Source organism: Ochotona princeps, chromosome 3 (genome assembly GCF_030435755.1).
Source record: "Ochotona princeps isolate mOchPri1 chromosome 3, mOchPri1.hap1, whole genome shotgun sequence".
NCBI classification, from domain to species: Eukaryota; Metazoa; Chordata; class Mammalia; order Lagomorpha; family Ochotonidae; genus Ochotona; species Ochotona princeps.
The window spans coordinates 18,424,163-18,712,520 of record NC_080834.1 but is presented as its reverse complement, the minus strand read 5'-3'; the positions used below and the strand labels follow the sequence as shown (position 1 = coordinate 18,712,520).

The window sequence follows — 288,358 nt, the reverse complement described above, 5'->3', positions numbered from 1 at the left end:
CTCCTGTGGCCTCAAGGACCCAGTTACTGAAGCCAGCACCACTGCCTCCCAGGGTCTGCATCAGCAGGAGGATGGAACCAGGAGCCAGAGCAGTATCCAACCCAGGTATGCTGATGCGGGACATTACTGTCTGAACCAAAAGCCAACGCCAGCCCTCAGGAGTTTGTCACACTAATGACTACCGGAACAGAAAAATGCAGGGCTCTTTTTCTTCAGATGACAAGTATAAATACAAGAAAAAAAATAACACAAATATTAAAAATATATAGGGTCACAATTGTGGCACAGCAACTTCAACAGACATTTGGAAAACTGGCATGCTTTACTGGAAAAAAGGTCCAGCCAGAACTCCTCTGCTTCAGATCCAGATTCCTGCTAGTGAGCCCGAGAAGGCAATGTAAGGTGGCCCAAGTGCTTGAGAGCCTGCCACCCTCACGGGAGACCAGGATGAAGTTCCTACCTGCTGGCTTTGGTCTGGCCCAGATCTGGCTATTAACAGCCGTTCGGAGAATGAGCCAATAGATGGAAAAGCTCTCTTGCTTTCTCTCTCTCCTTTCTCCCTGACACTATGTTTTTCTAATACAAACATACTTTAAAAGACTCAAAATATATAATTTCTGTTTAAAGGAATGCCCATTTCTGAAAACTAAATACCTCTTCTAGGTTATTTGGATATTGATATTTTTCTGTTATCCTACGATATTTTTGAGTTAATCAAATCAGTGCTACCAGTCCTTAGTTAACTTGCTCTATCTACAAGTTAACTGTTTCCTCTGAATGTTCTATTTATAAGTAGAACAAAAGCCTAGGAAGTCTAATTTGGGATCAGAATAGTAGCTTATGTTCTGCCATGTAGAACATTAAGGTTTGATTAGCCGATTTTAGGGTGGTAGCCAAAGGGCACGAGTACAAGGCACTCTAATAGCTAATGGGCAGTCAGTAAGATGGTCTACCATTTATCAGGCTCTGATTCCCATTAGTTACACAGGCAGCAACCTTGGACAGGCCCTACGGAGAATGCTGAAATAAGCGAGCTGGTGAAATGACAAGGATCTCCAAGATTTAACAATGAAAAAAAGAGCAAGGAAAACCTGAAAATATTTGTTGTGGTGGATCTTTCTGAAGTTTATGGTACGGCAATCAGTGATTTTCAATGACAAAATTCATACTACACACCTTCGACTCTGTAAGCTTCTGGACAAACACTTGAAACTTTTTAAGAAGTTCTCCAAGAGACTTGGGAGTTTTGTGTAACGCAGGGACAGACTATCAATAGAAATCTAATAGTCTTGCAAGGCATGTATTTCAAGTCTAATATCTATGTCATATAATTGTTCAATCTTGTACTATTTTTAAATTCATTTCAGAACTATACATGTATACATGGTACTATAAGTGACTATAAGATCAAGAGTGCAGAAAAAACTAATAAATACATCAGAGGCCTACTTACATGGGATTATCTGAGGCAGTAATCTGCTTGAGGACATCAGTATATATTCATGTAAGAACTAATGCCATTTGTACTTAAGAATATTTCACTGTCTCATTAGCACTATTATTTTCAAAGTCTGCAATAGAACCTTTACTCTAGGTATAAGACATCACTGAAGGTAGGAGCCCATCAGTTTCACAAATGCCAAAACAAAAACCCTGAACTCTATTTAATGCATTTACTGTTATCTCCCTAGATACATAGCCTGTTTTATCTTAAATTTGTTACAATACGAATTTGTATTAAAATGATTATGTTAAATACACATGTATTTGACAAGAACAAATTTTTAAAAATTATTTTTATTTGAAAGGCAGATTTTATAGAGATACATAAAAAGTCTTCCATCCACTGGTCCAGTCACAAATGGCTACAAGGGTCAGAGCAGAGCTCATCTGAAGCCAGGAACCAGGAACTTCTTCCGGGTCTCCCACGTGGGTATAGGGTCCTGAGGCATTAGGCCATGCTCTGCTACTTTCCCAGGCCACAAGCAGGGAGCTGGAAATGGAGCAGGTATGACACAAACCAGTGTCTGTATGGAATACGAGCACCACAAGGCAGAGGATTAGCTTGCTGTGCCACTGCACCGGCCCCAAGAAATCTCTAATGACAAGCTCTAAAGACTGAATGAGTTATAAAATTGGGAAGCACTGAGTTTGAAAAAAACACTTGCTGAAGATGGTAAAATGAAAAGTCAAACACAAAATGTGGTTGAACTAACAACACTGATGCACTCTTCAACTCTGAGACATCACGAACATGGAATAATTCTTACAGGTTTACAATACGGCAGAAAAGGCAGCACCAGAAATGAACAAAAGGCGAACGTGGGGATCTCTGGCTTCAGCCTGGCTTGACTCTGACTCTGTGCATTTGAGGAGGGAACTGGCAAATGGAAGATCTCTGTCTTTCATATAAACAGGCAAAAACTTTTAAACAATGAAGAACTGGGACAGGCCTGAGCCTTCCCAAGCTAAGGAAGGCAGTGGCACAGTAGGCGTGTCTAAGGTGGAAGCTGAGGCACACAGAACAGACGCCATAGGCTCAAAGAGCTAGTCATTGCCAAGTTCGCCATCAGCTAAACAATATTCGAGAAAACTGAAGAGAAAAATTAGAGACAGGGAGCTACTCACAAAAAAATACTGAATAAATCCTCGTCAAGGAATACAAAACTGACCTGATTGGTCTGTAAAATTCTGTCCTTGAAATACTAATTATTTAGCATGTTTTTTCAAGGAAGACATACATAACCATGATTTTACATATACATTGCTTTGAAATGTGACATGGCATATATCTATTTCTGTGAAGCCTAATTACCCTTATTTTAGCTCTTTAAGGTTGACATCATTTTAGAACGAGCTCTGTTGGGTCACATCCAGTAGCTTTCCCAGTATGTTCTGGAAGTGAACAACAGCAGCATCCTCTGACCTCTTGTGAGGAATCCAGTCCTCAGGGCTATCTCAGCACGCACCAGTTCGAGTTTTAAGCATTCCATGGGATTCTACTGCACTTCGAAGTCTGAGAACCACTGCTGAGGCATCTCAAACTAGACAGTTGTCGAAGTCCAGCTAGGACTTGCACGATGGGCAAGAGCGAAGGAAGAAAGATAAGCAACAAGTTTTACACCCGGACACACCTGCAGTCAAGTTAGGGCCCCGGGATCAATACACTGCATGAGGGCCTAAGGAAGTGACTTAGCACTGCTGAACCTCAAGTTCCTCATACAGAAAGTGGAAGTAAAATCCCTAGCTTGAAATTCAGCGTCACAATCAACACAGAAGCTGATGTACCATCATGTTAATTAAGCTATGTGTTGTCTCAGGCCCAGTTCCAAAGGCAATTCTAGCATTTTCTATGTGATCTTGGGCATTAGGAAACCAGAAATTTAAGGGATAAATATATGCAAATATTTTAGAAGACCACCTGCCACGTGAGAAATCAATAACCATTATGTTTGTCATAGTAAGAGTACAAAAACCCATAATAAACTACCTCATGTAGATACAAACTTAGACCTAAAACACAGTGGGTCCTCAATATTTGACAACTATCACTATCATAGAATATTTTGCTATAGAGTACTGTTTTAAAAGGTTCCAAAACATGTGGGCATCCCCTGACATGTTCACACATAATGTACTATATATACTTACATAAAATGCTACCAACAGGGGAGTCAAGTAAATTGCACATGGAATCTCTTGGTGCACTCTTTGCAATATCTACGTATCTATATTTTTCAAATAATTTTTAAAAGAATAAAGAGTTAACTTGAGGTGAGCAATATTTGGGGGAGTCAGAAGTTGAGCTTACACTTTTATGCTTTTCTCCAATTAAACAGAAAAAAGCTTCAAAACAAAGAAAGCACCAACAAAACCCTAAGCCAGGACCAGCCGTGTGCAGGGGGCTAAGGCAGCTGCAGCGGCAGCACTGCACACAGGGGCTGCACCTCCAAAGCAGCTCCCTGGAAGAGGGCTCAAAGACTCGAGTCCCCGCCACTCAGGTGCGAGTGTCAGAGTGTGCGGATCCTGGCTTCCGTCCAGACACCGCACAGCAGCAGCAGCCTCTGCAGTTACCCAGGGCACGGAGATCTCGTTCATTCTCTTCTCTCCGACTTTTCCTATTACTCTACCTTTCAAATACAACAACCATTTTTTAAAAGTCATCATCTTGGGCCCGGCGGCGTGGCCTAGCGGCTAAAGTCCTCGCCTTGAACGCACCGGGATCCCATATGGGCGCCGGTTCTAATCCCGGCAGCTCCACTTCCCATCCAGCTCCCTGCTTGTGGCCTGGGAGGGCAGTCGGGGACGGCCCAGGGCTTTGGGACCCTGCACCCGCGTGGGAGACCCGGAAGAGGTTCCAGGTTCCCGGCATTGGATCGGTGCGCACCGGCCGTTGCGGCTCACTTGGGGAGTGAAACATTGGACGGAAGATCTTCCTCTCTGTCTCTCCTCCTCTCTGTATATCTGACTTTGTAATAAAATAAATAAATCTTAAAAAAAAAATAAAAAATAAAAGTCATCTATACAGGCATGCTGACAGGATAACTTCCAATTATAGCGTAGCAATTCATCCGCAATTTTGTTTTTCTTGAGGCCTGCAAATGACCACTGTGGTGGAAGAAAACACACACATTGCAGCGTTTATACTAAACTCATTTGCAGCTGCATCTGTGCTCCAGCAGGCAAACACAAGACTACTTCAATTACAACGTATAACGAACCTCACCTTTGCTTTCAGATCTGTATTTCCACAGCCCGGCCTGGCAGGCACTGGTCTGCCCCGGCCATCCCTCCGCCGCCGGCTGACAGGTACAGTGCTAACACGTACAGTGCTCCAGCCCTCATCGCGCCCACTCTCAAAGGGAGACAGGTGGCTTACACTGGTTAAACCCACACATTCAGAGCTCCGCCTCTCCTGCTTTAAAAAAAAACTTCCCTTTTTTGACTTCCGCCAAGTGTTTAAAGAGTATCTGCATTTTAAAGTCTATTGCTGCGCGCTTGTTCTACTAACAACAACAAAAAGCATCAGAAAGGGCCAAACCTCTAACTTCCCAAAGGAGTTTGCAGCAGGGTCTCTTTCCTTATCTCACTCAGCCAACGTCCCTAATCTCGGCTTTCTCTCCGGGTTGTTGACATTTGTCAAATTCCTGCACACCAGAGGTGCTAGCAGCTGGTATTTCCATATATTTAGAAAACAATTTTACTTTTACCGAATTTTTGAATACGTGCTTTGCATTATTTCTGCCTCTTATTTCTTTCTCTGGTAGAGAACGTATCCTGGGAATTTATTCCCCCTAACAGAAAAGTTAGAATACTACATTACGGTGCCGCCGGTCCCGCCCTCCAGAAAGTAACACTTGGCGGCCAAGTGGCTTCAAGGACCCAGGAAGGGGTATGGCCCCCGGGTCGGCTCTTCCCAATCTCCTACCTGCTGCAGCCCCTCAGAGAGGATGAAACACTTTGCACTGACGTGCCCTCTGCCTTCTCTGCCCACCGCCCGTCTCGCCTTGCGCAGAGCCGGAGAACGCCCGGCACCCTCCCTCCAGGCCCTCGGAGAACCGAGCGCAGCGCCGACCCTCCGGGACGGAGCTCTGTTCCTCGCAAAGCGAGCCCAGCGCGCCGAGGACGTCCTGGAGGACCCTGCGCGCGGGACGTGGACAGAACGCCACTTGCCGCCAGACGTCCGGGGCAGCGCTAACAACCGGAGCGAACCAACTCGCTCTCCGGCCCGGGCTCCCCCTCAGCTCTCCGCTTCTAGAACGCTTCCTCCGCCCCCCGCCCTCCGGCGCGCCGGGCCCCTCCCCTCGGAAGGCTCGCAGCCCCCGGCCCGTCCCTCGGCGCGTCGTTCGCGTCCCCCTCGCCGCTCGCTCCATCGGCCCTGCTGATTGGCCGAGCGCGCCGGAGCCCGGCCGGCCAATCGGCGAGGCGGGTCGGCGGCGATGGGCGTGGCCGCGGCGCCGGGCCCTCAGATCGAGGCTGCCTCCCCCTCGCAGCCGGCAGCACATTCCGCCGCCGTTGCCGCCGCCCGGCCCCGCAGTTGTCTTGGCCGGAGCTGCCGCGGCGCCGGGGTTAGGGCAGGGGGCGGGCGGGGAGAGCCGCCGGAGGAGGAGGCGGGTGAGAGGAGGGAGGGAGCTGCGGCCGGGCGGGCAGAGCAGCTCCGGCGGCGGCGGCGGCCCGGTTCCTGGGAGTGTCGGTGCGGCGCGGTGGTTGGGGCGGATCCCGCGGGGCCCGGGCGGGGGAAGGAGTCACCGGCCCGGCCATGGCGGACAACGAGAAACTGGACAACCAGCGGCTCAAGAATTTCAAGAACAAAGGCCGCGACCTGGAGGTAAACTCGGGGACGGGGGCGCCGCGGGCCTCGGGTCGGTCCCCGCCGGGGGAATGGCGCTGGGGGCCGGCCCGGCCGTGACGCTGGTGCGAACGCGCCGGGAAGTTTGTGTGGGGCCTGCTCCGCCTCCGCGGCCTAGGCCTGCCCCGCGGAGCCGGCGCCCGGCGCGGGGGCCAGGGCCGGGGCCAGGCGGCGGGAGCCGGGCGTGCGGGGAGCCGGGGCGCGCGGCCTGTCCCTGCCCGGCCTGCCCTTCCCCGGCGGCGTGCGGGGCGCGCGGCCCGTCCCTCCCCGGCCCCACTGCCCCTCGGGCCCCGGGCGTCCGGCGCCGCCGCCGACTGGGCCCTGGGGCGCGGGTGGCCAGCGTGGAGCGGGCCGAGCGCGGCTCCCAACTTCCTCGGCGAGGCCCAAGGCGGTTCCACTTAAAGGCTTTATTTTATTTTTGAATTTTCTGGTCTTCCCGACTCCCACTTTGCCCCCTCCCTCCCTGCCTCTCCCCGATGTCCAAACTACAGGAGTCAACTTCCCCGTTGACAAAAAATTAAATCGATAAACAGCCAGCCCGGCGCGAGAGGCCATCCTGGCGGACGCTGACAGTGCCTTGCAGCGGGCTGTGTTTTTACTCTGCATATAGCTGTTTCAGTGTGTGGCTCACGAGGTACTGCCCTCTTCCAGGCACAGGATAGCCCGTATTTCAGCTTGTCCACAAATCTCTTTATCCCCTCCTGAGAGGAGAGCACCAGCCGCACTCTTACATAGAAAGTCCACAGGGTTAAACAAAGCTGTCATCCTCTACAGTATCCGTTCCCTCCACCTGCTGGGGGTGGGGGTGGGGGCCGCTGGACGGGCACCAGCACGTCGGGAAGAAGGCTTCACTGTGGTAGATCCACGTCAGGGGTGTGTGTGTGTGTCTGTGTGTGTGTGCACGCGCGCGCACCGTGATTTCTGATACTTCTTAAGGGTTTAGGTAAAAAAATTTTTTTTCTTTTTTGATAAGTTTTGCATCTGAATCAAGAGTTCAGCTTTTAAGGGAAAGTGGTCAAGTATTTTTAAGTCGTCCCTCTGTACATTTCTCTCCCGAGAGCTTCACGTTCCCATGGCCTTTTTCCGAACTGGACCATGTGCTTCAGTATTTGAGGGACTTTCCGCAAAGCTGCTCCCTTCTCCGAGGTAGTTTGTGCTGTTGTAGTGGTTTTCCTCGTTTGAGAAACGCTGTGTTGGGGTTGGGGCAAGTAACTCTGTGATTGCTCTGTGGTGAAGATGCAATATAATTCTTGTGATCCTTTTATCTAATGAAAATTGTAGCATCTGTATTGGGAATATTCAAATGCTGTAAAAATCAACCACCTAGATTTACAATTTTGTTTTCATGAAATTTACCCTGTGCCTGCCAGCAAAGTGAGTTTTTTTTACTAATGTAAATATTTAGAATGAGCAAAATTACAAAATGTAAAAGCTAATGAATACCATGATTAATCAATTCAGAAAAAAATAGATTCTTTTTTCCTCTGTATTCCTGCTTGCATTGAAACATAATTAACACCCTGAATAGTTCATTCATTAAAAGTAGGCTTTGAGCATATTCACATAGTTGTGCAACCATTGCCAGAATCCGTCAATTTTAGAACATTTTTACTATGTCAAAGAGAAACTGGTGCTCATTAGCAGTCATTCTCCATTCCTCATCTAGCCAGGCCCCAGGCAGCCACTTTGTCTCTTAGATGTGATTGTTCTGGGCGGTTCATATAAGTGGAAGTATACAGTGCATGAGCCTTTGTGACTGGCTTCTTTGAGGCAGTGTGCTTTCAGGGCTCCTGTGTGTTGTGACAAGAGTGTATGGGTGTTTCCCTTCTTGGGGCTGAACCATATTCCAGCATATGGGTCACCCCATTTTGTTTATCCATTCATTAGTAGATGGACATTTGTCTTGGTCCCACTCTTCAGCTATATGTGAGTCTAATTCTGTAAACGTTCTCACACGTTAGTGTGGATGTATTTTCATGTCTCTTGGTTATACACTTAGGAGTGAAGTTATAGGTCGTGTGGAAACCTTTAATTCTTGGTGGGATTGCCAGGTTATTTTCTAAAGCTCTCCTCGTTGTCAGGGTTGATATTTCCCCTTCCTGCACGTATCTTTGAACTGTAAGGATATTATGGGGTGTGTGTGTGTGTGTGTGTTTTAAGAATATGTGCGCACTAGGTTTTTTGGGTTTTGGTTTTGAGACACTGAAGGTGCCTCCTTGGTATCCCGTGCTGACTGTGGAAATAGGAATGTTTTTACTTTGCACCTAAGGTAAGAAATATACTATAGTAGTCATACTTTCCCTTCATTAAGACATACTCAAAGTAATTCATACTTGTAATGATAGAAATGCCTTTTATTATCCATAGAGAACATTGATGGGTTATTTTGTATGCTAATTATTATGTTTGTATCTTTCAAAACAGGCCCATTTTCCTCTTCCTCCCAATAGGATCACTACGTTATGCTACATGTGTATGTAGAACACAATATGTTCTAAGAAAATGCGGTTGTTTGGTGTAGGTCTTATGGCGATACCTGCTTCTCTGAAGAGATCTTTAGAAAGAAAAATGGGCCACTGCTGTCCAGTGACTTTTATTTAAACTATTATTTTTCAAAATCAATTGTGTTTTACAATTAAACTACATGTCTCAGAAGTAGCTGTATTTCCACTGCTTAATAGCCGCCTGTGGCTAGTGGCTATTTCATTGTATAGCGTAGAGTGAGAGAGTCATGCCCCCCCTTTTTTTTAAATTTGATATAACAGTTTGGAAATGATGAAAACCGCAAAGTCCTACAGTTCGATTTAACGTGGCCTCTAAATTTCATGTGACCTGGTTCTTCTGTATAGCTGGAAGTCGTTGCCATCCATGAGAGTTGTGAAGATGAAATGGCCTGGCGAGACCTTCAATGCTTCTGTTGGGAGGAGGGATGAGATTCAGTAGGGTTCAGTATAATTCATTCTCACTCCCTTATTTGCAGTTCACTCAGGTGTGTGTGTGTTCTTGTATAACCTAGGTGGTGCTAAATCTTATGTTATATTGCACAATTAGTGGAGTTTGTTTTTTTACTTTTTTAATTTTGTTTGAAAGGGAGAAGTTTTGCAACTACTGGTTAACTCAACAGCTAGGACTGGGCCAGGCAGAAGCCAGGAGCTGGAAACTCCACATGGATCTCCACATGGGTGGCAGAGGCCCAACCTTCTGGGCCATGAACTGCTTGCTCCCCAGCCAGAGGAGCAGCGACTAGAACCAGGCACTCTGTGCAATGCATCCCTTCCAAGCAGCAGCTTCTTGCTGCACTGTATCTGCAGCAGGGCAGCTTGTACATTCAGACATGTAATTGCTCCTTGAAGGCCGGTTTGGGCACAGGAAGTTAGTGACCTTTCTGAGTTGTAATTTCTGAGTGTTAGAGTTGAAACTAATAGCTTTCAAATCGGACACTTGTGCCTGCTTTTCAGTCTAACATTCTGGCTGTGCAAAAATGCACTCATGCTAACTTTCTTGAAAGAAAAGCAGTAAGAAAGGCATATCAAGAAATGTCAGGTAATACCCACCTCAACCTGGCTTTTCCCTGCAGTGTGGTTGTCTGAGAATGGTAACCATAGAGAGCATACACAGTGCAGCACAGGAAATGGTAATCACCAAACTTCAAATAAAAAACTGTCAGGATAAACCCTGACAAGCCTATTTCGTTTATATTTCCAAAATACAGGGAAATTTTCCTATAGATTTTATAATAAACCCACAAAGTTTTTATTAGAAGTTCTGAGAATATTCAGTTTCAGGAAGAATATGAGATACACTGGAAAAGTAACGTAAGAAACAACGTAAGAAAACAACATATCCTTATGTAAAAGAATATTGAGAACCCACATAATTAGAATTACATGGTGATCTATGCAACATAAAGTGTGAACTCAGCTTGAATTAAAAAAAAAACAGTTGTGTGGTCAGCAGGAATTGAACAATTGATGAGCTGTTTTGTTGTTTGGAAATGGCCTTGGTGACTTGTGAAAAGCAGTTAAGCTGTTAAGTCTGGTTAACTTTTAGACACTGACCTCTCTCATCACACATCTTGGAACATCCTTATTGTACTGAAAATAACCACTGTCTAATTTTTCATATAATAGTCCGAGAGTGTGACATTATGAAATACCTGATAGAAATATAGTTAAGTACTAAATGATTTTAATACCTCCGGCCAGCTTTTTTAGTTTACAAGGCAACCAGTTTCAGAATTGCTGCATATCATTGTCTTGGGGATAGCAAGTTGTCTGTCTGTCTTTCTTTCTTTCTTTCTTTTTTTTTAGATTTATTTTTATCAGAAAGTCAGATATACATAGAGGAGCAGAGACAGAGAAGAAGACCTTCCATCTGATGATTCATTCCCCAAGTGGCCACAACAGCCAGAGCTAAGCTGATCCGAAGCCAGGAGCCTCTTCTGGGTCTCCCACTTGGGTGTATGGTCCCAAGGCTTTGGACGATCCTTGACTGCTTTCCCAGGCCACAAGCAGGGAGCTGGATGGGAAGCGAGCCGCTGGGATTAGAACCAGTGCGCTTACGGGAACCTGGCGCATGTAAGGCGAGGATTTATTAGCCACTAGGCTACCACACCAGACCCAGTTGTCGTTGTTTTTGTAGTCACTAGTGTTACCAAATGAACATACAAAATTGGAAGAATTGTAGAAGTGATTTAGACTAAAAAGAATGGAACCAATTTTTCTTTAATGTATAAGTTTTTGAACATTGATTTCCTAATACCTGACAGTAGTTGTGGGTCCTTGAAATGTTTTAAAATATTTTCTAGAAGAAATGAAAAAACATAAAAAAAACAAGAAAAAAAATAATGAAATATTTTATAGAACAGTGTTTATCTACCTGAGGCCAATGAGGATGAAACGAGAACCTGTGATCAAGTTTCATCTCAGTTGCTGATTTTGGAACGCCACGGTATAGATTTGGGACTTTCTCAGCACCTGTGTATGTGCTTTTAATTTATTTCTCTCCAAGTTATAAATAGAAATTATTGAGTTCATTCTAAAGAAAAAAAATGTGTGTGCTTCTAGCTTAATAGCACTATATTCAAGGGAATGAGTGTAATTCGGTATGTTGGAGTCTAATCTATGTTTTTCTACCTCTAACTTCACGCAGCCTTAATCCAGGTCCTAAATTTGATTAGAAGATTTTTTTAACAATATTTATTATTATTACTATTTTATTTTAAAGGCAGATTTACAGAGAGAAGGAGAGATAGAAAGATCTTCCATCTGCTGGTTCACTCCCCAAGTGGCAACATTGACCTGAGCCGAGCCAATCTGATCTGAAGCCAAGAGCCAGGAGCTTACTCTGGGCCTCCCAAGAGGGTGCAGGATCCCAAGGCCTTGGGGCATCTTCTACTGCTTTCCCATGCTGAAGGTAGGGTGCTGGATGGGAAGCGGAGCAGCTAGGACACAAACGAGCATCCTTATGGGATCCTGGGCTTGCAAGAGCAGGATTTAGCTATGAGCCAGGGTGCTAGGCCCTGAGTAGATTTCAGGTGAAAGCTGTTAGCAGAGCCCCTGGGTTACATTGGGTACTCAATAACTGTTTCATTTTCTTCTCCCAGAGAAATCCTTGGATATTGTGTATCATTTGTGGACTTTGGCACCTTAGAACACAATTCATTTTCTGTGCTTTCCATTTAGTTTGGGTAAAGGCTAGAGTTGGGGAAACTCTACAGATACTGTGAGAATATTTATGGTAGCACTTATGAGATACTTGTAGTGACCATAGTTCAGATGTTTTCAAAGGTTTAGGACACAGTACTTATTTACAGTGTTAAAAATTGAGGGCCCTGGAAAAGTTTTGTTTGTGGGTTTTTATTGGTATTTGCCATTAGGACATCTATTTAAACAAGACTTTAATGAAAATCAATTTATTTTCTAAAACCAGAAAGTTTCAGTGTGAATGGCCATGTTCAATTTTTTTTCCAGGTTTTTTAAATGTTTGACTTAACAGAAAACAGCTAACTTCTTTCTGTTTCTGAATACAGTCTTTGTTGATGTGCTGTTTTATTTGAAGTATGTGAAAAACACTCACCTTCACCAGATAAGTAGGGGAGATTTTAATTGCCTTTTTAGGATAAGTGGAGATTATTTGATACTATACAATCATTCCATAGTTTTTTAATGAGATTAGTTGCACTGTAGCCTGTGAAGCCACACTGATGTATTCTTCCCTGGGTGAAAATCCACTGGACTGTCTTATACTTCAGATAATGCTTTTTACCTGTGTTTGATTTTGTAACATCAAGTATTGGGTTCCCTGCAAACATTTGTCACTCTTCTCCGTTCTTTCAGATGCTGAAATATTTTGTTATACAGTGGCAAACAATCCAAAATTATTGTCACCACAGTTGAGAAAAATCTTTACTGTTGAATGTCAAGCTTACAGTGGTGGATACCCGTTTTTGAAAATCCTAATTTACACTTTGAAAGCTCAAATGTTCTCATTAGAAGTGGATAATATAAATTGTTTTTCTTGAGGCTGTGGCTCACTAGGCTCATTTTTGTGAAAACATCTGCCAGACACTGAGTCTGAATAACCATGGTTTGTTTGTTGTTCTTTGATGTAAAAATGTTGTTCCATGAAAAAAGTGGCTACTTTACAACTCAGTTGCACAAGCACTTGACATACATCTTACTGTAGAACTACAATTGATACACTACAAAAGTGTTTTATTTGTAATTCCCAATTTAAAGTTTCATTTATTCATTTGAAGGGCAGAAAGAGTGTGAGTGAGCAAGCAGGCTCCCATATGCTGGTTCACTCGCCACCTGCTCACAACAGTCAGGTCTAGGTCAGACTGAAGCAGAAGGCAGAAATTCCTTCCTGTTCTCATATGTAGTTGGCAGCGCACCAAGCACTTGTGTCCTCTTCCACTGCCTTTCCAGGCACATTAGCAAGAAGCTGGATCAGAAGTGGCAGTCTGACAGGGGATGCTGGTATTGCAAGCAGGAGACCTAACTTGCTGTGCCACAAAACCAGGCCCCCATGGAAGATAGTCCTACGGGAGCTGGGTTTGGTTTTTTCCCTTGTAAATAGCTGAAATACCATGCATACTCTTTGAGCTTGGTGCCTTTGTCTTGATTCTAAAATGCCACCAGTTTTATTACCATTTCATCAGTGCAGTTGTTGATCCATATGCACAAAAATTATTATTGGGAAAGCAGTTTTGATCCAGTAGATTCTTAAAGAGGTCTCGAGACACGCCCCGCCCAGGAGTTAGTGGAGCACACTTTGAGTTCTCTTCTCTTATTGTTACACATGACTATCACTTTCAGTTATTGCAGGTTATTTTTTTTATTTATTTATTATTTTTAATTCATTAATTACATTGTATTATGTAACACAGTTTCATAGGTACTTGGATTCTCCCCACCCCTCCCCAAACCCTCCCACCATGGTGGATTCCTCCACCTTGTTGCATAATCACAGCTCAAGTTCGGTTGAGATTCCCCCATTGCAAGTATATACCAAACATAGAGTCCAGCATCTTATTGTCCAGTCAATTTCAGCGGCTTCTTAGGTATACCCTCTCTGGTCTGAAAACAGAACCAGCAGAGTATCATCCCGATCAATTAAAAGCTCCAACATACCATCAGCAAAAATTTACATCATTATGGAATTAATTGACATAGTAATGAGTAACCAATATGGTAAAAGTAAATGCGAGTTCTTAGGGTTAAACGATGAACTGCAAAATTATTTAGATCTGAGATTTCAGCTGTTCTTGCCTGCTTAAAAGTAGAAGTTGGCATAATCTGTCCAAGCCATTACCATGCTAAATAATGCTTAGCATGTAGTACTTGCAGAATTGAGTGGTGACTCTTACTATTTTTACCAGCTGTCTGAGTGACTCCCTCTGTTGCATGTCACGATAGCATTTGGTTGTGATATTGTCTGTGTCACCATGTACCATAAGCCAAATCATGAGTTGGGTAAGGCTTCCTTTTTTCCTCATTAACCTTCAAACAAACAAAAGCCTACTTTCATACTAGGATTTGCCTGCTAGTTTTTGACTTCCATTTCTCTGATCTTGTGTTATAAATTGGTTAGTAAATATTTTATGTAGATTTTGTAGGTAGGAAATAGTTTTCAGGCCCGGTGCTCTAGACTAGCAGCTAAAGTCCTTGTCTTGCAACCTCCAGGATCCCATATGGGCGCTGGTTCTAATCCTGGCGGCCCCGCTTCCCATCTAGCTCCCTGCCTGTGGCCTGGGAAAGCATTCGAGGATGGTCTAAAGCCTTGGGACCCTGTACCCACTTGGGAGACCCAGAAGAGGCTCTGGGCTCCTGGGTTCAGATTGGCACAGCTCCAGCCATTGCAGCCACTTGGGGAGTGAATCAGCAAACGGAAGATCTTCCGCTCTGTGTCTCTCCTCTTTGTATATCTGCCTTTCCAATAAAAACAAATAAATCTTTAAAAGAAAATAGTTTCTCGTTTCTACTGTTTGGCACCCATAGTGAAAATGAGAAAAGGTCAGAGACATTTACTGGTAATATAAGATAAATTTGATAATTAAAAATGCCAGAACAAAATTGGTCACCTGTCACATTTTCATTGCCGCTAATATAAATTGCATTTTGAAAGTATTTGGGCAAATTAGAAATTGCATTGATTTTATTAGCGGTAGCCAAAGTACTGTGATCATATGGTATTCTTAATTTAGTAATTACATTTTGTAATATGTTAGGAAATAAAAATCATGTTGCGTCTGGTTTAGTGTCCTGTTCTTTAATGAAAACTTAAGTTGCCCAGTATCTACTCTTACTATTTCAGTTTTTGTATTATATCTTTGTGTTTCTTTGAAGTGGGCATTACGTAAGGTATTCAGTAGCTGAATCTTAAATGTCCTACATTGTCCTTTGGATTTGAATTGTATTAAATGGTTGTCCCCCATCATGCCTCTTTTATCCCTCACCCTAATTTTCAGCTGTTACTGACCCAGGAAAACAAGCAAAAATGATAGTCCTAAGAGTTTTCAAGTGAATGTTACATTACTTTTGTTTCTTCAATAAGTAAGTTTTTTTTCTGGCTTTCTTTAGAATAGTAGCTGTAAGGATACTTTCTCATTAATATTGATACTGAAAATGCAGATAGTTATTTTATATGTCATGTGGTTAAGTTTAGGGAACAGAAACCTAGCTCAGATAGTTCAAGTGTATTTGGAGAATCTGGCTACCGTAACTAGGTAAGTCTAGAACACAATGGCCATTAATTGTGTTAGTCTAAAATAGCTTTACTTGACCAACCTTGGCATGTTTTTATACCTGAACTAATCTCTCCAGGTAGGAAACTGGTTCTACAATTGGCCGTCACAAGGTCATGTGTCACATGTCTAATGTTGTGTGTGTTGTGGATGAGGAGGTGTGCTGGCACCTTCCCTTGACCTGCAAGTTTGCCACCAGAGGGAGGGAGCTGTGAGAACACAAAGGGAGGAAAAGCCGTTATAAAGAACCTGTAACAATGCAAGTGTGGGTGGTTGGGTCTTTACTTTCCTTTGACTTTGAATAGGATGTAGAGATATACATTATGTTGCAAGTATATCTAGAATTGGGTTCATGGTTGACAAATTATTTCATCGTACATCGTAATATTCACATCTTTCCTGTTAATGTCTTAAATATTTTGTTTTTTTTTTTTCCAGTTTTATAACAGTAATGCTATGACCTTCCTTTAAGATTTTTGTTAATATTAAGTTTTTGTGCATTCCATAGGTACAATTCCAAGAAAACAACCACAGTTCCCTGCTAATCATAATATTTAACAGGTAAAAAATGAGAAGACCACAGGTCACAAACAAGGGCTAAGAACAGAATGACCATTTCATTCCTATACAGTGTTTATGTTCTGTTTTAGCTGCAGCACATCAGAGAAAACGTTTCTCTCCCCGAGACTGGCTTATTTCATGAAGCATAAAACTTATTTCACTAAGTATTTGTTGCAGAAGACAGAATTTCATTCTTTTGTGCCTGAGTACTATATAGTGTATATGGAACGTGATTACATACCACATTTCTGTATCCAATCATCAGTTGGTCAACAGTGCTATCACTGTTAAATGATAAAAAGGTTAATTAAGACTGATAGATATAAAGCAAATCAACATTATTAGACACTGGGGAAATGCAGTTCAAAACCATGAGATAGCATTCCGTGTGCAGTAGAATGACAGTAACCCAAGAAACAATAAAAACTGTTGGTAAGGATGAACATAACAAATACTTCAGCCACTTGGAAGTGATATTTGGCTGGCTCCTTAAAAAATGAAACAGCTAACATGTGACCCAGGAGTTCCACTCACAGATACCAGTACAGCAGGATTGAAAGCATGTGTATGTACACACACACGTTTACATCAGTAGTAACTATAAAGGTGAAAACAAGTAACTCATATTTGTGAACTGATGAATATGTAAACAAGACATGGTATATCCATCCAGTGAACTATAAAAGAAAACAAAGATTGATCTATTTGAATGATAGCGTGTTAGTAGAATTCTTCCGTCCCCCAGAGGGTTGTGGAACGCCATCCGGATTTCCCATGTTGATAGGAGGGACTTAGGCACTGCAACCACTAGATCTTCTGCCACTTTGCTAAGTGCAGCAGCAGGGAACCAGATCACAACCACTGTGGCCCAGCCTTGTACTGGAGCTGTAATGTGAGCTGCCAGAATATTGAGCAGCAGTCTAACCCTTAGTGCCACAGCACTAGCTCCAGCACAGTACTGCTGACACTGGGCGTGTGGAGTTTTCTCTCCCAAACCGAGCAGTCATCCCTGCAAGGAGACGCCAGCTTAACCCTTTCTTCAGTTGAGTCCTGACATTTTCAGCCTGGAGATTATCGTCAGAAGGCAGGCTGAGCATGCAATTCCAAAAGATGTCCAGTTGCGAAAGCCAGTTTCAAGTGCATGTTTTCTGTGTCTGACTAGAAAGCCTATAAATTATCCCATAGCCTCCTCATTTGCTGCAGCCACTTGCAGAGCTCAAAAAAAGTTTATTTACTTTGAGATTTATTTTACTTGAAAGTCAGAATTACAGAAAGAAAGAGAGATCTTCCGTTTACTGGTTCACTCTTCAAGTGGTCACCATATGCCAGCACTGGACTGATGCAAAGCTGGGAGCCAGGAACTTCTGGGTGTCCCATGTGGGTGCTGGGGCCCGAGGACTGGGGACATCTTCTGTTGGCTTCCCAGGCCATAAGCCAAAAAGTTGGATCAGAAGTGGAGTAGCCAACACAAATGGGTGTCCAGATGCTGGCACCCCATGTGGAGGAATGGCTTGCTATGCCACTATGCTCACCCTCCTTGATCATTTTAAAAAGAGTATTGCGGGACCCAGGTGACCAACCAAACGGAAGAGGACATATGTAAGGCAAGACATGTGACATGGCCATGCCCTTTATACTGCGCCACCTTGTAGGCAGAGTGAAGATAAATATGTATTTCATAATGTCGCAGTATGAAATGTCTGAGATAGTTCCATAACACCACATACATTAGGGGTGAAGTGAAGAAGAAACAGAGTATGATTGCTAAAGCATATGAGGCTGCTCTGTGTGGAGGTGAAGGTCATCTGAAGTAGGACTAGTGAGAAATGCACAACTGATGCGCTGCAAGTTGTATACTTTCATGTGGTACGTGGATTATGCCGAGTTCACCGGAAATGTGTACTGTGGAAAACTGGATTTCAAAAATGTTTTCACTAAATTAAACTTTCAATTCCATTTTCCATAAAATTTTGTGTATCTTAATAAAGTTATTAAAGACAGTGTTAAAGAAAACTTATTTATAGGAACTATGTTGGTGGTGGGACATGATGGTTTCTGCTACCTAAAATCACAGCTGAACTTGAGGCAGCTCCTTTTTGCTGCCCTCAGATGGGTTCATTTGTTCAGCAGATGTTTGTTCCCCATCTGGTTCTGGAGGCTCTGCTGCAGGCCGCGAGGACAGGTCGTGGAAATAACACAAAGTTAGTGTTACGAAGTTGACATTCGCACTTCAAAAGCTGATCTGGCGGGGGTGCCCATCTGCAGGGAACAGAAATCCGTAATGTTTTGTATTTGAGAACTTTCTTGAGATCTGTGGAAAACCTTGATTTTTTTTTTTTTTTTTTAAGAAAGGAAAGACCTAGGATTGCATCTCATTAGCTGTTTGCCACTAGAAAAATTTAATACTTTTTTTCATTCACAATTCCTACTTCTGCAAAATTTAAATCCTATCTTAGTGGGTACTTATTTTTACCTTTACTTTTAAGATAGCAAAGAAGAGACAGGTGGAGTAAGGTAAACTGTTCGGAAAGTCAAGGGATGCATGCTTAAGGTGTGCTTGCCTTGGGGGTTGCAGTTCATGACTCTGCCTTCTTGCTCTGCCAGCCACTGAGTCAGCTACTGAGCTTTACTTTTGCTAGTTACTGAATCAGTAATTCTTTTTTTCTTTCTAAAGGCTTATTTTACTTGAAAATCAAAGTTTGGGGGATGGACAGAGAGAGCTTCCGTTCACTAGATCATTCCCTAGATGACCAGAGTGGCCAGAGCTGGGCTGGTCCAAAGCTTGGAGCCAGGAACTTCTTTCAGGTCTCCCACGTGGATGTGGAGGCCCAAGGACTTGGCCTTTCTTCTGCCTTTTTCCCAGGTCATTAGCAGGGAGCTGGCTTGGAAGTGGAGCAGCTGGGACTGGAACCGTTGCCTATATGGCATGCAGATGCTTCGCCACAATGCCAGTCCTATTAACGTATTTCAGTATTAAATTACTCAGAGTCTTACTGAACTAGCAACCACTTAACCAAATTAAGGGTTTTTTTTTATTTTATTTTGTTTGTTTTTTAGTTTCTGACCTGCTTACAGATTGACTTTCTTGAGTTAGGTTCTGTCCTTGATTTCAGCCTGTCCCTGATGTGGGGAAACAAGAATATCAATGGTAAACACTGTTCTTTGGCTACTTCTTCCAGTGCTCGGGGAACAGGCAGTGGCGTTTAACTAAAAGTATGAATAACGTTGTTTACTTACTATTGTTTGTGTTCTTGGTTTTCAGTGATTTTCTTATAATCTGGGGCAGATGATTATTGCTTTCTTATTTCTGCTACTGCCCCTGTGTCATTCATAAAATAATTGATGTGATTCTTTTAAAAATAAATCTGGGTTGGCTAGGTGTCACAGTGGATTGGACTGCCACCTGCTGTGGCCTCATCTAGTATAGGCAGTTGTTCCAGTATCAGCTGGTCCACTACCAATCCTGCTTCCTGCTAATGTACCTGGGGAAAGCAGTTGGGCTGACCCAAAATTTTGGACTCCTGCTACCCATGTGGGGCCCCCGGAGGAAGCTCCAGACCTAGCTGTTAGGACCATCTGGGAAGTAAACCAGCGAGTAAAAATCAATTTAACTATGACTTGGAAGTAAATAAGTTTTTTTTTAATTGTTTAAACCAAATTGAATCACTTTACTCTTGTTTTAGTGGTTTCCCACTTCCAAACTCCTTAAAAGACCTTTATGACCTTGACAAATATACTTTCACCTTCAATTTGATAGTTTCACTTTCAATTTGATACCTTCTGATTCTTGCTACTCTTACCACATCAGTTACTGTCTTCTTTAGGACCCTTTCACATGCTGTTCGGTTACAGTGACCTCCTCCCCATTCCCTTTGTTTTTACTGCATGTGCTTCTCAGCCTTTGAATCTGAACTTCAGTGTCTTTTTTTTTTTCTTAAGGATTTATTAATTTGAAAGAGGTACAGTGGATTGGTGGGGGAGACATAGGGAGGTCTTTCATCCAGTGGTCACTCCCCCAAATGGCCCCATGGCTGTGGCTTGGTCAGACTAAAATTGGCAGCCACGACTTCTTTTGCATCTGCCACATGAGTATAGGGGCCCAAGCACTTGAAACAAGCTCAGTCACTTTCCCAGGCACACTAGTAGGGAGTGGAGCAATGGTGACTCAACAACACCCATACAAGATACTCGTGCTGTAGGTAGCAATTTAAGATACTACACCACAGCACTGGCCCCCAGTGTCACTTTTTTAACAGAGGCCATTCTTGGAAAACAAGCTAGTAGAAATTAAACCTCCAGTCCCGGCATAATAGCCTACTGGCTAAATCCTCGACTTGCATCCACTGGGATACCATATTGTCTTGGGTTTGTGTCCCAGCTTCTCCACCTCCCAGGGCCAGTGCAGTGGCAGACTAATCCTCTACCCTGTGGGTGTTTCCATCCCCTTTGTGTACCAGTTTGTGTCCTGGCTGCGCCATTTCCCATCCAGCTCCCTGCTTGTGACCTGGGAAAGCAGTAGAGGACAGCCCAAAGCCTGGGGACCCTGCACCCACCTGGGAGTCCCAAAAGAAACTCCTGGCTCCTGCCTTCAGATCAGCTCAGCTCCAATCATTGAGGCTGCTTGGGAAATGAACCAGTAGACAGATCTGTCTCCTTCTCTCTGTATATCTGCCTTTAAAAAACCAAAAACAGGAAACCTCCCTTCTGTTTTCCTTAGAAGCATGGATAATGATTTATGTAAATTATCCAGCGTTCCTTTTCTCCCGACACAGTATACGTTTCCTGAAGATTCTGTACTTGTCTGTTCTGTACATTATTCTTGTTCTCATCACATGGTCTGGCATATAGTTGCTACTGAAATAAATAATTTGAGATAATTTTTCTAAAAAGAGAAAGGGACTGCATTCTGCTCAGAATTAAATCAGGTGAATGTGAGAATTTTTAGGAAACAAATCTACAATCTCACTAGTATATTTGGGATGTTTCCTTTAGTTTGTATACATTTTAATCAAGTGTTCTTGAGCTTAAAATTGATTTGATGGTAGAATGTAGCTGTATTGACACTGTTGATCTTTTGAGCCAGGTAATTTGTTCAGAATAAAGTAGGTGCCCCATACTAGATATCAGTGGCAGATCCCAAACCCCAAGTTATGACAACCAAAACAGTCTCCAAAAGTTGCCAAATGTCTGCTGAGTGGCAGAATAATCATTGATGAGAAACATACATTAGTAAAGTCACCAGAATCCCATAACCATTTTCAGTTTTCAATTTAAAAATACCTGATGCCTTGCTGTTTTCTGTGTAAAAAGCAGCAGAACTTTTTTTTTTTTTAAATTTCATTTTATGACACAGTTTCATAGGCTCTGGGATTTCCCCATCCCCTCCCCAAATCCTCCCCCTATATTGAATTCCTCCATATTGTTACAGTAGTATAGTTCATATCCAGTCATGATTCCTTCACTGCGGGCATGGACCATGTGGAGAGTCCAACATCTTATTGTCCAGATAAATTCAGCAGTTTCATTGGGAGACTGTCTTTGGTCTGTAAGTAGAGCTGGCAGGATATTGCCCCACCAATGAGATAGAGCTTCTTAAATTAGACAGTTGAAGCTCTGTTGTGTATGAAGCTATTTGAGTGTTGCAAGGAATATTTAAACTTGGCCAAATCCTTACCTTATTCCTTAACTTCTAAGTTCATAATTCTCTCCCTATAACTTGATTTCTCTGACTGTAGTTCCACTTCAGGCAGGTGAACTCACCTACATTGGACATTCAGTTCTGCGTTTGTATCTGCTTTTTTGAGTTCCTTCTGGAAATAATTTTCCTTTACTTTATGCCTATTATTTCCATTTCTTATTTATGCCAACTGGTAAAGCCTAAGCCTCCAGGCATCAGTTAAGTTTTGCTAATAAACCAATTCATATGGTTCATTGCTTTGTTGAATTTCTGGAGTAGGTGTTTATATACCTGTATTTTGGTGTTTCCTTATGTAAGATAATGTTCACTTCTCACATATTTTTGCAGAAAGAAATATAATGGGTTGTATACCAGCATATTCAACATACTAGATGAAATGTATGAAGTTTTGAAACATATAAACTAAATTGTCAAGACTGTGTCGTAGAAATAGAAAGTCTGAACACATCTGTAAGTATGAGAATGAACAAGGAAAATCTCCGGACAGATGGCTTTACTGGCAAATTTTGCCAAACATTTGTAGAGACAGGCGTTGCGGCATATGAGGGTCAGCTGCTTCCTGGGCTGTCTGTGTCCCATGTGGGAGCGTCTAGGTCAGGTCCTGCTATGGCCTAGGGGGTCAGATGAAGGCTCCAGCACTTAGGTTCCTGCCACTCAGCTGAGATGGGGCTCTGACTTCAGCCGTTTCCAGTCTTGGCTGTTGTGATATTAGGAAGGGAACCAACAAATGGAATATCTCAATTTCTGACATTTTTCAAATACAAAGAAACATTTAAAAGGACAGTGCTCAGCACAATTGTAGCAGGACAATGTGATCCTAGAAGGTCAGCGAGCGCAGGGTTACAGTTGATTGTGCTGACCTTCTAGGATCACATTGTCCTGCTACAACGGTAGCCTAGTAGCTAAAGTGCTTACCTTGCACATGCCAGGGTCACATATGGGCACCGGTTCTGATCCAGGCAGCCTTGCTTCCCTTCCAGCTCCCTGCTTGTGGTTCTAGATCATTTAATAAGGGAAAATAAAAGCATTGGAACTGTACAATTAGAACTTATAAATTCGTCACAATTTCTACATATTAACTCAGTTTATAACATCGGTCTATTTCTAACACTGATTAGCCACCTGAAAAGGAAATTAACAATCCCATTTACAGTATCATAAAAATATTTAGGAATAAACCAGAGATTACCAACTTCTACACTGAAAACTATAAAGTAGGGACCAGCATCATGGCATAGCTGGTTAGCCTGCCACCTTCAGTGCTAGCATCCCATGCTGGAGTGCTGATTCAAGCCCAGGTTTCCCCACTTTTTTTTTTTTTTTTTTTTAGTTTTAGTTTTTTGAGGGTTTTTATTTTTGAGATTGTTTACGTAGATGATCAGGGTGGGAATGGTCAAGGATCAAAGGATAGTGGATGAGACCACTGTTTATACCCTTTCTTTTTCTTCTTGTGTATGGGGGTGAAGGGAATACAAAAAGAGAAAGCTCGCCCAGCCTCCCAACTGCTGCACTACCTTGGGGTTGGAGAACTGCCACCTGCTGTCATCCCAGGGCTCCCATTGTAATGGAGCATTTTCTGAGGGCCCTGCTTATGTGGTCTCTATAGTCAAGAAGCTCTTTCTTTTTTTTTTTTTAATTTTTGTTTTTGATACAGTTTAATAGGCGCTGGGATTTCCCACCGCCTTCCCCAATCTATTGATTTCCCCTCTAGTTTTACAATGGGTGTCCTTCATGAATAATCAAGTCCATCATGCTGTTCTTGAAGTGTTTCCCGACATTGTAGGCATACACCATGTCTGAGAGTCCAGCGTTCTACTGTCAGGATATCTTCAACTGTTTCATTGGAAGTTTATCTTTGTTCTGTATGTATAGAGTCATACTGTATGTAGTCTGTCTCCACCTCTGAACATAGCAGTCTCCACTATACTTCCATTATGCATCCTGTTAAATACAGATGGCTCCCCCACTTCTGACTCAGCTCCTTTCTAATGCAGCTGAGAAAGCAGTGGAATATAACTTAAGCACTTGAACCCCTTTTCCTCAGATGCAACTTCCAAATGCTAGCTTTGTTCTCATTCAGACCTGGCTGTCCCAGTCTTTTGGAATAAAACCACTGGATGAAGGATCTCAGTCTCTCCCGCTCGCATTTTGTCCGTCACTCTATCTTTCAAATAATAATAAATTCACTCCCCAAATATTAACAGTGGCCAAGGCTGGGCCGTGCCAGAGCCAGGAGCTTTGTCTCTATCTCTCACGTTGGTGCAGGGGCTGAAGCACGTAAACCATCTTCAGCTGTTTTGTCAGGCACATTAATGTGGAACAGCCAGGACTTCAACCCATACTCATATGGGATGCAGGTGGAGGCTTATCTTGCTCAACCGCAATGACTGCCCCAGTACACACACATATATATGTGAAAGCTACAAAACAATATCAAAAGAAATAAGGCAAATGGAAAGATACCCAGAGTTCATGCATAGAAGGATTTAAAGTTGTTACAATTTCCATATTACTCAGAGGGACTTGTAGGTTCAGTACAGTCCCTGTCAGAATCAGTGGCATTTTTTACAGAAATAACAATTCAGAAACTAATACCATAAAGTATTGCAAATAGCCAAAATAGTCTTGAAAAAGAAGAAAAATTGCAGGATTCATACTTTTTGACTGCAAAAAGTAGTGTAAAGTTACTAAGCGAGCAGATTGGTACTGATGTAAAGAGATTGGCATGCAGACCAATGGAATGGAATAGAAAAATCAAACTCCTGCATATAAATGACCTTGACAAAGACTACACATTGGGTAAAGAAAGTTTCTTAGGGCCCTACATGGTAGCCTAGCGCCTTAAGTCCTCACCTTGCACACAGCAGGATCCCATATGGGCGCCGGTTTGTGTCCTGGAGGCCCTGCTTCCCTTCCAGCTCCTTGCTTGTAGCCTGGGAAAGCAGTTGAAGACAGCCCAAAACTTTAGGATCTTGCACCCCCATAGGAGACCCAGAAGAGGCTCCTGACTTCGTATCAGCTCAGCTCCAGCTATTGCAACTAGTTGGGGAGTGAATCGTCTGATGGAAGATCTTCCTCTCTGTCTCTCCTCCTCTATGTATATCTGACTTTCCAATAAAAATAAAAAGTAAATCTTTTTTTTAAAAAAAGTCTCGAAGTGGTTCTGGGAAGGTTTGGTATCCATATACAAAGAATAAAATTGGACCTGATTGTACCCAGAAAATCAGCTCAGAATGGATAAAATACCTCAAATAATACAGCTGGGAAAAGCAAGGAACATTTCATAGTCTTATTCTTAGCAATGAGTTCTTGGATTTGACATCAGAAGCCAAGCTATAAAAAAATGTGAGTGTGGACATACGAAAAATATATTATCCTGTTGGAAGATATCCTTATTAGAGTCCCTGACTTTATTTTTTAAATGTTTTATAAGTATATTAGTAAAAAGCCTCTTTGAAGAGATCAGTTTGCTGCATATACTGGCATGCTCAGGAACTGGGTTTTGGGGGTAGGCCTAGTGGAGGTTCTTGGGGTTGCTCCGACTAGACTACAGATCACACTCAAGTGCGTGAGGGCCAAATATATGGTGGGCAGGGTTGGGATGGACCCCAGCATCCACTGGTTTGCGTATGAGATGGAGCCAGGGACAGAACTGATGAGGCGGCTGCAATCATCTGTGTGTAGGCTGATGTGATGGATGGACCACGCAGGACTCTTCACTGGCTGGCACACACACAAATCGTCTGGGGTCACCCCTGATGAGGTTTATTTGGGGACCCCCAACTGGACCACTAGACTCAGAATTCCAGCCACAGTGAAAATCACAAGATTTGTGCGATGACTGGAGTACATGTTTCAGAACTGAGTCTGTTCTGTTGTTGAAGCTTGTGCAGCAAACAGCAGGCGCAATTGCTCATGAGAGACATGACAGCCAGTTCATTGATGACTGCAAAGGGCGTTGAGTACCATGTCAGAGAATGGAGGGCAGAACAAATTGAACAGCTCTCCCGGCCAAGCTTTGATAGCAAGTATCTGGGTGAATGGAGACTCTAAGGTGGACTGTATCAGCCAGTGGACCTTGGAAGGATTTCCTCAACTTTGGAGCAATAAAATCAGTGTCTTAGACCTATCAAGACCACTGAAATAGTGCCCTTAGATTCTGCTCCACATTCAGGACCTTGAATGACATCAGTTGGCCATCATTCATCCCTGGGTACTGAACAGTTGGGCTGCTGGAAGCAACCTCTTCACACTTTCCCCAGATACAGGAAGGGAAAGAAGACTGGAAACAGTTGTCTCATCCACTTTTCCAAAACCATCCCTCAACCCTCTGCACACTAGTTGGTGGTCCACATTGGCATGCATCCTTCTTAACTATGTAAATATCATCAAAAAGAAAATAAATGTAATCTTTTTTAAAAGTTTCAGGGTTTGTCACAGTAGCCTAGTGGCTAAAGTCCTCATCTTACATCTGCTGAAATCACAAATGGGCGTTAGTTCATGTCCCGGCTGTTCCACTTCCCATCCGGCTCCCTGCTTGTGGCCTGGGGCAGTAGAGAACAGCCCAAGGCCTTGGGACCCTGCACCTGCATGGGAGACCGAGAAAGAGGCTCCAGGCTCCTGGCTTTGGCTCAGCTCTACTCCAGCTGTTGTGGCCACTTGGAGAGTGAACCATAGACAGAAGATCTTTTTGTCTCTTCTCTCTATAAATCTTTCCAATAAAAATAATAAAAATCTTTAAAAAAAAAAAAAAGCTCAGTTTGATTTTCTTACCCTGTACTTCCACTGGAGTTGACTTTTCATTTTTTAATTATATGGTATAATTCTATAGGATCCGGGATCTCCACCTCCTGACTGATTTTCCTCATATTATTACAGTAGTATATGACTGCTTATGGAGTTGACTTTTCTGTCTGTAAAGCTGTCATTATGTCTTCACAAAAATGGGCACATAATATGCATGGTATCTTTTTCATGTCACTTTTACAAATGTCTATTTTAACCTCCATTTTGGATAACCATATTGTATGCTATACTTTAATTTGTATTAAAAAAAAAAACCTTTGTACTGTGGCATAGCAAACTAATCCTCCTCTTGGAGCACTGGCATCCCATGTGGGCACCAGTTCCTATCCTGGCTGCTCCACTTCCCATCAAGCTCCCTGTCTGTGGCCTGGGAAGGCGACAGAGGAAGGCCCAAGTTCTTGTGACCCTGCATCAGCGTGGGAGACCCGGGGTTGACTTTGGTTCCTCAGCTCTGGCTGTTGTAGTCATAAGGGTAGTGAACTAGTGATGAAGGACTTCTGTCTACTTCTGACTAGCTTTCACATTAAAAAAAAAAAAAAACTTCTCAAAAAATATAAGAAAATTGAAAAATGAGTGCTACCTGTTTCTGTTTGAAGAAGAGTGAGGTATCATGAACTACTAAAGTGGTTCAGTCAAGTTTCCTGAATGGGTGGTAATGACCCCACCATCCAAGCCATCAACTGCCTCGGAGAGGAGTCTCCACTTGCAGGAAACTGGAATTAGGAGCCAGAATTGCAGCTCTCACAGAGGTTACTCCAGCATGGAACATGGCATGGGTATTCCTATAAGTGTCTTAACTGCTGACCATACACATGCCCCATTAATAAAGCTGTTCTTGTGGGTGTGTTAGCTCTTATGGTTTAGATTTGCATTTTCATTAATAATTTGAAAGACTGAGCATCTTTTAATTTGCCTGTTACTTTAGAGAAATTTTTTAAACCACTGTTATTTATTGATATGAAAAGTAGAGGGATAGGATCATAGAGATCTTCAATGTGCTTATGCAGTTACCAAATACCACAACAGCTGCTGAGCCAGACCACAGCCAGACTCCAAGAACTCCAGCCAGGTGTCTAATGTAGGTGGTGGGACCTAAAGAACTTGGGATGTTACCTGATACATTCCAAGTTCTTAAGCAGGAAGCTGGCTGGGGATACGGGTTTCCGAAATGGCAGTTTAATCCACTGTGGTGTATTGCCCACCCCTGTCTTTTTTTTTAATAATATATTAAGCTGTACATTCTGACTATGTCTCTTATCAGATAAATGATTTGGAATCGTTCTTCATCCTGCTGGACATTTTTTTTAATTTTCTTGGTGTCTTTGAAGTATAAAAGTTTAATTTGCATATTTTTGTGCCAAACAGAATGATGGGAAAATACACTGTGCGGAAATATTTGCAAATTATACATGTGGTAAGGAATTAATATCAAAAATATTTTTTGAGAGAGCTGCCATCCTTTGATTCAGCGCCCCCACTCCCATTTTCCCCAAAATAACTGCATTGATTGGAATTGACCTGGCCGAATCAGTCGCTGGAACTCAATCCAGGTGCTTCTATCTGTTGGCAAGAATGCAACTGCTTGAGCTGCCACCTAATGGCTTTGCAGGGTCTGCGTTGGTGGTTTGGAATTGCCATCTGAAGCCTGTTGTAGAAATCAAGTTCTCTGGTGTAGGGCACAGCTATCTTAGCTGCTAGTGCAACCACCCACCACCACCACCAAAAATATTTTTTTTTAATTTTTTAATGGATTCTTAGGATATGTCTAAGGATATGTCTGTTAATGAGCTGATGTCCAAAATTTTGTTGTTGTTCTAATCACAAAAGTTAAGCCCAACAGCAGCGAAAAAGCAGCAAATAATCCAGTTATGAAATGGATAAAAGATAAAGTACCTGGAACAGAAACAGAGAAGAAGATCAATAGAACAGGATGGAAACAGAAGAAAGCCCCCCCCCCCACACACACACACACACAGAGAGAGAGAGAGAGAGAGAGAGAGAGAGAGAGCTAATCTTGGATAAGAAAACAGAAAACAACCCAGGGGAAAATGGTTGATCTCTCCAACAGATGTTGTGGGGACAATTGAATAGCTGCTTGCAGAAGTAAGAAACAATCTGCCACCTTTCACCATGCACAAAGATCAAATCTAAATGGATCACGGACCTCTATACCCAGAAACCATCCAGCTGTCAGGAAGACTCCTCAAGATATAAGCATAAGCAAAGATTGCCTAGGGAAGTCTTCAAAAACACAAGGCAGTTAAGGCCAAAATGAATTGGGCTCAGTCATACTAAGAAATTTCTGTACAGTAAAGGAAATGGCCAACAAAGTGAAGAGGCAAGCAACAGAAAGGAAGATCTTTCCACCCTGCACAACAAATAAGGGACTAATATGCAAGATACACGAAGAGCTCCAGAAACACAACATCAGAACAAACCAGTTAAGAAATAGGTGAAGGAAATGAGCCTTTTTCAGAGGAACAAATTCAAATTGCTAACAGACATGAAAAAGTCCTCTAGCGTCCTAGCATTAAGGGAAATACAAACAAAAAATGCATTGAGGTTCCACTTAACCCCAGTGAGAACTGCCTACATACAGAAATACCTGTTGGAGAGGATGTGGGCCATGGGGGAGGTACTCTACTCCACTCCTGCTGGGATTGTGGGCCTGTGTAGCCACTATGTAAGTCAGCATGGAGAGTGCTAAGGCAACTGAAAATATATCGACCATATGTATAATAATATATCTAATATAATCTAATAATATATCTAAAAGAAGTGATACCTACCCTATGAGAAAGCAGCCTGCATTCTTATATTCATCATAGCACAATCCACAACAGGAAATATGTGGACACAACCCAGATACCCATTAAAAGAGGATTAAGTAAAGAAACCAGTACATCTAGTTTATGTAATACTACTTAGCCATTATAAAGAATGAGATTCTACCATTTCCAATAAAGTGGTCCCAACTGGAGAAACCATTATACTGTGTGAAATAAGCGAATTCCAGAAGGACAAATATCATAAATATCATGTGTTCTCTCAGATTGAAGCTAAGCTTCATGCAAAATACAAAAAAAAAAAAAAGTTATGTGGGTAAGCAGGTATCCACTTACAATCTCATAAATGAGCGATGCTATAGAGATGAGTACCAGGACTCAAACAGCTATAATGTGCATCTCCTGAGTAAAAGCAGGCCCCCAATGAAACTGCTAACTGCTTTCACAACAGAATGCTAGACCCACTACCATCGCTTGTACCTGCAATGTCATGGCACACATGTAGAGTACAACACTGAAGTCGGGGTTTCAGCTGCAGGACTGTATTATTGTAAAACACAAAGGACAATGGGGAAGGGAGAAAGGCATTGGAGGTAAAGGGGGGAAGCACTGTACTTACTAAACTGCAAAGCAGAAAATAGGAATGAAGGATTAAAAAAAAAGACTGAGTATATATTCCTCCAAGAAAAATACACAGAGAGCCAACAAACACATGAGAAGATGCTCATCGATAAACATAAGGAAAAGATCCTGAAATGTGCACATGAAAAAATCAAGACATGTAGAGGAATGCCGATTAAACTCACAGGAGACATCTCACAGGAAACTCTATAGGCCAGAAGAGAATAGAGCAACATATCCAGATTCTAAAAGCAAAGAATTGTCGGCCCAGGATAACATATCCAGCAAAGCTTTCCTTTGTCTTTGAAAATGAAATAAAATTCTTCCACAGTAAAGAAAAGTTAAAAGAATATGCCTCTCCCAAACCTGCCCTACACATGATGCTTAAAGATGTTCTCTTGACAGAAGAGGAATAGCACCCACCAATACCAAAGGCAAATGTGAGGAACATCCCAACAGAAGACTAAATCAATGAACAACCAATTGCTAAAATGACAGGTCCAAATTACCACCCATTTATATTAACCCTATATGAAAATGGTTTGAACTCATCAATCAAATGTCATAGATTAGTGGACTGGATTGAAAAACAAAACCCATCTGTTTGTTGCCTACAGCAGATACATCTCACCAACTTAGATCAGTGGAAACTGTATCTCATAGATTTTGATGTTTTTGTTTTTAGTTTCATTTCTTCAAAACATGTTTTTTTCTCATTAAATTCTTTAATGACTCAGATTATACAGTAGCATTTTCTTCAAGAAGGTTCTTTATTTTCTTTTTCATTTCTTCAGTGATACATTAGTCATGCAGTAGCATGTTATTTAACTGTATGGCATTAGAAGTTTCTATTTTTCTTTTCCTGCTAATTTTGTTTGGTGGCTTTCCATTTAAGGGAATGTACAGTAACTGTGTAATGGAGACTATCATATCCAGTGGTATGTTGCTTAACTTCATGGCATTGTAAATTTCTGTTTTTCTTTCTGTTGGTTTTATTTTGTAGCTTTTCACTGGGGATGTATAGTGATTGTGTAGTAGAGACTGACATGTCCAGATGTGTGGATATGGTGCAGTGTGCATCTCTACTTGATTGAGGAAGGACTCCTAGTGAAACTGTTGGATGTGTCTTGACGTTGGGATGCTGTACTCTCTGCCATTGTCCATACCCACAGTGATGAACTTAGGACTGTTTATGAGGAACTATGCTGTTGTAATGATATGGGAGAACTCAGTGGCGGGGTGGGGGAATGGATTAGGGGAAGGAGTAGGGGAAATCCAAGGATCTATGGAATTGTATCATAAAATGATAATACTATGATAAAGAAATTTTTAAAAAGATATTCATCAATAATCGTTAGGGAAATGCAGATTAAAACCATTAGAATAACTACTGTACAAATGGCAAAAGCTGGCCCGGCGCAATAGCGTAGTGGTTAAAGTCCTTGCATTGAACGTACCGGAATCCCAAATGGGCACCGGTTCTAATCCCAGTGGCCCTGCTTCCCATCCAGCTCCCTACTTGTGGCCTAGGAATGCAGTAGAGGACAGCCCAAAGCCTTGGGACTCTGCACCCATGTGGGAGACCCGGAAGAGCTCCTGGTTCCTGGCTTCGGATTGGCTCAGTTCCAGCCATTGCAGTCACTTGGGGAGTGAACGATCGGATGGAAGATCTTCCTCTCTTTCTCTCCTCCTTTCTGTATATCCACCTTTCCAATAAAAATAAATAAATATTTTTAAAAATTAGTATAAGTAAGTGCTGGTGAAGATGTAAAGAAATCGGCACTTTAAGGCACTGATGGGGACGGGTGACAGTGTAAAATGGTGTAGCCACTATGGAAGACAGTGTGGTGAGTCTTCAAAAATATAAAAATAGAATTATGTTCCAGTGAGTCTCTTTAAGGATATATTAAAATAATTGAGAGCAGAAACTTTTCAAGTCATTTGTATACTTCTGATCATAGCATTATTATTAAGAAAGGTGGAAGCATTCTAGGTGTCCTGGCTAGGATGAATGGATAAACAAAATGTGTTATTACACCTACAATGAGGCATTAGTTAAATTTATTTAAGAAAAAAAAATTCTGACCCACCTGGATGAGCCTGAAGCCAAGTGAAGTAAGCAGAATAGAAAATGACAAATGATGTGTGGTTCTACTTGTACAAGCTATCAGTGCATTGGGACAAGAAGGGGGCTGGTGGAAGGAGAAAAGAAGAATGGGCATGGAGTGCCAATTTTACACCGATTGTAAAGATTGGAGGCTAACAATACACATGTTAGTGATGTCACTGACTTTCATATTTAAAAATGGCATAGATGGAAAAGTTTATTAGGTGTTTCTTACTACAGTTTAATATTCTTTAAAATGTTTCATAATGATTTGCTTTATGCTTATTTTGTAATAAAAACGATTCTCAGAGATTGGGAATGTAAATACCAGTGGGGATGTGTAGAGCAACTTACTTCTTGTACAAATGCAAAGTGATATGGCCCTTTGTCTTAATGTTCAAGAATGTACTCGGGCTCAGTACAGTAGCCTAGTGACTGAAGTCCTCGCCTTGGATGAGCCAGGATCCTACGTGGGCACCAGTTTGTATTCTGGCTGCTCCACTTCTCTTCCAGCTCCCCTACTTGTGACCTGCGTGAGCAGTAGAGGATGACCTAAAGCCTTGGGACCTTGCACCCGCGTGGGAGACCCTGAAGAAACCCCTTGCTCCTGGCTTCGGATTGGCTCAGCTCCAGCCATTGCAGTCAGTTTGGGAATGAAGTGGAAGACAGAAGATATTTCTCTCTGTATAAAAATAAATAAAAATCTTAAATATCAGCCTCTGAGTCTCTGAAATTAAGTGTGCAGTCATTAAAAAAAAAAAACTGAGTGTACTCTTACCCTGTGATCCAGCTGTTGCACTCCTCTTGCCAATTACCCAAATGTGCTGAAATATATGTCCACATAGAGCAACTTTATTTGTAATTGTCAACATTTGAAAGTAATCAGTATGTCTTTAGTGTTATCCTTAGTAGGTAAATGCATAATTAAAATGGTATGTCTAGTCAGTGCTAAGAATGCCACTGAACCATGAGAAGACAAGGAGAAAACTTTAAATGCATATTGTTAAATAAAAAATATGTACTATATGATCCCAACAATATGACTTTCCTGAAAAGATATTATGAAGACAGCAGGAAGTTATTGGAGAAAGAGAATGGGAGGGGTTTCTAGTCAGCACAGAGGCTTTGTAGGGCAGTGAAAATCCTCTGATAATGTAATGCTGGACACACTTCGTCCTTTCGTCAAAACCCACAGAATGTGCAACACCAAGAGTGAGTCCTGCTGTGAACTGTGGGCTGTTGGTGATCATGTGGTGTCAAGGTGATTTCACTGATTGTTGCAAGGGTACCACCCTGGTAACAGGATTGGATCATGGAAGAAGCTGTGCCTGTCTGAGAACAGGGAGCAAATGGGCACTGTCTGAATTGTACAGTCAGTTTTCCTTGAACATAAAACTGTTCTGTAAAATAGTCTTTTGATAAATATAGCGTACTGTTCAAAGGAAATGCTAGATGTTTAAAACTGGTCTAACTAATACATAGCACCCCGGTCCCTGCCAAAAGAAAATTGGTAAGCTAATCAAGATCAAGAAAAAAAAATTGCTCCTGGGTAGGAAAAGGAGAAGAGGAGATTTTGTTTTTATGATACTTTAGAAGTTTTATTTCTTTCAGTTCTGTAACTCACCCAGGTGTGACACTAAAGCATGATGAATGTGGAGCTATAGGCCATGAATAGTACTGAAGCGTCTTAAATGTGGAGGGATGACAATACATGATACTCAGGTGAGAATTCATAGTAGATACGGGAGGCAAAATACAACATCTCCATGTTACTGGTAAAATTTTATAAATGCATACGTGCTAATCAGGTGGTTCTCAGTCTTCATCCTATTTCACCTGTCACTAGAATGTGAATAAATTATGCCTCCTTGAATATGTTTCATTTGCTTTCAGGTTCATAAGGTTACTGATCGCCTTGTTTCTGCTGACTGTTCTTGGTTTTTGTCATCTTGTTGCTGAGTCCCTAGGTAGTCTCATTGGGTCACCTTGTGTGAAATTCCACTTCTACAGCTTTCTGAATCACTGTTTTTATTTGATTGAACTTCAGATCCAGTTGACTACCTGACATCTCGTTTTGATGAATTATAAGTTTTTTAAATCTATCATATCCAAAAGTGATAATACCCCCTAAGCATCAGTCATTTGGTCTGTCTGATCTTACTAAATGACAGTTCCATCCTACAGTTGCTTAAGCCAAAAAACTTGAAGTCATGTTGATTTCTCATAATCCTCTCCAGCCTATTTGCAAATTTTGTTAATTCAGGCTTTAGTTGTCTTGTGATTCCCACTGCTCCCACTCTGATCCAAGCTATTGCTTGGCTACATTACTGCAGTTATGATGTATTTTCAAAATAGTATTTGGAATTTTCTTTGTCATAATGTCTCCTTAACTGAAAAGCAATTAATGCTCAGAATGAATGTTGACATTTTAATGAAGGTTGGCCATCTATTTCCTGCTCCTTTTGTATTTGCATTGTCTGGCACCCTGAGTTCCCTACCTTTCTGCTTTTCTTTCACATTCGGGTATGATGGGGACCACCTGCAGCACTGGCATCCCATATGGGTGATTGTTCATGTCCCAGCTATTCTACTTTGGATCCCTACTTTCCCTGCCTATTGCCTGGGAAAGCATTGGAAGATGCCTCAAGTCCTTAGGCCCCTGCGCCTGTGGGAGATGGCTCAGCTGTGGCCATTGTTACCATTTGGGAGGTCATTCCTCCCCTCTGTAAATTTACCTTTCAAATAAAAATAATCTTAAAAGAAAAACTTGCTGTTAGAGGGACTGGCTCTGTGGCATACTGGGTAAAGTGACAGCCTGTGTCCCATATGTCTTGGCTTCACTTCTGATCCACATCCCTCCTGATACACATGGAAAAGCAGCAGAGGCTGGCTGAAGTACTTGGGCCGCTATAAAATTTATTGGAGACCCAACAAGCTCCTGACTTCTGGGTTGCTGCTCTTCGGGGACTGAACCAGCAGATCCAAGATCTCTCAGTCTATCACTAGCTTTTGTAAAATTATTTTAGGAATAGTACCTTCCCTGGCCTTGTTGTTCTCTGAATGCTGATCAGCATCTTATCTTACATGCTATATATTATTTACTTCTGGTGAAGGCAGGGATTTTTGTCATTTTGTTCTCTCATCTCCTTAGCGCTGATTGCAGTTGATGATAAACAGAAAAGAAATGGTTAATAAATTTTAGCTGGATGAATGGCTTTTATAAACATGCTTATTTTATTTATTTGAGCAGTAGAGTTACAGAGAGGTCTTGCATCTACTGAGTTCCTCCCCAAATGGTGTCAGTGGTTGGGACTGGACCATGCTGAAGCCAGGAGCTAGAAGCTTCTGGCTCCCCCACATGGGTACAGGGATCCAAACAGCTGGGCTCTCTTCACTGCCTTCCCAGGCCCATTGTCAAGAAGCTGAAATGAAAGTGAAGCAGCTGGGACTCAAACTGGCTCCAGTATGGAATGCCGGCACTGCAGGAGCTGCCTTACTGGCTGTGTCACAGCATTATCCGCCCCCCCCCCCAAAATAGTTCTTTTTTCTAAAAGTTTTATTTATTTAAAATAGAAAGACAGAGATCAATCTCCCATCCACTGATTCACTCTGCAAATTATCTCAGTGACCACAATGGGCCAGTCAAAATCCAAGAGCCCAGAACTCCATCCCAGTCTCCCACATGGGTGTCAGGGCCCCAAGCACTTGGACCATCTTCCGTTGCTTTTCCAGGTGCTTTAGCAGAGAGCTGGATCAGAAGTAGAGCAGCTGGGACAGACTCTCATGTAGTAAGCCAGCAGTGTATTTGGTGTCTCAACCCACTGCTCTATAGCACTAGCCCCTTAAAGAATGCTTTAGCAACGTAATTCCATGAAGAGATTTTTGTATTGCATAGTCTTTAAACATCATTTCATAAAGCAAATGATTTTATTCTGAAAACAAATACCATAGTAAGTCTACAGTGAAAAAGTTAGGTGGTCTATAGTACAAAGAACTTCAGACTGGGTTCAAGATCTGTGAGCCTTTGATAGTCTTGGAGAAGGTCTTTTTCTAGAAAGTGAAATCGTTTAAATGGTTTCTTTCCAATTGAAAGATCCTGTAGTGCTGTTTAACCTGTTCCATAAGAAAACAATGAATTTCAGTGAAGTTCTAGGTTATAAAATAAATATACCCAAAAAGCAGCTGTTTTATATGTTGATGATAAACCGACAGAGAAATCAAGAAACACACCCCATTCACAATATGCAGTTATTAGGAATAAATTGACTAAAGAAATGAAAGCTCTTTACAATTAAAACTGTCAAAAATTGAAAGAAATCATCAGGGCACACAAAAATGGAAACATGCTCCTTTGAATGTACTACCTAAAGCAATCTACAGATTCAATGTAATCCCTATTAAAATATCAGTGACAGTCTTTGAGAAGTAGGAAAAGCAATCCTAAAATTCATATGAAATCACAAAAGACCCTAATAGCCAAAGCAATTCTAAACAAGAAAAATCAAGCTGCAGACATCAAAATGCCTTACTTTAAAGCGTAATTCTACTAAACTGTAGCAATTAAAATGGCATGATGCTGGCATGAAAATTGGTGTATCAGTGAACAGAATTAGAAAGCACAGAAATTAATCCATACCCATACAGCCAACTGCTGTTTGACAGAAGTTCTCAGAGATCATATACAGTAGGGATGAGGAGCATCTCTTCAAAAGATAATGCTGACATAACTTGAACCAAGATTCATACAGTTCAACATATACAAAGAACAACTCAGGGGCCTGCACAGTGGTGTAGCAGATTTATGCTCCATCTGCAAGTGCTAACATCCCATATGGGTACCAATTCATGTCATGGCTGCTCACTTCTGTTCTAACTGTTTGCTTATGGCCCTAGAAAGCAGCAGGGAAGATGGCCCACATAATTGGGAGACTAACTTCAGAACAGCTTTTCAAATAAAAATAAACCTTCTGAAAAATAAACTCTGTATGGATCAAAGAGCTAGATTTAAGATCTGAGATTATGAAATTGCTGGAAGAAAATAGGAGAAACACCCCAAGAAATTGGTTTAGGGGAGGCCTTTGTGGATTGAGAGACCCCAAAGCACAGGCAACAAAGCTGAACAAATGGGACTGGTCCACTCAGAGCTTTTACATAGCAGATGATATGATCAGTAGAGTTAAGAGACTTCCAAACGAATAGGAAAAAGATTTGCGAAACACCCATTCAACCAAGGGGTGTGTGTGTGTGTGTGTTTGTGTGTGTGTGTATGTGTGTGTATCAACATCTTAACAATAAAACAGCAGTCCATTTGAAAAATGGGCAAAGGACTTCAAATAAAAGTTCACAAAAGAAGAAATACAAATCAGCATCACTAACCATCAGGGAAATGCAAATCAGAAATCCCTAAAATACAGAATACAGAATAATGAATTATGGTAAGGATGTGGAGGAAGGGACACACATAGATGTACATACAAACACACACACAGTGGCTAGGAGTGTACATTAATACAACCACTGTGGAAAACAATTTGGAAATATCTTAAAAATTAGAAATGGGCTTTATTATTAGAAATAGATTCGAAATAATGATTAGAGATCCAACAATCCTCCTATTGGGTATATACCCAAAAGATTTGAACATAATGAATCAAAAAAATACCTGCACAACAGCCAAAAGTTGAATCAACCAAGATTGATTGTCCATCATCAAATGAATGGCTAAAGATGTGATATATGTATACGATGAAATATGAGGTATAATTATGAATGAAATTGATTTGCAGCAATGTGGATGCTGCCTGAAGACATTATGTTGAATGATGTCTTCTGGACCTAGAAAGACTGATTCCACATGTTCTCCCTTTTATGTGGGCACTAAAACTTAACAAAGAAATGTATGTCTGTCTCATTACTGCATATAGAGTTTTTCAAAACTTTGTTTTATACCTTTGTCAAAACAGTGTTTACCAGTGTGAACATTTCAGACTGTGCTGGATGTTGATCTCCACCTGTGGCACCAGCAGCCCGCGTGGACTCCAGTCTTGTCCCACAGCAGCAATTGATTCCTTTCCAGCTCCCTGCTGCGGCCTGGGAAAGCAGCACAGGATGACCCAGTCCTTGGGCCCTTGCAGCCACGTGGGGCACTTGGAAAAAGTGCCTGGCTCCTGGCTTCAGACTGGCTCAGCTCTTGCTGTTGTGGCCATTTGGGGAGTGAATCAACACATGGAAGATTTTTCTCTCTGTCCTTCTCTATGTAGATCTGACTTTCTTAAAAGAAGAAGAAGAATATTAACACCATAATTTTAATGATCTGTTATCTTAAAATTTACTGTATATGGATAATTTCCCACTCAATTATTTATACCTTGTATTCCCACTTAAACCAGGGTCTTTTGCCTTTTACTTGTTAAATTTCTTATTGGGTGAAATATTAAGCCTTATTAACACAAATATAAAATATGTTTTCAAAAGCTAAAAGGGAGAATGAAAAATGATGGAAAGGGTATCGTTCTATTCTTAGACTTATATGTACAAATTACATGGATTTGTTAAGCTATTTAAAAATGAAAATAATGAAATAAAACTTAAGTGCCATTGGTGTGATGTGAGTTTCGCCACTGCCATCCATGCCGGCATCACATTTTGGTGCTAGTTCATGTTCTAGCTTGCTCTACTTCCAGTTCCTTCCTGCTGGTGCACCTGGGAAAGCATCAGGGGATGGTGTAAGTCCTCGGGCCCTGCATCCATATGGGAGACCCGGAAGAAGCTGCTGGCTTCAACCAGGCCCAGTCCCAGCCATCATAGCCATTGAAAAGTGAACCAAGTATGGAACACTCCTCCCACATTCCCTGCCATCCTTCCTTTCTGTCTCTCTTTCATTGTCTCTTCTCCCTCCCTATCCCTCTCTCTCACTCTTTTGAATAAGTTAAATCTTTAGAAAATTTTTTTTAAATTGTTAAATAAATGAGCTTGAATTTACTATATTGTTAAAGAGTAGAAGGAATGCATTTATTAAATCTCTTCATATTTCATTTTTGCTAGTTTATAAATGGTAAACATAGTTGTTTTTCTCTTAGAATGAAAGACATCATTAATCAGATTCCTTCAGCAGAGGGCTTGGATTCTTTTGGCTGGCTTAGAATTGATTATTTGTCATTCCATCTCGTTTTTCCTCAGTAGTTCTTGTGTTACAAATTTTTTAAGCCATTCAAATAGTTACTTTTTCTGTTAAGTTCTCACAGAGTTTGAAAAGAAATTACTTTTTTTTGCTAGCATTGGATCAGTGTTTCTATAACCTATTTAGAGTACCTTCCTTGTAGTCAGACAAAATTTAAATATAGTTGTTTTGTGTGATACATACCTTTACATACAGTTACCCTTAGTCACTTCCTACGAATAATTTTTTCTGTAAAGACTTATTATATTTCTATTGGAAAGGCAGATTTAGAGAAAGAAGGAGAGACAAAGAAGAAAGATTTTCCATTACTATTTCACTCCCCAAATGGTCACAATGGCCAGTGCTGAGCTGTTCTGAAGCCAGGAGCCAGGAGCTTCTTGCAGGTCTCCCCTGTATATACACTCGCATGTGTATGTAGGGTCTCAAAGCTTTGGACCATCCACTGCTTTCCCAGGCCTCAAGCACAGAGCAGGGTGGAAAGTGGAGTAGCTAGGAGATGAATTGGCACCCACATGGGATGCTGGTGCTTGCAGGCCAAAGATTAGTCAATTGAGCCATCACAGTCCCCTCATACAAGCAATTTTAGAAGTTTATTTTACAGGGTTTCTCAGTCTAGATGGAGATTTATGTATCTCACGAAACTTAACCATTATTTTAACTCTTTCTTCTTTCCTTACTAGATACCATATTTTCAACTTGTTGAAAAAACTCCAACCTTATTCTCAAACTCCTCTTTACTTGTACTTAATCTCCATTAATCTTTTCACTTGTCAAACTTGATAAAGACTTACTCATCATTCATAGAACTAATAGACTTTTTCTCTAAGTGTTATACTGTTAGTACTATCTCTTAGAAGAAAATCTGCATCTTAGAAATTAGAAATTAATTCTTTTTTAAAAATGTTATTTTCATTGGAAAGGCAGATTAACAAAGAGGAGGGACATAAAGATCCTCCTTCCATCAGCTCATTCCCCAAATGGCTGCAATGGTCAGCTGATCTGAGGTCAGGAACCAGGATCTTTTTTTCAGGTCTCCCATGCAGGTACAGGGTCCCAAGAAAGATCTTGGGATATCCTCTACTGCTATCCCAGGTCATAAGCAGGGAGTGGAAGTGGAAGAAACCACGGTTATACAAACCAGCACTTATATGGGATCCTGACACTTGAGTCAAGAAGATTAGCCAATTAAGCCGTCATGCTGTGTCCAAATTGTTTTTTTAAGATTTATTTTACTTGTTAATGTCCCTTTTATCACTGTTACTGCTACTGTCCATGGGTAACTATGATGTAGTCCTAATTGTACTGTCATTAATGCCACACTGAGCACACACACGGCATTTATTGCTACGGAGAGTTACTGAACACTCTTCATCACCCTAGTGTCACATTGATATTTTTGTTACATGTTCATTAACTTCATGTGGATGAAGTTTCACTATTTTTTCTCCCTGTGGTGAACTGTATTTAAGGAGATGCATAATGGAACAGTAGCGAAAATTACTATGTTCGTAAGTGGAAACAGAGAGAAGTACGTCTCCCTGCATTCAGTACAAGGATGGACTCAAGCAAAATGGCTGATAATGTCCTACTTGTTTTACTTGTAATTGTAGAGAGACACCTCAGTGGCAACATGATGGACTTGTGAAAATTCACGAAAGACACCAATTGTAAGACTGAAGCGGAGATCATTGGGGAGGGGAGAACCCAGTGCCTGTTAAACTGTATCATTAAAAAAATTTAAAAAAAAAAATTTTTAAGATGTATTTTTATTGGAAAGTCAGATACAGAGAGCAGGAAAGAGAGATCTTCCATCCAATGATTCAGTCCCTAAGTTGCTGCAACAGCCAGTGCTGCGCCGATCCAAAGCCAGGATCCCAGAGTTTCTTCTGGGTCTCCCACATGGGTGCAGGGTCCCAAAGCTTTGGACCATCCTCCACTGCTTTCCCAGGCCACAAGCAGAGAGCTGGATGGGAAGCGGGGCTACTGAGATTAGAACTGATGTTCATATGGGATCCTGGCTCATGCAAGGTGAAGACTTTAGCCGCTAAGCTATCATGCTGGGCCCCCAAATTATTTCTTATATACACATTTCTAAATGAAGCGTTTAAGTAGGCATTTTTAATATTAGTAATTACTAATTGTTGATTCACCTGAGCATTTAACACTACTTACTAGGCATTATTAATTCCACAATTGTTTCTGTAAATGTATGCAGCGTGCCAGCATATATGTTCATTTTGGCAAGGGTATGACTAAGTACCATGCTGCTTACTGTGAAGAGATTAAACGAAGGATATGAAAGAAAAAAAACACACAGGAAAGAAGTAGAAAAATAGATATTACTAGTTTGCTATTTTTAGGTTTTCATTTATCTATTAATTTGAATAAATAGCTGTTATCCCTATAAAATATTTTTATACTGCAGTAATAATCTTTGGGTTGAAAACAGCACTGACTCCTTTTCTCCAAAACATACAGCGTAGCAGCTCATGGCGATTCAGTTTCTTGTCTACTTTTCCATTCCTGCCTTCTGATGTTCTTTTTTTTTTAGTTGATTATTATTGGAAAGTCAGATTTACAGAAAGAACGAGAGACAGAAGGATCTTGAATTCACTGGTTCACTCACCAAATGGCTGAGGTGGCTAGAGCTGAGCCGTTATGAAGCCAGGATCCAGGAGCTTCCTTGTTGTCTCCCAAGTGAGTGCAGGACCCCAAGGCTTTGGGCCATCCTCTACTGCTTTCCCAGGCCACAAGCAGGAAGCTGGAAGGGAAGTGGAGCAGCCAGGACACGAACAGGCACCCACATTGTGTACCAGTGCCCACATGGGATACTGGTGCATGCAAGGCAAAGACTTTAACCCCTAGGCGACCACACAGGGTGCCCTTCTAATGTTCTTAAAAAGATTCTACACATAGCATCTTTTTTTTTTTTAAAGATTCACTTTATTTTTATTACAAAGTCAGATACACTGAGAGGAGGAGAGACAGAGAGGAAGTGGAGCTGCCGGGATTAGAACCAGCGGCCATATGGGATCAAGGTGAGGACCTTAGCCACTAGGCCACGCCGCTGAGCCCTACACATAGCATCTTTAAAGTCCTATATTTTTGCACATGTTGTTTTCTACTCTCAATGCCTTTTTGTAGTTTGATTTGGTCTAGAAGATTTTATTTAACAAGGTGTTCTTTTTTTGTGGCTAAAGGGAGTTGCTGTGTGATCCATGTTTGTATTTCTAGTGTTGAATAAACAGATGATTAATAAATGAATTAAGGCTTACCAGTAGTCTGTAAATAATAAGAATTTAATCAGTGCTGTGCATGATTAAAGTAATCATAACCATTGTTAGAGGGGGAAAGCCTATGTGTATGTATTTGTAGATAGTTTTTTTTAAAACCACATTATTGAGAGAATCAAAATGGTGGAATAGGGTTAAGGACACATTTAAATAGAGAATCATTAGCAAGGGTGAAGCAAAGAGGGAACATTCTAGGGAATAGGAGAGGGCAGACCAAAGGCAGAGGGGCTCCTGGAGACTGATGGACACAGGAAAGCAGTGGAGATAACAGTGTGGTGCTGCAGTGACCAGATACCCCAGCAGCAGTCAGAGCTGCACATGTGGCTGGAGTTCCACGGCAGCCAGTGGAAAGGGAAGTTCACCAGGGGCTCAGAAGGTGAACCCAGACAAAGGACTGTCGGTCCTGCTGATTCATTTGATTTGACCAGAAGCAGAGACAAAGCAGCAGATCGGGAACAGGGTGGACCTTACAGCCCAGAACCCCACCAGAGCTGCATCAGGCACCATTTTATGTAGGGAGGCAACGGCTATGGGGCAGGACTGTGCATGCACTAAGTTGGATCAGTATTCAACTGGCATTCAAACTACAGGTTCCACCCAAAATATGTCCAGAGAGCCCGCAGACCTAATGGCCAGCAGATCCAAAACTCCACCAGTGGTACGTCAGATGCTATTTTGTACAGTGTGGCAGAGGCTATGAGACTGGAGGGACAAAAATTGACTTCCAGCTCAGTGCATTGCACTGGGCCCACTGGGAAAAGTATTGAGTTAGCATCCTGTAGGTCAAAATAGGTCTGGGTGGTCCTCAGACCTAACAGCAAGCAGGTTCCGGCAAGGTCAGCACCACCGAAGGACACCTGGTATCTCCCTAATCCTGGGAATTGCTCCAGCCGGAAAGGGAGAAAGGTTGTACAGACAACGGTGCAGCCTCAGCACGGGATCACAGGAGGTGGAGAGTGGTGAGCCATGAGCTGGGCCTTCAGAGACCATGGTGGAAGCCTAAAACAAGATGTGAAACTCACTAGAGGGAGTAGCACAAGTGACTGAAAACAAAGAGCCATCTACCAACTGCAATAAGTAAAATCGAACTGTAGAGCCGTGGGTGCACACCCCTCCTAAAACTGTTCTGCACCTCAGTTGTTGTCATATGCCTTGTTAGAGTTATAACCCAGTTTAGACTATCCTAAAATCTGCCAAGTTCAGCAAAATTATGCTCCAACACTGTAAATTGCTAAATACTAAAATGAAAATAGACATGAGACAGCTGAATAGTACCCTATAGCCATTTTAAGGTGTATAGCAGCCAGTTCTGTGTATAAACTAAAATTGAAATGTAAATGAAGTAGTCACAGGATGTGGTGAAGAACTTGCATTTTTTAACGTATTGGTTACTCAATACCATGTAAATTAATTCCATAATATTGTTAATTGTCGTTGATGTTATATTGTGGCTTTAAATTGATCGGGATGATATTCTGCCAGCTCTGCCTTCAGACCAGATGGTCTCCCCAAGAAACTGTTGAATTTACCTGGACAAGAAGATGCTGGACTTTATGCTTGATATACTCTTGCAATGAAAGAATCTTGACTGAATTTGAACTGTAATACTGCAACAAGGTGGAGGCATCCACCATGGGGGGAGGGTACGAGAAGGGGTTGGGGGATTCCCAGAGCCTATGAAACTATGTCACATAATGCAATGTAATTAATAATATATATAATATATATATATTAAAAAAAAGAATGCTTTATCCACTGTACCACTTAAAGAAAAAAAAAAGAAAGAAACCTGCCCTAAGGAGAATAATCTGCCATAAAAAGAAGACTCTGCTAACCAGAAGTACAATGACCAAGAGCAAAAAAAGAGACAGAGGCATGATGAATATTACTGAAGACTCCCCTACAAAACAGCAAAACCCTTTGCCAACCTCAGAATTACCTGAGGAATACATCAAGGAAATGGAGGATACAGAATTCAGAAAACTAATTATAAAGCTTCTTATCAACAATGAGAAGCATATACGGGAGTTCAAGGAATTTAAGGCATGTTTCACTCAGTAAGTAGCAACACTGAAACAAAATCAAGCTGAATTATTGAAAATGAATGATGCAATAGAGCAAATTGAAAATGTAGTTTTACGTCTCCATAATACAGTGAAAGAGGAGGAAGAAAGAATCTCAGAACTGGAAGATATTTCTTGTCACAATGGGGAAATAATCAAAAAGCTGGAAATTGATCTAATCAAGCTAAAAATGTATTCAAGAATTGAGAGAGACTATTACAAGGCCCAATGTAAGAGTCTAGAAGGTGCAGAAAAAGAAGCTGGGTTTAAAATTTTATTCAGTGGGGCCTGGCATAGTAGCTAGTGGCTAAAGTCCTCACCTTGCACACCCCGGAATCCCATATGGGCGCCAGTTCTAATCCTGGCAGCCCTGCCTCCCATCCGACGCCCTGCTTGTGGCCTGGGAAAACAGTAGAGGACTGTCCAAAACCTTGGGACCCTACACCTGTGTAGGAGAGCTGGAAGAGACTCTAGGCTCCTGACTTTGGATTGGGTCAGCTCCAGCTGTTGCAGCCACTTGTGTAGTGACTGTTTGGATGGAAGATCTTCTCTGTCTCTCCTCCCCTCTGTATGTCTGACTTTCTAATTAAAAAATAAATCTTTTTTTAAAAAAAAAATGTATTCAATGAAATAAGAAAGGAAAACTTCCGTAATCTGGAGAAAGAATTTGGAAATAGAATACAGGAGGGGTACAGACCTCCAAGCAGGGTTGACCAAAACAATCTTCACCCTGACCCATGATAACCAAGCTCTCTTCAATCAAACATAAGGAAAAGATTCTTAAATGTGCACATGAAATAAATAATTGACCTGTAGAGAAATGGCAGTCAGATTCACAGCTGACCTCTCATAGGAAACTCTATAGGCCAGAAGAGAATAGAGCAACATATCCAGATTCTAAAAGCAAAGAATTGTCGGCCCAGGATAACATATCCAGCAAAGCTTTCCTTTATCTTTGAAGATGAAATAAAATTCTTCCACAGTAAAGAAAAGTTAAAAGAATTTGCCTCTTCCAAACCTGCCCTACAAATGATACTCAAAGATGTTCTCTTGACAGAAGAGGAATAGCACCCACCAATACCAAAGGCAAATGTGAGGAACATCCCAGTAAAATAACAGAAGACTAAATCAATGAACAACTCATTGCTAAAATGACAGGACCAAATTTCCACCTATTTATATTAACCCTATATGTGAATGGATTAAACTCATCAATCAAATGTAATAGATTAGTAGACTGGTTTGAAAAGCAAAACCCATGTATGGGCCCGGCGGCGTGGCCTAGTGGCTAAAGTCCTCACCTTGAACACCCCAGGATCCCATGTGGGTGCCGGTTCTAATCCCGGCAGCTCCACTTCCCATCCAGCTCCCTGCTTGTGGCCTGGGAAAGCAGTCGAGGACGGCCCAATGCATTGGGACCCTGCACCCGCGTGGGAGACCCGGAAGAGGTTCCTGGTTCCCGGCATTGGATCAGCACAGCGCACCGGCCCGTTGCGGCTCACTTGGGGAGTGAATCATCGGATGGAAGATCTTCCTCACTGTCTCCTCCTCTTCTCTGTATATCTGACTTTGTAATAAAATAAATAAATCTTTAAAAAAAAAAACATCTATTTGTTGCCTACAGGAGATGCATCTCACCAACAAAGATTAGTGGAAACTGTATCATGGGTTTTTATGTTTTGATTTTCATCAAAACTTTCATATTCTTCACTGATTCAGATCATACTGTAGCATTTTCTTTGAGAAGGTTCTGTATTTTCTTTTTCATTTCTTCAGTGACACATTAGTCATTCAGTAGCATGTTATTTAACTTCATGGTGTTATAAATTTCTGTTTTGCTTCCTTTTAATTTTGTTTTGTGGCTTTTCATTTAAGTGGTTGTATAGTAACATTAATGAAGTCTGTCAAATCCAGATGTGAGGATGCATCTCTACTTCCAGATCAAAGATGGACTCCCAATGACAATAGGATGCTGACTCTGTGTTGTCCATGCCTGCAGTGATGGACTTGTGACTGTTTATGAAGAACTATGCTGAAGTAATAATATAGGGGAGAGCATGGGGGTGGGGAGAAGGGATTTGGGAGGAAATCCCATTGCCTAAGGAACTGTATCATGAAATAGAATGGAAAAAATATAAACTACCTTATTGAGTTGTAGCTTAACTATGATAAAATTTACAATCTTTAAATGTTTTAGTCCATGAACTTTAGAAGTTTTTGTAACCATTAGCGCAGTCCATTTTTGGATATATTTTATTACAACGCAAAAAATTTCTCATGTCTGTTTAATTTAAAATTCATTTGTAATGCTATTGCATAAGTATTAATTTTCCTGAAGTATAAGTGACAGGTAGGCTGTTCATTTATTATGAACTTAGTGAAAAATTTTCACTAAATCATAAAGTTTTAGTGAGATTGAATTCTTATGTAAAAATTCTAAGTTTTTAATGAAGAAAAATCAAGATATTCCAAAAAAATTTTAAGATTTATTTTTATTTGAAAGGCAGACTTACTGAAAGAAGGAGAGACACAGGATCCTTTACCCACTTGTTCACCTCCAATATAACCGCAGCAGCTGGAGCTCAACCAATCAGGAGCAAGGAGCCTCCTCCAGCTACTTAGTGCAAGGTCCCAAGGACTGGCCATCATCCTCTGCTGCCTTTCTAGGCTGCAAACAGCTGGTTAAGAAGTGGAGTGGCTGGGATAGGATGCATCACCCAATGGAATGCCTACTGGGCTTGCAGAAGAAGCGTTAGCCCATCAACCCACAGCACTAGCCCCCAGATACTCACATTTTATGCAGTATATTATATGATCATGAAGTAGTCATTTTTAGAGTTTTAGAGAAAAGTTAGGCATTGACCAAACTAACTTGAGGATTAGCAAAAATTGAGTAGCTTCTAGTTTGGAAATTCAGTGGCTGTTACACGGGAAGAAGGACCCAAACTGACATGTCACTAGAGTGTGGGAAGTGTGGACCTTGTATTGCACAGCACGTTTATGGACATATCCCAAATATTTGTTAAACAAACTCCAATGTAGCGCTTTGCCTTCTGAAATATTAACTTCTTTGACAGATTTTGGTGGTAGTTAACCCTTTTGCCTGAATTTGTCATTTTACGGTCTTTGGACTAACCAACAAAGATATACAAATGCCTTAACTCAGATCCTCTTCCACTGCCTGTATTTATAGGCTTTGTCCTTTACAAGACACTTTGACCTACAAATAATCCTTTAGCTACTACTTGGCAGCTTTTTGGAATTCTAATAGATGGTTAAGATCATGAGAATTCACAACTGTATTATTTGCATGTAGTGTGCAAATCCTGCTAAGTGCACTTACAAAAGGAAGCCTTCTCAAATACCTTTTCACAGGACTTCTTGATTTGTGATTGTATTGTGGCCTGAAAACATCTAAATTTCTACTACAACTTTTAAGGCATCTGTTGCAGTAAACAACATGAATGAATGCTACCAAGTGGAGTTGCATATGGTATCTTCATTAATTCCTTTGCAGTCTTATAAAGTCTGTCTCTCCTCCTGGGAGAGAGAAGAAAATTCTTTCTTAACCTGTAAGAGAAATCTTATTTCTATGCGTAGTAATAGCTATATTACTACAGGATTAAACTGGTTTGATAAATCTTTTATAGGTAATTATGCTGTCAAAAATTCAGAATCTAATAAGAGATGCTTTGTGGGAGAAAATTTGGGTATGATCAAAACATGTATGTGAACATGCAGCTGCTTGGGATTCATTTAATAGTCATTGAGAAGTAAAAGCCTGTTATACTTTGATCCTGGTACACCGGAAACATCTGCATATTTCAGGAGACCATTTAACTTGTTGTGCTACCTTTTTAAGTAGTAATACATTTTAGATACTGTTTTCAGCGAGCAGCATAAGGCATTTTTTATTGTTTATGTGTTGTTATGCTGCGCAGCATCCATTGTCAGTAATAGTGCTTTAGTGTGAACCATGGGCTTTCAGATTGGTTTGAACTTTGACTTTAAGACTTGGAAAATAATACAGCTTAGTAATAGAGTTTAGGAAACTTCTCTAGGTTCTTATTTTTAATTTTTATTTATTTTCATTTTTATTTGAAAGGCAGAGAGCTAGAGATCTTCATTTCATAGTTTATTCCTCAAAATGCCCATTTTCAGCTGGGACTGGACCAAGCAAAACCAGAGCCTGGAATTCAGGCCCAGTGTCCCATGTGGATGGCAGCAACTGAAGTACTTGACACACCTGTTGCCTCCCATGGTGGCCCAGAATTAGCCTAGACTGAAGTTGGACGCGTAGGAGATGCGTGTGTCCCAAGTTTTGACTACTGCACCAAATGTCTGTGGTTCTCAGGGTTCTAATCCTGACTTGATGCTGGCATCACTTGATGTTGACATTACTTGATGTTGGCAAGTCATGAACTTCTCTAAGACTCCATTCCTTCTTTTTTTTTTTTTTTTTGTAGAAATTTATAGCTTGTTAAGACTAATGATTAAATCAGATAATGGATCTTAACATTCTTGAGGCAGCAGGTGTTGTGCAGCCGATTAAACCACTGCCTGCAATGTCCATGTCCCATATTAGTGTAGTGGTTCAAATTCCAGGTGCCCTGCTTTTGATCAGCTTCATGCTGGTTTGCCTGTGGAGCCTACAGCTGATAGTGCAAGTCCTTGGGTCCCTGCCTGCATGTGGGAGACTTGGGTGAAGTTTTGGGCTCTTGCCTTTGGCTATTCCAAGCCATTGGGGTGTGTGTGAGTGGAGGGAGAGAGAGTAACCAGAGAGTTGGTCAGAAGGGGAAGATCTCTCCATAGACTTGAGTGGCTGAGCCTTGAAGATGAGGAAAATGCATTCTAGCTTAAGAAAATAGCAGTGGCAATAACAAGAAACTAACACGTATCTGCTGTGTGATAGCAAATATTAGAGTATTTTATATATTATAGCTTATTTAATCCTTGAAGTGGCTAATAATTGAAACCTGTTTGGCACTGTGATGCATCTTCTTAGGAGTTGCTATGTAATGTATTAATTAATATGTTAAAGCAAGCAGATTTAGAATTACTAGACTATGTTAGAGGAATAGCTAGGCTGGGGTGGGTAGAGCAAAATAAAATAGTAGGAGCAGGGTTAGGCCAGGCTGAAGCCAGGTGCGTCTTCAAGGTCTTCCATATGGGCATGAGGGCCCCAAACATTTTGACCTTCTTCCACTGCTGTAAGCAGACTGTGAAGGAAGCTGGCTTGAAAGTAGAGCACCTGGAATGTGAACCAACACCCATATCTGATGCTGCTGGAACCTCAGGTGGTGGCTTAACCTGATACACCATGATGACATCTCCCCGAGTCAATCAGATTTAATTGAGGGGTCCAATGATAGGTATCAACAATTTCTACAGGAGACACTCAGGTACTCTTGAATACATAGTATGTTTCAATAAGTTTGATTGGATTTTGAAAGGAAATATAATTAAGAATTAATAGAATCATGAAATTGTTGTCACTAATTTGTTGTGTGTCAGTGGATAAATCATTGATAAGAACTCTATTATATGACTTTTAACTTTAAATTTTTTTTAAGATTTCTTTTTATTTTTGTTGCAAAGTCATATATACTGAGCGAAGGGGAGAGAGAGAGAGAGAGAGAGAGGAAGATCGTCCGTCCAATGATTCACTTCCCAGGTGACCACAAAAGGCTGGAGCTGCACTGATCTGAAGCAAGGATCCAGGAACTTCTTTTTTTTTTTTTTCCAGATTTATTTATTTTTATTGGGAATGCAGACCCAATTCCCTATGTATGGCCGGGGAAAGCAGCAGAGGGTGGCCCAAAACTTTGGGATGCTCCTGGCTCCTCCTGTTGTTTTTTTTTTTTAAGCTTTATTTATTTTTAAATTTTATATCATTTTATGACAGTTTCATAGGCTCTGGGATTGCCCCAGCCCCTCCCCAAGCCCTGCCCCCATATTGAATTCCTCCATATTGTTACAGTAGTACAGATCATATCCAGTCATGAGTCCTTCATTGTGGGTATGGACCATGAGGAGAGTCCAGCATCTTATTGTCCAGATAAATTCAGCAGTTTCATTGGGAGACCATCCTTGGTCTGAAAGTAGAGATGGCGGAATACCATCCCGTCCAATGAAAAAGCCACTATACAACTTCAACAACAATTTACATCATGAAGTTAATTGGCATGGTATTGAGTGACCAACATGTTAGAAAATTCAAGTACTTGACTACATCCTGTGACTCCTTCATTGACATCTCGGTTTTAGTATGTACACAACTAGCTGCTATAAACCTTTTTTTTCTCCTCCCAACTCTGCATTATATGACTTCTAATTGTTTTACTACATGAACATTCTAGGTGTCCATATTGATGAACCTGCAATAACCAAATTCTCATATCTTGATTTTGATTTTGATTTTAACCACACTTTAAACATTTCCCTGTCAGAACCAAGTCTAACCTTGACCTTAGGTTCTGGTGCCCAGCTAGAATTAATAAATGTCAATTGGTGAGTGGAAAAAAAAATAAAATAGTAGGAGCTAAGGTCTTAAGTGGTAGCAAATGGGGAGGTGAATTGATACGAACTTAAGCCATTGTAGAGAGTTTTGGGGTCTTCTCTACTGAATTTTTGGGCTTTCCCTCTCACAGTCTATTAAAACTCAAGAGATTACTGGGAAGTTGATAAGTTGTATCTTTATTTGTACTTTTTAAAAGAGAATTGGTTGCTTGACAGTCACATAGAGATGGCGCGGGAAGGAGAGAGTGAGTCCATCTTCCTTCTGCTGGTTCACTCTCAGATGGCTGCCATAGCTAGAATCCTCCTCTGTCTCCCATTTGGGTGACAGGGTCATCTTTTGCCAATTCTCCCAGGCTACCAGTGGGGATCTGGACAAGTGGGGGCAGCTGGAACACAAGTCATCACCCTACATGGAATGCCTGAGCTCAAGCTGTGGCTTAACCTACCACACCAGTGATGGACCCTGTTTAAACTTCTACCTGAAAAAGGATTTCCTTCATAATAATTACAGTTCTAAAAATGAATGTAAGGTTTATTAAAAGCTAGAGGTACCAAAAAAAAATAATCTCACCCCCACATGAACTAATGATTTTTTAAACAACTTACACACAAAATCAGTAAATTCAGTTGCTTACAAAAAAATTCAGGAGAGCCTTCCATTATATAGTGCATTACTCTAAAAGTAAAGTATGCTAAGTTTACTGATCCTGACACACTCATATATTTGACAGAATGCTAATAGTGATTTGCTCTGGGTGGCAGCATTTGGGGTGACTTGAAAATATTTCTCTTTAATGTTTTTGCAGACTATGAGAAGACAACGAAATGAAGTTGTGGTTGAATTAAGAAAGGTAAGCCAAATCATACTTCCAGGCATAATTTTAGCTGCCATGTACATAAATTAAATTTTTAATGTAGAGTATGGAACGTAGTGTATAACTACATTTTATTCGCTGAGTATGTTAAGGCTTTTCTGAATCTCAAGTGCTTACCATTTCTTTTTCTTTTGAAATAAAATATTTTGACTAAATTTGATAAGTTATTGAAGATAGGACAGAATTTGTCTACTCTCCAGAAATAGCTATGAACAGCCAACTTGACACATGTTTTTCTTTTATCATTTGTAGTAGTTCACAGAAAATGTAAGTCACCTAGTTCTGTTCCTCATAGATAGTAGATATGTCCTGAAAAGTTGTTTCTTATATACTTCAGCAATTTTTAATAATTAAAGCAGGTCATATTTACATGCATTTGTAAATTTGTCCAGACATTTTAAGTGAAGTTCAAAGGATCCTTGATTTTCATAAGGCATTGTTGGTTTTTGCTTAATTTTGAACTGCCTGATTTTTGCATGTACTTTTAAGTGATAAAGAGAATTTCAGGTGACATGAAAATTAGTTTAATACTTCTTAAACATATTTGTTCTGTCTCTACATTATCTCTTTTAGTCATACATTTTTTTAGTTTGGTTTTTTTGTAATTCATGGTTCATTATAAATGTAGTATTTGGTGGTTGGAACTCATTGTTGCTGAAATGTTGGTTTAATATTCTGCATATGAATTTTATGCTTACAAGGCACCTCATATTTCAGTTTAAGCACAGGTTTGTTTGATTTTTGTATGAATAAGCTTTTTTGTTTGGCTGAAGTTCTTTACTTTTTCTGTTTTTTAAGAATAAAAGAGATGAACATCTCTTAAAAAGAAGGAATGTACCACATGAAGATATCTGTGAAGATTCTGACATAGATGGTGATTATAGAGTCGTAAGTTATTACTCTTTAAAACTATTGAAAGATTTTACATGAGTACTGGGATTTTAAGGTGGCTTCTTAATTGTTTTTTCTTTTTCATTTTTTTTTCCCAGCAAAATACCTCTCTAGAAGCTATTGTTCAAGTAAGTTGGGATTCAGTTTCCCTGTTTGTATTTGTTAGCGTTAATAACTAATTATTGTTTTTCTGCATCATAAATTATTATTATTATTTTTAGAATGCTTCAAGTGATAACCAAGGAATTCAGCTAAGCGCAGTTCAGGCTGCTAGGTAAGTTAAATTTTGAGGGCATGTTTCAGTTCTGTTTTGGGTTATTACTGATTATCTTTGATGACTGACACAGTAGAGCTTAGATGGACATAGACCATTTAAAAAATACTTGTATAATTCAGAATATTAAAATGATGGCAGTGAACATACTTTTCTGAACTGAAAGCATGTACTTCAAATGCACTAAAGTTTCGCTTAGATGATACGTAGATACTACGATAGGGGAAAAAGTTCATTTGACAGATCTGTGCCACAGAATAGTAGAAAAAGATCCTTCACAGAGCTTCTTACTGATTAATAGTAAATGAAGTAGCAGTTCTCATAATGCTCTTTAAACAACACATCACAAATTGTAGACTTACTGTAAGGCAAGTAGATTTAACATATACTCCCACTGTCTTATCAGACAGCAAATATCAAATTATCTTGTACATATCTGAAATAAAAGTCATATTTTAGTGTTTTAGGGCAAGAGCCAGGAAAATTACTACTGAAATCCTTATATTAACAAATACGTTGGGAAAGATATTGTACCATAATACAATATAGTGTTTGCTTTGTATATTTATGAATATAAGAATACTTTATATTGTGGTCATCAGTGGAAAAGAGAGACTTCACAAGAAATTGGCCCTAGTTGTAGAATTTCTTTTTTTTTTTTTAAGATTTATTTATTTTTTATTATAAAGTCAGATACACAGAGAGGAGGAGAGAAACAGAAGAAGATCTTCCGTCCAATGATTCACTCCCCAAGTGAGCACAACGGCCAGTGCTGTGCCGATCCGGAGCCAGGAGCCAGGAACATCCTCCAGGTCTCCCACACGGGTGCAGGATCCCAAAGCATTGATCTGTCCTTGATTGCTTTCCCAGGCCACAAGCAGGGAGCTGGATCGGAAGTGGAGCCGCCAGTCTTAGGACCAGCACCCATATGGGATCCCGGGGCATTCAAGGCGAGGACCCCAGCCACCAGGCCACGCCACTAAGCCCAGTTGTAGAATTTCAGTGAGGGGGCTGGTATGGCACAGCCAGTGAAGCCATCATTTGAAAGGCAGACATTGCTTTATTTGAGTGCTGCACGAGTCTCAGCTTTTCTGCTTCTGATTGAGTTCTCTGCTGATATGCCTGGGAGCTGGTGGGTGTCACCCACATATCTGGGGCCCTGCTACCTGTGTGGGAGACATGGATGGAGTTCCCGGCTGCTGGGTTCAACCCTTCCCAAGCACAACCATTGTGGTAATTATGGAGTGAACCAGCAGATGGAAGATCATTATCTTTCTTTCCTTAGTTCCCTCCCGCTTTGCCTCTCTCTCTCTCTCTCTCTCTCTCTCTCTCTCTCTCTCTCTGCCCCCATCTCTGCTCCCCCCCATTACCACTCCCCTACTCTGTCATTCTGCCTTCAAATAAATACTTTTTCAATTTTAACATAGAGAAATTACATAGACTTATTTAATATTTTAGCCAGTACATGAATTCTTTTTCAACTGAGTTGGATTTTCCCACTTTGTGTATTTTTCTTAACCTAGAACATATTAGGAAATCATAGAATTGCAGTGTTAAGTATACTACAGATTAAAATGCAGAAAGAATATCATAGAGCTATTTTCGTCTCAAAATAATATTTATAAGAAGAGTGATTAAGAAATGGTTATGCTTATACTCACAGTTGTCTGAGTTGGTGTACAGTTCAGTGTAAGTTCTGCGAGAAAATTAAAACCCCTGCCCCTCACACAGAGATTCTCAGATGATAATCAGTGAAACATTGGGAAATTGTGAGACAGTTTCAAAATCCTGAGACTGCTTGCCTTTTTGCATTGTATCAAGCTTTGTATTGATGTTACAGAAGCACTTGTGGATTTAAAAATGCTGGCATGTGAACACAGATGAAGGCAGTGGTACCAAACTGATTTTATATTTTATAAATGATATTTAGCTAATGATCACGGTCTCAAAGAATAAAAGCCATTTCCTGAAAATGTCCTCAATGAAGCCATTAAAAAATCATTAAATCTTGATCCTTCATCTCATTGAACCTCAGTTGAAAAAGATTTTTATAAGCACCCATTATAGAAAACACTGTGAAAGTAGCATGTGATATAATTCATTCTCTCTAGGTAAGTCCATTTGCCTTGATAAAATAAAAACCAGTGGCTATGACTTACAGGGAGATGATCTGATTCAAGTTTCTAAAACATTGCCTTTCTGTAGTAGTGCAGACGATTCTAATGGGTACAGGTTGTGCTGGACCACACTGACCAGCTAAATCTGTGACCTGCCACTTGGGAAAACAGGCACTGGCACTGGATGGCTTGTTTTGTTTTGTTTGTTCTTTACCATGGAACAGGGATATAACTATCTCGTTTACCTTAGTATATCCAGCATCTTTTAAGGTATTTCCCTTTATGGTATTGTACTTAATCCCGTTTTCCCCTAGTTGCTGAAGTGAGATTATTACCGAGCTTTTATACCCTTTAATTGCAGGTGTCGAGTAAGATGTAGGCCTGGGCAGTAGTATCATCTATGAACACATACCAGCAGCCTGTCTCTTTGGCTTTCGACTGTTGTAACCTAGTGTGAATATTTTTCTATCTCTTAATTCCTTTCTTAGTAAGATAGATGCTATATAAAACCTGCCTAGTTTCTTCTCTGAGCTCAAATTTAAGTCCAAAACTAACGTGTTTTGGGTGGGCATTTGGCATGAGACATTAGTACTTTCGAGTTTCATGGGGTTCAAGTCACATCTCCTTCCAATTCCAGCTTTTTTTTTTTTTAGAGTTATTTAATTGTTTTTAGTGGAAAAGAAGATATACAGACAGAAGGAGAAACGGAAAGATCTTCCATCCGTTGATTCACTTGCCAAGCAGCCCCAATGGCCAGGGCTGAGCCGATCCCAAGCAGGAGCTTCTCCTGCTTCTCCCATGTGGGTGCAGGGTCTCAAGGCTTTGGGCCGTCCTCGACTGCTTTCCCAGGCCACAAGCAGGGGGCTGGATGGGAAGCGGGGCTTCCGGGATTAGAACCAGCGCCCATATGGGATCCCAGTGCGTGCAAGGCGAGGACTTTAGCTACAGCGCCAGGCCCTAAACTTAGTCTTTTTATAAAAATTAGGGGAAAAGTTACATTAAAAAAAAACTAAAAATTTTCAGAGTAATTTATCAGATATTCAGATTTATGACAGTATTTATGTAAGATATGTGTTTGAATCAGCTTAATGTTATGAGCTAATATATATATAAATATACGTGCATGTCTTTTACAGGAAACTTTTGTCCAGTGATCGAAATCCACCAATTGATGACTTAATAAAATCAGGAATTTTGCCTATTTTAGTCCATTGTCTTGAAAGAGATGACAAGTAAGTGCAGTTTTTCTGTTTTAACTTAATGCATGTTCTTTGGAGAAGGCAAGATTTTCTGGAAGTTAGTTTCACCTTTTATGAAAGAGAACGTCTATGGGATGGAATTGAAAAGTCAGAGAAATGGGAAAAGCAATGCAAGTTATATTCATGCCAGCGAATAGAGGGAAAAGCCAAAGAGGAACTTGAAAACAATATAATTTAACTTTGAAGTTGTAAAAGCAACAAGAACTGGGTTGGACATGCGAATACTTGAGAAAACATGCATTTGAACATTTTGGAAATGCTGAATGAATAGAAATAAAATGCTTAATATTTTGAAAATACTTGTTGAGAGGAATTGTTGATTAAATTTGTACCAGTGTGAAAACAGCCGCTGTTTAAAGTTGTTTCTGTTTTTACAGTCCTTCTTTACAGTTTGAAGCTGCGTGGGCTTTGACAAATATTGCATCTGGAACCTCTGAGCAAACTCAAGCAGTAGTTCAATCCAGTAAGTTGCTTGTTAACAAACAAAATTCTATGTTTTCTTTTAATTCAGCAAAAACTTGAATTCCCCTAAAAGAAAAGCTATGTATGCTGTGAAGCAGTGGCTACACAGTGATAAGTACAGCTGTTAAAAATAAACCAGCTTAATAACCTTGTTCTGTTGACCAACATTTTCTATTTCTGAACATTTGATTCTTTTCTAAATCTGGGTATTTTCCTAATTCTAGTAGCAGATTATACTATTGTAATTACAATATCAGACAAATTAAATCTTTTTCCCATGTTGCCATACTGTGGCTCAGCCTCTCCAAATAGGTATGTTTTAAAGAGATACTCTAGTATAGCCATTGTGGTGTAGCAACCTAAGCGACCACCTGCAACACAAGAATCCCATAGAGGCGCTGGTTCAAAACCCAGCTGCTCCTCTTCTGATCCAGCCCCTTGGTTACAGCCTGGGAAAGTAACGGGATAGCTCGAGACCTTGGTAGCCCTGCATGCATACGGGAGACCGAGAGGAGGCTCTGGGGTCTTGGCTTGTGCCTGGGATAGCCCTTGCCTTTTGTGGCCATTGGGGGAGTAAATCAGTGAATCAAAGATCTCTCATTTTCTCTCCCTCTCTCTTTATAACTGCCTTTCAAGTAAATAAAAATGTGGTTTTTAAAAAATTTCTATAAAGTAGGCCTATTAAAAGAATGGCTTGACAATTTTTTCATTGTTACTTTAATAGGATTGTATTTCTCCTATGTGTCAAGTGATATAATTGGAAAAACGTTATTGAAAATAACAGGTGTATTTATATGAATGCTACACTTAGTGTACTTGTCTAAGCTTGTAGAATTATAAGTGCTAATATCTTTTTTGTATACAACATTTCTTTTTTTTTTCTTTTTTTTTTTTTTTAATAAACTTACTTTGTTGATTAGGGTACAAAGGGTCAAGGGCTACAGGGTGAAAGTGGCTAATACCATTGTTTCCACACTAATATTATCATTTTTCCCTGTATCTGGGGTCAGGAGAGAAACAAAGGGAAAAGTGCTAATGTCTTAATGATTTTGAAAGGGAACAAAAATGTTATCCAACTAACTGCCCTATTGTGTAGACAGTAATGCGTAAGTGTTACTTAAAAAAACAATTACCATAAATTATTTTAAAATAGTTTGGTTTCATATGTTTTTGTTCTATTGTGATTTGGGGGACTTTGGTTTATGTTGTTGACTTAGGTAAATTTTATTTTTTTCAAGGTTCTTTATTTCCTCATTTTCCTTTCAATTTTGTATGGTCTTTAAAGATCAGTAAAAGTTTAGAATTTGTTTTCTAGGTAATCATGGTTGATCTGCAAATGTGAATTTGAATGGGTTTTGTAAATTTTTTAAGCAAAAGTTAGCATTTAGTCTGTTTTTCACAAATTTTTGAGGTACCTCATATTTAAATAGCAGTTTTCAAAGTAGTATGGGAAAGAAAGAAAGTCTTACTTCTCAGTGCAGTACCATTCTGTTCGGACTGACGGGTCTTGTGCCGGCCGTCCTTGCCGAGCAAGAGTCCCTTTCTGATTCAGAAGGTCTCCTGTGTTCAGGGGACCTTGGCCTGTCTGTTCTCCCACATATTTTCATTTAGATTTCTGTTGTAGCTCCTTTCTCAGATTTGATGAATACTTAAAATGTGAGGAATACTGAAGTCCACATTTGATTGTAAATGAAATTTTATAAGCTTTGATACTGTGTATTATAACTCTTTGATGCTAATAAAGTGATTTCCTGGTCAAAATTCTCCCAAAAGTGCTGTTTCTTATAAAATATTCAATGAAGATATATCTTTGATAGATGTCTTTTGATCTTGGGGTGTCTTGATGGGGCCAGCATTGTGCAGTTAAGCCTCCTGCATCAGAGTTGTGGTTCAAGTTCTGGCTGCTTTCAGCTAATGCTCCTGGCATGCAGTGATTGATGGCCCAGGCATCTAGCCTCTGGCCACCAGACGGGGGAGACAGAGCTCTCCTGGCTCCTCACTTCAGCCTGGCCAAGCCCTTGCTTTTCAAGCCATTTGGGGAAGTGAACCAGCAGATGAGAAGGAACCTCTGTCCATGTTACTGAATCTACTTTTCAAATAGTAACTGCAGCGTTATTTTCCTCTTTCAGATGCTGTGCCACTTTTCCTGAGGCTTCTCCATTCACCCCATCAGAATGTCTGTGAGCAAGCAGTGTGGGCGTTAGGGAATATCATAGGTTTGTATGAAATTCAGAGTAACATTCCAAGAGTTATGATTAGGTAATAAAAACAGCTACTAGTTGTGAAAAAGGAAATACAGCTTGCTGTTAACACTTAAGCTAGCTGAGGGGATGGATTGACCTGGTCTGTCTTCCGTCTTTTCTTGGTTAGGGTTCTGAGTCCGCCATTTCCGTTGGGGAGATCCCCAAAAGAAACTTTGAGGTGTTCCCAGACCAGATTCTTGTATGTACTAGCAAGTATAGGGCCCACCATAGTCCATTGCCCCGATCAGCTGGTGGTTGCAATTGCTGGGTTGCAATTGCCGGCTTCCACTGGAACCAGTGGGTGTTGCAATCCAGCCTGGTTCTGCCCAGCACACACTCGGCCCTCACATAAACCAGTGGGAGCTCATGGCAGGATTTTTCTATAGACAGTTCTTACAGAATGTAGGAATATTATTGTTTGTATGTGTAGAATCTGTTTCTTTATTTTTATATCAAGTTTTAGATTTAGAGTTATTAAAGCCATATCTTGATCTTTAAATATTGACACTAGTGATTTTGTGTACATAATTAGCATATGTGAATGCACGGGGAGCAGGTGTTTCATCTCCATGTATTTTACTGCAGAGAAAAGTGTTTTTACTTAGCATGAAAATTTCAGCATGACTTAATATTATGACACTATACATACAACAGTTCCATTTGACTGTTCTCTCTGTTAGTTCTTAAACTTCAGCATACTGTCAAAATCATAAGAAAAGTTTATTAAAACATGCACCCCCAGTTTTTGCTCTGAGCTCAAGCCCAGATACCTCATTGGAGATCACTTGTTACTGTACTGTTTGTTCTCCTTTTCTGTTCTTGAAATAATTTATCATTCATATTCTGATTCTCTGGTAATGAATTATAAATAGAAATTCAACAAACTTTCTTTATAGCATTTCTATGGTTTTAATTACATGACATTCTTAAACTGAGAATAACATTGAAAGACAAAAGCAGCAGTTACATTCCCACAAAATATTTTTTAAACCTTTTCAGAGTTTAAATGGTGTGATAGCATAAAATGAGCAGCTTATAAAATCACACATCTTATTTTTCTAAAAAATTAAAATATGGGAAACTACATATTGGACCCAGTGCTCTATGTTTTGTGAATATTTTATTGAATTTATAAATAATTCTTCCCACAGGTGATGGGCCCCAGTGTAGAGATTATGTCATAAGCCTTGGAGTTGTGAAACCTTTACTTTCATTCATAAGTCCATCTATTCCTATAACATTCTTAAGAAATGTTACATGGGTTATGGTCAACTTATGTCGTCACAAAGACCCACCACCGCCAATGGAAACCATTCAAGAGGTAAAACCTTTTTTACATCAATGGGGTGGGTGCTTGGCATAGTAGCTGAGACACTGCCTGAGACACCTGCATCTTACTGCCTGCTCCTGTGCACCCTGGGGGTAGCAGGTCAGGGCTCAACTCTGGGTCTCTGCCATGCTTCAAAGAGATCCAGGTTCTGTTAACAGTTTCCTGGAGTAGTCCTGGCACAGTCACAGCTGTTGCAATCGTTTAGAGAGGAACCCAATAGTTGGATGATCGCTGTCAGTGTCTCTTTGTACCTTTCAAATAAAAGTGAAAATGAACAAGTACTTTCTTTATAAGAACATAGTAGATACCATTATTATGATTTCTCTCCTTAGATTCTTCCAGCCCTTTGTGTTTTAATCCATCACACCGACGTAAATGTGAGTAAATGCTGTCTATCCTGTTATGTGTGTTTATGTTAAGGCTGCACACAGGGAGAAAGAAGGTTATGAAGACATGTGCTATCAGATTTTTCTATTACGAGCTTTGAATTACAAATTTGATATTTTTGTATTAATGTTTACTTGTATTAAAATGAGATTTTATGAGCATATATAGGTTTATAAAACTTTCAAGAAAAAATATGCTTTAGGAAGAAATTGAATGGATTTAAGTACTTTTTCACTAAAATAGTCTGTTAGATTGATTTCTCTTTAAATTTTCTTGAAGTACTAACGTGCATATTAGTGTTACAAAAGCACGTGGAGACAGTTTTTAAGTTTCCCATTAGTGACGTATTGAGATTCTGACTTTGTTCCTAAGTGTTAAATGGAAGCTTATTGTGATAACCTGGCCAGTTACATCTCTCATTTCCTAACAGAGTTAGTAGGAATTAATCAGAAAATTGCCCTGACTGCTTATAAAAGATGCACTGGTCTTTGATTTGTTAGATCAATTTTGGAATACAAAGGCTATGGAATAGAATCAGACTATCAGATAGCAACTATCAGACATTGTTTAAAAACAGTTTGCTATAGTGAACAGTGTTTGATGAGCTACTTTATTTTTTTTTACAGTTTCAAGATTATACCTTTTTGCCAGAACCCCTTTAAAGCATATAGAACAAACTAAATTTAGAATTTTACTATGCCAAGCAGTGATATAATGTACAAAATTTATTAGATAAACATGATCACTGCTCTGAAGATTTTTTCAAGCTGCAGATAGTCTGATTGAATCAGATCTTAGAATAAATGCAGTTTTGGGTTTTGGTTCCCAATAGCCGAATTCTTTGACTAAATTATAAATTTCAGTATTTTTCTTTTACAAGATTTACAAGAAAGATTAATTTCAAGGTAATACTGTTAATGGAAACCCAGACTTCATTGATTCAGAGATGTTTACTCCAATCTAGATGCAATTGTGATTTACATTTACGTTATTTTGAAGTACTTTGAATTTTTCATGCCAGGCTACATTGTCATTCTTAATTACATTTAATTAATAACATTAGCTAGATAATAATGTTTATTAAATAACGTCTCCTTGAATAAACATTTAGCAGCATGGTCTTAACTTGGGCCATCACAAAAGTAAGAATAACATGAGTTAACTGCTTCTACAAGCCATTAGTAAAACACATTACATTATACTTGTTATTAGTAAGCTTATGATAGAATGCAAACTTTGCCACAAATGAATCTATGAGATTTAGTTTGATTTTGATTGATTTTGATTAGGGTACATGACTGATGTACCTAACTTTGATCTCTTGAAAATATACATGGGAACTGGCATGGACACAGTGGTTAGACACTCCTTGGGGTGCCTTCACTTCGTATTCCAGTCTTCTGCTCAGGCAGAACCGGGAAGGCAGCAGGCAGAGGCTCACACAGAAGAACGCTGTGGGAGGGCTGGACTGAGTTCCAGTTCCTGCTCTGGGCCTGGTCAGCCCAGTCCTGAGTGAACGGCAGTGGATCGGAGAACTCACTCTCACTGCCTTGCAAGTGGAATTTTTGCAGAAGAAGCTAATGATTCTTTAAAAGTTCTTAAGTATGTGTGGTCTTTTTGTGCTTAAAACTTTGCCCCTGTCAGCTTATTTTAACAGAAAAACATTAATTTGAAATTAAGTTGCTTCATATATGTAGTTACCACATTACTTTTTTGTAATTTCTTCTTTCTTTAATATCTTTTTTTAATATTTATTTTTTATTTTTATTGGAAAGTCAGATACACAGAAACAAGGAGAGACAGAAAGGAAGATCTTCTTTCCCCTGACTCACTCCCCAAGTGGCCGCAACAGCCACAGCTGTGCCAATCCGAAGCCAGGAACCCAGAGCCTCTTCCAGGTCTCCCACACAAGTGCAGGGTCCCAAGGCCTTGGACCATTCTCGACTGCTTTCCCAGGTCACAAACAGAGAGCTGGATGGGAAGAGGGGCATCCCAGATTAGATCCTGGTGTGCACAAGGCGAGGACCCCAGCTGCTAGGCTATTGTACCAGGCCCATTTAATCTTTTTAAAATTAAGAATATCTTTAGAGCCCACTTGAGTTTCTGAAGATTCAGTCACATTTAAGTTTTAACCATAAGATTAGTTTATGGTTTGAAATTTCTCTGGCTTATCTTCAGAGTCAGTATTACAGACTTTCAAAGTCAAGTTTCAGGTACAATTATTTCTTTGTCTTTGTTGGTATTGTTAAAATGCAGTTTTAAGAATAAACTATGCTGGGGCCTGGCGACGTGGCCTAACGGCTAAAGTCCTTGCCTTGAGCGCACTGGGATCCCATATGGGCGCCGGTTCTTGTCCCAGAAGCTCCACTTCCCATCCAGCTCCCTGCTTGTGGCCTGGGAAAGCAGTTGAGGACGGCCCAATGCATTGGGACCCTGCACCCGCGTGGGAGACCCGGAAGAGGTTCCTGGTTCCCGGCATTGGATCGGCGTGCACCGGCCCGTTGTGGCTCACTTTGGGAGTGAAACATCGGATGGAAGATCTTCCTCTCTGTCTCTCCTCCTGTCTGTATATCCGCCTTTCCAATAATAATAAATCCTTAAAAATAAATAAATAAATAAAATAAACTATGCTGGGTCCCAGCGCCGTGGCCTAGTGGCTAAAGTCCTTGGCTTGAATGCGCCGGGATCCCAAATGGGCGCTGGTTCTAATCCCGGCAGCTCCACTTCCCATCCAGCTCCCTGCTTATGGCCTGGGAAAGCAGCTGAGGACGGCCCAAAGCCCTGGGACCCTGCACCAGCTTGGGAGACCTGGAGAAAGCTCCTGGCTTTGGATTGGCTCAGATTCGGCAAGTGTGGTCATTTGGGGAGTGAATCATTGCACGGAAGATCTTCCTCTCTGTCTCTCCTCTCTGTATATCTGACTTTCCAATATACATAAATAAATAAATCTTAAAAAAAGAAGTGGACTATGCTACCTTTTGTCTGTAACTCTTAATTGAGACTTAAAATAGAAAGATCAAACACATGGCCTGTTGTACTTCACAATAAAATCATTAAGTTATAGGCTATTTTTTAATATAAGTTAGAGGTGATTATGTTTGTTTTTTTAATAAATAGTTACTGGGAGAAAGTATGAGATCTTGTTGGTTTTACTAGACCGTCTTTATTTTATATGAACTTAGAAGTAAGCCTCTTGGCTTTATAGTGGCTTACTCTGTGACTGCGAGGAGCTCACGTTGTTTTTTAAGGCAAAACAAACAGGTGGAAAAGAATCTACTGTTGTCTAACACTGGAGCCTTTGCCTGTGGCATCCCTACACGGGTTGATGATGCTGGTGCACCCTGAATATCCCCACCTGTCCCTGATGTCTCAAGCTACTGTTGCCTGTTGAATGTCCAATGTTTCCAGCAGCCTGCTGCCTAAGCCTTGAGGAAGCACAAATGCCTGTCACCATTTCATATGGTGTGTCTGTGGATTAAGATTGAGTACTAGTCTGATGTTTAGAATATAATTATCTTTAATATCCTGACTGGCTAATTTAAGACAGACGTCAAAGGAGGTAATTTTGAATACAGTACGGTACAGTTCAAGGTTTCAGTGAGTTGAAGTGAGAGAAAAAAGGAAGAAACAGTCTTAGATTAGATTGTATGGTAAAGAGTTACTAAAGTGAGAAAGCACTCCAATGCTGTTTGGATTTCATTTCACTCATCAGATATTGGTAGACACAGTGTGGGCCCTCTCCTACCTGACGGATGCTGGCAATGAGCAGATACAGATGGTGATCGACTCCGGGATAGTTCCTCACTTGGTTCCTCTGCTCAGCCATCAGGAAGTTAAAGTTCAGGTAAGTTTGTTGTTGGCAAAATGATGAACTTTTCTAATAATAATTACTGAAAATGTGGCATTCTGACCTGAATAATTTCAATAGCTTCAAATGTGATTCTAGCACAGCATGTCTGGTAGGAATGAATTATTTTAGCCCCATTTTATTTTAAGGTGGAGAAATTGACGTTAGAACCTACCTTTCTGCAGTCTCTGGTGGTGTGTGTGTATGTGTAGTGAGACTGCTGCGTAGATTACACAGGAATAATGCGGACAGTTCAGTGTAGCAGCTCAGGCAGCATCTGAAAGAGGTGTTGACAGTATTCCTGCTGGTGTGATTTTTATTCCTCTTCGGCATTCCTACTCCCTTGTCCCCTTTCTCACATTCCTTTTTACTGTTTTGGCAAACTTTAGGAAGTCGCTTCAGTTGACAAGCATGTGCTCCTTAGGACTTTCCTAAATATCTCTTTTCACCTTCCTAAAATTTAAAATATTTTACATTTAATTCTTTAATTGTTTAAATTCCCTACATAATATTCACCTGAAAGAACCTAAGTCTATGAAGTCAAAAGAGGACAGGAATTTCGCGGAGTGACTGTGGTGAGGGGTATGCAGTATGTTCTCCCCAACTCTGAGATGAAGAATATGTTTTAATGTGGCAGCAGCTTAGATTTTATAAAATATGCAAGAGTGTAAGTAAAACTGTTAGCCTAAGCAACTGTAAAAGTGAAAAAATAAAACTTATTGTTCAACCCCTTTTGCCCCATGAATTGAAAAAGGAATAAAAGAACTCGCATCTGTTGCTTTACTCCCAACATGTTCCTTCCAGAGCCAGGGACTCAGACTGGGTCTCCCACATGAGCAGCAGGGACTTCACCGGTTGGAGTTACCTGTCACCTCCCTCTTACCTGTCACCTCCCGCGTCTGCACCAGCAGGAAGCTCAAGGGCCAGAGCCAGTATTAAACCAGCTACTTTGTTTAGCTACAATCTTAACTTAAATCTAAGATTTAATTTCAGTAAAAGTCAGATTTTTTTAGTAGCCTGAGTGGTCTTTAAAGAGCTCCTTAGCTGATAAATATAAGTAAAATAGAAATGAAAGCACTTTTTAAAAAGGGGTCGGAGAGCTGAATTCCAAATTGATGAGGTAGTTTGTGATTTAGGACTGTTTGTGATTTGCTGTGTGTCTAAGTTTGCATTTACTAAATGTGATACTTACATCTTGGTTTAGGTTTCTGGTTTGTACTTAGTTTTTGTTTTTTCAGAATGCACCTTCAGTTTTAAAACTGGACTTCATTGGGCTCGGCAGCGTGGCCTAGTGGCTAAGGTCCTCGCCTTGATCCCATATGGCTGCTGGTTCTAATCCCGGCAGCTCCACTTCCTCTCTATCTCTCCTCCTCTCAGTATATCTGACTTTGTAGTAAAAATAAAATAAATCTTTTAAAAAAAAAAAAAAACTGGACTTCATTGAGAATATAGGGCTTGGACTTTTCCTTTAGCCAGCGCTCAAGGAAAGTTCATGTTCTCTATCTTCCTTTATAACTAATAGAGTTTTCCTTAAACTTTTCAAGTTCCATAGCATAATTTAGCAAAGTAATATGATGAACTCCCATATTAATTTCCTCTCTATTGCAGCTTGCTTGTTCAAAATTCTTTTGATGTAGATATAAGATATAATATTATTTCATACAGCAGATATCTCTGTAATTAAGCCTTTTTTTAATGTAACCAAAATACTTTCATTATACTGAAAAATGTTAAATATCCAGTCAGAACCCAAATTTTAGTGACTGTTTCCTTATTATTTTAACTATTTGATAAAAATCAATATCTAAAGTCCACATGTTGCATCTGATTGCCATGTCTTAAGTTTCTTGTATTCAGCAACTTTCCTTTGCTTTATTCCTCTTTTTTTTTTTTAAAAGATTTTATTATTATTGGAAAGGCGGATATACAGACAGGAGGAGAGACAGAGAGGAAGATCTTCCATCCGATGTTTCACTCCCAAAGTGAGCCACAACGGGCCGGTGCACGCCGATCCAGTGCCGGGAACCAGGAACCTCTTCCGGGTCTCCCACGCGGGTGCAGGGTCCCAATGCATTGGGCCGTCCTCAACTGCTTTCCCAGGCCACAAGCAGGGAGCTGGATGGGAAGTGGAGCTTCTGGGACAAGAACCGGCGCCCATATGGGATCCCGGGGCACTCAAGGCAAGGGCTTTAGCCGCTAGGCCACGCCACTGGGCCCTGCTTTATTCCTCTTTAATGTATTAATTAAAGAGGCTGAGTCATTGCAAAACATTGTTGGAAGACATTTTAAAACACCTACACAAATTTAAAGACGTCCCCATGTTCATGGATTAGAAGACAATATTGTTAGGACGGCATTGCTGCCCAAGTTTATCTGCAGATTAAATGCATGTTAAGTTTTAAAAATCTCAGGTTTGCTTTTTACAAAATTTCCAAGCTGCACTTCAATCCGTATGTGCATGCACGGGACCAGAAAGAACCAAAGCAAACTTGAAAAAGCAGAGAAGTTTGAAGATTTCTAACCTTCAAAACTTACCACATAACTGTTGTAAGACAACTGATACTAGCATGGCAATAGACATACAGATCGATGAAGTAGAATGAAAAATTCTTGAATAAACCCATTCATTTGTGGTCACTTTAATTGCAACTATGGTGCCACCCTAGTTAATTGGGAGATAGGGTAGTTTTGGTTTTCTTTGAGAAATGTGCCAGGACTGCTGGGTATCCACATGTAAAATAATGAAGTTGAAATCTTACTCAACCTCTTTTTAAATGGATTAAGAGCTAAATTGTAAATTTCTTAGGAGAAGAAATAAACATAAATCTTTGTGAAAGATTAAGCAGTTTTTGAGAGGACACCATAAGCACAAGTAACTGAAAAAAAAATCATAAAATGGACTCTTACCAAACTTAGGAACTGTGCTTCAAAGGGCACTATCAAGAAAGTGAAATGAGGGGTGGGCATGGCACAACAGGTTAAGCCACCACTTGGGGCTTCTGCATCCCGTATTGGAGTGCCTAGGTCCCAGTCCCACTTTATTCCCATGCAAATATTTGACTCCTGGAGATGCATGGGGCAGAGGATAGCTCAAGTCCATGGGAGACTCGGACAGAGTTAATGCCAGTCCCAGCATTGACTAGTACAGCCATCTGGGGAGCAGACTGGTACATTGAAGATGTTTTTGTGTGTTTCTCCTCCCTGTCCCTCTTACCCCTTGTTACTAAAGATCTAGTCTGGAGAGAATTTGTAAATCATACACCTGAAAAGGAACTGACATCCAGAATAAAGAACTCCCACAACTCAACACTGAAGAGGCAGTCAGATTCAAAATTCAGCAAAAGCCTTTGTTTTCCATAGAAATATATATGTAAGTGATCAATAAGCCCATCAATAGATGCTTAATTAGTCGTTAAGGAAAAAGAAAGCGAAGCTGTGGTATAATACTGCTTACTACAATATAAGATAATAAGAGAACGAGCGAGGGATTGAAGAGATTGAAATCCTCATGTACAACTATTGAAAATGCAAGGCAAGTGGCCAGTGCCATGGCGTAGTGTGCTAGTCCAACATGGGTTGGATAGACTCAGCTCTGCAGTTGTGGCCACTTGGGGAGTGAACCAGCAAATGAAAGGCCTCTGTTCTCTGTCTAATAGGATCATTTAAAAAAGAAAATGATGCAGCTGCTTTGGATACTGTACCTAAAAAGTTAATTACAGAGTTACAGTAGAAGTCATCATTTCTTCTTCTCAGTATAGTTCTAAGAATATTATTCTAAAGATAATAAAAGAATATTACTCTAAAAATAATTCTAAAATATTTTTTAAATAATTAAAAAACGTTATGTCCACACTGAAACTTACAAATTTTCATAGAAATGACCCTTCTGACTTACCATACTTGTACGCCTCATAGGAGCTGAGACTTCAGTCTTTTCTCTCCTCTGTTGCTAGGTGAGTGCATGACACAGAGTACTCTGAAAGGATTGGTTAGCTAGAATGAAACAGCGGGAGAATGCATTTGTCTTGTGTAAGCTGTAAGGAATACAAGAGCATGATCTTGTTCATCTTTTCTGTGTTTCAGACTGCTGCACTTAGAGCTGTGGGCAACATTGTTACTGGAACTGATGAACAGACACAGGTGGTCTTGAACTGCGATGCTCTGTCACACTTCCCAGCACTCCTAACACATCCCAAAGAGAAAATTAATAAAGTAAGTTGTTTTATATGCTTTCTAGTAGATGATACATAAAAATACTAAGTTCATTTGTAAAATTTGGATTAAACTGTCATTTAGACGCTGAGAGGAAAGGAAATAAAATAGCATGTTGTTTATAAAATGGATTAGTGTATCACTTTTTTCTATATATAAAATAAACCAGCTGTTAAAATGCTCTTTGGCTCTCTTGGAAATGATGAAATAGAGGTAACAGGGTGTTGAGTGTATGTATCGTGAATGTATGAGTGGAACTTGTTAGTATTAATGTTAAGTAATTCTTCTAAGTTTAGAGTTTTATAGATACTTCCTAGAGAGTGTGTGTGCCTGTGTGTGTGCTCATGGCGGCTAGGGCAAAGGGGGCGCTGAGTGTGGTGGTGCTGATATTGGAGTGCATCTGAGGCTGTTGTAGAAATCACAGGGGTTATTGATTACAACATTGCCAATGATTATGACCCCAAAACAGCTCACCTAACTAGCCTTACACCCTAAAGTCTCTAACAGGTTCATCAGACATGAACCTGTAATCTGATCCAAAAGAGCCTACAGTACACCAGCTGATACTGCTTTTTGGAGTAATACTTTATAATTTGTTTTAAAAAATAGAGGAAATGCTTCCCTATAGTAAACTGGTAAGTTTAATAAGCTTACTAGTGCTAGGTTGGTAAATTACAGTGTAATCCTACATTGAGTATTAGATATTTTGTCTTATTTCATGCTGTCACTTCAGTATGGGTTTATGTGTGAAACTGGGAACATGCCTAGGATCATCGTTATCTTTGCCAAGGTAGCACCATCATGATATAAAGGCTGATGATAAAACGGTCACTAAGGTGAGCAATGAAGCAGTCAAGCATCTAAGTTCCTCTTAAGCATTTCAGAGAAATAGTGCAGGAAATGACTATTATGAACAGGTATGTTTAAAAAAACAGTATTTCATTTTTCATATATGCATTTTTAGAAATTGAGATTATGCACTTTGGCTAAGGTTCTTAATCAGAATAGAAAATGAAGTACATTCTGTACAGGAAAGGCACTGAGTCTCACGTCAGCAGTTTCAGGATTTGTGCTTGTATTACAGTTCATCAATTCTGCAGTGATTGTTCAGCCTAGACTCTGTCGAATCACACTGTTTGTGAGTGGTGCTTTCAACAGTTCTCTACAAGGGTTCATTGTAATCAGCTTAGGACCATTAACAGTTGGTCCAAACAAAACACAAGGAAAAGGAACATAAAAGGAAGTGAGATTCCTTAGAGAATTCGTTGCATGATAAAATAATTTTGACAGTGTTGTAAACGCCTTTTTCTTCAGCTGCAGTTTTTATTTTTTAATGAGAAATACTGAAAGATTCTTGTTTTGTAGGAGGCAGTGTGGTTCCTCTCTAACATCACTGCAGGAAATCAGCAACAGGTTCAGGCAGTAATTGATGCCAATCTTGTACCAATGATAATACACCTTTTGGATAAGGTAAGAGCATCATTTTGTATGTGTCTGTGTAAAAGGAACAGGGCTTAAACCTGACAAACTATGTGCATATTGTAGTGTCTGTTTATTTGATTAGAACCTATTTAGTGGAATGAATACTACAGTAATGTATGTTAACACTGAGCTCAGCTTTGATTAGAACCTATTTATGGAATGGGTACTACAGTAACTCAGTAACACTCTGAGCTTATCGGTTTTTATGTACAAGCAACATTTCTTTTTAGAGATTCCTGGCCCTTCTCGAGTAGCATTTTTGACCATAATTGCTATTGTTCTTGGACTTACTAAAATCCATACTGTTACTGTTGAACATAAATACATACATATTATTTTAAGTGCTTAACATATTCAGATTGGTCATCACTATAAACTAGAAATCCAAAGTGCTTCAGAATCTGGATCTTTTTGAGCACCAGTATATTATAATAAGCGGAAAAGTCTTATTCTTAGCCTCACATAATAGAGCTCAGTCAAAATACACACACACACTAAAACAGCATTTTAGCACAGTGGAGCAAGCTGCTGCCTGCAATGCCAACATCCCAGATGAGCCCTGGCTCCAGTCCCAACTAGCTCCACTTTGGACCCCATTCCTCCTGGGAATCAGTGATGGAGGTCCCAGCCCCCAAGCCAGCTGTCATGTGGCCATTTGGGGAGGGAACTAGCAGATGGAAGATCTCTCTCTCTCCGTAACTCTGCCTTTCAGATTAATTTAAAAAAAAAAAACACTTTATAAATAAATTTTGAAATAATGTATGAAATTACCTCTGGGCTGTGTTAAGGTCATATAAAATATAATGAAATTTTTTGCTTAGACCTGTGTCCTATTCCCCAATATATTGCATTCTGTATGGGGACAGCCTTTCATTACTGCAGCATTAGCTGGGACAATTTACCAATAGCAAAGCTTTTTTCTAGTGGACAGTTTTAGCAGTTCCTAATCCAAAACTGGACACACCCCATTATTTTGGCATCTGGTGATGCCGATGATGCAGAGCAGCACACAGCAAGACAAAGAGTTGATGTGCATGTGTTCAGCATCTGATCACAAGGGCTTCGCTCTTGACAGCCCGAGGCGCCGCCTCAGTTTCCAAAACTCCCTTCAAAACCCATAGCTGATTGTTTCCATCCTCTCCATACATCTAGCATGAGACTTTGAGGTCTAAGCCTTTAAGCATGTGCCTGGGCCTTGGTGGGACATTTAACATCAAATTAATGTCCAGACGTTAGCAGTACTTCAGAAAGTTTATGAAAAATAAAATACAGAGTTATTTGGGTACAGGAAACATTGAAGTTCATATAAAGCTTTTTTTTTAAGATTTATTTATTTTTATTGGAAAGTCAGATATACAGAGAGGAGGAGAGACAGAGAGGAAGATCTTCCGTCCAATGATTCACTCCCCAAGTGAGCACAATGGTCGGTGCTGTGCTGATCCGAAGCCAGGAGCCAGGAGCTCTTTCAGTTCTCCCACATGGGTGCAGGGTCCCAAGGCTTTGGGCCATCCTCAACTGCTTTCCCAGGCCACAAACGGAGCTGGATGGGAAGTGGAGCTGCTGGGATCAGAACCGGCGCCCATATGGGATCCCAGTGCGTTCAACGCGAGGACCTTAGCCGCTAGGCCACACCACCAGGCTCCATATAAAGCTTTTTTGCAGTCTACATTTTTGGTGAAATTTTTTAAATGCAGTTATTCCAAAATTCAAACAAATCCAAAATGTGAAATGCTTTTATTCCTAAACATTTCAGATAAAGGATACTTAAATTTAAAATACATTTAAAATGCACTCATAAGGATAAGGAATTTTTCTCAGTTTATTAGTGAAGAAACTATGACATAGGAAAATCAGTTGTCCCAAATCAAGTAGCAAGTGAGTGTGGTGTTAATTGTATACCATGTCATCTCTTGTGCTCATGAGAACATTTGGGAGTGCAAGTGTTACAGCACAGGGCTTGGTGTTGCTTGTGATGTAGAATGTTTGGTTGAGTCCTAGTTGTGTGGTGTTACTCATCTAGCTTCCTGCTGCCACACATCCTGAGGGCAGACGGTGATGGCTCAGGTGCATGAGTCCTTGGACCCAGTTGAGAATCCTGGATGCAGGTCTGTGCTCCTGGCCAAGGCTAGATGTTGTAGCCTTTTGGGACGTGAACCAGTGGATGGAAGATTTTTTTCTCCTCCCTATTTGTTGCTTTACCTATCAAATAAATAGAAAAGTGTTAAAAAAAAAAAAAATGTTGATCTATGATCAAGGAAAAGGTAGCCTTACATATCTTTTGTTCTCCCATTTTTCCTAGGAAATTTATAGGTAAAATTGAATGTTTTTTTTTTAAGGCAATAATGGATTACTCTGTTGTTCCTAATCAGCCACGAAACACTGTTGTTTGTCATACCTCTGGTGATCTCAGGATTGATGAGCTCAAGTGTTGCCTCCCTACAGTAGCTGATGAGTATAAAGTTATCCATCTTTCATCTGCTCCTCTGATAGCTGTGTAGGTAGCCCTTAATGTAAGCTCGAGATTGTGAAATGGTCATGTACATATTGTCCATGATTGTCCCCCCCACCCCCACCTCTCTCTACACACACACAGAGTTTACACAGAGTGGGTTGGGGGAGAATATCCCCCCAGCAGTATCCAGGGCTGGACCAGGAGCCTGGAAATGCACTCACACCTCCTTGTGTAGGCGGGAGGAGCTGTCTTCTTTTTCCGGGCTCCTGTAGGACGCTGGCCTGGAAGGCAGAAAATGACCTCTCTACACTACAAAGCCAGCCCTGGGACTCTGAACTGTAACCCCTGCAGAAAAGGCAAAGTGCTTAACTTCTCATTTTATTCATTCAGCCGTTCATTTTAGAATGAGACATTTACCTAACAACCTGGAAAGGGAGTGAGTTTTACAGTATCATTATGAAATTGGGAATTTTCTCTTTTTTTTTGGCAAGATTTAGCCCATTAATGATTTTGACATTTAAGTGGTCCCTGATCATCAGGAGCCCTGTTCTAGGTTGGTACTTGTGTGCTTGACATCACCCAGTCATTTTTGAAATTTATCTTATGTATTTTCTGACCTAGAAGGGGGATTAATCTTTTCTCCTTAGATTTATTTTTTTGGCGGGTAGGAGATGATATATAAGGCTCATAGTTCAGATATAAGAGTGATCATTACTGATGATCGCTTAAAATAAGTCATATATATTTTTGAAGTTTTTTTATTTATTTGAAGGTCAAAGTTAGAAAGAAAGAGGTCTTCGATGTACGGTGCCCTCCCCAGAGGGCCATAGTGGCCAGGCCAGAGCAGGACCTTCATGGGAGTCTCTCAAGGTTTTGGCATGAGTCCAAACATGTGGTCCGTCTTTCTGCTGACTTTCTAGAACTCTTAGCAAGGGACTGGATTTAGCTGCTTTTGTGGAAAATAGGAAGTTAATAAGTTCCCAAACTTGACAGTCTATGAGAAATGAATCATGAATGAAATAAAGCTATCAGATATCCTGAATATTTAAAATAATAGTTATTTCTTATATTTGCATCTTTTTATACTGAAAATCTCTAAAAATATGAACATAATATGCTTTTACATATATAAAATACATTATTTTTAAGTGTATCATTGATATACCCTAGACAAAAATCCTGAGTTTCAGAAGAGAAGTAATGTGATTGTAAATATATTTTATACAAATGTTTATGTAGATTGTGTATACATATAGCCTATATTAAAATAAGACCACATTGCTGCTATTTTGTGTTTTTTTTAAATGTATTTATTATTTGAGGAAGAAAAGTAGAAATGGAGAAAGAGAGGTCTTCCATCTACCTATTAACTTCCCTAGCCATAGTTGTCAGGGCTGAGCCAGGCTGGAACCAGGAGCCAGGAGCTTCTTCCAGATCTCCCACATAGGTGCATTGGGCTGTCCACTGCTTTCCCAGGCCCATTATCGGAGTTGGGTCGGAAGTAGGATCAGCAGCACTCCAAACCAAGGCCCATGGTTGTTGCTGGTTGCTGCGTGCAGCAGCTCAGTTTGCTAAGCTACAACCCTGGTCCATGCTTAGAATTTTTTGCATATGGGTTTTTGTTTGAAAGAGAGTCAGATCATCTTTCGCCATTGATTCTCACTCCCCATGTGTTTGCAACAGCCTGAGTTGGGCAAGGCTAAAACCAGGAACCCAGCACTCCATCTGGGTGTAGCAGAGACTCAGGCCCTTAGCCTGTCACCTGCTGCCTTCTTAAATGCACAGTAGCAGGAAGGAAGCTGTACTAGAAGTGCCGCAGAGACTCTGGTAGGAGTTACAGGCTTCCAAAGCAGGGTCTCAGCTGCTACAACCCAACAGCCTCTCCCAAGTGTACTTTCAAGGTTAAAGTATTTGGCTTTGCCTTTTGTGGGTTTATTTATTTTTTTTTAAGATTTATTTATTTTTATTACAAAGTCACATATATAGAAAGGAGGAGAGACAGAGAGGAAGATCTTCCATCCGATGATTCACTCCCCAAGTGAGCACAACGACCGGTGCTGTGCCGCTCCGAAGCCAGGAGCCAGGAGCTCTTTCAGGTCTCCCACGTGGGTGCAGGGTCCCAAGGCTTTGGACCGTCCTCGACTGCTTTCCCAGGCTACAAGCAGGGAGCTGGATGGGAAGCAGGGCTGTCGGGATTAGAACCAGCACCTGTATGGGATTCTGGCTCATGCAAGGCAAGGACTTTAGCCATGAGGCTACTGCACTGGGCCCGGAATGAATATATTTTAAAAATAAACCCACATGGTCTGGCGGCGTGGCCTAGTGTCTAAAGTCCTCACCTTGAATGCGCCAGGATCTCATTTGGCGCCGGTTCTAATCCTGGCTGCTCCACTTCCCATCCAGCTCCCTGTTTGTGGCCTGGGAAAGCAGTCAAGGACGGCCCAAAGCCTTGGGACCCTGCACCCGCGTGGGAGACCTGGAGGAGGCTCCGGACTCCTAGCTTCAGATTGGTTCAGCTCCAGCTGCTGCGGCAACTTGGGGAGTGAACCATGGTGTGGAAGATCTTCCTCTGTCTCCTCCCCTCTGTATATCTGACTTTCCAATAAAAATAAGTAAGTTTTTTAAAATGATAAATAAATACTTAAAAATAAATATATGTGTTCACCCCACTGATGATGTAACACCTGAAATCCAGCTTAATACACAGGTTATTTGCTTTCATTGCTTATTTTTTGAGATTTTTTTTTTAGATATCTGGAGGTTTTTTTACTGTTTTGTGGGATTTTTTTTAAGATTTATTGATATGTTTGAAAGGCAGAGTGACAGAGCGTAAGACAGAGCGTTCTGTCTGCTGATTCATCCCCGAATACAGCTGAAGCCAGGAACCTGGAACTACCCTGGCATCCCATGTGGGTAGCAGTGACCCACATGGTTGGGCCATCATTTGCTGCCTTCCCAGGTGCAGTAACAGGAAGCTGGGTCAGAAGCAGAAAACTTATGTCTGAAACTGACCCTCCCGTGTGGAATGTCGGTGGCCAGTGGCCAGTTCATTCACTGTACCCTCCCGTGTGGGATGTCGGTGTCCACAGTGGCCAGTTCATGCCCTGTGCCCTCCCGTGTGGGATGTCGGTGTCCACAGTGGCCAGTTCATGCCCTGTGCCCTCCCGTGTGGAATGTCGGTGGCCAGTGGCCAGTCATGCACTGTACCCTCCCGTGTGGAATGTCGGTGGCCAGTGGCCAGTTCATGCCCTGTGCCCTCCCGTGTGGAATGTCGGTGGCCAGTGGCCAGTCATGCACTGTACCCTCCCGTGTGGAATGTCGGTGGCCAGTGGCCAGTCATGCACTGTACCCTCCCGTGTGGGATGTCGGTGGCCAGTGGCCAGTTCATTCACTGTACCCTCCCGTGTGGGATGTCGGTGCCCACAGTGGCCGGTCATGCACTGTACCCTCCCGTGTGGGATGTCGGTGGCCAGTGGCCAGTTCATTCACTGTACCCTCCCGTGTGGGATGTCGGTGCCCACAGTGGCCGGTCATGCACTGTACCCTCCCGTGTGGGATGTCGGTGGCCAGTGGCCAGTCATGCACTGTACCCTCCCGTGTGGGATGTTGGTGGCCAGTGGCCGGTCATGCCCTGTACCCTCCCGTGTGGAATGTCGGTGGCCAGTGGCCGGTCATGCACTGTACCCTCCCGTGTGGGATGTCGGTGTCCACAGTGGCCAGTTCATGCACTGTACCCTCCCGTGTGGAATGTCGGTGTCCACAGTGGCCAGTCATGCACTGTACCCTCCCGTGTGGAATGTCGGTGGCCAGTGGCCGGTCATGCACTGTGCCCTCCCGTGTGGAATGTCGGTGGCCAGTGGCCAGTTCATGCACTGTACCCTCCCGTGTGGGATGTCGGTGGCCAGTGGCCGGTCATGCCCTGTGCTTTATTTTCAAGTGTTTGAATGTCACTCTGACCCTTCCATTTCTGCCCATTGCTCCCCATTCCCTCTTCCCTCACAAGCAAGAATTTTGTATTGGATTTTGGTTTGTTCTTCCAGTATATCATTTTAAATTCTAAGAAAGTACTTGTGTAAGTGCTTATTTCTCCCCTTTCTTAACACAGATTATAACATACTGTACTTAATCTCACATTACTATTTTAATAGCTCCTAGGGGTCACGGGGTCACTCCTGTGACACTGCACAGACAGCTTCCTGTTCCTCGATTGTTTCCTTATTTTATTACCACATGGTTTTCAGTATTTTGCTCTTAAATAAGGGTATTTTAAGGAATAGCTTGTTCTCCCATTAACTCTGCCAGATAACATTTAGGATTACTACATCTCTAGGGAAACACACATACATTTTGCCACATAATGCCAATCTAAAGGAGCTAGTATTATTATTATTTTGTATTATTACCATTTTGCTATTCTTATCAGTTTTATTAACAGATATTTGCATTTTCTATTTTATAAATATGAAAAGATATCTCACTGCTGTTTCGGTTTGCATTTCATTTTTTGCTTTATTTCAAATTGCTAGCCTTAATGTCTAATAACTGCTGCTTATTCAGTAGACTTACTGTTATTAGCCAGGTATGCTCCTGCGAATAATTTTAGCTGCTTTTAATTTGGAGAAATTACAGTGCCATGATCATGTATAGAAAAATGCATATTGCTTTATTTTAAAATTTTTTTGAAATGTTAAGTGTTTGAAAATCGGAGCTAGAGGAAGGGGGCGGGTGAGAGAGAGGAGATCTTTATTGATTCATCTCCAGGTGGCAGCAACTGCCAAGGCAGGGCCAGGCCAGAGTCACTTGGGCCATCCTCTGCTTTTTGCCCCAGGCTGTCAGCAGGGAGCTGGATGCCAAGCAGACTAGCTGGGACGCGAGCTGGTCGGTCGCCTGTGCGAGGTGCCAGTGTCATGGGCGCCGACTCCACCTCTGTGCCACAGCTCCGACACCTGGTTTGATTTGTTTTGTTGTAAACTGTCAAAAATGAGATTACTAAATTATATATGGGTATAATATATACTATATTAAATCATATGTATGACTTTTAGTGATTTTTTTAAAAATATTTTTATTTTGTATTTGAAAAATAGTCTAAAATTTGATCATTCCATTAGTCATTTAGTTTTCTTGTTTTAAATTAATATATTTTTAACTTTTTGTAGGGAAGTTGTAAACTTCTGTAGACTTCCGACTTTTTTTTTACTTTGATTTTACCATTGATTTTATTCTTAACTTATAGTGTCAAGTCCATTTGATTCACAAAAGACTTTCCAACATGGGTCTAGAGTATAGTAGAGAAAACTCAGAAGTTTATTTCTAAGAAAAAAAAAATGTATATATGCAGAGTCTAAGAAGAAAACTGGGAAAATAAATAGTTATAAAATCATTTTAGGGCCTGACAGGATCACTCTATTGGCTAATCCTCCCCTTGCAGTGCCAGAATCCATAGGAGCACCAGTTTGTGTCCTGGCTGCTCCACTGCGCATCCAGCTCCTTGCTTGTGGCCTAGAAAAGCAACAGAAGGTGGCCTTGGGACCCTACACCAATGGAGGAGAGCCAGGGGCTCCTGGCTCCTGGCTTTGGATCGCCTCAGCTTCTGCCATTGCAGCATTTGGGGAGTGAACCAGTAGACAGAAGATCTTTCTCTCTGTCTCATCTTCTCTCTATAGATCTGCCTTTGTGATAAAAGTAAATAAATGTTTTAAAATAATCATTTCAGAAAGGAATTTTCCAGATAATTCTATATTGCAATTTGTAGCCTTTAACTTTGCTTTTTTTACAGGGGGATTTTGGCACTCAGAAAGAAGCTGCTTGGGCCATAAGTAACTTAACAATTAGTGGAAGAAAAGATCAAGTAAGTTAAACTTTTCTCTGTTTCTCAAAACTAGTAAAATAACAGTCCAAAATTCATTCAAATAAAAAAAAACAGTAAAATAGATATCATAATTTAAAATAATACTAAGAAAACACGTGTTCTGCAGGTTTGTTTTTCTTCCTGTTTAAAAAATATCAGTTTGACTCCCCTTAGGAATATTCCCTGGAAGAGAAATGTTTTTCCAGTCATTAACCTATAATAATTTTGCTAACTAATGATAAGATAGAGGCTGCACGCACATACGTGTGTGTTCACAGTATTAAGAAAGAATGGAATTTTTAAGGTAATGTGGCAGGAAGAAACTGCCTTATAAATTCTCCTAACAAATGAATGACGGCACAGAAACAAGACAAAATGAAAACAGCAACAGATTCACCGGTAGCAAATCAGGCAAGGAGGTAATGTCAGTAGGTGGCTAGGCCTGGTGACCAGGGTGAGGAATGTGAAGTGACTATTAGAGTGTGAAATCTAAGGGCTACTAAAAGTTCTGTTAAATGACAAGGCTTAGTGTTACACCAAACAGCAGAGGAACAATTTGTATTAAAGAGAGTGACAGTGCATTGGGAATAACTCCCAGAAAGCAGTGGCCTGTTGGTGAACTGTGAATGCACTTAAATATGAATGCAAAGAATAGAAACGCAGTGCATGAAAATAATAACATAAGTAACAATATTGAAGTGAGTATGACATATAATGAATGGAATAGTGCATTGTGAGGTGATCAGGCATGTGAGTGCTAATTAGAGCAACACAGCCAGTAGATACAATCATACTGAACCATTGTGATTTTTTAAAATAATAAACTTCTGTTTCATTTTATTTTCTAAATTCAAGTAAAATAAACTTGATATATTAAAAGGAGGTTAATATTTTTATACTCATAATTTTAAAATCAAAGTGATTCCAGTGAGATAATGTAATGAGACAAAATTGGCTATATTTTATTACTTCATGGTGTTTTTATTGATCAGGTGGCCTACCTTATCCAACAAAATGTTATCCCACCTTTTTGCAACTTGCTGACTGTAAAGGATGCACAAGTTGTGCAAGTAGTACTTGATGGACTAAGTAATATATTAAAAATGGCCGAAGACGAGGCAGAAACCATAGCGAATCTTATAGAAGAATGTGGAGGTAAGCTTCCAAATTTTAATGTTCTTTTTAACTGCCTTTATTTTCTAATATACGACTGTTGTGTTTTTCCTGTCTTAATGAACTTAGATAAGGAATTGCTGCCATGGATTGATTAGTCATTGTGCCAAGGTCCGGGAAGGCATAGTCCTTATCCTCAAGGCAAGCGCTTTAGTCTTACAGATAAATGTGAACTCATTCAGTATGCTAATTACCTAAGAGAAGAGATTGTTTACAGGGAGAATTCCCTTTTCCCCTGAAATACTGTGATTGATCTTGATCATTTCCCATAAAGTTAACAGGTATTTGTAACTTCATATTTATTAAATACATTAGTATTTTCTAATTTACTTTTCATATGAGAGAAAATTTCAGGAAAAAGAGAATTAAAAGATAATACATATTTTCTACAGACTTTTGAAGAATCCCTCATTAGGTATTCACTAGGAAAACTTAGAAGATTCTAAAAATTAGAAATATTCTGCCTCTTACGAAATAAGAGCAATCTTACGTGTTGTTGCTTCAATAAATCTTGTTGATACATGATATATTATTGTACTGAATCCCATGTCTTCTTGTCCTGTGTGAAAGATACCGTTAAAGGTTTAACTTGAGCAATAATTATGGTATCTTTCAAGTAAATATTAGCTCATTAAAATTACAGAAATGAAAATTTGGGACTTTTATATACGCTAAATAGGTATTCCATTGCTTACTTGTACATTTACGTGCAATTAAATGATCCTTTTTGTTCCTTTTTATAATGAAATTTGCTGTCTTTATGTATAACCTGTTTTGTACTTAAGATTTACTCTTAGAATACGTTCCCAGAAATCCTAATTCAGAAAATTTGGAGTCTAAAAATTGGATTGTATATTCCGAAGATGGTTAGTTAAAATATTACATTGTTTCATTTTATAAAATTTGTTACAGGACTGGAGAAAATTGAACAACTTCAAAATCATGAAAATGAAGACATCTACAAATTGGCCTATGAGATCATTGATCAGTTCTTCTCTTCAGATGATGTATTTCATAATTTTATAGTTTTTTTTTTTGGTTTATGTAGAAATCTAAATGACATATAAAGATAAGCTAGAGGATATAATATATGTAATTCTTTTTAATGAAATAGGTTAAAATTTCTTAAAGAAACACCTATTTCAATATTTTTTAAGACCCTCTAGGGTATATTAGCTCTAATGACAGAATTTTTTTGACTCTGAATGAGTCTTCCTAGTTTTATCTTCCTGGTTTTCATTGATTATAGCATATATTTATAATTAGATCAGTGATATTTGTGTATCTCCTTTAATAAATCTTATTTTAAAACAGTTAATTCGCTTTTACATAGGTCGTCACTTACTTTTCTTGGGTGACCAAAAGCAAATATGAAGAAGATAGAAAGGGCCCAGTGTAGTAGCCTAATGGCTAAACTCCTTACCTTGCATGAGCCAGGATCCCTATGGGTGCTGTTGATATCCTGGCTGCACCACTTCCCATCCAGCTCCCTGCTTGTGGCCTGGGAAAGCAGTTGAGAATGGCTCTTGTCCTTGGGCCCCTGCACCTATGTGAGAGACCCAGAAGAAGTTCCTGGCACCTGACTTCAAATTGGCTCAGCTCCAGTCCTTGTGGCCACTTGGGAAGTGAACCAGTGGATGGAAGATCTTTCTGTAATTCTGACTTTCCAATAAAAAAATTAAATCTAGAAAATAAAGAAGGGTATAATCATTGAAATTAAAATGTTAAATTAGCTTTATTATTATCCCTTTGGAAAACTAAAGGCAGTTGCCTGTTAGAAAGTTATAATGACTAAATAGAGCAACCAGGGGAATTCTTGAAAAATCTTTCACCTTTTCAAAGAATGAGTCTTACACTACATGTTCTTTATTCCCTGGTATCAAAACAATATAATTGTTTTTGGTCATTATTTCATTAAGCATGAGTGGTTTGTGCATGAACCTAATAAGGATAATATACCACAAAAGAAGCTTACAGAGGCCGGCATTGTGACTAGTAGGTCATGATGCTGCCTGCAGTGCTGACTTCCAGAACGGGTGCTGGTTCATAGAATTGCTGCTACACTTCTGCCGTGTTTCCCTGTTAATGTGTCTGGGAAGCAGTGGAAGGTGACCCAACTGCTTGTATCCCCACAGCCATGTGGGAGAACTGGCTTTGGCCAGGCCCAGCCCCAGCCACTGTGGCTGTTTGGGGAGCAAGCTAGCAGATGGAAGATCTCTTTCCCTGTGTCTCTGCTTATCAAATAATAAATTTATTTTTTTAACCATGATGCAGTTTTGTAGGTAGTAGGGATTCATCCCTCCCTCTCTCCTTCCTCCTTCCTGTTTCCCCTTTCTACCATTTACCGCCGTATTAATACAGCAATATAGTCCCTAAGTAACAGTTACAGGTTTAACTTGATGCTATTTAAATGTATCATGACATTAACCTTAGCAGAATATAATGACAGTTACCAGAAGTAAAATCCAAGAAAACATATTCTTTGGAGTAGTTTATTTTAAATCTTTATTTAATTTTATTTACTTGAAAGGCAGAGCAACAGAGACACAAAGAGATCTTCCTGTGTACTGGTCTACTCCCTAAATATCTGCAGCATCTGGACATGGACAGGCCAAAGCCAAGAACCCGGAAATCTTTCCAGGTTTGCCACATGGATGACAGGGACCCAAATACTTGAGCTATTGTCTCTTGCCTCCCGGTATGCACCTTAGCAGGAGCCTGGGTCAGGAGCAAAGCTAGCACTCTAACCCAGAGAGTTCGATCTGTGACACAGGCCTCCCATGCAGCAGCTTAATCTCTTCTTAATGCCTATCCCTGAGAAAATCACATTTTTTTTTAAGATTTATTTTTTTTATTGGAACGTCAGGTACACAGAGGAGGAGAGACAGAGAGGAAGATCTGTCCATTCATTCATTCACCAAGTGGCTGCAATGGCTGGAGCTGAGCCAATCCAAAAGCAGGAACCCAGAGCCTCTTCTGGGTTTCCCACGTAGGTGCAGGGTCCAAAGACTTTGGGCCATCCTCAACTGCTTTCCCAGGTCACAGGCAGGGAGCTGGATGGGAAATGGGACTACCAAGATTAGAACCAATGCCCGTATGGGTTCCCAGGACGTGCAAGGCAGGCCTTTAGCCCACTAGGCCACTGTGCCAGGCCCAAAATCACATTTCTTAAAGTGGAATTTTTGATAAGGTGTTATGATTTCTTCTGTTGAAAATTTTTTTCTTTATTTGAAAGACATAGAAGGTAGACTTCCATCTGTTGATTGTCTACTTCAGTGTCAGAAATAGCCAGGGCTAGGCCAAGCCAAAACCAGAAGTTCAGGCTTACTATGAATCTCCCACCTACTTGGAATGGCCCTACGTGCACCTGCTGCCTCCCGTGGTGCACATTATTAACAGGGCTGGGTTAGAAACGGAACCAGGACTCAGACCTCACCACTGCAGTATGGGATGGGTGCTGGTCTCTTGGTTGCTGTGCCAAATGCCCACTCAAGGTCATTTGTTTTGTATTTCATTTGAGTCCTAGAGACATCTCCCAGTCTGTTACTACTACATGATCCTTTTGGAAGATAGACATTCTACTTATTGTTTGTTCTCATTGTAGTGTACCTTAAGAAAAAACTCTTTGCCAAGTGTACCAGCTTTCTAAAGAATAGTAGAATATGCTTGGCACTTAACTCTTTGCTTTTTCAGGATAATGAGAGTAATGCTCTGCTGCACTTAGTGTATATGTTACAACTAACGGGAACATTTTCTTTTTCTCCCTAGATTGATGAAGACCCTAGCCTTGTTCCAGAGGCAATCCAAGGTGGAACATTTGGTTTCAATTCATCTGCCAACGTACCAACGGAAGGGTTCCAGTTTTAGAAAGATGTGGTGGAAGTTAGGTACAATGCAGCACTGAGATATATATATATATACATATATATAAAAAGGTTTGATCCATCAAGCTTGGCTCATGGGATCTGCTGCTGCATTAAATCGGGAAAGAAAAATGTGAAGATTTCATTTGGAATCACAGAAAATGCCCAAATGAGGTCTAGATGGCGAGTGGGTGCGAGTGAGAATGAGTGGCAAAATGTAATGAAAACTACATGGATGCTTATCTAGGTTGTTCAGAGTATAAAGGGCTACAGGTCACAGATCTTCAGTGCCTGAGAAAGGAACACTGACTTACTCTCTATCAACTGAGGGAAAAGTGTAGTACTGTCATCTTCAAGCCTTGTAAGCATACGAGAATAGAATGCCCGTATAAGTCAACGGAATATGAGCCCAGGCCTTGCTATGAAGCAGTGTGTGAATGGACAATGTTGAATGAGTGGCTGGCTCGGTGATGGAGAGCCAGGTTCATCTTTCAAATCTAGGGCTCTTCGCTCACGGAGCAGACTCCTAGTGCTGGAGTGACTGTACGAGAGTGTGGTTGTGGTGCTGTATGTGAACGCATGCAAGCTTGATTTGCCTTCAGGGGCTGATAACAAACCTAATAAATCATCAGAGTGAGATCCTAAGTGTACTGTACACTGGACCGGTTGAGCAGCAGACATTGGTTACTCTGCAGCCTGTGTTTTCTAAGCCCCTTTTTCCTTGCCCTATCTCTCTCCCCGCCCCCTTTTTTTTATTTACTTTACCTAATATGGCTATTTTTAGTTGCTTCTCAAGTCAGAAAACTTCAGGAAAGTTTCCCTGTGCATTTGCACCAGATGAATGTTTGATGTTATGAAAAGCTTTCCATATCATCAAAACTAATTTGTGTAGATTTTTGCATGGAAAAAAATCATAAATTTCCCTCAAAATAGACTGTGTTGCAGTACACAAGTTGCCATAATAGTATAAAACAGTAAAACGTGCTTAAAAGGCCATCCTTTTCATTTTCAGAGATAACATTAAAGATCTTTGCATGAGGTTGAATCTACAGCATAGTTCATTTTTAGATTTTATTGAGTCCTGTAAAGAAGAAGAAGAAAACAGTTTCAGTTGTGGTAGAATACCGTGCTGTGTTTAAATGTTACTTGTTTTCAAACTTTGTTTTCTATGAAAATGATATGGAAACTTCTAAAATGGAATTTGGTGCATATGTACTGCTGAATAAAGACCGATGAAGAGGTTTGAGTAGATGTACAAATCAAGTAATGGTTTGACACCTTTAATAATATGCCTAATCTGTTCAATTGTTTTAGAATCTTTTTATCTTAGATGTAGGCAGCCATGAACAATCTATTTTGAGCCACTTTAGAGAGAAAACTTTGTATTTTTAAAACTTGCATAAATGTTATGCAAGTGGTTTTTATAAATTGGAATAATGCCTCAGTTTTGAGGTTATGCACACTAAATTAAATGTGACATAAATTAATTTGTACAAAAAGAACTCTTTATAAGGTGGCTCATTGTAGGAAATCCTGTGCCTTCCCCTTTGAGCACAAGTGTTGCATGAACAACAATTTGCTATAAGAAACATACCAGATTAGCCACCATTAGCATCTATATCTACTTTGTGTTTAAAAATCAACTGGTAATTCTGAAACACTGTAGAATGGATAAAAATTATTTTGTGATCATAACTCTTTGTTGAACTAGAGTATTTTTGCAGCATTCCTTGTCATCAGAAACATGGTTAAAGTTTAAAATTAGAAGCAGCAGAAACTAGCTTGTAGAATTTATCTAAGTAGACTGCAGGCTAGGCTGTCTTGGGGAAATAAACATTAAAACTTAAAGCAATGTTTTACATGGGGTGTGTGTGCGTGGTATGTGGACTTTTTGAATAATAACCTTAAATGAGACCATAACTCAGTGACATTAGCTTCCTTCTTAAGTTTGTTACTTAGGGCCAACATACCAAAAGAAGTTTTATAAATGGACATACTAATATTTTAGCCCATTGAATTTGTTGAGTTGACACAACTTTTCTTCTGCTTTCTCTTTGTTCAGACCAAGATGTTGACCTTCCTTTTCTCTCCCAGCAAGTACTTAGAAAACATGATCTGTGTTTTATCTATTAAACCTAACTTCATGTGTTTCTGTATGATAGACTGTATATATAAAGTATGGTTTTTTAGGAAGCTTTAGTTACTAGAAGATAAATGGGACAATACTTTGCATAAATACTGTTTTTTATTTTAAAAAAAACCTGGTTCAGAGTAATCATTGGATTTTGTGGTAGGACAAGTTATTTTTATAGAATAATTATCCTTTAAGTAAAAAAGGCAATGACTTATATAAGCTTCAGTTCAGGTGCTTACCTGATGGTCTAAATGTATTATTTTTTCTATTTTCTCATGTGAGACAATGATACTAGAATTCTGGGATGGGCTTTTGCATATCTAAAGCTGTTTAAATGCAGTTAGCAGATAGATCACAGAGTTACCTGATTTAAACACATTTTAAAATTCTCTGATTTTTTTCAATTGAAAAAGTGGAAAAAATGAATCTATCTACTAGTCCATTCCCCAAATGGCCTCAGTGGCCGGAGTTGGGCCAGGTTGAAGCCAGGGGTTAATTCAGGTTTCCCACGTGGGTGCAGGAGCAAGGACCTGAGCAGTCCTTTGACACTTTCCCAGGCACGTTAAGCTGTTGCTCTGATGAGGAAAAAAAATGGAATCATAGGCCTGAAAAGCTAAGTGTTCTTGGGTGTTTTGTGTTTGGTTTTGCGTCTTAAATTGACGTGTGAGTACTGAGCCCTTTTCACATGCTTTAAATTATGTATGCCATATTAAAAGTGTGTCACAAGGGTTAGAATCTGAAAGAATTTGGGGCTAATACAGTTTAGGCCTACCTTGGCTGAGGGTTTTTGCTTGTTTCTTAAAGGTACAGCTGCATGATAGAATGCCTTTATTGTCACTTAAGGGGTTCCCTTTTAGACTCTCCATTACCTCGTTACCTCAAGAAAACATAGACATTAAGCCATGTTTGCCCGAGGCCACTGGAAAAAAATCATGAAAATGGAATTATAAATTTATTTTGGAGCAAGAAAATTTTGAAATCTATTCATACAAGGGATCTTTGAATATTGCCAAGAAATTTCATGGATTTCAAAATTTTGGGCCTCAAACTAAATCTTTTAATTCCATTTTTTTCAGAAATCTTTAAATACACTCATGTAACAAATTACCTCAAGCTTTATGACTTAAGATAATATTTTTAAGGTTTATTTTATTTACTTGCAAAAGAGAGGGAAGAGACAGACCTTTTCATCTATCTGGAGCTGGGTCAGGCCGAAGCCAGAAATTTCATGCAGATCTCTAACATGGGTGCAGGGAACCAAGCACGTTAGTAAGGAACTGGATCCGAAGTGGAACAGCAGGAACTCAAACTGACACTTCAGCACAACACTGGGCCCAACGTATATTATTCAATAATAGATGTAGATCAAGAGTCCACTTACAGCCTGGCTGGACCTCTCTTCAGTGTCTCATAGCCCACCGTCGGGGTGGAAGCCAGAGTTACATTCTTAACTGAAACTAAAGGGTTTCTTTATGTCATAGGGCAGATTCCATTTCCTTGGGGACCTGAACTCTTGAAAGGCCTAAGCCGGCTTTTTACAGGGGTCACTTGGTTCCGTAGGCCCCTTCATCCATCCCCATAGCATGTTCCTGTTGGTTACTCCAGACCCAAAGTGATTAGGTACCTTAATTCTCTAAATTCCCTTCTTTTCCCATGTTGTGGTCCATCCACAGACACCTAACTAAAAGAGACTGCAGGGTTTATATGCCAGGGACTATTTAGTTCCACAGGGATGTTACTCTTTAAAATTAGAGGCGAAGAAGTGATCATCTCATATGATGCGAGCTTATTTTTGGGTCAGGGTTTTCTGTGACAACCTTAGGAGAAGAAATGCATGTAATACAGTTTCCATATGCTTTCATAAGGGGATTCATTGGAGTCCCTGGACTAGAGTAGCAGCGATCCATCCTGGCCCTCGCCTTTACATGGTAGAGTTGTGAGTGATTTGCCCAAGGTCACACTGCAAACAGGGGCCAAATAATGCCCAGAATTAAGCTCCATGCTGTGTAATGCTTCTAGTCACTTCTAAAGCTGTTTGAGATTGTGAATCAATGTGAAGGCTGTATCAGCCTTTCCTTCTTATTACATGTACTGAGGAATGGTTAAAATTGTTGTAGGCCCTTGTCTCATAGTTCTGAAATTATTTGACTTGCTTTTTGAGTTTTCAAAACTAAATCTTCCATTATGGTTATTAGGAGGTTGAGCTGTAAACAAACCAGCTTACGTTTAATCAAAAGCAGTTATCAGTTTGTTAACTGAGTTTGGTGAATTATTTGTATTCTTTTCATATGAAATAAGTTCATAACTGACTGTTTTGAAAGCCTGGATGATTTTTTTACTACTTGATTATTCATTCACGTTAGCCAAAATCATTAAATATCAGTTAGTGTATAGCAAGAGAGGAAACCTTCACCCAGTTTTTTTTTTTTTTTTTTTTTTTTTGGTCCAGTATTTCCAAACAGTGGATTTGTGCCAAACAAATTAGTGTTTTGAACTTCTACAGAAAAAACTTTTCACTGATACAGATGCTAAATATAATTTGTAGGATGTGTGTCTCAGTGTGATCAGAAGCACCTGGACAGTGCTGTGACAATTCATTAACTAGCGTATCAGTCATGTACAGGGAAGGTAAAGGTTGTATCTCACCCGTTGCCTAGCAGTTTCATAAATTTTGAATTATCCTTATAAATCCAGGTTCTTTGGGTAGCTTAAGAAGCTTCATTAGGCAGTCGGTTTTATTTATAAAGGGACTTAGCGGTTACTGTTTTATAAGAGGAGCGGAGTCTGCAAAACATTGAGCATCCCTAGACTTTTAGATTTGCCTCCTGTCGTGGGACTGCAGTGCTTCCTTAGTCTTCACCTCAATTTGTCTTCCTTCCACAATATTTGTATGTTTTATAGCTTTAAATATGCTGCCTACTCCAGATTACTTAGATTTTTCTAGACTATCAGCTCTTTATAAATACTTCTGGGCCTGGCATTGTGTTGTAGCAAGATATGCCCACACCAGCAATGCCAACATCTATAAAGGCACCAGTTCAAGTCCTAGCTGCTGCAGTTGGGATCCTGCTCCCTGCTAATGCGCCTGGAAAAGCAGTGGGAGATAGGCCAAATGCTTGGGCCCCTGCACCTGTGTGGGAGGCCCAGAAGATGCCGACGTCCTGGGCCCCTGCATCTGTGTGGGAGGCCCAGAAGATCCCGACGTCCTGGGCCCCTGCACCTGTGTGGGAGGCCCAGAAGATCCCGACGTCCTGGGCCCCTGCATCTGTGTGGGAGGCCCAGAAGATGCCGACGTCCTGGGCCCCTGCATCTGTGTGGGAGGCCCAGAAGATGCCGACGTCCTGGGCCCCTGCATCTGTGTGGGAGGCCCAGAAGATCCTGACGTCCTGGCTTTGCCTCACCCACTCCTGGCTATTGTGAACATTGACAGAGTGAACCAGCACATGGAGAATTCTCTCACTGTCTCTTCTTTCTCTGCAACTCTGATTTTCAAATAAATTTTTAAAAATCTTTCAAAGAATGTTTATACCATTGTCAGCTTGACTGTACTCTTGAAGCGTGAGTCTTACCTCCTCACGTTTTAGCTTCTTAGGTGTATAGTTAACGGATTCCTGGACTATAGTTACTCTTCTCATTTTAACCAAGATTGTAGCCCGTCTCCACTCTGAAATAACTGTTAATGGAAATATCTGGTTGTTTAAATCTACATGCTTGGTGGCACTCTGAATCCAGCCACTTGCATTTCAGGTCCTGTCCATTCCTGTGAGTTTTGAACCCCATGAACCACTCTTGCCGCATCATTAGTATGCAGTTACCTTTTTATGCTTTTTTAGATATATCGATAATATCTAACTCTCAGACTTGAGTAAGTGGGGTATTTCTGTTTAAAGAGAACCTACATATTTTGGCTGTTAGTGGGCTAAGGGGTGGGAATCCAGGTGCCCTTACTGTGTCTGCTCACACAAGTGTAAAACATCTCAGTTGGCCATTACTGGTATTTTCTACCTCCAACTATATTACCCTTTTTACTTACAAACGTATTAACTATAAGCGGGGTGTGCCATGTCAATAATATCCAGTGCATTAATCTTTAACGTATGATAGCTCTCGCTTTACCCTACAAACACACAACCCAATGAGGAATCTTTTTGTTTTTTAACCTTTTCCTTTGAACCAATTCAAGATGGTGTGAGATAGCTGTTAAGTTACCTAAACAAGCCGTTTCAGCATGTCAGCCTGTAATCAGAGGTGCTAACAGTGAGCCCTAAGATTTCCTCACTGTCTCACTCTGCATATGTGCTTCTCGGTTCTCCAGCTGCGGGCTGAGGACGAGGCAGCGAGTAGGAACTGTCTCTCAGATGTCGTCTTTGGGAAGTCAGGAGGACGGCCGGGGCTCTTACCGTCTCTGATTCCCAGTAACCCTCGTTTTGTGGAATGTGATTTACATTGATGGCAGTTTCTCAGTGTTTAGTGGCAGTCACTCATCCAACACATCTGCGTTTCTCCATCTTTCCACTAGATTGTAAGCTCCTTAAAGGGCAAGACCAGCATTTCAGCAAAGCTTTGTAAACATGATGAAGGTGCCATGAGTTCTGTGGGCATTCAATAAATGTTTGATAATGATGCAACTTCTCAGATTAGCTGATTATAGTGGCTACCCCTAAAAGTCTTCCTTTACTTCAGAATTTCTTAATTTACCTTATTGCATATGAAATTTTCTGTAGGAAGAAAAAAAATGCCTTGCCAAATAGTCATTTTCTTTCCTGACTTTACAATTTATTCAGTATCAGATCCGGATGTCTGACAGAATAATGTCTTGGATCCAGGCATATTAATAAAGAACTGGGTCAGGGGACACAGTTTTCCCAGGTGCATTACCAAAGCACTGGATCCAAAGAGGAGCAGCCAGGCTTTGAATTGACACTTAGAATGCCAGCCTCTCACGTGGCGGCTTAACCTCCCCTGCCACAGTGCTGACCCTCTTGGGGCTTCCAGATACCAGTTTTACAAGTAATAGTGTTTCTTAAAATACAGAGGAAGTACTTTTAAGATTTTAAAGATTTATCTTGATGAAAAAATTTAAATCCTTGCAGTTTTTTTCATAACATTTTCATTGATTTTCAGAGGAACCCACTTACCCAAGCAGAGACTCTTGCCCCCACCCCCAAAGCATCCGATACTGTGGACAACTCATTTTTTAGAAAATAATGCCACTGAAATAATTTTCGGTTATAATAGCAGATGGTAATTTCAAAAGAAAAACTTTCCGAATCTTGAAGATTCAGAGACTGCTCACTGCTTCACTTCCCAAATCCCAGAACAGCTGGAACCTGGACCAGGACAAAGCTGGGAGCAGGAAACCTCTAAGGTTGGAGTTGAACCCAGACGCTCATGTGTGATGCAGGCACCCTAACCACTAGGTCAGACACCTGCCTTGGTCTCACCTTTATCAGTAAGGACATGTTACTTGTATAAAACCCAAAAAAATCTGTTTTCCTGAGATCCAGAGAGCACGCCTTCTATGTGCTTCGGTGTCCTGTGGACTGAACAAGAAATTCAATGTAAAGTAATAGAAAGCATACCAAACAGTCTGAAAGTCTTTACCCTTCCCTGCAGTCGTGACCATAGGCTGGTTTCTCATCTATAAAATCTGCAGTTACATTATCTACAGTTACTGACTGGATTTAATTGTTAACATATGTACTTGAAAGTCCAGTGTGTAGAACACCAAAAAAATTAATATCCTCAGTCTTTAAAAAATTACTTAGAAAATAGGGAGTAGTGTAGAAGAAAACAATCTGTCACCAGTCTAGACAAGCCAGGAACAAATCCTCACCTCAACTTTTTTTTTTTAGATTTATTTATTTTTATTGGAAAGTCAGATATACAGAGGGGAGAATCTGTCCTCTGATTCACTGCCCAAGCAGCTGCAACGGCCAGAGCAAGCCAATCCGAAGCCGGGAGATTCTCCCAGGTCTCCCAGGCGGGCACAGGGTCAGCAGGGTTTGAACCATTCTCGACTGCCCTCCCAGGACACAAGCTGGAAGGAAAGCGAGGCCGCCAGACCAGAACCAGCACCCGCATGATCGGTATCCTGGTGCATGCAAGGCGAGGACTTTAGCCACCAGGCTACCACGCTGGGCCCCACCTAAACCCCTGAAATCAAAATACAGAATGCTACAATTGGAAAGGACCTTGGAATTGAGCATACCTGCTCCCACACTGTGCTGCATTCTAAATACCTAACATCTCCCAGCCTTCAGGACAGCAACGATGGTAACAGCAGCTAACAATCACTTAATCACTTATGTGTCAAACACTTGACAAACTTGCATTAATCACATTTATACTTCTTATAGATAAGAAAAACAAAGGTGATTAAGGTAGAATACCAACTGAGACAAGCTGACTGCAGGTTACCTACTGGATAAACTGCCTCCACCTCCCAGTGACAGGTACTCTGAAAGACAGCTAATGCCAACAGTTCTAAATGTGTTGGTTCTGCCACCCAGTTTATTTCTGTGTAGTTTAGTTCCTTCATCTAAAAATGGGAACTGGTAACACCTACCTGTGGGTTATTGTACAGTTGTTCAGGTGACTTCGTGTAGAATAACCTGAAGTAGATAATGGATGCAGCGGCTATGGGAATTTCTTTTAAAGTTTCATTCACGTGTTAGTTTGTCTATGTAACAAATGCTTGTAAGAACCCACGTTGGGTTAAACGTTAAACCATGCAGGGATGCAAAGCCAATTAAAATTGTAACATTTGCTCTATTAGGTGACCTTTCCAAGTTCACTGGTGGGAGGTAGCGAAGAGAACTGATAAGTAGTTTTTTCAGCTGGCTTTCAGCTTAGAAGCCTGTCATTTCCATGCCTTTCTGTCTTGAATCCTGTTTTTGAGGAATCTTGAGCTATGAAGTAGTTATTCCCCTACAATGTCGTCCTACCTGTCCATGTTTAAATTTTCTTACATAAGTTTACTTGCTCCAGTTGCTCAAATCACAAAAACTCAACCTATTCCAATTGACTTTGCCCCCATATCTTCTGGAAGTCTTCATACTGCCTTACAATTTCCACTTGTGTCTCAAAGGCGACCACTGCTCGGCTTGTCCAAGACCCAGAAGAAATTGCTAGCTTCTGGCTTCGGATCAGCGCAGCTCCGGCTATTGCAGCCACTTGGGAGTGAATCAGCGGATGGAAGCTCTTCCTCTGTATATCTGACTTTCCAATAAAAAATAAATAGTTTTAAACATGAATAAATCATTGCCGCAGATATTTGATTAGTAGAGTTATATGGCTTAAGACAGAATCTTAAGTTTAAGACAAAAGCACAAAGGCTTTCCACGGACCTCTGCTGCCTCTAGCCGTTTCCCACAGTGCAGCACTTGTCTGTTTCTGCTACACTGCTTCTTAAAACTCCTCTTTTAATAAAGCTGCTTTGTTGGGCTCAGTGCGGTGGTCTAGCGGCTAAAGCCCTCACCTTGAATGTGCCAGGATCCCATATGAGTGCCGGTTCTAATCCCGGCAGCTCCCTGCTTGTGGCCTGGGAAAGCAGTCGAGGACGGCCCAAAGCTTGGGATCCTACACCTGTGTGGGAAACCTGGAGGAAGTTCCTGGCTCCTGGCTTCAGATTGGTGCAGCATCGGCTGTTGTGCTCACTTGGGGAGTGGATCATCGGACAGATCTTTCTGTCTCTCGTCCTCTCTCTGTTTATCTGACTTTGCAATAAAAATAAATAAATCTTAAAAAAAAAACTTTATTGAAAACTCAATGTCACAGTTATGATTCTCACATTGCTGAATTGTAACAGGAGCTGCTAGATTATAACAGATTATTCAAGAGCCCAATTAAGTAAACTGTTTTTCCTTTCCCTCCTGATGCAGTGTTGCCTTGTGTCAACTGAATAAGGGAGAGAGACCTCAAGCCCTTAAGGCAGAAGCAGTTGGTGCCAGTTGTGCATGTGGGTTTACCGCTGGAGTCCAGTGGCCCCCAGGAGCCAGCGCTTCCTGTGCTGGTCTCCGTGCTCTCCAAATGGCAGCCATTTCAGAGCAGCAACAACCGCCGCTTCCCCAGCTCTGCATGCCCTGTGGAAGATACAAAAGTGCATTTACATAGAAATTTATCCAAGGGATGAAACATAAAATGTGCTACATTAGGAGGAAGAGAGCTTTTAAGTGTTACTACAGGAAATTAAAACATCAATTATGAACCTAAATTAAAATAAGCGAATGTTGGCACAGGCACTTTATGACGGGTAAGAGAATGGTAGATACATTTGAGAAGACAAGCAAAAAACCTACAAAATAAGAACATCTCCTTCAGGATTATTTTTGTTTTTAACAACACTAAGTGCTTGGGGCCAGTGTGGTGGCTCAATTGGCTAATCTTCTGCCTTGCGGTGCCAGAATCCCATATAGGTGCTTGTTCATGTCCTAGCCGCTCAGCTTCATATCCAGCTCTCTGCTTGAGGTCCGGAAAAGCAGTACAGGATGGCCCAAAGCCTTACGACCCTGCACTCATGTGGGATCCCTAGAGGAAACTCCTGGCTCCTGGCTTCAGATTGGCTCAGCTCTGGCCATTGCGGCAACTTGGGCAGTAAGCCAGTGGATGAAAGATCTTTGTCTCTCCTTCCCTCTGTAAGTCTGATCTGTCTGTCTAATATAAATAAGTCTTAAAAGTCTCACAAGTGGAGGACAAATACCCAAGTACTTGAGCAATCATTGGTTGGCTCCAAGAGTGGGCAAGTAGGAAGCAGAAATTCTTGGGGCTGGGATTTGGGATGCAGGCATCTGAAGCAGTCTGACCATTGCACCAAATGTACCACAGTAGTTGATCTTTTTTTTTTTTAATACAAACCAAAATGGGCAAGACTGAATCTGGCCGAAGCCAGGTACCAGGAACTGCATCCAGACCCCTACGTGAGGGGCATGGGTCCAGGGATTTGGTACATATTCTGCTTTTCTCAGGCCATTCGCAGGGAACTGGATCAGAAGTGGAAAATGTGGGACATGAACCAGCACCGGTATGGGATGCCAGCGTCACAGCATAGGGCTCTTAGGTATTCCCTGAGTTTATCTTTGAAGAAAAACATTGAGGCAGGCATTAAGCAAGTATTTGAGAAGCTTGCATGCCCTTTCAGAGTGCCAGCTCAAGTCCCAGATACCCATTTCTAATGTGTCCTGTGAGTGTGAGTCCTTGCCACGCATGTAGGAGATTGGGGTGGTGTCCTTGGCTCTTCGGCCTGTTCCAGTCATGGCTGTGTCTGTCATGGGCATTTGAGGGAGTGAACCAGCAAATGGAAGACAGTATTAATTTTTTCTGCCTACCTCCCTGTCTGTCTGCCTCTCCTGCTCCTCCCTTCCCATCCCACTTTCTGCTTTTCAAGCAGAAGAGAGTAAACATTTAAAAGGACTAGAAATGTCCTATCAGAGTGCTTGAGGCCTGAGTGTGGGTCCCAGTTCCCAACTCCACACCCATGCACACCCTGAGAAGCAACAGGGATGATTTAGTTAGTTGGGTTCCTGCACACCGGGGAAACCTGATGGAGTTCCTAGAGCCCAGTTCCAGGTGCGGTCATTTGGGAGAGTAGGCCAGTGGATAGCTCTCTCTCCTTATGTCTCTATCTTGCCTCTCAAATAAGTGAAAAACATAAATAGGGACATTTGTAAAAGTTCTGAAAGGGAAAATTAGTTCTCACATTTTGTTATTTTAAAGATTTATTTTTTTAAAGATTTATTTATTTTATCATAAAGTCAGATATACAGAGAGGAGGAGAGACAGAGAGGAAGATCTTCCGTCCAATGATTCACTCCCCTAGTGAGCCGCAACGGGCTGGGGCGCGCCGATCCGAAGCCGGGAACCCAGAACCTCTTCCGGGTCTCCCACGCGGGTGCAGGGTCCCAATGCATTGGGCCGTCCTCAACTGCTTTCCCAGGCCACAAGCAGGGAGCTGGATGGGAAGTGGAGCGGCCGGGATTAGAACCGGCACCCATATGGGATCCTGGGGCGTTCAAGGCGAGGACTTTAGCCACTAGGCCACGCCACCGGGCCCAAAGATTTATTTTATTGGAAAGGCAGATTTACAGCGAAAAAATCTTCTATCTGCTGATTTACTCCCAAAATGGCCGCAATGGCTGGAAATGAGCTGATCTGAAGCCAGGAGTCAGGAGCTTCCTCTGGATCTCCCACCGCAGGGTCCCAAGGTCTGGAGCCATCCTCAACTGCTTCCTCAGGTCCTAAGCTGACGGATGGTAAACGGAGTAGTCGGGAGACTAACTGATTCCCACATGGCATCCAGGCGTTTAGAAATGGAGGATTAGCCAATTGAGTCAATCTCCTGGGTGCTAGCTCTCACATATTAAAGTGTTTTTAGCAATTAGAATAGTCTAGAATTTGTTTATTAATAAAATAGTTCATTCATTAGATTCAGGCTTTAAGAAAGCCAAGAATAGGAGCCAGCACTGTGATTTAGTAAGTTAATCTGCCACTTGCAGCACCAGCCTCCCATAGAGGCACTGGTTCAAGTCCTGCTTTCTCCACTTCCGATCTAGCTCCCTACTAATATGCCTGGGAAAGCAGCAGAGGATGGCCCAAGTGTTTGAACCTCCATTGCAACATGGGAGAACTGGATGAAGCTTCTGGCTCCTGGCTTCAGGATGGTCCAACCCTAGCCATTGCAGCCATTTAAGGAGTAAGTCAGGTGAGGAATGACTTTTGGGGGAGTTCCATGGACCAGGTCACTTCAACTGCAGGTAAACAAAGGTGCTGAGACTGGATTGTTTGGAGTGGGGGAAGCCGGAGAACATGTCTGGATCAGACTGGGATGCCCACGCACATGAGAGACCTGGGTTGGGCTAACTGGCATTGATCACAGCCTGATGGTACACACAAAAGCTAGGGCTGGGGGAGAGGGTGGCCCGCCTGGCAGGACTTGGCCTCAGTATCCACCAGTGAGCCTTGGGGCAGGGTATGACACTAACCAGCCCACGAGAGAACTGGGCCTGGGGGTATAGATTCTGTGGAGAAATTATGGGCTCATCCCTAGAGGATTGCAATATCTACTGGTTTGCACAAGAGCTGGGGTTGGTGACGGACCGAGCTAGGCATGACCACAGAGCTCACCAACACTCAAGGGAAGTGAGGTTCTGAGTAGGCCTGGTTGGTCCGGACTGCAGCACCCACAGACACACCCAAAAAATCGAATGTGGGGATGAGCTGGAATGCAGCATCCACCAGCAATCACAACGGCCAAAGAGGGATGGACTATGCTGGGCAGGGCCCTAGCACCTGCTGACGCATGTAGATCTGGGTCTGGGAGTGGGCTTAGTGGGGGAACTTGGGAAATTCTCCTAGTGGACTGTAACTCTTGCTGGTGAGCATGAGAGTCAGGGATGGGTATGGGTCAGGCCAGACAAGACTGCTCCACTTGTTTGCAGGTGTGTGGGATGGTTCAGGGAGCAGAATGGGCAAGGCTGGGTCAAGTCATAGCACTCCATGGTGGGAGTGGGTGGAAGGACTGGGTGTGGGCCTTGCTAGATGAGGCTGCCATGGCTACCTGTTCACATAAGAGCTGGGAATAAGTACAGGCTGGGCAGGGCTAGGTAGCAGCATCCAATGGAAAGAGACAAGACAGAGAGTAGGCCGTGCTAGGTTTAGAGCAACCACCAGCATGGGCAAGATCTGTGGCTGGGAGCAGGCCTGTTAGAGGAGCTAAGGGGTCTCCCCTGCTGGACTGTGGTTCCCACTGGTGAACATAGGAGCGGTAGAGTGGGCTGGACATGACTGCATCGTCCCTTGGCACATGTGTAGGCTGGGTCTGGGGGTGTGCCAGTCTGAGCTAGGCTCCAGAACCCAGCTGGCATACTCAAGAGCCAGAATGAGTGAGACATACTGAGCTAGGTTGCAGCACCTATTTAACCACAGGAGAGCTGGGTCTGGAGATGGGCCAAGCAGGGCTGGGCTTTAGCATCCACCTGTCAGAGCCAGGATGGGTGAGGACCGGTTAGGCAAGGCCGCTGTACCTACCAGTGAATGCCGGGCAGGAGATGGGCCAAGTCAGGCTAGACCACCCACCCACCAGTGTGCAAAAGATCTGCAACTCGGAGGTGACCTGATAGAGGAGTTTGTAGAACTCCTCTGGTAGTGAGCACAGGAACCGAGACTGGAAGCAACCCAAACAGTACCCAGTGGCATAGCTATGAATTAGGTCTGCGGGGAATGCTGTACTGGTTCAATTCATAGCATCCACTGGCAGACGTGGTATCCAGGACAGGGTGCAGGACAGGACAGGTTGGGCCAAAATACCAGCCAGTTCAAATTAGGGCTGGACTGGAAGTTGGGCAGGCTAGAGGCAGGACGGGCTGATGCTGGGTAAGGCAGGCCATGCCAGACATGCCTCAGCACACGCAAGACCCTGGACTGGTGAGCCTGGTGGGTGGCTGTGGAAACTGCCCTGCTAAGCCACTACTCCTGCTTGGTGAGCTTGAGACCTGGACTGGGAGCAGAGCAGGCTGGGCAATACCACCTGGAAAATGCAAGACTCAATGATGGGAGTGGACCTGATAAGGAAACTGGGCACTCCTCTGATAGCAATAGCTCTCACTGTGAGCATGAGAACCAAAACTGGGGGCAGGTATGAAAAATCAAGTGGCAGCACCTGTGAGCAAACATGTGGGCTGGATAACAGGGTCCATCAAATGCTTAGGCTGCAGCACCCATGGGTGTGCACAGGGATGCAGGGCAGGCTGGACCAGTCTGCTGCATGGACCGGTCATGCACAGGAACTGGGGATAGTCGTGGACCAGGTGGGTGTTATTGGGGGTCACTCCAACGAGGCTACGATTCCCGTTAGTGTGCGTGATGGCTAAGTGTATGACGGCAGGGTTACGCTGGGCCACAGAATCCATTGGTTTGCATGTGGGATGGACCTGGGGACAGAACTGAACAGATTGCAACCACCAGTGTGTAAGTAGGCTGATGCAGCTGACAGACTGAGCCAGACTAGCACATAGAGTCAAGTCTGGGGTCATCTCAGGTAAGGTTTCTTGGGGGACCCTCCCAACTGGATCACTGGACTCAAAACTCTGACCACAGGGGAACATCACAGGACTTGTGTCTGACCTTGGAGTACATGTTCGGTTCTGGGCCACCTCAGTTGCTGATGCCTGTGCAGTGAACGGCATGCCCATATACACATGGGAGACGTGATGGCCAGCTCATTGAGGCCTGCAGAGGACGTTGAACACCATGTCAGAGGATGAAGGACAAGACAAAAAAAAGTAGGTAGTTAAGGTTTTTTCTGGTCCCTAATGAAGTTATTTTTTAAATGTAAAATTGTTTAAAATAAAATTGTTATTTTTATGCAAAATGTAATATAAGATTTTCTCCCTCATGTCTTAATTTCCCAAGAGCATGTTTCTCCCAAGGACACCCTCTTGTCTCAAAGGACACAGGGACAGAATTAATAGGAATTCACCATCTCAGATGTGATAAAAGCAAGAAGTGACCTACCTCATCTCATCTCTGGGTCACTGTCAAAGAGATGATCAGCTTATCGTTAGAACGGGAGGAAGTTAGCCAATCCCAACCTTCTGAGGTTTGATTCGCAACCAGATGCCATTGTGGACAATTTTGTGCCTTGAGTAACTCCCCTGAGATGGTGCATGAAAGACACCATCTCCACCCTTAACTGGGGTTTCTCCTTCCTCCTGCCACTATGGGAGGAGCCTCTTTCCCTTTTTTTCTAAATAAACCCTGCCTTGCAAACTGGAGTTTGTCTGCATGAAAATTCTTCTCTCATGTGAGACAAGAAATGAAACTGCTGCCTTGTTTTCATGCCAAACATCCTGCAACATTACAGCAGTCCTGGCAAACTAATGCAGTCCTCAGACATGCAAACAAAGCCACCAGGAGCCCATTTGTGCTCTATCAAATTGTAAAAGAACAAAAGAATCTGGAGATCAAAATGTTTGTCACTGGAATGGGAGCTGTACTTTTGCAGTACAAATTGGCACAAACTCAGTGCAGGTGCATTTGGCAAAAATCTTCCAAAATTAGAAATACATGTGTTCTTCCTGTAATGTTTGAAATGGCACACATAAATATGTTTTTATGTAGCATCATTGAAAGCCTGACTAATCACCAACAGGGGGCTAGGTGAATCAGTCAACCAACACATAGAATATATTAGATTATGTTGCAGGGTGCGAGCGAGATCACGCCAGACATGTCTAAGGTTTATTAAGGAGTCTTTATTAACCAAGCTTGGTGATAACAGGGCCCGCTAGAAATAGCAAATCACAAGTCCATATGGCAATCCAACCAATCGAAACCCCAAGAGGAACAAATGATCATTACCCTCAAGTCCATCTGTTAAGCTGAAGACGTATGTCTCAGCTTCACCAGCAATACAATTATTATAAGACAGCGAATAGCCTGGGCTTTCCCTGGCTTCTCTGCCCACATTCCACTACTGCTAAGCCTCACCTCTCCTGGAATTCTTGAAAGTACACACATTAGAAACACAAAGCATCCTACCATTGCTGTCTTTACTGTCCTGCCCAAGCAGTGGACAGAAGGTGAGAAATACAGACATCCAGGGACCATGCTCAGGGGATACCTGTCCTCAGAGTCTCCGTGGGAAGCCAGAGAACAGGGAGCTACTGGGGAGGCCAAGAGTCAGAGTGCTAGAGCAATGGAAGCGGTGAAAAAAGAGAGCGAGCCCCTCCCTATAAGGGACCTTTAGAGGGGCTTGTGAGGGGAGTGGTTACACAGCAGCGCAGTACCACCCTCTCAGGCGATAGGTGAGCAGCGCAGGTGGCAGGAGGAAACACCTAGGTGGTGGAGGAGTGGCTTCCAAGCTTGTGACCCTGAACTAATGGCCTACCTCACCACACTGCCACCCTCATGGGAGGCCCTGATGAAGCCCAGGGCTCCTAGCTTCTGCCTGGCCCGATCCTGGCTGTTGATGCCATCTGGGGAGTGAACCAGCAAATGAAAGCTCGCTCTCTCTCTCTGTAACTTAGACTTTCAAAATAAGTGAATCTTTTTTGAAACTGAAAAAGAAAATATACAACTGCATGTTATTTTAACATGTATTTTTACATACAGACAGACGTGTGAGTGTGCTTAAAATATCTGTAGAAGAATACAAGAAATTATCGATTTTGGATTATCTATTGAGAGAAAGTTGTTCCTGAAGAACTGTGCTAAAATGAGACTTTTGTCACATGACGCTTAAGAAAATATTTTGAGGGCCCGGCACGGAGGCCTAGCAGCTAAGGTCCTTGCCTTGAACACACCAGGATCCCATATGGGTGCTGGTTCTAATCCCGGCCGCTCCACTTCCCATCCAGCTCCCTGCTTGTGGCCTGGGAAAGCAGTCGAGGACGGCCCAAAGCTTTGGGACCCTGCACCCGCGTGGGAGACCTGGAAGAGGTTCCTGTTTCCCAGCATCGGATCGGCGGGCACCGGCCCGTTGCGGCTCACTTGGGGAGTGAAACATCGGATGGAAGATCTTCCTCTCTGTCTCTCCTCCTCTCTGTATATCCGGCTTTCCAATAACAATAAATCTTTAAAAAAAAAAACGAATATAATAATGTGGGGAGGGTGCAGGGAGGGGTTGGGGGAATCCCAGAGCCTATGAAACTGTGTCACATAATGCAATGTAATTAATAATAATAATTTTAAAAAGAATATATTTTGAACCATGTGAAATACCTGATTCTTACACAAAGTTTTGGTTTTGTTGCCACAAGGTGGCAGTGTTAACAGCTTTATAAAAGAACAGTATTTTGAAATGCATCACATGATATAAATGTTTGTATTTAGCCTGTTAATTTTTTTTTAAATCATATGTAAGGAGTTTACATTTTTTTATTTGAAAGGCTGAATAACAGAAAGAGGGAGCGTCAAAGACAGGAGATCTTTATTTGCTGGATCGCTCCCCACATTAACAGCCAGTCTGCACCAGCCAGGCAGCTGGGAGCCAGAAGCTTCCTCCAGGTCTCGTGTGGGTGCAGGGGCCCAAGGCGTTGAGCCATCCTCTGCTGTCTATCCAGGTGCGTGTCAGGCAGCGGCTCAGATGTAGTGCCACTAGAACATGAACTGGCATTCCCGTTTTGATGCTGGAGACGACCTGTGGTTCCGTAACACCAGCGCCTACTCCCTCCTGCGCACATTTCCCAGCACAGCCGCTTCTTACCTGGTAACTGTTGTCAGCGAGTTAGCATGACGCCTCTTGTGGTCTTAACTCACATTCCTTCATGATTAATGAGGTTGAGAATTCTTTATGTACTTATCGGCTCTTGTGTATACTCTTGAGAAATATATATTCAGATCTTTTACAGCTTTAAAAATACGATTTAGGTTTGTTGTTGAGTTCTTTATGAATGATTGAAGGTAATTCCTTGAGAGAGGAATGGTTTGTAAATATTTCCTCCCATTCTGTAAATTGTCTCTTCACTCTGTTGATTGTGCCCTAATGTTTCTTCAAATAGTTTCACAGTTTCAATCGTCACATCTTCCCTCTCTTTTGAGTTGATTTTGGTGAGCTGTAGGGATTTGGTCTCTTTCTTCCGTATACAGATGTGCAGTTTTCCTATCGCCATTGATTGAAAAGGCTTTCCCTTCTCCAGCATATACACCTGCTGCCTTTATTGAAAATTACACAGGTTTGTTTCCAGGGTTCCTGTTTCTGTGCCTGCACTGTGCTGCGTGGTTATTGCAGCTTTGTAGGACGCTTCGAAGTTAAGCATAGTAATGTCTCCAGCAGCGCCCTTTTTGCTCTGGACTCCTTTAGTTATTCACAGTCCTCTGCGGTTCCAAATGAATTTCATGATTTTTTTCCTAGTTCTATGAAGAAAACATTTTTTTTTAAAGATCGGTTTATTTGTATTGGAAAGGCAGATTTTACAAAGAGAAGAGACAGAGAAAAATATCTTACATCCTCTGGTTCATTCCCCGAGCTACCACAACGGTCAGAGCTGATCTGAGCGGAGGCCGAGGCCAAGAGCCAGGAGCTTCTCCGGAATCTCCCACACGGGTGTAGGGTCCCAAAGCTTTGGGCCGTCCTTGACTGCTTTCCCAGGCCACGAGCAGGGAGCTGGACAGGAGGTGGAGCAGCTGAGACATGAACCAGCACCCGTATGGGATCTCAGCACATGCAAGGTGAGGATTTAGCCACTGAGCCATCATGCCAGGCCCCAAAGAAAGCATTTTGAAAGGAGTTGCACTGAATCTGTATATTACTATGGGGAATAAAGACATTTTAACATTATTCCGTAATTATTAATTATTCTGATCCATGAACATGCAAAGTCTTGATTTTTTCGTATCCATCATTTTTGTCATCAGTATTTTACAATTTTTATTGTGGAAGTCATTCATTTCCCTGATCAAATGTATTCCTGGTCCTTTTTGTCTGCGCTGTTGTGGAGTAGTCTGCTGTCTTGATTTTCTGTGGATTCGGTGTCATTGCACTGAAAAGCTAATGACTTTAGGACATTGGTTTTGTATTTGGAAACTCACAGAGTTTGTGTTGGTTCTAACAGGGTTTTGTTTTGTCTTGTTGTTTTCTTGTACAGTCTTCAGGTTTTTCTTTCAATAAAACCATGTTATCTGCAAGCAGGAATAATTTGGCCTCCTCATTTGCTGTTCGATGCTCTTGAAGCCTTACTTGGCTCACTGCTGTGGCAAGAACTACTAGTACTACGTCTGTTTGTTGAGCAGGGAAGTGCAGGGACAGCGTCTTCTGCGCACTGGTTCACTCACCACACGCCTTTGACAGCCTGTCAGGGCAGCGGGGTCCAAACAGACGGACAAATGATTAAATCATGATAAACGGCAAATGTGAGGAAGAGCCCTGGGAAGCGCTCTGAGGGGCTGGAGTTGAGAAGAAGCTCGAGGAGGATTGGAGTTCTATGACCAAAGACAGAGGTGTGCTCCCCCTGGGGAGGGTGTGGGTGCCAGTGGTGGCGGTGTCCCTGCAGCCCATGTCACAGAGGGCCTTTGCCAAGAGCGAGGCTTCTGTGGTGCCCAGAAATGGACGAAGGGTGGATAAACGGTGGAGGCGCTCCAGCTAAAGAAGCTTCTGGAGGAAGCATGAGACCTAAGAAGAGAATCTGTTTAGGTATCCTGGAGCGTGGGTCGGCCAAGGGGTGCACTCTGAGTGAGCAAAGACCTTGGTGTGAAAATGGAATGCTGCACGTTGCCTGCCTCGGAGTGGCCCGTGTGCAAGGCCACCGCTCGGAAGGTGGGCACGCTGCTCCGTAGTTGGCGACCCACTCCGAGAACCAGCCCTCTCCCAGCCTTGGGTGGTTCCCTTGCTTTGCCTCAGATTCTGCAGCAGGAAGTTGTTGCTGCACCTGGAGAACTACCTCTCCCGTTCAGTGATAGTCCTCTGCCTTGGTGCTTCCAGTTCTTGCTCCATCTGTGGGAAACAGATTTATTTGAAAGCAAACATCTGAGGCATAGCCAATTTGAAACATGATAATCTTATCAAACATCCTGTTGAAATTCTTTCCAAAAAATCATGTAATTTAAATATCAGTGTGAAATCACTTACCCTCCAAAAATTATAGCAATTTTATCTATCTCTGCCTTCGGAAAAGAGAATGGGGAGTGGTGCCCGGGAAAGCCTGAGGGCGCTGATGCACTTGCAGGTCACAGTGCTGCCTGTCTGGTGCAGTGAGCACAGCAGTTCCATCAGGACTGAAAGGAGAGTTCCCCAGAGGAAGGCGGGTACAGGAGAAGTGACCCCAAACCTGAGTTCTGGTGAGTCCAGGATGCCCTCGGAGTCCTTGAGCTTTCCTTCCACAGCCTTTCCTACAGAGAACAGCATCTACCTGTGACAGGTGCAAAGAGCATCATCTCTGATGTGTCCTGCTCCTCCATCCCGACACCACGGTTTGCGGTGCAGTATTTTTAAAATTATATAAATTTTATTTTTGACCATTTTTACTTATTTGATTAGGGTGCAAAGGGTCAAGGGCTAGAAGAAAGTGGGTGAAACCATTGTTTCTGCTTTCTCTTTTTTCCCTTTCTGTATCTGGGGGGGGGGGAGAGACAAGCGAGAAGCCCCCCACCCTCCCTACCACCCCAGGTCCCCTTGGTGGGGCATGCTCCGCGAGCACTGCTCAAGCCATTTTGATAGTTCAGCGGTTCTGTATTGCTGCCGATCGTGCCACTCCAAGCATGATGAAATCTCCAGAATCCACTGGCTGACACAGTCCACCTTAGAGTGTCCGTTTGCCCAAGTATTCACTGCAAACTGTTGGCTGGGGTAATTGATCAACTTGTTCTGTTTTTTAATTTATGTACATATTTCAAAGGCAGAGTTACAGAGAGATAAAGGGATAGACACACACACAGAGGGGGAGAGAGAGTGAGAGAGAAAGAGAGAAAGAGAGTGAAAGTGAGGTCTTCCATCCACTGGTTTATTCCTCAAATGGCCATAATGACCAAAACTGGGCTGGTCGGAAGCCAGGAGCCTGAAGCATCTTCCAGGTATCCCACATGGGTGTAGGAACCCCAACACTTGCCCTTCTTCTGCTACTTTCCTTGGCATATGAGCAGGAAACTGGATTATAAATGGGGCAGCTTGGGGCACGAGGCTATAGCCTAGCAGCTAAAGTCTTCGCCTTACACATGCTAGGATTCTATATGGGCAGCGGTTCTAATCCTGGCATCCCTACTTCCCATCCAGCTCCCTGCCTGTGGCCTGGGAAAGCAGTCGAGGATGGCCCAAAGCCTTGGGACCCTGCACCCGTGTGGGAGACCCAAAAGAGGCTCCTGGGTTTGGATCAACTCAGCTCCGTCTGATGTGGCCACTTGAGGAGTGAATCATGAGATAGAAGATCTTCCTCTCTGTCTCTCCTCCCCTCCATATATCTAACTTTCCAATAAAAATAAATAAATCTTTTAAAAAGAAGGAGAAGAAGTGGGGCAGCCAAGAGTCGAACTCGTGCCCTATAGGATAACAGTGCTCCCAGCAGTGGCTTAGGTTGCTATGCCACTGCACTGGCCCCTATGTTTGGATGCTTTTGATAGGTTGTTTGCTGTGAGACACCAAAAAGTACCCACGACCTTAAAAGAACCCCCTAACTACCTGAGAATGAGCTTTCAAGAAACCAAAATCCCCTTCGATGAGCATCTTCTCTCCAAATTTCCTGAAAACCTCTGGGCCTACACCACTTAAAGGCTCTAGTGAGCCAATCAGCCTCCTCCATCCAGGGAAACGGGCTCCCATCATTGCAGAGCATCACTACTGCTGTTCATGGGCGGTTGTCCAACGGGTGACTGGACTCCACGGACCCAGTGGGGGCACAAGGTGGAGATGATTCTTTGAGGCAGCCTTTGCCCTCCTCTGGTGCTGGCTGCCCTTACCTTGTGGGATTAGGCCCCAGGCTGCCAGCCCAGGGTGCTCCTCCTTGCCAGTCCCCACTGGGAGCAGTGTGTTGCGGCCAGTTGTGGCACTTATCCTAGTGAACCAAACCCACCAACCTTCTCCTTCTTGGGTCTCTTCGTTTTTCTTTTACCAGCCTGAATCCCAGAAGACTGATGAGCCCTCTCCTGGAAAATCGAGCTCTGGGTCCCACTCCTGTGGGCAGGCCCGCTCCCGTGGGCAGTCCCTTCCCGTGGGCAGCCCCCCTCGGGAGGCACAACACAATGAGAGCTCCTGTCAGCTGTCTTCTCTGATGAGCTGCTCCCACTCTCACCTCCTGCTCTGACTCCCTGCGTGTTCCCGAACTTGCAGAACGTTATTGAGTGTATCAGAAGGAAGCACAGGTGAGTGAAGGTGAACTGGGGCAGTATGACCCATACATCTACTGAAGTCGAAGATCTCCTAAAAGAAAATAATCCAGAGCTCAAAGATTCAGATTATATACAAGAAAGGTTGGTTATGCAAGGGGGTCAGTGTGTCCGCATTTGGGACAACGGCTCAGTGACTTGGCATTTGATAGCTAACATTATCATAAGCAGCAGCTATGAGCAAGGCCTTTGAACTACAGCGTTCTGCTGCAGAAACCCTAAGGGGAGCCGCCACTCGCCCTGACGCCTGCTGTCAAGCCACAGTTCAGCACTAGAGTTTCAGCATGAAAGGTGCTAAAGGATGACTTTGTCAGAGTCTGTCCCTGCCAGGATGGACACTTCTCTTTCTTCTTGAGCTGGATCATTTATTGGCATCATTTTCATTTAGAGTCGCAACGCAGTATAAAGTGTAGCATTCACGCAAGCCATATTCCTCGTGATGACTAAAGCTTTGCTTGGTGACTACGGCCTGGGAAGATGCGTGCATCTTGAAAGGACTCTCTGAAGAGCCTGCCTCGGCCCGCGCTTCCTCCCCCGCCTCCATCCCTTGGACCTTGTATCTGTATCTGCTCTGAAACAGGGAGTCTGTTCTTTTCAGGAGTCTAATGAATGGGGCGCGGGAGGGAGCTGCAGGAAGAGGGCAGACGGGGAACCTCCTCTCCTCCTTGGGTGCTATGCTGCCTTCCCCAGATGGAGGCTATTTCATTTGCTTATTTCTGCCCTTGCAGAAATTTGCAGCAATTGTTACAACATGAAATCTTCGGTTATTGACAAAGCTGAAGAATTTTATGAGTTTACAAAGCTTTTGTAAAGCACCATGGATGAGAAAGAGGGGGTATACAGAGAGACTGAGCAGATTAATGGCGGAGTAGTGATCCAAGTGCTTCCTTCCTGAATTAGTGCTCTATCACAAAACCCAACTTATTCATTTGCTTATTCTTCAAGGAAACATTTGGGGGCACAGTGCCATGGTGTGGTAGGCTAAGCCTCCACTTGTGATACCAGCATCCCACATGGGCTTCAGTTCATGACCTGGCTGCTGTACCTCCAATACAGCTTCCTCTTCATGGCCTGAGAAATCTGTGGAGGATGGCTCAGGTCCTTGGATCGCTGAATCCGCATGGGAGACCTGAATGAAGCTTCTGGCCCTTGGCTTCAGGGCTGTGCAGGTCCAGGTCTCGCAGCCATCACCAGCAGATGGAGAACCCCCTCCCTCCTTCTCTCACTCTGTAATTCTTTCAAATAATAGTTAAAAAAAAAAAAAAGCAGTTGGGTTCCCACTCTGTGTCAGCTGCAGTTCTGAGCAGAGCCCCTACCCTCAGGGAATTTACACAGTAGACGCTGATGCTGTGGATGGCCAGGGAGCCTGGAGGCCAGGTCCCAGTAGGTGACAGTGGTGAGTGTTAGAGTGTAGGCAAATGTTAGAATAATAAAATGCTCTGTTAGAATGATAGTGTATTAGAATGCTAGAATGGAATGTTTTTGTGGGCAGTGTGAGATTCCCTTGTGCTGAAATAGCTGCTACTTCACTAGGCCAGGAGGCGCCTGGACTCTGGGAGGATTCCGCTTTAGTGATAAATCTGTTCTTTGCTGCTTTGCAACTTTGTGAACCCAGGTGCAGGAGGACAAGGGTGCAATTCTCCTCCTGTCCCAGGAACAGGAGGAAGATAAGGGTGTGAGAATGGGATGAGCCATAAAGATAATGGGTATGGGAACAGGCTGCCTGCGCCTGAAGGCCATAAAAATGAACATGTCTAAGGTTGTTACTTCTGATGTATTTCCCAGCCCAAAAGGGCCTAGATAATCTTCTGTCTTGGGCTCCTTCGGGTCCAACCGCCCTCCTGGCTTGGCTGGCCTGTGTGCCCCAAGTGCGGTCTGTTTCCAGCATGGTGGCACAATAAACTCTGTTTGCCGTTTGCATTGCCAGCGAGACTCTTTGTCGTTCTCTGGGGGTTGACTAGCTTGCACCCTGATCTTTAGCCGGGACTCTAACATGAGTCATTTTGGTGTGACTCAGCCTGGAGAAGGGCGTGTGTGACGGGAGGAGCAGGCTGGAGAGGGAGGTGAGCATGTACCAGCCAAGGGCAGGCTCCTGCTGGGCCCTGAGCAAGACACCACCTTGGTAAGAGCTGAACTTTGGAAAGACTGAAGAAAGATGGAGAGCTTGTAGAGGCAGGGCCCTTATCGCTGGGGCAGCAGGAAGAATGTGGTGGTGTCTCCCAGCAGCCTCGCATAGCCTGGGCCCTGTCCCCAAGTTGTCATTTCCGGTGTGTTATGATGAGAAATAGAAAGTACTGTCTTGGAGGAGGGCAAAACTATGTGGGCAGACCAGTTGGCTAGGAAATTGAAATAAGAATCACATTAGCTTAGGATTGATAGTGGGTTTATTTTGGTTGAAGGTAGCAGGTGTAAAGTGAGAGAGACTCCTGTTCTTGGCCAGTTAGACGGTGGTGATGCCATTCACTGCAGTGGGCGTGACAACACAGGGAAAAAGGCCTTTTGTGCAGAGAGACTGCAAGTCACAGCATGCCGACGGTAAGGTAGCTGGGAAAGCATCCAAGAAGTGCTGTCCAGAGAGCAGGTATAGCTCCAATACCGGGAGGAAGGTGCAGTGTATCTTGTAACAACCTTTACACACAGGGAGTCAGGCTTTCCAGGGCAAATATCCAAGAGGAAGGGAGGGGCGGTGTCCCGCTGCAGCATTGCCAGCATCCTGAGCAGCGACTACCGTCTCCACTGCTCCGCTTCGGATTCAGCCTCCTGCTGATGCCCCTAGGAGGCTTGGGTGGACTGGCACATCAGTGTGTACAAGGGGTCTTCACAAAGTCCATGGAAAAATGCATATTTATGAAAAACTATGCACATATTTCAACAATTTTTTGCACAAAAATAATTCTCTCCTTTTTTTTTTTTTTAAAGATTTATTTATTTTATTACAAAGTCAGATATACAGAGAGGAAGATCTTCCATCCGATGTTTCACTCCCCAAGTGAGCCGCAATGGGCCGGTGCTGTGCCGATCCGAAGCCGGGAACCAGGAACCTCTTCCAGGTCTCCCGTGCGGGTGCAGGGTCCCAATGCATTGGGCCGCCCTCGACTGCTTTCCCAGGCCACAGGCAGGGAAGTGGAGCGGCCAGGATTAGAACCGGCGGCCATATGGGATCCCGGGGCGTTCAAGGTGAGGACTTTAGCTGCTAGGCCACGCCGCCAGGCCCAATAATTCTCTTTTTTAAACAAAATTTATTTATCTATCTATTTTTAAAGTCAGTTACAGAGTGACGGGGGGGTGGGGACAAAGAGATATTCCATCCAAAGACTCTCTCCCTAGAAGATCACAATGGCCAGGATGATGCCAGACCAAAGTCAGGAGCCAGGAGCTTCATTCTGGCCTCCCAGGTGGCCCTGATTTGTGGACCATCCTCTACTACTCTTCCGAGTTCATTCGCAGAGAGCTGGATCAGAAATGGGGCAGCTGAGACAATGAGCCAGCAGCGTTTGGGATGCCAGTGTTGCAGGTAGCAGGATCAACCTGCTGTGCTACAACACTAGACATCAAGTCATGTTATCTTTTAGTTTCTATTTCTGTAACAGTTTAGGTTCCCCTATGGGTTTGAACATAGGAAAAGAGTTCCAAAAGAGAAGATGTGGCCAGTGTGAGAAGATGAGAAGAGAGGAGAACCTGAAGGCCAAAAGTGAGAGTATTTCTACAGGACAGAGGGGGTTAAGCCTGTGAGATACTGCAGAGGGGTGATCGTGGGATTGTAAACTCTCCCTCGATCCCTGGTGCCCCTGTATTCCTACCACACAAGCATGGAGGTCACTTTTTTCTTTTGAATGAAATGGGAGAAAGACCTTGCTTTGTGAGTTTGTGAGAAGCTGCATAAAGATGAAGGGAATGAAGGTGACGGAAGATTTAGGTAGAAACTACAGGGACCAGATGATGAGGGAGCTTAGCAGACTTTGCAATCTACAGGATACAAGTTAGAGAGCGGGGCCTCAATTCTCTCTCCCCTTACAGAAATCATTAGAGAAAGAGAGACTGAGGGCACGAGCGTGTGAGCTGCTTCTAATTTCTGATTTGATTCTCAAAATGCCACAATGGCCAGGGTTGGAACAGGACAGAGCTGGAACTCCACCTGGGTCTCTCACATGGGTGGCGGGAGCCCAAGGACTTGGACCATCCTCTTCCGTCTTCCCAAACACATTAGCAGGGAGCTGGTTCGGAAGCAGGGTGGCTAGGACTCCAAAAGGGCACTCCTGTGGGGCACCAGCAGCAGAGACAGTGCGAAAACCTGCTGTGCCACAATGCTGGCTGTCAGGGTCTCACCTGGATGCAGTTTCCTGGATACTTATCTGGATGGATTCAGAGAGCAACAGGAAGTGACATCAGACCTGGCCACTAATGGCTGTCAGGGCTAGGAGGGCCCAGTTAGGATTTCAGGGAGAAAACCAGGAATATGTGGGTGTCACTGTGGACACTGGGGTTGCTGCCCCGCCACCAGCAGGCGCCGAGGAGACAGCAGGAAATGTGATCCCCTCCGTGTGTGCTGCTCTGAGGCCCAAGGAGCAGTGTTCTGGGAGAGGGCTGGGAGACAGGACTCCTCAGGGCCAAGCCAGCTTTCTGCAAGCAGAGGGAACTTGGAGCAAAAAGGTGACGCCAGTGAGGAAATTTGCTTTCTTCGAAATGAAAGTTCTGAAAATCACAGGTTGAAAGAAAAGTTTCGAGGGGAAGGAATGGCAGAAAACTGTGCCGGGGAAGGGGAATGCACAGAAATACGGGGCGAGGGTGCGCGAGGAGAGACAGCGAGCATGACAAGGATGACCAAGCCTGCATGGGACCGCCAGAGCTCAGCAAGCGGGACTGGCTGGGGAATCCTGGTCCTGCGAGGAGTTACTCGCACTTCCAGGACCTGCTCAGCCAAGCAGGGCCCCAGGCCTCTTCTCATTCTTGGGAAAGAAGAGCCACTTCTGAGGACTGACATGTTCCCTGTTTCTGAGGAGGTTTTGTGCCGGGCCTTGCCAGTGAGCTTCTTGGGCAGGGTGAAGGTTGATCTTTGGGTTGCTTCCAAGCTTCTTTTCAGTTTCTTCTCTGCTCCTACCAGGTGGCTGGAAACTTTGAAGTTAATATTCTTTGGTGTGGTGGGCCTCTAATCTGTGTGAACCTTTGAGCCTCCCATCTCTGTGTTTGGTGTTGGCTAGTTAACTTCCTGCGTGCCTTATCTTGGCATGCTGTGACAGGTGTAGACCTAACGGTCCTGCAGTAACTTCCCTGCCTATCAGATCCACCCAGTCAGGTTGGCAACTCAGCAGATCAGGCGAGGGATAGTGGATGGTCAGATGCTTAACTCCATCTCTGTGTTCCAGAACAAAGAAGACAAGGAATCTGACCCGGAAGATAGAAAAAGCAAGAACATTCATTTATAAATGCATTCATAAATAGTACATATGTATTTTATTTGTTTTTCTTAACAGCTGGTGTGAAGATTCTTCTGGGATAGGGAGTCTTTGCAAAATTCCTTCAGGAGCAGCTCTGGGGTGAAGCTTAAGGCTTGACATTAGTGAGGAGGACCTTGAACTTCAGTAGATACCAGACTCTGCTGTCCTGCTTCTCCTGGGGTTTCAGATCCAGTGGCGCTGGGGTGGAGCGTCCGCATGTCTGGCACACGGCTGGGGGAGCTGACGTGGAGAAGCGCCGGCCCACAGCAAAGGAGACTCTGCCTGATTAACTGAGGGGAAGGGGGCTGAGGGCGAAGGCTGTGGGGCAGGTGGAATGCTGTGGGGCAGGTGGAATGCTGCGTGCTGGGGGATGTGAGCCTCCAGTCTTCCACAAAGACGTCTCAGCTGCAGTGTTTGGGGGGTGAAGGGATTTCTTGCGGAAATTAAGCGTGGAATTGAGTTTTGTCTTCTGGAATGACATAGGGGTGATCTCCACGGGATCAGGAGACTTGACACTAAACTCATGCATAATTTCAAATTTTTCAGGTTATACTTGAAAATGTCCCCAGGTGGAAAGAATCAGGAGTGTGAGAAGGTGACTTACAGGAGTTGCACTTTAAAATCAAAGGAACAAAAAGGCCAGGTGTGCAGGGGCCTTACCTGCCTCGTCTGAGCTGTGCACTCAGTGCCCTCCGGGAAAAGGTGCTTGCTGGGCGAAAGGGAACGTCACACATTCTACATGACGAGGGTGTGACAAAGCCGGGGTTAGCAATACACGAAAAACCTGCGGGAGAGAGCAGTGCCTCAACTTATACACAGGAAGGGACCCAAAAGGCTCCTGATAAATCCTTATTTTGCTTAAGTCCTTGGTGACAAGACCCTGCAATCATGCATGACTTCACCCCTGGGTGCGTGGCAGGCACAGTGATGTGACTGCGGTGAAACTTTCCCCCATATTCATGAAAGCTCGTACGCATTCCTGCGCATGTCACACTGTTAACAGCAGTTACTTCTAAAGGTGGGATTATTCTATTTCTGTCTTCATTTCTGTACTATTGACTTTTCTTTAAATCAGGGATTTTTTTTGATGCTTTTGTAATCAGGAAACATTTCTAGAAAGCAGGTTTTATTTCATACCCTTTCAACTGTTATATGTACCTACAGACTTCTTTTCACTTGAAAAGAGTAAAGTTGTTTTATGAAAATGAAACAGAAGCAAAATTTAGCTTTTACTGTGTTGATACTCAGCAGAGCTGGTCTGCTCGCCAGTGTGTAGGTGACATGGAACTGAACTAACCTGTCTTGTAATGAGTTTATTTAAACAGGCTACTGACAGGAACGAGGCCGAGCGTGGCCGTGTGGGTGTGCAGGCCGGGCTTCTGGGTGGTGCCTTCACCGGCCGACCCACACAGGACTTCAGCACCTTGGGACGCGCGAGTGCTAACCACGATGGGACATGTGAGTAACATCGAAAACCGTCGCCAAGGTGGAGTTCCAGGCAGCTTCTGACAGCTAGCTTACACAAACCCAGGACAAGCGGGGTCTAACAGTGAAGCCATTTCCAACTCCTTCAAGTCTAAGTTCTCAAACTCGTTTTGTAACTAAGGACATTGGCTTTGCTACTTTGTCTGTATCAGAAGTCCAGATAACCTCTTCTTCCTGGGGTGCGCAGCAATCAGCAATCGTTCAAGAATCCGTGTTCTTCCTGTCACACGTGGGGGAGGCACAGCACTTTTTCTTTTTCCAATAACAGAACATCTATTCTTTTGGGAAATACTAGATAGGACATGTACATTTCAAAAATTCAATATTGTGGCTTACTTTGTATTTCAAGATAGTTTTTTTTTTTTTACATTCTTGACATAATTAGGGTAAAGAGTTTCAAGCACTACAGGAACATGGGCAAAACAATTAGTTCCGTATTGTTTCCTTAATCTATCTGATGTAAAAGGGGATTTTAAGGGAGAAGCCCCACCCAGTCTCCCACCCACCCCAGGTCCCAGATGTGGGTCATGCTCTGAGGGGCTAGCTCAAAAAACCGACTTGGGCCTGGGTGCACTGGCCTAGCAGCTCAAGTCCTTGCAATGCATAGGTCGGAATCCCATGTGGGTGCCGGTTCTCATCCAGCTCCCTGCCTGGGAAAGCAGTCAAGGACGGCCCAAAGCCTTGGGACCCTGCATCCGTGTGGGAGACCTGGAAGAGGCTCCTGGCTCCTGGCTTCAGATAGGCTCAGCTCTGGCCATTGAGGCCGCTTGGGGAGTGAATCATCACACAGAAGATCTTCCTTTCTGTCTCTCCTCCTCTCTGTGTATCTGACTTTCCAAGAAAAATAAAATAAATCTTGAAAAAAAAAATCGACCTTGTCAGGTTATCTGGGCTGCTCCGTCTCCTAGTCACAATTTTTTTGAGAAGACCTGCACAGAAAAATGCTGTAAAGTTCCTGGAAAGGGTTTCTTTTTCCAATTAAAGGCAGAATCCCAGTTGACCCCATCCCTTTTTCCCTTGTGGTTTTCTTTTTTATTATTAGTTATTTGAGTGCAGCAAGAGTGAGAGAGAAAGAGTTTTTTTTCCCATTTGCTTGTATACTCCAAAGCCAGGACCAGGAAGCCCAAGCTAAGCATCCCACTTGGGTGGCAGAGCCTAACACTGCCTCTCAGGGTGCTCTGCATCACCCAGAAGCTGGGGTATGAAGTGCAGCTCCTTATCCAGTTCAGCATGCTAACGCCCCACTGGCTCACCATCCCGGCCCCCCAGCGGTAGAACAGCTGGAGCTGAGCCCATCCGAAGTCGGGAGCCAGGACCTTTTGAGTCTTGCATTGCAGGTGCAGGGCTCCAGGGGCTTGGGTCATTCTCCACTGCTTTCCCAGGCTATACCCAGGGAGCTGGATAAGAAGCAGAGGCAGCTGGGACATGAATTGGCTGTTTACTTTTTCCCAAAGTTTATAACGTACAAAGTTTATAATGTACAGCCATGTTTGGTTGCTGTCAAGTGCCTTGGGGCTACACCCCAGCGTTTCGTGCTTCTCCAATTGCTTTTGGAGAAGAATGGATCATTTGCTGTAAGAAAAGCTTGACTTGGTGCATATGGAAGTCAGATCATAACACAATAAGAAATGCCTAATGCTCCGTAAAAGTGAGTAGAGTTGTTTTGCTACCAAGAGGGCAACTGGAAGAGCGGTCCAGTGAGCTGTGGGATGCAATGGTGGCACGTGGTGACTAGTGGCATCTGATTCAGCCGTCACCAGAGGGGACCGTCTCTGCCAACATTGTGCCACTGAACAAATATCTTTTTGTTTAAGTGTAATCAATCTCCAATTGTTCGCAGGCAGGTGGTTGAGATTGTGGCTTTTGTTTCCAAGACTATGTAACTGGTAATTTGAATGTGAACATATCAACTACACAGCAAGCTGGTTTTTGTTCTTTACTGTCCCTTGAGAATTCACTCTGCAAGCGGTGTGCTTCCCCTCACCCAGGATGGAAGCTTCAGCAGGCCCGAGACTTTTCTAGGTGCTGTTTGGAAACACAGAGTCCTGAGGTCCAAGGCAGTTTGATTCCAGAAGTGAGCCTGCAGTCAAGGCTGGGAGCTTCATCTGAAGCTGCAATTACTCCCACTCGCTCAGACAGAGCCCCCTCCAGGGGTTTCTGACTTCTGGGGAAGGTATGGGGTTGGCTTCTTTTTAAAATGAACTCCTCCCCACCCCGCCCATCACTGTTCTGCTGCTTCTCCTTTCTCCTGTTTGGAGCCTAGGGTGGAGCAGAGGTGAGAGAAGAGAGAGCGAGTGTGCTTACCCTGCTGGCCCTGCGGGAGGCCAGTTCCGCGCTCTGGGCTGCAGGATGGCTGCTTTGTAAGAGGGGATCTTTCTTTGGTGACACTGATGTTCTCACCTGGGTCTTTTGGAGGCTATCCAAAGGGACTTGTTCTCTGCACCTCTCTCGACCTGGTGGGTAGGCTCCAGCAATGCTGTTGTATGAAATCTGCAGTCCCAAGGAGAGCGATGCTACTTTGAGCACATTTCCTCTGAGGCCTATTGGCCTCTCGAGTTGGCTCAATCAATAAGGAGCTTACGGGGCCAGTGCCGTTGTATAACACGCCAAGCTCTTGCCTGCAGAGCTGGCAACATATATGACTGCTTGTTCAAATTCCAGCTGCTCCACTTCCAATCCAGTTCCCTGCGGATGGTCTGGGAAAACAGTGGGGGATGTTGGGCTCCCTGGTTGACATGCTCATGCCTCCTCAGCTGCCACCCGCTCGGGAATACAGCAGAGCGCCCCTCATGTAGGCACTGTGGCCCTCAGGGTAGTCGGAGCTCGCTTCCGAGCTTGCACAAGATGTAGTGAAGCAGTTCCTTCAATGCAGGAGACACAGCGGAGGCCTTTTCCCTCAGTTTGGGGCATGGGACAGGCCCACGGCATGGCACTGAAAGCAGCCTTCCGAGCCTTTCTGAGGCTGTACGGCACAGATGTCATGGCGATGCCATTGCAAGATGGGCAACCTCGCTTCTGCTGAAATCCTTCTAGAACTCCCGGAAGAATGCAGCCCGGCTATGTGCAGTTCCAGCCCCCTGACTGCCCCGTGACCTGCAATCTGAGGAGCTCTGAGGCCCAGGCCTCGGGCTGCCTTTCCCAGAGGTACAATCCCTGAAGACTACCGTTCACCTGTTACGATCATCTCACCACACCATGTCTGCATGTTAACTCACCTGGGTGAGCAACCTGAGTCATAGGACCCATGCCAGTAAGCATTGGTTTGATTAAATGGATTAGAGAGTCAAAGCAAATAAAAATAAAATTTAATGATTTTTGAGAAACATTTTTGCAATTAAAAATGCTTGAATAATTACAATAAAAAGATACGTGATGATTGTACACAGAATTTTCTGACCCACAAAATGGACAATTTAACAAAGCTCATGCCCCCTTCCAAAAAATGGAAAGGAATTAGTGGTATTTGGTAATAATAGATAATATAGTGTCTGTTGCAATAGCTTAATTGGCTAATTCTCCACCTCCAAGTGCTGGCATTCCATATGAACACAGTTTATGTCCCATCTGCTCCACTTCCCATCCAGCTCCCTGCTTGTGGCCTGGGAAAGCAATCAAGGATGGACCAAAGCTTTGGGATCCTGCACCCATATGGGAGACCCAGAAGAAGCTCCTGGCTCCTGGCTTCAGATCAGCTCAGCTCTGGCTGTTGTGGCCACTTGGGGAGTGAATCAACGGATGGAAGATCTTCCTCTCTGTCTCTCCTTCTCTCTATATATCTGACTTTCCTATAAAAATAAATAAATCTCTCTCTCAAAAAAAAAAGAGAGAACAGATGATTTCCGAAGATTAGAAGATTTCTGTGGTTCAATTTTAGGACTTCAAAGACAATGCAAGGAACTAGCACCACAGTAGGGAACCAAGGACTGTGAGTTCGAGAATCTCCCGGACCACTCCTAGCCACACAGCGGCGGGGACAGGCTCAGCGCTGGCTGAAGCAGTGCAGGAACTTGGGCGTGGAAGAGCTCGTGGAGGCCGGAAAACCTCAAACTCCTTTCTTTCCGAGGACAAATTCTTACCATCCTTGTTGATGTTGTTTTACGCCGTGTTTTGAGGTCCGATGTTGCAATATTAATACCTAAAAACATTTGACCTTTGTAATTTTAACCACAAAAACCCAGAGAAAGTATTTTCACAGAGCTCATTTTACTGTATCTGAGTGCAACTGGGAAGACGATAAGGATTTAAAAAAAATATTTTTATTGGAAAGGCAGCTCCTATTTACGGAGTTAAAGAGAGACAGATCTATCCGCTGGTTCACTTCCCAAATGGCCACAGTATTCAGAGCTGAGTTTATTCGAAGTCGTGGGCCAGGAGCTTCTTCCAGGTCTTAACCCAAAGCCGTGGGATCCTGGACACTGTGGCCAGTGTTTATGTAGAATTCCGGTCCCAGGGGGTGGGAGGAAGGCAGTTCCACTGTCATGTGACCTCCTGGACCAGCTGATGCCCACTTGGCATCTGCAAAATGCCCTCTAGAGCTGTACATCGCTGACCAACCAGGAGGTTGGCCGGAAGCTGCACATGCGCCTCTCAGCCCCAGCTTCTATCTCTAACAACCTCCCTCACCTGCCGAGACTCTGGGGAGCCCAGGAGTTAAGGCAATAGTGCTTTCCACCTGCCAAGGTGCCGGGTTCTGTAGCAACACCCAGCAGTGTGGGGTGGTTCCTCAACAGCAGCTGCTCCGTGAAGCCTGCTTCTGCTGTCTATCATACATAACTCTGAGAAGGAAGGGCAGAGAAGCAGGTAAGAAACATTAGAGCTCCAAACAGTACTCACCTCGACTCCAAAGACAGTTACCTTTCTGAATGAATGTTGTTACACTGCATTATTGTGATGAAAGGCTATTCATACATAGACCGAAAGTTGCAAAGCTGTGCATCATGACCCCGGTGTTTAAGAAAAAAAAATGTGTGAAAGTGGAAATTGATACCTGAAAGATTATAAAGTTCATGGAAAGTATTATAATACTATGCATGCTATATACTGCAGCCAAAGTTGTATTTAGTAAAACACTGACTACAACGGCTTTTCGAACATTCAGGAGCGGGGCCAGCCTTGCGGTGTGGTGGGGAAAGTGGCAGAAGATGGCCCAAGTGGGGAAGGCTCTGCCTCCCTTGTGTGTTGTGGGCTGAGGAGTTGATTAGCACTAGTTAAGCTGAGCTCTACAGGAAATGGGCTTGCGGCTAAAAGCACCTGGTCTAATCAGACTCATTGGCATCCTATTGTTCTGTTAAAGGGCTTGGGGGAAACAGTATATAAGGAGTAATAGAGAGAGGCTTGAGAGAGACTTCCAACATGCCTGGTCTCCGTGTTGGTGCTTGATTCCCCAGACTTTCGCAGTGTCCACGTAACCCGTTCAGCTGGCCGCGACACTTGTGGGACCGTGAGGAAACCCAGCTCCAGGCTCGGGATCGTGCCAGCTGGGGGAGTGAACCAACCAACAAAGCCACCTCTCCCTCTAACTGCCTTTCAAATAAACAATTCTTAAGGGGGGGGGTGCAAAAACGCCAGGGAAACTTTAGCAAGAAGCAAGGGTGCCTGAGACACAGCTTAAGATTTTCGACAGAGAAGAACGATGAACTAGAAAATGGCTCCTGGAAAACGTAATTAAAAGTTTATTTTGGTGCAGAACGCTTCCAAATCCACGCATATTTTGTGTCCTGATTGTACGGGGATTCGGACGACGAGGCAGGAACCTGGTGAAGCTCGGGAAAGCGCGGACTGAAGCCAAGAATTCCGCGCTAATTGCCGGCATCGGCAGGCACCCATCTCACAGAGCAAACCAGGAGAGCGGCACGGATCGTCCCCGAGACCTCAGGGGTCCGAGGACTCTCCTGGAAAGAGCTCCAGCGGGCCGAGCCCTTTCGGCTCGACTTCCAGAACGCTCCAGAACGCAGGAAGAGCCGGCGCAGCGGGGTCCGGCCGACAGGGCGCGCGCCTCCGGGGCTGGGGGCGACTCGGGGCCGCGAGCCCGAGGGGTCACCGGGGAGGACGCCGCGCTCCGCAGCGCGCACCCACGTGCCGCGCCAACCGGCTCCGCGCTCGGGCTGCCCGCTCCTCCTCGGCCCGGCCCTTTCCAGGCCCTGGGCGCCGACACGCAAGGAGGGATGTTCCCGCCGAGAGCCGGCGCCTCACGCCCCCGCTTCCGCCTCGCCCGCGCCCACGGCCGTTGACTTTCAAACGGCGGCTGCCCGCGCTCGGCCATTGGCGGACGCCGCGCCGAGGCCGGGGACGCGCCCGCGCCCCGCGCCGCCCACGAGGCCACGCCCAGCGAGCACCTGGGGCTCTGGGCACTCGGCGTCCGCTGCGAGGCGCACGGCTCCGGAGGTCTGCTCGTGGCTGCGGAGTGGCCTGGTCGCGGTGAGTCTGGGGACCCGGCCCTTGGGGGGCGAGCAGGCGGCTCGTGGGGCCCCTTTCCTGTCCAGCGTGTGTGTGGCGGGGGTCGTGCGGGCTGCAGTCCTGCGTTCTTTCCCTCTTGTCCCAGATGGGCAGTCTGGGGGCCGCGTGGCCCTCCCTTCCGCTCGGAGTTGGGTTTTGGTGATCGGTGGAGGGATGCCTTCCACCTAGCCTTCGGGCTCGCGGGGGTCGGGGCGGGCGACGCCGGGGCGCTCCAGGACGGGGCCTGGAGACGCCGGTTCGAGACCTTGCAGGGGGCACAGCACTGCCGTCTTGTGCGAGGTGCGCTGAGGGCTTACTAGGAGTAGATGACATTATGCCTGGCTCTGAGAGGTGTTAGCTGCACCTGGCCCCTGGTCGGCTCTGCGCCGGAGAGATAGGGGCTAGCCGACCCCCCAGTGTGGGGGGCTAGCCTAAATCAGGGGTCCCTCGCTCCTCTCCCCAGGACGCATCTTCCCTTAAGCCGTTTCAAATCACCGCGAAGGTTCGTTCCATCGTCACTGTTGTTGATCAATATTATCGAGAACTCATAAAAACTCTGGTAATAATAGGCCCTTTGTGACAGTCGTGTTTCACCACAAAATCGCAGGGAATTTTCCAGATGCAAGCGAGGGCTGTGCTGCAAGCTCCAACAGGTAGCCGCTGGTCCTTGCTCTTTCTAAAAACACGAGCGTGGGGAAGGCAGGCTCCAGAGACAGAACACCCGTTTCCAGGACCTCCTGCCGTGCTTTTGGGGAAAATAAAATTAAGGAGAGAATTTTAGAATAAGAGAAAAGAAATCTGGAAAAGAATGTAGAGAAGATAAAGTGTATCCAACAATGTCTAAACCAGGATAGCCAGAAAGTATGTGAGCGCCCGGAGATTAACCTGAGTCTGAAAGAAGTCTTCAGTGAAATGCTAACTCTAAGGTGAAATTTTAAAATCCCTTGCAAAAAAGAAGTAGATCGCGCTTAAGATGCCAACGATACTGTGAGAGGAGCGAAAAGTGAAAAGCCTAGCTCTTGTCTGACCTACACATTCAAAATAGTGACTGCTAGCTTCTGTATACTCTTCAGGAAATCTTACAAGGTTCCGGGTATGTCAGCACTCACACACGATTTGCAAATTGCATTGATTTCTGTGCTCATTCAGAAGTTGTGCCCCGACGTGTTGATCGCCATCCTTGGAAGGACAGTACCGTCACTTAGACAAGATGAAGTTTTGGCGTTAGGTGATGTTTTATATTGCCTTTCACAAAAAGGTGGCTGAATATGTTCCATGAGGTGTATTCCTCTTAGAAGGGTAGAAAAGGAAAGGATTGCAAATTTCTTAGGTCAGTTCCTGGTTCAGTTGCATTAATACTCTGTTTTTTTAGTATAGGGAATAAGGTTGATTTCAAAATATTTTTAAGTTCAAATGGGCAGAGTTAAAATCAGATGTGACTCTTAAGATTGTTTTATTTGGAATTGTGACAATGCTTCATTATTTTTGCATACTTGTTTGAGAAAGGTTTTGCAAACATTTTGCTATGTTTGTGGGTGAGTCAGCTGTAATTTATTCAATAAAGATTTGTTTTATGCTTTGAAGGGTAGAGTTAAGAGAGAAGGAAGGACAGACCTGCCTTCACGGGCTGGCCCACTGCTCAGAAAGGCTGACGTCAGGGGCCTAGGTGGGTGTAGGGGCCCCGCCACATGAGCTGGCCTCTGCTGCTTTTCCACACTATCAGCAGGAAGCTGAACTGGAAGTGCAGTGCCGGGACTTGAACCGGTGCCTACGTGGAGTGCTGGTGCTGCAGGCAGGGGCTTAGCTGGCTACACCATGGTGCCAGCCTCGACAGTGGTGTTTCTTAAGGAAGTGTTGGGTATAGGAAATGAACACTTTTCTTATCAGTTGGGCCCACAAAGCTGCACGCAGCATCTGGGAGGCAGCACCACTTGAATTTTCCCAGACTGAACTGCTGACTCATTCAAAGTCCAGGTCAAGTCATCTGCTTCTAATGTGGTAAACAGGATTTCTTTTCCGAGGCTGTAAAATGTATTGAATGTGTTATTATCTACATCTAGAGGTGAAAGACAGTAAAACATTAATAAATGTGAAAATAGTGTACGTAAAAGAAAGTAATATACATTAAAAAATGTCTGAGGGGCGGAGACGGCCACTGCGCGAGGGTTCTGTCCTCAGCTGCCTCCGGGGCCCACCTGGTGCATACTGAAGCCAGGAGCTGGGTGGAAATCCCGAGCTGGACTCGATCCCGGCCCCCACGCGGGTGGCGGGGACCAGGAGCAGCACCTGCTGCTTGTGGGGTGCTGAATCAGGAGCGGAGCAGAGCCCAGTGGGAAGTACTCCCGTATGGGACATGGTGTCTGTAACTGCTGGGCCCAGCGCCCACCCCGGTAACTTGATATGGCTGTTATCTGTTATTGTTATCTCTGTTGTGTAACTAACTCTATAGAAAATTGGCATTCTGTAGAAAAATTTGGAAAATCAGAAAAGTGTTTGCTTAAATACAAGAAATTAGTGAAACAACTTACAAGTAGATAGTTCAGCCTTCGGTTTTTTTCTGGGCAGTTCCCCCTCCCCTTCTTATTTTGTATTTTTTGGTAGCTTTCATGAAGGAAGCAGAAATTGAATTCAGTACCGGTTTTTATTTAGATTTTTAGTATCCATAGGGGAAAATGTTATTTTCCTTTTGGTGGAAGGCTGGGTCCCATGTAAGAAAGACTGTTTTGTTTCTGAGTTTTTTTTTTAAGCTTTATTGAAAAGGTAGATTTACAGAGAGAAGGAGAAAACAGTCTTCCGTTTGCTAGTTTACTCCTCAAGTGGCTGCACCGGTTAAAGCTGGGAACCGTTCCTGGACTCCTACGTGGATGCAGGGGCCCTTCCCCGCAGCCCTTCCCGGTTAGGAAATAGCAGGAGGCTGGATAGGGAGTGGAGCAGCTGGGACTCGAACCTGCGCCCATACGGGAAGCTGCCCCTGCAGGTGACGGCTGAACTCCTGGGCCACAGCACTGGCCCTGGAAAATACATTTTATGTGGATTTTTTTCTTTTTTTTTACTTTTGCTTTTTTTTAAATTATTTATTATTTAACTTCATTAATTACATTGTATTATGTGACACAGTTACATAGATACTTGGGTTCTCCCCCCCCCATACCCTCCCACCATGGTGGATTCCTCCACCTTGTTGCATAACCACAGCTCAAGTTCAGTTGAGATTCCCCCATTGCAAGCGTATACCAAACATAGAGTCCAGCATCTTATTGTCCAGTCAAGTTCAACGGCTTCTTAGGTATACCTTCTCTGGTCTGAAGACAGAGCCAGCAGAGTATCATCCAAGTCAATTGAAAGCTCCAACATACCATCAGCAAAAATTGACATCATTATGGAATTAATTGACATAGTATTGAGTAACCAATATGTTAAAAGTAAATGCGAGTTCCCAGCCACCTTCTGTGACCACCTCATTTATTCATTTTATTACAGCCAGATATACACAGAGGAGGAGAGACAGAGAGGAAGATCTTCCGTCCGATGTTTCACTCCCCAAGTGAGCCGCAACGGGCCGATGCGATGCCAGGAACCAGGAACCTCCTCCAGGTCTCCCACGTGGGTGCAGGGTCCCAATGCATTGGGCCGTCCTCAACTGCTTTCCCAGAACACAAGCAGGGAGCTGGATGGGAAGTGGAGCTTCTGGGATTAGAACCGGCACCCATATGGGATCCCGGGGCTTTCAAGGCGAGGACTTTAGCCGCTAGGCCACGCCGCCAGGCCCTACTTTTGCTTTTTTTAAAAGACAAATGTTTTTAAGTTTCTGTGTTAAAATATAGGAAAGTATATCACGTTTTACTATTTTGATTATGTATTGTTTCGTAGCATTAAATACACTGATATTGTTTTCCAGCACTTACTAGCATTTTTCTTCAGCACTTTTTTCATCTTCTCAAACTGAAACCCCAAACAGTAGCGAACGCTGGGTCCAGCTCTGGGGGCTGTCCTGTTTTCTGTCCCTGTGGACTGCTTATTGATTTTGATATGTGATGTATCTTTCACCCCATTGTGAGTATTATGAGTAAATTACGTGAGGGGAATTTTCTGATATTGAATGAACTTTCTATTTTTGCCAAGCACCTTTGTTTAGTTATAAATAAGATTCAGTATTATTTTATTGTACTGCTGGATTTGTTTTTGATAATATGTGTTCAGGATTTCACTTCAGTGTCCGTTTTTGAAATTATTCTTTAGTCTGTGCTGTCTTGGGGGTGTTAGCATCGTGTCATACTCTGTTAGCATCATGTCATACTGGAATTCTGGAACAGCGGAACAAGAGATTGTTTCTGGATCATTTCTCAGAACTTGTCAGATGCTCCCCTCGCTTTTCAGAGGAGCTTCATCTACTTGACAATTTCTCCATAGTTTGTTTTTATTTGATGAGTTAATTTGTCATTTGAGGGCCCAGTGCCATAGCCTAGAGGCTAAAGTCCTCGCCTTGCATGTGCTGGGATCCCATATGGGCACTGGTTCCTGTCGTTGAGGCCCTACTTCCCATCCAGCTCCCTGCCTGTGGTCTGGAAAAGCAGTCGAGGACGGCCCAAAGCCTTGGGACTGCACCAGTGTGGGAGACCCAGAAGAGGTTCCTGGCTCCTGGCTTCGGATTGGCTCAGCTCCAGTCATTGCAGTCGCTTGGGGAGTGAATCATCGGACAGAAGATCTTCCTCTCTGTCTCTCCTCTCTGTCTCTCCTCCTCTGTGTATCTGAATTTCCAATAAAAATGAAATGACATCTCATAAAAAGTTTAGGTCATCTGAATTAGAAAATCTGTTTCTTACACAATTTCTTTTTTTTTTTTTTAAAGATTTATTTATTTTATTACAAAGTCAGATATACAGAGAGGAGGAGAGACAGGGAGGAAGATCTTCCATCCAATGATTCACTCCCCAAGTGAGCCGCAATGGCTGGTGCTGCGCCGATCCAAAGCCGGGAACCTGGAACCTCTTCCGGGTCTCCCACACGGGTGCAGGGTCCCAAGGCATTGGGCCATCCTCGACTGCTTTCCCAGGCCACAAGCAGGGAGCTGGATGGGAAGTGGAGCTGCTGGGCTTAGAACTGGCGCCCATATGGGATCCCTGGGCGTTCAAGGCAAGGACTTTAGCCACTAGGCTACGCCACCGGGCCCATCTTACACAATTTCAAAAACATCAGCATACAATTGTGCAAGAGATTTTCTAATTCTAGCTTTTTCTGTTTTTTTTTTTTTTTTCTTTGTTCTCTGCCGAGTTTGTACACTTTCTTGCTTTTCCTTTGATTAGGGCAGTGCTTGGATTTCTGCCTAACAGGTTATCTTCGGGTAACCCATTAAAAGCCTAAGTATTGGAATGGACTAGGTATCTTAGCTGGTCGCCTCAGGCCCAGGTCACCTGCGAGTGTGCGGGGCAGTGGCCGAGGGCCTCCCCGAGCCTGGGGCTTGCTCACGTAGGAGTTTTGCAGCCTGGGTTTCTTATGGGGCGTTAGGCTTAACAGCGGGAATGTGGCACTCCACCCAGAAGCCAGGGTATTTAATAACAAAATTGAAAGTGATCCTGTCACTTGTGAATTTTGTGTCGTAGAGGTTGTCACTGGGAGTTAGTTTGGAGACTGCCTGTTACAGAAAACTGATGGTTAGCTTATTTCTGTAAAGAACCAGCTCTTGTGTTTAAATGTTAGTAATTTTATCTTTTTAAGTTAATTCTGCCTGTCCTAGTTTATTTTCTAACTTTTTAAAACTGGAATGCTCCTTCTGTATTCCTTTATTTTGCCTGTGGAAATGCCTGCTGTCAGCTCCATACTGTTAGCTTTCATCAGCCCGGGAGGTTGCCGTGAGAATGTTGGTTGTTTCACAGCGGTAACACCGTAGCTGGGAGCTGGGTGTCCATGTTCCGTCCTTTTCCTGCTAGGCCTTGGGGACATCACTACAATCTTTTCTAGCATTGCGTGTTGCTTTGGAAGTGTTCTGGTTGTCCATTGCTGTGTAACAAGCAAGAGTTGGCTGCCTCCATGGCTTTCCCAAGCACATTAACAGGCCGCTGGTTCAGAAGTGGAGCAGCCAAGACTTAGGAGGGTGTCGGCATCACAGCTTTAACCTGCTGGACCAGAGCAGCCCCATGCTGTTCTGGTGGTTTTTGCATTACTTCAGAGCATCCCACAAAGGTGTAGGCTGTCCCTGACGGGCGTTCCCTGGAATTTGTCATCTTTCTGTTGTTCCCTTGGTCCTTTGATTTTTTTTATGTTTCCACCTCAGTGTCCTGGGACATGTGGACTCATTAGGCACGGGAGTGTGGTCACTCTAAATGGCGTATTTCCTGGTGGACTCTCATGTCACAGCTTTTTCCATGCAAAATAAAGATTTTACTTTTTAAAAATAACAAAAACAAAACTCTAGGCTCTCTATTCACACTGAGCTGCTGGAGAGTTATTCATTCAGCCAATGAACTCGAGTGTGCCGAGTTCTGTGTTTAGGTCCGGGAGTGTAGCTGGTTCAGACGCAGGCCCTGTCCTGGCAGGCTTGTTGCTGTCACTATGCGCTGTGAGCCCGTGCACTGTGCTGAGGACAGAGGGAGAGGCCAGCTCAGGAGACTGAGTGTGGCAGAGACGAGAAGCCGGGTACTGTAACAAAGAGCCTGAAGCGGTTTTGTTTATTAAAAGCATGATGTTAATTTTTGCTGTTGTTTTCATAAACCTGAACATGAAAAGTTATAAAAGAATTTAGTAACAGTTACATTTTACAGGAGTAGCACTCCTGTTTGAGGTATTTTGTTTCGGGTTTAATGGTGGGAATTGATGTCCCAGAGGCAGTCCTTGCTCAGGTATCTGCTTGCCCTGACAGGGCAGATACGCTGCAAACCACGAGGGCTCAGTTAGTGGAAACAGCAAAGCCTGAAAAACAATCCACCACCGTTGCGGTGGCTGGCTCAGCAGTTGAGCGTGCTGCCTGGCGTCTCTGGGTCCCATGGGGAAGGATGGCTGCTGTTTTTGTTTGAGGTGATTTTTATTATAAAAGGCTAAGTTCTTAAATTTATTTAATATGATGTGCTAGAGATTGAATTACTGAGAAAGCTGCATTTTAAAAAATATCTTAGTAAAGGGACTGAACCAAACCACAGCCAGGAGCCAGGAGCTGTTCTCCCAAGGCTTTGGGCCATCCTCTACTGCTTGCCCAGTCCATAGCAGGGAGCTGGATGGGAAGTGGAGCAGCTGGGATACGAACTGGCACCCATATGGGATCCCGGTGCTCCCAGGGGGAGGAGTTAGCCATTGGCCATTGTGCTGGACCGCTTGAGTGGTTTTGATGGTTCTGAGACACTGGTCGCCTTGGTTGCACCAGGGTCTGTTGGCTGTGTGCGTCCACTTTAGTCCATCCGCGGAGCCAGATGCTTGCTGCAGAGCTCGGCCAGAAGACTCGGCCAGCCTGCACTTTGTATCCTCGGGCCAGGCGTGCCATGTCTTCTGGCCTAGGTGAGCTGGCTGTCACCGCCTCTGGGCATCGGTGCATTAACGATGTAAAGGTTGATGCCTAAAGCTTTTACAGTATGTGAAGATGTGTGTGTGCTATGTAGACTGAAGACATATTGTTTTCTCTTCATAGGAAATGCACAATTTTGAGGACGAGTTGACGTGCCCCATCTGTTACAGCATTTTTGAAGATCCTCGGGTACTGCCCTGCTCTCACACGTTCTGCAGGAATTGTCTGGAAAACGTTCTCCAGGCATCTGGTCACTTTTACATATGGAGACCTTTACGCATTCCACTCAAGTGTCCTAACTGCAGAAGCATTATTGAAATTGCTCCTACTGGTATTGAATCTTTACCTGTTAACTTTGCACTAATGGCTATTATTGAAAAGTACCAGCAAGAAGACCATCCAGATATTGCCACCTGCCCTGAACATTATAGGCAACCGCTAAATGTTTATTGTCTGCTAGATAAGAAGTTAGTTTGTGGCCATTGCCTTACCATAGGTCAGCATCATGGTCATCCCATTGATGACCTTCAGAGTGCCTATCTGAAAGAAAAAGACACACCTCAAAAACTCCTCAAACAGTTAACTGACACACACTGGAAAGAAGTTTCTCATGTTATTGAGAAGTTGGAAGAACAAAAATCTCTTTCTGAGAAAATGGTCCAAGGTGATAAGGAAATTGTTCTCCAGTATTTTAATGAACTTAGTAATACAATAGAACAGAAAAAAAACATCTTCCTGACCGCGCTCTGTGATGTTGGCGATCTGATTAGTCAAGAATATTCTCCCCAAATTGAAAGAATGAAAGACCTGAGAGCGCAGCAGCAGGAGCTGGTGGCGCTGGCGTCGTCTCTGCCCGAGGAGCCTCCGCTCTCCTTCCTGGAGAAGGTGGCCGAGGTCCGCCAGCGCGTGCAGGCTCTGCAGCAGAGCGCGCTGCCCGAGGTGCGGCCCCTGGAGATCTGTCCTCGGGTCAGCCACGTGCTGAGCGCAGAGTGGGGCAGAACAGAAATCGGGCAAATCAAGAAAGCTGTGATTCCTAAAATGAAGATTTCTGCAAAAAGAATACCGTGCTCTTGGCCTGAAAAGGATGACAGAGAAGTTGAACTTTTAAAACTTGTAAACGCTGCTATTGTTACGCTAATTGCAGTGATAATGGTGGTGATGCTGTTTTTCAACCAACACATAACGACCTTTTTGAATGAGATCACTTCCGTGTGCTTTTCTGACATTGCGCTGTCAGTTTACCAAGGTTTATCTAAAAATTTTCATGATGTAGAGACCATGCTGTCTCACGGCTTATACTTGTTGAAGGAATTTACCTGGAACTTAGTTTCTCATTGAGTCGCTTGGTTGGGCTTGCTCTGTACAGCAGAGCCTAAGCGTTGATAACTAGAAATGGGTAGAACGAATGGCATACTACACTAGGTGCAGCACATACAAACATACACGTGAAATCCTTTGCATTTGAGTTGAAACGGTGTATCAGTGTTAGAAATGACACAAAACCAGGAATATTCAAGTCAAGTCAAGTCAATGTTAGGAAACTGCGGGAGCGTTGTGGTCATGTGGGTTAAGCCTGCAGCGGCATCCCGCATGGCTGCAGTCTGTGTCCTGGCTGCTCCTTTCAGCCCAGCTCCCTGTCAGTGCCTGTGGCTCCCTGCGGGAGACTGGCCAGCCCAGCCGCCACTGGGGCCATTTGGGAAGTGAACCAGCACGAGGAAGGTCTGGCTCTCCTCCTGTCTGTAACTGCCTGTCACAGAAATAAAAACATTTGAAAACGCATGTGTACTAGTGACTTAATTATAATACCAACACATTTCCACTTTTTTCTGACTTGATAGATTTAAGGCTGTTGTGAGTGAAGCATTTTTATGCCTACACTGTCTCTTGTTACTTAAGTGTAACACAGTGGTTGACTTTGCAGTTCCAACATTTGGATTAAAAGATGGCAACATAGCCGGTGTGTAGGCCTCTGCTGTGATGTGCTGGCAGCTTTTCTCCAGGCAGCAGCAGGTTCCCAGAGCAGGTGAGCTCGGGCGTGATCAGGGCGGGGTAGCTGTAGGTTGAAGTGCTTCCTGTTTTTGATTGGGAGAATAGGATGGTGATTAGGTTTAAACTCAAAGGAACAAAAAGTGGTAAGGGGTTTGTTTAAATCTTTTGGAATCAGAGCTACCTGGGCTCACACTTCAAATGTGTTCAGTAGATTGATGAACCTTACAGTATTTGCTCACATTAATTCCAGATTTATTGCTTTTGAATGATTTGTTAGGGAACAATGATATTCTCTAATGCTTGTAACATTCTTTAGCTTGTATAATTTTTTTGTATTATCAAATACATTCTTTAATTAAAAATCAAAATGTCACATCAGAACATTTGTTTTGGTAGTATGTTCCAAACTGTTGATTTTAATGGCATCATATAAAATATCTGAGAAGTTGTGTTGAATTTGTAATATGCCAGGACATGAATGGCACCCACATAGGATGCAGGTGCTGAAGGTGGAGGGACTAGCCTGTGAAGCCACAGCATTGGCCCCTGTAGTAGTGATCTGTAAAATTACGAGTATGTTTACTATCGACATTTTTGACATTTTGTTATACCAGTTTTTAAGACAAACCTTGTTTTTGATTAATTTTTTTGATTAATTTATTAAGTGCATGAATAGCTAAGGATGTAACTGACTTACGTTTTTATTCTATTTTTACTAGCACGAGTACTCAAGTATGTAACATTTTGATAAATTAATTTGCATTGAGTTGTTTTAATAAGGTACTTAGAATCATGATTTCTAAATATATTTTAAATCATCACTTCAGTACTCTGCTACACTGGTTACTGAAATGTAGTCAAAAGTGCATTACGTTGATATCAATGGCAAAGGACTTAATTATAACCATAGCAATTTATAATTAAAATCTAAACAGGAAAGGAGAAGTCCAGAGAGGGAGAGGTATCTTCCATTCAAATGACTGTCAGTGGGCAGAGCTGGCTCACCTGGACGCCAAGAGCCAGGGTATCCCTTAAGCCCAAGTACTTCCTAGGACATCAGCAGGGAGCCATACAGAAGTGTTGCAGGATACTCAACCCAGCATTCCCAACGCGGTATGCCAGTATGCCAACAGCTTACTCCATTAAGGGCCTGCCACCTTAATGTCTTGATAACAAATCTTGCTGTAAACTTAGGCTAGTGTACATTCCTGTTACAAACACGAACTTCCAATTTGTAAGGCATAGAGAGATAAAGGTCTTGTATCTGCTAGTTTATCCCCCAAGCTAGAAGCTTCATCTAGATCTTCCCAGTAGGTGAAGGGGTCCAAGAACTTGGGCCAGCCTCTGCTGCTTTGCCTTGGCACATTAGCAGGGAGCAGGACCAGAAGAGGAATAGTCAGGACTCAAATCTGTGCTCATACATGTAGCAGGTAGATTGGTCCACTATGCCACTACTGGATTTTTAATACATGAAAAGGTCCAAGTGAAGCTATTCTTTAAAATTCTTTCTGAAAGTGAAGTGGGTGCAACATACTCCCAGTAGGGTAACATGAGGAATGCAATAAACAGCACTTCCATGTATTATTAAGGAAGTACAGTTTTTAGTGAAGCATGAATAGTTATCTTTGTCACTTAGCCTAATCATGTTCAGACACTGTTTAGTAGCTTGCTTAAATGCTAACAGTGCTGAAATTGTGGCATAGCAAGCAAAACCACCATTTGTGTTGCCAGGCATCTTATGTGGCCACCTGTTCACGTCCCAGTGGATGGCCCAGCTTCTCATCCCAAGCACAGATGGTTCAAGTGTTTGGGCCTGGCCACCTGTGTGGAGACCTGGACTGTTCTGGGCTTTGGTCTGACTCCACCATGGCTGCAATGCCCACTTGGGGCAAGAAGCAGTGGATGAAGATCTTGATCTTTTAAAGAAATCTTAAAAAGGCTAAACTTTTAGAACTGTCTAAATTCTTCATAAATTCGGAATGATTGGTTTATTTATATAGCAAGCACCTAAATCGACAATTCAGTGGAATGCTTTAACAATGTGCTCGAGTAGGGAAGCTTCTGCAGGGTTGGACGAAGGTCCACAGGCATGCTGCACCTGATCACACCAACTGCGTGTCTGAAATACATCTCAAACCGAGCCAGCAGGGGCAAGGTAACGCCCCCAGTCGGCCCCACAGCAAACGGCCCCTGCTTTTCAAATGCAGTTTTAAGAAGGTTGAGTTGTTGCTGGAGGTCATGGGAGTTGAGGTTAGCAATGCACACAGGACACCCATACTCAATATCAAGTGCCTGGGTTCAGTGTCTGTTTCTCCCAGTTACAGCTTCCTGCTAAAGACAACACAACACCATGTGGGAACCAGGACTGAGTTCCTGGCTCCTCAAACATTTGGGGAGTAAGGGCTTTGAGTCTTGGAAAAAGCAAAACAACAAAAGCCCTCACAATTATTGAAAAGCTTGTACAAAGAATATTTTATTGGACTTACGACTTAATTTACAGGACAAAATAGAAACAAGATTTATGATCTAGTTTAGGAATATACATACAGCTTGTTACGAATAGAAATTAAGCAATATAATACACGAAACGTACACCCACTGAGTGTGAAGTCTTCACTCTGAACACATTCAGCACAGTCCTTTAGCTGCGATCTCTTTTGGGTTGACAGCTACGCTTTTTGTTATGTTGTACGTCTTGTAAATCCCAATAAGTCTATCTGAAATCTCAAACATGTTGTTACGAAGAGAAATAATTATGAACTGGGCATTTTTGGTTTGTTCCTAAAGAGAAAGAATAAGAACATTAAGTAGTAGCAGGAGGATCAAGCTTTACCTCCCTCAAATATTATTTGGGCAATAAATTCAACATTAATAATTAAAGTGAACAGGAAGGAATGGATAATTAATAAAACTACTTGAGCTTGAGAGGAATTTGCTTATTTTTGGAAGCATGATTGCCTAAAAGCTGCCGAGTGGAAAAAAATTATAGAAAGATCTGGTGTTCTAGATGGGATCTTTTTTGCATAACCAGTTTGTATCTTACATGTCTAAATTAGGAATATTTGGTGTATTTGGGAATATTTTTGTTCCCCATACATACCAGAGGACAAAGAGAATAGGAAAAAGCTCACGTGTAATATTTAAGGGACCACAAATACTGTAGAATGAAACCACCCTATCTGATTACTTACGTATATATAAAATGCAACAATGGACACGTTTTTAAAATCCAGGGCCGCGTCAATCTCATCCATAAAGTACAGGGGAGTGGGTTTGTAGTGGTGGAGAGCAAACACCAAGGCCAAGGAGCTGAGCGTCTTCTCTCCCCCCGAAAGGTTGAAGATCTTCTTCCAGCTCTTCTTAGGCGGCCGGACACTGAAATCATTAAGACAATCTCATTACTGTGCGGCTTAGTGGATTTTTTTCCATAATTAACTTCTACCACCCTCTTCCGTGACAATCTCTAATCTGCTCTTCACAAATAGCCCAAGAGGACAGATAGGCCATCGTATATTGAAATTAAAATGCCACACTGAACCCCATGAACATACACACTGCTACGTGTCAATTAAAAAAGGATATGAAGAAGTTATTGGAAGATAAATTCAAACACCAAAGTTTAAAATTCAAAGAGCAGGCTAAGTACTTCCTGCACTATTTTTTAAACTCAAATCACAGCTGAAATCCATTGTTTACACTTAATAAGCTACCAGCACAAAAACACTGTTATCAGAGCATGTTGGAGATTTAACCTTCAAATTCTACCCCCAGCAGCTTCAAGAATGAGAGTACTTTCTAGTTTGTGGAGAAGTGGAGTAAGTTTATTTGATCAGAAAGAACTGAACTGCTACTATCTAGGGACAGAAGCAGTGGCATTCAAAGCTCCCGACCTGAACATGATGCCTTCCGAGAAAGGATCCAGGCTGTCCACCAGCTCCAGCTCCGCATCGCCGCCCAAGGTCAGCATCTGGTAATTCTCTTTTAATTTATTTGTTATAATGTAAAAACCAGCCATGAATTCATTGAGTCTTTGTTTCCGAAGATCTTCATATGCTTGTCTGAAGTTATCCCTTTCATAAGTAATTTTGTCCAATTCTGCTACCCGTTGCAAATACAATTCTTCCTGTGAATATTATGAGAAAATCAATTCAGATATAAACGTGAGACAGGACCTTACATTATTATGCAAAATTAAAAGCCAGAATTTGGGCTAAGTTCTGTTAGATATAAACAATTTATACCTTCTTCTTATACTCTGCAATGGCACCAAGATTTGGTTTCATTTCGTGACACTGAGCTTCCAAAAGCGCAATCTGATTTGTTATGGAGTCTGGACTTTTGATTGCCTCAAGATCTGCTGGGCTTAAGACGGAAACCTCTTCAACAGGATTATCTTCAATGGGGTGCAGTGATATTTTTGAGATCTAAAAATTCAATTTAGAAAAGTCACTTTGTTATGACAAAATCAATGACCAATCATGACTATAAAGTTATATGTAGCTAATTTTCACAGGATTTCAAGAAAAACAGCTGTAGCATTCCAAATGGTTCATGTAGTCATTTTTTGTTAAATCTTCAGTTAAGTCCTGGTGGGAAAAGGCAGTTGCCTCGTTCTGACCATCAGACTTTCCCATGTATTACTATGTTGCCCATGATTCCCTTCAGATCTGAAAAACGGCAGCACAGGACGAGGACACTACCTCCCCAACCGATTCATTCACAGTTAACAAAATGGCTGAAGAACTCACCTCTTTTTGCCAATACTTTATTTTAGAATTATGTTCAGAAATATGGCCATCTATCTGCTCCAGTTTCAACTTGATGCTGAGTGCATCCTTCTGCAGAGCATGTTCGTTCTCTTGAATCGCTTTCAGCTCCTGAAGCAGATTGCGGTGTTCTTTCTGGATCTCTGGCAAGGACTCCTGAAAAGCAAGAACTCCCCAGATAAAATTGGCCTGACCTCCTAATTTTTGTATTCTAAACTGACAAAACATTTTACTTCATACAAAGTTTCGACAGTTTCCACTGTTTTTAAATGTATCTTGTGCTTACTGTAGCCAAGGCACTGAGTGCACCCGACTCTGCTTGCTCTGGCGTTAACCCCTCCTTTGTCCAGCATAAACCAACGTTACCTCTGCAGCATTGGTGTTTTTGATGACCTCTGTTGCTTTATCCTCAAGACTCTTCAGTTGTGCTGTTAAGTCTTCCACTTCTTTCTCAGTGTCTTTTATTTCCTTCTCTGTTTGAGTGACAGACTCTTGTGCTTTCTTAAGATTTCTAAGTGGCATGAAAAGGAGATGTCACACTACTGCTGAAAACTTAAAACAACTTTTCATGACATTCAGTGTGACATATTTTTCCTATCATGGATTTTAAAATTTGATTTACTGAACCATTTTTTTGTATTAGTTTTATGCCATGCAAACATTCGCAGAATAAGAATTGTATTAAAAACTCAATCTAAATGAAACTTCCAACCTACAGGTTACCATCCAACCTACAGTCCTGACACAAAATTTCTCATCCATTTTTCTCCCCCTTATTAAAGTTCTATTAAAACCAGGGCATCATTAGGGCTGCTAGTGAAATGTTTAGTAAGCGCTAAACTCACACTCAGCCCCTGTTCCAGTGTGCTGGGAAGGCAGGCAGGCAGGCAAAGCAGAACGCATACTCTACCTGTCAGCTGTCTTGATTGCCACTTGGGCTTTTGTAATAGCAGAAGCGCATTCATCTAATTGTTTATTGATTTTATCAAGTTTGTCTTGTTGGGCCTTGAGCTTGTGGTTATTGATTTCTACAATCATATCGTGCAATCGTTTCACCTCAGCTTCCACAGTACCAGCTTTCTGAGCCACATCATCGTATTCTGAAATTTAAAAAATTAAAAAAAAACTTGTTTCTATGCTAATGAGCATTACTTGTTAGTTAAATCTGACATTTGGTAACAGCATCTTCTAAAAGAACACCTTTCTTCAAAGTGAGAAGCACTGTCCTAACAGACACGGTTAATACTCTGGCTCAGCTGCAACACCACTTTTCTCTGGAACCTCACATCTGCAGGGCCCTTTCAATTTACCAGGCTCCTCACACCCAAGGGGGGAACCACGCTGGAGTTCCCCGACTCCACTCCTGGCTTCTCCTTGGGCTCAGCCCAAGGTTTTGTGGGTAGTTGGAATGAGATCCAAATGGATGGTTTCTGTTTTTACCCCTCTGCCACTCTGCCTTTCAAATAAATCAAACCAGGGAAGAAGTTAAAACATTCTGAGACTCCTGTGTAGCTGGCACTTAAGCATAACTTTGATCCATTCAATCACAAGTACTTGCAGAAACTGGAAGGTGCCAGTGCTTAACTGGATAGTTCAAGCACACAGAAAATTGGATTTTATGTGATGCTGTTAAAAATTCTACTGTCAACAGTTTTATAATTATTGATAGGCAGTGGTTTTTAAGCACTGGCCTTCACTTTAGTGGTATGGGTTACAGTGTGTGTAAAGTACTTCTGCTGTTGTGAGATAACTCAAAATTTAAAAGGTACTCTGCTGAACTGGTTTTGCAGAGTAGTTCTGGAAATTATTCTTGAATGTTCAATTTAAAACTCATTAACAAATTTTTTAGATTTTTTTTTTTTATTGGAAAGGCAGATTTACAGAGAGGGGGATAAAGGTCTCCCATCCACTGCTTTACTCCCCAGGTGGCCACAACAGCTGGAGCCAGGAGCCAGGAGCTTCTATCTGAGTGCAACTTGGAAGATAATGATTTAAAAAAAATTATTTTTATTGAAAAAACAGATCATATTTATGGAGAGAAAGAAAAATGGAGAGAAAGGTCATCTTATCTGTTGGTTCATTCCTCAAATGGCCGCAAGAAGCGGATCTGAAGCTGGGAGCCAGGATCATCTTCTGGGTCTCCCATGCGGGTGCAGGGTCCCAGGCTATAGGCCATATCTGCTGCTTGTTCAGGCTGCAAACAGGGAGCTGGTTGGCAAGTGGAGCAGCTGGGACATAAACCAAGCGATCCTGGTGCGTGCAAGGCAAGGATTTAGTCACAGAGCCACTGCACCAGGCCTCCAATTCTGAGATTCTTCAGCATCTCAATGATTCTGTTAATAATTTTTTTTTTACACATCCAGTTTCCTGCTTGCGGCCTGGGAAAGCAGTTGAGGATGGCCCAAAGCCTTGGGACCCTGCACCTGCGTGGGAGACTGGGCAGAAGCTCCTGCTCCTGTTGGCTTCAACTCTGGTTGTTCTGGTCTTCTGCAGAGTGAACCAGTGGATCCAAGAACTTTCCATCTCTCCTCCGTCTGCAAAGTTCTGGTCTTTCAGAGAAAAATAAATCTTTAAAAAGACTGGGTTATAGAATCAGACTATTCCTCTCATGGGCAAATTAGATAATTGCTTCATGCTTTAGTTTCTTTCTATGCCAAAAGAAGCTATGAACAGTAAAAGTCAATAACAACTTACACATAATATTTGTGTTTGTTATAAATTGATATTTTAAACACCGAAAACTTTTAACATTTCTGGTTGAAACAACTGAAATATGTATACACACATACCTCTTTTGAAAGCACTAACATTTTCTTCTAGCAATTTCTGCTTTTTCTTATCAGGGGCCGTAGCAAGTACATTAGCTTCAAGTTCCTTAACTTGGACATTCAAATATTCTTCTTGCTCTGATAAACGCTACAGAAATATGTAAGTATTTATGGTCAGTATCTGTAGTAAGTTATACATATGCATTAAAATTCCAAACTTTGAAAGAAGGTACTAAAAATCTTTAAGAGGCAAACATTAACAGAAAAAGGGTATGAAACATGAAATAATAAAATGAATAGCAACTGACATCAAATAGTGTACAAGCTCAGGTGTTGAAGTTCATGGAATATATGGATTCTGAAAAAACTGCATATGGGCCTGGTGCTGTGGCATAGCGTGTAAGGTTGCAGCTTCTGGTGCCACCATGAGTGCTGGTTGGAGTCCATTTCCTATCCAGCTCCCTGCTAATGAGATGTGGAAGAAAACCTTGGCTTTAGGTTGGTCCAGCTACAGCAGTTGCAGCCATTTGAGTGAAACAGTGATAGAGGATTCTCCCCAGCCGTGTAGCTCTTGCCTTTCAAATAAAGCTTGAAATAATATTGCATAAATTTAGTCTTTTTGGGCACCAAAATAAATTCTTTAAAAGATTTTATTTTTATTGCAAAGTCAGATACAGAGAGGAAGATCTTCCGTCTGATGATTCACTCCCCAAGTGACCACAATGGATGGTGCTCCGCCGATCCGAAGCCAGGAGCCAGGAACTTCCTCGGGTTCTCCCACGAGTGCAGGGTCCCAAGACTTTGGATCATTCTCTACTGCTTTCCCAGGCCACTAGCAGGGAGCTGGATGGGAAGTGGAGCAGCTAGGACACAAACCAGCACCCTTATGGGATCCTGGTGCTTGCAAGGGGAGGATTAAGCTATGGCCAGGGTGCGAGGACACGATTAGATTCACTCCCCATACAGCCACAATGGCTGGAACTGAGCCGATCTGAAGCCGGGAGTCTGGAGCCTCAACTGTGTCTCCCATGCAGGTGTTTAGTCCCAAGGTTTTGGGTTATCCAAAACTGTTTTCCCAGGCCATGAATAGGGCTGGATGGGAAGTGCCGGGCCCGTACCAAAATAAACTTTTAAAGATGATTTACTTATTTTTATTGGAAAGGCAGATTGACAGAGAGGAGAGATGACTTTCCATCTATTGGTTCACTTCCCCAAATGGCCGCAAGGTCTGGAGCTGATCTGACCCCAAGCCAGGAGCTTATTCCGGGTCTCCCACACAGGAACAGGGTCCCAAGGATTTAGGCCTTTGGCTTTTAGCCCTCTGTTGCTTTCCTAGGCCAAAAGCAGGGTGCTGAATGGGAAGTGGGATGGCAGGGACACAAACATGAGCCCCTATGGGATCCTGGCACTTGGAGGTAAAGGATCAGCCAGTTGAGCCATCGCGCTCAACTCCCAAAATAAATTTTTATATAACTACTGTAACAGTAGATACTGTGTGACTTAAATCAGAAATTTATTGTATCCTATTTCTGAGGACATGGGCCCTGAATATGTAAATAGACTTTCTTGCCACTCCATAGCTCCCAGTTAGTTTCCCTGGCTGGCTGTATTATTCCTTGACATGGAAATTTCATTAATTGCAACTTCTTCATCACCACCAAGTGTTTTCCTATTACCTTGCTTTGACACAGTAATCTTATAAGGTCATTCGCCATATTAGATTGCAGGACCATGCCACCTCAATATATTTTCACCTTAGCTAGTTAGGATACCTTCCGGGCTGAAGGTGGCAAGGAGGTGTGGTGCATAATTTAGCCAACATTAGGCATCAAGGAACTCCAGTGGGGGAAAGCAAGTCTTTACAACAAATGATGCTGATACAACTAGTTATCTAGATAGTAAACTCTGACCTGGTGCTTCATACAAAATAGGTGAAATAGTTACAAACGGACCCAAAACTAGAAGAAACCACAGCTACAAATTTGGACTTGGATTAGGCAACAATTTATACATAACATCAGAAGCAAAAGCAACCAAGGTGATAAAATCGGCTTTAATTAACCTGTGTATCAGAGGATTATATGCAACAAAATGAGAAAATATTTACAAACTTGTCTACAGAATATATAAAGAATTATATAAAGAATTCCTAAATATCAACAGCAAAAAAACAACCCAAAATAAAAAGTATGGGAAAATCTACAAATTTCTTCAAGGAAGGTACACAAATGGAAAAGAAGCACCCGAAGATATCCAATATCATAATTAGGGAAATGCAAACACTAGGAAAGCTATGCCAGTTGCCCCAAGTAGGAAAGCTAGCATTCAACAGCCTTAGTGAGAATGTAGACATTCCAGCATCCTCCTGCGCTGCTGTGGAGTGTGCATGGAGAGCAGCCTGGCAGTCCTCAAACACAGCAACCGTGTGACTCGATAATTCTACTCTGAGTATTCAGAAGAATTGTAAACTTGGGTTCATACCAAATTTGCATATGATATTTATGACAACATTTGTAATAGTTAGAAGTAGCTATACATTCATAAAATGATGCAAATGTACAGTGGTGTAAAAGCGAAGTGTTATGTGCAATATGTGAACACCTTGAAAATTCCACGCTGTGGGGCCTGGTGGTGTGGCCTAGCGGCTAAAGTCCTCGCCTTGAAAGCCCCGGGATCCCATATGGGCGCCAGTTCTGATCCCGGCCGCTCCACTTCCCATCCAGCTCCCTGCTTGTGGCCTGGGAAAGCAGTTGAGTACGGCCCAAGGCCTTGGGACCCTGTACCCGCGTGGGAGACCTGGAAGAGGTTCCTGGTTCCCGGCATCGGATCGGCGCGCACCGGCCCGTTGCGGCTCACTTGGGGAGTGAAACATCGGATGGAAGATCTTGTTCTCTGTCTCTCCTCCTCTCTGTATATCTGGCTTTCCAATAATAATAAAATCTTTTAAAAAAAAAAAATTCCACGCTGTGTTCAAGAGGGCCACATGTCGTGCAGCTCCACCTTCATGCAATGTTACAAACAGGGAAACCTTGGCAATCAAACAGAAGAATGGTTTCCGGAGGAATGGGATGTGTGGAAAATGCGGTGTAATTCATTTTTGAATTCCTTATCGGGGTGATTTACATTTTCTGGATGAAATGGAGATGAAGTACCACATTTTTGTAACTCTACTAAAAGCACTACACAAAATACATTTTAAAATATACCATGTGAATTACATTTCAATTTGGGGAAAAGAGTGCACTAAGTGCTTAGAATAAAGGGTATCATCACAGTATTTCTGGCTAACACAATCATTAGTATAATTATCTAGGACTTTAACTCATTTTTCTTGTTTTGTATTTAGTCAGGTAAATTTGTAGATTCAACAAGCACTGACTGAAGCAAATTCTGATTCTAAGTGTGAAGCAATCAGGTAGTATATACACAAATCACATTTTTATAGACAACACTTACCTTTGAATGTAACAAACTACAGATATCTTCCTAACAATGAAAAATGCTTCAACCCATTTGGAATCAATGCAAGCCCCCATTCAAATGCTTAATAGAAAGTTGCCAACTCATTTTGTTTGTCTATACATTTTGACTGAGGGTGTATCGCAGTGTTGAAGGACAGGGATAAAAACAGGCAAAAAAAAATCTCTTCCTACTGAGCTTATTCGGAATCGACTCTGAAGCCACCATCAGAAGAAGCGGATTTAATGGGGGGATGGTCTCCAGAGATACAGAAAAAGGTGAAACATGTTCAAGGCACCAAGAGCCCCCCAGAGAAGCTCATGTGCCTATGCCAGCCAGCATGGCAGAGGGATCCAATGAGTTGGGCTGCGCCGCCCACCAGGAACTGCAGCTTTGGGGACCTGGCAAGAGGCGACCAGGCAGAGCAGACAGGCCTTTCCTGCCACCTCTCATCTCCTGCAGCTTCCTCCATTTGCTCAACTAGAAGCCAGAGAGAAAACCGACGACACAGGCGTCTGCTCTGCAGCACCCAAGAGTGGGATAGGGAAGCTGGACAGGAGGATGCGTGGAGAGGCCAACGGAGGACGACTGGTCCAGAGCCAGAAAGATTATACGCTAAGGAGTACTAGATACATTTCTAATTGTATGTGTAAAAATAAAAACATGTACGTATAATTTATAAAGATAAATGTGACTAAGTTCACAAGGCAGCGAGTTGCATGTGCTGCTAGTAGTGCACGAGCAGCCCAAGTTTGTGGATAATTTGGTTTTATGCAACAAATATGTTAAACGTTGTACACATGTCATTTAATTCTTATAATTTTAGAAAACTACCCTAAGGAAATAGTTGAATGATGGTTTACCTATTGTACGAAGATATTTTCAACACAGCTGCCTTATAGAACAACAGAAAAAAATTACCAAAATTCAATGCAAACCAAATAATCCAAAGCAGCGGAGAACAGATTTATCTCTTACTTGGGAAGAAATGTGCTAACGTCACATGAAAAAGCCACATGCATAAAGAACCTCAAAGCATTAAAATAAAATCAAAACAGATTTTGGGGTAAAATAAACTTAAATCCACTCATAATTCAACGTATGTATTTCCCATTGTCCTTTTGAAAAGCCACACATAATGAGCCAGTGTGCTACAGCTTGTGGAGCCACTGCTGAGCCCTCTGCACCCACACGGACTTGCGGGCTGAGTCCTGGCTCCTGGCTTCAGCTTAGCCTCGCCCCAGCCATTGGGGCCACCCCGGGAATGCGCCTGTGTATGGAAGATCTCTTAATCCCACTCTGCTTTTCAAATAATTAAGTCTTTTTTTTTTTTTTTCCTAAAGATTATTTTTACTGGAAAGGCAGATGTACAGACAGAAGGAGATTTACATAGAGGAAGATCTTCCATCTGCTGGTTCATTCCCAAAGTGGCCGCAATGGCTGGAGTTGAGTCGATCCGAAGCCAGGAGTCACGAGCTTCTTCAAGGTCTCCCACACGGGTGCAGGGTCCCAAGGCTTTGAGCCATCCTTGACTGCTTCCCAGGCCACAAGTAGGGAGCTGGATGGGAAGTGGAGTAGCAGAAACACGAACTGATGCCCATGTAAGATCCCAGTGCGTGCAAGGTGAGGATTTAGCCATTAGGCCACCACCCAAATAATCAAACCTTTTAGAATCAACTGATATTTTCATTCTATTTCCATGCACTTTTAGAAATATACCTTATTTTCCACTCATATACATAAACACATGCGGTTCCCCACAGCCTACTGCTGTCTGGACTCCCCCACAAGCCCTGTAACATGCAAACTAGAAATGTCCATCACAATTGAAGGTGATGATAATCTGGGCATTTTCTGAAACACCTTGAAACAAAAGCAAGAATAACTCCCACACTGTCTACCTCACTAGGTCATATTCACCTGCTTTTCGGAGTCAAGAAAATCTCCCAGTTTGAAAACAAGGTAAAAGGTGATAGCCAATAGGACTGGCTGAGATGCAGCAGAAATATCGCATCGTCAGGAGAACTTAGAAAGAAAAGCCTCAAGATCACTTTCCTCCTCCATTGTGTTTTAACCAGTTCTGTTAAACGGCTGCTCATCATCATAATTTGAGCTAACAGGGACACACACACACAAAGTACCTGGATGCTCGCAGTGAACTTCTCCAGTGTATTCTTCATTTCTCGTTCACTGTGCCGTAACTTAACCACGGCCTCTTCAAGCTGTACTTTCTGTTCTTGGATTTCCACTGCCTTTTTAGAGTCTCTCTGCAACTGTGATTCCATTTTATTTACCTGTTAAGAAAAAAGAAATGCCAGTGAGGCAAGTTTAGCCCAAGTCATTCCAGATGTTCAAGTCAACTTATGCATGAAGAAAACTCAAACGAGAACAAAACTGACCAAGTTAACTACTATCTCTAATTCTATTCCGAGAGAAAGACAACCTATCATTTCAGTGAAGGGACAGCATTTCAACACCTGGGTGACAGCACATAAACTATTTTAAAATATTGGGAAAAAAAATCAAGGCATAGTATTTTTAAGAAAAGTGTTCAGGTTAAGAAAAAAAATTAGAAATTTTGTGGTACAACATGACATTTGCTCAATGACAAACTGAATATACAAGAGTAACAGTCCCCTAAGGTTGTCATGAAGCTGACAAAGCCCTACGGGTTAGTGACTTACACCTGCCCTAATGTCATACAGCTCCATGCAGTCCTCGTGTGTGTGGTGATGCTAGTGTAAGCAAAGCCATGCGACACCAGACATACAAAACTACAGTACACCAAACTAGGAACATTGGTGCAGGTGCTGTGGAACACTAAGCCGCCACATGCCAAAATTCTACAGAGATGCTGGTTCGAATCCCATCTACTCCACTTGCAATCCAGCTCCCTGCTAATGTGCCTAGGAAAGCTGAATGTCCAAGTCTTTGGTTCCCTGCACTCACAGGAGATCTGGATGGAACCCCTGGTTCCAGCCTGGCCCAAGCCTGGCTGTTGTAGCCATCTGGGGAATGAACCACTGGATCTCTCTGTCTCTACCACCACCTCTTAAACATATTTTTAAAAATTGTGCAAAGCACACAGTATACTTTTTTAAATTACTTTTTTAAAAATTACTTTTATTGCTTATGTGGCAGTGTGCTGTGTTATGCAGGAACAGCTTCATACGTCTCCCGCATGAATATGCCACGTGACTAACTTCTACAAGGTGCAGGATGTGTGAACAACACAATCATGCAATGCTGGATCTCAGAATGTGGCCCACTGTTAGGCAACCGTGACTGAATGGTGACCTGAGGGCACTAATGGAACACGTCTAACTACACTCCATCTCAGCCAAAAAGCCACAGAACAGTTTTTCCCGGACAGTCTCAAATAATTTTTGTAGGAATACAAAACAGCAATGAAATCTTTTCAACTGAAATTTTGAAACGTGCAAAAGAACTCTGCTGAAAGAATGACACAGAAACGATGCAAGGCAGCTATTTTGTGAAATAAATGTCAAGCAGTAAGTGGTTAATTATGAAATATCCATGGGATTCAAATTCAGTCAAGTATGCCAAGCCTATACTTTCTGATTAACATTCCATTTGTAGGCTTTCCGAGAACTCAAAGTAGAAGTTACACCATCATTTACATAAAATTTAACAATTTAAACTTTGAGTACAATCTTTTTAAAATGGCAGAACTTGGTAGGCCTAAAACAAACAAAAAAACCACCCAAACTAAATGGACTAGTTTTCTTTGCACCGACCTGTTCCTCAGAGATTTCGACAACAACCGATGAACCCATTCTTCCTTTCATGACTTTGCTTCCGCCACCAGTCATAGTACCTGGAGAGCAGGGGAGAAGTCAGCCTACACGTCTTCCTCAACAGAGTACATCCACTCCGTAGAGAGTAAGGAACAAGACCTGCCCCATTACCTGACTGTTCTATGATCTGTCCCTGTAAAGTCACCACTCTCCACCTTCTGTCTTTCTGGTATGCTACTCTCGTGGCTTGATCCAAGTTGTCAGCTACCAGGGTATCCCGTAAGGCAAAGTAAAAAGCTTGGCGAATTCCCTCATCTTTTACTTTGACCAAATCAAACAGCCGAGGCGTATCTTCAGGAGTTTGGATTCTGTGCATTTTTTTTGCCCATACTGCCATCTAAAAGTAAAAATACATAAAAATATAGTGAAGAACGTATTTCTAAGAATGACTTTTGTATAAAGGAAACTCTAGGAACTCCGAATACAAACAACTGTTAATGAGTTAGTGATGATGGGAATTCTTTAAACAGCGACAGTCATCTCAACACAGCAAGGTTCCTGTCATTTCTTCAGTAGAAGCACTGAAAACTCTTTCTCATGGTAATCTTCAAACCGAAAATCATTCTCAAAACTTATCAGGGGCTCACCGAGTAATGGTGAAAAGCTGAGAATCAAAAGGAGTATGTACTTGGCTTTTAAAATAGAATTACAGGTAGCTTATTAATAAAGACCCACCTTATCTAAGCCTATAAAGGTTGCAACTCCGATGTTGTGTCTTTTTAGGAAGGTCACACATTCCTGGGCTGTATCAATAGAATCAACAACAATGTAGTCTAATGCGTGACAACAGGATGAAATAGCAACATCGTATTTTTCATCAATGGCTCCTAAGTCCCCCTAATAATTAAGATGAGGGAAAAATTAACATATTACTAGAAAGGAAATAGACAAAAAATGTTCAGTTTTAATACTATTCACACAAAATTAGTTACTTTTAGTTTAAAACTTGTAAAGATAGAGCTTGAAAAAAAAAATAACCTGCAGGAGTACATTAAGTTTGCAGAGGTATCATTACAAAGTCTTTAAATCAGTATTTGTAAAAAGTTTAGGGATACAATTTGAATTGTGAATGAGCACAAAATGAAACACATACCATGAAGAGCAAAGCAATCTAGCCAACTGTGCTTTGAGAGCCAGCTCCAGTTCTGTGATTCCTGGTCAAACAATGAATGAATTCTCCACTATCATTTACTGACATAGGAGAAACTGTTGGGGAGCTCTGTGCTTCTCCGTTCTCCATTCCCTTCTTCTGAAAGTTAACTTGGGGACTGCATACACCAGCTGCTTAGACTAATTTTAGCCAATGCCTGATTCCAGTCAAAGTGGAGGCGAGATAACAGGGTTGACAGTACTACAGGCTGAACACCAACCAGAAAAACCCCGAAGGTTTCATATATTGCAGATGTTCAAATGGTCAACTTCATGCAAGCATTTTCACCCCTCCTTCCCAACCCTCCCCCACCAAAAGAACTCTGGAACACTTCTGGTCCCATCCACTCTGTGAGGCTCAGGAGTGACGTCGGCAGCATTGACTAACAAAATTATTCTTTATTGATTTTCCTAAACTATGGCCAAACCTTAAGTTATAATGGCCTAAAATTCTAGCCGAGTGTTAATTTCTAACTGCCTTTCAAGTAAATCAATCTGCAAGCTCCTGGCTCCTGGGCTGCAGATCGCCTCAGCTCTAGCTGGCTATCTGGCAAGCGAAGCAGCTCAGATGGAAGATCTGTCTCTTCTCTGTAAATCTGCCTTTCTAATACACACAATACAAGTTAGAAGAATGTCACTTAAAACAAGGTGGATATGAAGTTACCCCTCAACATGCAGTTCTCATGTCAAGGTAAGAAAATCATTTCTAATGTCTTAAGAAACATTAAAGTCATTCCCATATAAATCTGCTTTACCAGTCGTCCATATATTCCTGGAATCCTGCCAGACTTCTTCTCTTGAATTATCGCATCAAGCACTTTGCCCCTACTTCGATTCATCGCTAATGAACTTTTCGCTTCTTCAACTTTCTGGAAAAGCTCATGAACCACACTTTTGAAGTGTATTTCTTCTTCTGTGAGTTTTTCAAGTTCTTTTTCTTTCTAAAATTAAGAAGGAAAGAAGAAATTCAGAACCATTAGAACTTACATATGCCCAGTCATAGCAGTAACAATTGAACTAGAATCATTGTCCTGTTTTTCTAAAAAAAAAATATTTTTACTGGACATACAGAGAGGAAGATCTCCCGTTCGATGATTCACTCCCCAAGCAGCCACAATACTGGAGCTGATCTGAAGCCAGGAGGCCAGAGCCTCTTCCACGTCTCCCTTGTGGGTGCAGGGTCCCAAAGCGTTGGGCCACCTTCCAATGCTTTCCCAGGCCCCAAGCAGGGAGCTGGATGGAAGTGGGACCGCTGGGTTTAGAACCAGCATGTGCGAGGTGAGGACTTAAGCTGCTAGGCCACTGTGCTGGGCCCAGGCTTGTTTTGGGAAGATGTGGATGAGTCTCTCTTCCAGCAGCCGTCTATGCTGATACATCAAGGAGATCTACAGCTACGGCTCTCCTGATGGCATTCCAGTTATGATGAAATGCTTCCTAATTCTGAAGTTTTGTTCAAGAGATGTGGGACTAAAACATTAGGCAGGGGTGACTTGGCAGGACTATATTTATACTGTACTTTGCTGTCTAATCAAATATGAAACTTGAAAATCAAAGCAAAAAGCATAATTCTAAACTATAAGGGGCAATGGATAATGGAATACTTGTTGCTATCCAAAAATGTAAGGCTGCCAATACAATCACATGCAATTCCAAATTCTTTTTCAATCTTAAACTCAGCATCATTAGCATCTCCTTCAGTGACATTACCCATTATACTAGGATAAATTAAAAGCTACAGCTACAATTTATCCAGAAATAAATTGTAATGAATCCAGAATCATCAGGAAGAGGGAGTCATCTGACATTTGTCATGAATTTTTATCATGATCAAACACCGAGCACTCACTAAAATGGAAGATATTTGTATTTATTTTTAGCATATAGCTTTTCTTCAAACACAATCTTCCATTGCTACCTTGACTGGAAGAGCGAGATTAAATTCTTGAAATTCCTTACTTAGATTTATTCACTCAAAATTGTGGAGGTGCCATTGACAAATAAGGCTTGATTATTTTGCAACACATTGTTGTCTTGGAAGAGAATCAGATTGAATTAAAAAATTGATGAAATCATTCAGTTGTTTACTTATTCATTAAAGCTTATATACACTGCCTACATTTAAGATTTCAAAAAACAACCTTCCTTTTGTTCAAATAAATGTACAATTATGTTCCTACTGCTTTATGTGTTTGGGTAAAAAGCAACAAAAAATGCATAGGGCTCGGCAGTGTGGCCTAGTGGCTAAGGTCCTCGCCTTGATCCCATATGGCCGCTGGTTCTAATCCTGGCAGCTCCACTTCCTCTCTGTCTCTCCTCCTCTCAGTGTATCTGACTTTGTAATAAAAATAAAATAAATCTTAAAAAAAAAAAATGCATAAACTGGGCTGACAGACAGCATTCAGGAGAGAGAGGGAAGGTTTACCTCCTTGAGCTCTCGCGCGGTCTGAGGCAGTTTGGCCTCTATGTCTCTGATTGCGCCTGTCCTCTCTTTGAGGGTCTGCGAAGCCGCAAGCAGAGCCTCCTTGGCCTTGTTCAGCTGAGACACGGCAGTGTGGTGTCCACTGAGATAGATATCCAGTTCTGACTGGGCCACGTCCATCTTCGACCGTGCTTCATTTACTGATTTGCTGAAACCCATAAGTTCTTTCTCCCGGTTCTGCAAAATACAAAGCCATTACATTAGAAATGGATGTATTTTCAGACCTAAATTGAGATGAAAGGCATATGATTTTACATCCCAATAAGAAAGATTCTACTTTCCCAGTATACAGAAATAATTCTTACAGATACGATAGCATAACAGTTTCTGCCTGTCAATACTCACCATATGTACAACCTTTTTCCAATTAATCTCACAGGAACTATTCAGCATAGTTTCCTCTAGTATAATCTACATTGAGGATTTTGATGTTATGCTTAGGAAATGAAGGCATTTAAATTTAAGCCCTGATTTTGTCAACAAAGAGAGCAAGGCACACAGAGATACTCTCGATATATTAGTGAGTAAACATGAAAATCCACTATCAAATACTCCATTATAAAAGCTACTGAAAAATTCACTGTCACTCTATTACACAGGTATCCTAATGTATAGTATATCAAGAGTATGTCTATCACTTTTTATGCAATTAATTCGATAACCAATTTCTGTAACATATTTACAATCTCAGAATTGCCAAACAGGCTGTGGCAAATACACACACGGTCAAGTTCATACAGACCCCTGTGCTGGATACTTCTTTTATCAACAAAGTGCTAAAATGCTGCAACAGGATCCAGCATGATGGCTCAATGGCTAAATCCTCCTCTTCAAAGTGCCAGGGTCACACACGGGTGCTGGTGCAGGTTCTGGCGGCTGCACTTTCCATCCAGCTTCCTGCTTCCAGCCTGGGAAGGCAGCAAAGGACGGCTCAAAGCCTTGGGCCCCTGCACCCAAGTGGGAGACCTGGAAGAAGCTCCTGGCTTGGGATTGGCTGAGCTTCAGCCATTGTGGCCATTTGGGAAATGAATTAGCTGATGAAAGATCTTTCTCTCGCCTTCTCTCTATAAATCTGATCTGCCTCTGCCTTTCCAATAAAAATAAATATTAAAAAAAAAAAAAGATAACCTGGAGACAAACTAACCTGTACAAAGCAGCTTTTAACTAATACACAAGAGCTACAGAAGCAAAAGGGAGCTGATGCTAACCCGGCTGAGCGTGACCAGGTGCTGGGTTAGCAGCATATTACTTACCAAGGAAATAACTGGAGAAAAAAAAAATGATTCAATAGGCTTAAGAGTAGCAGATATACCAAGATATCTGAGGGCCCGGCAGCGTGGCCTAGCGGCTAAAGTCCTTGCCTTGAAAGCCCCGGGATCCCATATGGGTGCCGGTTCTAATCCCAGCAGCTCCACTTCCCATCCAGCTCCCTGCTTGTGGCCTGGGAAAGCAGTCGAGGACGGCCCAAAGCTTTGGGACCCTGCACCCATGTGGGAGACCTGGAGGAGGTTCCTGGTTCCCGGCTTCGGATTGGCGCAGTACCGGCCGTCGTGGCTCACTTGGGGAGTGAATCATTGGCGGAAGATCTTCCTCTCTGTCTCTCCTCCTCTGTGTATATCTGACTTTGTAATAAAAAAATAAATAAATCTTAAGAAAAAAAGATATCTGATCTTACATCACCACTGCCATCACCAATTCCCACTGTGTTAAAATGTGTTTTTTAAAAGTGGAAAGCAGTGCAAAAAGGGGAGATTCTAGGATGACCAATTTTTTTTTTTACCAGTTCATTTTCTGTTAGGTTTGTGAAAGATTTGAAAGGCTAGGCTGGGTGGCGAGTGGCAGCAGTTACATAGAGATCATGCGTTTAACCATAGCAGCCAGGTACATCATCCTGGCCTTTAAGCTGGCTTGAAAGCGGAGCAACAGGACCTGAAGGATGCTTGGATATGGGGTCCCAGTGTCATAGGGGTGGTGTAATGAAAACAAAACCATCAAAATAAACATTAATTGTAAAATCTTACTTCTTTTTCTTTCTGAAGTCCTTGTGTTTCCTGCTTCAGACTGTCCATGACTTCCTTTAGCTTTTCCTCTTCCTTCTCTTTCTCCTTTTCAAGGGCTTTGTTTCTATTTGTGGTTTCAGTTATGATATTCTGACTCTTGGCAGGTATACTTTTAAATTCTTCCACCTAAGATTATAGAAAAAGTTACTGCTACAACCTACACTTCTTAGTCTATCCAACATTATCAGTATTTCCCAGGGTCCTGTAGATCTTCGTTTTATTCATAATTCAAACTAGCTAGCCTGAAGTATCTTCGCAGCCAATCACTCGTTTCCGTTTTCTCTCAGTCTACAAATGTGGTTCACTCCTCCACTGCCACCATGACCAGGAGCTCCCTGTGGGCTTCCCACAGGGCTCAGGGCCAACCTCTGCTGCCTTTACAGGCACATTAGGGAGCTACAGCAGAACCGGGGCTCCAAGCGGAACCCGTGGGGGAGTGGCGCTTCAGGCAGTCACTTTACTTGGGACACCACTGTGCCAGCCCCAGTCCATGCTATTTTGTTTACACTGGATGAGCAGAGGCCAACATTTCCCAAAATCCATGTTTCCCAAACAATGATCAATATACTTGTTAACTGAACAGAAACAATCTTTTGAACAAAAACAAATCTGTTTCCAAAATTTGGAAAATGCCTACATGTTATATGAGGCTATGTAATATACAAAAAACCTTTCTCTAGAGGACAAGGTTTAGGTGTCATTGATGTTAATATTTTGGGAATCAATGAACATGGTTCGAGAGAATTCAAATTAACCAGTGTTCAGTTCCTAGTAAGTTAGCTTTTATCCATATTTTGCCCATTTTTTTTCTTAAGTTTAGGACTGGTAAATTCTTTCCTTCTTCAAGGAGGAATTCCTGTTTTGCTTTTATGGAAATCAAACACTCAAATCTAGTGGTTCCATCACATGATCTTATTTTTTATGGTTTCTGTTATCTGCAGTCAACTGTGGTCCAGAAACCATGAGACAGTTCCAGAAGTTCAAATTCATGTTACAAAATTCACGCAATCCATGGTAACGTGAAGGAACTGCCAGGAAAGCCTATCTCCTCACTGCCCTTCCATGTATGCTCCCACCTGGCAGCCTTCTCAGCTACCAGAACTGCTGGCTTATTTTGTTAGGTCACTGGTGGTATTTAAAAAAACCAGTTACCTCCTAACCAAAAATATCTTCATATATACATCACTAAAATATAACTGCTGATTTGACAATTGTTTTCCCTAACATTTTGTTGTTATAATGTAACAACAAAGCCCAAAATCAATGGATTAAAGTTTCCCCAGTAGAAATCCAGTAACAAATCCAAAAACTCTTGACCACGGTCTTAGGCCTCAGGGCCGAGCCCGTCCACGAGAACAATGAGCTAGATACGTGTTCCCGGCACCCACCTTGTCTTTGTCTTTGTGGAGCTGTTTCTCCAGTTTCTTGGCTTTACTTGTAGCATGTTTTAGTTTTTCCCTAACTTGAACATCTTCCAAATCTAGTTGTGTAAACTTTTCTTTATTTTCTTCAATAAATTTCGTAATTTTATTCAGTTTCCTAGCAAAGCAAACAAATTACTAGTCATTATTTTGAATATTCCATTACATTAAAACCATCTTACTTGTCCTTCCTATGTTCTTTCATCTACTGGGTCACGTCCCAGATGGCCACAAATGACAAAGCTGGGGTGGTCAGAAGGGACCAAGGACTTGGGCCACCTTCCGCTGCTTTTCCACGAGTAGTAGCAGGGAGCTGCATCAGCAATGGAGTAGCCAGGACTCAAACCAGAGCACATGGAACACAAGTGGTGCATGCGGTAGCTTCATCCACTACACAGCAGCACCGGCTCCTGTGCAAGTTCTTGTAAGGTGGCTCCCTATAGAAAGCGGATTTCCCAGGTGATAGCTAGAGGTGTGACATTTTTTGCTGTGGCCAACATCGTGGCACAGTGCGTACAGCCTCGGCCTGCAATGCCAATATCCAAACTGGGTGTGATGGAGTCCGGCCGTTGTACTTCTGATCTAGCTCCTTGCTAATGGCCTGGCAAATGCCAGGGAAGGTGGCCAAACTGTTCGTGCTCTTGCCACCCCTATGTGGGAGATCAGGCTGAAGCTTCTGGCATTAGCCTGGTCAGGCCCTGGCCCTTGAGGTCATCTAGGAAATAAGGCAGCAGATGGAAGATCTCTCCTCCTGCTACTCTTGCAAATAAACAAATCCTTAAACAAAATATTTGGTATGAGAGCCATTTTACATTTTAATCTGATTATTTCATTTCTGGGAGACCATAATGTCTAGGTATGTAAAAATGGTACCATAAAACGGGAAAAAATATTTTGGGAGATAAAGAAGAAATTCACATAAGTCAGAAGTGGCACTGGTGTCACTGAATCCTCGCATAGGGTAGGGTCATGATCAACAAATAGAACAAGCAAATTCTACCTCTAAATCAGCTCTGTGGCTTAAACATTTGTTTTCATCATTTTGTTACTATGTTATGCCACTAGGGGGCAGCATCCCCCAATACTTAAGAGGCATTCAATCTGCAAAGCGGAAAGGTTTTTTTTTGGGGCAAAACAAGACCATTTTATAACGACAAATGACTGTGCTCTCAATATACTGCAGTTAAGTTTACATATATATAGACACACACAATAGAAGTTAACTGAGTCTAAATACTTTCAGTACTTTCCAAAAGATTATTACTTCTCTACATCTTTCACGGCTTTATTCTTAACTTTCATTTCATTTGATAGTACATTGCTTTTCTCATTAATTTCTTTGGTGTCTTCATGAATTTTTTCCCTCTGAGTTTCCATTTCAGCAATTCGTTTCTGCAGATCATAACTAGGAGAAATATAAAAAAAATTAGGGACCCTAAAATGCCACTCCTAAAACTGTATATCCATTATGGTAAAACCAGTTCCTAAAATATTCTTAACTACATCAATTTATAATTTCTTGAGGATTACAGAGAGGGAATTGTAAAGGTAAAATTCTGGAGCCCAACAGGTTCATTTTAAGTTTTAGATCTGGTCTAACAGTTTCCAATGGGAATGTTACACTGTGTAGAAAAAACAAAAACAGACAAACAAAAAAAACCTGAGAAAAAGCACAGTATGTGAAAGCACTTCAAGTTCTCAGAAACTGGAAGCCAAAGGTAAGGAGGTGCAGCTGCTCTGTGGACATCCCACATGGGTATCGCTGTGCCAGCTGTGCCACTTCCAGTTAGTTCTTTGCTAACGTGTCTGGAAGGCTCCACAAGATGGCCCAAGAATGTGGGCCCACACTCAACGTGGGAGACTTGCAAGAAGCTTCTGGTTCTTGGTTTCAGACAAGCTGTTTGGCAAGTAAATCGGTGGCTAGACCCTTCTACTCCGTTTTTTTGAATACATGCGTTTTTAAAAAAAGTTAAGACTGCCTGTAAACCTGTTGGATGTTCCTTCATGTAGTTCAGTATGTACTTTGCAATTTACTCGGGGGGGTCTTGGAATATACATTCCCTTATTCACAGATTCTGCAGTATATGTACAAGTAAATAAACATTTGTGATCCTACTTCCCAACTTAAAAGTGGAATAGCAAAATGCCAAGTTCAATGGTCTAATTATCTGATGATCCTTCACACAGAACAATTTTTCGATTTTTTTTCTAGCATTCAAATTTCCCTAGGAAAAGAGGACTTGGATTAATGATTTAAAAACACAAAATTTGATAAATAAGGTACTTACATGTAATACTGACAAACATGATTCTTTTGCTTAAAAATTTCATTTTCCAATTTAAGAAATTCAATCGCTGTGTTCTTTTCTCCTTCTAAGGCATCCTTTTCCTTTTCCACCATCTTAACTCTGTTCAGCTAAAAAATAAAAATATTTAAAGACTGAACTACACTTCCTACATTCAGAGTGAGTTCAAAAAAAATATTAAGAATATTTATCTTAAATGTTCACAACATAAAGCAGAAATTTCAATTTATCACAATAAACATTTTTGTTTTTATGTTGTAACTCAGTAAAATATTAATCCACAAATAAGATTCTGACGCACAAACGTCTATGGAAGTTACCTTCTCTCCTCTGTGTTCATTAAGGATTTCTACTCTCCGACACAAAACTTTTATAGGTTCATTTAGTCGTCCACAACCAATTATATCTTCTAAATATTCAAGCATACCCTCATCGTGTTCAGTCTGGCCTTTTGGTTTCATCATAGCAATCTGTTCCACTTCACCCTTTAAAAGAAGCCGTAATCCACACTCTTTGTATATGTTCATTTAAAGAAATCTTAAGAGAGAACATGGGACAATGTATATACCAAGTAGCTTCAAGAGATTTAATGAAAACAAATACACACACACACACAGCCTACCTAAAATGTTCTTTGGATATAAAGAAAACTTAACTTTCAGCAAGCAAAATTTAACAAGGTATCTGTATGATTTGCAATCTGATTACGGTGGCAGCATTAGACTTTTTTTTTTTTAAATTTATTCATTTTATTACAGCCAGATATACAGAGAGGAGGAGAGACAGAGAGGAAGATCTTCCGTCTGATGATTCACTCCCCAAGTGAGCCACAACGGGCCGATGCGCGCCGATCCGAAGCCGGGAACCTGGAACCTCTTCCAGGTCTCCCACGCGGGTGCAGGGTCCCAATGCATTGGGCTGTCCTCGACTGCTTTCCCAGGCCACAAGCAGGGAGCTGGATGGGAAGTGGAGCTGCTGGGACTAGAACTGGCGCCCATATGGAATCCCGGGGCTTTCAAGGTGAGGACTTTAACCACTAGGCCATGCTGCCGGGCCCAGGCAGCATTAGACTTCTTACTCTTAAGAGAATTTTCAAAGACCCTTTATCCTCAAACTATACAAGGAACCTTGTCTAGCTTTAGAGTTAACATGCATAAAATGCTAGATACATATGAATAAGCATGGGATTCGAAATTTTTTCACATCAAAACAAACTTCTTTTGTTTATTTAAAGTTCTAATTTCCTAATGAGAGCCCTAAACAGCAAAGGACATATAAAAAGAATACAACAGAACCTTTGTCACCATTAATTTAGCAGCTAAGAATTATAGTACAAAACCTCACTGTTAATTAAGTCCTTAAAAGAAGGGCTGCAGGGGGTGCGTTCTGGTGAGTAGAGCCCACACCCAGCACCGACACCCCAGATCACACGGGTGTTCCCTGCTGACGTGTCAGGGCAAGCAGCAGACGATGGCCTAAATGCACGGGATCCTGCGTTCCCATGGAGATGCCTAAGTTTCTGGCTCCTGGAGATGGACCGGCCCAAGTCTGGGCACTGTGGCCATCTGGGGAGTCAAATAACACAGGGAATAGCCAGTTCTGCCTTTCAAGTAAAGACATTTTAATTCTACTTTGCAGAAGTAAAAAAAAGAAAAAAACATTTGTAACCTATATTACTGTAGAGGGGCAGTCAAGTGGAAAAACAAAAACCTATCATTTTCCATTAAAAACAAAAGGCTGGCTGTAGAATCACGTTATGTCTCAGCAATCCTTACTTCTTAAATGCACACGATCACACCTCAAAGAATTTGGAGTAAATTTAATAACAACGAGCTGTATTTACAAAGCCTCTAATTTTCATAAAGTGCAGGATAAGATAGTCATTTTGCAATCTACTTGGAAGACAGGTCAGCATCGTGGTGAAGTGGGCTAGCTGCTGCCTGTGAGGGCTGCCAGGTGAGGCCCTACTGCTCTGCTCCAGCTGCAGCACTCTGCTAATATGCCTGCGGAAGCGGCAGAGAAGGGCCTAAATCCTTGGGTCCCTGCTTCAGCACCTGCTGTTGCAGCCATCTGGGGAGTTATTGGTGAATGAAGGAGCTGTTTCTGCCTCGGTGGCTCTTTGAAATAGCTAAATCTTAAAACAACAACCACAAAAATATATATACATAAAAATAGTTTATCTATGAATCAAAATAATTCCATCTTAAGGGCTACCTGACATTACTTTGGATTACACCATATTGCATTCTTGTTTTCCAGCTTACTGTTACCAAGTAAGCACTATTTCACCAATGCCTTTAAACCAATCAGGCCTTTACTCCTCTGAATATTCCATGGCTCTCTCTTTTTTTTTACCTGCCTGGTCACTTGGTATCATCGACTTTCCTCCTTCCATGTTCATTTGGTGTTGTACTCTACGCCATCAGTGGGTTGACAGTGGTGCCCAGAAGACTTAGTCTTCTGAAAATGTATCTATTTTACATGAAGTCATAAAATGTAAATTCAGGGCAAATTAACTAACTACGCTAAATTATTAAACTGAAATTAAGCTCACCCTTTCACAACAAGGTATCCAATTACAGAGGTGGAACAGTAACACAGGCATGTTCAAGTCGCTATAACGTTAGTATTTGAACCTGGCAAAGCCTCATTGTCTCCTGTACTGCTCCCTCTATTTTCTGTAGCATAAAAACTTAAAGCACTGCTTTGGGATACTGATATTTCAAATCATGTTTAAACTCTACAAGAAATATTAAACCGTGGAAAATATCAAGAGTGGTTTTTAAGAGTAATGAAACCAGCCAACAAGCTTGTATAGGACACAACACCAATGAATTCAATCTTCATTGAAGGCCATATTGTGATTCATTTCCATCAGTCATAATCTAATTTACAACACAGCTTTAACAGTTAAGAGGAACAGGGAAATATGCCTTTAGCTTTATATTCAAGTATAATTCAAGTATTAGCAAGTGTAAATCACGTAGCTAATACTAACACTTTTGTTTCGAATAATGCCTCAATGATCCTCAGAGAGATGCAAATGTGCTATGGGGCTGTCAATTACTTTGTTGCAAAAAATTACTGGAAAAAGGAAGAACCCAAGGATAGGTAAGAGTGTAAGGCTGAGGTTAATCCAACCTCCAAATTACAAAACAACACAACAACAAAAAATCTCTTGGTGCTTGGTTTAATGGTTAACTTAGGTTTTGTAATAAAAATAAAGAGCACAGTTGCCAAACTTCAGGCTGCGCTAACTGCAGTAGCTTTCCAGTGTATTCAACTGCACTAAAATCAATTTTGGTTACTCATGAAAAGTCATTTTGAGCTAGTAAAACTACTTGCTTGAACTAAGTAACATGGATAAAGGGGAAACTGTGTGCAAATACAAAAAGTAGAGTGATCTATCATATTCCAATGCCTTTGGAAGGCAGGCATAAACGCAAGGACAAGAAACATCTCTATTAACTATGGCATCCCAGCACAGTGCTAGGAACTCCGAACGATCAGCTGACAAAATCTCACATGAATTCAAATTTAAGAAATGTTTACTTGAAAAGACCTATTAAACAAATACCCACATTTTATAAAAATTTCCCCCAATGCATTTCTGAAATTTAGTGTTCTGTACTCTTTCCCAGCCTCCTAAATCAGATAACTTTAAAGATGAATGTTATCCAGCAGAAACGAGGGCAATAAAAACCACACTCTTACTTACCTTCAATGCTTTAAAAATTCTAGTTAAATGTGTAAGATTTTGACAATAAATTACTTAATAAATCCATAGAAACCACTGCCACTTTCCCCAAACTTTTAGTAGGGCAAATTAGTTCTACCTATTCCAATCTGTTTTTTCTTCCTAACAGACGATTTCCTAAAGTTCTCATCTGTAAGAATCAAATTAAATCTGTTAACCTGGAAAGTTATCCTGCAATTACCCAGGAAGAAGTATTTTCAACCATGACAAATGGCTTAAGGATCATTCTCATTTACCCTCAGCAAATTCTTATATTATAGCTTCCTTTATTATAGAAATTACATGAAGTAACAAAGTTAAATGGCTAAAATGTTACCCACTTTTCTACTGACTTTTTGCATAGGTGTAAAACTCCCAAAGTAAACAAAAGCAAATTTCCCACAAAATGGTATCATCAAATAAGTATTACATAGGGACATTAATCTGTTATCCACAATCCACCAAAACAGGTCTAAAAAAAGTCCATAAAATTTAAACTCCATTAAAATAATAAAAAAAACTCAATCTTTAATCCTACATTCATATACAATTTTACTCTAGAACATGAGTCAGTTTTACTTATTAGAAAGTTGGTATTTACTTTTTTAAAAAGCTAATACAATTCTGAGTTCCCCATGTTGCAATTCCTTCCACTGTACATTTTTTTTCATCTACTTAGTTCCTCAACCTTTTGAACAAAACTGATGCTTAATCCACGGCTAATCCTTTGCTGTCTCATCAACTCTTATTTCTGTGTTAATCTTCACTTGATTTATATCTATGTCAAAACACCACTCAGAATCTTAGGTAAACAATTTCAAGTAATTTATTCTCAGGTCTTTAGAGCCCGTGGGTTCCCTGATTCCGAAAGTTCTCACATAATGAATGAGTTATTTCTTCCTAAACCATCACTCAAACACCTTTGGAACATTCCAATACTATATAACATATGATGTACTTTTTAAAACCTTCAACTCCAGAAATGTTCAAGATAAAAGCCTTAAAAAAAAGGAGCCTGCTTGATTTACAGCCTCAAAATGAGGCTTCAATCCCAAAGCCAATCCTAGGGTCACACACACTCAGTACTTTTTAATAGTGCATCCTATTCCTGCTTATCTGTATCAAAACTCGTACTGAACAATGAGCTCTGCCTTTCTCTGTACCTTGTGTCAGTCTCTGTCCATAAATTAAACAAAATACAAAGTTGCATTTCTAAAAAGTAGCAAGTAGAAGGAAATAGGGGCTAACATTTTACAAATGTTACTGGGAACATCAGGTCATTCTAACAAAACTGGTAGGCAATCAAAAGTTTCACATATTTTTCAAATAATAGCATACACACTATATAAAGTAGTAGCAGGAATTTCTGTCACAAAACAGTTCTGGTTTTACTATTATGCCCTTAGTGATACTGGAAAGGACACAGAAGATACCCTCAAACTAAAAGAGGAACTTTAAAATGATAAAATATATTCTGCTTCAAAGACAAGGCACAGGAAAGAAAAAAAGGATTTGATAGGATTCCTATTAAAAACAAAAAAACAAACAACAACAGAATACCAGGCACTTAATTTTACACTTCTTTGAAGACTTAGCCTGCAAGGATTGCCATACTTAAGAATGTAGTATGAAAGTTTCCTTCTGACTGACCATTAGTAGTTCAAGAAACTAGACTACTTGAAAGAAAATGAAAACTAAAGTGAATAAACTTTGAGATAGCCAGTACCCATCTTAGGTGTTAAGAAGAAAACTAACTGGTTGTTATATGCCTGTCACGCTAAAGCAGCACAATAATATTGGTGTTTAATACTTATTTCACTACGCCAATATTTACGTGCTGCTACAGCGGAACAAGTATGCCAGTCCATCAAAAATAAAAACAAATTGGAGTAAATAGTTTTGAATGATTTTCCTTAAATTTCTAGAGCAGCAAATTATGATTCGCATATTGACTATATTATGTAAACCATGATGTGCTGCTACAGTACTTTAAGGCCTCAAAAACCTAAGAGTCATCCAACAGGGAAAACCTTTCTGGTTGGGAGAGGGGTGAGGGAAGGAAGACCTTCAGAAATCCTTCATAAACTTACCTGCAAGATTAAAAACCTATTATGGTCCAAGTCAATTCCATGGCTTCGAAGAAGAATTCCAACATCCTTAAATGTCTTTTTCTTCCCACTGATGTGATACACAGAAGTATTGTCTCTGTAGGCCGTTCTGGATACATAAAAGTTACTGTCAGGAACCACTTCATAATCGTCTCCTTCCTGTTTTAGGAGGAACAAAATCAGGAAACAGTTGTTGGTATTAACTCACAGGCCTGCTTTGAATTTTACTTCATACTGAAACTGATATTGTGGATTAAAAATTTCACTGACCAGGCCTGCAATCTGGCAAGAGTTGTCAGAAAAAACCTTGCTTAGCACAGAACAGATGCTTTTCCAGGTTGCTTGCCCCCTTTCTCAAAGATCACAAAAATCAAAAAGTGAGAGAAACAAATGCCATAAAAACTCCACTCCCAAATAAGCTAAAAATCTTTCTGAAGGGTTGATACAGTTGGACCAGAATCCCATCGAATTCAAAAGTCATTCAAAAGCTGAGAAAGACGACTCAAGGAAAAGGGAGGTAGGTGCTAACAGGGTGCTACGTTTTAGATTTTGAGTGGGTACAGAAATGCATCATTAAAGTTAAGGAGAAATACAAAGAAATAATAACTGCTAGGTTTTAATAAAGATTTAAAAAATAAAAAGCAGTTATGTTTAAATACTAAAATTTCACTTTCCTTGATCATAAAAGCTGCTATACTGAAGATCTAAATGAAAACTAATTAGCAGGCAAAAGAATACCTCATTTATTGACAATCTACTTTCTGATCCAAACTGCACAACTGAACGCATCACTGAAACAGATGCTTCTGTGCAGCCCAAGCCCTCTCACACAGAGACAACAAAAGCCGGAAGCCCAGTCATTGCCCCGTTGCATTAGTTTTTAATTTTGAACTCTATTTAATCACTTATGCTTCACGTGTTTCCTACATTTTTGTTAAACAAAAATGAAAAGAAAGCACCTTCAAAACAATCAAGCAAATAGCTCCCACTAAAGCACTCTCTTAACAGACAAACCCTGAGCCTTATGGCACATCCAGAATGCTGCTTGGAAATAACTCAACAGATCCAATTTCCAAATTGAGCAAATTTACCCTAAACAATTAAAAACATAACTTTACAAATTTAAGCCCAAACTCATAGCACTCTTAAAGAAGGCCCATTTAGCACTCAGGACCCTGAAACTGCTAAAAGCTTTGTTCAAACAGTGCAAAAATCACTTGAAGTTCAAATAACCAAGCAGAAGGCCCTTACCTTATCAATTATCTTTTGAAAATGAACTTCTACAGTACAACTCTGTATATCCTTGTGTTCATCAGAATTATGTATTAGTACTGAGAGCTTTTTAGATCTTATTTTTTGTGCTCGATAACCAAACACAAAAAGCATAGAATCGATAACATTGGATTTGCCACTGCCATTTGGCCCAATAATACAGGAAAAGCGCTGCATAAAAAAAGAAAATAAATTTAAGAGGTCATACTAACAACCACCGACTGAAATCATTTTAGTTTCTATTTGCTGCACAAGTTTTCATTGCTAACATGTTCTCATAAGCGTCAACACCTTAAATAAAATCACATCCTAAATCTTTCACAACACCGACTGCAACAGTTCTCTTCAAGCAAAAAATATTTACTCCACCCAGTGAGGAAAACTTCTAGAGGAATCAAAGATAACCAGATCAAGACAAACTTGCAATCATCGGAGACGTTTGTTAAAATCCTAGGAGACGTAACTGGTGTTTCTACGAGCGAATCGCGAGCCTAAAGTGAAGCATCTGGATAAAGAGGCATTCCCTCCCAGCAGTTCTCTGCAGCGGACGCTACCTTATGGAAAGGTCCCAGGATTTTCTCCCCGGCGTAGGATTTGAAGTTCTGGTTGACGATGTGCGTGATCATGAGCCGCGGCGCGCCGGCCTCACTGGCCATGGCCGGGGGCGGGGGAGGAGGAATGCTGCTCAGAATCTCGGCCAGGGTTCTGCTGTCCACCTCCTCGCCCGGCGCCTCTGCGGGGAGCAGGGGGCACAGGGGAGGGGTGTTAGCTCACTTAGGGCAGGATTACTGCTTGCTGGTCCGTTAACAAAAAGGGAAGGGAAGCAGGACATCGCTTGTGCAAACTACGCAGCATTCCTCCTACAGGGACACAGTGGCATCCTAAAGCACTCTGAGCTTTGTTTTACTGAAAGCAGCACCTGCACCACCGAGTGCCCCGTCTAGCAGGCCAGGAGAGGAGTCGCCCAGCCTTGTGCAAACCCCGCTCCCCACCCTCACGAGCAGCACCTTCGGGGCGCCCGCTCACCACGCGGGGACCTCGACAAGGGTCAGCGATCTGTCACCGGGCACGCCAGGAGCCACAGGCACAGCACCCGGCGAGCGCCTGGGACGGGGCTCACCTGCGTCCGCGGCCGGGCTCTCGGGCTCCGCGTCGCTGCCGTCCAGGGCGGCCGGCCCGTCGTCGCGGCTGCGGGCGGTGGAGGGCTGGGTGCCTCTGCGCGGCATGGTGGCTGCGGCGGGCAGGGCGGGCGGCGCGTCAGGCGGACCGTTCGGGGTCCGGGTGCAGGGCTGCGGGGCCGCCCGCCAGCCGCGCGTCCCGGGCACCGGCTCCGTCCGCCCCGGGCAGGACCGTCCTCGCACCGCGCGGACATCGAGCGGCGCCCGCCCTCCCCGACAGCCCGGGGTCGGCGGCGGGCACCGCGGGTCGGGGGCAGGGGCCGGGGCGGGCACCGCGGGGCCGGGAGGCTGACAGCCGCAGCCCCGGCGCCGCCGCTCCCCTCAGGCGCCCGCGGCCGGACAGGAAGTGCCGGGCTGACAGCCTCGTCGGGAGCAGGACAAGCCCCCCGCCCGAGGGGCGGCCCGCCTCGTCCGGGGCTGCGGACGGCGGACAGGCCTCCCGCCCGTCACCCCGCCGCGCGCACACACATACACACACACACACGCTCCACTCCTACCGCTGCCTCGGCTCCGGGTCCTTCACTCGAAAATGGCGCCTAAAATACAAACTCGAACGGAAATTCGTTACAAACGCGCGCAATGGCTTCTGGGAACCCCCAATTTGAAAAAAAAAAAAAAGTGCGACCGTTCCCCCCCCCCGCCATCTTCGGGTCGCTCACGCGCATGCGTGCACTCCCCACCACGGGCTCGGGTGGGAGGGGACGTCTCTGCTACACGACGAAGAAAAGCGAAGGATTGTTTTCTCTGTGGTCTATGGCAGTGGCAATGTTCTGGAAGATTTTTCAACAGATAGCTTGGGGGAGTTTTGTGAAGCAGGAAGAAGAGACAGGTTACGGTGCCGCCCGCGGTGGGGGCGGGGCCCAGCCCCACAAGTCCCCTGCGGGAGAGGCGGGCTTTGTGGAGCGGGCTTCAAGGCCCACTCGGATGACGCCAAGCGGGGAAGTATCGCGAGAAGAGGGAGGCTCCGTGGCTCTTGGAAGTCGCTATGGTGACGGGGAGGTCGGGAGGCTTCTTGGCAACCGGTCCCAGCTCTGTGAGAGCCATCACCGCCTCTCTTCTGGAGCCTGAGGTAAATCCATTCCGCTCTGGATAGGGTGAGGGACGGCTTTGAAAGCCGTGGCCGTCGCTGGGTGCCGCCTTACTGCCTAGGCGGTGTGCTTTCGGCGCATCAGTTATTTTTTGTCTGCCTGGATTTAGTGGGGTTCTGGGTGCGGCTGTTGGGCGCGAAGGAGGCAGCCCTGATTTTGAAGTGGGTATGGGGACAACGGGGAGAAGATCCGGCTTAGGGGATGCGTGGATAGTCCACCCGTGAATGGCGGAGTCATTATTGTGGAGTTGTTGATGTTAGGTCATAGGTGTTACTATGGAAGGGAAGACTGCCAGTTGTCTCATTCTATCTGTGGAGAACTTATTCATTAGCAGAGATTTCTACATAGCTTCTGTGTGTGTTGTACTGTACAGGGCGTAATCCACAAGTACAATAATCCCCACTCTTGGAATATTTATTTTTAACGGATTTTTAACCTGGATAGATGATTGGGCTGGGTTCCATTTCCAATAACAGATGATTGGGCTTCAGCGTTCATAACGCTTATGAAATTGTGTCTAGAATTTCGTGTGCTTGTGAATTTTTCCGGGGAAGTGGTTTGTCCATAAGCTTGGTCAGATTCTCAGACTTGGTCTTGACCTCCCACAGTATGCAAGAATCCCTGACTGGGTCCAGAACCAGGAAGAATTTCGTTAGGGGAAGAGACTGGCCTGATTGACTCAGTATTAAAATGAAGTTTTATATTTGCAGTTGAAGAAAATAATTGTTTTTGTAAGATCAACTGTAGAAGATCAAGCTCAATGAATTTTGGCTAGTAGGCATATCAAGAAGATAGAATTTCTGGTGCCTTCTGGAATCTTGTGTTTTGAAAGATTGTAAAGCCCTACAAAAGCTGAATTTGAGAGAGATAGCAACTATAAAACAAAGGATAGACCAAATTGAGTGATTAGTTGGGGAACAGAATACAATATAACAGCAAGATGGAACATAAAAGTTAAAATCTCATCTTTTTTCAGTTGGTATATGTTTGACAGTTTGCTCAGTTTTTCAACAGTTTGGAGAACAGGAAATCAACATACAGAATTATTTGTGATTGCTCATCTGGTACATACCCAGTAAGCATTTGATCTTGCTCTATTCATGACATTGACCTCAGTAGGGTATGTGGTAAAGCTGAATAATAGGATGTCAGGTTATAGAAAGGTAGTTGATGAAGGATCTTGAAAACTAAATCAAGGATTTTCCATGAAGGAGACAACCATTTGAAGAATTCTTAGTCAAAGAATGACCTGGAAAGGTAGGATTAATCATTAGAGGCAGTGATGGGTTGAAGGGAAGGGACTGAGAAGAGTCATGGCGTTAGGTTGTGACTGTGCAGTACTCCATGTGGAAGGTGAGCAGGAAGCATGCAGTAGGGCGGAGAAAAGGCATAGTTTGGAACATTGGACTAGCTTTGTATATTTTGATGATTAAGAGTATAAACACTTTGGGGCCTGACGCAGTAGCCTAGTGGCTAAAGTCCTTTCCTTGCAAGCACTAGGATCCCATATGTGTGCCGTTTCGTATCCCAGCTGTTCCACTTCCTTTCCAGCTCCCTGCTTGTGGCCTGCAAAGACGTAGAGGATGGCCCAAAGCCTTGGAACCCTGCACCCATGTGGGAGACCCTGAAGAAGCTCCTGGCTTCAGATCAGCTCAGCTCTGGTTGTTGTGGCCACTTGGGGAGTGAGCCAGCTGATGAAAGTTCTTTCTCTGTTCTTCTCACTATAAATCTGGCTTTCCAATAAAAATAAATAAATCTTTAAAAAAAGATTATAAACATTTCGAAAAGATAGTAGTCTTTGTGAATCCTTGAATTAGTAATGAGGGGTGAGAAGAGCAAGTCATAGATAATTGTGGTTTTACTGCCTTGTCTGATTGTTGTCAATATGCAGGGTCGCAATGACACATGAAAAAGTTATGTAGTTTCAAAAAAAACCAATAAATGGGATTAGTGCCCATAAATTCGTTGGAACCTAACCATACCCCACTAAGAGCAATATTTTCAAAAACAGGCTTAAACCTGGTTCTTTGACGAAGAAAAGGCTTTAATAGCTATAAAGTTGGATATTTATATACACAATGAACTAAAGCACTCAGGAATAGCGAGAAAAAGAGAGCGTGTGCTATCATTTGCTGGTTCTTTCCTGAAAGCTGGCAATGGCCCTTACAGGACTGAAACCTAGGTCAGGGGACTCAGTCCAGGTGAGTGTGTGGCGGGAAATGAACTGTTCCTGTCGAGGTCTGCGTCAGCGGGAAGCTGCTGTGCAGCCAGAGTCAAAGCTGGTGGCCTGGTGCAGGACACAGGTGTTTAATCAGTGTCTTCACTGCTAGGCAAAGCACCTCGGCCTACGTGTGATTTCTGAGATAGACTCTGGTTGATCTTTGCTGATGCTTGGTGTAATTTTTAGAGTTTGAATATAAGGAAAATCTTGTCTACTTGGAAAAGCCTGCATGATGGCCATTTTATAAAATATGACCATCTTATTTCCTGGTAGAACTGCACCCACCAGGGTGCACCTTTGTCCTAGAGGTGAAGATGTGGGTTAAGCTGCCTGCGTTCTTCTTGGAGTGCCTGTGTTTGATACTTAGCTCTGCTCCTGGCTTCAGCTTCCTCTTAGTGCACACCCTGGAAGCAGGACTGATGGCTCAAGTATTTGGGTTCTCAGCACCGTGGTGGGAGACATGGATTGAATTCCTGCTTCTGGCTTTGGCCCAACCCGACTTTTGCCATTACAGGGCTCTGGGGAGTGGGCCAGGGGAACTCTTGCCCTGCCTCTGACTCTCAAGTAAATAATAGAAATGAATCAAGTTGTTTGCTAACAAACCTTGGTGCGGTTTCAGGCAATGTGAGGAGGGAAACTTCACTTTTTTGCCTTGGAAATGTAAAATTTTACCCTACCAGAAGAAATAAGTTCAAAGAGAAAAATTGAGATTAGTTATAATTCTCTTTTGCTATTCTGTAAGTGCTGATTGAGTTTTGAACAATGTTTTTTCTCTCTTCTAATTGAATTTAGAAGTCTGAAATTAATCTTTTGAGTAAATGTTTAAAAGTATTATGATTGTAAATATTTGGATGAATTAGGTATTAATACACAAAAGTAATAAGCATGAATTTATGTAAGATATAAACATTTAGATAATATTTTTCAATGTTAATACACTTGACGTAGACTTAGTACAGATAGAAAAGAATATTCTTCTTGCCAGTACAGGTCCCATAAGGGAAGGCGTGGTGGCAAAAAGGCTTGAGCCATTCTCTGCAATGCCAGTGGCAGTTAGCATCCCAGCTGGTCCACCCAGTCCTCCTTCCTGCAGTGTGCCTGGAACGGGTGCAGAAGATGGCCCAAGAGCTTGGCTCCTGCACCTGCCCCGAGGCCTGGAAGAGGCTCTTGGCCCAGTGCGACGGCTCAGTGCTAAGTCTTGCCTTGCACATACCGGGATTCAGAATGGACATTGGTTCGTGTCCCTGCTGCTTTGCCTCCCATTCAGCTCCCTGCTTGTGGCCTGGGAAAGCAGTCGAAGATGACCCAAAGCCTTGGGACCCTGCATATGTGAGGCCTGGAAGAGACTCCTGGCTCCTGGTTTCAGACAGGCTCAGCTCTGGCCTGAACATCTTTATCTCTTGTTTTCCTTCTCTCTGTAACTCTTTCAGTAAAAATAAATAATTTTTCTAAAAAAAAAATGTTAGTCATTTCTATTTTTTTTTTGCATGGTAACAATTCTCTTTTGTTTTCAAAGATTGATTTATTTTATTGGAAAGGCAGATGTACAGAGTGGAGGAGAGACAGGGAGGAAGATCTTCCGTCCAATGATTCATTCCCCAAGTGACCGCAACGGCCGGTGCTGCACTGATCTGAAGCCAGGAACCAGGAGCTTCTTTCCAGGTCTCCCACATGGGTGCAGGGTCCCAAGGCTTTGGGCCATCCTTGACTGCTTTCCCAGGCCACAAGCAGGGAGCTGGATGGGAAATGGAGCTGCCGGGATTAGAACCAGCACCCCGTATGGGTTCCTGGCACGTTTAAGGCAAGGACTTTAGCCATTATGCTATTGCACCGGGCCCCATGATTGCAATTCTTTAGGCTCAGGATTTCCCCTTCCATCCTCCCAATCCTCTTCTCCTTCCACTGTTTCCCACTATATTGCAACATCAGTGGAGTCCTTCAGCAGGAGTCACAAGTCCATGATTCTACTGTGTAAGTGCATCCTGATATTGTAGGTGTAGACCATGGTGGAAAGCCCAGCATTCTATGGTCAAGATACATTTAACAGTTTCTTTGGGAGTCCATCTTTGATTCAGAAGTAGAGATGCATGCGGTGGTGTGTCTCCACTACGTGGCATACTTGCCTCTGTTGTAGAGTTCCTGTGGATGACTGTATGTATATACATGTTTACCTGTAGGTCTATTGATCTTATATTTTGCATGAAGGTTGCCTTATATCAGAGAGAACATGTAATATTTGTCCTTCCATTATTGGCTTATTTCATTGAGCATAATGGTATCTAGTTGGGACCATTTTGTTGTAAATGGTAGAATTTCATTTTTTCTAATAGCTGAGTAGTATTCCGTGGAGTAGATATACTAGTTTTTTTTTTTTTTTTAAATCAGTTTCTCTTTTGACAGGCATCTGTGTTTTTTCCATGTCTTTGCTAGTGTAGATTCTGTTGCTGTAAATATAGGACTACAGGTCGCTTTCTCATATGCAGATTTTGTTTCCTTTGGATATATTCCCCAAAGTGGGATAGCTGGGTCAAATGGTTGATCAGCTTTCACTTGTCTTAGCACTCTTTATACTGACTTCTATCGTGGTCTTAAACCCAGTTTGTCAATGAATCCTAATGAATCTTCCCTCAAAATATATTCAGAGTCTGTCTGCTTTATCATGTGTTTTATAGCCTGCCTTGTTTTTCTCTTACAAACTACTTTCATCTCTTGTAGGAGGACATTGTGACCCTAGAAGGTCAGTGAGCACAGGATTACAGTTGGTTGGATAATATTTGGAGGAGAATAACCAAATGGCTACCTTTTGTATACCTTATTGGATATCATTTGCATAAGAACAGTTGAGTGGACAGTATGTATATGAGAACACCTGGTGGAATATACAAGACAAAAGAGTTCCAAACAAAAGCATTGATGGTTTTGTTGATGAGCTCAATACTTCCTCCCTTATCCTGTATGGCCCTCAGTGTATAAAGTTTGATGCCACTAATAAACTACGGCTTTGACCATCAGTCAGGGTCTACGTGTGTTATTATCGGCTCCATGCACCAAGTCCATTGCTGTGGGACAGCGACAATCTCTCTTGAGGATTTACTGAAATCCTAGCTTGTTTTTCTGCTTCCATTGTTGCTAACTGAAAGTGTGGGTTTTCGCATGCCACATAGATGTTTATTTCAAAATGTAAGTCAAATGGTATCAGTCTTGCTTATAACCTCTGCACTTGCTGCTGCTGTTGCTTCTCTTAAAGATTTACTTGAAAGACAAAATCAGAGGGACAGAGATCGTCCATGTGCTGATTTACTCCCAGAGGCCAGAGCTTGGTCAGGCTTTGGCTTCCCATGCGCATTAGCAGGGAATTGGAGCAGAAGAGGAGCATCTGGAACCCAGACTGGCATATGTGAGATTCTAGTGTCGTGGGCTGAGACTTGCCTCCTGTGCCACTATGGCAGCCCCCTCCTGTTGACTTGGTTCATTCAGAGGAAAAACTGAAGCTTTTCCTTTGTCTTTGGTCAGATGTCCTTTTCCTGCATGGTCTGTACTCCTCACTCCTTCCCCTGCTCTGTGTTTGTCATTACTTGTTCTGTCTTCGTTGCTCTGGACTTTGTGTGCTGACTTAGTTAAAGCAACCACGGCATTCTGTTTAGAAGCATTTGGAGGGGTAAGTGGAAGAGCAGAAGGTAAATTCCGAGGCTGCCTCTAAAAGAGGAAAGGCTGGTGGTAGTTTTTATTATGATGGAGCTGCAAAAACTGATAACATTTTTTTTCCTCCCAAATCTCATAAATATTTATCTCCACTGGACCAGGAATGGCTTATAAGTGATTTTTAATAGTAAGCGCATACTTATTATCACATGCTTCTTACGTAAAGCTACTAATTATCAGGACCCTGGGAGTTTTCTTTGCGGTGTCTTACTCCTGTTCCTCCTACCAGTTGGCCAGACCCTCAGTGACCAATGCTTTTGAGCAGACTGAAAGTGTCTCAGTGTAGCATTGAAGTAGCTCTAGACTTCTCTGAATCGCCTGTGTTCTAATGCAGCTTGTGCAGCCTTGCCGTATGCAGTCCCACACCAGAAGGCTCATATTGTTTGTTCTCATGAGCTCAGCTAAATGGAATGCTTCTGAGTAAGAGCGCCTCCTCCAGGTTTGGGATGCCTCCTGCTTCTTTCTGTAATTTATTGGTACCATGTTTCTGAGCAGTTGGTAGTCCCTTTCTTATAAAAACCAGGCCATTTTATAATTCTTGATTTTAATAATATTTCCAGCTTCTATCTGCATTTCCTTATCTGTTTTGTTCATTGTCACTTCCAGTAGCAAGAATTTCTCTGCTTTTATTTTATTTAAATCTTTATAAGCGGAGTAAATTTGAGTTATTGTGAAAAGGCAGAAGTACCGATGATGTTATTCTTTTTCTCTTCACTGATTGGAGGAGGCCTGGTGGAAAGGATAAAGGGGTTTTTGAGGAAGTTGACAAATTCCTATGATCAAAAAGTGAACCTGTGAAGTGTGTCTGGGAGAGGCTGTGTTCTAGCTCTGGCAGTGTGATACAGCCTCATACTTTTGAAGTTCAACTGAAATCACGCTGACAACCAGGAGGAAGAAATGAAAAGAATGATTTGAAATGCAGCTGTACCAGTAGTTAGTGCACTATAGAATCCGAAATTCTTCCTGGATTCAGGGTAACAAGAAAGTATCTAAGGGAGGTCTGCAAACATGATCAGCACGTCCTTTGATGTAGTTTGCGGTAACTTTTGATTGGGTAAAGGGATTTTTTCCCCTTTAATTATACTTTCACTGAATTGACTTTTGAGTTTAGGCTCATGGTGTCACTCAGAAGTTTGTAGATGTAAAATGGGGTCAGAGAACTTAGCCTTGACCTGTTTATTTTGATGACTTGGTTATTTGGAAGGTGCTACTCTTTTTTCCGCAAGTTTTTATTTGGTATACTGTGGTTTTTACATGAATTTTATAATCAAAATGGTACCCCTCTTTCTTTTTTAATAATATATTTATTTGCAAGTCAGAATTGCAGAGAGAGAATCTTCCAAGTGCTGGTTCATTCCCCAGCTGGCTACAACAGCCAGGGCTGGGCCACACCGAAGTCAGGAACCGGGAGCTCTGCCTGGGTCCCCACAGGTGACAGGACCCAGGTGTCTTTCGCTGCTTGCCTCAGAGCACTTAGTTGGGGGCTAGATTGAAGTGGAGCAGTCTAACAGCTGTTGGCTTTAACTGAACTGCCACAACACTGAACCTGAAAGTGTTACCTCTTAAAGAATTATGTTTCTCATAGCCACGTGGGAACCAAAGCTGCTGTATTCAGCATTCATTGCTTCCCACTCCCTCGCTCTCACCCCACCCCAAGCCTGCTGAGTAGTACTGCAAGACGTGGTCAATGCCATCTTATTCCCATGGGGGTTCTAGAATTAAAGCGTTTAAAAATGTAGTTCATTCCTTGTTCAGACTTTGGAGGTTTAATTTAGAGCCATTACACAGGGCTAACACTGGTCTTTGATGAGTTCCATTTGGCAGAATCTCTTCGTTTGGCCTCAGGATTGTCTGCGGCATTTTTTTTTTTACCTGATTAGATTTACTTAATGATGTCTTGGACTTGTAGGGCTGTCTCGGCAGCTTGAGGAGTACCCTGGTGCTCTGCCCAAGGCTCTGGTCCCCCTGGGGAACCTTTTCCCCTGTGTCTAGTGCAAGAAAGATGGAAAGGGCTGGAGTACAAAACTGTTTCGTCTGCTTTCTTATGTGTTTACATATGTTTCCTTTTAATCCTGACTTTTTATTTTCTTCTGCTTTTGTTTTTACAGGGAATACAATTAAGTGGCATTTAAATTTTATGGTGAAGGTGGAGACATGAGACTAAAGATATCTCTTCTAAAAGAACCAAAGCATATCCTTTTAAAACTTTGTACTTTATTGTGGTCGTCGTATAGTATTGCTGACACTTTTCATTTATTTTGCAATCTAGTTGGAGAATGGATTCCACCGTGTTAATGGTAATTTAGCTAAATTTTTTTTAAATATTTGAGGTCATGTGTTGCAGGTAACTTTCCAAAGCAAACTATTTGCTCTAAATCTTACTTTCAAATTCATATTGACATTTTTCTGACTCTATTTAAGTATTATACTTAAGTACTTAAAAAGCAGATTTTGTTTAGTCTAGTTGGATCTTAAAAGAGAAGCTTTAAAAAAAATAGTTTCTTTGCAAGTGTGATCTAGAATGTGCTCATTGAGTTCTCTGTTTCTTCGTGTTCGTGATAAAGTAGAGGACAAGCTAGGGAGAGCTGAGCAGTCAGGCTAGTATTTCGCATGAAAACATGGCAATCATTGACATTTTGCTAAATGTATGACCCCATATTTGGTGAGCATGTCCCCAGTTACATGCAAAGACATATGATTGGCCTACTATTATTTAAAGCGGTTGTACTCGAAGTATCATTTGTAGACTTTATTACACATCTGTGAAGGGATAAGCAAAGAAGTCTAAGATAAGAGCTGTGAATTTTCTATAGCAATTTGATTCTGTTACAACACCAAATACAAGATCATTGTTCAGGTAATTTTTATCTTCCAAATGTCAATTTGCACTGAATTTGAAATAAAAATTTGCTAATTCAATAGCACTAAATAATTGTTGAACTTTTTGTATTTGTTTTTTTTACATAATGTTGTCTATTTAAATGTTAAGATGTAAGTCCTTTTATTTCTCTTTAAATGAGTTTATTGGCTTTTGAAATGTGCTCTCAGCGGTTCATGACTTGCAGTTTTATACATTTTGATTGTATCCTCTTTTTACCTTTTCAAACTGAGGAATAATAACAATCATTTTAGACTTTACTGAACTGTTACTTTTCTCATTGCTCTCATGATTTTAACTGCCTTGCTAGTTTGATGTCATGTCACACATGTTTAAAGCATGCTCAGAGTAAGTTATGTAAGGTTAAGTACTTCTGGTGGGGTTTTTTGGGTGGGGGGTTAGGTTGTGTGTGTTTTCTCTTTTCCTAAGCTGCTTTCTTTCTCGGTTTTATCTAACAGTGTTTGGGTGCCCGCAGTTACTATAGACCTTTTTTTCATTAATGGTCTGTTGGTCCTTGTAAATTGTCTTTTGGGTTCTGAGTATCCCAGTGCCACTTTATTATTTATTTAGGTAGCCTCTTAAAATCTTTTTGGATTCTGTTTATGTCTTTTTGGTTTCTACTTAATACACTTTATTTTAAAGTATTAAAAAAGAAACCTAGATTGCCCCAGAATAATTATGACACCTTGTTTCTTTTTGTTTCCTTGGAAAAAGTTTAATTACTCAAATAAGTTGAAGAAAGCATTGGTGAGAAACAAAAAAGGTAAAAGGATTGAATAGTAGCAAAAACAGAAGAAATAGGCTAACCAGGAATGATCCAGCAATAGAGAAATTTTCATGTAAGCAAAGCAAAACATCCTTTGTAAATGATAACTGGAAAATCTTTTCTGGGTCTGCGAAGGTAAGCAGTTGTCCTGATGGGGCGGATGACAGCTACTGTAGCATCTCAGCTTACACAGAAATCCTCGTGACAAATCAGAGATGAAAAAAATAAAGTGAGACATAGGATACGTAGAGATACATTTTTGTTACTGAATTGTTTCCTGACCTTAATGTCAAAAATTTGGTATTGTCAATTAAAAATAAGTGAGTAAATTTTTTACAAAGTTTGGTAAGGTTTTGCTTTTGGCTATGAAACTATGGTGTTTTTGATAAGTTAAATTGATATGTGACATAAATATTTTGGGAAATTTTTATTGTTCAATTCAATTTGCTTTTAACACTTGATTTTTTTTTACTTACAAACATTGTATGCTTATCATCAGAAATTCAATGAGGCAGATATATATAAAGAAATAAAATTTATAGCTCCTTGTTCCCTCCTACCTGTTCTCCAGCATTGTACATAGTTTTTTTTCTTGCCTTATAAACTACCTTATGATCTGTTGGTTTCTTTTGTGGAACTTTGGTTTGGTTATAGAATTTTTGTAACATATTTTAAATTTAATAACTTTTTAAAAAGATTGATAGGCAGAGTGACACACATACACGCAGAGAGGGAGAGAAAGGTTGACAGAGATAGAGGGAGGGAGGGGAGGAAAGGAAGGAGAGACAGATTGAGATGTGTTGGTTCTCTGTCCAAATGGCTGCAGCGGCTGGGGCAGGTCCAGGCCAAAGCCAGGACTCCGAACCACGTCTGGTGGCAGGATGGATGGCGGAGGCCCAAGTGCTTCTTAGTCTGACACTGTCTTCCCATGCACGTGAGCAGCTGTCTTGATTGAAGCAGTCTTTCAGTCTGGGGTGTCAGGGCTGCCTGCAGTGAGATGGGCCGCTGGACCATGGACCACAGTGCTCCACCCTATAACAGATTTTCAATTTCCATGTAATCAGAGCTTTGTCTTTCCCTTTTATATCTGAATTTCTTTCTTTGTGTTCTTATGACTATTTTGATAGATGTTTATTTTCTTAGAATGTAAAAATGTGTAAGTCACATAATGAAAGGTGCATTTAGAAACTTAAAGATGTTTCATGCCATTCTGCTTCCTTTCCATAGTCTGCATCAATGAATCGTTTTGTTTCTTAAAATTTAAGCCTGTTTTGTGTTTTTTGTGCCTCCTTAACGCTGTGATACATCAAGAATTAGTAAGCTGTGTGGGCTGGACGACTGCTGAAGAGTTGTATTCCTGCAGTGATGATCACCAGATAGTGAAGTGGAACCTGTTAACCAGCGAGACAAGCCAGATAGTCAAGCTTCCTGATGACATTCACCCTATCGATCTGCACTGGTTTCCAAAAACTTTTGGTGTAAAGAAACAGACACAGGCAGAAAGCTTTGTCCTTACAAGTTCTGATGGTAAGTTTCAAATGGATCTTACGTGCTCATCTTTGTATTTAAAAGATGTGATATAGTCACCTAACTTAATAACATAACTGCACTAAATATAGTGGCATGCTTTATTGTCTAGTAAATGTTAATTTCCAGTTACAAAGTTAAAGATTTATGAAATTTGTCTGTAGTCTGATTCTCTTTTTCTTTTTTTGTTAAGGTAATGCGTAAATTTTTGTTTCCATGGGAACAGTAGGACTGTTTTTATCTGCACTGCACTCTACCTACATCTCATTTGAGAGTATCCTTGTGCACAAATGGAGTCTTTCGGTTCCCCTCAGTCCCCAGAGGTAGATGTTCAGTCAAGCTGCATCAGGTCCCTGATCTCTTTCACTCACCTACCTTCCCTTCCTTCTTCTTCTCTCCCTCCTGCTATCTCTTTCTTCCAAAAGATGTGTCTATTTATTTGAAAGGCAGAGTTACAGAGAGAGAAAGAGAGGGATCTGCTGTCTGCTGGTTCACTTCCAAATGGCTGCAGAAGCCAAGACTGGGCCGGGCTGAAGGTGGGAGGCATGCCCTCTTCTTCCACTGAATGAAGAAGCCCAAGTCCCTGAGGCAGTTTCAGCTGCTTTCCCAGGAGCATTTGCAGGGATCTGGATTGGAAATGGAACGGCCAACCCAGTCTGCCATTGTGCCGACCCCTCTCCGTTTCTTGAAGGGGCTCTCCTCCCATGGGCCTGCTAGCAGCCCAGGCTCATGAGCCTGGCCGGGAAGTGTCAGCAGAAAGGGTGTCTTCCTCACTGCTGGCTTGGTCATGTGCCCGTTGCTATGTGAGTCACTTTAGTCAGTGGAACACCACATGGAAAGAGCAGAAAGAACAGGCTGTTATCAACAGGATTGACTCGGAATTAATGGCTTGAGTTTAGGTCAGTTCAGATGAGCCGTTATTCAGATTCACTGCTTGAACATTTACCACTCCTTTTCCTTTCTCTCCACACAACATGTGTGTGTGCGCTCTCTGTATCTCTTTGACTGTTTCTCAGTAAGTATTTAAATAAATTATCAAGTTTGAAAGGATGTAGAAGTGTGAGACAGAGAATGGGATGTAGAAATTAAAAAGTGTTCAGAGAAGTTGAGTGTCATGAGGAGATACTGAAGTTTTTGTGTGATCAATAATTTTCTTTCTAGCATTATTTACTATTTTAATAATTAATGGAGCTATATACTACTTTTTAAAGGTTATATGTCTTTAGCAGTTTGTTTAATCTTTCCATTTTTAGCATTACTGAAATGCTTAAAACTTTTCAAAAGAGTTACTATCCAAAGGAATGCTGTAATACAGTCTCTCGGGAAGTCATTCAACATTCCTTGAGTTATAGTTAGTGAAAGTTGATTTTTAAATCTTGTATTAAACATAATGATATAAAAATGATTCCCACATTTGGTTATGTTAGTTAATATGCTCATTTTAAAATACACGTTAATTCTTTTTTTTTTTTTGTATCACAAGCTAGCTGTCACGGCCCCTCCCTTGGCCTGTTGCACGCGTCTCCCGTGGGTCTCCTCCGTTAACCTCTGAGCAGCGCTCGTGTGCCTTTCCTTGCTCACGCCTTCCTGTGTGCTCATGCTCAGTTTTAATTTTTAAAGATGTGCTTTGTAGGTTTTTAACCTGCTTCCTTTGTGTTTTTTTTCTCATTTATAACTTTTTCGTCTTTTTGGGTTAATTTAGACCAAACCAAATTTTTAATTTTACCTTTTATTTATAAGTACAGATTGATATTATTCCTCAGGGTTTAAATATCAACCATTAACCCAAATCAATCATTTTACATTAAGAAGCAAATCAGTTATGGTCCTGGCTGTATTCTCTTCTCATGCCCAACTTCTATCGAGTAATTGGATAAAATTTAATTGGTATATAGTTTTGGACTTTTATTTTCAAAAGGTGATTTTTGAAAAGCTTAGAAACCCGTACAGAAGAACTAAAACAATTAATTGGATTAATTATTGATTTAAAATATTTACTTTATATAATTTTCTATTTGTGCTTTATCCTGGAAGTGCTAGTTGTAACTGATACAAAAGACAAAGGCCCAGGATTGATCTTCAGATCTGTGCTGAGAGATAATTCTGTTTTTCCCAGGTTGTACAGTTTTAGCAGTTGTCAAAAAATCAATATTAGCCATTTTAAGGTAGGGAATGTCAATAGATAAAAATTCAAAAGACTAGAATAGGTTATAAGACAATGTCTGGACATATATTTCTTGCATGAGTTGATATTTGTTTGATTTGGTGATGGAGTCATTCACTCTGGAACATTTGTTTATTATGTGGATATTATGTGCTACATGATAGGCTAACATTTGCTGAAACAGACCTTTACAAATATATAGTGATCACAGGATTATTGTCACACTTACTGTATGTCACTTAAAAATATCCAAAATTTATTTATTTATTTATTTACTTGAGAGGCAGAGTGGTGGAGAGAAAGAGAGAGAGATCTTCCATCATTCCCCAGATCAGTCTCAACAGATGGGTTGAAGCCAGGAACTCCATCCTGGTCTCCCCCGTGGGTGTGAGGAGCCTGAGGACTTGGCCTGTCTTCCCGGGTGTATGAACAGGAAACTGAATTAGAAGGAGAGCTGTGGGGCACTTGAACTGGCATTCTCATTTAGCCAGCACCCTGATGTAGGATGCTGGCTTCACAAGTCGTGGCTTCACGTGCTGTGCCAATACATGTACTTCTTTGTGTCATCTTTATAGTTTCTTCTGTTGAGGTTTTTGTCTTTGATGTTCTCTTTTCTTTGTAAAGAAAAGGTATGTACAGATTTATTCGTTCGTATTTTTATTTAAAGAGGCAGATTTACAGAGAAGGAGAGACAGGGTAGCCTTCCATCTGCTAATTCACTTCCCAAATGGTCAAACGGGTTGAAGCCGAGCTGATCCGGAGCCAGGAGCCTCCTCCGGGTCCCCTCGTGGGTGCAGGAGCCCCAGGAATTGAGCCTTTCTCCATTGCTTCCCCAGCAGTAAGCAGGTAGCTGAATGTGATGTGGCGCCCCAAGGACTTGAATGGGCACCCTTATGGGATGCCAGCAACGCAGATGGAACCTTAACCTTAAATATGCCATGGCACTGGCCGCAACTCATTAGTCTCATAAAGAGAGTAATAGTACAGTTGAACTCAAAGTAATCTTGTTATATTGGAAAAGTACCCTTTAGACAATATAAAATTAAAAGGGAAATGTGGGGAAAAATAGGTGATGCTGGTGAGTGATCAGATGAGAAGTGTAGGTTGCTATTGGAGGCTTAGAAACATGAACGGAGGGGAAGAAAGCCATCAGAATGAATGAACAGAAAGAGAATAAACAGGGCATCACTTGGGTTACTGAGTTGGTTGAATTCAATAAAATGCTATTTGTTGTCAATGGAATCAGCCCATTTAGAAAAAACAAACCAGCTGTCAGTAACAACGACAACAAAATGGCTGCAAAAGAACTGAAAGTGTGCTGTTGGTGGGAATGGTTAGGTGGCACAATTTTTAAAGCTAGGCTTTACATATTGAAAGCCTACCTTAAAGCCTTTGACTTACAGATAAGTTTAATGGATTTTTGATATTAGGAAAGAATCTTGAGACTCTAGGGTAAAAAGTGAATTTAAGCAAAAGTTTGACTCAACATTTTGATTCTGCTGTTAACATTATTCTCACTGCAGAGAAAAAAAATGTTTTGATTTTGGCAAAAGTTTCTAGTTTTGCTGTGCTTTGTTACTAATGCTAGATGTTTAAAAATATTTTCATTGATCGGTTGATTTGAAAGCCGGAGTTACTGAGAGAGATGAAGATCTTCCATCCACTTGGTAACTCCCCCGATGGCACAGCAGCTGGGGTTAACAGTAGCCAGTAGCTTTTGCCAGACCATTGGCAGGGAATTGAATTGGAAGTGGAGCAGCTGGGACTTGAACTGGCATCCATATGATATGCCAAAATACCAGCCCCACTGTTGCCAGACTTAAAAATCACATTGAGCCTTTCTCAGAACTTTCTATATCACTTATTTGTAAAGTTGATTTGTCTCTTTGAAATCTTTATATCATCTGCTTATGTTCTTTAAAGATGTAATTTTTTTTTCTTTTTACTTTCTACATGTACTTGTGGGAACTTTTGAAAATGGCACTAACTGGCCTGTTTTGCCTATCTAATGTCTGTCACAGTGTGAAGTCATGTGAGTCCTTTAAAACCTGGATTATACACTTAACTACTTTGGTTCCTCTCTCCTCCAAACATTTTTAAACTTCTCCTTAGTCTGTTAAAAAATACCAAGATTGCCAAGCTGCCTAAATAAAAAATAAGCTTGATTTTTGTTCTGATGGTCCTTGGCCATATGTTAGAGTTGTATTATCCTTCTGAAAATCATTGTACTAGATTATGTGTCTGATATGCTGGTTGCTTCAAGGTTTTATAACTTTGTTTTTGACCCCGTTTTCCAGTAAATCTGTCTGTTCCTTGAGATAATATTGTTTGTGGGCCAGCAGAGGGTGTGTCAGGTGAAGGTGCTGCCAGCCGTGCCAGCGTCCTGTATGGGAGCTGGCTTGAATGCTGGCTCTTCTACTTCTGATCCAGCGTCCTGCCAGTGAGCCTGGGAAGCAGAGGAGGACAGCCCCCGTGCTGGTGCCCCATGTGGGAGACACGCATGAAGCGCCTGGCTCCTGCTTTTCGCCTGGCACGGCCCTGGCGTTTCAGCAGTCTGAGGAGTGAGGCACTGAGTACAAGATTTGTTTTCCTCTCTCTCTTCCTGTAATTTTGACTTTCAAATAAGGGAATGAAGTAGAAAAAGAATATTATTGGCTCACACCTCAGTGCCCAGTACTCGGCTCAATAGCATAGTTTAGGTACTCAACAGATATTTGTTAATTGAATAAATTAATATAATGGAAGTTTTTCAAATGTATCTTTTTTATAGGTAAATTCCATCTGATTTCAAAGTTAGGAAGAGTGGAAAAAAGTGTAGAAGCTCACTGTGGAGCAGTACTTGCAGGAAGATGGAATTACGAAGGAACAGCATTAGTTACAGGTAAGATGTCCATGAAAATAACATTTTAAATACATTTTTGAAAAAAAAAAAGCAGAATATTTTTATCTAACATTGGTGTTTTTTACTAACAGCAGATAATTGCCAGAATATGCTCTAGGCTGCTACCCCAGTGTTATAATGCAGACTGTCACAGTGTTCATTTTCCCACGTGGCTTCTGGAGACTTCTTTCATCTGCTGAGAGTTAACTATGCTGTAATTCTTTAAAATTAAAAATGTTTTTGTATAACTGACCTTTATCTCTCTTCTGTTCTACTCCAAGAATCGGTAACTGCTTTTTCCTCCGTTGGAAAGGCGGATTTACAGAGAGAAGGAGACAGAGAGAAAGATCTTCCATCTACTGGTTCACTTCCAAAATGGCGTTTATGGCTGAAGCTGAACTGATTCGGAGCCAGGAGCTTCTTCAGGCTTCCTATGCAGGTGCAGGGTCCCAAGGCTTTGGACCATCATGTTGCCTTCCTGGGCCATAAGCAGGAAGCTGGATGGTATGTGGAATAGCCGGAGTATGAACCGCCATCCACATGGGATGCCTGCACTTGAATGTGAAGGATTAACAAATTGAGCCATTGAGCTGGGCCCATCAATAACTGTTTTATTATCTATCACTTACTACAAAGCAACATATCCTGAAATATGTTGTCTAACACAAGCAACTCTTTTTTAGCTATAACTTCTCTCTTTCCCCCTTTTTCAAGTATGATATTTAAACAGTAATCTCTTTCTTCATTAGTTTCCCAACTCACTGGAATTTGGCTTTGTTTAGGACAGGTAAAAATTTAGTTGGGTAGTTCTTTTGGTTCGGTGTCTTGTGAGTCTTTAGTTGTTGGATGGGACATCAGTCATATGAAAGCTTGACTGGGCTTCTAAGTTCTACTTTTACATGCCTTACTCAACACAATTGTTGGAAAGAGTCCTTTGTTCCTTTTTGTCATTAACAGAAGTCTGTCACTGCCACCTGGGAATCTTCACAGGGCTGCTTGAATGCTTTTACAACATAGGAAATTCTCCCAATGATTAAAAAGAAAACCCAGATTTTCTAAACAAATCCTCAGAAATCATGCTTCATCATTTCCGTCACTTTGTGTACATGGAAAGCATGCTGCTAAGTGCAGCCCACACTTAAGGAGAGGGAATTAAACAAACCTCTTGAACAGAGAACTAACAAAGAATGTGTGCATATGTTTTGAAATTACCACACCTATGTTGGTCATACTGTTGGCCTTTTCTCACTGAATTGTCTTGTCTCTTATCTGTGTCTTCAAGAACTATTTTTCCAGTTTTTTTTTTCCAGCATAAAAATATGTTCAAATGTAACTTGTCTTAAAAATCAAGAAAAAAAAAAAAAAACGGAGCCCAATGCAGTAGCCCAATGGTTAAAGTCCTTGCCTTGTATGTGCTGGAATGCCAGATGGGTGCTTGTTCATGTCCTGGCAGCCTGGCTTCCATCCAGCTCCCTGCTTGCGGCCTTGAACGGCAGTCGAGGATGGCCCAAAGCCTTGGGACCCTGCACCTGCATGGGAGACTCGGAAGAAGTCCCTGCCTCCTGGCTTCGGATCAGCGCAGCTCCAGCCGTTGCAGATGATTGGGGAGTGAATCATTGGATGGAAGATCTTCTTTCTCTCTTCTCCTCTCTATGTATATGGCTTCCTAATTAAAAAAAAAAAAAAAAAATCTTTAAAAAAGATTTAGAAAAAAGCAAGTGAAAAATCTCTCCATTAATCAAATCTAAGTACAACTTCCTCTTTTTTTTTCCCCTTTTCAGTAACTTGTTGAAATTTGGTGTCAGAAGATATTTTTTATAGAATTCTAACATGGAGAGTTCAGTGACAATGGAAGTATTATTTAAATATTATCCTCGTAAATCTTTTAAGATTGAAAGAAAATAAAATTTTAATATGGAAGTTAGGGCAGTTTGATAAAACTGTTTCAGTCATTTTTACTAACAGTTTTGAAGTACTGTTAGAGTAAATTGTGTTTAAGTAAGTGTTAATGTAGTTATTTTTGGTTTGTATGCAAACTTAATTTTGTTTCCTTTAGAAAAACTTAAGTTTTTTTCTGTGTACAGTTGGAGAAGATGGACAAATAAAAATCTGGTCAAAGACTGGGATGCTTAGATCAACACTAGCTCAACAAGGTATGTTTTTTAAATGATAGTTTTATATTTCAAAATTATAAAATTACAAAAACACCTTACCATTTTCTTTCTGAACCAATTTTGTATCAATTGAGGCTGATCAAGTTCAAAACCTTTTGTCCCACATTTCAATTCATGTTTTTTTTCCTTTTTCCTTTCCATGATACATGATACCTGATGAACACCAGCAACACTATTTTTATTTCTATTTTTAAAATTTTTTTGTTTCTGATGATGTTTATAGTTTACCAGGGTGGAAAGTGTTGAGGACTAGGGGAGTGTCAGTGAGTACGTTGTTTCCAAATCTTCCCCTTCTTCCTTCTGCATAAAAGGGAAGAGGGGGAAAACAGGGGAGAAGCTCACCCAGCCGCACTGCCCCAGTACCGGGGATGGGGAACGGCCTTCTGATGCCGTCCCAGGGTCCTAGAGTCGCCGATATGGAGCCTGCTCTGAGGGATCTGCTGAGTGGTTTTGGGAGTTCTGAAATGCTGTCCATCTTGCCAATCCAAGGATGAGAAAATCCTCCCAAGGTCCATCTGCTGACAGTCCACCCCAGAGTCTCCATTCACCCTGTATTTGCTGTCTTTGCTTGGCCGGGGCAGTTCAATAATTTGTTCTGCTCTGCTTCCTCTGCTATGGTACCAGGTGTCCTCTGCAGGCTCCAGTGGACTGCCAGATCCTCCAGAATGTCAGTCCAGTTATCTTACTGTCTTATTATTCTTATTGGAACTCACAGTTCATGGAAATAGTTACAGGTGAATTTTAATCAAAAGAAAAAGTCATTTTGTGATTATCATAGAACAAAATACATCTTAAGAAAATCTCTAAACTTTTGGAGGTCTTGGGTATTTACTTTTGGCTTTATGGATTTTTCTGCTAAAGCTAATTCACTTTGTGACTAATGACTTGAGAGCAGTTGACAGAATTGTTCCAGAGGCTCAGTCCCCTGGTAGGACTGTAGGAAATTCCAGAAGTGGTTATAGTTCCTTTTAGGTGTTGCTGCTGCTGAGGCATCCTTTTTCTTGTAGTGATTTTATTGACTACAGGTGACCCAGATCTTCTGACAAATTCTCAAAACTTATCCCTCTATCTAAGAGTTTAATTCTTTCCCAAGGTCTTTCGCAAGAACCCTCTTGAATGTTCCTTCCTTTTCCTTAAGATCTTCCCATTGTTGATTCCTATTTGCTACCTTTGTATCCACCATTTTAGACTTACCCAAGTCTAAAGTACAAACTTGAATCAAGTTGGTGGATATAGATATAAGTAGTCATAGAAATTAGGCAATAATAGTGCGATTAGTTCAATACAATGGTTTAACTGTATGAGTATGCTGTACTTCTGTAAGAATCTCCTCTCCTGGGTGTGAAACCCAAACCACTACTTACTTTACTTTTATAGTGGAAGTACCCTTAGAGTTCCGACAGTTGGAAAGGCGGGTTGAAAACACCTAATAATCAACTCAGAATTGTCCATGATATTGAAGATCATAGATAATGGGCTGAGTCTGGCCCACTGGTGTGGTTCAGTTCCAACATTAAAAATCAGGACATATTAAAGCGGGCATTGGTCCTAGTGGTTAAGATGCTGGGTAAGATGTGTGCACCCAAAGCTGGAATGCCTGGGTTCAATTCCATTTCTGGTTCCTGATTCCAGGTCCTGTCATTTTGAGTCTTGTGAAGACACCAAGTGATGTCTTAAGTCCTTGGGTCTCTGCTACCCATGTGTGAGACCTGAGTTGAATTCCTAGTGCATTCTGATATTTGATATCAGTGTCTTAGCTAGTTCTGAAAGAATGCCTACCTCTGTTTTTCAGCAGATAGTGCTCCCACATGCCTCAAAGCATAAAAGGTATAAACTTATTTCATATCCTATGTTAGTATAAACTAGCACTGCATCTCATATTCTGTTTTACAGCTCACAAACTCGGTGGCAACTGATATTTTTACTTTCTTATGTAGCAAATATATTAAGTATATTTTTTCTTTTGTAAATAAGTAGTAGTATAATCCTGCACATGTTATGTTCCTTTTTTAAAAAATTTATTTATCTTTGTTAGAATGGCAGATATACAGAGAGGAGGAGAGACAGAGAGGAAGATCTTCCATCCGATGGTTCACTCCCCAAGTGACCACAAAGGCTGGTGCAGAGCTGATCTGAAGCCAGGAGCTAAGAGCTTCTTCTGGGTCTCCCATGCAAGTGCAGAGTCCCAAAGCTTTGGGCCATCCTCTGTTGCTTTCCCAGGCCACAAGCAGGGAGCTGGATGGGAAGTAGGGTTGCCGGGATTAGAACCATCCCATATGGGATCCTGGTACATTCTAGGTGAGGACTTTAGCCATTCTGCTATCTTACCGCCCTTCCCCACCCCCCCTTTTTTTTTTTTTACTGTAGCTTGAATCATGTGCTATCTTAGAGATAGTTCCTTATCAGTATATAGAAATCATCATCAAATGGTTCTCTAAATGAACATACCAATTTATATACCATAAGCAATGTATAAAGCTTCTAGCTGCTGCATATCCTAGTCTGTGCTTGTCATTGTATTTTTGTTTTTTAGAATCTTCTTGATGGGTGTGATGTACTGTATTAAGATGGTTTTGATTTGCACTTCCCTGATAGCTAATGATGTCAAACTGCTTTTCACTTGCTATTGGCCATTTGTTTGATCTCCTAGAGAGAAATATCTATTCAAACGCGTTGCTTATTTTATTTTATTTATGTTTTTTCAGTTTTAATATATTTTTATTTTGAATTTTGAATTGTGTGGTACAATTTTGTATAGGCTGGGATCCCCCCCAAACTCACACCCCCATCAGATTATTCCCATTTTGTTACAATAGTGTAGTCCTTCATAAGGAATCATAATTCTGTCAGTCTCTTATTTAAGTGTACCCCAACATTGTTGGTACAGACAATGTCAGACAGTCCAGCATCTCATTGTCTACACATGTCCAACAATTTCATTGGGATCCATCTTTTGTCTGGAAGCAGGGGTGCATGTTCCAGTTTACCTCCATATCTGTATTTGATAGACCCCAGTACTCCATCACTATACATTTCCATAAGTGGGAAGCCATGAAGCAAGGTCAACAACTGGTATGAGTTAGAATAGCCACAACAACAGCAATAACAATATCAACAACAAATTACAGCACCATGAAAAAACGCGCCACTGAGTAACCATCACATGGGTGACAAAAAGAAAACACAAAAGTATCTTGGGAAAAATGACGCCAGCGTGTAATGCATGAGTCCGTGATGAATTTGACAAGAGAAAAGAAATTATTTGGAATAAACCAAACCGAAATAAAAAAAAATCAAAACACATGGGATACAGCCAAAAAAGCAAACAAACAAACAAAAAACAGTATGGATTGGATTATTGAAGTTACACTTTCCATGTTGATTTCCTTATATAAGAGAGAACATATGGTATATACTCAATAGAAGTGAAATCTGCATATGAGAAGGGGATCTGCGATCCTATATTTGCATCAGCACAATCCACAGTAGCAAAGACATGGAAACAATCCAGATGTGCGTCCAAAGAAGAGTGGTTAAAGAAACTGTGGTACATCTACTCCATGGAATATTATTCAGCTATTAAGAAGAATGAAATTATACTGTTTACAACCAGGTGGTCCCAACTAGAGACCATTATGCTCAGTGAAATGAGTCAATCACAAAAGAACAAATACCATATGCCAATTTTAAAAGTTGATACTCCTTTTTATTGTTGAGTTATAAGAGTTTTTAACATATTCTGTACACAAGACACTTATCAGAAAAATAGTTTCTCCCATTCTGTGGGTTGTACTTTCGCTTTCTTGATGGTATCTTTTGAAGCACAGAAGCTTTGAAAAGTCAATTTTTATTTTTTTGCTTTGATTTTAGTGGTATCATATCTGGGAAACCATTTCCTAATTCAAGATCAGGAGGATTCTGTGTTGTCGACTTATGCTCTTCCCCTCTTCCTCTTCCACCTCTTATTTGAAAGGCACCGTGACAATCTGTGAGAAAGAGAGGAAGAGAGAGAAGCAGACAAATAAAGATCACCATCCACTAGTTCACTCCCCAAAATGCTTGTGGTAATCACAGCCAGGCCAGGCCAAAGCCAGGAGTTGGGAATTAATCCAGATCTCCAGCATGGTGACTGGGACCCAGAGACTTGAGTCATTATCTACTACACCACCCGTGTGTCTTAGCAGGAAGCTGGAGTGGGAGCTGAGCTCTGACCTCAAGCCCTTCAGTATGAGATGGTGTGTAAGCCACTGTGCCAAGCCCCCCTGCTCCCATATTTTCTTAAAAGAATCAAAAAAATTTTTTTTTAACTTACATAATTTAAAAGCCATCCATTCACTGGTTCACTCGTCAAATGCCTGAAATAGGGCTGGCCAGCCTGAAGCCAGGAATCCAGAATTCAGTACAAGTCTCCTCCATGGGTGGGTGGCAAGGGCTCAGGTGTTAGAGCCCTCATCTTCTGCCTCCCAGGGGCAGAGGCCTGGGTCAGCAGCAGAGGAGTCAGGACTCAAGGCAGGCACTTGTCATGGGCCTCAGGCCTCCTCATCAGAGACTTAGGCTACTGCTTCAAGTGCCTGTTTCCCCTTCTCATAATGTTAGTGCCTGTTTGGACTTCTGATTCATTTTGAGTTAGTGTTCACTTACAGTGTTTACTTTGGAATGGGACAGTGGAATTCATTTCTCCCTTCAAATAGATCCATGGGTAATATTAAGAGCTAAAGTAGATTATGCCATATAACAGGAAATGTTATTTTGGATTCATCGTGCTAGGCAGTGATATAATCTTTTTTTTTTTAAGATTTATTTATTTTTATTACAAAGTCAGATATACAGAGAGGAGGAGAGATACAGAGGAAGACCTTTTGTCTGATAATTCACTCCCCAAGTGGCCGCAACAGCTGGTGCTGTGCTGATCTGGAGCCAGGAGCTTCCTCCAGGTCTCCCACACGGGTGCAGGATCCCAAAGCATTGGCCGTCCTCCACTGCCATCCCAGGCCACAAGCAGGGAGCTGGATGGAAAGTGGAGGAGCCAGGATTAGAACCAGCACCCATATGGGATCCCGGCGCCTTCAAGGTGAGGACCTTACCTGTTAGGCCACGCCGCCGGGCCCTAATAATAATAAATCTTAAAAAAAAAAAAAAGGCTTTGGAAGTCCTAATCATTCTCCTGTTTTAATCTTACTACTCTCTAGGTTTTTGTTAATTATGAGGCTTATAAGGCAAATTAAATTAGGTGTATTTTCCTATTTTGGCTAACGCATTGGTCTTTCAACCCAATAATCTGATTTCTTTTTCTGCATCAAGAATTGCAGACTTCTTACAGAACTACACATTAATTTTTCAGTTTGTAATAATTTGTATCACTTGTTCTGTCATAATGCATCATGGAATTTTTCCTATTTAATCTCTGAAAAAAATTATTAGAGAAAGTTTGTTCTTATGGTGACACTAATCCAGAAGGACAAGACTCTGCTCTTTATAGCATTTCTTTAAGATACTAAAGACTGCAAATTTTGTGGGTGATTGTAAACTTGAGCAATGGAAAGCTGGATGCTGAAGGCACCATGAGAAGGCCAAGGGCAGGCTGAGTGTTTGATGCAGCCAGTAAGACATCATTGTGGCCCCTTGGTCCTGCATCAGAGTGCCTGGTTCAAACCCTGGCTCTGCTGGGACCCAGCGTCCTACCCCCTGCACTGGAAGGCAGCAGAGTGGGTCCCTGGCACCCTGTGGCATCAGAGTACCTGGTTCAAACCCTGGCTCTGCTGGGACCCGGCGTCCTGCCCCTGCACTGGAAGGCAGCAGAGTGGGTCCCTGGCACCCTGTGGCATCAGAGTGCCTGGTTCAAACCCTGGCTCTGCTGGGACCCGGCGTCCTGCCCCCTGCACTGGAAGGCAGCAGAGTGGGTCCCTGGCACCCTGTGGCATAAGAGTGCCTGGTTCAAACCCTGGCTCTGCTGGGACCCAGCGTCCTGCCCCCTGCACTGGAAGGCAGCAGAGTGGGTCCCTGGCACCCTGTGGCATTAGGGGAATGAAGAGGATCTCTCCCACTCTTTGTTTTCTCACTGACTTTCAGATAAAAGGAAAATAAATAAATTAAAATATAAGCAAAAAGCCAAGACAGATGGGGTGGGGAAATCTGACCTCCTCCGAAGAGGAAAACTAAATTTTTTGACCCAAAAACAAGTAGTATAAACTTCAATTGCTGTAAAATTCAGAAGTCTGCTAAGCTTATATTCCTGTGTTAATTATACTTAGCTTCTGATGAATAGAAATGTTCTGATTTCCCAGTTCATTTTTAGCTATTGGAGTCAGCTGCTTATGCAGCAAAAGACTAACAAATAACCTTCTCTCCTAAATCAGAAGAGACATTAATCTCAACATTTTTGGAGAAAATTTGACTTGCTTTAAAAATTGTACATGCTAGGGGCCCGGCGGCGTGGCCTAGCGGCTAAAGTCCTCGCCTTGAAAGCCCCGGGATCCCATATGGGCGCCGGTTCTAATCCCGGCAGCTCCACTTCCCATCCAGCTCCCTTCTTGTGGCCTGGGAAAGCAGTTGAGGAGGGCCCAGAGCATTTTGACCCTACACCCACAGAGGAGACCCGGAGAGAAGTTCCTGGCTTTGGATTGGGTCAGCTCCAGCCGTTGTGGCCATTTGGGGAGTGAATCATTTGGCGGAAGATCTTCCTCTGTGTCTCTCCTGCTCTGTATATCTGCCTTTCCAATAAAAATAAATAAATCTTTAAAAAAATTGTACATGCTGGAACCAGTTAATAGTTCCTTATTACAGAAACATGTTGTGTGAGAGTATAGTAATTATCACTATATTGTACAGTTGATTATAGATAAAAAATTGGAATGAAGGAATACTGCAAACCTTTAGGAACATTTCACTTATACCATGTTTGAATGAAAAAATGGTATAACAAAAAGTGGAATTTTTAAATAATGAATTTAGTAAAGGAGATAAACTGGAAATACAAATAACTGATTTGCTGCAGGTGGTACCCATTGTTGTCAGGTGCTGTGGGAACATGGAAAGGCACAGATAAATACTTTGGATGAAGTGAAAGTATTGGAAAGGCTTGCTTACAAGTATTTTATCATGTTGTGACTGAGTTTTCAAGGATGAAGAAATTAAAAAATGAAATGGGCTTGGTGGCATCAAATTGGAACTGTGGAGGCAGTTGGCTTGAGCAGGGCACAGGCTGAGGAGCAGGAGACGGACGGGAGGCCTCTGGGCCACGAGCAGGCTGTGTGAAGGACGGTATTGCCAAAGGGACTGATGTACAGACTTCATGCTGCATGCCAAATGAAGGGGTTTAAAGCTTATGCTTTAAACATTTAGAACACTAAATAGAAATTATCTAATGGACATCTTTTAGGGAGATCACCTTAGAGGAGACAGAAATGAATTCATTATGGGTAGTAATGAGGTTACTGTCAGATTGCACACTGCTGCTGATTAAGCTGCGGTTGAAAACAATGGATAATAGTTCTAGACTGAGAAGGGTGGGCAGATACCCAGTAACGGGCTAAAGAACTCGGAGAGAGGAATAAAGTAGAATATGAGTGGAGTGATCGTAGCTCTGAAGAGGGGGAGTTTGAAGTTCTGTGTGAAGGTGCTCAGACACACATGGCGTGTACAGGAGCCTGGGGCAAAGGCCAGCACACTAGCTGGGAGTCAGTCCCCTTGGCAGGGATAAAGTGAAACTGCAAGGGATGCTGAGATCCCAAGGAGGGCTGGTGGAGGAGAGAAGCTAGACATCCCTTTACTGAAACTTTTTCTTACACCAATCAAGTGATACACAAAATGGAAAAGTTGCTTATGTGGCCTAAGTTCCTCTTAATTGTTTTTGGGACATGTCTCCTATAAATGTAAAGAAAATGAAGTAATTGTTGGCTTTTTGATTTGGACAAAAAAGTGGGGGAAAAACCCCAGTGCCTACTGCCTTGAACAACACAAGCAAATTGTTGGTTATTGCATTAGAAAGTTGTTTTTAATCATAGTAGCTAACGAGCAGTGCTTCTATGAAGCCAAGCTCCATTGTGAGTATTTTACTTTATTCGCTCAGTATATACCTATATTGCATTCCAAGAAAGGATAACAGATGCTTTATCGTTTGTTTCAAAAGCATTCTTAAAAACATACAAAAACAGTATTTTTAGGGAATGCTTTTATAGTATGAATGTGAAAAACATAGTATATTTGACCATGTACTTCCTTAAAACAACTGAAATACCATTTTTATCTCCTTTTCTGTGGTTTGAAATGCCTTCAACAGGTTGAAAGAATTTAGATAATTTGTTTTACAGAGAGATAAGGGTCTGACATTTAACACAACCCCAGGTGCATGTGGTTTCTTAAAAATGTCAAAAAGGTCACATGGTTTTAGTGTACAAAGTTAGAAAAACAAGATCTTTTTGAATGTCTTAACAGAAATAGAGCATAAATAATATTCTCAATAGTAAAATCAAGAAATTATTTAATTAGTATAAAATGAGTTTAATGTTTGTTCATTTTTGTTAATGTTGAAATGAATATCTTGTTACATAATTTGCTAAACTCTTTGTTTTAAATTAATTCAGTGTTAAGGTTGCATTTTTTATTTCCAGAACTGACTTTTATTAGAAATAATCTGTGCTTTACAAGTTAGTTTTTAAAAACATAAGTATTACGGATTTGTTTCAAATATTAATAGGACTATTTCATACCATGTGTTAGAACAAGGGAATTACTTAACTTTTCTTCAATAAGCTTGAAGAAATGATTATTTTTTTGGAAAAGCTAGCATCTCTACTCTCCATAAGGGAGAGTGCCCAAATTGGAAGTTGTATAGCTGTGTAGTTTACCTCCTTTGGAAAAGAAACCACTCACATCTATACTAGTTTTACACTTAATATGTTTTTAAATTTAAGTGATAGTGAAAACTTGTCTTAATTCTTGATGTCATATCCTCTTTTAACTTTTATTGCTTGTAAGTGTCGAACTAATAAGACTTAGCTGTTCATTTTATTTAGGGTTGTTTTTAATTTGCCATATAAAACCTCATATTTGTTTACATTGCTTACATTTTGATTGATGAAATATAATTAAAACTACATGTTTTCACAGAAGAATTATTTGACTTTTTCTGTATAAGCTTTAATTTTAGTTTGTACTATGTTACACATTTTTTTTAATGTTAGTATTGTTGCCTAAAAATTGCTTTATAAGCAGGAAATGAGTTGTCTCCTTGTCCCAGTAGGGAGTAAGTATTTTGAAGAAAAGTTTATAAACAAGGAAATGGTGACACAGCTGACTTATTAGAGCCACAGATTAAATGTTGGAGGACAGAAGAGCCCCTAGCTTTCATTTCTATACCTCAGCCGTGCCTTTTACCACATGTGAAGGCCTAGAGTTACATCCTGCATAACTGAGAGTTGTATTTACTGAATTGATGTTTGTCTTAGTTTAATATATACTCGAGGAAAGAGTGCTTTCCTAAGTATTTAGGCCTGAACCAGACCAAATCCGGGAACGTGGAACTCCACCCAGAGCTCCCGCATGGGTCCAAGCACTTACACCATCTTCCACTGCCAAGCTGGATTGAAAAGTGGGGCAGCCAGGACTGCAAACCAGTGCTCCTATGGGAGTGTGGGCAGCAGCTCAACCGAATGGGCTGTGATGCTGGTTCCTGTTAAGCTATAAGTTGAATATCATTTTTTTCTGCATAAAAATTAGAACTAATAGTGAAAATTAAGAAAACACCTGTAATACTGATAAAATTTTCCTTGCACTGTGGTCCTCACCATGAGTCACATTTGAAATATCTGCACTTTGCTTTCATTTTCTGGGGAGTTTATTAAAATTGAACTCTGATTATTGAGATATTTGACTTTTGAATTTTGGGTCAGTTCTTTATTTCTCCCAGAAAATACTTTCAGAGAACAGAGTAGCTATCAAGCGCAGAAGTGTTTTCTGAGGTAGTTCATCTCATTGGGTAGAATTTCTGTGGGTTGTTTTTATGCAAAGCCAATCTTAGATGTCATTGACTGAACAAGTCATTTGGATTCTTGAGAATATCTAAACTAGAAGACATACTTCAGGGATTCTTTAGACTGGGTCTGTGCTAAACTTTCTGAGTTCTGTAAGCCACTCTGCTTGTTCAACAACTGAATTATGTTCTGATTAGGGAGAAATTGATACAAAAGTAGTCATGGACTGCTTGAACAAAAGCATTTATCTTTAAATTTACTCCCTGCTGGTTACAGCAACATTTTGGCTTTTCATTTAAGTCAAGAATTGAGCCTTAGCTGACTGGGGCAGCACTGGTTGGTTGTGGGTTAAATGATTGGGTTTCTTGCATACCAACAGCTGAGTCCCTGGTTCCAGGCCCAGCTACTGGGAGCTTTCTGATCCACCTTCCTCCTGAAGCTCTGGGGAGGCAGCAGGACTGGCTTGGGATCCTTGGAATTCCTGGCCCCTGGCTTTATCTTGGCCCTAGCCCTGGATGTTTTGAACATTTGGGAAGTGAACCAATTGCTGCAAAATAACTTTCTTTATGTCATTATTTAAATAATTATAGAATATTAATTTCCTATGAATCCTCAAATTCAGGTATCATTTTACTAACTATAAATTGTTGAAATATTGCTTGCTTTTGTAATTGTGTGTTTATATTTCATAGCTTAATGAATAAATAGTGCCTGGGACAAGCAAGTTTAATATAGATGATAACCAAAGCTCTCAATACATATTATTCATTTTTTAAAAACTAGTCTCACTATAATTTTGCAGGAGATACTGGGTAATCTAGAAAGTAATAAAAGTAAGAAATACTATCTTTAAATGTAATATAACTAGACAAAAAGAGAGAAAACCTCCTCTAAATACCTATCAGAAATTGAAAACAGTAAAAATTTCCATGTGGTTAGAGAAGAGATAGGTAAATCATAGTTATACTTTTCCCCAGGAAGTAGAGCCATCTGTATCCTTAAAGGATGCAGCAAAAAAAAATTCTACAATAGAAAATTTCCTCAACCTGATATTTATCTTGCTAAATATAAATTCATAGTTAGGAGGAATGTACCATTTTGGAGTAATTTCTCACCATTAACAGGTGAGACAATGTGATTCGTGCGTATCAGAAATGGGAATTACTTTATGAGGCTATTTGTGCATTTTAAGAAGTTAGTTGAAGGGGCAGCAGGACAGAGCTTTCACGTCCCAGGTTACTTCTCAGATGCCCATAGTTTTGAGGGGAGCTGCTGGGACTGGGTCAGGCGGAAGCCAAGAGCTGAGGATGCAGTCCGGTCTCCGTGTGCATGGCTAGGATCCCAGTGCTTGAGGCATCACTTGCTGTCTCCTGGGGTTTACACTGGAAGAAAGTTGGGATTGGGAACCTGAGCCAAGAATTGAATCCAGGGCCCGGCATGATAGCATAGTGGCTAAAGTCCTCACCTTGAATGCACCGGGATCTCAAATGGGCGCCGGTTCTAATACTGGCAGCCCCGCTTCCTATCCAGCTCCCTGCTTGTGGCCTGGGATGTCAGTCGAGGACGGTCCAAATCCTTGGGACCGTGTACCCGCTTGGGAGGCTCGGAAGAGCTCCTGGCTCCTGGCTTCAGATTGGCTCAGCTCCAGCCATTGCGCTCACTTGGGGAATGAACCATCGGATGGAAGATCTTCCCTCTGTCTCCTCCTCTCTGTATATCTGGCTTTGTAATAAAAATAAATAAATCATTTTTTTAAAAAAGAATTGAATCTATGTACTTAGAAATATCGAAAGCTGTGCCAAGTACCCACCCTTCATGTATTGTTTTAAAATATTTCTTTTTTTTTTTTTTTTAAAATATTCATTTATTCATTAATTACATTGCATTACATGACACAATTTCATAGGTACTGGGATTCCCCCCCCTTCACCCCAAACCCTTCCCCCATCATGAATTCCTTCACCTTGATGCATAACCACAGCTCAAGTTCCGTTGAGATTCCCTAATTAAAAGTTTACACCATACAGAGTCCAGCATCCCACTTGTCCAGTTCAAGTTCAACCGCCTCTTAGGGAGGCCCTCTCAGGTTTGTAGGCAGAGCCAGCAGAGCGTCACCTCGATCAATTAGAAGCACCAACATATCATCAGCAACAGTCCAGGTATGATGAGGCTGGTGCAGAGTCCACTGATTGACATAGTCCGTCTTAGGGTTTCCCCTTGTCCAGTTTTCCGCTGCAAGCATAAAGCTGAGGTGGTTGATTCATCTACTCCATTTTCCATCTTTTTTTGATTAATGCTTTGATTCCTCCATTTTGTTCAGGGGAATCCCCCTAAAAAAAACTTTGAGGCATTCCCAGTCCAGGCTCCTACATGTACTACTAGTAAGCACAGTGCCCGCCACCGTCCATCACTCCGATCAGCTGATGGTTTTAACCCCTGGGTTGGTTCTCTTCTGAGCCCCGACCTCTATTGGAACCAATGAGTATCGCATCTCTCCCCGGCTCTGCCCATCACACTCTTGTCCCTCACCTAAACCAGTGTTTTTTTTTTTTTTAAAGATTTTATTATTATTGGAAAGCCGGATATATAGAGAGGAGGAGAGACAGACAGGAAGATCTTCCATCCGATGTTTCACTCCCCAAGTGAGCCGCAACTGGCCGGTACGCGCCGATCCGAAGCCGGGAACCAGGAACCTCTTCCGGGTCTCCCACGCGGGTGCAGGGTCCCAAAGCTTTGGGCCGTCCTCGACTGCTTTCCCAGGCCACAAGCAGGGAGCTGGGTGGGAAGTGGAGCTGCCGGGATCAGAACCGGCGCCCATATGGGATCCCGGGGCTTTCAAGGCGAGGACTTTAGCCGCTAGGCCATGCCGCCGGGCCCAAAATATTTCTTTTTTTTAAGAGTTTTTTTTATTGATTACATTGCATTATGTGACACAGTTTTATAGGCACTGGGATTCCCCCCACCCCTCCCCACCCTCCCATGGTGGATTCCTCCACCTTGTTGCATTACCACAGTTCAAATTCAGTTGAGATTCTCTCATTGCAAGCATATACCATGCACAGAGTCCAGCATCTTATTGTCCAGATAAGTTGAACGGTTTCTTGATGAGACCATCTCTGGTCTGAAGGTAGAGCTGGCAGAGTATCATCCCTATCAATTAAAAGCTCTGACATTACATCAGTAATAATTTATAACGTTATGGAATTAGTTGGCATGGTATTGAGTAACCAGTATGTTAAAAAAGAAAAAAAAAAGAATGCAAGTTCTGAACCACATGCTGTGACTTCTACATTGACATTTCATTTGTTAGTTTATATATAACCAGGTTCTATACATCTTAAAATGGCTATAGATTACTATTCAGCTGTCTCATGTTTATTTTAATTTTAGTATTTAGCAGTTCATAGCGTTGAAGCATGATTTTGCTGAACCTGGCTGTTTTAAAATATTTCTTTATTTTTATTTGAAAGAGAAAGGAGAGACAGAGTTCTTCCATCCACTAGTTCACTCCCTAATGGCTGAACGGGAAGAGATGGGCTAATCTGAAGCTGGGAGCCTGGAGTTTCTTCTCTGCCTCCCACATAGGTGCAGGGACCGAAGGCCTTAAGCAGAGAGTTGGGTAGGAAGTAGAGCAGCTGGGACATGAACTGGCACCCACATGGGATGCCAGCAGTTGTGGGCTGATGACTAGCATGCTACACTACTATGTTGGTCCCACATGCATTTTTTCCTCCTGTGAGTTATTTATTCATTTGAAAGGCAGAGAGTGAGAGAGAGGGAGGGAGGGAGGGAGGAAGGGAGGCAGGGTGGGGGAGAGAGAAAGAGAGAGAATGAATTAATGAGAATCTCATCTTTTGGGTCAGGAAAAGTCAGGAGCCAGGAACTTCTCCTGAGTCTCCTATGTTGGTGGCAGGGACTCAAGTGGTTGAACTATCATCGTTGCTTCCTTGGTGGATTAGAAGGGAGATGGTTTGGATGTGGAGTAGAGGGATCTGAGCCAGCATCTGGCATGGGATGTGGACATGTCAAGTGGTGGCTTAATGTGCTGTGCAGTCTCTACGCCTACATTTATTTTTATAGTCAGTTTATTTATTTATTTATTTTTTAAAGATTTATTCATTTTATTACAGCCAGATATACACAGAGGAGGAGAGACAGAGAGGAAGATCTTCCATCCGATGATTCACTCCTCAAGTGAGCCGCAACGGGCCGGTGCGCGCCGATCCGAAGCTGGGAACCAGGAACCTCTTCCGGGTCTCCCATGCGGGTGCAGTGTCCCAATGCATTGGGCCGTCCTCAACTGCCCTCCCAGGCCATAAACAGGGAGCTGGATGGGAAGTGGGGCTGCCGGGATTAGAACCGGCACCCATATGGGATCCCGGGGCTTTCAAGGCGAGGACTTTAGCCGCTAGGCTACGCCACCGGGCCCTATAGTCAGTTTATTGTACTGAATCAACGTAAATATTTGAGAACTGTTGATGAGAAATGATAAACCATGATTTTAAAAATATCTCTTTATATCTTGAAAATGAATTAATTTATATTAAATCATGTACATATTTCAGTATCACATTATATTCTAGTTTGAAGTGAGCACTGAGTTATGAAGAAATGAAATTATGCTTCAAATTACTTGTTTTGATCTTCTTCGTAATCTTTTTTTTAAAGCATAAACACTGCGTGTCTTTGTCTTTCTATTTACAGGAACACCGGTGTATTCAGTAGCATGGGGCCCTGATTCAGAAAAGGTCCTTTATACAGCAGGCAAGCAGCTGATCATTAAGCCTCTTCAGCCAAATGCTAAAGTTTTACAGGTATTTCTCAGGCATTTGTAAATGGTTCTCAGGACTTGCTGGACTGCTATTTGGAGAGTTCCCTTTCTTCTGGGTGGTCTTTTAACAGTCTGAGGCCTCTAAGTGTGTGGTTTTATTGACCTATATTAATGAAGACAATATTTGTTTTCAACAGGGTTTATTTCCCCCTTTTGAAATCATGTGACACTAGTAAATCACAAATTGTTTCCTGCTACTAAATTGTCACATGATTTGGCACAAATATAATCTTTAAATTTAGCAGCCAACCACAAATACATAGATTTGAGGCAACAGAAGCACAAAACGTTAAGAGCTTGCTTAGGTTTTATTTTTGTCATCATTATCATCATTATCTGTTGAAACACTTGAACTCTAAGAGTTCTGCATTCTTTTAGTATTTTTAGAGTGGAGGAGTCCATATATTACTTAGAACAAATTAAGTGTTTGAGCATAAAATGTTACTAAGTATATAGAGAATATTTATCATGAGGGTAAATGTTGAACTCACATCTTTTGTGTTGTTCAGAAAAGAAGAACAGTTAATTTTAGAAGCAGAATCTTCAAGAAGAGAATTTGTGTACTTCTTTGAGAGACAGACAGGGAGCTTCCCTCTACTGCTGTGCTCACTAACTGTCCACAGTGGCCAGGGATGGAGTACAAAAAGCTAGGGGCCAGGAGCTCAAGGCAGGTCTGCCATGTGGCGGGCCAGCTCCTTGGGCCATCGTTACCCACTGCTCTTTAGGGTGTGTGCCAGTAGGAGCTGGAGTGAGAAGGGCACAGGGGCTAAAGCCCAGGCCTTCCTGGTACAGGATGCGGGCATCCTAACCGGCAGTGGCTTACCCACAGGGCACACGTCTGCTGTTAGAGGCTGAATTGTGAAGAGAGGATAGGTGGTTGTTTCAAAGTGAAGGACCAAGAAAAAAACCTGTTCCGAGAGAAAAGATTGTTGCAGAGAGAAAACTGAACCGATAACTACACAATGGCAAGCCAGTCAGAGGGGGCAGTTAAGAAAGATTAGATGGAACAGATGAACACAAAAAATTTCAGCCCAAATCCAGGATTTTGTCATTTGATGCCAATGTGAAAGAATGCCTTTCTTTACATTTTTATAATGACACAGTGTAGTTTGGGTAAAAAGAATACAGGCTTTGGAGAGTCACCTGGGTCTGAATGTTCACTTACGCACCTGTGACATTAGACAGGTTGTGAGATGTCTTCGACCATTAGCTTTCTCACTCTTTAGTTAGGGACATAGTACCTACGCTGGCTGTGTGATTGTTATGGAGATTAAATGAGTTAACTTGCAAAGAATATAGGACAGTGCATCCAGCAAGCCCTCTGTCTTATCTGTGTCATTCAGTCAGGATAGTAAGATGTTGAGTGGGCGGACCTGGGCGAGGGCTTTTGGTGATTGAGGCTGACAGGTAACAGCAAATCTAGAAGTGTTTAAGCAGAAGCAATTGAAATACAATTTCAAGGACTAAGAAGATAGAGGTGAATTCCTGGTTCCAAATTAGTTATTTGCACATAGATTGTTTTATATAAATGTGTATTTCACAAAGTTAACATATATCTACATTTTTACTGCATGCAGAACACTCTGTTAAGAATTATTGGAGCAAAGGGAAAATAAAACATACAAATACTTGCCTTTATCTAACTAAGGTAATAATTTTTTTGTGGAGGGAAAATTCTAGGAAAGATCAGTTTTGATTACCTTTAGTCAAAGTCTCAACTCTGAAAATCTGCTGTGAGATTACAGAGCAAAAATGGGAAAATAAAATCTTGTAGTTTATTGCTTTGATTCACAGCTAGGGGAATGTGGTGAGACAAACTCAGGATCTGCGTTTATCCTCATGATTAATTGGATTATGATTCAGTTCTTCAGTTGAATACGTAGGCCAGGATGTAGTGAAGGGAAGGGAAAGTACCCATTACCCAAATTCAACCGGAATCAAGTAGTGTAATTAGTAACTCTGTGTTTCTTAGGAAATTAAAACTTCAACAATCTTAGATATATGCACACCTGCTGACATTGGGAATATCCACAAAAATAGACCTTTCAGATAATCAACATTTGTTTTTGAAGAAGGACATTTGTTTATTTATTCATTTGCTAAAAATATAGTTCAAAATTACTATATACCAGGCATAATGGTAAATTAGAGACATTGAAAGTGGAACAGCAGGATTACTGTAGACAAAGAGCTTATGACTCAAAAGAATTTCAAATGCCTAATAAATTGAAAAACAACAGAAAATTATCTCTGTGTTCTATATAATATGCAGGTTGACATCTTAAATTACAGTTTATGGAAAATTGGTCATGTTTTCTGGATTTTGAATATATAAAATTTCATTTTGTGGTTTTAAGCTGAAGCTCTTAAGAATCTAAGTATCTGTACCAATATATATTTAGATATATATTGTAATATCTATCCTTGTAGTTTATCTCAGGGTATTAGAAAATTAATTTGTAAACAGGAGATTGGCAGTAAATTATTAGAGGTAATTGTCTTAAAAATATTTATTTCATTTGTTTGAAAGGAAGAGTGAGTGAGGGAGGGAAGGAAGGCTTGTGAGCACTTTTATCAGCTGGTTCATTCCCCAAATTTTGTCAGCAGGCTGGCCTGGTCATGCCAAAGCCGGGTGCTTACAGGTAGAGGATTAGCAAGTTGAGCCATTGGGCTAGCCCCTAGATAACTTTTTCCTTTTTCTTTGTTAAATTATTTTATTTTGATAATCTTTACATAGTTGATTAGGGCACAAAGGGTCAAGGGCTACAGGAAACTGGGCTAGACCATTGTTTCCATATTATTATTTTTTTTTTCAGTATCTGTGGTAAGTGGGAAGACAAAGGGAAAAACCCCACCCAGCCTTCCACCCATCCCAGGTTGCTGATATGGGGCATCTTGGACGTTCTGCTCAAGCGGTTTTGATAGTTGAGCTGTTCTGAATTGCTGCCCATCTCGCCATTCCAAGCACGATGAAATCTCTTCAGAATCCACTGGCTGACATAGTTCACTTTAGAGTCTATGTTTGCCCAGATTTTCACTGCCAACACATGGCTGGTGTAGTTGGTTGTTTTGTTCTGTCCTCTGTTATCTGTTGTGGTACCAGGTGTCCTCTGCAGGTTCTGATGGGCTGCCATATCCTCCATGTGCACCTGGATATGCTGTCCACTGCTCCGTCTGAGCTCTGAAGAGGCTTAGCTTTGACACATGCACTCCATGGTCAGACCAAAGAACCTGCACTTTTCTTCATGATTGGGGTTCTGAGATCAGCAATTCAGTTGGAAGGATCCCCAAAGAAACTTCTTCTGAAGTGATCCCAGACCTGATTCTTGGGTGTGCTTGCCAGCAGGGTCCGGCACAGAACATCGGCCCTATCAACCTTTGCATATTGCTGGTTCAGTTCTGTTTCCAGTTCTGTCTTCCACATGAACCAATGGGTGTTGCAGTTCACCCTGATTCTGCCCAGCACACTTAGCCCTTGCACAAACCAGTGGGAGCTGCAGCCTAGTCAGAGCGACCCACAATAATCCCCACCAGGCCCGCTCAATGCCCTGGTTCCCATGCTTGCCAGTATGTGCGGTAGACTTGTCTAGTCTGTCCCACATCCATTCATCTCATTCATATCAGTGGGCATTGAAGTCTAGTTCAACCAAACCAGCCCCACGTTCCAGCCCACACACATGCAGGCAGGTGCCGTTCTGTTTAGCCACCCCTGTCCCAGTACTGGTTCTCATGCTCACCAGTGGGAGTGATAACCCAAGAGGGAGGTGCCCACTAGTCCCCTACTGGACCCACTCCCACTCCTGGATCATGCCCTTTCCAGGTGGTTCTGGAGTTTAACTTGACAGAATTAGCCCCCAGTGCCATCCTCTGCCAGCTAATGCTGTGGCAAAGCCCAACCAACCCTCACCCACTCTGATTTATGCTTGCACCAGTAGGAACAGTTAACCCAGCCTGGCTTTTCTCTGATCTAGCTCACATGAGGCCCACAGGTGTTTTAGCCCTGCTTGTTCTGGTCTGCCCCCATCCTATCTCACGCTCCCCAGTGGGAGTGGTTGTCCAGCAGGGGAGCCCTCCATATTCCCCCTACCAGCTTTGCCCCCTCTCCCCCTGGTTCTCATGTGTGCTGGTTGGTGCTGTGGCCTAGACTAGCATGGCCTGCCTCACCGCAGCTTTTTCCCGTGGGTGCTGTAGCCTGGCCCAGCCCAGCTCATCCCCAATTCCAGCTGACACTGTTGGGGATATCTTTTTCCTATATGGGAAGTTCTGCAAAAGATTCTCAGATCAGGGCCCAGCATGATAGTGTAGTGGTGAAGTCCTTGCCTTGCACGCCCGGGATCCCGTATGGGTGCCGGTTCTAATCCTGGCAGCTCCACTTCACATCCAGCTCCCTGCTTGTGGCCTTGGGACCCTACACTTGTGTAGGAGACCTGGAAGAAGCTCCTGCTCTTGGCTTTGGATTGGGTCAGCTCCAGCCGTTGCGGTCACTTGGGGAGTGAATCATCAGACGGAAGATTTTCCTCTCTATTTCTTCCTCCTCTCTGTATATCTGACTTTGTAATAAAAATAAATAAATCTTTAAAAAAAATTCTCAGATTAGTCAAACTGTCAACAAGACATTTGTAGATAGAGAGTGAAAGGAAATCGGTGTAAGAGAATGGAAAGAGTCCTAAAGAACTTTCCCATGCAGTATGAAGAGAAAAGAATTTGGAAAGATGCGTTACTGTAGCATCAGTGCCGGGATCAACTAATGAAGGCATGAGCGAGATTTAGATTCAAGTAGCATTTCTGAAATATGTGTTAGTTTCATAAGGTCGCAAAAATATCAGGTTTGAAATTGTGCAGTCTCAAGTGATTTTTCTTGTGGAGATTGGGTGCCTGAGGAAATTCCTTGGGATGCAGCTTGGAGCCGGATGTCCTGGTGCTAGGTACTTCCGTGAGCCCAACCTGGAAGTGACACAGCCAGTGAGGGAGCGCAGGAGTCTCTGAGGAGATGATGAGAGGCAAAGTGTTGTCTCCCAGTGCTTTGGGAGCTGTAATTCCTGGTTTTTATTTCCTCACAGTGGAAAGCTCATGATGGCATTATTTTAAAAGTGGACTGGAACTCAGTCAACGACCTGATCCTCTCTGCTGGGGAAGACTGTAAATATAAGGTATGTGGTGTTTAGATTGCTCACCTTGCTGACTCAGATTTCGGTGAAACATTTTTAGTGGTAACATTTTCTTTCAGCCATTTATTTTGCTACTGTCTTTTAACTCTAATAATTTACCAACTCTCATTATAATTCTGAGTTGCATTTTAAAAGACTAATTTAAAATAACCTTTTTAGACTTGCAGAATTTGGCTTATTAAGTAGCAACTTTACTGTAACACCTAGCTTGAGGGACTTAATTTAAATCAGTTCATTTCAGCTTTTAGAATTAGCAGTAATGGTTTATGCTTATGGAGGGTTTTGGACCAAAGAAATTGTGCAAAGAAATAAAATATAATTAGAGGTATTTTGTTGAAAGAAGTAATTTTAGAGAAAGTTGGTAGAGTCCTTCATGGGTGAAAGTTTTTTTTTTTTTTTTTAAAGATTTATTCATTTTATTACAGCCAGATATATACAGAGGAGAGACAGAGAGGAAGATCTTCCGTCCGATGTTTCACTCCCCAAGTGAGCCGCAACGGGCCGATGCGCGCCGATCCGAAGCCGGGGAACCTGGAACCTCTTCCGGGTTTCCCACGCGGGTGCAGTGTCCCAATGCATTGGGCCGTCCTCTACTGCTTTCCCAGGCCACAAGCAGGGAGCTGGATGGGAAGTGGAGCTTCCGGGATTAGAACCGGCGCCCATATGGGATCCCGGGGCGTTCAAGGCGAGGACTTTAACCACTAGGCCATGCTGCCGGGCCCCATGGGTGAAAGTTTTTAATCAAACTACTGAACATGTCAAAGCATTGCTATCACATTTAGGAAGGCAGAATAGGTTTTATTTTTAATTAAAGATTTAGGACCCGTTGTGTCAGCTTAGCAGCTAAAGTCCTTGCCTTGCACGAGTTGGGATCCCATATGGGTGCCAGTTTGTGTCCTGGTAGCTCCACTTCCCATCCAGCTCCCTGCTTAATGGCCTGGGAAAGCAGTTCAGGACAGCCCAAGGCCTTGGGACCCTGCACCCGCGTGGGAGACCAGGAGAAGGCTCCTGGCTTCTGATCGGCTTGGCTCTGGCCGTTGTGGGCACTTAGGTTATGAACCAGTGGATGGAAAATTTTCCTGTCTGTCTCTCCTGTCTGTGTATCTGACTTTCCGAGAAAAATAAACAAAACTTAAAAAGAAAGATTTAATAAAATTTGGAAATTATAAATGCTATAAAATATTTTCATTTTGAGATTATTTATATTTCAAGGACTTTGATGTTCTCTCTTGTATAAGTTAAGACATTTAACTGTTGATATTATGAGGTAGTTCTTCCTAAATATTTATTTAATACACTATGGAAGAATAATTTGTTGTAATACTATTGTGGCTGCTAAAACGCATTTTAAAAACATTGCTTTTGCAGGTGTGGGACAGTTATGGCCGCCTCCTGTACAGCTCACAGCCTCACGAGCACCCTATCACCTCGGTTGCCTGGGCTCCAGATGGAGAGCTGTTTGCTGTTGGATCATTCCACACGCTGCGCTTGTGTGATAAGACGGGGGTAAGTCCTAGGGCTGAGTGAGCGCATGCGCTGTCATAAGCATGAGAATGCACAGCACACAGGATTCTGGAGTCCTCGTTAACAACTTCCCAGAGTCCTTATCCGCAGCCTTTCGGAGGTCCCTTCATAAGCATGGATTTCAGAACATTTTTGCTTGGAAACATGCTGAAAGGCAGAGACAGAAGAATAGAGAGAAAAGGATGGAGACAGAATTCCCATTTACTGTTTCGATTCCTAAATGCGTACAAGAGGCAGAAGAGAAGCGGGGAGTGTTACCTGGGTTCTCCGTCGTGCGTGGAAGGACCCAGGTCCTTGAGCCCCTGTGCTCCTCTCAGCAGCTGTGTTAGTGGGAAACCGGAGGCGAGACCTGCAGCTGGGAATTGAAGCCAACTACTCTGTTATGGTACTTGGCTAAAAAGCCTCACCCAAGAAATTATTTTTGAGGTAGTATAGAACATCTTATTGTAAATAATAATTCTATCCACAAAGTACTTCGAAAAACTGTGAAAAATGGAACTGGTATAAGTTTATTTGATGTTAAGAAATTTGCAATTCATACTTGGTTTTACATAATATACATTTTCAGTAACTTTTTAAGGACCTGTAAATATAAACATTTTGAATCAAAAGCCACTGGTGAGTCCTACACTCCAGCAGGCAGTAGGTGATGGCTCAAGTGACTGAGTCCCTGCCACAGGGGAGACCCAAATGTAGTTCTGATCTGGTTTCAGCATGGCCCAGCCCCAGATCATTGAAAAAAAAAAGATATATTTTTATTGGAAAGGTAGATTTATAGAAAGAAAGCGTGACAGAGTGACAGAGAGAGAGAGAGAGAGAGAGAGAGACCTTCCATTTACCGGTTCACTTCTCAAATGACTGCAGTGGCCGGAACTGAGCTGATCCAAAGCCAGGAACTTAGAAGCTTTCTCTGGCGCTCCCACATGAGGATCTGAGCCATCCTGTGCTACTTTCCCAGGCCATTAAGCAGGGAGCTGGATGGGAAGTGGAGCAGCTGGGACATGAACTGGTGCTAGTATGGGATTCTAGCGCTCACAAGGTGAGGATTTAGTCACTGAACCACCTCATTGGGCCCAAGAATAAACTTTGGGCCCAAGTAAAAACTTTTTGAAAAGAAGTACTGAGTCTGGCACGGAGGCCTAGCAGCTAAGGTCCTCACCTTGAACGCGCTGGGATCCCATATGGGCACCGATTCTAATCCCTGTAGCCCCGCTTCCCATCCAGCTCCCTGGTTGTGGTCTGGGAAAGCTGTCAAGGACTGCACAAAGCCTTGAGACCCTGCACCCGTGTGGGAGACCCGGAAGAGGATCTGGGCTCCTGGCTTCTGATTGGCACGGCACCAGCTGTTGCGGTCATTTGGCGAGTGAATCATCGGATGGAAGATCTTCCTCTCTGTCTCTCCTCCTCTCTGTATGTCTGCCTTTCCAATGAAAATAAAATAAATTTTTTTAAAGTACTAGTTTGTATTGTGTATTACCAAGGTGTTACTTTTTCTGAGTGTGAACTTTAGGATCTGTTTCCTTTTAACTGTTGAGTTGTTTCAAGTTTCAGACAGCTTTTTAAGAACAAATGTTGAGATAATTCATACTTTGTACATCTTACCAATTTAAAGTCTGTATGCTATTTTTTCACCCTGTATGCAGTCATCAGTCATCACCACTTCTCACTTAAGGAGTCACAGCCCCAGTAACTGTTGATCCCAATTGTCCTTCACTACTCCTCACGCCTAGAAACTACTAACCTATTTTGTTTTTTTAGGGATGTGTCTATGCTGAACATCTTATATAACTTAATTAATATATTATGTAGTTTTTGTATAGCTGATCTCTTTCAAAAACATGGTTTCAAAGTTAATCCATGTACCAGTACTTCAGTCTTTTTATTGACAAATAGTATTATATTTTTGGATATATTTTGTTGATTTATTGTTGTTGACGGGTATTGAAGTTGTCTCAAACTTAAGTTATTGTAAATACTGTTGCTGTGACTGCATGTAAAATTTTGTATGCATATGCATGGATTTCAAAATTTTCTGCATAGAAATAAGGTATCTTAATTCTGCTTTCCACAAACTTTTTGCAATAGCCTCATATTTTTCAGTTTTTCCCACTTATTAGTAGGATGACTGGTATAATAGTAACTGTGTTGGTGGCTGCTGCCTCCTTTTGTTTGCTTGCCAGTCTTGTAAGAGTTGTTTTTGTGCTTTGTCTGGGATGTATAGATGTTACCTGTAAGAAGGCTGGGCTGTCAGCCCTTTGTCTGCCACCGTCATTCCTTCCGTAGGAAAAGAGCATTTTAAGTGATTGAACATGAGTTTTAAAAATCAGCTCTGCATGTGAGAGCTAGAGTGGGAGTGGAATGTAAGAGTTGCTTGTTTGAGATTTGCTGTTCAGGAAATGATCCAGGAAAATGGCCGGAAGGCGGGGATAGTCAGTTCATAAACAAATGCGAATAGGCACTAGCAGTGTAAGTAAGCAAGTAAGCAAGGAAAAGAGGTAATGACAGGTCTTACCTGCTAGGTTGGAAAGACAATTAAGAACAACCTTGATTTCACTTGAACAGGAGGAAATTAACCTCTTTATTTATACAGTTGTTGGGAAGGTGGAGTGATTCAACTTTTTTAAAAAGATAGTTTGAGATTAAATATCCCAATGTAAGATGTACATATCCCTTGATACAATAACTTCAGTTGTAAGGATTTTAAAGAAATCATTCTGCAAGGATACAAAGTGTATGCGTAACAATTTCCATGAGTAGATTAGATATCTAAATACCTAAAAATGTTATGCCCTTAAGTCATCAAAAATGGAAGAAGAGTAGTTTTAATAACTTTTAACATAATTCTTCTATCTTCAAGGAAGTATAAAAATGTATCACTTATTTATTTTTCACTTATATATTGTATGCATTAACTGCTTCCTAAACATTGATTGAGATTTTATTATGTGCTAGGCACTTGCTCCAGATGTTAAAGAACAACAGTAAACAAGGTAAATTCCTTGCTCTTAATAGCTTTTCATTCTGGCAGATGGAAGATTAAAAATGAATGATAACATTAATAAAGTGGTGGGGAATATTTAGCTGGGAAAGGAGGAGGTTATCCTAGGTTATTCTGTTTGATCATAGAATATCAAAATAAATGTACCAGCTAAATGTTTATTACTGGCTGGTTAGTGAAATAAATTGTGGTACAAGTGAATTACTTAAAAATAAAGATTATAATACCACAACTATTTTCTAGATTCTGTAATTTTATTTTTTATTTTTTAAAAAAATTCATGATTCAAGAATATAAGGAAAATACTCATAAAAGGCAAAAAGTTTACATTATTTTAAAGAAATAAATATACAGACTGTATTAATAAATTACACTAACTTAAGCAGAATGGAATTCAAGGGAGATCTGAGCTTGTATCTGGCCTTTTCACTAACATTGTTGCTTTTATTTGTCAGTAGGTGGTGCTGTTGCTTGGGTAAGAGTTAATGTTTTGTGATTCTCATTTTCCCTGTCTGAATATTCAGTCAGTCATTATCATAAAAAAGACTTTCTCCATTCATTCATTTAAAGTAATCACAATGATTCATGATCTGCACTAACTGGTATCCCTGTCATTTGTAACTTTTTATTATCAGTGATGCAGAATTTAATACAATCTATAACATTCTAATTTGTAGTACATAAGAGAATATTAATTTTAAAAAAATTTGTGTGTCTCAAAGAACTATAAGAAACTGCATTTCTTTTCTTTTCAACTGAAATTTAATTTGTAATATGCAAAAATACTTTGTGGAAAATGGAATTAGAAACTTTATTTTGGTGCAAAAATTTTTGAAAGCCATTCCTAGTATTTTCATAATACACATTTCCCTGAATTTTGTGAAGACCTCAATTTTATAAATTGAACTCATGAATCTTTGACAGAGATTATACATCTGAGGATTCTCTTAATGCTGTACAGTTATATAGAAAATAGTAGGTTTGGCATTGGAGAGGTAATTTTAGAAGTCAAATCAGGTTTGTTTTTTTTTTGTTTGTTTATTTGTTTTTAGTTTAAATACTCATTTGTATTTCCCTGTCAGGAAATAACCTTCATGCAAAAGTAGCTTGCAGAATGTGAAAGAAAAAAAATCTGAGCTCTTCCTCCAGTGGTAGAAGTGATCTTTTGACAGGTCAATACTTTATAGAAGCAGTCCGTATTGTTCTGTCCATGTGGTCATTTTAGTTTAATGTAGTAGCACCAGCATGTTTGTCAACCTCTGAAGGCAAAACTTCAGTGATAAGTTTACAAAGTTAAATGCCTCCTGGGGTATGAACCAGAGGGTGGCAGATCTTCCTGTTTGTCTGCGACTCACAGCATTTCAGACAAAATGAAAGTAAGAATATGATAAGGAAATAAGTAGGAGACAAAGTGGAAGACCTCTTCCGGGGCTGTGGGCTCTTCCTCCGCGATGTAATATGCTGAACTGGATGATCATCTCTCTCTTCACCCCAAGTTCCATGCGCACTGGCTATCCTGCTGGCTTCCATTTGTATTAGTGATTAAAAAAAATTCTGAATATTGACATGTTAAGTGAGAAGAAACAGTGCTGTACATTTGCATGCCGCAAGTGGGAAAATCTTGAGCATGGCTGGCAGATGGTGCCAATCATGTAATTGCACATTTATTCTGTATTTTATTATAGTTGATGTAAATGTACATGCCATCTCTCAGAAGCCAGGGAAAGGGGACAGGTAGGCCATCGGTGTCCGGAACTCGAGTGCTGGGGGAACACAGTGTTCCTCTGTGTCTTTGTCTTGGATTGCTACTTCGATATCTACGTCCTTTCTGTCTCCTAGCTGAATGACATTCCCCTTCTCAGTTACATGATGCAAAATGACCAGTATGACCAGCTATTAGGTCTTCAACTGTTCTGTTTGAGATGGTAGCCAGAAGGAAGGGAAGAGCTCACCAGGTAAGCACACATACCTGGCCTGGTTAGATATGTCTGGCAGGCTGGTGAAGGGTATATAAACCTTGCTGTCAGACTCTTCACCCAAGTCGGCATGAAGATTGTTGGTACTGCCTGGATTCTCGCACAGAAAGAAGGGAAGGAAAGCAGCCAAACTGTTTGTTATTTGTGTTTCAGAGTCATTTTAGTAGAATTTCTCAAAAGTTTCTAATTTAATATGCTGAGAGATTTCCTTTTTACCTGAATACATTTCTAATTTTATAATGAGAAACAATGAGAAAAGGATGTTATATTTTCAGATTTGATATAAAGCCACATTTGTGAGAAGCCATAAAATATAGACTATGTGTGTGTTTCCCATGTCGTGAGCCTGGGACCCTATAGTACAGAGCTGAGAAACTCAACAATTGATACAAACAAATTTAGGTTACAGAATTTATTTTGAAGCCTTTAAAAAGAACAGCTAACACATAATGGCTTTTTACAAATGTTGCATTATAGGGAATTATTGTGCAGTTGAAAGGTAGTTTTTGATGACAACATCTTGACTAATTCATTACTAGACTTGATCCATTGCTCAGTTTGATTGATTTTTGAAAAGGCTAGTTTTAAATTTTCTTTTTGACAAAAATCTTTCAAAGTTCTTTCAAAGGCAGAATACACAGAGAGAGAGAGAGAGGTGCCGTCTATCTGTTGTTCATTCCCAAATGGCCACAGTGGTCTAGGCCGGCCCAGGCTGAGCGGGGCTGAAGCCAGGAGCAGCAGGTCCTTGTGGGGTCTCATGTGGTGGCAGGGTCCGAGGTGGTGGCAGACCATCTTCGCTGCTTCCCCAGGCACACGAGCAGGGAGCTGGGTCGGAGGCAGAGCGGCCATTCTGATACAGGGACAGGGTGTTGGTGCTGCAGGCAGCGGCCTAACTTGTGCTACATGCCAATTCTTGGTTTTGAAATTTAGGAATCTCTGCCTTTTCATTTGCTCTTTGGATTTATTTTTAATTGTAAACCTCTAGTTTGCTTAAAATCATGATTTAGCTCTGGCAAGAAAGGCTTGCTATGGATACAAACCCATTCATTTCTTTGACAAGTATTTATGAGTGCTAATTTCTGTATGTTTTTCTAGCTACTCAGTAAATAACATATCTGTTTTCCTTGAGTAATTCAGCCTCTACTTATGTTAACAGATACTTATATAACATAGTGATTTAATGGTAGAGGTTATAATTACTGAGAAAGTCCAGAGAAGAGAAAGAGTAATGATGAAATGTCAGATATGTCTGAGCTTGTTGTTTATGAGACTTAATTAGTTTAAATGAAGTTCCTCGTTGTGATTGAGAATTTTTAAAAAAACAAGAGCAAAAATATCTTTAAATGATCAAAGATCATATAACTATAAATGCATACACACATACATATATAACTGAGCAACACAAATTTTAGTTCGGTCTTTTTATAATATTGATAAAAATATAAATTTAAATCAATAGACTTGGATGTAGAGAAATTTACTTTTGTCTGTCTAATGTTTTTACATGTGCAGTGTTTAAATCATTAAAAGCTTCTGTAACGTGTGTAAGGGCCAGTCCGGCTCTGCCTGAGCTTATGGTGTGTCCCGCGATGTCCACCCATGTTTTAGGGGAATAGTGGTCAATTGCTCTCACCTTGTTGTCTTGTCTGTACTTCGGAAACCAGGCTCCAGCATTCACACCTTCTTAGCTGTGCCAGTACCAATCGTAAAAAAATGGAACCTTTGCCTTGATTTAAGAAAAGGTGTTATTTCCTTTTATTTCATGGTCTTTAAATTACCTTTTCCTTTCTTGCCCTTTCCCCTTTAAAGAGTTGTATAGGTTTTTTTGTTGTTGTTAACCATTAGGCCACATCTAATTATTTGCTGTATCATCTGTGAGGAACTATTGATTTGACAATTCAAAATCTCTCCCTAAGGGACTTTTCCTCGACTATTCTAAGATGTCCATATTTTCTCTGAAATAGGCACCTATGTCTTACCTATGATTTAATTTTTCTCAGTGTTAGGACATATTAAGAAGAGGGCAACAGTTTTTCTCAATATTCAGGTTTTTTTTTTTTACAATTTGTATGATAGGATATTAAATACATGTTTTATTTGATGTCATAAGCCTATTTTGATGCTTTCTTTTCTTTAAAAGATTCGTTTATTTCACTTGAAAGTCAGAGTTAGAGAGTGTAAGTGCTGGAGCTGAGCTGACCCGAAGCTGGGCCACAGGAACTTCTCCTGCGTCCCCCTCAGGGGTGCAAGGGCTCAAGGTCGTGGCTGTCCTTTGCTGATTTTCCAGCCCACTAGCAGGGAATGGACCGGAACTGGAGCCGCCAGGGCTTGAACTGGTGTCCATATGGTATTATGGCACCACAGACTGAGGATTAATGTGCCATACCACCCTACCGCCCCTGATTCTTACTTCATTTAAAAAATATATCTAGTTTGATATTTAAAATGCTTTCTTTTGGAATCCTTGTGAATCTAGTCCTGCATGATCAAGACCAAGTTCTTACTACCGTGATAACAACATAGCCAAAATCTTACTTAGTTTAGTTTTTTTTTTATTGTAAGTCTTTGGAAGCTAAAATCACAAAACTTAAACTACCTCTTAAAAGTGGTAAGAATCCTTTTTCTTATGTTTATGCTCATATCTGAATCTGAATCTTAAAAAGCAAAAGCAGCAAGTGGGCATCAGTTCTACAGCTACCAGGAAATGGATTCCGGCAACAACTTGAATGGTTAAGGAAACAGATCCTTCCTGGGAAAGGAACACGGTGCTGGTAATATCTGATTTTAATTTAGGGAAGCTTATGTTAGGTTTATGGCCGCTGAGTCTAGAGCTGTAAAATCATGAAGTTGTCTTGTTTTATGCGTCTAGCAGTCATTTGTTGTAGCACTAATAAAACACTAATAGAAATTGTATCTTTATGGCTGCAGTTCAGGGCCAGTCTCAGCAGTGAGTTATGGGGATAAGCCGTCCTAGGCAATGATCTCACTCGACTTATGGAGAAGAAAATCTCTCCCATTAGTATGAATAAGAACCATTTCTTAAGATATTATCATGTAATTTGTCCCACCCAGCCTCCTCCATACCTCAAGCCTCCCCACCCTCATTGGAGGTACACGTGGACAGGCAAGCCTCTTAGTTATATGAACAATATTAAAAATAAAATAAAAAAATTTCTGTCATGTAAGTAACACATTAAACTTGGTTTTTATCATGCCATTTTCTAAGTGACTTGTCTGTCAGAAAACAGGATTTGGATGAGGGAGAGAGAGGAAAGGCCTAGCACACCATTCATGACCCAGGAACATGATTCTATTTGAAAAACTTTTAGTAGTCCTAGAATCCATCGATCCTGGATGTGTGAGTAATGTTTGTTCTGAGACAAAACCAAGCTTACAATCTCATGTTGTTTCAAGGTTTCTCTGCCTTAGTATATATGTATGCATGTTGCTGAACCTTTCAGAAGCAAACAGCCATTGATTTGGACTTTGTTGTCAGTGTCATACTGCTTCTTGGTAGGCAGCTCAGAATGGCACTTGTGTTTTAGCTGTATGTCATCTTGTGACTACAGACCGGTTTTGTGTCCTACAAATTTCTTTTATAATTACTGCTTTTTTTTTATATTCATCTTGTTCTTTTTTTGTTTTTTTTTGAAATTGTTTATACCAAACCAAGCGAAAAATATTTGTTTAAGATTAAGGAAACAGGGCCCAGTGCAGTAGCCTCGTGGCTAAAGTCCTTGCCTTGTGTGAGCCATATGGGCACTGGTTTGTCTCCCGGGTGCTCCATTTCCCTTCCAGTTTCCTACTTGGACTTTTGGCCTGGGAGAGCAGTTGAGGATGGGCCCAAGCCTTGGGCCCCTGCACCTGCATTGGAGACCTGGAAGAAACTCCTGGCTCCTGGCTTCGGATCAGCTCAGCTCTGGCTGTTGAAGCCACTTGGGGAGTGAGCCATCAGGCAGAAGATCTTTCTGTCTTTCTATGTAAATCTGACTTTGCAATAAAAATAAATAAATCTTAAAAAAAAGATTAGGCAAATAATTTAAAATCTCACCAGTGTTATGAAGGCAAAAATAATAAGTAACATTAAATAACCCAGTTAGAAATGCAGAATAAGCTTGTATTTTGCGTAAATTTAAGGGAACTCAGAACAACAAAAATAATGAAAGCAAAAATAGAAAAAATAATCCATTAAAATTTAAAATGTTAAGTATTTTCATTTTTCTGTATCCCTTCCAAATGTTTGTATCTTTCAGCAGATAATTTTTACATGGCTATGGTTATTATAAAGATATTTTATATCTTTTTAAATATTGCTATTATATAAATGACATACAGATTTTATCTTAATATTTTATAGTTTCAAAATATTCATATCTTATGAAAGCAAGGCAAAATTAGATTGGAGGGGAATGATAGTACTGAGGAAATTTTTTTTCAAGATTTATTCATGTTTTTAATTGGAAAGTGAGATATGGAGAGAGGAGGAGAGACAGAGAAGAAGATCTTCCGTCTGATGATTGACTACCGAAGTGGCCACAACAGCTGGAACTGCGCTACTCCAAAGCCAGGAGCCACGAGGCTCTTCCAGGTCTCCCACGTGGGTGCAGGGTCCCAAGGATTTAGGCCACCCTCGACTGCTTTTCCAGGCCACAAGTAGGGAACTGGATGGGAAGCGGAGCTGCTGGAATTAGAACTGACACCCACATGGGATCCTGGGGCATGCAAGGCAAGGATTTTAGCTGCTATACTACTGTGCTGGGCCCATGATGCAATTTTTAATATATAAGTTGAGCTATAACTTTGATACCATATCTTTGTGTACAGCTCAGTCATTTTTTACAAATGTAAATTTCTGTGAAACCATCACAGTATTGATCAGGAGTATTATCAGTACCCTAGGAACTTCCTTTGTTCCTACTCTGAGTCAGTTACCCTGCACGGTAACTACTGTTCTCATTTCTGCTATTCACAGATTAGTTTGCCTATTTCAGCCCTGGTGGAAATGGAATTGTACAGCATGTGCACCTTTGTATGGGACTCTTTCTCTCCATCCTATGTCTCTGAGGTTTGTACATGTTGCTAGGTGCACTGATACAGCTTTAGCTTTTGAATCCTCCCTTTCAATTAAGCAGGGGAAACAGACCAAACGCACATCTCAGAGGGCAACTGCAGCAAAGCTATTTCCAGAAAACCCCACCACAAGTGGTTTTTCTCAAGTGCTGTGGGTAGATACGTGTGGGATCAGTTTCTGTATATGAGGAAGCAGAGGAGAGGCTGCCAGGCTTCCCAGGCCAGGGAAGAGAAGAACTCCCGACCACCAAAAGGAAGCTGAAAGTGACAGGGCAATCCGAAAACAGCAACTGAAACGCGGAGGAATTCTGTGGGATCCAGTTCTGAGGGAGAAGTGCAAGATGGTGACAGGCTCTGGTGGTGCTGGGGTCTCCTGTTCTTGAAGCTGAGAACCCCTTTTAGGATAAAACCCTTCATTGAAGGAAAACTTTTAGGAGCAAAATTCAGATGGACCAGACCAGAGAATTTAGGAAAGGAAGGAGGAGATCTAGATAAAATGGGAGGAAAAAAGTAGAGCATGAAGGTTTCAAAAGTAGACACATGAAAAAATATTAGCTTGAGGACACAGAAGAGAGAGAGCTCTGTAGCTCTCCGGGCAGAGTATCTTGCCCTCTTAAAAGCAGAGCAAAGTCCATCTCTCTTCAAAACAGTTGGCGAAGCGTATCATGGTAAAATTACATGCTGGTCAAGGACAGTGGAACATGCCGGCAGACACTGCGGCGCAGCAGCTGAGAGCAGGTGGACTGTACTGAGACACGGCAGGCAGGAGTCTCATATTGCACAAACTAGACGACCAGGGAAAGGAAGATTTTTTTTTAAGGAAAATTAACAGAATTGAGGAGGGAATTACTACCAAAAAAACCCTTTTCATTACAAGAATGAAAATCAAACTGGAAGAACTATAAGAACAACAAAGCAAAATGGATAATGATGTAAAATAAGCATATTCCTTAAAAGAGGGAGAGCAAATTAAATGGACTAGATAGGAAAGGCTATTTGAAAGCAACAGTTGTATGTTCGTGTTACATGAAATAATAGAGCTGACGTGAAATATACTGGTCACATTGTGATTAGCCGAACTGTAATGTGCATCTCCATATACAACAATTCTGGGACGTACTGTTAGACACACACACACAGATTTGTGTCACTACTGCCTGTTTCTTGGGTAAATCCAAGTACATACAGAGGTAAATGCTCACTCAATAAAAAAAAAAGTTTTATTTATTTTTGTTTGAAAGCAGATTTTACAGAGAGAAGGAGAGACAGAGAGAAAGATCTTCCATCTGCTGGTTCACCCCACAAATGACTACAATGAGCAGAGTAAGCCAATCCCAAGCCAGGAGCCAGGAGCTGATTCTTCAGGGTTTCTCGTGTGGGAGCAGGATCCCAAAGACTTGGGACATCATCTGCTGCTTTTCCAGACCATAAATAGAGAACTGGATGGGAAGTGGAGCAGCTGGGACATGAACTGGTACCCATATGGGATGCCAGCATTTGCAAGCTGAGGATTAGTCTGTTGAGTCACCATGCCAGCCTGTTCATACACTTTTTTGTTTGGTTTTGGTTTTGGTTTTCGTGAAGTAGTTCCATGTGCTCAGGGACTTCCCTTCCCACTCTCCTCTTCTCTCCTCCCCACCCCCAGCTATTTTCTCATACATTGTTAAGTAATATAGTCTTTCAGCAGCAGTCACAGGTCCATCATTCTGCTGTTAGGTGTATTGACACTGTAGGCACACACAATTGCAGAAAATCCAGCCTCCATCTGTTATTCTGGAATAGAGATGCATATCACCATGTGTCTTCCCTTCTCAGTATGCTGGTCTCCATTATACAGCTCTTTGAGATGAACACATGTATACATATTTACCTGTGTATCTATTGAGCTTCTGTTTTGCATGAATATTATTTTATATCAGAAAGAATCATGATATTTGTCCTTTGGGGATTGGCTTTTTTCGCTATTGGGACCATTTTGTTGCAAATGGTAGAATTTCATTCTTTTTAATGGCTGAGTGGCATTCCATAGAGTAGATGTGCCACAGTTTCTTTATCCACGCCTCTTTTTCGGGCATTTGGGTTTTTTCCATGTCTTTGCTAGTGTAGATTCTGTTGCTGTAAATATAGGACTACAGGTCACTTTTTCATATGTAGATTTCATTTCCTTTGGATATATTCACAAGGTGGGATAGCTTGGTCATATGGCAGATCAATTTTCTGTCTGTTGTGAAAATGCTGCTATAAACATGGCGGAGCAGGTATCTTTTGATACAGTGAGTCTTTTTGGCATTTACCCAGTAGTGGCATTAATGGATCAAATGGCAAGTCTATTTTTATTTTTATTTTATTATTTTTTTAAGATTTATTTTATTTTTATTACAAAGTCAGATATACTGAGAGGAGGAGAGACAGAGAAGAAGTGGAGCTGCCGGGATTAGAACCAGCGGCCATATGGGATCAAGGCGAGGACCTTAGCCACTAGGCCATGCTGCCGAGCCCAAATCTATTTTTATTTTTTAAAAAATCTCCATACTGTTTTCCACAGGGGCCACACTAATTTGTATTCCCTCCAAGCACAGATGCTAGCATTTGTTGCTCTCTTTTAAGTAATAGTTATTCTGATAAAGATGAGGTGATATCTCATTTTGTTTCATATTTTTGTTTACTTAAAGATTATTTTTCTTGGAAAGTCAGACTAACAGAGAGAAGGAGAGACAGAGAAAGATCTTCTCTCCGTTGGTTCACTTCCCAAGTGAGCACAATGGCTGGAGCCGAGCTGATCCGAAGCCAGGAGTCAGGAGCCTCCTCCGGGTCGACCATGTGAACACAGGGTCCCAAGACCTTGGGCTGTCTTCTGGTGCTTTCCCTGGACACACTCAGGGAGGTGGATGGGAATAGGAGCATCCAGGACAGGAAATGGTATCCACATGTGATCCCAGCGTGTGGAAGGTGAGGATTTAACCACTAGGCTATCATGCTGGGCCCCTTATTTTAGTTTTATATTGCGTTAATGGAAACTGACATTGAGTATTTTTCATAGATTTATTGCTCACTTGTTTTTCTAATTTTGAAAACTGTTAACATCTTTGCAAATATCTTAACTGGATTGGTGTTTTTCTTTTTTGAGGTGGGTTTTTTTTGTGGGTGGGGAGCAGTGACTGATACATTCTAGTTATTAATCAGATAAATATTTTGCAACTGTATTCTCTCAAACTATAGGGTGTTTCTTCCTTTTATTAATTGTTGATAAACATTTCTACAAAAAAAAAGTGTGAAAAAGCAAAAATATTGAACCAGGAACAGACGAAAATGAGAGTTAGACTGTGGATTGTGAAGTTCAGTGAATGGAAAGAGAATATGAGTTTTTTTGACAATAAATTAATCATCCATCTAGCAAATATTTGTATTGAAAAATGAGCAGAAATACACATGATACCATTTGTCAACAACATTGTTGTGTTCTTACTGTTTATTTGCTCACATTAGCAGGAAGCTGGAATTAGGAGCAAAACTGATGTAGGTGCAGGTGTTACAATAGATGTCTTAATAGGTTAAGAAGCCTTCCCCTTTAATAATTTTAGCATAAAGATGCATTCTTTTGAAAAATTATCTAAATATGTTAGCATGTGCCCAATCTAAAACTTGTTACAGACTTTTTCAGTAAACATTTTTTTTCCTTTTGTTCTTTCCCCAGTGGTCATATGCTTTAGAGAAACCCAACACTGGCAGCATATTTAATATTGCATGGTCAGTTGATGGCACTCAGATCGCTGGAGCCTGTGGAAATGGACATGTTGTGTTTGCGCATGTGGTGGAGCAACGCTGGGAATGGAAAAACTTTCAAGTGACATTAACTAAAAGAAGGACCATGCAGGTATGAGTGTGTCCTGGTGCTGTTTAAACCTGCTGCTTCTCACTGTCACCCCTGTGCAGAATAGGGAGTGTGAGTGCCTTTGTTAAGCACATTTAATCAAGCTTATAAGAATTCAGCCATCTAACAATGTTTTAGTTTTTATTTTAATATTTATTCACTTTTTCTTAAGACTTGAGAACTTTTCAGTTATATAAAACTTAAATACCTACAGCTACTGCAGATTCGGGTTTAGGACAGAGAATGACATATGAAGCATTTGGGGGATATGTCGGTTTATTTTAAAAGGAGGGAAGCAGAAGGCAGTGACAAACAGGGACAAGGTGGCTTTGTTTCTTAGAGCTGATCTCGAAGCAGGCCTAACCTATTAACTTATTGTTAGCATTGAAGAGTTTTGCTTAGTTATAATTAGATGAATTATTTAATCTGATTAAAATTATTTCAGGGGTTGCCTAAGTAAGTTAAAATGCAAAAGTGGTAAGAAATGTGAGTTTCTCTACCCATTATAGGTTTAGCTTTGTGTGATCTGGTGTGTGGCAGTCAGCGATGTTCCGTGCTAATAGCCCATCTCAGGACTCCCATGTGGGCTGGTGAATCAGGCTGACCCAAACAGCTCTGATGGACTCTTCTCTCCCCAAACTACCAGGTCTCAGTCCCCACCCTTGCCTGCAAGTTCAGTGACCCTGTCACACAGGAATCACTCCTCACCTACACGCACAGTGGCCTTATCCATGGATGTCCCTAGGCAGCAATTACTCTAAAAACCCTAGAGCTATGGCGGCCAGCAGGTGGAGCCTGGCACCACTTGGTGCACTGGCCACCCAAAGCCCAGGACTCACTGCGTGGCAGCAGTGTCCAGGCCAGAGTCCCAAGCATTGAGACTAGCCTAGCTCGGATACTTTCAGCAGCTGCCACACAGCTGAGGGCTCCCTCCACTCAAGCCTCGTGGACGAACACCCTCTAGGCTCCCGCTGCAAAGTGGTGGCGACAGGGTGGAGCCAAGGACCTAATCCAGTTCCTAAGATTCCCTCACTGCGTACTTACCTTGAAGGGAGAAATCTCTCAGGCCGGGGCAAGCCCAAGTCTTGCTCACTGTGTGGCAGCAGTGGTCATGGCCAGAGTGCCAGGCATTGGGTCTGACCTGGCTCAGGCACCTCCAGCAGCCGCCACGTCGCTGAGGGCTCCCTCCACCCAAGCCCCGTGGCTGAACCAAGCCTAAAATACCAAGTCTGCAGCATCTCATTTCTTGGAGTTGTAAATGCTATACCCCGTCGCAATGAAAACCAGTAATTTTGATGTGAAATACTTTGTAAATTAGTGTTGGAAGTTTGGGACCCAGCATCAAGAAAAGGGGAGAAGTGGCTAGCGTTGTTATAGCAGATAAAGTCCTTAGACTGTGGCCGTTGTGGCTGTTTCATTTCTGGTCCACCTCCTGCCTGGTAGCCTGGGAAAAGGAATGAAGGATACCCACTTGGGAGATCCCGAAGAAGTTCCTGGCTCCAGACTTTGGCCTGGCTCAACCCCAGCCGTAGCAGCTATCTGGGGAATGACCAATGGATGAAAGATTTCTCTCCTACCCTGTCTCTTCCTCTCACTCTCTATTGCTGTGACTTTCAAATAAAAATCTTTTTTGTTTAAAGGAAATGTTAATATTTTATAGGTGAGATAATGTCAATTATGAGCTTGTCAAGGGCACAGGTACTGTATGTATCTCATCTTTGTTCCTTCTAAAAGGCACGCCTCCCCCAACCTCGTGCCTTTCGTATAGTAAGCACTCAGCAAATACATTGAAAGTTAGGTGAAGTGAGGCGTGAGGAAGAGGCCGCAGACCTTGTGCCAAAGGAAGGAGTACAGCTTTCGCTTCGACTTTACTGTTTCAGCTCCCCTGATCCTCAGTATTCGTATTGCTAGAATTACTTAAACATTTCTAAGTGTATATCATGTTATTTCTGAGGCAGAGCTGATAAAATAGTCTGTTAATCCAAGTGTCCAACATTTTTAATTTAGATAATATAGTCATTAGGCACATTATCAATTTTCACTGCTTTATTTACTCATTTTAAAAATTTAAAACTTTTTAATTGGGGAATTTAAAACAGACAAGTGGGTAGCAGTGTCTTGAAACTCCATGTTCATACCATCCAGCTCAAATTATCATCAACCCATCATTAAGCCTGTTCTATCCGTGTCCATCTCTACAGTCCTCTGCCAAATTATTTTGAAACAAGGCTGGACATACTTATCTTTAACAATGTCAGTATATAAAGCTAAAAGATAAGAACTCTTTGTTGTAACATACCTGCAATGCTGTTATGTTACCTTAAAAACTGATGGTAACTCTGTAACATGATCAAATGTTAAATTTGTTGTATAAGGATCCAAAATGGTTTGCACAGTGCAGTTGATTGATATGCCATATTTTTATATTTGAGAGACCAGAGAGACAGACCTAAAGAGAGGGAAAGATAGAAAGCACAGGAAGGGAGGGAGGAAGGACGGACGGAAGGGGGCTAAACACTCCCCTTAGTGTGTCTCTTAAATCCACATTTGTCTGTCCGTTCCCTCTTCTCTCTGTTTCCCTCTGCTGTAGTTTGCTTGGTGAAGAAACCACATTGCTTAGCCAATAGCAGTTGTAAATCCGGACTTCACTGATGGTATCTGCATGGAGTGGTTTGACATGCCCTTCTGATTAATAGTTGGATTTAGATGATGGTATAAATACATATTTCTGTTAATTAACTTGAGAACTAAAATGTTTCATTGTCTTATCTATGAAAAAGAATGAACTGTGAATTGTAACCAACTGATTTGAGAAAATAGTTATTATATAGTGCATAAGAACCAGCTAATATAATATTGCTAAAATGACTTCTTGCCTTAATAACAAATAGATCCTCCAGTTGAAACTATCTAGAAAGATTATTTTTTTTTCTACTTTGTCTAGTTAAAAGAAGATAACTTAGACTTGTCCAGTTATTACATTTAGCCGTGGCCTGGGATGTAATGAATAAGTGTGCATTTAAAAAAGATTTTCCTATTTATTTGACTAAGTTGCAGAGAGAATGGACAGATCTTCTATTTGCTGATTTACTCCCTAAGTGGCCACGATGGCGGGTGAGCCAGGCTGAGCCAGGAACTTCATCTTCATCTTCCCCATGAGTTGCAGAGACTCAAATGCTTGAGTCATCCTCTGCTGCTTTCCCAGGCCCTGAGCAGGGAGCCGAGGAGAGCTGGAGTGGCTGGGACATGAACCAGTACCCACATGGAATGCCAGCATCGAGCTGGTGGCTTTACCTGTTGTACCACAACACGGACTTGACCCCTAAGTGTGCCTTTGAATTCTTCCCTCCTTTCCCTTGCCATCTTCTTGATTTATGCGGATGAGAGGAGAACATGGTGGGTGCAATGAAAATAACTTCGAAAAGAAGAAATTGATGAGTCAACTTTGTGACTCAAATCTAGCTGGTTGGGAATACCCTGAGAACTCTCTTAGTCGTGTCTGTTGGGCGTTTGGTCAGCTTGCTGACGGCAGTTTGTCTTTGGGGACCCTCTCTGTGGGTATCTAGGAAGATGTCTTGCCTGGGGCTGTACTTCTGGGGCAGCAGCTCTGCAGACATGGGATTTTCATAGAGACTGAAGATATGAACTTCCATAAACTCACAAATTATATGTAAGAGAAAGGTACTCAAAACTCGTTACTTACAGACTTTGTTATTATATTTACTGTCAACTGTGCACCTGAGGTTCTTTACGTCTGCTGTGTCTAATATAGCGTTACTGCTACAGGATGGTTAGCTTCAACGTGTCTCCTCTTGACTCAGCAAAATCACACACTTTATAACTGGCCAAGGTAGAAGTGTTTAAATTACTAAAATCAGTAAACACTGTGAACAGGTTTGTTTGTTGTTTGCTTGTTTCCAGAAAGCCAGTTATTCAATATTTTTTTATGCAAGTTTCCTGAATGTGTTGAATCATTCCCTTCCTTTGTTTGGCTTTCATCACCTGCCTTCTTGTACAGGATATACAGAGCATACACTCCTTCATCATTTCTTTTTTTTTAACTTTTATTTTATTTTTATTGGAAAGTCAGATATAAAAAGAGGAGGAGAGACAGAGAGGAACATCTTCCATCCGATGATTCACTCCACAACAGCCAGTGCTGCTCCGATTAGAAGCCAGGAGCCAGGAACTTCTTCTAGGTCTCCCATGAGGGTGCAGGGTTCCAAGGCTTTGGGCCATCCTTGACTGCTTTCCCAGGCCACAAGCAGGGAGCTAGATGGGAAGCGGGGCCTGGGAAATTAGAACCAGCACCCAGATGGGATCCCGGTGTGTTCAAGGTGAGGATCTTAGCTACTAGGCCACCGCGCCGGGCCCCCTTCATCATTTCTTAACAAGTCTGAGTCATCAATATGACTATCCATGGTTATCCTGGGCTAGATATTAAGCTCAGATGCCTGCCTGTACTCTTACTGAATACTTTGTCACTGTCAGGTTGCATGCTAACTCTTCTTAGAGTAGGCAGGTGATTCTGTTTCCTAACCTCTTAGGTTTAAAATTGAATCATATTACATTACTTACAATTGTGAGTAAATACTAAGGACCAACTTTCTGCATAGCAGGTTAAGCCACTATCTGCTTCTCATGTTGAGCTCCAGTTCAAGACCCAGTTGCTTCACTTCCGAGCTAGCTTCCTGCTAATGAGCCTGGGGAGGATGGCCCAAGTACTTTGGGCCTGGTCACCCATAGGGAGACCTGGTTGGAGACTCAGGCTGCTGGGTGCAGCCTGGCCTGCTCCCTTCTGTTGCAGCCGTTTGGAGAGTGAACCAGTGAATGGAAGGTGTCTGTCTTTCCCTGTCTTTCTCTGCTTTTCAAACAAGCAAAATACATATTTTTTAAAAAACTGAATGCTATGTCAGAGAAGGTATCTCCTGTTATAAAAGTGATATTAATTTTTGGTGCACAAAGTTTTGAATATAACTATATATAATATAATTGAATATAATTGTTTTGAATATAAGTTCCTTGTGAGTTTATGTAAGTTCATTTTTGATAATGGCCTTTAAGAGTTTGCTTATAATTCTTGACAATTAAGCAACTAGTGCAAGCTGCCTTTACCAGATGACTGGTTGACTTCCCAACTATCCAGCCAACTTAAGGCTAAAGACCAGAACAGACCCCACAGGCCACAAGCCACCACTCCCCAGGCTGGCTCTCCTACGGTAGAGGGGACTGTGTAGGTAGACCCCCTGTGGGGACCACAGTGAGTGGTTTGCTTGCCCCAGGGGAGTGAGTGGGGAAGATGGCATGGCTCAGCTATATCACCTGCAGTGCTAACCTTATGTGCAGATCTATTGTCATGGCTCATAACTCATTTGTTCTTATTTCCTTGTTTAAGGTAAGATTAGCATGGGTGAGGGATTAAGAAAGAAACATTTGTTTTTAATGTAAGAAAATTTGTATGTTTTTCTATCCTGTTTTAGATCACAGATGTCATTTTACATATGCTGTTCTGTATCTCTGCATGCTCCAACATGAGCTGATGGTCGATCATGCCACAGATATCTCTTGTTCCCCTGTGTGTTGTTATAGACTCTCTCATCACAGCAGTAATATTTGAATGAGGCTGAGAGGAGGGGAATAGATAGTAGAAATGCACTTATCCTTGTTAAGGATGCTAAAACATCAGAATCTGAATAACTTGTAAGCAATAGACATTGCTTCCCCACGGTTCTGGGTGGCTGGGAAGTTCATGTGCAGACTTGGTGTCCGGTGCGGGCCTGCTTTCTGATCCATTGTCTTTCTGCTGTAACCTCACTTGCAGGGAGGGACAAAGGAGCTCTCTCGTGGCACGAATCTCGTTCCTGAGGGTTTTTTGAATTTTAAAGCAGCATGTTTCCTTTTGTTTTTTAGAGCATAAAGTAAAGTACACCCCAAGCAGAGGTGTTTTCACTGTGTTGAGCAGAAGCTGTGGGTTCTGTTCCCAGCCTCTTGTGTTCCTGTCCTCTGTCTGTATTTCAGAGTTGGATCATTTTCACACCATCACTTCACTGCTGCATCATTCTGTGTGCTCTGCAGATTGGGCATCTTCATCGGTCCTCTGCTGTTTCTTTCTAAAAAAGTGTTCTGTATCTATGCTTTGCTCTTGATGTACATTCTCATCTATTCCATCTTATGCCTGGTTTCCATTGAATTCTTCTCTCTTATATAATTAGATAACCAAGAATACATTCTTTTTTTTTGTTCCAGAATTTTTTCTGAACTCTTTAACTAAATTTTTCATGTGTTTTAATATTGGTTGGTATTCTTATTTTTGTTGCTTAGGTTCGTAACGTTCTTAATGACGCTGTGGACTTACTGGAATTCCGAGACAGGGTCATAAAAGCATCTTTGAACTATGCACACTTGGTTGTTTCAACGTCTCTTCAGTGTTATGTGTTCTCGTAAGCACCTTGCATTTCTTGAAAATCTACAATTTTGCCTATGATGAAAAATTTATTCTTAATATTTCCCATCAACTTTTTATGATTTCTTTAAACATATTTATCGCAGAGAGACAGAAATAGAGGGAGATAGAGAGGGAGAGGACTCCTATTGGCTGCTTTGTTCCGCAAATGCCCATAAAGGCTGAGGCCAAGCCAGGCAGAAGCTGGAAAGCAGGAACTCAACCCAGGTCTCCCACCTGACTGTCCTCCGTGGGTCTGCACTGGCAGGAAGCTGTCACTGGGAGCCAGCGCTAAGGAACTGCACCAAACGCTCCAGTGTGTGAGGTCAGCAGCTTCGTGGCTAGAGCAGGTACTCCGCAAAGAAGTTACTGTTTGCAGTACCAGACTTCAGCAGCTACGATTTGCCCTTGTTGGGCACTGACTTTGCCCATACCAACTCATGAGCGTTACACTGAAAGTTTGCTTTTCTTTACCTTGCTTCCCCTCTGGCTCTCAAGGGAATGACACAGTGTCGAGATCTGTCATCACTGAAACATTGTTTATTAGTATTATATAATAATTAATATGATTTGTTGAAAAAATATTATACTTCTATATTTGATATAATTCCCATTTTAGCAAGTAAAATATCTAAAAGAGACAGAGTGATTAAATAATTTGCCTTAGATTGAAATTTTAAAATTTCTTTATAAACACAGCTGGTATTTGAATCCAAGTTCTTTTTTTTTTTTAAGATTTATTTTTATTGGAAAGGCAGATTTAAGAGAGCAGAAAAAGGAGAGATAGAAAGATCTTCCATCTGCTGATTCACTCCACAAGTGGCTGCAAAGGCCAGGATTGAGCTGATTCAAAGCAAAAGCAGGAGCTTCCTCCAAGTCTCCCATGTGGGTGCAGGGTCCCAGTGCATTGGGCCGTCCTCGACTGCTTTCCCAGGCCACAAGCAGGGAGCTGGAGCAGTCGGGACAAGAACCTGTGTCTACAAGGGATCCTGGTAGTTGCAGAATATTAGCTATCATGCTGGACCCCGAATGCAAGCTCTTTATAACTTTATACCTCTTTTACTTAATAAAAAATAATACAGTTAAAACAAATATGCTGGTTTTTTAATGAAAAGAGCTTCTAGAAAAGAAAATTAGCATTCTGTATTTTCATCTGATTTTTCAAGTCATTAGATTGATAATCTTATTCTATTCAACACTGTAACTTGAGGAGTTTATCTTCTTTCTGCTTTAAAAATCCTGAGGAGTTTATCTATGATATGTATTCCAATTGCAAGAGATCTCAGATATTTTCTAAAGAAACGTTAAAAAAAAAACCTCACCTAGTCACTACTTTTCAGGGGTGCCTGGGTTCGAGTTCCAGTGCCGTTTCCAGTCCCAGCTTCTTGCTAATGTGGACCCCGAGAGGCTGCACAGGAGGCTGAAGCGCCCAGGTCTCTGCCACCCTTGTGGCTTCAGCCTGGTCCGGCCCTGGCTGCGGTGGGCCTCTCAAATATGGGCGATACTTCTCAGGCCTCTCACAAAGGCGCGTTCTGATGATGGGATTGATGAGAGGCTGAGAAGTTTCTTCCCGCAAAGTATAATAGCATACATGTTTAACATGTCGGTGAACCTGAAGTCTGATTCCTAATTGCCAGTTATCAGCAGTGGTTTTGTTGTGTTGCTTTATATATGTATTTATAAATGAGATGGGCGTCAAGCTCTGCATTCCCAAGCTAAACTGTGCACGTTTATCTGTTCACTGCCACCTCTCCTTTCCCCAGCTCCTGATTCAGAAAATGCGAATCTGGTTTGAATTATTGGTTCTATGAAAGTTACTCACAAAATTCAGAATATTTAGGAGTAATGAAACTTATTTTAAGTTATAAGACAAATTTTGTTGTCTGATTATGGGTCTTTCCATTTGTAAATGTTCTTGTTCCTTATCCCAACCTTTGAGTCATATTATTCTATAAATTTATTTATTTATTAACTATTTATTTAACTTACTCAATAAACATGGGCCTATATTCCATTTATATAACATATTTTTAAAAGAATTTTTTAAAATTGGAAAACAGATATACAGAGAGGAGGAGTAACAAAGGAAAATCTTCCATCCATTGATTCACTCTCCAAGAAGCCGCAATGGCTGCACCTGTGCTGATTGGAAGCCAGGAGCCCAGAGCCTCTTCTGGGTCTCTCGCATGGGAGCAGAGTCCCAAGGCTTTGGGCCATCCTTGACTGCTTTCCCAGGCCACAAGCAGAGACCTGATGGGAAGTGGGGCTGCTGGGATTAGAACTAGTGCCCATACGGGATCCTGGCATGTGCAAGGCAAGGTCTTAGACCACTAGGCTATAGCGCCGGGCCCTCATTTCTATAACATCTTATGCTATATCAATAGTACATATTTATTGAAAATAATATAGTACTTACAAAATATATATATTATATAGTAGTTACAAAATACTTCATAAGGTGTTTTTGTTTGTTTCAACTCAGCAGTAACATTGGGAGGCCTATAAAGTGTGTTTATTATGCTCATCAAGTTACTGTTATTGTAGTTTTTTTGAAGTTAGTACCCATGATCTAACACAGTTTGCCACATACTTTATGGAAGTCATCATTGCCCTCACTTTGCAAGTAAGGAAACCAATGCTTAGAAAGTTAAGCTGTTAAGTTTGTGTGGATAGGAGGGGGCAAAAGCCATGTGTCTAACTAATCCAGCTGTGTATAGCCATGCTGCCAATGTTTGTCTATTGAGAAGCATCAGGTGAAGCTCAGAGGTAACAGATAGCAGGCTGGGCCTTTCGGTCCTCAGTTTACATACTGTGATGTGTACAGTAAGTACTTGTTGAATGTCCTCTACGTGCTGATTGTTGGAGACCCACAGTTTCTGCTTTTTAGCCATAAATATAAACATTTAAGTGATAGAACAGGAAGCCAAGTGCTGTAAAAGTAATATAAGTATTGTGAAACTGAAGTCATTTATGTTAAAATGGGTACTTATTCAGTTGTTCAAAAGTTTTTGTATTTTAAATGCTAATATCCATCTTCCTTGTCATTTAGTACGAAGAACTGGAATACACCACTTATATTTGATCTCAAAGAAGGAACTGTTAGTTTAATTCTACAGGCAGAAAGGTAATTTGTTTATGATGTTTAACTTTGGGGTTTGGGGTTTTAAATGTCTCCAAAAGCAGTTAGCAGTCTATAGAGCATCCATTTGCAGAATGGTATGGGAATCATTTAGAATCACCTATCAAAAAAAAAAAATCTGTTATTTTTCAGAGGGAAAAAGTCAGTGGTTCAGAAATTTTGGTCAGAATTTCTTTCTTAAAAAGCTTTTGAGGATTATATGTGAGTTATGTATCTCACATATAATGTTAAAGGTGAGAACTAGGAAAGGTATGTATTTATTTACAATGATGAGAGGAACTCATTACAGGTAATCATCAGAATAATGATGTGAAATCCTTTTGGCTGCCTGATTCCTCTATTTCTCATTGTGTTGTTTGAGTTCTGTGTTTCGTTTTAAATGTCGGTTGGAAGTAATTGTCTTTATGAGCCACCACTAGGCTGAAATCAAATTCCCTGAACAAACAATTCTCTACCGTAACTTTTACAGGACTGACAACTCCAGGCCATTTAATGATAGTAAAGTAGGAAAAGCTACCATTCAGGAACCCACACTTTTCCGTGAAAACGATCGATCCGTCTTAGCAAGCACAGGCAGTGAAGTGCAGAATAGCGCAGCTGAGTCAGAGGCCGGACTTGGCTTCAGTCCAGTAAAACCTGGGGTACAGTATGGAAGTGTAATTGACATTTTCCTAAAATAGCTGCCCATAAAACCTCTGCTCTTCAACCATTTGCTTTTATTTCCTACTGCTTTACTCGTCGCCCAACCAGCTGTTCATGGTGTTTTCATCAGGTTTTCCAGCCCACTGTTTTTTATAAATAGCAAACCAGAAGAATGGTAGTGCAGGTGAATTGGTAGTCTGGCACAAAGAGGAAGAAAAGTAACTGCCTGGCAAGGAGCTCAGAGAAAACAAACTCAGAAGTGTACAACTGAGCTGTGTAGTCGTTCTGAGCAGTGACAGAGTCTCATGAATGTCAAAGCCATCAGTGATGGAGATGCGGCAGGCGTGGTTCGAACAGTCCCGAGGGAGCAGGAAAATGTCGCAGTATGATCCATTGAATGCAATTGTAAAATGGGACTCATTTGTTTGTGTCATAGAATTTTGAAAAAAAATTCTTTTTACCACTTGAAGGATGACAGTTATCTACAAAAATCATGTTTCTGAAATGCGTTTTTGCTCATGATTGCAAATAAATTTACTTATTTGTGTATTATTTATAAATGTAATTGTTGGGCCTGGCGGCGTGGCCTAGTGGCCAAAGTCCTTGCCTTGAACGCACCAGGATCCCATATGGGCACCGGTTCTAATCCCGGCAGCTCCACTTCCCATCCAGCTCCCTGCTTGTGGCCTGGGAAAGCAGTCGAGGACGGCCCAAAGCTTTGGGACCCTGCACCCACGTGGGAGACCTGGAAGAGGCTCCTGGCTTCAGATTGGCACACCACCAGCCGTTGCGGCTCAGCTGGGGAGTGAATCATCGGACAAAAGATCTTCCTCTCTGTCTCTCGTCCTCTCTGCATATCTGACTCTGTAATACAAATAAATAAATCTTTAAAAAAAATAAATATAACTGTTTAATAGGGACATATGTTAGTAGCATTAATAATTAAGCAATTAAGGATGATTTTAGGTAGTACTTTCACTGGTCTTGTTTACAGACTCAGAGATGTTTTCCTGTTGAAATCAGGTATTTATTCACATTGAGGTTTGAAGACTACAGTGCTTGTTCTGAAGAGAAAATGTTTATAGTATTGAGACAAAAAATAAAAACATGTTTTAGTTTGTTAAAATTGGTAATATTGTTTTCATACACAAATGTGCATGGCAATACATTAATGTGTTAGGCCCAGACCCTTCATTTAAATAAACTACCTCCCAATCCTAAAGTATTAATTTAATTCAACCTGTACCATTATTTTTTATTAAATACCAACTTTTGATTGGTCTTAGTGTTTGCTTGCTTTTGTTTCTAAGACAACAGGAAAATTAGCAGTTTCTGAATCAAGGTATTTTAAAACGTTGAACACAAAATTCTGAAAAGTGGTAATATCTTGGGCATTGAGAAGGCAGGCATGCCAACAGAGCAGTGTGACTGTGTACATCAACATGGGCACTGGGAAGGAAGTTTAACGATGTGTGTTACGTATTTTAAAGGGTATGCTTTTTTGATCCAGTAATTGCGTTTTTCAGTTATCCTAAGGATACGTAGGATAGACACACAGAGATGTATGTACACTATAAACATTCTTGGAAACAGAATAATTTGAAATAAGATAAATGTCTATCAGGAGTTAGTTGAGTAAAGTTATTGTCTATATTTTGTTTGCCATTGTCATCTCTACGGAGGTGAGGCCTTGGACAGGTTTTGCTTTCTCTTTATTGTTTGAATTTTTTTTTACAGTATTCATATATTTTCAAAGGAAAAATATTTGTTTTTAGCTAAATAAATTATTTGCTTATTTAATTGATAAAAATAACTGCACAGAACCCTATGCCTTCAATAAAACTGTTAATAAATAAACTTGAGTCCGTGCTGCAGAAAAAGTACAGATTTTAAAATGGCAATCCATAATGAACATCACTGCATAATTTTAAAGCCAGATGCACTTCATTTTGATAAATACTGGACATAATGTTAATTTTTGAATGTTTTTTCACTTTTATAAACATTTAACCTTTGATTATCTTTAGCATAATCTTTTAAAATATTTACTACTACTTGCTTTTAAAGATGTGGCAAGTTTTTTTTTTTTAAGATTTATTTTATTTTCATTACAAAGTTAGATATACAGAGAGGAGGAGAAACAGAGAGGAAAATCTTCCATTTGTTGAGTCACTCCCCAAGCAGCTGCAGCGGCTGGAGCTGAGCTCATCCAAAGCCAGGAGCCAGGAGCTTCTTCCAGGTCTCCCATGTGGGTGCAGGGTCCCAAGAACCATCCTCTACTGCTTTCCCAGGTCACAAGCAGGGAGCCAGATGGGAAGCGGGGCTGCCAGGATTAGAACTGGAGCCCAGATGGGATCCCGGTGAGTTCAAGGCGAGGACTTTAGCTGCTAGGCTACCACACCAAGCCCTATCAGTACTTGTAAGGAGACAGCATCTAGAATCAAAGTCACTGAATTGTAAATGATAAGATTTTCTGATTGCCTTTGTCTAGAAGTTCCTTCTAAGAAAAGGAAACCTGTTATGGGTGTAATGTCTAAGAACTCAAAATTATCGTAATAGGGTGGTGGTTATGGACGTTATGATCTTTGATGGACAGAAGCCCTTGGAGCAAGCCAAAACAGCCAATGTTGACTTTAAATTTGAAAATACTATGTATTTTTCAGTGTTCCTTTGTGCTTATTTAATTTGTGGTATCTAAACATTTCCAAATGATAAACTGTTTTTCTAATATATAAAAGAAAAATACAGTGTTTGAGAATATCTTTTTGTTTTTTAGACATTTTCTTCTTGTAGATGGTGGTGGTATCTATTTGTATTCTTATGAAGGGCGCTTCATTTCTTCTCCAAAATTTCCTGGAATGAGAACAGATATTCTAAATGCACAGACTGTGTCTCTGAGTAATGACACCATAGCAATAAAAGATAAAGCTGATGAAAAACGTAAGTATGCTTGTATAATTTTCCATGACAGATTTCCATGAAACTTGTTAACACTATAAAATGTTCACAACTTAGTTTTTGTTTTGCATTTGTTAATATGCTAACTTTATAATAAGGTTCTTAATTTATGCAAAACATGAATTAATAAATTATCATATTCTCTTTTTTAAAAGTTATTTATTTTTATTGGAAAGGTAGATTTACACTGGAGGAGATAAAGAGAGAGAAATCTTCCGTCCGTTGGTTCACTCCCCAAGTGGTCACCATCGCCAGAACTGAGCCAGTCTGGAGCCAGGGACCTCTTCCGTGACTCGCACGTGGATGCAGGGTCTCAAAGCTTTGGCCCATCCTGCACTGGTTTGCCAGGCCGCAAGCAGGGAGCTGGATGAACGTGGCGCAGCTGGGACACGAGCTGGCATCCATATGGCATCCCAGTGCGTGTGAGGCGAGGACTTTAACCACTGAGCCGTTGTGTCTGGCTGGCATATTGTCTTAACTTAATGGAACAAACAGATATTGTTACAAAATAAAAGAACCATGAAAATTACTCTTTTTTTTAAATTTGCGAGGCAAAGAAACTGGTGTGTGAGAGAGAGAGGGGAGACAGAGAACGAGAAAGAGAGCGAGGGAAAGAAAATCTGATGTGCTGACTCTCCAGCGCTTGCAGAAGCTAGGTATGGGCTGTGGGCCAAGCCAGGAGCTGGGAATGCCACCCAGGTATGGGCTGTGGGCCAAGCCAGGAGCTGGGAATGCCACCCAGGTATGGGCTGTGGGCCAAGCCAGGAGCTGGGAATGCCACCCAGGTATGGGCTGTGGGCCAAGCCAGGAGCTGGGAATGCCATCCAGGTATGGGCTGTGGGCCAAGCCAGGAGCTGGGAATGCCATCCAGGTCCAGATCCCCTGGATGAGTTCCCTCAGTTATGGGAGCCGTCGCTTTCACCTCCAGGGTCTTCATGAGCAGGCAACTGGAATCTGAAGCCAGAGCTGGAACCTGAGCCTTGCGGCACAAGAGTGTCTCAGTCCTCGGCTTTCTATATTTGGTAGCTATAGGTAGTTTGAATTCATGATTGCGGTTTTAGGAGTGTATATTAATGTTTACGTTTTTAATTCTTTTTTAGTATTTCTTTTTTCTTCATTTGATAATATAGTAAATACTGCTCTTCACTTTACTATTTTAAATATAGATTAAATTAATATTTAAGTTAATAAGATGGAAGAAAGATATGAATAACTTAAGTTTTAAAATTTAATATATAGGCCACATTGATATTTCTAAACTAAGAATGTCAGGTGTTTTGAAATTTTGTGGTGCAGTGAAACCATTTTGTTAAGGTGTTGCTAGATCATGTATTCATTGGTCCAGCAGATATTGTTGAGTGCTTACTGTGTGTCAGCTGTGTTCCTGTCAGTTGAGAGTACAGTGGAGAACAAGCAGGCGATTCAGTAAATTAAAAATAAGCACTCATGTGCTGTTACCTAATGATCTGTGCTGTGAAGACAAATAATGCAGGGTGAGGGAATAGAGAATTTTGGAGGCGAATCAGAGGAATGATTATCAGAAACGGAAGCAAAATGATTATGCAGTAGGAGTGACTGGCATGTTTAAGTGACTATCAGGATGGCATGTGACCGAGTCAGCTAAGAGCCAGGCAGAGAGTGCAGGAGAGGACAGAGCCATAGGCATGAGCTAGATTGTGTAGAGACGTGGCTGTGAGCAGCGTGTGGCATGCCTAGGTAAACAGAAGGACAGGGAAGGAGTAAGTTTGGAGTGGGTCTGCAAACTAGAGTTCTGCTCTTGTTCTGTGTTGAAATACTTTTCTCCATTTGTGGAAAGATAGAGTAAATAATAGAATAAGTAAGTCCTGGGTACAGGAAGGCTGTTGGGTCTGGAGATGTAAAGCTGTCAGGTGTACTGCTGGGGCTTTAAGCCGTGGCACTAAGTATCCTGGGAAGGTAGTGGATTGGGAGCAGGACCAAAGGCTGACGGCATCCGTAGAGAAGGATGTGTGAGGAGGGTGAGCCAGTGGGGGTAGAGGAAAATCAAGAGATTGAATGAGCTCTAAGTCAGCCTTTTACTTTTTTTAATAAAGCTTAGACAGTTTTCTCTCTGTCACTACCTATTGTGAAATAGAATACATTACTATGGAATCTTACCAAAAAGAAAATCTTATTTTAGTATAAATATTGTTGGTTCATACATGAAAGATCTAGTTCAGGAGCAGGGAAACTCTTAAATATTTGGTACTGTCAGATAGTATCACCTCTTATACTGATAGGAGAGAAAGCTCTCCAAGGAACTATTTTTATTTATACTTTAGCTCAGTATCCGGAGAGCAGATAGAATTAGGGTGGCTGAGCAATTGCTAATAATAGTAGTTTAATAGTCAAATTTTTAAATTTGAAAATTAAAAAAAATTTTCCTTATCCAATAATATCCAAAAATATCCAGTGATTATCCTTATCCAAAACCATTTTTTAAATAGAAACCTTAATAAATTATGTGTTTCTAACGAAGGAAACCCTATCCTGAAATTTTCTGTAGTCATTTCACATGTAAGCAGGTTTGTTTATTCTGTAATCCTTTGATAACTCAAAGAATTTTTTTACCTAAAAAGAATTAGTGAACATTTTCGATATAAAGACTTAGAAGCTAGAAAATTATGCTTTACTTACATAAATTGATTATTCAACAATGTAACTGTATGATTCTATTTTGCCATGAACAGAGTAAATACTTCCCTATGTTTGTTTTCTTTTTAATCTGGTATTTGTTGATGGGTAATAGAGGTAGATAGTAACCATGGGACACAAAATTGAAATGCTTGGCATCCTTAGCCTATAGAAAGGGACCATTTTCATGGCATACTGGTAGTTCGTAACTTGGGAGCTCTTTTTTTTTCTGCCCAGCAGTTCCGATTTATTTGGGAAGTACAGATTCTTATATAGGGTAAGAGATAGCCTCAGGCTGGAATTTCAGGAATTCCAGGAGGGGAGAAACTGGGAGCCAATTACTCGGAGCATGACTGCAGAAGCCACCTCCTATAGACCAGGTCTTTCTTTGAAACGACTTAACCCCTGCCCTGGTTCATGCTCAGGGCTCTGTCCTTGGCTGCCATCTTGCTCGCCAGGGGTAACCCAGTGACCTTGACTGTTGGTCGCCATCGTGTTGTGACCTCTTTGCTCCTGAGCCCCACACTCCATCATTATACATTTCCATAACTGAGAAGCCATGAAACAAGGTCAACAACTGGTATGAATTAGAACAACAGCCTCAACAACAACGACAGCAAGAACAAATTACAGCTCCATGAAAAAACACGCCACTGAGTAACCAGCACATGGGTGACAAAAGGGAGATGCAAAAGTCTCTTGGGAAAATGATACCACCGTATAATCCATGAGCTAGCAACCAATTCAGCAAGATAAAAGAGTATTTGGAATAAAGAAAACTGAAATAAAAAACAGGAAAACATGGGATGTTGCCAATACAAAACAAAGCAGTACGGAATGGATTATTGAAGTTACGCTTTCCATGCTGGTTTCCTTATATAAGAGAGAACATATGGTATTTGTTCTTTTGTTATTGACACATTTCACTGAGCATAAAGGTCTCTAGTTGGGACCACCTAGTTGTAAATAGTATTATTTCATTCTTCTTAATAACTGAATAATATTCCATGGAGTAGATGTACCACAGTTTCTTTAACCACTCTTCTTTGGACACACATCTGGATTGTTTCCATGTGTTTGCTATTGTAGATTGTGCTCATGCAAATATAGGATCGCAGATCCCCTTCTCATATGCAGATTTCATTTCTTTTGGGTATATTCCTAGGAGCGGGATAGGTGGGTCATATGGCAGATTTATTTGCAGTTCTCCAAGCACTCTCCATACTGATTTCCACAGTGGTTGTACCAGCCTACACTCCCACCAGCAGTGAAGGAGTGTGCCTTTCTCCCCACATCCACACCAGCAGGTGGTGTTAGTTGAGTTTTGAATGTAGGCCAGTCTGATGGGTGTTAGGTGGTACCTCAACATGGTTTTCATTATCTCCCTGATGGCTAGGGAGCTGAGCATCTTTTCATATTCTGTTAGCCACTTGAATCTGTTCTTTTGAAAAATGTCTGTTCATTTCACTTGCCCATTTTGTTACAGGGTTTTTTGTTTTGTTTTGTTTTTGCTGTCCCTGAGTTTCTGAAGTTCTTTGTAAATCTTGGATATTAGTCCCCTGTTACTTGTGTAGTGTGCAAAAATTTTCGTGGGAGCTCTTTTATAGGCAAGGTGTTTGGACCAAGCAGAGCACTCCATATTATGGCAGATGCTCAATAAATAGCCTCAGATGAATTTGCATTCCCTCTGGGATAATGAAGCACTAGAATGCTGCGTCTGCTTCTCTTCCTTGTCTACTTTGCACAGATAGGCTGTGATATTAATGTGAGTAATTAAACAAATATCTGGGAGAGCGGATCTTAACGTTCAGAAACAGTTGTTTCAACTGCCAGCTTCTTAGTGGTTTGTGCTGATGGTTCTGTTACATATTAACATTGAAATATAGGTCCATGGGCCGGCCCAGCGGGGTGACGGGCTGGCTCAGCGGGGCGACAGACTAGCCCTCTGCCTGTGGTGCTGTTTGTGTCCAGACTGCTCCACTTCTGATCCAGCTCTTTGCTTATGGCCTGAGAAAGAGTGGAGGATAGTTCAAGTTCTTGAGACTCTCTACCCACGTGGGAAATGCAGAAGCCCCAGGTCTCTGGCTTCAGATTGGCTCAGCTGTGGCCATTGTAGCCATTTGGGAAGTGAACCGGTGGATGGAAGGTCTCTCTGTCCCTCCATTTCTCTGTCAATATGCCTTTAAATAGAAATGAATAAATTTAAAAAAACCAAAGAATTAGGAGTCCTATCTCCAATTGATCAGAGCCAGTTACAGCTATGTATGAAGTTAAATGACATGATAGGTACTCTGGTAGCTGTTTATATTATGTACAGTTAGTAAAGGAATGGAAAGTCTCAATTTAAAAAGAAAAGCTAGTGTGCATAGCTATTAAAAAAGTTGGATTTAATCAAGCCACAGTATCTTTTTCAAGTGGAAGCTCAAATTTTGTAATCTTGTTTTTGTCTTTCATTAAGAACTCTTTAATTTTTATGGTTTTTATTTTAAAAAAAAACTTATTTTCATTTGAAAGGCAGAGTTACAGAGAGGGAAGACAGAGGGCAAGATCTGTGTGTGGTTTCATTCCCCAAATGACCGCAACAGTCAGAACTGAGTCCAAAACCAGGAGCCTGGAGCGTCTGGGTCTCCGACTTGGGTAGATGGGCCCGGGGACCTGAGCCATTCCCCACTCTTTTCCAGGCTGAATCACATGGAGCAGTAATGGATATGAACGGACATCCATATGGGATGCTGGTGCCACAGACAGAAGCTTAGCTTACTGTGCCACAGTGCCAGCCCCTTTTATTTTTACTTTTTAGATCTCAGCATAATTGGCAGTCTTAGAATATAACTCAATGTTACGTGATTTCTTCTATGAATATAGTTAGTTACTGCAGGCTTAACATTCTTTGCTTTACTAAAAGCTAAGAATGTACTAAATGTACTAAATGTAATTCCCTGAAATGAAATATCATGTTATATATATTTTGGCATTTTTAGGATCTGTATAAAATATCCAGTACTTTTGCAAACTGCTCATGCTACTTTTCTCATGCCATCTCTGTCTTTTCATTTGTAATTCTGTGCATATGGATATGTGACAAAACTCAGAAAAAAGGGGAAAATAAGTGCCTTTTGGTGCAAAAATTTTTTTGTCCATGAATTTCTGAAGACCCCTCTTGTACATGGACTTCATTTTTTTGCACCAAAACAAACTCATCTTTTACTTAAAAATTATATTTATTTATTTGAGTGCAGAGAGATTGAACAGGGAAGCAGAAACAGAGAACTCCAATGAGCTGACTTAGCCCCCTAAATGCCAGTGGTGACCAGGGCTGAGCTAGGCTAGAGCTGGCTCAGGGAACTCAAGCCAGGTTCCCCGCTTCGGTGGCAGGAGCCAGTGATGGTAGCAGGAGCCAGTGACGTGAGCCATGACCACTGCCTCCCCCTGTTCTGTGTGAGTAGGAAGCTGGAGTGAGGAGCTTGCAGCTAGGTGCCAGTGTGAGCATTTGATGTAGAATCAAGTGTCTTAACCTCTAGGCTTAAACCCTCCCCGTGGGTTCATCTGTTATTTCTACTTTTCATGAATTTTTTTAAATACCCTTGCATTTTATTACAAATGCATTATAAACCCAAGATTGAAACAATTGGAAAATTACTTAAGAAGAATCACCGAAACACTAGCAACCTCATTTCCAGTTTTTTCATCATTTTTTAAAAACAGAAAACAACTGTCAGTGATAGCAGTGTTGTGATGAACATATGAAAAGCAGAAATGGGATAGCATTTGTTCCTGACTTCGTTTATACAGTAACTCTTATCTATCTATCTAGATATTACAGTTTTACTGCTTCAGAACAACAGGGAATGATTGGGTTAGAAACAGAGCATTAAATTATTATTTAGTGATTGATGTCATGAAAGTACTAATGTTAGAGGAAGCACATGTGAGTTAAGAGGAAACTGGAAACAAAGTCTTAGGAACAAGAGTTACTAACTAGGTAAGGAGGAACTGTTCACTGGGAACGAGGAACCGGCTGACATGGAGGAGAGACGAGAGAACCTAGTGTCTGTGTGTGCCACACGGGAGAGTTTCTAGAAGGATGCAGAGCATCTGGTGACTCCCTGAATGGGGACAAGGAAGAATCGTTTCAATTTGGGAATATATGAGTCATTGATGACCCAGTCAAAAAACAAAAGCTTTGCATCAATGCAGTGATGTTGAACAGCCAATTGTGATGTGTTGAAGGGAGTTGCAAAAGTTGAAATGGGCACCAGCATTGTCCCCATTGGGTTAAACCACTCGCAGGAATGCTAGCATCCCTTTACGGGTCCTGGTTCAAGTCCTGGCTGTTCTACTTCCCATCCACCTCCTTACTAATTGCCTTGGGAAAACAACAGCAGATGACCTAACTACTGGGGTCCTGGTGGCCTTGTGGAAGACCCAGATAGAGCTCCAAGTTCCTGGCTTGGGGCTGGTCCAGCCCAGCCACTGCAGTCATTAGTGGAATGAGCCAACAGATAAAATTTCTCTGTATATGCATGCCTCCTTCTTTTTCTCTCTGTAACTCTGCCTTTCAAAAGAAATAAAATACATCTTTCAGAAAAAGCTATAAAGATTGCATTTTTAAAAATCTGACATGATTGTTGTTTCAGGAAGTGTAGATTTGGAGACAAAGAATTTATAGTGACTACAGGAAGATGGGAAGATTTTTTTTTCAAGATTTATTTCCTTATTTTGAAAGAGTTACACAGAGGAAAACAGAGATCTCAAGATCTTTCATCTGCTGACTCACTCACCTGATGGCTACATTGACTGGGACAGTGCTGGGCTAGGCTGAAACCAGGAGCCAGGAGTTACATCTTGATCTCCCAAGTGAGTGACAGGGGCCCAAGCACTTCATTCATCTTCTGCTACTTTTCCTGGGCCTTGAGCAGAGATGCTGGCTTGGCAGTGGAGCAGCTGGGACAGGAACTTGTGCTCATGTGGGATAGCTGCATTGTAGGCTGTGACTCATTGGCTATACCACAATGGTGGCTCAGGGTTGTTTTTTTAATACATAGCAGTGATTTAAAAATGTTTGTATACTGGGCATCAGCATGGGAGAACGGAATAGGTTAAGATACAGGAAAATCTTGGAAAAGTTAGGCAGGTGGAATGTGGTGAGGATGAAGTGGTAGTGACAGTAGAAACACCTTCACCTGAAAGCTGAGCTTGTGTGATGAGGATTGAAGCTATTGTAAGTTTGGTGATAAATCTGAGAGAAAGTGAGCTGTTGTATCAACAGTTAGTTATCAAAGTACTATTCTTTTTTATTATTATTAATTACATTGCATTATGTGACACATTTTTATAGGCACTGGGATTCCCCCCACCCCTCCCCAAACCCTCCCCCCCACGGTGGATTGCTCCACCTTGTTGCATTACCATAGTTCAAATTCAGTTGAGATTCTTTCAATGGAGGTATTTACCAAGCATAAAGTCCAGCATCTTACTGTCCTGGTGAGTTCAATGGTTTCTTGGTGAGACCATCTCTGGTCTGAAGGTAGAGTCGGCAGAGTATCATCCCGATCAGTTAAAACAATTACAACAATTTACACCATTATGGTATTAATTGACATAGTGTTGATTAACCAGTATGTTAATAGGAAAATGCAGGCTCTCAACCACATCCTGTGACTTCTTCATAGACATTTCAATTTTGGTTTATATTCAGCCGTGTTCTATACACCTTAAAATGGGTATAGATTACTATTCAGCTGTCTCGTGTTCATTTTCATTTTAGTATTTAGCTGTTTATAGTGTTGAAGCATGATTTTGCTGAACTTAGTTGTTTTTTTTGGGTGGTCTGAACTGGCTTATAGCTCTAACAAGACGTGTCTACAGTTTAGGTGTAGGACATTTTTAGGAGGGGTGTGCAGAGAAATCCCCAATACCCCAGTGAGGAGTAACTAATCTTTGTGTCCCACCTAGTGAGGTATGAGTAAATCCATGCTGGCCATTTCCTGTCTGATTCTAGGCTTTCCTTGTTGTTGTCTGTCTGTCTATTCTAGGTTTTTTTGTTTGTTTGTTTGTTTGTTTTGAGGGGTTTCCTGAACGATCCTGATGGTCATTGTGAGAGAGGGTGGGGATCCAGAGCCGGAACTAGGCAGGGACCAGAGAAAGCTCCCCTCCCTGGTCTCGAAGGAAGTTTATTATTCTTCTGTTTCTGTGGACCGCTCATGGCTCCTGGTTGTCGTTCCGATGACGCTGGTTCCTGCACGGCAGAGTTTGGACTTCTTCCATCCCCTGTGGAAGCTCCAGATGGGGGTGGGTGACGTCAGAGTTCTCGGCCTCTGAAGACACTCCAATTCCCTGTGGTCTCCTTGGCAGTTGGGATGTAGTGCTTATTGCTTGTATTGATAGTCCGTGGTGAGGATCTGGAGGTCTTCATGGTTGGGATCCGAGCCTCCTCCTGTCCACCTGCTCCACTCTGGAGTACCCCCCCGCTCCATGCACACGACCTCCTGTTAAGAGGCTGTCAGGATCGCTCCCGATTGCCTCCTTATGCCTTTGTAGCTTTACTATTGTCTAGTGCTGACTCGAGTCTGTTGTTTATGAGTTACCAGATTTGATCCTGATAGGCTATATTTCACGTCTTCCTCACACTTTTTAGGGAGATGGAAGATTTCTCTGCATTCCCTCCCCATTACGGAGTAACATAGGGTATTAAGAGTGTTTTAGGTTTTACAGATCTTTGATGTAGATCATAAGCAGTCTGACATTAATTGTTGATTTATAGATTACATTGCATTATCTTATTGCATTGGATACAGGCTGTTAGAGATTGCAATAATATTACAATATACAGATACTATTTTCCAGATTGACATCTTTTCATCTCAAATTAAGGCAAACAAGTGGTATTTAACCTTTTGGGTTTGGTTCATTTCTTTTAGCATAATGGATTCCAGTTGGGCCCATTTGGCCACAAAAAACTGCATTTTATTGTTTTTAATAGCTGAGTAGTATTCCATGGAGTAGATGAACCATAGCTTTCTTTATTTTTTTTTTCAAAGATTTTATTATTATTGGAAAGCTGGATATACAGAGAGGAGGAGAGACAGAGAGGAAGATCTTCCATCCGATGATTCACTCCCCAAGTGAGCCGCAATGGGACGGTGCTGCGCCGATCCGAAGCCGAGAACCTGGAACCTCTTTCGGGTCTCCCACGCGGGTGCAGGGTCCCAATGCTTTTGGGCCGTCCTCAACTGCTTTTCCAGGCCACAATCAGAGAGCTGGATGGGAAGTGGAGCTGCCGGGATTAGAACCGGCGCCCATATGGGATCCCGGGGCGTTCAAGGCGAGGACTTTAGCCGCTAGGCCATGCCACCAGGCCCGAACCATAGCTTTCTTATCCAGTCTTCTGTTGATGGGCATTTTGGTTGCTTCCAAGTTTTTTCAATTATTGATTGTGCTGCTATGAACATAGGGGTGCATGCTGGTTTCTCGTGTAGCAGATGTTTTGGATGTATTCCTAGAAGTGCTATTGCTGGATCATATGGTATGCTGATTTTCAGTTGTTTGAGTGTTCTCCATACTGATTTCCATAGAGGCTGTACAAGTCTGCAGCCCCACCAGCAGTGGAGTAGGGTTCCCTTTTCCCCACATCCTCACCAGCAAGTGTTGTTGTTGGTTTTTTGTATGTGTGCCATCCTTGCTGGTGTTAGGTGGTACCTCATTGATGTCTTAATTTGGATTTCCCTTATTGCCAAGGAACTTGAGCATTTTTTCATTTGTTTGTTTGCCATTTAGGTTTGTTCTTTTGTGAAACGTCTGTCCATTTCCCATGACCATTTCTTGAATAGTTTGTTTGTTTTGGTGTTTTGGTTGTTCTGGAGATCCCAAAGTACTGTTCTTCATATAGTGAAATATGTCTTACGCTTTCATCATGATCCATTTTCTTTTACAATTTATTTTATTTTTATTGGAAAGGTAGATACACAGAGAGGAAGAGATACAGAGAGAAAGATGTTCTGCCCACTGGTTCATTCCCCAAGCAGCCACAACAACCGGAGCTGAGCTGATCCAAAGCCAGGAGCCAGGAACCTCCTCCAGGTCTCCCACATGGGTGCAGAGTCCCAAGGCTATGAGCCATCTTCTACTGCTTTCCCAGGCCACAAGCAGGGAAAGGATGGGAAGTGGAATAGCTGGGATTAGAACTGTTATCCATGTGGGATCCCAGGGCGTACAAGGCAAGGACTCCAGCCGCAAGGCCATGACGCTGGACCCTCATCATGATCTTAATATCCCATTTCTATTTCAGGGGTCCAAGCAATTCTCCTTTTTTTGTTGTTAATTTTAATTTTTTTTTTTATTTGAAATGTAGAGCAAAAGAAGAGAGCCAGAGAAAGAGGGAGATTTTCTCATCCTCTGATTATTCCCCAAATGCTTGACTGTCAGTTGGGAACTGGGGACTCAGTTCAGCTGTTCACATGAGTAGAAGGGACACAGGTACTTGAACCGTTCCCGACTCTGTTCCTGAGTTTGCCCCAGCAGAAAGGGGCACTGAGAGCAGGGCTAGGACTGGAATTCCATATGGAATGCAAGTGTGCCAAGGTGGATCTTAACTGCTGGGCCAAATAAGCCCATCAACCCATTTGTGAAAAAGATTGAAATTAATTTATTTTAATTTTATGGTGAGAACACTTAATTTGAGATCTCTCATCTTCACTCTTTTTTTTGCTCTATGATACAATATTTTAACCATGGGTATAATATTGTATATCAGACTTCTGAAACTCTCTCATCTTGCATTATTGAAACTTTATACATTTTGAGTAACAATTCCCATTTGCCCTTTTCTGTTCCTCTGGCAGCCACCATTCTGCCTTGCCTCTGGGTAAGTTTGACTGTTTTAGATATCTCTTACAGGTGGAATCATGTAGTTTTTCACATAGCGTAATATGCTCCTAGTGTGATTTGTAGATACAATTATAAGAGCATAATGGTATTTCTTTCCTCGTTTCTTCCTCCTACCCTCCTTTCTTCTTCCTTTTGCTTTTTTTTTTTTGGTAGTTTTTTGAGATAACATTTTATATTCAATTACAATAAAGAGGCTTAATACTTCACTTAGAGTTTACCAAGTAAGAAAAGCAGAAATACGTCGTTTAATGGGATTAGAAACAATAACCATAAATAATAATTGAACGGAAAAAATGACCATTTCACCCATGAACAGCAAATTTTAAAATAATCACCAATCATTGAAAGTATCCTAGTATAACATTTTTACTTGAGCTGTGGTTATGCAACAAGGTGGAGGAATCCACCATGGTGGGAGGGTTTGGGGAGGGGTAGGAGAACCCAAGTATCTATGTAACTGTGTCACATAATACAATGTAATTAATGAAGTTAAATAATAAAAAAAAAAGAGAGAGAAAAAAAAAACATTTTTAACTATTGTTTTGAAAAAGGTATAAAATAAATTTTACAAAACTTTATTTGAGCAATACTAATACACACAGGCCTTTCTTTTTCTTTAAGTAGTATGGATATTTTAATTATACTGATTTTTCCAGTTTGTGATTGTGAGAGATTTTTGTGGTTTTCATTTGTTTATTTGTTTCTTCTATTTCTTTATTTTTTCTGTCTTTTCGTGGTACAGTTTCTTAGGCTCCGGGATTTCCCTTCCATCTTCCCCCCTCACTATTTTCTCCTGTAGCAATGTTAGATTCCTTCCACAGCAATCACAAGTCCATGATTCTACTGTGTAAGTGCATCCTGACATTGTAGGTGTAGACCATGGTGGAAAGCCCAGCATTCTATGGTCAAGATATATTTAACAGTTTCTTTGGGAGTCCATCTTTGATTCAGAAGTAGAGATGCATGCGGTGATGTATCTCCACTATGTGGCATACTTGCCTCTGTTGTAGAGTTCCTGTGGATGAATGTATGTATATACATGTTTACCTGTACGTCTATTGATCTAATATTTTGCATGAAGGTTGCCTTATATCAGAGAGAACATGTAATATTTGTCCTTCCATTATTGGCTTATTTCATTGAGCATAATGGTCTCTAGTTGGGACCGTTTGATTGCAAATGGAATAATTTCATTCTTTCTAATAGTATTCCTTAGACGTATCACAGTTTCTTTGTCCATTTCTCTTTTGTCTTAATCAGTGTCAGTTGTATCTAGTGAGTGACACAGAAGTCCAGTCTACTGTAGTTTGTAGGGATAAAAGTGTGGCTTTGAGATGAATAAGGATTTCTGTGGGTGTGTGTTGTTGGCCCACAGAGTTTGGTGTCATTCTCTTTGGTGAATGAGATAGCCAGAGCCTTGCTTGGTGCTGAATGAGGAAAGGATGGCTTCCCTCTTGTCCTACTGGTAAGTTCGAGTGATGCTGGGGTTATGTCACTGATTGCTGTGACTCAAGGACTGTGTGATACAGGTTGACCCTTAAGTCCTGCTGGGAGAGTCCACTGGTACTATGGCTTATAATGCCAACAGCCCAAGTCCTAGGACTATGGAATGTGAAGTGGACTCTGTTCCAGATATACAGAGACTACAAAGTACATGGGAGATTTTACTTTGAGGATTTAAGTTCAGAGATGTAGTATGTAGGCATATTCTTCCCTTGTCACTGGGTAGATTCCAGGGGCACCAAGAAATTTACAATGAATTGTTGGAGTTGTTGTGTTTCAGAGTATAGTGAACTCTTTACCCAGATCTCACAGAGTGACAGTGGATTTCTTTTTTTAATGGATTGTTTTCTGATGTTAGCTCCCAGAACCCAAGGGAATCCCCTGGCTCGTGTAGCATGGGTGAGTGAAGCTCTAAAACAAATGCCCTTTAACTCCCACAGTTTCAGCGTGCAGGAGGCCTGTCCTTAGATCACGCGCTGCCCTAATTCTGACTATGATGTTAGTAGGAGCAGAGTAGAGGCATAAGTATGGCTTCTTGCTGCCAAGTGTGATGCTGTGTGTGGGTCAAAGAGGGGAGAAAAGGGAAGGATGGTTTAGTGCTGCTAGCCCAGCAGTTGCTCACACCCTGTTCAGCTCTGCAGGCTGAAGCAGAAGTCATTGGGCATGCAGCAGTTTCTTCCTGCCTGAGGTGGTCATGATGGCACACAGCTGAAGCGAGTCGCCCATTGCAGCGGTGTCTCTGTGTTCCCTCTTTTTGTCCCTTAAGTCTTGTTTTTTTTTTCTTTACATCTCTGAAAATTTCCATCAGTTAGATCAGTTCTTTTTCTTATTCCAGAGCAGCTAAATTAGTGTGGTTAAACCCTATTGAGCCATCTTGTATCAATCTATTATTAATTTTTAAGTAGCAGCCACACTGTTTTCCACAGCAGATGTATCATTTTGCATTTCTACCAGCAATGTGTCAGTGTTTGATGTCTCCATGTCGTCACCAACCCTTGTCTTCCTTTTGTATGTGTGTAACAGCCATCCTGATAGATGTGATGTCACATCTCACTGTGGTTTGGACTTATATTTCCTTGGTGATTAGTGACTTTGAGCATCTGTTCAAATATGAGAACATGTTAATCAAAGCATATGTTCTACCTATCTTAAAATCAACTCTTGATTATTTATGGAAAATATTTAATTTTGAAACATCTGTGCCATGCCATTATAGGAGTTAATTCTCCTATCAGTTGAGAAAAGAAATCATTGCAAATAACACTCAAAACGAAGAAAACATTTTAGAAGCAATGCTAAAATAATCATGTTCCAATTAAGAATAATTTTTCTACAGATTGAGTCTTATTTGTATGTCCCGTTCTTTCTTAAGATAACTCTAAAATTAAGGGACTTACTGAAGATATAATGAGGACATTTCTGTAATATTCCTTCAAGACTTCAAGGAAATTATGTGTAGAAGCTGGCTGAGCTTCCATAACAAATGTCTGTGACAAATATAGGTTTTAAAGACCTCTCCATAGTTCTGAAACAAACTATTCTGATATTCTGGAACTTTGAGTTGAATACTGTATAGCAAACCATTCATTTGCAATGGCATGTTGATGACTTTTCGAGAGTCTCAGTTGTTGATATTCAGTAACTTTCTACTCCTGCTAGGTGTCCTGCAGTTTAGCTTAGACACTGACTTGTAATATTACAAGTTACACAACTCCAGTGGTTAAGGGCAAAGTTTTTCACGAGACCCACCTCCCTTCAAATGCCAGCCCAAATTTCATGAGATCCTCTGGGCACCAGCCCTTTTTTTTTTCTTTTTTTTCCAGCCCTTTTGATTGTCCAAATTTGAGATCCTCACAAGCCATCATGTTCAATAATTTGTTAGAATGATTCACAGAAACACAGGAAAGTACTTTTTAATAAAGGATACACCCAGGATGGGGTCAAAGAGCTTCTATGCCTGTTGCCATGTAATCTGGGCCTGTCATCCTCCAAGCTAATCAATGTAGTCAGCAAGCAGAAGCTCCAATTCGCTTTGCTATCTAGAGTCTTCCTGGGACTTATTATCTAAGCATGATGAAATCACTGGCAGTGTGATTGAACTGGGCTCCTTCCAGGCTCATTTGCCAGTTGCCTCCCCTCACCCCTCTCACGTGGCTGCTATGAAAGTGTCTTAAACCTCCAGTTAGGGTATCTAGTCCTCTATTCTGAACCCATTTGTCTCTGTCCCTTCACCCCCAAATTCCTAGATCAGTATAAGAAAAATTGCTATCAATTAAGTAATTCTGAGCGTTTTTAAGTTTATAAACTATGGACCAGATTGGCATAATGGTGGTGCAGGAGGCATCCATTAAGGGTGCCAGTTGGTGTTCTGGCTACTCCGTGTTCAATCTAGCTTTCTGTTTATGGCCTGGGAAAACAACAGAGGATGGTCATAAGTCTTGAAACCCTGCTCCCACGTGGGAGACCTGGAAGAAGCTCCTGGCTCCTGGCTTTGGATCAGCTTAGCTCTGGCTGGTACAGCCATTTGGAGGGTGAATCAGCAGATGGAAGATCTCTCTATCTCTCCTCTGAAAAAAATCTGCTTTTCAAATAAAAATAAACCAAAAAAAAAAAACTCCAGGCCAAGAGCCCAGGATAAATTATTTATTATGTTACATGTCACCCCTAAGCTTTAACTATTAGTCCTTTATAACAGGAGTCATTCCCACCAATAGTACCAACAAGAATCTGCCCATTTTTTCTTAAAGTCAGTATGGGATAGGGATTGGCAGTTTTTAATTCAACTGCCAATACATTTGCCCACCAACAATGCCAGTGGTACATTGTATAAGAGAATAGAAGTCAAGGATATTAGCACTAATATTATTCATTAATATTATTAGAGCCCCTCTAGGGATTAGTAGTTAATCCAGTCCATCATTCTGTTTTGTGACCAAAGTGTCACCCAAGTTGAAGTTACTGAAGTTTACGGGATTCAATTCATTCTTTTTAAGGATTTATTTATTTTTATTGCAAAATCAGATACAGAGAGGAGGGGAAACAGAGAGGAAGATCTTCCATCCAATGATTCACTCCCTAAGTGACTGTAACGGCCAGTGCTGCGCCAATCCAAAGCCAGGAGCCAGGAACTTCCTCCCGGTCTCCCCTGTGGATGCAGGGTCCCAAGGCATTGGGCCGTCCTCAACTGCTTTTCCAGGCCACAAGCAGGGAGCTGCCAGGATTAGAGCCAGCGCCCATATGGGATCCCGGTGCATTCAAGGTGAGGACTTTAGCTGCTAGGCCACTGTACTGGGCCCTCAATTCACTCTTGTTGGTTTCCAAAAGCAAGGGAAGTCTCAGCAATACATGACCTCACCCTTTGAAGCATCTGGTATAATTGAGCTAAGAGACAATATTGTCTTGTTGAGTCTCTGGTGAAGCATTACTGTAGTATTGGGTTTCACTCATCAGATAACCCATTGACTCATTCCTTCTCTCTCAGCTATAATTTCTCCTTTCCATTTGTATGGTAACTGATGGGATATTTTTATCAATAGACAGTAGAGTTGCATTCAGTGTTAACCCCAAATTGGCCAGAGGGAGTGAGAATTCAAACCCTTCTCCATTCCCCATCCATTGCAGACACACCAGAAAAACAAAGGTATGTAACTGGTGCAGACGCTCCATTCGGTTTAGTCTTTTAGGGTGAGTATGCACTCCTGCAGGCATGTAGGCCAGCCCTCATGTCTGTCTCTAGCCCTGCCTCGTACCCAATCCAGACAACCAGTGTTGCCATTGCACATCATAATTATCCATCAAACTGTTACTCTGATGATATCTCTCTGCCTGTTAGATACTGTGGACTGTAAAGTACTTAGGACTTCACCAATGGATTTGAGCACCACAGTGTAGGGCACACCCACATCAAAGTGTCTTAGAAACTTCTTCACTGCCTGACATGTTTGCTCTCTAATGTGTGTAAGGTTTTCAGACCTTAACTGGCCCTTCCCTAGTCTTTATCTTAGGTGAAATCAGGTGTCTTGTTGCCATCAGCATTCCAAAGTTTTCTAAACTAGGATGAATGGATTATACTTAGAGTTCCTAAGTGTTAGGGTATCAGCAGGAACTCTACCCACCCCTGTGTTTTGACCGTGGCAACATTTGCCATATTCATTCACATTTTTGACAACTGTCTCTGGCTACTCTGCCAGAATGAGTCTCTTAATTCTCTTCTTTCTTCTCCTCTATTTCATATCATAAGTGTTTGTTGTATTCACCCCATTCATAATAATTGTTTAACAGTCTCCTACTTTGGAGGAGTTCCTTGACACTCCCACCTGTCTACCTGTCTCTTGGGACTCACTCTAGTCTCTCAATGTACATTTTTCATTTTGAAATGACTTTGAAACTACTAGATGTACCTGAAAGTGGCCAGCGTCAGGATCTTTCCCATTCCTTCAGGAGAGATCCAGCAACTGTAATTTAGGCTGCTTAGAATTTATATTTGGTCCATGTCTTAGTTTTATTTTAACGTTTACAATTACCAGTAACTACTGGGTTATAATAACTAATAGATGGCATTTTTCTTTAGTTTCTTTATTTTTCTAAAAGATGGATTTATTTGAAAGGCAGAACAACAGAGAGCAGAATAACGAGAGAAAGGGAGAGTTCATCCATCCTCTATTTCCCAAATAGCTTCAACAGCCTAGTATGAGCTGGGCCAAAGCTAGGACTCAGGAAGTCCATCCCGGGCCCCCATGGGAGTGGCAGGCATCATCTTCCACTGCCTTCCCAAGTTGCACTAGCAGGGGTGTTTAATCAGAAGTAAGTAGCCAGGACGCCAACCAGCACCTTGATGTGGGATGTTGGTGTTGCAAGTTGTAGCTAAACCCTACTGTGCTACAATACTGACCCCACTTTTTTTTTTATTATTTTGCATTTTCTTACATATTTAGTAAATCAGTTCCCTAAGAGTTGAATCCATTATTTCTAAACTTCGTGGCTAAGCTTTATGTCCCACAGTTCATTGCAGCATAACAGCTGGTTTGTATCATGGTCAAACTGTGACCATGGAAGCATCGAAGGTTCCTCATCCTTTCCTTCTTTTCTCTTCCCAAATAACAAGTTTCAGTGAGTGTGTCATTCTGCCAAACCTTATGTTTAATAATAACATCACCATTTTATTTTCATCTCAGCTGGGGCAGTTCATTTCTGTCACTACTGGGATTTATGGCAGAACCCAATGCTTAAAGGCACAGTCTTCCGCCAGACCACCACAGCTCAGATGTGAGCCACAAGCCACAGGGGACTCCCATGCCAGCTGCCTTTCTGGCCACTCGCAACAGTTTCAGTGGTTCCCATGCTCCTGTCAGGTTTTATAATTTGCTGAAATGAGTCAGTTCAAGGATGCCATCCGTAGAGTTATGACTTTATCATACAGGCTGCCCACAGTGTGAGGCCTGAGGAGTGACCTTCTCATCCTGTGTTTAGTCTACTTGAGTATCAGCCCTATCCTGCAGCTGTCCACAGATCCACCAGGACTCTTCTTGGTAGTGTAACAATGACACTGCTGTGGCTCAGCATTCTAAGGCTTTGGAAATTTCTATGGATAACCTTAATTAAGACCAGACAGATTATTGCACCATTAGTAGTACATTAGCAACAAAAACTAGATGTACATAACATATTGCCTGGCCATACTATTCATGACAGTATTATTTAGGAAGGTGTTTGAAAAAGTTGTCCTCTGTTCTACAGTTGTTCTGAGTGTCTTTTAAAGAAATGTGACCCCATTATTAAGTAGGAATTCTGTGCTTCTGTTTGTCTGTAGTCCAAAGAACTGAATAATTTCTCACCGAAATTTCCCGTTAAAATTTTTATTTCAGGAGTGAACCAACAGATGGAGGGTTTTTTTTTCCTGTCTCTTTGCTTTTCAAATAATTTCTTTTCTAAGAATCTAATACAACATATTAATTTGTATTGTACTTTTTTTTTTCAAGTCATCTTCCTCTTTGAGGCGACAACCGGAAAGCCATTAGGTGATGGGAAGCTTCTTTCTCATAAGGTAATGACCTCAGCGATTTCCAGTGTAAATAGCCGCTGCTAATTTACTTATTTTTTAAAATTCTTATTTGCATGTTATGGGAGAAAATATAAAAATTGGGTTTATATTTAACATACACACACATGTTACAGAGAGTGCTCTTTCTAAGAAGGGGCTACCTTAGAGACTCAGACCTGGAATGGGAAGTCAGTAGCTGCAAATTAACTGCATAAAAAGATGTGATGTGTGTATCCATTGTCCAGGCCCTTTATTGCTTTTCCATAGCTCATTATATTTTTATTAGACTTTTAGCATCTAATGAATAAAAAGAGTTTTACTTCATATATGCCTTAACATACATGCAACAAAATTATTTTCTTCCTTAAAATATAAATTGTATTATAGAAAAGAGCTAAATTACAAAATCATTATGAACTAATCCATCAGTTTGGATAAAGGTTAATATGCATTTTGTCCTATTTTAAAATGTCTTGTAGTGCAGTAACTTAATGGTGTGATTGTAATTCTTGCTGAATTTAGTCTTCAGATATAGTTGACAGTAAACACCTCTCTTAAATTGAGTTGAAGTGAATCCATACTGAACCATTTCCAAGTTACAAGAAAATTCATCTCGGGGGCCAGCATTGTGGCTCAACAGGTTAATCCTCCATACTGTGACACTGGCATCCCGTAGGGTGCCAGTTCATGTTCCAGTTGCTCCACTTCCCATCCAGCTCCTTGCTTATGGACTGAGAAAGCAACGTTGGAGGCTCAAGTCCTTAGGCCCCTGCACCCACCTGGAGACCTGAAGAGGCTTCTGGCACAGCTCTGGATGTTGTAGCATTTGGGAAGTGAACCAGCAGATTGAAGACCTTTTCTCTCTGACTCTCTTTCTCTCTGTATATCCGCCTTTCAAATAAAAATAAATATTTTTTTAAAGAAAATTCATCTCATTAGCTATTATATTATTAATATTAATGCAATGTGTGCAAATTATTCTGTTATTCTGGAAAAAGTAGTCATTTTAAAGTCAAAAGTCTATGTTGCAAGGTTTAGGAATGCTAGCACCAGCTTTTTCTGAGCAAAATCATTTGTGAATATGGGTCTCAGTTTCTCATTGCAAAGTAAGTATATGCCCACGTCAAATCTCTTATTTCACATGGAATATATATGAAATTTTGTGCAATTTAGGGCTTTAGAAGCATGAGCTGTTTACATTTAAACTGAAAATGTATTCTTACAGCTCTTTAAAGTGTCAATGTTAGGCAGTCTACTTAGAATCAGTTGTGGTGTAAGAAACTTATTGATCAGCTTGGCCCTCCCAGGTGGTGCTCAGACTTGCCGCGTGCTCACCCGTGTCCTGCAGGGAGAACGGAGCACACAGGGCCCAGGTTCTCGGCTGACCAAGCTTGAAAATACATGCTGCTTATTGTACGTTATGGGTCTTTTGGATTTTAGTCAGCATAAGTATACTTTCCGTACAACTTCTGAATTATTAGTGAATTAGCAATTAAAATTATTAAAGGAGGATAGTTTATCATTACATTAGGTGAATAACATTTAATTGGTTTGTAGCAGTGAAATGATCTTTTTATTAAATAACTTAAATGATCTATGTCAAGCACTGTAGCTAATCCAGTTTATACCTTTTTTTTTTAATCTTAGAATGAAATCTTGGAAATTGCTCTGGATCAAAAAGGACTTACCCATGATAGAAAAATTGCTTTCATCGATAAAAATAGAGATCTCTATATCACTTCAGTGAAACGATTTGGGAAGGAAGAACAAATTATCAAACTTGGTAAAATAATTTTAACATATTGAAATTTTAATTATTGTTAGTTTACTTTGAACTACTCTGTAACATATTAATAGTTTACTTGAATGAATCTCTAGGAACATTGCTTAGCTACTTAACTCTGTCTTAGCAGCAAGTCTTTAGCTGCTCCAACTAAATTGACAATGAAAGGAAAGACCTGCAAATTGAAAATATAATGGATCTATGAAGAATATTCAGTATTTTCACATTTTCTCATGTGGATTAGTACATGTATTTTCTCTATTATACATTCAGAAAGTAAAGTCACATTTGACAGAAATTAGGTGGGATCTTGTTTGTTAGCTGGTTTTTAAAACAATATACTTCTAATCCACATTGACACTAACAGTGTATTAACTTTGTTCATCCTAAGGAACGATGGTGCATACTTTAGCATGGTGTGATACATGCAATATCCTTGCTGGACTCCAAGATACTCGACTGACAGTGTGGTATTACCCTCATACAGTGTATGTGGACAGAGACATTTTGTCAAAAACATTGTATGAAAAGGATGCAAGGTAACATTTTAATACATAGAATCCTTTGTTGTGGTAAATAAGCCTAATGATATCATGTTTTTGCCTCATGTTTCAACCTTAATTTATATTTAAAAAAGTAAGTAGTTCAGCTGAAGCTAAATTAATGAAATTTTAGTGATGGAATCCAGCTGAAAATGTTACATAATATGAACTATTTATCCATTTTTTAATTTTTTTTTATTTTTTTTATTTATTTTTTTTTTTTAAAGATTTATTCATTTTATTACAGCCAGATATATACAGAGGAGAGACAGAGAGGAAGATCTTCCGTCCGATGTTTCACTCCCCAAGTGAGCCGCAATGGGCCGATGCGCGCCGATCCGATGCCGGGAACCTGGAACCTCTTCCTGGTCTCCCACGCGGGTGCAGTGTCCCAATGCATTGGGCCGTCCTCAACTGCTTTCCCAGGCCACAGGCAGGGAGCTGGATGGGAAGTGGAGCTGCCGGGATTAGAACCGGCGCCCCTATGGGATCCCGGGGCTTTCAAGGCGAGGACTTTAGCCGCTAGACCACGCCGCCGGGCCCCATTTTTTTATTTTTTAAGATTTATTTATTTTATTACAAAGTCAGATATACAGAGAGGAGGAGAGACAGATAGGAAGATCTTCCGTCCGATGATTCACTCCCCAAGTGAGCCGCAACGGCCGGTGCTGCGCCAATCCGATGCCGGGAACCTGGAACCTCTTCCAGGTCTCCCACGCGGGTGCAGGGTCCCAAAGTTTTGGGCCGTCCTCAACTGCTTTCCCAGGCCACAAGCAGGGAGCTGGATAGGAAGTGGAGCTACCAGGATTAGAACCGGCGCCCATATGGGATCCCGGGGCGTTCAAGGCGAGGACTTTAGCCGCTAGGCCATGCCGCCGGGCCCTTATCCATTAATTTTATAAGGTTTTTCAAGTTTAGTATTGTCTTATGTTAGCTCAGTTAGTTATTTTAATGTGATTTAATGGTTTTTTATATAGAAACACATAAGATTTTTCAGTCAATGCTCAATCTTTTGGCAACTACGCAATACACAGTTTATGATTAATTGTATGTGTCTCTGTAGTTATAGAGGATTTTCGGGTTGATATTAAAATATAAAAATCAAAGTACAGAAAATCAAACATATCCCTAAATTCTCTAAGAAATAACATAGTAATAAGTTCTCTTTATATATATGAGAATTATAGATTTGTGTTTTTTCTTTTTTTTATTAAAGATTTCTTAATCTAGTTCAAAGGCAGAGTTAGAGAGAGGGAGAGACAGTGAAAGATCTTTCATCTACTCGTTCTCTTCGCTTCCCAAATAGCTGCAGTGGCTGGAAATTGGCTTGTCTCAAGCCAGGAGCTTCTTCCAGTTCTCTCTCATGGGTGCAGAGTCCCATGGACTTGAACCATCCAGCATTACTTTGCTAGGAGTATCAGCAGTGAGCTATATCAGAAATGGAACACCAGGACTCAAGGCAATGGCAGGACTCAATACCAGTGGCAGGTTTACCCACTGTACCACATGCTGATACTCTTGGCAAAATAGAAGGATTTTTTACTCAAATTCCTAGATTAGTCCTCAGGGATGCTTTGAGTTCATTTTTAATATTTAATCAAATTCACAACTTTAGTAAGATCAGAGAGGCATCAAAATTAAATTTACTTTTAGAAGTTTTTTAAAATTTATTTTACTTGAAAGGCAGAGTTACAGAGAGAGGATGAGACAGACAAACACACAGAGAGAGAGTGAGAGATTTCCAGCCGCTGGTTCGCTCTCCAAATGGCTGAAACTGCCAGAGCTGGACCACTCCAACGTTGGGAGCCGGGATCTTCTTTTGGTTTTCCCACGTGTGTGTAGGCACACAAAGACTTGAGCTATCCTCTGTTGGTTTCCATTAGCTGGGAGCTGGGGCAGAGGTGGAACAGCAGCCTGAACTAGAACTGACACCCGCATAAATGCCAGCGTCACAGGCTGAGGATTATCTGATCAGCCACTGTGCCAACCCCATTCTTTAAAAAGAATTTTATTATTATTTATTTATGTAAAGACTTTTTAAAATTTTTGTTGGAAGGGCAGATTTTCAGAGAGGAGAGACAGAAAGATTTTCCACCCATTGGTTAACTCCCCAAGTGGAAGCAATGGCCAGAGCTGAGCTAATCAGAATCCAGGAGCTTCTAGGTCTCTCACACAGGTCCCGGTTCCCAAGGCTCTGGGACATCCTCTATTGCTTTCCCAGACCACAAGCAGGGAGCTGGTTGGGAAGTAGAGCAGCCAGGACACAAACCGGCGCCCTTATGGATTCCAGGGCATGCTGGCTGAGGAAGTTAATGAAAAGAATCAAGCAAAAAGCCAAGTTACTTAAGCATTTACATGGTTTACCTTAATATTCAGAAAAAGAGATCACTTCAGATGTTTTTAGAAGTAGTTCTCAAATATGTAATATGTTTTGCCACTTTAATCTTTATGTTTTGTATCTAGATCTAGATAGCAAGCTGTGTTCAGATGTTTCCTTAAATATATACATTCTCCCTGGAGTTAACTATTCTCAGTGTCCTTGTTAGAGATTGGAGACTTCACATATAAATGTGGCAGAGGGTCTAACTCCGTAAATTTAACATAAATGAAAAATTTTGCTCAGAAGGTATTTTTAAGTCGTACTTTGCTTTTGCTTCAACAGTGAATTTAGTAAAAATCCTCATATTGTGAGTTTTGTTGGAAATCAGATAACTATAAGAAGAGCTGATGGCTCCCTGGTTCACATCAGCATATCACCGTATCCTGCCATTCTCCACGAGTACGTGAGCAGCTCGAAATGGGACGATGCCGTGAGGCTGTGCCGCTTTGTTAAGGTGCCTGCTGCTTCCCCTGCACTGGCGTGTGTGTGCTGTGGGTTAGTTGGTCTGTGTGTACCAGAGGACTAGTGATGCCAGAGAAGGACTGAACGATTGCGGGTGGGATTCTTTTTGAAGTGAAGACTTAAGCACCACAGAGGGCTAGGTGTTGTGTTTATTCTTTAAGAAAATGTGAATTTAGATCAGTGGCTTCTATAAATAAGTGCATATAGAAACATCTGTGAAACTTGTTTAAAAGTCAGGTTTCCTGAGTTCCACCTCCCTCCCCCAGAGATTTGAATTCATTCCATCTGGAATGTCACTTAACCAGGGCTTTGTAGTTCCTCCTTTGAGTATCGTTTACAACTAAGGTGTTAGGTCAATATTTTACAATTTGATTGAACCCCAGTATTTTCCAACCATATTTGCCTACAGGCTTCTCTGAGCGTTATTTGCTGCCCCTCAGACAGGCTGTGTGAGATGACTGTGAGGTGCTTTTCCTTGCAGGGCTTGGTGGGTGTCAGTCTGCCAGGACAGCATTGTCTGAGAACCGTGGTATACTCCAGGTTCTCCCAAAGGTATTTCTCTGATACCCCTCTGAAAAATGGAGGATTTATTATAATCATGAAGAATTTAAAATAAAAAAATAAACCTTTTAATCCTAAGTAGAAATGAAAAATTTCAGAAATGTTTATTCAAAACAAGGTTTCTATGTGATATTAATATATTTCACAAAGTAGCCACAGAGCAGGTTCTAGGTCGTTAATTTATTGTTGTTCATTTTTTCAGTGTCATATTTGGTGGTTTTTTTTTAATTTTAAAAACTGAAATGTTATTTTATTATGATTGTTTAATCAGTGTTATTTTAAAGTGACTCAGCCAGGTAGTTGAGTTGATTGTTCTCTTTTCACATCAGGAGCAAACCATGTGGGCTTGCCTGGCTGCTATGGCAGTAGCAAATCAAGACATGACAACTGCAGAAATAGCATATGCAGCCATTGGTGAAGTATGTCAAGAAGACTTACCTATATCACTTCTGAAAGTTTCTTCTTGCCATGATTTCTTGTTTCTGTTTTTTATCCACTTAAATATTCTTCTTTTAGATTGATAAGGTTCAGTACATCAATTCTATAAAAGATCTTCCATCAAAAGAATCAAAATTAGCCCACATTCTGATGTTCAGTGGGAACATCCAGGAGGCTGAAGCAGTGCTCCTTCAGGCCGGCCTTGTGTATCAGGCAATCCAGATTAACATTAAGCTCTACAACTGGGAAAGGTAACAAAAACGCTTTTCATCAAGTTCCAAACTCAACTGATGTTAATGTGTTGTTCCACCACTCAATGAATTATATTTTCCATTGTACCAGATCCTGTGCTTATACCACAGATGAATGTGTTTGTATTTGTTAATAGTTTGCAATGAAAGACTTGTGCCTTCCTTGACTTGTGATTTATTAGAAGTTGGGATTTTAAAGAAGTGGAGAGAGTCTAGGATGGCTGCCAAATTTCTGCTTTCAGCAACTAGAAAGATGATGGTATCATTAGCGTAGGGAAGTTGTGAATTAAGCTTTAACACATTTTAATTTGAAGTAGTGGTGAAGAGATGCATGGTAATGGTTGATTGAATGGATTTGGTGTTGATAAGGAGAAGTTTAGCTGGAGATGTAGACTTAGGAGCCAGTAGTTAAAGCAGGATGAATGGATCAAATTGCCTAAGGAATGTGTGTAGTAAGACTGCATCTATTGGGTCCAGTGCAATAGCCTAGTGACTCAAGTCCTCACCTGCAATTGACCCCAATTCTCCACAGTAGAAATGGAGGCAGTCTTCCAGACTCTGTGAAGCCATCATCACCTTACTATTAAAAGCAGATAGAGACAAAACAGAGAAAGAGAAGTACACACCGATATACCTGATGAACATAGATGGCAAAATCCCCAACAGAATACTAGCTAACCAAATCCAACAACACAGCAAATAGATTATTCATGCGAACCAAGTGGGATTTATCCCTGGCATGCAGGGATGGGTTAAAATACACAAATCAATAAATGTGATACACCACATAGTAAAGAGTAAAAAGCATACAGTCATGTTAATAAATGCAAGAAACCATTATGTAAAATCCAGTACTTCATGCCAAACACTGTCAGAAACATGGACTAGAAGGAATATTCTACAACACAATCAAGGCAATATTAAAAAAACCAATATTGGCCTAGGTGCGATAGCCTAGCAGCTAATGTCTTCTCCTTACATGTGTTGGAATTTCATATGGGTGCTGATTCTAATCCTGGCAGCTCCACTTCCCATCCAGCTCCCTGCTTTTGGCCTGGGAAAGCAGTTGAGGACGGCCAAAGTCTTGGGATCCTGCACCCACGTGGGAGACCTGGAAGAAGCTCCTGGCTCCTGGACTTTGGATTGGCTTAGCTCAGGCTGTTGCGGCCACTTGGGGAGTGAATCAGTGGATGGAAGATCTTCCTCTCTGTATCTCATCCTGTCTGTATATCTGAATTTCCAATAAAAATAAATAAATCTTAAAAAAAAAAAGCCCCAAACATCCTATGAATAAGAAAGGCTAGAAGCTTTACCGCTAAGGTCTGGAACCAAACAAGGCTGTCAACTTTCACCACTGTTATTCAACATAGTATTGGAAGTTCTAGCTAGAGCTGTTAGAAAAGAAAAGGAAATTATAATAATTCAAATGGAAATGAGGAAATCAAACTATCATTGTTCACAGACAACATGATTCTGTACATAAGAGAATCAGATGACCCAGCAGAGACTACTGAAACTCAGAAGAGAGTTTGGCAGGATAGCAAGATATGAAATCCATGAACACAAATTTATGGCCTTTAGTGCACATGATCTACTGCATGGGCGAGAAAGAACATGTAAGAACAGTCTTTTTCATAATAGAGGAAATGAAACTTACACTACCTAGGATAAAGCTGAAAGATGTGAATAACTTCTGACAAAAACTAGAAAACATTAATAGAAGATGTTAAAAGATGGAGAAATGCACCATACTCATAGATTGGTAGAGTCAACATAAGCAAAATGTCCATATTGTCAAAGGTGACCTACAGATTCAATGTAATCCCAGTCAAAATCCCAACATGCTTCTCAGAAATAGAAAAGAAGATGCAAGAATTAGTCTGGAAACGTAAGAGACTGCAAATAGTCAGAGTTATTTAAAGCATAAAACCAAAAGGGGAGGAATCACAGTATCAGATCTTAAGACAAACTACAGAGAAGTAGCAAACAAAACAATGTAGTATTGGTACAGAAATCGACAAGAAGAAAATGGAACAAAACACAAACTCCTGAAGAGAAACCACACGTGTGCAGCCACCTAGTCTTAGACAAGAGAACTGAGAATAATCCAGAAAAAAAGTTCAGTCTCTTCAACAAATGCTGTTGGGATAATTGGATATTTGCAAAAGTTAGAAACAAGATCCCTAACCTTTCACTGTAGGCAAAAATCAACTCTCAGTGGGTCAAGGACATAAATATGCACCCAGACTCCATTAAATTACCAGAGAAAACATGGAGAACTTGCTACAAGTCAAGTAGAGGCAGTCAGAACCAAAATAAAAGGGCCTACATTAAATGAAGAAGCTTCTGTACAGCAAGGGAAGTAGTCAACAAAGTGAACAAGTAACCAACAGAATGGGAAAAAATCTTTTCAAACTACAGAACAGATAAGGGACTAATACCCAAGATCTACAAAGAGCTCAGAAACACAATAGCAGCAAAATAAACAACCCTGTGATGAAATGGGCAAAGGACATGAGCAGGTATTTTTCTTTTTTCTATTTTATATATATATATATTTTTTTTTATTAATTATTTTGCATTATGTGACAGTTTCATAGGCTCTGGGAATCCCCCCATCCCTCCTCCTCCCCTCCCCCCTGGTGGATTCCTCCACCTTGATGCAGTATTACAGTTCAAATTCAATCAAGATTCTTTCCTTGCAAACATATACCAAGCATAGAGTCCAGCTACTTATTGTCCAGATGGGTTGAACAGTTTCTTGGGGAGACCATTTCTGGTCTGAAGTTAGAGCTGGTAGAATATCATCACAGTCAATTAAGAGTCCCAAGATAACATCAACAGCAATTTGCAACATTATGGAATTGACATGGTTTTGAGTAACCAGTATGTTAAAAAAAAAAAAAAAAAAGAAAGAAAACAAGTCCACATATGAACAAATCTTTAGAATCCTTAGTCATCAGGAAATTGCAAATAAAAACCACACTGAGGTTTCATCTAACTTTAGTGAGAATGGCCTATATACAGAAATCAGCAAACAACAACTGCTGAGGGTGTGGGAAAATAGGTGCCCTACTTCACTGTTGGTAGGACTGTAGACTAGTGTACCCACTATGGTAGTCCGTACGCAGACTGCTCAGACAACTGAAAATTAACCTACTTCAGGACTCCGTTATCCCACTTTTGGAAACATACCCAAAGGAGATGAAATCAGCATATGAGAGAATGACATGCAACTCATATTTATAGCACACAATTCACAAAAGTGAAGACGTGGAAACAGCCAATGAAAGGATAAAGAAAGTCTGGTATATCTACTTTATGGAATACTACTCAGCCATAAAAAGAATGGAATCCTGCCATTTGCAGCAAAATGGTCCCAGCTGGAGACCATCATGCTTAGTAAAATAAGCCAGTACCCAAACAACAAATACCGTGTATTCTCTCTGATATAAGACAGTCTGTAGGCAAACTACAAAATAAATAGATGTAGGTAACCAAATACATGCATATACTGTTACAGATGAACAGTGTAATGGAGACTAGTGTACTGGGCAGCAAAGTGCTTACAGTGCACATCTCCGTTCCTGAAGAAAGGACTCCCAGTATGAAACGTGTTCATATGTCTGTACAAGATACTGGATACTCTCCCAAATCTAACACAGCATGAGACAGTTAAATACCAGGAAGCTATCTTGTCATTACTACCAAGGGACTTCACTACTGTAATCATTTGGGAAATAATAGCCAGGGGTGCAGGGAAATGGGGAGGGAGGAAGAAGAAAGACCCCTATATTTAGAAAACTATATTGTGGTTTAAAAAAAAAGTAATTTAAAACAAATTTTAAAAGACAGTTTTGATTGCACTACTCTAAATGCTATGACTAAAATTAAAAAGGTAGAGATAAAAAGATGTATATATATATATATTTGGATTCAGTGTAAGAATCATAATGTGAAGTTAGAATTCAAAGAATGGCCTGCTTAGAGGGTTCAGTAATTTCCATCTTTGAAGATATTCAAACATAGTACAAAATTGTGTGATTAATTAGTGTGCTTAGTCAATTGTGCCATTAATTGACTAACTTGTTAATGACTTCTTATATGCCTGGTTATATACATGTTTATTTGCCTTTTCTGTTAGGACTGAATATGTGGTTCTTCCTATAAGCTATGGTTTTGTCTAAGTATTTTGCACCAGGAAAGGCTGGCTGGGGCTTCAACCTGTATGCCTCAACCACAGGATAACCCACATCTGGCATATATATATATATACACCAAAGTCCTACTGGAGAGTGGGGTTTTTGGTGGGAATTTAGGATAGTGTGTAAGGTGTTCCACAATTTGGATTTTAACAAATATTGTGTTTTCCCACCAAGTAGTAGAATATACAAGTGACAAGGTCAGGAGAGCTTGAATTTACAGAAAGTCAGTCCTCAGCTCAGGGAGATTGACTAAGGGGTAGCAGGCAGTAGGCAGGGCCCGGCGTCGTGGCCTTGCGGCTGGAGTCCTCACCTTGAATGTGCTGGGATCCCATATGGGCGCTGGTTCTAATCCTGGCAGCTCCATTTCCCATCCGGCTCCCTGCTTGTGGCCTGGGAAAGCAGTCGAGAATGGCCCAAGGCTTTGGGACACTGCATCCGTGTGGGAGACCCGGAAGAAATTCCTGGTGCCCGGCTTTGGATCTGTGCACCGGCCGTTGCGGCTCACTTGGGGAGTGAATCATCAGATGGAAGATCTTCCTCTCTGACTCTCCTCCTCTCTGTATATCTGACTTTGTAATAAAATAAATAAATCTTTTTTTTAAAAAAGAAGGCAGTAGGCACATCTCTGCTGTATGTCAACATGCAGGGGGTTGGTTCAAGAAGAGAACTCAGGAGTGATGTTGTGGCTCTGTGGGTTAAGTCACTGCTTGGAAACTCACATTTCTTTTCTTTTTTTTTTTTTTTTAAAGATTTATTTTATTTTCGTTGCAAAGTCAGATATACAGAGAAGGAGAGACAGAGAGAAAGATCTTCCATCCAATGATTCACCCCCAAGTGACTGCAACAGCCAGTGCTGTGCCAATCCGAAGCCAGGAGCCAGGAGCTTCTTCCAGGTCTCCCACACGGGGGCAGGGTCCCAAGGCTTTAGGCCGTCCTCAACTGCTTTCCCAGGCCAAAAGCAGGGAGCTGGATGGGAAGCAGGGACACCGGGATTAGAACCGGCACCCATATGGGATCCCGGCGTGTACAAGACGAGGACTTTAGCCGCTAGGCGACCACGCTGATTCTCTGGAAACCCACATTTCATACTGGAATGACAGTAAGGCTTGGCAATCCAACTCTGCTAATGTGCATGATGATGGCTCAAGTACTTGAGTCTCTGTCACCCATGTCGGAGACTCTGGATGGAATTCCTGGCTCCTGGCTTTGGCCTGGCCCAGCTTCAGATGCTGCGGCCATTTGGAGAGTGATCCAGCAGATGGAAGATTCTCTCTCTCTCCCCCCCCCTTCCCTGTCTCTCCTTGCCTCCCTCCCTCTTTTCTGCTACTCTGTCTTTCAAGTAAACAAACAAATAAGTAAATATTGTTTAAAGGATTCAGCAAAATAGATTAGGAAAGTGGAAAAGATGGAATTCTTTACATAATTTGTTATGGCAGTTATCAAGTACATAGACAAGGATAAAAATTAGTTTTAAACTTTCTCATGTACTTATCACTCAACTGGTGAATTATCCATTTGTGGTAATTCTTTATCTCTACCCCAAGTCCTCTGCTACTGCTTTTTAAAAAAACACATCACAGTTATCATATCATTTTATCTATAAATGTTTCGGTACATGTCTCCAAAATTTGGCTCACTCCCTAAATGATCATCAACAACCAGGAATACAGTCAAAATCCTCAGCTCCACCCAGGTTTCCCACTCAGAGATGGCTGGAACTCGGCTGGGCCATCGCTGTTGCCTGCTAATATCTGCTCTGTGGGAAGCTGGAGCCTGGAACCCAGCTGTTCTGGTTAAGATGTGAGGACATAGGAAGTGGGCACCTTTGCTGCTAGGCTGAGTATCTGCTCCCTACGTGTTTATTTTTAACATAGCTACGATACTATTATCATACTTTTAAAATTAACAGTAGTTACAGTCAATGTTCTCTACTGAATCCCATACTTTTTGTTGTTTTTATGGTTTATTTGAATCAGGATTCAAGAGAGATCCATATATTATAACTGACTGACATGTTCTTAAGTTTCTTTTAACCTCAAATTCTCCTGTTTCTTTTCTGTGTTTTCTTGCACTTTTTCCATTGGAAAAAAAATGAGTCTGTATGATTTCCTGTAGTCTGGACGTTGTTGATTTCATCTCTGTGCTATTATTTAACATGATTCTCTGGGTTCTGAATTACTTGCTGCCAATTGGTTGTTGAGTCTAGAAGGTTAATTAGACTTAGGTTTGATAGTGTATCTATGTGTGTATGTGTGGGTGGTGGACAAGGCTCCCTTGGAGATAGTGTATCTATTTACGGAGTGACTAGTTATCTCTATTTTTCTGATGTTAGCAGCCAGATTCATTCATTAAGGGCCATAAAATTTTGATATTCCAATTTTATCATTAAGCAAAGAATTTAAAAGTCTGTAAATTTCTGCATTTCTTTGAGTTTCTTAAAGGAAACATTTTATTTTGTTCATATGTGGTTTTAGTTGCAAAGCATTGTCATTCTGGTTTGTGCTTCTGTTTTCCGTGTTTTCTTGGTGGTGACATGCAGGTCAGTTTGAAGAGGTATAGGTAAGCTGGTGTTCTGCCTGACGTTGGCTTTGGAGACTGTGGCAGTCTGCTCCCAAAATCTGAAGTGAAGAGAAGCAAGTCACAGCCTCAGAGAACTGTATGATTGCTTTACGTAAGCATTAATAAAAATAAGTTTAATCTTTAACAGCAGATCACTTAAAGTGATTTGACTTTATTCAACTTATGCAAAAGATCACATTTTGAAGTTACAGCATCATTTTTACATAACTGACTTCTTTTTAAAATACATGGACTTATTCCAGCCCTACCATATAATGTCACATTTGTTTGGTTGCCAAATGACCATTTTAACACTAGAAGCATACTGTTCCTAAAACCCTTATATAATTTTGAGTAAGTGCCCAATGAAACGTGCTACAGAGACAGTTTTCACCCAGTGTGTGCTTGTAGAAAATATTTAAAACATCACGATTATTTCAATGTTTACCTTTAAACATGGCTGTTTTTTTACCAAATAATTAATACAGATTTTACTGTAATAAAAAGTGAAAAAAAATTATGACAGTAAAGACGAACAGAGCATAGGATGTGGTATCTCCGTGCAGGGTTGGCACCACATTCTGTTATTTCTACATAACTCACTGTGTCAGTGCTTATGTACTCTACTTTTCAAAGACTTAGTTTTGGATAACCAAGCTGTCCTACCCCGATGTGATGCAGTCACCAAGGGAGAGTGGAATTTCTAAGACACCAAAGTGGTTGCTCACCAGTCACCACTCAGATGCACCCACGTCGGAGCCTCGGAGCGGATGAACCAGGATTTCTCCTCCCGAGCCGCGGGAACTGCTCTTTGCCGCCTTCTGTCTTTCACTTGTGTCCTCTGTATTTTCTTACCTTCATGTTTCCTCTCGGCCTATCCTTTGACTTAAAGTCAAAGAGGAATGCATACTTTGTGGGATTCCTGGATAGGTAGTAACTACTGACCATGGATGCAGCAATATAGTATATGTCAACATATTTTATAAATTATTTTGGTTAATTTGATATTACCATTTTTATTTTGCATGCTTTATCTTCATAGCTTTGATTCCTCAACTCTGTCATTTGTCAATCAGCATGCACTATATATTTACATTTCTTTTAAAAGTGACCGTCTAATTTATTACAAAAGCAAACCAATGCATGATAAGAATGAGTCATTTTCTTACTGAAGATTCATAAATGGAAACGCCCAGTCAGTAGTCAATTTTGTTTGAAACAACAAATTTATATAACAGTAGGCTCTGACAAGTTATGATTGGATTATTCAGAGCTCGCTTCATTTTAGAAAGCAAGGAAACATCAGAACTATTGTATTTTTTATTTTTATGATGACAGATACCCATATTTTAAAGCAAGGTGACAGTGAATAAGATAAGAGAGTCATACTCCACGGAGTTGTTCCTGACTCTACTAATACACATTGTGCATGAGATTGCAACAGCTGAGGCACTCACTGTGCAGAACCTACAGCAAAACAATCTAGAACTGAGGATTAATCTTGGAGTTCTCTGTAATAATCATTAATGTATAGAGTTTGTATCTTTTTCAGTGATCCAGTTAGTTCTCATCTTCTGTGTAAACATAACTTTATAAATAATTTAGGGACAACCAATGACTGTAAAATGTGACAACTTTTTCTAAGTGAAAGCTTAGGAAAAAACTGTGAGAGCTTACAGCCATTTATTTTCATAATTTTAAAAATTTGCTTTAACAGTAGCATAAGGATATCAGTTTTTAATTTTATAAACATATTCATTATAGATTTGTAAAATGGTCAAGATAATTGAGTCACAATGTTGGGAAGTTGATTCACTTGAATTTTATATTGATTAAAAGAAATTCACAATATTTACAATATCTGCACTCTGAAGTAGTCACCAAAGAGAAATGGAATTCATATCTTCTCTCAGTTAATGAAGGAACATGTTCATAAATAATCATTATACTGTAAGAGATGCTATTGCAAAAGACTGTATGAATGGTATGAAGCAAAGATAAAATAATGGTCATTTGTTTCTACAAGAGAAGGTAGATAAGGAAAAGGGGTCATGTTTAATCTGGCGCTTGAAGTAACTGGAATTTGCAAGCTGGGCAAGGTAGAAACTGACATTCGATGTTCACGGTAAAGAAAGAGCAATGATTTGTCCTAGTCCCAACTCTAAAACTGTTCTATGGAATCTGACAAAAGAAATGCTGATAATCGTTTTTGTTTTTCTCATAGGGCACTGGAATTGGCCATAAAATACAAAACACATGTCGACACAGTTCTCGCATACCGTCAGAAGTTTCTGGCAACATTTGGTAAACAGGAAACGAATAAACGATATTTGCAGTATGCAGAAGGTGTAAGTGTTATACCCTATCTTGCATTTGCTGTGTAAATATATGAATGTTTATTGTTAATTGTACCAAGAAGAATGGTTCATACCATAATCTCTAGAAGAATTTTTTATCTTGTTATGGCATAGACTTATTTTGATTTTATGATTATAATACTAATTTTTTCTCTGAAATTTCATAGCCAGGATTAACTCAGAATATTCACTGTGCATTAAAGTTGGATACTAATTATTGTAGATAATTAATATAGATGGCTGAGATTAAAAAGCTTGCAACTCCTGGATTTGGTATTCTTCCAATTTTCCGTTTTACTCCTTGAAAAATATGAAAGCACAGAGGACATTGGCCAGAAAATGCGTAGTTTGTCACCATAGCATACCAGGGCACTTGCTTGTGCCTGAGTAGGTTGACTAAGTAGAATAGTTGAATACAATAAGCAATAGAATAAAAGCAGAAGAGATTTACATAGCTGCATAATCAGAACAACATGGGTGTCATTGGTGTTTTTATTTTCAGACTGTGTAGAACACTTTGACTCTATAGCATTTGTTCTGTTTTCCTACTTTTTTGTTCATGCATGTCATTGGACATTAAATAAAATCATAAAGCAGTGCTCTAAGAAGGAAATATTTTCTATTTACCTTTTGGGATATGTACAGATCTTACTGATCTTAGGGTTTCATGTAGGTCTGTAACCCAGTCGTGGTCTGTCATCCACACTTACTCTCTTATTGCCAAAATTATGATTATATTATGAATATATTATTATGATTATAAAACCCCTTTATTTCAGAAGTAAGAATAGAATGGAGAATGCCATTTTAAAATAACACCGAGATGGGCCCGGCACGATGGTGTAGTGGTTAAAGCCCTCGCCTTGCATGCTCTGGGATCCCATAAAGTAGCCGATTCTAATCCCGGCAGCCCTGCTTCCCATCCAGCTCCCTGCTTGTAGCCTGGGAAAGCAGTCGAGGATGGCCCAAAGCCTTGGGACCCTGCACCCACATGGGATACTTGGAAGAGCTCCTGGCTCCTGGCTTTGGATCGACGCAGCTCCAGCCATTGTGGTCACTTGGGGAGTGAACCATTGGACAGAAGATCTTCCTCTCTGTCTTTCCTCCTCTCTGTGTATCCATCTTTCCAATAAAAAATAAATCAATCTTTAAAAAAAATAAATAAAATAACACTGAGAAATTTCTTGTAGGTATTTGGTGAATGCTGGTGGGTTCACAGTGTCTAATATGTGAAAGTTTGTAACAATGGAATCTAACAGTAAGAGAAGCTTGATATGATTCATGTTTGTGAGCACTAATATGTTATTTGGGTATTTAACATATAGAAATCTGGGATTTGTTCACGATGTGTTGTCTTCCAAGAACTGTTATTTAGAGTCATTATACATTTTTCAAAAAAGATTTATTTATTTTTATTAGAAAGGCAGATTACAGAGAAGAGATGGAAAGAAACATCTTCCATTCACTGGTTCATTTGCTAATGGCAACCATGGCCAAGTAGTTAAACCTATCTGAAGCCGGGAGCCAAGTTCCTTTTCTGGGTCTCCCACATGGGTGCATGGTCCCAAGGTTTTATGCTTTGCTAGGCCATTAGCAGGGAGCTGGATGGGAAGAGGAGTAGCCAGCTGAGCCATCACACCAGCTCATGCATCATTGTACTTAACCTACAATGGTGTTCAGTAAATACTTGTAAATTACATTGTAAGTTTGGTAAATAAAAATCACTCAAGGAATACATGAAGTCTTTTGGATGTGTACTCTGAAAAAAGAAAAGCAGAAGTCCAGAAAATTCTTAGAATATTTTTCTAGAGGAAAAAATATCAAATCCAAAGAATTTGAAAAGACATTGAAATTTTTAAAGATGTATTTGTTACTTTTATTTGAAAGCCATATTTCCAGAGAGGAGAATCTTCCATCCACTTGTTCACTCTCCAAATAGCCATGACAACTGGAGCCGAGCGTCTCCGAAGCCAGGAGCCAGGTCTTTCCTTCACATGGGTGCAGAGGCCAAAGTACTTGGGCCATCATCTGCTGCTTTCCTAGGTCTTAAGCAGGGAGGTGGATTAGAAATGGAACAGATAGGACGTGAACTGATGGCCATGTAGGATGCTGCCACTGCATGTGGAAGATTAGCCTGTTACGCTACTGCACCTGTCCCAGAGGGTATTGGATTTTAAGAAGATCCAGAAGAGTGTCAGCATTGCTACTACTTAAACTGCACATTTGCAGGTCTTAAAATAGTGAGGTCATGTTAGGTAGTAACTCATTTGCTGAGAAATTGCTTCCTGTTAAAAATTATATCTTTGAAGGACTATACTATTGTAATGACATGGGGAAATCAGTGGGCAGTGGCTGGGCTGTGATTTGGGGAGCAGGGAAGGGAGATCCTGGGCCCTATAGAACCATATCATGGACTATTACAACAAATAAAAACAAGAAGAAAAAATGTGAAAGGCAGGGAGATAGACAGCTATCCCATTCGCTACCCCAAAGTGCCCACAGCAGCGGGGTGGGCCAGGCTGCTACCCCAAAGTGCCCACAGCAGCGAGGTGGGCCAGACTGAAGCCAGGACCCCAGAGCTCACTTTGGGTCTTGCATATGGGTAGAAGGCGCCCAAATAGCTGAGCTATTGCCTGCTGCTCCCCAGGTGTGTGCATCAGCAGACAGCTAGCATCCCATCATGCCCCTCTCTGGGAGTGCACACTGCTTTGCTCCTCATCTGCTGTCTTACTGTAAGCTTTTCAGACACTGACTTCTACAATCACTATGTTTGGAGTGTGAGAAGTCCCGCCAAGCTGACTGAGAACAGTGCAGCCCCCTATCTCGTCTGGTACTCACTGTCTCCCTTTCCTATCTTCAAAACCTTACCACTTTGAAGACAGTACATTTTCTTTCATTTTGTTTATTGTTTGCATCTCCTACTATTGTCCGTCTTTGTTATGGTCTCTCCATAAAGTCAAGGAGTTTTCTTTTGGTTACTGCTGAATCTTTGTGCCTGGGATAATCCTTACACATATTAAGCATGAAATATTTGTTGGATAAATAATTGAACCATATGATATTTAGGATAAAGGTTGAAAACAGCTGATGGTGGCTTTAGTTAAAAGTTCTCTTTAAAAAAATTTAACTATATCAATGGTGAAGTTAAAGAGATAGAGATACACACACATGGGATTGGGGAAGGAAGAGGGAGAAATGTTTCACCCTCTGATTCATTTCCCAAATGCCTGCCATGGCTAGGTTTGGGCCAGGGTAAAATCAGGAGCGTGGAAGCTCCACCCAGGTCTCCCACCTGGTGGCAAGAACCTGAGCACCCAGGCCAACTCTCACTGCCCTCCCAGGTATGTCAGCTGGGTTCTGCACTGGGAGCTGAGCAACCAGAACCCATATGAGATGCTGGCATTCCAGGCAGGAGTTTAATCTTTTACACTACAACCCCAACCCCTTTAAATGATAGTGTGTAGTGTGAAGAGTAGAGTCCCAGAGGAGATGAGAGAAAGGCACGGCCAATGAACCAGTGAGGAGAAGGAAATTGAAGATGTCATAAACGAGCTGTGAAGATGACTCAGGGATGTATGTGAAGAATTTGAGTTGAGACAGAAGGGAAAGAGATAAACATGGTACATATATAAGCAAGTCTGAGTGCAAAGAAGGAAAATGAAGGGAATTCACACTTAATGGCCTTCGCAGTCTCTTGATTTGGGATGGTTTCAAGTTACAATTTTTTTTTATCTTTATGTTTATCTGAAAGTAATACACACTCAGTAGAAACTGTGCTTTCCATTTTGATGTTTTTCTGGGATAATAGCAGATAGGACAATAGTCTCATGGTATTGGGTCTTGGCAGTGAACTGCAAGTTCAGATCAACCTCTTGATCATGAGGGCATACTACCGGCGGTGTACTCCTATGCATGGATTTCAACATTCTTTGTACCAAAATAACTTCTCTGGTAATTCCATTTTCCTGAATACCTTTATATCATGTTTCTAAGCCGTTCTGTTTGCTAGGCTAGTTGTATGAGAAATTTGTTTTTTACTTAGGATATTTTCAACTTACAATGGATTGATTGGGACGTAATTTCATCCTAAGTCAAGGAACATCTATACATTCTTTGTGAAATAGGAAGCTGATTTTCAGCTGAGAGTAGAGAGATGGGGTAAAGGCTGTGGAGCCTTTTCGTGTAACTTTAAAATTGTTCCTAGTTGTGGGCCTAGCCTGGTAGTTTAGTGGCTAGAGTCCTCACCTTGCATGCACTGGGATCCCATATGGGCACTGGTTCATGTCCCAGCTGCTCCACTTCCCTTCCAGCTGCTGGCTTGTGGCCTGGGAAAGCAGTAGAAGGTGGCCCATGGTCTTGGAACCCTCACCTGCATGAGAGACCCAGCAGAGACTCCTGGATCTTGGTTTCAGGTTGGCTCAGCTATTGCTGCTACTTGGGGAGTAAACCAACGGGTGGAAGATCTTCCTCTCCATTTCTCCTTCTCTCTGTAAATCTGACTTTCCAATAAAAATAAATAAAATCTTTTTTAAAAATTGCTGCTATAATAGTAAGAATTGACTGGGGATTAGAATAAGGGCCAAGTCCCTGTAATAGAAAAGGATAGGCTTTAATGTAGAAGTTATCTGATAGTTATCAGAGAACATCTTACCTAATGCTATTAAAATTATTCTGAAGCAAAATCTAGATTATTTGAAGAACACTTGTAAAATTTGATAAATGCCAAGATGAAAGCATAACATTTATTTTCAGTAGGATGGCTATCAGCTGATACTCCTGTTTGTTTTATTACAAGTAAATACATCCTTTACTTGACAGACATCCGAGTGGCAGTTGTTCAGTTTATCATTGGTATACGGTTTCATTGTGATTTTAAGAAACATGTAAATCAATTTAAATCAGGAAGAAGGCCAAGATATTCATCAAGTTCTGTGTTCCTCTTAATAAGTGTTTTGTTTGACATGGAAGTGAGTGTGTTGTCATTTAAAAAATGCCAAGTTTTGACCCGATTGAAAAAAATGAGTCCTTCACATAATTTAACATTTGCTGTGTTTCTCAGTGCAGTGTTACTTGCATCCTAGGACAGACATTTATCTTCTAGAGTAAAAGAAATTCTTCTGTAATATTTTAATCAGATTTACTACTCACTTATAACTCCCATGCATGGAAGTGGAAACCTTTGGATATCTGAGTCAGTCATGGGGCTTTATGTGTTAATCTTTGTAAATAAGAGTTGGTTTAATCCAGGATCCGAGTTGTCCATTGTCTTGCCTCTGAAAGGGGACACACATGTTCTAAATTACGATCTTCAAACTTTGTTAAGTGTGTCTAATTAAATTACTCATGGAACTTAAGGCAAATTCCATTCCTAACATCAAATCTCATGGCTTAATACGTAGAGTGGGGCCAGGGTGCACAGGCTGCATTATATAGAAGAGAAACAAATACAAGTATGTTAGTAATTTTCAGTTACTCTTTTATGTGTCTCCCTTTGATTTCTCTAGTACATGTTCATCATTGTCTTTTTAAAAAAATATTTGTTATTTTTATTGGAAAGGCAGAGTTATACAGAAGTAAGGAGAGAGAAAGAGAACTTCCATCCATTGGTTCATTCCCCAAATGACGCCAGCAGCCAGCAGCTGGGCTGATCTGAAGCCAGGAGCTTTCTATGCATCTCCCACTTGAGTGCAGGGACCCAAGGCCTTGGGCCAGCCTCTGCTACTTTGCTAGGTCTTAAGCAGGGAGCTAGTTTGGAAATGGAGCAACTGAGACTTTAACCAGCACCCATATGGGATGTCAGTGTCACAGACAGGCTTAGACTGCTACACCACTGGGCCATCCCCCATTATTTGTTTTTCCAAGATTTATTTTATTGGGGCTGGAAAGGCTCAATTGGCTGGTCTTCTCGCTGCAAGCATCAGCATCCCATATTGGTGCTGGTTCATGTCCCAGCTTCTCCACTTCCTATCTAGCTCCCTGCTTGTGGCCCAGGAGAAGCCAGTGGAGGATGGCCCAAAGCCTTGGGTCCCTGTACCTGCATCAGGTATCCAGAGGAGGCTCTTGTCTCCTGGTTTAGTATTATCTCATGTTTGGCTGCTGCAACCATTTGGAGAATGAACCAGAAGGGTGGAAGATTTATTTCTGTTTCTCCTTCTCTATATAAATCTTCCTTTCTAATAAAAATAAATAAATCTTTTAAAAATATTTATTCAAAAACTAGAGATAAATCTTTTAAAAATATTTATTCAAAAACTAGAGAGACAGAGACCAACAGATCTTGTGTCCATTGGTTCATTTCCCAAAGGGATGTAATGGCTGGAGCTGGGCCAGGCTGACCCAGGAGCCTGGAACTCCATCCCTGGGTCTCCCAAGTGTTTGGGTTGTCTTCCACTGCTTTCCTGTGCATATTAACAGGGAGCTACTGAAACCAGCACTCCAATATGGGATTCTGGCATCACAGCTGATGGCTTAACCACAGTGCTAGCCCCTTCAGTATTGTCCTAATCACTATGGTGTGTTTAGGATTATTGCAAAAATGCGCTTTTGCAGAATATGCTCAGCGGAAATTAATACTTCCCTATTTTTCCTCATTATTGCTTGTCTCAGGAATAGTCAACATATGACATGAAGACCTGGTCTATTTTAAGCATGGCTTGGTGGACAGGGCCACTTTTTTTTTCTGTTGTTTGGAACAGTCTGTCTTCTCTCCCACATTGTGCCTGAGCATTTGTTCAGAATCCTAAGGCTCCACGGGACTACTTGACTGAGCCTTTTGTAAACAACTGCAACTGGATTTTTATCTTTAAAAAAAAGATTTATGTATCCATTTGAAAGGCAGAGTTAGAGAGAGAAAGAGTGTTCACTCCTAGATGGCCACAATGTCTAGGCTGAACTGGGCCAGAGCTGGCAGGCAGGAGCTTCCTCTGTGTCTCCCATGTGTGTGGCAGAGACTCAAATACTTGGGGCATCTTGCATGGCTTTCCCAGGTGTATTGGCGTGGAACTGCATCAGAAGTGAAACAAAAGGGGCTGGAATACTGGCATTGCAGGCAGCAGCTTTACTTGCTGTATAACAATGCTGGCTGCAAGATTTTGGTCTTTGGAGTCGTAAGGACTATCTTGCTACTTGTTAATATGATGAATAATTCTGTTTATTCTTATCATGAAACATGTTTCATGGTTTTTAGTAGTCTTTCTTTAAAAAAAAAATAATACTTTCATGTATTTGAAAGTAAACGGGGAGGGGGGAGAGAAAAAAAAATCTTCCACAGTTGCCAAGTGCCCACAGTAGCCATGGCTGGGTTAGACCAAAGTGAAAGCCTGGAACTGGGTCCAGGTCTCCCAAATGAGTGTCACGGATGAGAGTGCTTGAGACATCACCTGCTGCCTCCCAGGATGAGCATTAGTGGGAAGCAGGAATTTGAAGTGCAGCTGGCACTCAGACTCAGACACTCAGAGCTGGGGTTGGGGCCTTCCAAGTAGCGGCTTGACCGTGGTACCAAAGGCCAGAGCTGCAATGCCGAACACCCACGCCCTCTCCTTGCTAACTTCTTATATCCACATTTTCACTAATGTTTTGGAAGTCATAGGTTTTATTTATCTACTGTTGGTTACCCTGAGTTAGAAACAAATATCTTGTAATATGTGACCATGTTATTTTTTTCTATTGCAGCTCCTAATAGATTGGGACAAAATCAAAGCCAAAATTGAGCTAGAAATTACCAAAGAGCGGGAGCGATCATCGCAGGCCAGCAAGGCTGTGGGTCTGAAGCACTAACTGCCATGACAACTTCAAGACGTTTTGCCTGTTAAAATTTGTTCTGGTTAACCAAAGATAACATATTTTTATTGCTAAAGTCATAATTTAAAGTTATAATCTGTAAATAAGTATAAGTGCTTGTTGTATATTTAATACTGAAAGAACATTAATAAAGATTAAACAATAGTTCATGCAATTTCATCATTTATATTTTTCTATTCCAATAATTAGCAAAACACGACTATATACACGTAATACACTTGTGTAGTGTTTATATGCAGTTTTTTTCCATTTCTTTTTTTTCACTTTAAAATCATTAGTATCATTTTTTGATACAGTTCCCTAGGCCCTGGGATTTCTCTGACCCCTTCTCCCACTGAGTTTCCCCTATATTATTACAATAGTATCATTCTTCACAAACAGTCATAAGTTTACCATTGCGGGCATGGACAATGGCAGAGTCCAAATCCCATTGTCAAGATATAGTCAACAGTTTCATTGGGAGTTCATCTCTGATCTGGAAGTAGAGATGCATACTGCATTCTATCCTCACATCTGAATATGAAAATCTCCATTACAGTTACTATACATCCCCTTAAATGAAAAGCCACAAAGCAATTATCAACAACAGGAAGAATTATAGAAATTTATAACACCATGAAGTTGAACAGCATGCTACTGGATGTAATAGCCTCCATTACACAGTTACTATACATCCCCTTAAATGAGAAGCCTCAAAATCAGTAATAGGAAGAAAAAGAATCTACAACACCATGAAGTTAACTAACATACTGCTGAATGACTAATGTGTCGCTGAAGAAATGAAAATCCAGAACCTTCTTGAAGAAATGATGCCACTTTGTGATCAATGAATCACTGAAGAACTCAATGTGAAAAAAAAATGCTTTGAAGAAATGAAACTAAAAGACATCAAAATCCATGATATAATTTCTTCTGATGTTTGTTGTAAGATGTGTCTCCCATAGGCAACAAATAGATGGGTTTAGTTTTCTAAATCCAGTCTACTAGTCTGACACATTTGACTGGTGAGTTTAACCCATTTACATCCAGGGTTATAAAAATAGGTGGTAATTTGTTCTTGTCATTTTAGCAATGGGTTGTTCATTGATGTAGTCTTCTGTTGTTATTTTACTGAGATGTTCTTCACATTTGCCTTTGGTTTTGGTAGGTGCTATTCCTTTTCTCTGCCAAAAGAACATCTTTTTTTTTTTATTGTTGTAAAATAATTACAATGGAAATAATAATAGATAGATACTAGATACATAGATGTTAGATCATTGACAGATGACTTACACACAGATCACTGCATACATTATTCTTTGTATATTCTGGAGATCAGCCCTCTATCACCTACGTAGTGCGCAAAGATCTCCCATTCTGTGGGCTGCTTTTTTACTTTATTGATTGTTTCCCTTGCTGTACAGAAGCTTCTTAGTTTGATGAGGTCCCATTTGTTTATTCTGGTCTTGATTTCTATTGCTTTTGGAGTCTTTTAGGAAGTAGGGACCTACCCCTAGATCTTGCAGAGTATTTCCAACATTTTCTTCCAAAAGTTTAAAGGTTTCTGGATGTAGGTTTAGATCTTTTATCCATTTAGATCTGATCTTGGTGTATGGTGAGAGATGTGGGTCTATCTTTTTGTTTCTACAGGCTATCAACCAGTTGTCCCAACAGCATTTATTGAACAGACCTTCCCATTTGCCAGGATTATCGTTTGTCCCAAAAGAACATCTTTAACTATCATTTGTATGCCAGGTCTGCAAGTGGAAAGGCCTTTAAGCTTTTCTTTACTGTTGAAGAATTTTATTTCATTTTCAAAGACAAAGGAAAGTTTTGCTGGGTACATTATCCTAGGCTGACAGTTTTTTCCTTTTAGAATCTGGAATATGCCACTCCATTCACTTCTAGCCTGTAGAGTTTCCTATGAGAGGTCAGCTGTGAATTGCCATTCCTCTATATGCCATTTGACTTTTTTCCTATGCACATTTAAGGATCTTTTCCTTATATTCGATTGGAGAGAGCTTGATTATCATGTGTTGTGGTGAAGATCACTTTTGATCAACCCTGTTGGGAGTTCTATGACCCCCCTGGATGTTGTTTCCCAACTTTTTCTCTGGATTAGGAAAATTTGCCCTTATTATTTCATTGAATACACCTTTAATCTCAGCTTCTCTTTCTGCATCTTCTATGACTCCCATAACCCTTATATTTGGCCTTTTAATATTGTATCTTATTTCTTGAATACTTTCCTTAGCTTGACTCAGCTCTGCTTCCAGCTTTTTGATTGTTTCCCCCTGGTGACAGGAAATACCTTCCAATTCAGAGATTCTTTCTTCTGCTTCATTCATTCCATTACTGAGACTTTGCACTGAATTTTTAGTTTGCTCCGTTGCATACTTCATTCCCAGTAATTCGGCTTAATTTTGTTTCAGTGTTGCTATTTCCTGTGTGACATACTCCTTAAATTGCTTGAACTCCTGTATGTGCTTCTCATTGTTGATCAGAAGCTTTTTTTTAAAATATATATTTATTTTTATTGGAAAGGCAGATGTACAGAGAGGAGGAGAGACAGAGGAAGGTCTTACGTCCATTGATTCACTCCCCAGGTGGCCGCAACAGCAGGAGTGGAGCTGGTCTGAATCTAGGAGCCAGGAGCTCCTTACGAGTCTCCCGTGTTGGTGCAGGGTCCTGAAGCTTTGGGCTTTCTCAGGTTGCAAACCGGGAACTAGCTGGGAAGCAGGGCTGCTGGGATGTGAACTGGTACCCATATGGGACCCCAGCGGATACAAGGTGAGGACTTTAGCCACTAGGCTATTGCGCTGGGTCCTTAATAGAGTTTTAATCACTATGCCAAGCATTTGCTTGTGTAAACATCATATTGATATTGGAATTCATTGTGCAATAATTTCAGAAATGATCTTACAGTGTGCGCAATTCTTTGGGGTTGTAGGAGAGCTTTTACTCCTTGAATGAAGGCAAAATGAGGCCATTTCACAGTTTGTTACCAATGTTGGGATGCATCTCCACACATTCCCTGCTCGATCAGAAGCTTTATAATGAGTTTTCTATCCTCCATTTTCTTGATGTGTTCCTTGGTTATCTCTGAGGTTAGCAAAGGCTTTTGCTCTTTTGCAGGAGAATCTTCAATAATATTCATTGTGCTTCTGTCTCTTCTTTTGCTCTTGGTCATTGTACTTCTGGTTAGCAGATTCTTCTCTTTAGGGCAGGTTTCTAAGCTGTGTTACCCACAGATCTTATTTTATTTATTGTGGTTGGTGCACAGTTCTTTGTTTGCAGTCAGTTGTGCCACTCCCTGCAGCATGTGGTGACCAGTACAATGCACTGAGCTCATTAAGTTTGCTCCCAGCTCTGCACATGTGCAGCTCATTGTTGTCCCTGTAGTCTCAAAGCTTTTGCCACAAAATGTGGCAAGGCCTTTGTACAAAATGGCGCGTGATGAGCCACTTGTGGAGTTCTTGATCTACTGGCCATTAGGTTATGAGTTTTGAACTTCCCTGTGACCCAGCAGTCTGGCCACTGGGTGTATATCCAAAGAAAGTGAAATCAGCATGTCAATAAGACATCAATATTCATATGTATTGTAGTTGTACTTATAATAGCTATTATCTGGAATCTACTTAAGTGTCATCAACAGAATAAAGAAAATGCGGTGTATATACACATGAGAATATTCTGTAGCCATAAAGAAAAATGAGATTCCGTCATTTGCAGTGGCATGAATGGAAAAGGGGTATTATTGAAGTGATATAAGTCAGGCACAGGAAGATAAATGCTGCGTATTCACCCTTATTTAGAGAAGGAAACGTTATCTCAAAGAAATGCATAATAGAGTAATGGTTACCAGAGCCTGAAAAATATGTGATGGAAAGAGAGATGGAGAGAGGGTAATTAATAGATGTAGAGGTGCAGTTAGGTAGAGGAAGTAACTTCAGTGTTCCGTGAGGCATGAGGATAGGAATGGATAGCAGGCATTAATTATTTCAAAATAGCTAGTGGAATTTGGAATGTTCCCAGCACAAAGAAATCAGGTATGTCTGAGATGACAGACATCTCAGTTACCCAATGTAATCATTAGATTATAAACATGGATTGTAATGCTCCATTTTGCACCATAAATGTTTAATTACTATGTATAATTAAAATATATGCACATGTATAATTTTGAATAACATGACAAATGAGGTCAACTTTGCCATGTATATTCCACCACAATAAAAGAGCAGCAGACATGTTTGTGTTTTAACCATTTTGATAGTACAATTCAGCTTTGCCACTCCTTGGAGTTACCATCAGATCTGACAAGTCCAATAATCAGTTCCTTTCTGCACATGCCACCTGCAGGTAGCATCAGTCCACGTGAAATCCTCGGGCCACCTGCACTCTGGCTCGCACTACTGGGGGCTCCTGTGGCCACTCCTCAGGTTTTATGATATGCTGGAATGATTCGTGGAACTCACTAAGACACTTTACAATTATAATTTTACTGAAAGCACACAGGTCAGACACAGGAAAAGAGATGTATAGGACAAATTTTCATAGAGTGCAGAGCAGTAGAGGGGACACAGTTGAGCTCTTGTCTCATCTCAACAATTGTGCTAGTCCAGCAAGTACCTCTCCTTTAGTCCATTCCGTATAGAACAGAATTACATAAATATAGAATTAGTGGGCTATTTCTATCTGAAGAAATGTGTGATGAGTTTTGACAGATGGAATGTTGTGTTTTACATGTCATGTAAAAAATGTTGAGATTTATTTTCACTCTGAAGCTATTGGGAAGTGAGGCCTTTAAAAGCTGTGTGTAGATCCTTCATGAATTGGTAACAATGCTGTTACCATTGGAATGGGTACATTGTAAATGCAAGCACACATGCATGGGTTTTCACTTTATCACAAATACATTAACACGGACATCGTGTGCTGATGCTGCAGCAAGAAGGCCCTTGATATGGTGCTTTTCATGATGCAGAAATAGGATTAGTAGATTTATTTTCTTTATAAATTACCCATTCTGCAGTTGGTTATTGCAGCAGAAAATGGACTAAGACATGAGCTAAGGTCATAGATCACTCCATTAGGCATCTGACATAACGATGGAAAAAGCAGAGTTGCAGTTTCTTTCTTAGAACTCATCCCTGTTTCCAGCAGAGGCAGTCGCAGACTTGGTCTTGGAATCATTGCATCAGGTAGGAAGAGGAAAGTTGAGAAAATGTGGAAAGGAAAGGAAAAGTATAGTCATATCAGCTTCCATCCCAGTGGGAAGAACGTCATAGTTTACCAGTATTCTCACCTCAGCCCTCCACCAGATCTGCCACAAAAGCCCAGGGCGCCCCAATGCATCACGTCGCTTGGCCCACACTCAGGAGGGCATGTGTAGGACACGTCACATCTTCTCCCATTTTTGACAACCAATATTCCAGCTGCAGTTACAATTTTCTTTCACGCTATTCCTCAAGGAGGATGAGTCACTGCCCGGTTTTAGATATTATGGACTATAGAGTGATTTTCCTTGTTTGAAGAAATAGTTTTAGGCATCAGAAAACAATGCAGTATCATCTCTTCGGGTTCTTTTTGTTTGAAGATTGGCTTGAAAGAAGAATAGCAGGGAAGAAAAAAGGACTGCATCAGCCAAGGCCAGGAGCTGAGAGCTCCCCTGTCACCCGTGCTGCTGGCAGCGACGTCATCCGACACCTTCTCATGCACAGGAGCATGAAGCCGGGACTCAGAACCGACCACTGCGACAGGGCTATGATGCCCATCCCACTCTGAACATTTGTGTCTGTTCCTGAGAATACAGTGTTATCCAGAGTGTCTATGCCTGTCAGCACCCAGGATGGCTGGCATCAACCCACCTTGCCAGCTTTGATTAAGATTTCCCTTCCAGGAATGCTGTCCCATCAAGCTGCTCTCTCTTATTGACAGGTAGAAGTTTTTATTAGCATTTTATTGGCATTTAGAGGATGCCAGAGGAACATCTATATTCTGCCCTACTTTGCATTGCTGCAGCTCCCCAAACTCATTCTTGTTACCAATCCAGCTGATGGTCAGTGGAACACACTGGAATGTCTGCTGCTTGATTCAATCACTTTCTGATGCTGGAAGGAAATCCTCCTGATGGACTACTGTCTCAAGAACTGATCCATATCAGCCTTCTAGTTTCTACTTTCTATGGTGTACAATGGATATTCTCATTTAGCATATTCATTGATTACATTAAAGGACAGATTTACAGTGCCTCTGATTCTACTATGTCAGGTACTGGAGTTATCTTCCAGTCTTTCACCACAATATACTCAGGTGAAATAGTGACAGTCACTTATATTCGCTTTCTTCAATATATATCCTTTTGTCTAAATATTCACCTTAATCCTGTTAACTCTGATTTCTGTTTGCCTCAGTCTCTGGCCTCCACTAGGACTTCACAAAGAGGCTTTGGTTATTACAGTGTCAGGGTGTCCCAGAAACTTCTCTCCAGCCTGAGCGTTTTACTTGTTCGCATCCAGGTTTTTGGTCCTTAGAGCATGTTTGATTCTAGGGAATCTGGCCCTTTGGACGATGCTTTCATTGACTGATCTATTGCTTCAGGCAATTGTAGGATGAGCTTGTCATACTCTGCTTTTTTGAGTTTAAAAATTTCTCTGAATTGAGATAAATACAGTAGACTTTGAGAGATTTTTAACACTGAAGGACAAGCAGGAGTTCCCATTAGTCTAGTCAGCCATCTATGCTGCTGTGTTAAGACCTTCGTTTCAACTCCATGTCATGTTATCAGTCTTGTTGCTAAATAACCATCCAAAGATTTCCACCCTCCTAAAATGCATCCTTTGAGCTTTGCATCCGCTGTTCCTCACTTTCTTGTTAAATAATGTCCTTGGTGTCTGTAAGTCTCACACGAGAAAGCCAGAGCCTGTTGCAGAGTGCGAGAGTGATCACGCCAGACAAGTCTAGGATATATTAAGGCATCTTAATTAACCAAGCTTGGCAATGGCAGTGCTCACTAGAAATTAGCAATTGACAACTCACTGTGGCAATCCAGTCTAAATTAAAACCCTGAGAGGAACAAATGGTCATTATGAAATCTGGCTGTTAAACTGAAAACCCATGTTCCAGCTTCCGCAGCAACATTTATTATCCAAAGACATGCAGTGAACATCTTACAAAGACACAAACATTCAGGTTTTCCTTGCTTCTCTGTCCACACCCCATTCCTACTAGGCTTCACCCCTCCTGCAACTCTTGAAAGTATACAAATTAGAAAAACGAAGCATCTTAGCATGCTTAAAGGCAACCTGTCCTCAAAGTCTGTCCACAGGAAGACAGAGAGCAAGCAGATACTGGGGAGGCCAAGAGTCACAGTGCAGGAAGCCCCTTCCTACCCTTGGCCTTTATGGGGGCTTGCGAAAGGAGTGGTTATGCAGCAAAGCAATACTGCCTCCTCTCACATTCCAGGTAATGATAGGTGAGTGTCATTTAATTTATAGGTGGGCAGAAAGGATGACATGGGTGGAGAAGGCATGGTTTCCAAGCTCGTGACCCTGAACCAGCTGCTAAGGCCATAACAGGAGCACAAATCCAGTAAGACTTCTCTGTCTGTTTTTGAATTCTACAGTAGTAGAGACACATGGGGGGTGGGCAATGAGAAAAGACTCCCCTGATCGAAGCATTTATCATGACTTGAGTAACAGATGCATGAATATCCTGACCTTTGTAAAGTCAGTTCCAGATAGTTTGTATGAAAGCCCACACAACTGCTTTCTTTAAGTTATTACAGCCAGAGTTTACACAAGGAATTAGGAAGGCTGCCTTTTGGTTAGCACACTTTTTATGGTGGCATAAGCTTTTATCCAGGCAGCCAGGTGGAGTATTCATTCTGGAATAGCCTGTGTCTGGATCATGTGTAGCCATCAGTGATTGCTGTGAATCTTCTGTCAACATGGAAACCACAGGAACTTCACACACCCTCACATTCCATTTTAATACAAAATTTCCCCGGACAGATAGTAACAATCCACAAAATCAGACACCTCCTTCACACTATCCCGACTGATGGCTATCCTTCCTTGCTTGTGTCCTCTCTCCACACAGAATATCTTTTTTGATGACCAGAAGACATCGAGGTACTTGTCGCTCCAGCATGATTTTCCCTTTTGGGGGTGGCTTGAAGCTAGTGGGCATAGGTCAGATGTAAATATCTGAGTTTGGTTCAGGGTTAATACACCTTCTAGCATTCTCTTTTACATTCATTTTAACTATTAAAAACCAGTAATAGCCACTTTCTTATTTTGCATTTATTTCCCTTTGCATTCTCTGCTGTTGGGCCTCCCAGTTTCACTGATGATTCTTAGCATCAAATTCCACAAATTAAAGGGTAAGTTTCCCCAACCAGACTGTTCTTACTTCAAATGTTAGCTCCAAAGGGGATTCCCTAGGCTACTAGTACTTTCTAAGTTGAGTACAAATTTGGAGGTTCCCACAACCCTTCCTTGTGTGTGAAAATTTATTATCATGACAATGAGAGGAAAATTGTGCTAGCAACACTGAAAGAGCTTTTGAAACAGGCCATTATGTATGATTTTAAGGGCTACCTAGAATATAAGTTTTGGCTGCTTACACTCCACTAACTGTAGACATCTGGATCACACTGCAGCAACCAAATGATTACTTTATGCTCAACATGCGTAACAAGAAGCTCGCACTTACAGATATCTCCATTCCTTTCTTACATTCTTTTCTTGTTGCCCCTGTTCCTTCTCAGGATTCAGTAGATCTTACAAACTCCCATTTTCCAGCTCTCCTAAAAAGATTCAGGGTTACCTGAATTTAAGCCTCCCAAATTGCAATCCCTAAGACTCCTAAATAAAGCTCTTTTACAGTTTCTGAGTTTGAATTCATTGACACTAGAATGTCACAGAACTCAGGCCATGTATACAACTTCAGTCTTATAAAGGATACAACATAGGTACAACCAAATGTGAGAAATGCGTTGGACAAGGTTTGGAGGTGGGTCAAAGACAGAGAAAAGGAAAGACAGACTGAGATTTTCCATCGACTGGCTCACTTTCCAAACACCATCCAGGTGTCTCCTATTGGTAGCAGAGATCCACACACTTGTGATGTAACTGCTATCCCAAAGTCTGCCTTCTTCCCACAATTAGATTTAGGACTTTTGAGTCCAAAGAAGGTCCAGAGAAGACTGATTATGGCAGAAAAGGCTTTTTATTGTAAATAAGACCACATGATATAGGGAAGTAAGGCTTCAGTCCACTCAAACAGTGGGTGTATGTGGCGGGAGGCAGGTGTGCTTTTTAAGTTACTTTTTGGGATAGGGTCATGTGGATGTCAGAATACCACAATGTCCATGATAGGATGGGCTCAAGTGTGCAGACAGCCTTGCCAGTGGTTGGTAACGGAAGCCAATGATTTATAACATGCATTTCTGTCAAGTTGACATGTGCCAGGAGCTGAGCGGAATATCAGAGAGTGAAACAACCTTACACTTCAGGGCCACCTTCTTGTGCCCAGTTCTAACAAGGTTTGAGAGGAACTATTTGTGTCCCGTAGTCTTAAGGGACCTTAACACTGTCCAATTTATATATTTTAAATTCTATCACAAAATACCCTTTCTAATCACATAGAAAGTACTTTGTCTTAACACTTAATTTTGTAATCCACATTCTTAATGTGCTAAAGGAAATATTTGGGGAAGGTTTTATTATAGGTGAGGAGACAATCAGGGAGCAGAGAATGAGCCAGAAGAAAAATGTCACCATAGCCTCTCCTCTGGGGTTGCCTCTAGCGCCACCTCCCGTGGCCAGCAACTCAAAATCACTTTTGTAGTGAAGCTGCCCTCTTGAACTGGTGTCCCCTCAAGATAGTCAATGTGGCTGCCCTGCAATGACCAATGGCTTGCCACAATATCATTATAATAAAAATACCATGAATGATGCTCCAGTTCCCTGACACCACAATCACATAACAATTCCTGGAAAGCAATACCCAACACACAATACACAATGCTCCCCGATCACCCTTATCATCTTCCCCTTTTACTCATTTTGATTTTCTCTAGTATCTTTTGCTCGGTGGCAAATGACTTTTGTGTCACATAATTACTGGCCCTTTGATAGCCTCTAATGAAGTCATTCTTGTTCTGGCTGCTTACAGATACCCTGTCCCTATGACTTGGCATGAGCTACTGTCTGGACACTTGCATCCCAGGGGATCCTGGTCTCAGCAGGCACTGTGCATAAGGTTTCAACTGAACTGATTTCTAAAATAGAGAATTTCAAAACATTTTAGAGCAGTTCAACAATTTGAATATTAGATAGTCTAAAAGTTCCCTTTCATAACCTACAGTGAATTTATTTTCCTTTTTAAAATGTTGACATTTTGAACAGAAAACACAGAGTGCAATGGAAATGATTGTAACACATTCTTTTTCTAGTAAGGTGAGTATGAAGTGGCTCTAAGCTTATATTCATTTTGGGAATATTGTCACCAAAGTAGAGCATTGAAAATGACTCACTCCAAGAACTTCCAGCCGCCTGTTGAGTGTTGGCAGGTTCCAGGCTGGGTTGGACTCATGCTTGGAGCTCCGATTCCAGCCACTGCAAGCATGTGCTGAGCTGTCCCCGGGTGGCTAGTGTACCATTTGGTGCCAGGCTGCACCTGATGGCCACCCGGTGGCAAATTCTGGGCTTTGGGAGGTATGAATTGCTGCCTAGGTACCTCTATGTTGAGCCCACGGAGCTTCCGGGTTGTGAATCAATCCTGAAGACTCCCAACGACAGAGTAACTTTTCCTTTGAAGGTAAGTGAGGGTACTGAGACCTGGTGGTTTGGAAGAGAGGGACAAGATGATCTTTATGAGTCAGACTGATATACCAGCCTCCTTTTAGTCCCGTGTAGAACTTGTTATCACAGAGCAATGCTGGCCACCATATACCAGTCCATGCAAAAGCTAAGACTGGGGGTTTGTCTAGCAGGGCCAGATCCTAGTACCTGACAGAATGTTGGAGCAGGAGATGGGTCACATTAGGCTTGGCCATGACCTTAACCAGTACACGAGAGAACCATTTCCAGGAGGGGGGTAGATTCTGTGGGGGATGTGTGGACCAAACCCTGTGAAAATATTAGTCCCACTGGTTAGCTCAAGTGTTGGGGTGGTGAGGGTTAAGCTAGGTGTGACCAAGGAGCCTGCCATCACTCACGGGTAAAGGAACCAACAACAGTCTGGGCTGGTCAAGGCAGTAGCACCTGAATGTGCATCCTAAATAGGGTGTGGGGTGTGCCGGGCTATAACGTTCACCAGCTCATACAAAGCCAAATGGAAGACCAGACTATGCTGGACACTGGCCTAACAAACCCGCTGGCATGTATGAGAACTGGGTCTGGGAGTGGGTCAAGTGGAGGAACTTGGGAAACTCCCCTGGTGGGTCATAACTCCCACTGGTGAACACATGCTCCAGGCTTGGGGGTCGGACAAGCTGAGCAAAGTAGCTCCAATGGCTGGCTAATGTGTGGGTTGGTAATGGAATGGGGTGGACCTGGCAGGGCCTAGCAGACCTTAGCCCACAAGCTAAAATAGAAATCAGGATGGAGCACAGGTCATGCTGAGCTAGGCTCTTACACCGACTGGTCTGCATGAGCCAGGGACGCTAGGCCACAGCATCTGAGGCAAAGGCCAAGACAGGTGAGGGGTTATGCCAAACTGGGTCAGAGCAACTACTGGCATGCACGTGATTTATGGCTGGGAACAGGCCTGGTTGGGGAGCTAGGGGACACCCTAGCTGGGTTGGGGTTCCCACTTGAGTGCAGGGGCCGGAGTGGGAGCTATGTTCTGGTCTGGATATGGCTGCAGTGTCCCTTGGCACAAATGTGGACTGGGACTGGACACACCAAGCCGGGCTAGACTCCAGCATCATCTGGTGCTCTAGAGGACCAGGGAAGATATAGGATGGACTAGGCGAGGTCTCTGCCCCTTCTGAGCCATGTGTGAGCTGTGTCTGGGAATGGACAAGCCTTGGCTGGGCTGCAACATCCAGCAGTAAGAACCAGAATGGGTTGAAGGATGCTTGGGTCCATGCAGTAGGTGTGGATGACATGAAGGTGTGAAGAGAACAGCTCCCCTGTTTGGCAGGGCCCAGGGGAGCTTCCAGCTGTTTGGCAAGGCCCGGCGGATGTCTCTCTGACCACCTTGACGCTGTTTAACCCACTGGTTGCATGGACACTCAAGCACCCCACTAAGAATTCTGAAATCTATTGAGGCATTGTTGTTTGCCCCTGTGAGATGGCTTTTGCAACCAATGTGAGCTTGAGAGTTAATGTCACTGATAATGTCTTGGTGAGTGGGCCTTTGACAGTTTACACACAGGAGCACAATTAAGCCCATTTCATTTTTGGACACCTTATTGGGTACTTAACCATTGCCTCAGAATTTGGTCCAGACATGTAGCACTCCTTCTGGGAAGGGGCTTGAAAATATCCTAAATATTCCTGCAAGTGATGGGCGTGAGAGCTGAAACTGGTATGGCAATAAATATAGTTATTGTTATCTCAAAGGCTAGCCTGTCTTTGCAATTTTTTTTTTTTGGAGCATAGAAAATGTAACTGTTTTAGCCACTTTTATAATTTTTAGCTAGAGGAATTAAGGATGCTTTTATTAAAGAAAAATGCTTTTGGGCCTGGCTGCGTGGTCTAGCGGCTAAAGTCCTCACCTTGAAAGCCCCGGGATCCCATAGGGGCGCCGGTTCTAATCCTGGCAGCTCCACTTCCCATCCAGCTCCCTGCTTGTGGCTTGGGAAAGCAGTCGAGGACAGCCCAATGCATTGGAACCCTGCACCCGCGTGGGAGACCCGAAAGAGGTTCCAGGTTCTCGGCTTCGGATCGGCGCGCATCGGCCCGTTGCGGCTCACTTGGGGAGTGAATCATCGGATGGAAGATCTTCCTCTCTGTCTCTCCTCCTCTGTGTATATCTGGCTGTAATAAAATGAATAAATCTTAAAAAACAAAGAAAAACAAAGAAAAAATGCTTTTGACTATTGTTTCATTGTTTATGGGGTTGTAGAGTCTATATATGTATGGGGATTTAACATTTGAAACTTTTGTTTTAGAATTTATATTTTTTCCCTTGTAACTTATTTTCCCATTAAATAATGGGTAAATTGTAGAAATAGAAATGTGGTAGGAATGTACTACTGATTAGCAGGTAATCGCATGTGCCTTGGCCTTGGAGTCCTGGCTGTTGCTCCATGGCTACTGTTGAAGAATGAATAATGGCTTGCTTTGAAGAATATGAATACAGTATTTTGCAGAATTATCTTTAGGGGCACCTGCTTAGCCCTGAAGTGCAGACGGAATGACCAAATGTCTGTACATGCCTCCTTAGTCTTGAAGTAAAAAATAGAACAATTAGTTGCTTGTGTAGAAGCTTGTGAGGTGTCTGAGTAAATAAAAAGGACAGCTTTTTCTTGAGCTGGTGTGAGAACGCGCCAAGTGACAGTGTCTGTGTCTTCCTTTATCGCTGACTCCAAGCACCCTTCTCAAGCTCCAAACTCGGCTGGAGCTGGACTCCAGCAGAAGGCCAGTCAGGAAAGGCCACTGTTCCTGCTGGGACAGGAGGTGGACCAAGTAGGGCTGGCTCATGGACCCACTGATATGTGCGAGATCTGGCATTGGAAGAGGTTCTAATAATGGAGGAGCTTGGGCAACTCCTCTGTCAGGACACAGTCCCTGTAGGTAAGTGCAAGAACCACAATAAGGAACAGCCCAGAACAGGCCAGGGAAAGGTATCACCAGCATACATTTGGCACAGGTCAAGGGCGGACCAGGCTGAACCAGTTCACATAAGCTGCTGATGATTCCAAGCACCAGAACAGTGTAGATTGGGCCAGGTGTGGTTGCGACACATACCAGTACACATTATAGCTGGGATAGGGTACATGCTGGGCTGGGCTAGACTGTAACCCTCACCAGCTGGAATTGGGGATGGGTTGGGGCAGGCTACAGCACCCACTAGCAAACGCAGAGGTGAGGTGGGCCATGCCAGTCTGGGCCGCAGCACCCAAATAGTAGGAACCAGGGAGGGAGGAGGTAAAGCTGGTAGGGGGAATGTGGAGGGTGCCCCTGCTGGAACACCTCACCCACTGGAGAGCATGAGTTGGGATGGGGGCAGACCAGATCAGGCAGGGCTACAACATCTGTGGGCCTCATGTGAGCCAGATCAGGGAAGAGCCAGGCTGGGTTGACTGTCCCTACTGGTACAAACATAAAACAGAATGGGTGAGGGTTGGCTGGGCTTTGCTGCAGCATCAGATGGCAGATGCTGGCACTGAGGCTAATTTTGTCAAGTTAAACAACAGAACCACCCAGAAAGTGAAAGTGCATGATTCTGTAGTAGGAGTGGCCTAGGAGGGAAATAGCGGGCACCTCCCTCTTGGGTTATCACTCCCACTGGAGAGTATGATAAACCAGGACTGGGGCAGAGGTGGCTGGACAGAATGGCACCCACCAGCATGTGTGTGGGCTAGATAGTGAGGTTGATTGGGCTGAGCTAGGCTTCGATGCCCAGTGACATGTATGAGATGAATGGGATGTGGAACAGGCTGGACTAGTCTGCTGTACATGCTGGCAAACACAGGAACCAGGGCAGGGCAGGCCTGGTGGGGGTTATTATGGATCACTCTGACTAAACTGCAGTTCCCACTGGTTTATGTGAGGGCTGAGTGTGTGCTGGGTAGAATCAGACTGGACTGCAAACACCCATTGGTTAAAGTAGAAGACAGGCCTGGAAACAGAACTGACCCAGCAATTGCAACCACGAGCTGATTGGGGGCGATGGACTGTGCAGGCCTTGTACTGGCAAGTACGCACAAGAATCTGGTCTGGGATCACCTCAGACAAAGTTTCTTTTGGGATCTCCCCAATCAAACTGCCGAACTCGGAACCCTAACCATGAAGAGAGGTACAGGTCCCATGGTCTGCCATGGAGCGAAAGTGTAAGAGCTGAGCCTCCTCAGAGGTTCAGACAGAGCAGTGGACACCATAACCAGGTGCACATGGAGGATATGGCAGTACATTGGAACCTGCAAAGGATACCTGGCACCACAACAGAGGACAGAACAAATCAATCAACTACCCCAGCCACATGTTGGCAGCGAAAAATTGGGCAAACGGAGACTCTAAGTTGGACTATGTCAATCAGTGGATTCTGCAGTGAGTTCATTGTGCTTGGAATGGTGAAGTTGGCGGCAATTCAGAACTGTTGAACTATCAAAACCACTTGAGCAAGACCCTTAGAGCATGCCCCACATCAGGGACTTGGGATGGGTGGGAGGCTGGGTGGAGCTTCTCCCTTTATCTCCCCCTTACTCCAGACAGAGGAAAAAAAAAACAGAAAAGAAAATAAAAAGAGGGCCCGGCGGTGTGGCCTAGCGGCTAAAGTCCTCGCCTTGAACGCCCAGGGATCCCATATGGGCGCCGGTTCTAATCCCGGCAGCTCCAGTTCCCATCCAGCTCCCTGCTTGTGGCCTGGGAAAGCAGTCAAGGACGGCCCAATGCATTGGGACCCTGCACCCGCGTGGGAGACCCGGAAGAGGTTCCTGGTTCCCGGCTTCGGATCGGCGCAGCACCCGCCCATTGCGGCTCACTTGGGGAGTGAATCATCGGACGGAAGATCTTCCTCTCTGTCTCTCCTCTTCTCTGT

The 288,358-nt window shown here is 41.7% G+C and overlaps 4 protein-coding genes and 1 non-coding gene across 7 annotated transcripts; 4 read left to right on the top strand and 1 right to left on the bottom strand.

The window, feature by feature from the left end:
• Window positions 1-5,944: 5,944 nt before the first annotated feature.
• KPNA4 (karyopherin subunit alpha 4) lies at window positions 5,945-85,817 on the top strand. Its single transcript, XM_004598335.3, has 17 exons — window positions 5,945-6,328; window positions 52,040-52,084; window positions 52,907-52,996; window positions 53,098-53,127; window positions 53,221-53,273; window positions 56,527-56,622; window positions 57,027-57,112; window positions 59,241-59,327; window positions 60,506-60,675; window positions 61,017-61,061; window positions 64,784-64,915; window positions 69,002-69,130; window positions 70,496-70,600; window positions 78,844-78,915; window positions 79,908-80,070; window positions 81,001-81,095; window positions 83,857-85,817. The coding sequence occupies exons 1-17, from the start codon at window positions 6,260-6,262 to the stop codon at window positions 83,953-83,955; spliced, it is 1,566 nt and encodes a 521-aa protein (XP_004598392.1). The 5' UTR covers window positions 5,945-6,259; the 3' UTR covers window positions 83,956-85,817.
• LOC118758988 (small Cajal body-specific RNA 7) lies at window positions 69,325-69,670 on the top strand. Its single transcript, XR_004995916.1, has one exon. It is a non-coding gene; the product is annotated as a small Cajal body-specific RNA 7 (non-coding RNA).
• Window positions 85,818-120,165: 34,348 nt separating the features above from the next.
• Window positions 120,166-129,197, top strand: TRIM59 (tripartite motif containing 59). 3 transcript variants are annotated; one of them, XM_004598336.2, is made up of 2 exons: window positions 120,166-120,230; window positions 127,864-129,197. In XM_004598336.2, the coding sequence occupies exon 2, from the start codon at window positions 127,867-127,869 to the stop codon at window positions 129,076-129,078; it is 1,212 nt and encodes a 403-aa protein (XP_004598393.2). In that variant the 5' UTR covers window positions 120,166-120,230; window positions 127,864-127,866; the 3' UTR covers window positions 129,079-129,197. The 3 variants fall into 3 exon arrangements, with proteins under 3 accessions (XP_004598393.2, XP_058517153.1, XP_058517152.1); XM_058661170.1 differs by lacking the exon at window positions 120,166-120,230 and adding an exon at window positions 120,757-120,901; XM_058661169.1 differs by lacking the exon at window positions 120,166-120,230 and adding an exon at window positions 121,381-121,476.
• A 2,987-nt stretch (window positions 129,198-132,184) lies between these two features.
• On the bottom strand, window positions 132,185-162,898 carry SMC4 (structural maintenance of chromosomes 4). Its single transcript, XM_058661500.1, has 24 exons — window positions 162,747-162,898; window positions 162,192-162,302; window positions 161,626-161,804; window positions 161,051-161,242; window positions 159,782-159,958; window positions 154,276-154,440; window positions 153,938-154,065; window positions 152,914-153,054; window positions 151,617-151,767; window positions 150,190-150,354; window positions 148,112-148,345; window positions 146,445-146,630; window positions 145,216-145,377; window positions 144,652-144,877; window positions 144,481-144,560; window positions 142,864-143,016; window positions 137,285-137,411; window positions 135,406-135,595; window positions 134,862-135,006; window positions 134,478-134,651; window positions 133,971-134,153; window positions 133,620-133,852; window positions 132,921-133,104; window positions 132,185-132,510 (listed from the first exon to the last, which is right to left on the bottom strand). Exons 2-24 carry the CDS (start codon window positions 162,295-162,297, stop codon window positions 132,358-132,360), a joined length of 3,834 nt encoding a protein of 1,277 aa, XP_058517483.1. The 5' UTR covers window positions 162,298-162,302; window positions 162,747-162,898; the 3' UTR covers window positions 132,185-132,357.
• Window positions 162,899-163,182: 284 nt separating this feature from the next.
• Window positions 163,183-272,806, top strand: IFT80 (intraflagellar transport 80). Its single transcript, XM_058661499.1, has 20 exons — window positions 163,183-163,318; window positions 171,369-171,557; window positions 174,216-174,431; window positions 179,366-179,476; window positions 181,561-181,629; window positions 196,326-196,435; window positions 201,513-201,602; window positions 202,989-203,126; window positions 216,883-217,062; window positions 223,381-223,499; window positions 226,551-226,625; window positions 230,059-230,222; window positions 249,260-249,324; window positions 250,969-251,104; window positions 251,496-251,643; window positions 254,309-254,480; window positions 255,379-255,468; window positions 255,566-255,738; window positions 264,727-264,850; window positions 272,531-272,806. The coding sequence occupies exons 5-20, from the start codon at window positions 181,602-181,604 to the stop codon at window positions 272,633-272,635; spliced, it is 1,917 nt and encodes a 638-aa protein (XP_058517482.1). The 5' UTR covers window positions 163,183-163,318; window positions 171,369-171,557; window positions 174,216-174,431; window positions 179,366-179,476; window positions 181,561-181,601; the 3' UTR covers window positions 272,636-272,806.
• Window positions 272,807-288,358: the final 15,552 nt, after the last annotated feature.

Excerpts from the sequence above, each read along its gene's own strand:
- KPNA4 (XM_004598335.3), top strand. The coding sequence starts at position 6,260 with ATGGCGGACAACGAGAAACTGGACAACCAGCGGCTCAAGAATTTCAAG. Across the intron at positions 6,329-52,039 it reads ACAAAGGCCGCGACCTGGAG|ACTATGAGAAGACAACGAAA; the intron begins GTAAACTCGGGG and ends ATGTTTTTGCAG. Across the intron at positions 81,096-83,856 it reads AGTTCTTCTCTTCAGATGAT|ATTGATGAAGACCCTAGCCT; the intron begins GTATTTCATAAT and ends TTTTCTCCCTAG.
- TRIM59 (XM_004598336.2), top strand. The coding sequence starts at position 127,867 with ATGCACAATTTTGAGGACGAGTTGACGTGCCCCATCTGTTACAGCATT.
- SMC4 (XM_058661500.1), bottom strand. The coding sequence starts at position 162,297 with ATGCCGCGCAGAGGCACCCAGCCCTCCACCGCCCGCAGCCGCGACGAC. Across the intron at positions 161,243-161,625 it reads TCCTGGGACCTTTCCATAAG|CGCTTTTCCTGTATTATTGG; the intron begins GTAGCGTCCGCT and ends TTTTTTATGCAG. Across the intron at positions 145,378-146,444 it reads CAGGAATATATGGACGACTG|GGGGACTTAGGAGCCATTGA; the intron begins GTAAAGCAGATT and ends CTTAATTATTAG.
- IFT80 (XM_058661499.1), top strand. The coding sequence starts at position 181,602 with ATGCTTAGATCAACACTAGCTCAACAAG. Across the intron at positions 249,325-250,968 it reads GGAAGCTTCTTTCTCATAAG|AATGAAATCTTGGAAATTGC; the intron begins GTAATGACCTCA and ends TTTTAATCTTAG. Across the intron at positions 264,851-272,530 it reads ATTTGCAGTATGCAGAAGGT|CTCCTAATAGATTGGGACAA; the intron begins GTAAGTGTTATA and ends TTTCTATTGCAG.